The 243,793-nt window shown below is 45.3% G+C and overlaps 1 protein-coding gene across 4 annotated transcripts; it reads left to right on the top strand.

Annotated features, from left to right (window-relative positions):
* The first annotated feature begins 2,138 nt into the window (after positions 1-2,138).
* CHCHD3 (coiled-coil-helix-coiled-coil-helix domain containing 3) lies at positions 2,139-202,740 on the top strand. Of its 4 annotated transcripts, none has more exons than XM_064142736.1 (9): positions 2,139-2,341; positions 5,012-5,093; positions 33,376-33,460; positions 58,441-58,585; positions 112,126-112,140; positions 114,392-114,475; positions 151,242-151,312; positions 192,321-192,456; positions 202,053-202,740. In XM_064142736.1, the coding sequence occupies exons 1-9, from the start codon at positions 2,168-2,170 to the stop codon at positions 202,074-202,076; spliced, it is 816 nt and encodes a 271-aa protein (XP_063998806.1). In that variant the 5' UTR covers positions 2,139-2,167; the 3' UTR covers positions 202,077-202,740. The 4 variants fall into 4 exon arrangements, with proteins under 4 accessions (XP_063998806.1, XP_063998805.1, XP_063998808.1 ...); XM_064142735.1 differs by having other exon boundaries at positions 2,140-2,341; positions 202,050-202,740; XM_064142738.1 differs by lacking the exon at positions 112,126-112,140 and having other exon boundaries at positions 2,142-2,341.
* Positions 202,741-243,793: the final 41,053 nt, after the last annotated feature.

Genomic DNA, 243,793 nt, shown 5'->3' with positions numbered 1-243,793 from the left:
GAATCCTGGAGATCATCTAGTCCAACCCCTCAGCTGAAGCAGGGTTACCCAGAACAGGCTGCCCAGGATCATGTCCAGATAGGTTGGAATCGTTCCAGAGAAGGCTCCACAATATCTCTGGGCAGCCTGGGCCAGAGCTCCAGCACCCTAACATGAAAGAAGTTTTTCCTCTGGCCTCATCCTCTTGAGTCTTACCTTCTACATACACATCAGCACTGAGAAGATCCTCTCTCAGGATGCTTTTCTCCAGGCTGAACAGCCTCAGGGCTCTCAGCATTTGCTCCTGACAGAGATGCCCTTCCTAAGATACGTTCCAGCCATCAAGACAGGCCATGGGATCCATGCTGGGTGGGTTCATTTACAGAACAGACAAATCCAGATGCAAATGATATTGTAGGCTGAAAAGAAAATGTATTATGCATTGTTAACGGTATTCATCTCTTGGAAAGAAAATTACATGCCCAAAGGGGCTAGGCTAATGGTAATTTTATGCTGTTATGATGTGGAAAATGGGATAAGGCATCAGCTGAGGCCCTGAGCCCCCACAGCAGCCTGAGGCACTTGCCCCACATGACACCATTAGTACAGCAGAGGCACATAGAATCACAGAATGGTTTAGGTTGGAAGGGCCCTCAAGGATCAACCAGTTTCAACATCCCTGCCATAGGCAGGGACAACTCCCACCAGAATAGGTTGCTCAAAGCCTCATTCAACCTGGCCATCAACACTTCCAGGGAGGGAGCAGCCACAATCTCCCTGGGCAACCTGTGCCAGTGTCTCACTACCCTCACTGCAAAGAACTCTTTCCTAACATCCAGTTTCAGTTTCTCCTCTGCCAGTTTAAACCCATTCCTCCTCATCCTGTCATTACCAGACCTTGTCAACAGTTCTTCCCCAGCCTTCCTGTAGGCTCCCTACAGGTACTGGAAGGCCACTATGAGGTCTCTTGAAAGCCTTCTCTTCTCCAGGCTGAAGAGTGGCAGCTCTTGTAGTCTGTCCTCATAGCAGAGCTGCTGCAGCCCTCTGAGCATCTTTGTGGCCCTCCTCTGGACTGGCTCCAACAGTTCCATGTCTTTTTTCTGTTGGGGGCTCCAGAACTGCTCCCAGGACTGCAGGTGGGGTCTGAAGAGAGCAGAGCCAAGGGGCAGAATCCCCTCCCTTGCCCTGTGCCCACACTGCTCTTGCTGCAACCCAGCACAGGGTTGTGTCTGGGCTGCACTCACACTGCAGGCTCATGTTGAGCTTTGCATCAGCCCAAACCCTGAGGTCCTTCTCCTCAGGGCTGCTCTCAGCTTTTTGCCACCTAGCATGGAGTTGTGCTTGGGATTGTGCCGATCCCGATGTAGGCCCTTACCCTTGGCCTTATTGAATGTCATGGGTTTGGCCAGGGCCCACCTCTCCAGCCTGTCCAGGTCCCTCTGGACGGCATCCCTGCCCTCTAGCTGTGCCACACAGCTTGGTGTCATCGTAGACTTGCTGAGGGCCAAGCGCAGCCCTGCTTTAATCTCAGAGAGACAGGCAGAGCAGCAGCAGAGGACCCAAACTCCTCTTCAGCCTGTTCGGGTCCCTCTGGACGGCATCCCTGCCCTCTAGCTGTGCCACACAGCTTGGTGTCGTCGCAAACTTGCTGAGGGCCAAGCGCAGCCCTGCTTTAATCTCAGAGAGGCAGGCAGAGCAGCAGCAGAGGACCCAAACTCCAGCCTGTTCGGGTCCCTCTGGACGGCATCCCTGCGCTCTAGCTGTGCCACACAGCTTGGTGTTGTCGCAAACTTGCTGAGGGCCAAGCGCAGCCCTGCTTTAACCTCAGAGAGACAGGCAGAGCAGCAGCAGAGGACCCGAACTGCGCTGAGGGCAGAGCCGCGGCACGGGAGGGCCCCACGGGCCGTGCCGGACGCCGCCGCCCGCACTCATGCCCCGGCTCAGGCCAGGGACGGCCGGAACCGGCTGCCGCTCGCGCCCTTCCCGCCTCCGGCGCTGAGGCTCACGGGAGGTGTAGTCCGCGCTCGGCCCAAGTTGAACCTGGGAAAGTTTCCGCTCCCTCTCCGGGCGTCCCACGGCGCCGCAGCAGGTGCGCGCCGTTCCCATGGCTACGGCCCAGCAGCCAATCGGAGCCAGGGTTCTACGGACGAGGGTCGGGGCAGAGCGAGCGGCGGGCCAATGAAAGGCGATGTTGTTGCGCGGCTCGCTGGCAGCGGGGACGGTGAGTCTCCTTGGGGCTGTCCCTGCCCGCGGCCTGCTTGCTGTGCGCCGGGCGAAGATGGGCGGCGGCGGGAGCAGCACCCGGAGGGTCACCTTCGAGGCGGATGAGAATGAGAACATCACGGTGGTGAAGGGCGTGAGGGTGAGCGCGGTCCTTCTCCGGGCTTGGGGTTCTCGCCGCGGTGCTCGGGGCCCGGCTTGCCCCGCGCTGCCCTGAGGGCAGCCCCGCTCAGTCTGGGCCCTCTCTTGTTTTAATGTGCCTCGGCACTGTTGGCTTCTGCCGTTGCGGTTCTGTCCCCACTGCCGGTGCGACCACGACCCCTTTCCCTGCCCCCCTCCACTTTTTTAGGGGCCTGGCGAGAGCCATGTTGCTCGGTGTGCAGTGTGGAGGCGACTGAGGTGGCGGGGGGCACACGGTGACTAGGGAGCTGCCCCCAGCCAGCTTGCCAGAGACGGATGACAGAAGAGAGTAGGAGAGCTGTGTGACTGGCAGAACTTCTTCTGTTTTACTCTGACCTTTGCATCTGAAAACTCTTTTCTGGATTACAGTTTTTGTGACCTACCCAACTAATATACCTGCAGAAACAGTCTCATTCTTTCTCTTTTTATGGCAGGCTGTTGCCCATAATGTAGACCGAGAGGCTTTTATTAATGCTTATCACTATTTAAAGGGCAGGGGGCAAGAGAATGCAGCCGAACTTTTTACTGGTGCCCAGCAACAGGGCAAGGGACAACGGCCACAGACTGGAGTACAGGAAATCCCATCTGAACATGAGGAAAAAACTTTCCTGTAAGGGTGGAACAGACTATCCAGAGACATTGTGGAGTCTCCTCAGGAAATATTCCAAACTCATCTGGACACACTCCTGTGTGAGCTACTGTGGGTGACCTTGCTTTAATAAGGGAGTTGTGACTGGATGCTTCCTGCACTGTTCTGTGAGATATTATCTTATAATTTGTGAACAAAAGACACGTTGAGAGATCTTGTAGCTTAGAGATGTTTCAGGGAAGATGCAGTGGTTCATATAGGAAGGATAATAACACATTGTATAGGGTTAACACTCCAGGGGGAGTAACCCTGAACCTGACCCTAGGGATCTTGACCCCTCCCCAGGTTTATACCTTTTGTATTTTGCTATTTTCCCTTCCCTGTCCTTTGTAAACTTCCCTACCTCCAATACCTTTCTAAGTTATTGTTAAACTTTTCCTTTTAACCTCCAAATCGAGTGAGATTGATTTGTTCAGGTGTGTTTACCTCTCTCTCTCCCTATATCTAGTACCCTTCATTTGGGAAAGAAGGGGAAGAGGGGAGGACACTTTACAAATTGTTATTGGGTCTCTCAAATTTATTTGAGTCTCTGGGAATTTGAATTAGAACCCAAGACACTTATATTTTAGTTTTTATTACTCCTTGTAGGGAGGAGTGTTGTGGAATGATCCACGACAGCAATTGGTTCCTCTTTTGGCATGCCAAAGTTTTTCAGTGCTGGTCATTTAATGATCTCATCCAAGTAGGTGACAGTAATCTTAAGTGTACACAGCAGACTACATTTTCACTAAATTATTCTTAAATACTGGGAAGGACTATTGGAATTTTATTCAAGTATGGTGGATCCTGAAATATTGTGGATAAAACCTAAATTATACTCTGGTGTGATGGTTTGAGTGTTACCTGCCCCCCCCCCTGCCCCTCAACACTTAAGAAAATCACCTAGACTAGACTCAGCTAATCTGGAAATTGAATGAAGCTTTATATTTACAGCTTAGCACAATATACAAACAGATATTTACAACATACACAAGTAGACACAGAAATATACAAGTTAAATAGGAATAGAGAAATACAGCAGCCCTCCCAGAAACCTGAATCCCCAGGAGAGGCTCTAAACCACCCTTCCACCTTCTTCCCACCTGTCTGCCTTACCCAAGACTTTGCCTTTCACTTCAAGGTAGTTTGGAGAGTTGTCCAGGGGTGTTAGGAAGCAGAAAGATTGGTTACACAGATGGCAGATTAGAGAGACAGAAGTGCAGCCCCAAAGCCAGAGAGCAAACTCTGGGTTATCTGTGTTTGTGTTCTTGTTCTTAGCCATCTCAGCAAGCCTATGAGTGAAGTAGACATTCCCATTGTTTCCTTTTCACAGCCTATCATCTAATTCTTCTCATCAAAATATCCTAGCTAGGCTCAAACTAGCACATGTAGGTATTAGGAAAATGGGTATTCAGTAAATAGATGATGTTAGATAATTTGACATGCCAAAATGGGGGTAATTGAGGAAGGTAAAAAGGCTGACTAATGACAAGGAATATGTCTGAAGATCTTTTGTTCTTTGTTCCCTGTAGCTTTTTATTGGTCATATCAGTTTCTTGTGTCCTATAAGAGCCCAAATAATCTTGTTCAGCCAAATAGGAGATGAATGCTCACCTAATGAAACAGGGGAAATGAGTTTATTTTCCACTGTGGATATAGTTTTAGCAGCTATTGTGTCTTAGTTTGGAACACTGTTCTTTTTTTAGAAGTTTTTCTTCACTTTTGGGAAGAAAAAGAAGGGTATAAAGAAGAATGTGTCAGGGATGTTTTAGATGGTCATAGTAAAAATTTCTTTGTGGAAAGATTGTTTAGCTGCTCATGGCAGTGGTGGGGTTCCCCATTCCTGAAGGGTTTCAAAGCGGTGTAGATGTAGTGCTGAGAGACACGGTTTGGGAGTGATTTGGCAGTGCTAGGTTAATGTGATGATGTTAAAAGGTCTCTTCCAACCGAAGTGATTCTGTGGTTCTGCTCAGTCTGACTCTGGATTGGGGGGTTATTTTTCAGCTGTCGGACAGTGTCATTGATCGTATGAAGGAACCTTCTTCAGCCAGTGGAAGATCACAGCACCGATCAGCATCTGGTGCAGGTATGCTCATGCCTCTTTGGTTTTCATGTGAGGAAGAAAATGAAATGTGCCTTGCAGAATGTTTCAGTGAGTTCATTGCCATTTTGTAGACATTATTTTGTGATACCAACTTTATTTGCTCAGCTCCTTTTGAATAAAGTAGTTTGTAGGCTTTCAGAGGAGGTGAATTACTCTGTTTGCTTCTGACTGCAGGAAAACATTGCAGCAGATATTAATTACATGTGATTTTCTGTGGTATAAATAATTTTTGGAGACTTTAAAAGCAAGCATTAATTCAAAATGTGTGAAGTTCTCAAGTGAAAATTCTTAACATTCTTAACCGGCACTGAATTTCAGTGTAGTGAGTTTGTGTTTAAATATACTTACACATGGAACAGTGGAAATAAATCACAGTTAACATAAAATGTCTCAAAATAGTGGCTTTCTTAGTTCTTTATATTGCATCTGTGAGGCCTGTTTCAGTGCTTGAGACACTTTGTGCCAGGCAGCCTATACTCTGGTGCGAAACTCTATCACAGGGAACGTGATGTGACTACTGGAGTGAAAATAAAAGGATTGGTGTGTGTGATTTGTTTGTGGAATAAGTGAAACTTGTAAGGTAAGCCTGGATGTTGGCTACCTTGACTTGAGTAAGGCTTTGGACATTGTCTCTTATGACATCCGTTTAGGGAAGTTTAGGAAGTGTGGATTAGATGGGTGGACGTGAACTGGCTCAACGGCAGAGCATAGAGAGTTGTCATCAGTGGTGCAACATCCGTCAGAGGGCTGTATCTCATGGTGTTCTCTAGGGGTCAGAACTGTGTCCCATCTTGTTAATACCTTCATCAGCGCCCTGGATGAAGGGACAAGAGTGGAGCCTCAGCAAGTTTTCTGGTGATACAAAACTGAGAGCAGTGACGGACACATCATCAGGCTGTACTATCATTAAGCAAGACTTAGACAGGCTGGAGAGTCGGGTGGAGAGGAACTTCCAAGAACAAGGAAGGTGTAGGGTTAATGAATCCAAGAAGTTAAACAAGGACAGGTGTAGGGTTGATGAATTGCTTAACTATTTTAGTGTTAAGAACTGGTGGGTTTTGGTCGAGTGCTTTTACGTCCCCAGGAAATTATAATGCGGTATACCTCAGTTGCCACAATAAGTTGTACTTAAGAAGAGGAGTTTGTACTTAAGTACATGTTGCCAGACCAGCCATTGTTTGTTTTTTGTGATTTTTTTTCCCAAATGAAGAATTGTAAACTACTGAATTTCTTTGCTGTTTATTTGTAGCTACATCTAGCTCTTCAGGATCTGCATTAGGCCAATGAGGTGTCATTGCAGGAAGGGCCCTTGCTTCAAAGCCAGATCGTTCAATACTGAACTAATCTCAGGTGGCTGCAGGGAGTGGATCCCATATCTTGGGGTCTTCCTTCAGTGCTAGTGTTTGTTTTCTTGGTCAAGTCTCTTGCACTGAGAATGAGACGTTTCTCCAGGAAGTTCCTCCTGTCCTGTTCATCACTCTGGTGATAGCTACTTGGTTTTTTTGACAGAGTGGATCAGTCACTAGAAATTTCCAAGAATGGGGATGTTTGCAGGCTGACTCTGGCTTTTGGATTACCATCTGAGACAGTTTGTTAGCTCACATTTATATCTTTATATTCTAGACAAATAACACATTTCTACGACAATAAAGATGTCTAGAGGGAGAAACATTAGAGCTATTAAAAGCAACTCTTTCTTTAAAATTGAGTCTTTGAGAGCTTTTGGTGGAGGAATAATGGATTAGATTACAAGAAGGAGTATGTATCTTGTTGCCTGCCAATATATGATGAATTTATTGACTTCAGTTTGGGGTTGGAAAATGAAATTACATACACTTACAATGAAATCTGACATCTAAATAGTATGTCTTAAAGCATCCTGGCTTGCTTGGATCACTCTCTGACTTCTGAGTAATATTAAATGCTGTAAAATATTTAACAAGCATAAAATCTTTAAAGTATGTCTGTAATTCCTAAAGCAATATTGATGGAAAGTAAATTAGACAGACAGTGAGTACTTTCTTTTTGGGTCTTCTGGAGTGTGTCATGCTTACAGCTTGAGTCTTAACAGACAAAGGGAATGGTTTAATTTGTTTTAGCTTAGTAGATAGCCGAAAAAAATATTAGTCTGTTATGGGGAGCTTATGCCTCTCAGACATATTTTTTTTCTTTATTTTTTCTTTTTCCAATGCAGAAACAGATTGCACTGAGGATAGAGGAGTTCTGGGTTTGTTTTTCAGTGTATTAATTGTTATTAGGATCACAGAATCAACCAGGTTGGAAGAGACCCCCAAGATCATCCAGTCCAACCTAGCACCCAGCCCTAGCCAGTCAACTAGACCAGTATCACAGTATTATTAGGATTGGCATTGGAAGAGACCTCACAGATCATCAAGTCCAACCCTTTACCACAGAGCTCAAGGCTGGACCATGGCACCAAGTGCCATGACCAATCTTGCCTTGAACAGCCCCAGGGACAGCGACTCCACCACCTCCCCAGGCAGCCCATTCCAATGGCAATCACTCTCTCTGTGAAGAACTTCCTCCTATCATCCAGCCTAGACGTCCCCTGCCACAACTTGAGACTGTCTCTACTTGTTCTTCTGTTGGTTCCCTGGTGGAAGAGCCCAACCCCACCTGGCTACAGCCTCCCTTCAGGGAGCTGCGGACAGCAATGAGCTCTGCACACGCCCAGCTCCCTCAGCCTGTTCTCACAGGGCTGTGTTCCAGGCCCTTCACCAGCTTTGTCTCCCTTCTCTGGACACATTCCAGTACCTCAACATCTCTCTTGAATTGAGGAGGCCAGAATTTAGGAAAACAAATCAGTAAAGGAGCCCTGTCCCAAATATGTATTATGTAGGTGTGTGTGATCAAACAAGAACTGTGATGGCCTAATCAGAAATCAGGTTAGACCTTATGTGTTCCTGGTGGAGGAAAAAAATAGCCTTACTCATTTGTATGGAATGGTGCTTTGTGGTGGTGTGCTCTGTGTTGGTGTGTCTCTCTTGGTGGAATTTCAATGGCCCAGGGTATCTTTGCACAGTATACTAAGTCAAACAGGAATGAGCATTTCAAGAGTTAGATTGTAGCTGGAGATCAGGTGGAGGTCTGCTTCTGTCAGGTAACAAGTGACAGGGTTAGAGAAAACAGCCTCCTTCAGGGAGTTGTAGGCAGCCAAAAGGTCTCCTTTCAGCTTCCTTTTCTCCAGACTGAACAACCCCAGTTCCCTCAGCTGCTCCTCACAGGACCTGTTCTCTGTTTCCAGTGGATGCAGATGTATTTGTGAGAAATACTGATGAATTGTGATGGGGTTTATTGTTTGAAAATCTTGGAAGCCTCTAGCATAGCTGTCATGGCAAGAATACATTCCAAAGAATCTGTCAGTTGAGTTGAGTAAGATTCATCCTACCCCTCCTGATGAGGGAGGCAGATAGATGATGTAATACATAGACATGTAGAGGAAGGGCAGCTTCGTCCGAAGTTTCTGGCAGCCATACAAGAGCCTGCTCTGGGTATGTATTTTTTGACTTGTGATCTAAATTTGAGTATGCTTATCTGTGATGCTGCAGTGCTCCTGCTCTTGTGTCACTTCCTATATTGCTACTTGTTGTCACTGAGTTTCATGGTGATAACTTTATTTTCAGTGATATATATTGATGTTCTTTGCATTGAGGGTTCACTATTGATGGAAGTATTTTATTATCAAAAGGTGAAACGTCTTGTAACTCGCCAGTCTGCTAAAGATGCCAAGCTTTTAATGCTGTCACTGTAACAGCAGATCTTTAGTTGTGCCTGACATTCATGTCACTGGATTGCAGGAGTATCAGGAAGGTGGAATTAAGTATGGAAGATGAAGCAAGTGCTGCATAAATTGAAGTTCTCACTGTCTGCAAGGTGTTCTCTGAGCTGTTTGAAATGTCCTTTTAAAATGATGCTGGAATTAGAAGGAAAACTGAGCAAATAATTCAATTTCTACATCTGTTTTCTGTACATTTTTTTCTTTTAATTCATAGTCATTTGGAATGTTAGGGCACTTAATGTGCTTAATTTGTTCCATGTCCACAAAGTGCAGTATGAACCTCATCAGAAAGATAGTGCATAATTAACAGAGGGTTCAGTAGATGTGATGAGAATGTTTAAGAAGACTAAAAGCCCTAATATAATTGAAGACTGGGATTGTTGAATATGGAGGAGGAAGATAATTGTATGAGGAACATCTAGAACTTCAGGAATGCTGATGTTGCTCATGAAATTAAAATTTTGAAGCCTGAGCACAAAGCCTGGATGTGCCTGAGACACTCTCTTGTACTGTATTCCTAACATATGTCCAATTCAAAAGTTGGGTTTTGATTGTTCTCTTGTTGAAGATATTGGCATGACTGCACCCCTGCGCTGCCCACTTCAGTTACATTTTGAGTGCAGAGATGTCCTATGTCAGATGTAGAGTGACCAAAGCTAGAACAGACATGGTCAGTGGTGACCTAAACCATCCAGAAATATCCCACAAGTGTTTTGTGCCATCTTAGCTCCCTTAGTGGACTTTGAGGATCCAGACAAGAGAAACAGGAGCACACACAGGAACTCCAGTGTTGCGTTGCCATCATAGAACCAGCCAGGTTGGGAGAGACCTCCAAGCTCATCCAGTCCAACCTGTGTCCCTTTCTTCTGTTGCTGCTTGTCTGGAAGAAGAGACCTCCCCCCACCTGCCTGCAACCTCCCACCATCATCTTGGAAAGTGCTGGTGGTATTGGAAGGGAGCAAGCCTGATCGTGCAATTAGAGGAACTGAAGAGGATAGAAATGGCTCAAATTATCTACAATGTATGATAGATATTTTTGGGGTTGAAAAGTACCTTTCAAGGTCATCCAGTCCAACCTCCCTGCAGTCAGCAGGGACATCTGCAGGTAGAGCAGGTTGCTCTTGGCCCTGTCCAACCCTATCTGGAACGTTTCCAGTGATGAGGTTTCTACTTTCTGCCGTTGCTTGACCTCTTGAAAAATAATTTCCTTACATGTAGTTTAAATCTTTTCTCTTTTAGCTGCAAAACATCACTCCTTGTCCTGTGTCAACAATCTTCATTGCAGAACCCATTAAGATCTGAAGGGCTGTATTAAGGTCTCCCAAGGGCCTTCTTTTCTCCAGGCTTTACAATCTCAACTCTCTCAGCCTGGTCTTAGAGTAGGGCACTTGCAGCCTCTGAATTATTGTTGTAGCCTTCCCCACCTCTGCTCCCACAGGTCCATGTCTCTGCTGTACTGAGGACTCCAGAGCTGGACTCAGCACAACATATGGGGGTCTCAACAGAGCAGAGGGGCAGAATCCTCTCCCTCCATCTGCTGCCCAAGCTGCTGGGGATGCAGGAAATAGCCTCTAAGAGCATGATGCTGGCTTATATCTTCAGGAGAGTGGTGTGAGGTGAAATAATCTTCAAGTTCTTGCAGTTTAGAATTAAACAGAACTTTCACAGGTAATTGGGTGATAGTAGCTACAAGCCAAACCAACCAGCCTCCTGACATGCCTTATGAATATGTCAGTATAGTTGTGGGCTCTGTGTGAAACACTCTTAATTATGCTCTGAGGAGCGATGTGTGTGTCAGTATTAACCTGAAGTTTTGATTTAAGTTTGATTGTGCAGTTGGAAGGACAGGCCAAATGTAGATGAGATCTCACTGTCCTTTTTTCTCATTGAAATGAAATGTTCATGTTCAACTTGGTATGAAAAAAGTAGTCTCTGTGTGGGAGGTGTTCAAGGCTGCAACTGTAAGTAATTGATTCTACCTCTCCTTCTGCTCCTGGTATTGCTTTCCTTATTGTTAATCCATGTTGTAAAAGGAACTAAACAATAATTCTGAGGTTTACAAGGGTTTTGCAAGAGGTTTTAGGGTTTGGGTTGTGCGGTGTGATGAGGATCAGGGAGAAAGCCAGTGCATCACATCGACATTGCCAAATATTGAGGGCATGTTTGATTTATTCAGGGGTTCTCATTTTATGACTCTTCTTGAAGGAAGAGCACTGTGTTACTCGGTCCTGTGCTACTCATAGGTCTCAGGCTGAGGTAGACTCATTGTGAAGACAGTCAGCTGCTGTTAGTTTTTCTCTTACTAATGTTGTTCTGCGTGTGGCATTTTGCAGATAGGGAGAATTTATCTTTCAGTGGGCATTCATTTAGAAGTGTCATTTTTGATCTATATATTTCTAGAGCCAGGTAATTCTTATGTACCACATACTGTGTGCTCTTTGGTGTCATGTGGGTTTGTTGAAATGAAATTTCATGCTCTTCTGCTTAAGGCTGTGTGTGTTCAGAGTTAACTGAGTGCAGATGTTTGCTCAAAGTCTTTCAGGGCAGTTGTGTGGTACACATGAAACATCCTTTGTCATAGCTACTGTAACAAGCGTATTGAAAGTAATTGAATACACAGTCTCAGCGTGGTGGTGGTGGTTGGAAGGGATCTTTGGTGATCATCTAGTTCAATCTTTCTGCTAAAGAAGGGTCACCCATAGCAGGTTGCCCGGGATCACAATGTGCTGGTGGATTTGGGAAGTCCCCAGAGGAGGACTATCAACAACTCGCTGGGCAGCCCTGTTCAGTGTTCTGTCACCTTCACGGGAAACATTTTTCCTTCTGTTCAGAGGGAAATTCGTGGGTTTCAGTTAATATCCATTGCCCCTTGATTTATTACAGGGCACCACTGAAAAGAGTCTGGCCCTGCCTTTTTAACTCCCATCCTTTAGATATTGATGAGTGTTGAGAAGATGCCCTTTGTCTGATCTTCTCCAGGCTAAACAGCCCTAGGTCTCTCAGCCTTTCCTCATCACAGAAATGCTCCAAACCTTGTAGCCTCTGGTGTACTCCAGAAGTTCCCTCTTTCTTTTGAAATGAAGAAGCCAGAACTGGATACAATATTCCAGTTGTGGCCTCATGAGGGCAGAGTAGGGGGGGGGGGAAAGCATCTTGAACATGCTGGTCACACTGCTCAGAATGCACCATGGGGACCCTTGACCTTCTTGACCATGAGGGCACACTGCTGACTCAGGGTGAGCTTGTTGTCTACCAGCACTCTGTGATGCTTCTCTGTGGAGCTATTTCAGCAGTTCAGCCCCTAGTCTGTGCTGGTGCAAGGGGTTATTCCTTCCAAGGTGCAGGACTATACCTTTGGATTTGTTGAGCTTCATTATTTCCCTTCTGCCCAAATCTTGAAGATGGCTACGGTTCCAACTTGACTCATCTGTTTTCTGATGCACAAAATTTGTGCATGCTGAAACATTTATTTTCTGCTAACTTCTGGATGACTATGTTGAAATTCAACTGTCAGTGGCTGCAATATGACTTATTAATTTCTATTGCTGCACTGAACTTAATTAGGAAAGGTGGGGAAACTGTCTCAAACCCAAAACCTGGGAAAAGGAGATTGTGTAGAGTTCATGGAGCCCTTTCCAAAACAGTGTGGAGGAATGAGTTTTTAGGAGTGTTGGGAATGATAAGACTTTTAGTGCTGTAGAACTGCTTGTTCTTGACATATTGGAACATAAGCCATGGGTTCAGAATGTGTAAAGGGGAAAAGTACTGAGTTAAGTAAATAGAGGGTCGAAATGACCTTAAGAATGTTGCAGCAGACAGTTACATGGAATATGAGCCTGTGGTTTTGTTAACCTTTGCTTATCTAGTTGCTAACCTACGAGGTCTGTCTTAATGAGGTATGTACTCAGGTCTGCCTTAATGACCAATTAGGATTTAGCATCATCTTCTAAGTTGTATGTTAAGGTATATAAACAAGTGCTGAAAGTACAATAAATGGAACTTAGCTTGCATCAAGCTGCTCCCTGTCTCTTGGTCACAGCGTAGGAGTAAATGGTTCTGTGTTTCTGTATGGATTTGATGCTGCTTCCTCTTATGAGTTGTGAGCATGGAGTAGTTTGTTGTCATATCCTAGCAGTTTTAGATCTTGAAGCACAGCAGCCAAAGCCAAACCATGGGCTGCATTTCTGAAAACGCAGCCCAAGTTTATCAAATGTTTGAAGTTGAGTAATAGAATCATAGAGTGGTTTAGGTTGGAATGGACCTCAAAGATCATCCAGTTCCAACCCTCTGTCATAGGCAGGGACACCTCCCACCAGAACAGGTTGCTCAAGGCCTCATCCAACCTGGCCTTGAACACCTCCAGGGAGGGAGCAGCCACAACCTCCCTGGGCAACCTGTGCCAGTGTCTCACCACCCTCACTGCAAAGATCCCTTTCCTAATATCTAGTTTGAATCTCCCCTTTCCAGTTTAAACCCATTACCCCTTGCCCTGTCATTACAAGACCTTGTTAATAGTCCCTCCCCTGCCTTCCTGTAGGTCCCCTTCAGATACTGAAAGGACTTCTCCAAGCCTTCTCTTTTCCAGGCTGTAGAGCCCCAACTCTTGTAGCCTGTCCTCATAGCAGAGCTGCTCCAGCCCTCTCATCATCTTTGAGTCCTGGGAAAACAGCATGGATTGGAGTTTTGTAGTTTGAAGGGAATTTTGATGTTAATGTCCTCAGTGTCAGAATTAAATTAGACTATATGGCAGCACATTTTTTTTCCTGTGTTTTGTTTGTTATTTATAGGAAATCATCTTGTGGGAGAAGTGCCTCTTTGGGGCACATTTGTTACAGATCATATTAGTAATGTCCTGTCGATGTTCTTGCAGAAACCAGAGATCACTAACGCTCAACTTCTTGGTTTGTGTAGTGTTAAATGTGCCAAAAATTGCCAGTATTAGTCACTGTTCCATTTAATATTTGCTCTGAAATTTCAGCCTTTGACTTCCAGTCTGTGCTGTGTGTGGACTCCAGAATAAATTACAGTTACTTCTCCATTGTCCTTCACAGACCTTCCTGGGATTATAGGTCAAACAGACCAGATAGCTGGCTAAGATAAAAGGGTTTGTGATTAAAAGGATAGTTAGAATGAGACATTTGGAGTAGTTTGATTTTTGGTATCTTAAAGGATAAAATCAAAACTATTGATAAATTTAATGAAAGAAAACCAATGACTACATTACAAGTGTTTGCTTTCACCTTGGTCTTGAGAGCATTATGCAAGCAAGATGTGTTTCTACTATGCACCATCCACTCTGGTTTTATAGTAAACCATTCTTACTGAAATAACCTCTTTACTGAATGCAGTGACCAAGAAAATGAAGTGAGGGACTGCTTTAAAGAGAGAATGTACCCTAATATTTCTACATGAATCCTCTAATGAACCAGTAAGGGATCATTGTGCAGACCAGGGAGACCTCAAGTAGTAAAACCTTGTGGGTTTAACAGTGAATGCCACTTTTCTGTCTGTCATGATTTCTCAAAACCAGTTTGGTCAGCACCTTCCCTGTGCTCTGGTGAGACATTACCTGTAGTGCTGGATTCAGCTCTGAAGTCCTCAGCTGAGGAAACATATGGACCTCTTGGTGCTGGGCCATAGGAGGCCAAAAAACAGATCCAAGGGCTGGATCACCCCTTCTGTGAGGGCAGGCTGGGAGAGGTGAGGTTGTTTAGGAGGAAGTTCTTCACAGAGAGAGTGATTTGCTATTGGAATGGGCTGCCTAGGGAGGTGGTGGAGTCACTGTCCCTGGAGGTGTTAAAGAAAAACCTGGCTGAGGCACTTAGTGCCACTGTCTAGATGACTGGCTAGGGCTGGGTGCTAGGTTGGAGTGGATGATCTTGGAGGTCTCTTCCAATCTGAATTATTCTATGATTCATCCTGGAGAAGGGAAAGCTCTGGGAAGACCTTGTGGCCTTACAGTTCTTAAAGGAGCCTCTAAGAAAGATGGGGTAGGATTCTTGATGGGGTCTGTTGTGACAGGAGAAGGGGTGATGGTTTTAAGCTAAAGAGGAGAGCTACAGACTAGATACAAGAAGAAACATTTTTACGCTGAGGGTGGTGAAACACTGGCCTAGAGAGGTGCTTGATCTCCCATCCTTGAAACTATTCCAGAACAGCTTAATTTGGGCTCTGAGCATCTTCATCTAGTTGCAGATGTCCCTGCTGACCGTGAGGCTTTGGACTCAAAATGGCACCAGGGCAGATTTAGATTGGACGTTTGGAAGAAGCTCTTCATGGAAAGAGTGATCACCTGCTGGAATGGGCTGCCTGGGGAGGTGGTGGGAATCACCATTCCTGGAAGTGTGTAAGAGGAGGTTGGATAAGGCACTTAGTGCTATGGCCTAGATAAATAGAAAGGTCAGGTGATAGGTTGGACTCTGATCCTAGAGGTCTTTTCCAACCTGGCTAATTCTGTGATTCTATGAAATGACATTTAAAGGTTTCGTCCAACCCAAAACACTTTGTGATTTTTATGGTTTTATGATTTACTGGTTAGAGAATCTTTGTTGTGGTATTAAAGAATGCTTTAAATGTGAAGTTTAATGCCTTAAGATGAAAAGAAAAGCTTTGTTTTTTTTCATCTTCAGGCTTCATTGAAGTGTACTAAAGCTCTTCATCACTTGTCAGATCAGGCGGGTTAAGTATATTGTCTGGTGCTGCTTCCTGAAAGCTTTGTATGAGTTGTTTTTTACTTAAACAGGAGGTAACCACTTAGACATGTCTTTTCTTCTGCCTCAGGGGAACTATGTGCAGCTTCAGCTACTGCTGCAATTCCTTTTTCTTAGACTGTTCTGCATGTTTAGTGAACTCCTCAATTTTCAGTGATCTCATGTTGAGGTGTATTACTAAACTTTTGGGGAGCGCCAGGCTGATAGTTGCAGGTTTCTGAGAGTACTGCCTGGTTATTGAAGTCTAAATTTAAAAACAGAGAAAATACAATTTCTTCCTTTTGCTTGCAAGGTTACTTGTCTGCCTCTGACAATGCTTCATGAAGCCAGTTTGTCATTTTTAGCTTCATTAACTGTTTGATTTCACCTAATGCTACTCATCTGAAAAATGAGCATCAAAGCTAAGTCAGTTGTTTGGGCTAGGGGTAAAATATGTTAGTTCATCTTATTGTGTGTGTTTCTCCTTAACCTTTGGAGTGGACTTATTGCTAATCAGAAACCTACAGAAACTGATTTTTGGAGAAGCAGCACAGGACATCACAAATAGAATCACAGAATCAACCAGGTTGGAAAAGACCCCCAAGATCATCCAGTCCAACCTATCATCCAGTCCTATCCAGTCACCTAAACCATGGAACTATCACTAAGTTTAACTGAGGTCCAGTATATTTGTGTGTGTGTGGAAGAGATTGCAGAACACATGGGCTGCTTTCAGTCACAGTTGTTTGCAGAGGACAGAATCTTTTACTCAAAGAAAAAATGAATTAATGTATTTCTGAACTAACAAGCAGCATCTCTGCTTACATTCAATTTACCCAATCTCCTTAGCACTTTAGTTCTTGCCTGCTAAAACAGCTGCTTTCTTCCTTCCTGCACCTATTACTAAATTGTAGAATGGTTTGGGTAGGAAGGGATCTTAAAAATCACTGAGCTTGAGCCCTTTAATATGAGCACAGACACCTCCCATTAATCTTTTTTTAGTGGTGCGCAGTGGTAGGACAAGAGCTAATTGGCCCAAACTTGAGCATGAGATGTTTCATCTAATTGTGAGGAAAGACTTTTTTACTTTGAGATTGGTAGAGCACTGGACCAGGCTGCTCAGAGAGGTAGTGGAGTCTCTACCTCTGGCTGTGGTTAAGGAGGAGATGATATTTAATCACAACAGAACAGCTGTTAAAGGTCTACTTATTTATTACTGCTGGACTCTTTGAACTTAATTTCAGGTGCAATGATTGCTTTCAGACTGTGTGGAATTCCAGTGACCATGTCATCAATAAGTAAAATGGCAACTTGATTTGGAGATGCTTACACTGTTTTTTTCCTGAATATTCAACTTTTACTGTAAAATTTTTAGTCCCTTAAGACTTAGTGCTAAATTGTTAGATTGCTTTAAATCTAGTGTGCAAGATGGACATCTTGATTGATCTTTCCATGCAACTCTATCCACTGAGAAATCTGGTTAATGGGATCAGCAGATATATTGATGAGTCTTATCTTTGGGTGAAACCCTTTTTTTGTGTGTTGTTTTGTTTTCTTTAACCTTTACCTGTAAAGACAGACTTTAACTGTTTGTTTATTAATTTCTGTGTATTCTGGCATCTGTTGTGGAAAGTTAATAGGCCTAAAACACGTCCTGGCTTGCCCCATTCTTCTGCTGATGGGAGAAGCAAGGGCAGAAAGAAAGCAAAGGCTTGGGCCATGATATCCCCTCTCCAAGTGATGAACTGGTACCCACAGTTGTTTATGCACTTTTGAGTGTCTTGCCTGAATAAGGGTGAGCAAACCCTGGTTTCGCCTAATATGGTCAGTTTTGCACATGCCGTTTTGATTGGTGAATCTCAGGGGCCAAAGGAGCCACTACGCATGGGCAAATAATAGAAATGGATCGAAGTTGCTAGCAGTTGAGCTGCTTCTGCCTCACTGGGCTGCCTCAGTCTGAGTTGCTCTGCTCTGCCTCTTGCTCTGCTCTGCCTCTTGCTCTGCTCTGCCTCTCTGCTCTTGGACAATGTGTTCTGCTCTGCCTTGCTCTTCAGACCAGACCACCTTAGCCCTGATGTTTTGGGCTTGAGCTATCTGGAAACTTAAGTGCCTCAAGTTTCCCAGGAGAAGGCACTGAGTGCCTCACAACGTGGCAAGAAGTGCCACTGACATTGTGCTCTCTGCACGTCTACAGGAGATCCTGCCTACACCTCCATGCCAGGCAGAACAGGGATCAGGTTGGAGATCATCTGCCTCTTTCTCAGCACCCTGCCAGAGCCCAGTAAGATCTAGAAGCCCTCTCAACAGCTATCAAGATGCCAAGCAGTTTCAACACTGCCACAAAGGAGCCAGGGACTATCTTGTAATTGCTACTCCATCTTTGTGAGTAGCACAGATGTTCCCTAGGGCTCCAGGCTGCCTTTTATTTGTAAAGTGAGGCGAAATAATTTTATGGCTAATCATTTCCAATGTTCTGATTCTCCTAAACTAATAAGCTGCCCATAAGCATCCTTGTGAAGATTTTCCTGAATGAATTAGAACCCAAAGTTAACTAACTTGTATATAGTTGTGGGCAAGGCTTTCTAGAAGTAAAAATAACTACACATTTTATAGTTTCTGCCTTTAATTGCCACAACTAAATGAGCATCCTACAGAATTTGAAAGGTTTTCTTGGGAAGAGAGAAGATAAAACCAAAGTTATTAATCAGTGTTACCTGAATTAGTCAGAGAGGTTGGTTTTTCAAGGGTAATTAATTGCAAGTTCTCTGAAAACTTGCAAATAGATTGTGACTGGCCATCTTTGTGGGCCTGGTCCAATTCTTCCATGTCCTTGTGCTGAGGACTGCAGAACAGGACCCAGCACTGCAGGCAGGGCCTCAACAGAGCAGAAGAGCAGAATTCCCTCCTTCAACCTTCTGCCCACACTACTGGGAATGAGTCCAGAATATGTTTGGCTTCTGGGTTATGGGCACACATTCCTGGCTCATGCTTTGCTTCTTGTCAACCAGCATCCTCAAGGACTGCTCTCTAAGAAGCAAGGTTACCATTAATCTAATTGCTCATGGGAGAGAGAATACTGTGGTTTTAACAGAGGATTTTGATTTGCTTTTGGAGTTGTGAGTATACAATTGTCTTTGGAAATAGTGTAAGCATTGGTGAAGGGGCTGAGTGTCGAGTGCTGATGAAGCAGAAGCAGCAACATGATGCTTTAGCCTCCAGCAAATACCACTGTCTTGTCACTCGTTGTGTTGGTTTGCTCTCCCCCTCTTTCTCCTGATTCATTATTCAGACTGATTTGCTGTGAAGTGGTAGAGTCTCTGTCTCTGAAGGAATTTAAAAGACATGCTGATGTGGTGGTGAGGGACGTGGTTTAGTGGTGACCTGTCAGTGCTGGATTAGCAGGTGGACATGATGATCTTAAGGGTCTCTTCTAACTGAAATGGTTCTGTGATTCTGTGACAGGACAGGCTCTACTATATCCTTTGGTGTGAACAGTATGTGGGTGTGAGTGTAACACCAATTTTCCATGTAGATTGTAAAGTTCAGTGACTAGAAACATTTTTTTTGCAAACGTTTTGAGTGAAAGAAAATGAGAAAGGTTATTCCTTATGTGTGGACAAGCATTTGTACTTTGTATGGAACACATAAGATCAGAGGATAACATTATTCTTTATTACTTACCCATGCAGCTCATCCTGTTCAGTCACTCATTAGGAGTGTTCACATTTTTAGGTCCAAGGCCTGTTTATTATGCTTGAAACCCCATTTACATAAAAGCAGGACCCCCTGCCCCACAAATAGTCTGCACATGAACATTTGACAATAAAATTCAATGCCTAAAGATACTCTGTGCCTGTGCTCCCACCAATGGAAAGGTGTATGAAGTCCTACACAGAGCTTTCTGATTCAGAGTGATGAGCAGCTTTGTGAATCATCTTATTCCTGGCCGAAGTGGCTGCAATCCAGAGCTGTAATTGGGTGAAATTGACTTTTTAGTGCTGCTGATAGTGTGCAATCACAGCTGGAGAACCTTCTTTAAAGATGATGGTAGCAGATGGACTGAAAATCAAAATGTGCTATTTATGTAGCCTGGACAGTACGGACAGTCCCATTTGGGAGTTCTGGCCTCTGCAACAGCAGTTAGTAATTCATTACAATTAGTAGTGACTTCTAAAAGTAAAACTTAAGGGATGTTTTAGTTTATAAACACTTTTACCTAGAGATGCTGTGTAGAACCACTGTCCTCTGTAGTGGTGGTAGATGTTAGTTGAAATCCAGACTTAAAACATGATTTTATCCAAGAAAATACAAGGAATACCACCAAATTTCCCTGTAGCCAGATAAAAGAGTTTAACAATGAACTTATGGACCATAAACACCAGGAAATGAACAATTGAAACTGTCCTAAAAGAACACTGGCATATTTAATCTTGTTGAAAGCAGGGTCATAAAATCTTTCCTATCATTGCTTACAATAGGATTATTTTTTTTAATGCTGTATTACACAAACCTGCTTTTATCCATTTCATTCATCAAGAAAAGCCTTAGTGTATGCAGAGTACTAGCACAGACAACTGAAATTTCAAATTTCTCAACTATTTGGTTAATTCAAGAGTGTTCTGCCAGTGATAGTCCAGTAAAGATATGTGATGCTTCTGTTTTTATCATTAGTAATTACTTAAAATGAAGAGGACAGCAAAAATACTTACAGTGAAATAGCTGCTGATTTAATTCCATTGTTAGACTTTACTATGCAGGTGGATTGGAAGGATGAGTTAGTGACAATCAGGGAAGAGGGCAGAATCATAGAATCCTGTTGGTTGGAAAAGATCTTTGGACCATCAAGTCCAGCTGTTACCTAATTCTACCAAGTCTGGTACTAAACCATGTCCCTCAGCACCACACATTATCTTTGAAATATCTTCAGGGATGGGAATTAAACCATCTCCCTGGGGAGATTGTTCCAGTGTTTGACAACCATGTCTGAGAAGAAGCTGTTCCTAATATCCAACATAAATCTCCCCTGGTGCAACTTGAGGCCATTTTTATTTGTCTCTTCTCCCAGACAACCAGCAATAGAGCAAGGGGACACAGTCTCAAGTTGTGCTGGGAGAAGTATAGGCTGGATGTTAGGAGGAAGTTCTTCACAGCGAGAGTGATTGGCATTGGAATGGGCTGCTCAGGGAGGTGGTGGAGGCACCGTCCCTGGAGGTGTTCAAGCAAAGACTAGATGAGGCACTTGGTGCCATGCTCTGGTTGACTGGATAGGGCTGGGTGCTAGGTTGGACTGGATGATCTTGGAGGTCTCTTCCCACCTGGTTGATTCTGACTACTATGAAGAAGAAACCGCTCCTCACCTTACTCCAGCTTCCTTTCAGGGAGCTGTAAAGAGCCAGAAGGTCTCCCCTCAGTCTCCTTTTTCTTTCCAGGCTAGGAAAGCTGATAACCCCCTCAGCTGCTCTTCCTAAGACCTGTTCTTCAGACCTTTTAGCAGCTTCATTGTGCGTCTTTGGACATGAACCAGCACTTCAGTGTCCTTCTGGGAATGAGGGATTCAAAGCTGAACTCAGAATTTTGAGATACAACCTCACCAGCCCTGAGTGCAGGGGAAGAAGGTTTGACTGAAATGATTGACAACACTGCAAGATCATTGAAAACAATAAGTTGCAGTGGAACTCCATATAGTGCTGGAGCTGGTATGGATGGAATTCATGGGGAAAACAAACTATGCACACTTCATGTTAACCGGTTTCTTACTGCAGTCTGCTTATTGCTGGTGAACGGCTTGCTTGATTAGTTCATAGAAGGGTTTAGGTTGGAAGGGACCTCAAGGATCATCCAGTTCCAACCCTCTGCCATAGGCAGGGACACCTCCCACCAGAACAGGTCACTCAAGGCCTCATCCAGCCTGGCCTTGAACACCTCCAGGGAGGGAGCAGCCACAACCTCCCTGGGCAAACTGTGCCAGTGTCTCACCACCCTCACTGTAAAGATCCCTTTCCTGACATCTAGTTTGAATGTACCCTCTGCCAGTTTAAACCCATTACCCCTTGTCCTGTCATTACAAGACCTTGTTAATAGTCCCTCTCCTGCCTTCCTGTAGGTCCTCTTCAGATACTGGAAGACCACTGTAAGGTTTCCTTGAAGCCTGCTGTTCTCCAGGCTGAAAAGCCCCAACTCTTGTAGCCTGTCCTCATAGGAGAGGTGTTCCAGCACTTTGAGCATCTTTGTGGACCTCCTCTGGATTTACTCTAGCAGTTCCATGTCCTTCTTGTGTTGGGGCCTGCAGAACTGCAGACAGTTGTCACATTTCAAGATGTATTGTCCCATGCAGTGCTTTCTGGTATCTGTTACCTGTTAGATCTAACTAAGGCCTCCAAGATAAGATGGTCCTTCTCTGTCAAGTGCTTGGGGTTTTTTTTGGTAATGAATTTCCAGTTTCTGGAAGGAAATTCTTGACAGATTTTTGAATCTTCTCTGTACTGCACTGAGACTTTAATAACTTTTTTTTTTTTCCTGAATAAACATGAAGTCTTGATAGAAGACTGAGACAAACACACAATCTTGTATTTGTGACAAGAACCTCTATCTCTTGTGCCACCACGATTGTTGTTACTTGCTGCCTGCACTCGAGACTGACATTGGGAGCTTAGCATGAACAGGAGAGGACTTTCTGTCTTGGGTGATCTGAAAACCAGACTGAGTTTTGCATAATGATTTTGAGGTGAAAGAGCTCACACACTCTTGAGCTATGTGTTGCTGCAAGACCTGGCTCTGCAGTGTGCAGAAGGAATGGTCTTGTCCTACGCAGAGCTTTGTTCATGTGTCTGTGCTTCTTGACTCCTACCACAGTATTCTCTTGGGCTCCATTTTTCCTTTATGCATTGGTTAAAAGCTCTCATTTTTTCCTTTATGCATTGGTTAAAAGCTCTCATTTGAAGTTTTAGCCTCAAGATTTTGTATTTTTTTACTTTTCTGTCTATTCTATGGCTTTGTCCTTGTTTGAGCTAGAGCAGAATTAATTCTGGTCAGCAATTTGACCTGTTAGCTCAGGCTTTTCTCAGGAGCTGCACTTGCTGAAGTTCAGGGCTTGTTTGAACACAGTGACTGCTCCTAACAGTGAGAACACTGATGGTTAGAGTCACTGTAAAGGGCTGGGCTAAAGAAAGGCTCTTGCTTAGACTTGCTCCTGTGCAGACCAAGGGCATTGCTACATCTTTTGTCCCATGCTAGGGTGCAGTAAGTCAAAGATGGTACCTGCAGGGAGAAATGGATTGGAAAGATAACCCTGAACTGAACAACAAGGGATTCTATTCTGTGGACATAGACTCCTGTCAAGCTTTATACTGAAGACTATACATTCATTTGTATTTTCTCTATCTTATTAGCTTGTCAGAATGTAACCTTGGACATACTGGGAAGTCCTCCACTTCTCTTGTTTAGGTGTCAATCTCAGAAGTGAGTTGTGTTAAACACAGCAGTTAAGAACAGGCAGATACAACCCAGTTCAATAAATCCAGGGAAAACCTTCTTATCCTGCTCTCTCTTTTTTGTTTCTCCTCCCCCTCAAGAACTCCATTGTTTTTCTACTGAAGTTGCCACACTGAAACAAACTTGCTTTGTTATGTCTTGTTTCAAATTTCAATTAGTATAAATTGATTGATAGCCACATTTGCATTGTAAAGTAGATGATGTAATGTACGCAAAAGTGCCTTTGGAAAGGGAAATTATTAACTATTTTTAAATTATGCACACTTAATTGCATTGTTTTTGTATTTAATTACCCTATGAGCTTGTTTAAGTGTTGTTGCACATTACCAGTGTTTAACAATTAATTCAAATTTCTGTCCTTGGAGGCATGCTTTGAGCTTGTACTGAATCTGTGATTGTAGGAAGTGCTACTGATTACGAGTTCAGATGGAGGAATTGTGGTCTGGTGGTAGTTAAGCTCACTGTGAGTCAGCAGTGTGCTCTTGTGGCTAAGGAGGTCAATGTTCTTCTGGGTTACATTTAAAAGTGTGGCCCTCAGATAAAGGGAGGTTCTCTCAACCATCTCCCTGGGCAACCCGTTCTAGCCTCTCATCACTGTCATGCTCAACAACTTCCTCCTCACGTCCAGCCTGAACCTACCCATCTCCAGCTTCACTCCATTCCCCCTAGTCCTTTCACTCCCTGATATCCTGAAAAGTCCTTCCCCAGCTTGTTTGTAGACCCCCTTCAGATCCTGAAAGGCCACAATAAGGTCACCTGGGAGCCTTTTCTTCTCCAGACTGAACAGCCACAACTCTGTCAGTCTGTCCTCAAAGGAGAAGACAATACCATCTCATAAATAATTACTTGTCCCTCCATTACAGAAACCTTCTCAATGCTGATCAATAATCTAAAGAACCAGGGTCAAGGGTATGGGGCCAGATTCCTTTAAGTGGTGCCCAGTCACAGGAAAAAAGTAGTGAATGTGGAACAGAACACAGGAAGTCACATCTGAACTCAATTAAGAACTGTGCTCTGAGGGTAAGAGAGCCATGGAGCAGGCTGGCCAGGGAGGTTGTGGAGTTGTCTTCAGAGAGATTCCAAACCCACCTCCACGTTCTGATTGTGTGCATCCTGCTCTAGGTGACCCTGCTTTAGCATTGATTTTGGGCTAGATGATCTCATTGCTGCTTACTGCTACCTGAACAGAGGCTGTAGCCAGATGGAGGTTGGTCTCTTCTCCCAGTCAACCAGCAACAGAACAAGAGGACACAGTCTCAAGTTCTGCCATGGGAAGTCTAGGCTGGATGTTAGGAGGAAGTGCTGCCCAGGGAGGTGGTGGAGTTGCTGTGGCTGGAGGTGTTGAAGCAAAGCCTGGATGAGGCACTTAGTGCCATATTCTAGTTGGCCAGGGCTGGGTGCTGTGTTGGACTGGAGGAACTTGGAGCTTTCTTCCAACCTGGTTGATTCTGTTATCTCCACAGGTCCCTTCTGCCTCACCACATTTAATCAATAATGAAATGAGTTTGACTTAAAAACTTGGAATAGTATTTTCTGTAGTGTGCAAGAAGCATTTTTATAGCTTTCTTAAACATTTTTAGGAGTCTGGGGTAAGATTTTGTTCAGTGTAAATGATATTTAAATCAAACTGAGGTATGTAATTCTGCCTGTGAATTTTATGCTCATAGGAGTTATCTGATTGACAGCTCTGAGCTGAAGCCTCTCATATGCACAGAGTAGGGGTAGATTGACTCGCATTGATTTACCAGTGCACTTTAACCTGGTCCTCAAGTAACCTATTTCAAGGGTGAGACAAACTTTTTGCTTCCATTCTTAGCTGTTTGAGACAAGTTTGAGGGATGTCAGGAAAGGTACCAGTATTTTTTCTTCTTCTTGTTTAACTGGGTAAGAAAAGAAGTACAAATTATTGTATGCTAGTTGAGTGCCTATCACTTAGAGTTGGCTACTCTCTCTGAGTTAAGACCAATGAAGTTGGCATTTTGTCTTTTGGCTGTTCAGCTCAAGTGCCTGCTGTTGTTGTTGATGTGTTTTGTGTGATACATGGAATATAGATGTAAACGCTCCACTTTGGACCATCTGGTAAGTAGAAAGAATAAATTGAGGTGATTTGCTTATTGTAACATTGGTGTTATGCATCCTACACAGGAATGTGGGTGAAGAAGGTGTTTCAGTTGTGGAAGGCCCATTGTGTGTTCACAAGCCCACAGCTTGATGACGTGAAGGTGCTGGGCTGCCGATGCATGCTTTCTACTTCAGTATTTATGACTCTTAATGTGCAGTTAGGAATTTTCCTAGTGACATCTTCATTAACTTTAATGTCTACAAAGCTGCAGTTGCCCTGCCAGCTACTGAGACAGATGATGGTCTGGAAGACAGCCCTAAGGTACATTGTCCCAAGTGAGCTGGTTAATGTTCATACTTAATGTGCATGGGGACATAGGAGCTGCCTTGTTGGATCAGATCGATGACTTCAATGGTCTGATGCTCTACTGTCATAACAGATGCTACAGAGATGAGTGCAAGGAAATTTGCAGTAACTGTGAAAGTTTTTCCAGACAGAAAAGAAGTCCTGCTGTTTCAGACAGTGGTTGGTACATAGCTTGAAGCTCTGTTCTTCAGCTCTGCTTTGTAGGGTATGTAGAGTGTTCTTTAGTGTGTTTTCCCTTCTGGATTTCACTTGCTTTTGGTGGCTGGTGAGGCCACACTTGGAATACCAGGTACAGTTTTGGGCTCACTCCAAGAAAGACATGGAGGTACTGGAGTATGTCCAGAAGAGGGCAGCAAAGCTGATGAGTGGGTCTTGTGAGGAGTGGTTGTGGGAACTGGGGTTTAGTCTGGAGAAAAGGAGGCTGGAGAGAGACCTTTCTTAATCTCTACAACTCCTTCAAAGGCAGTTGTAATGAGTCAGTCTCTTCTCCTATGTAACAAGCAACTGGATGAGAGGAAATGATCTCAAGTTGCAATGGCTGGGATAATTAGATTGGATATTAGGAGAAACTTCTTCATTGAAAGAATGGTCAGGCACTGGAACAGGCTGCTCAGGGCAGTAGTGGGGTCGCTGTCCCTGGAAGCTTTCAGAAAATGGGTGTATGTGGTGCTGAGTGGCACCATTCAGCAGTTTAACAGTTGGGTGTGATCTTGGAGCTCTTCTCCAGTATTAATGATTCTGTGATTCTCTTTGGGCCTTTATGTAGTTGCTCTCTGAGAGGTTTCTTGTTCACTGGATGCACTTTTGTAATAGTTGAGCAGAATGAAGAGAAGTGCAACTGGTTTCTTTGACTTTCTTTGGGTGAATTTGTTCTCTGGCTGTTAGTTAAGTATTCTCTAAAAGACTTTGGATTGTATCAATCCAGAGTGTCTCTGAAATAACTTAATGCACATGCTCTTTCAAGAGAGTTTAGTCAGGGTCCCTGATAATACATGTTTCCATTAATGACTGTTTTGAAAATGAAGATTAATGGGCAGATCTCCAGCTCTTTAGGCTAGAAGGTGTTTGATTAATTTGTCCATACTTAATTCCTGATTTCTCAGACTAATCTTTTTTAGGCTGCAGGTGTCTGGTTTCTGCTTCAGGTGGTACCTTATTGCTGTAGTAACTATCACACTGAATGCTTTTTCTTACGAAGAAACTGCTTTTCAGTGAGGAAAATCTTGTGACTAGCAAGGGCTGAGGAGGTGGAGAAAAATAATTCAAGTGGGTGCATTGCACATACCCTTGTGCACCAACCTGTAGTAGGCCTAGGAGATAAAACTGCTGATAGCTTCAAGCATTGATGTTGTAGAAAGTCTTGGCTTTGCTCTTAGTGGACAGCCTTTGAAGTTCCAAGATGAAGCAAGTATAGTGTATCTGAAACATCACTAACCCTTGCTAAGTGCACAAGCAATTCTTTGTCCTTAGCTCCTTTGCCTTCATGAATTGTTTCATTTGGAAAAGACCTTTTAAGGTCATAAGAACCAAGTCGTGGTTTAGCGTCAGTCTTTCAGCACCAAATCTGTGTCTTTTGAACATCTCCAGGCGTGGGGATTCAACCACCTCTCTGGGAAGCCTATTCCAGTGTTTCATAACATTATCACTGAAGATACTTGTACTAATATCCAACCTAAACCTCCCCAGTATAACCAGAGGACTCTTATCCTATAACTTCTTACATGGGAAAAGAGACCAACCTCCATCTCCCTACAAGCACCATTCAGGTAGCTGTAGACAGTCAGAAGGTCTCCCTGCAGCCTCCTCTTCTTGAGGCTGAACAACCTCAGTTCCTCCTCACCGGATCTGTTCTTCAGATGTTTCACCAGCTGGGCTCTGAGTGGCCTATCTAGTTGGACATGTCTGCTGGAAATTACAACAGGGTCGAACTAGATGACCTTTAGAGGTCCTTCACCCCCCAAACTATTCTATGATTTGACTGTCTTGTCCTCTTCTATACTCTTAAGGGTTTGTTTTAAATGTTTAAAGAAGCTCGGTGTATCTTTTGCTGTGTATGGGAAGGAGAAGGTAACTGAACAAGATATGTTACACTTAAAAAGAGGAAATTTATTAGAGGATCAAAAAAGGAACTGTCTCTGGATTATAGGTATCTTAGTGTGTGTTTGCATGAAGTGAAAATGATTCAAATAATTGTCTTCACTTACCTGTACTTTCAAAAGTTAGTCTGTGCATGAAGAGGCAGAAATGCCTCAGGCATTTGTGCTGTCAATGTCAGATAGAAATGACCACATGTTTCAAACTGATCCAAAAGAGTAGATGGGCAAATAAGATTAGGAGACCATCAAAATGGCCTTGTGCTTTGACAGTTACTGCTTGGTCTGCTCAGATGCAGGGAGGAGTTCTGTGGGGTTTAGCATGTGTCTGTGCTAAGAGTCTGGTCACTCTTTTAAACACTCTGCAACCTGCTGCTAGATCTGAGCATGGTAATGAGCCCATTGGCACTGCTGCTGGTGGTCCTCTGTTGCCATTATTCAGAGGAGAATACTGTTCATCAGACACCTACCAGCATCCCTCTTCACATGCTAAGAGGACAGAGAGGAGTTATTTCTGACTGTAGCATTGTGACTTTTTGACTCCAGTTCTCATTACTGACCATCTATCAAGATTGTCCTGTGAGGTGAGCGGTGCATTAGCACATTCACGTGTGGGAAGCAGCAGAGCTGAATACATTTTACACTCTTGTAGGGGCATAGGAAAGAGCTGGGATGCAAGTGTGGCCTCTCTAAATGCACTTGCTGGAAAATTGTCCACATTTGTCTGCTCTGGGATGTATTTACTTTGAAGCTGACACTGATTTCGGTATCCTGAAGAACTTCAGCTACTCAGAGGGGGTGGTGGTGGAAATGGCTGTGTCATTTTTGGCAATTGCTAGATACTTAATGCTTCCAGACTGTGATTAGTTCAGCAGCCTTCCACCCACTGGTTTCTAATTCTTCGACAGTTTAATGCCTAGCTCTGTTTCTGATGTGTTATTGTCTTCTGGGAGAGAAATGTTACTGCTTTTAGAACCGTGGTATCTGGAGAAGACCTTTCAGAACATCGAATCCAAGCGTATTAGATAGAAACAGTTCCTTTTTTATCCTCTTTCTAGTAATAAATTAAATTTCCTCTTTTTAAGTGCTTTTTCCCCTAGAATAAATTCCTCCTACATAGAGAACTGCCATTTTTCTACTGAAACATCATAAAGTTCCCATTTGGGAGCTACCTAATTACATCTTACAATAATTCTGTTGAATGATCTATAGCTCCACTTTAATTCCCTATTAGTATTTGGCTGATCGATGAGTAACCTAATTGATTCTTAAGGTCAGATGTCTTTATTGGCTCATACCTTAATCTTTTCTCATTATGACTTAAACATTCTATGGTCTGTTGGAGTTCTTGTACTCATTTCTGTACACCAGAACAATAAAATTCATGATGTGTACATGGTGGTGAGCAATGTGATTAGGCAGTGTTGTGTGTTCTTGGGTCCTTTTCTAAAAGGCCATGAAATATTGAGGGATCTGTGTTGAGAAGAACTGCAGTAGCAAAGTTTGGTCATAGGTTTTCAATTGATTTTGTTAATGAGGTTGCTGTGATATGAAATTCTTTACTTTTATGGCAGCTTAATCATTTCAATCACAAGGAAAAACTTATTCACTGAGGTTGACAGAACACTGTAACAGGCTGTCACAGAGGTTGTGGATTCACTTTCTCTGGAGACATTCAAAACATGCCTGGGTGCGTTCCTGTGTGACCTACTCTAGGTGATCCTGCTCTGGCAGGGGGATTGGACTAGATGATCTTTTGAGATCCCATCCCACCTTCACTGTTCTATGATTATGTGATTTTGAGTTTGCAAGTGCAGAACCTGAACTGCTCTCCTTTTGGCTTGTGATGCTTACTAAGAGGCTGATGTGTGCTGCAGTACAGAAACGGGATCTTGCCATTGACTGAGAGTTTGTTAAAATGTTTGTTTCCCCTTAATACTCAGGGAGTAGCAGAGCTTATTTTGGAGATGTACAGGTGTGCTGTTAACTCAATATCATCTCAAAGTATCCCTAAATAGCCTCAGAAGAGGAAATGCTGGAGTAGTGTAAATAACAAAATTGTCCAAATAAAGAGGTTTCGCCTTTTTATTGGGGGTTTGTGATGATAATGTGGTACAAGACTTGTAGATGAAAATGTACAGGTAAATACATTCATGTAATTTCAGGCTGAGGTCTGACTTGCTATTCACAAGCATGATTTCTCCACATAACTGTTTCAGTCATCCAAGCAGTTGCTGCAGAAGGCAGGGTGGATATTGATTCATTCGGCTTTACTTATGATGCTTATAACTGAATTAGTTGGCCAGGGCTCCTGAGGAAGCTGTTTCATTCATTCATGAAATCCACTGCTTTAAATGTCTGCTTCAGGATGAGAAAAAATGTGGTCTAGGCTATGAAGCATAATGAGAATGTGTACTAGTGATGTTGTAGGTAATTTGTAGATGCCAAGGGTTAGAGTTGGGCTGGCGCCTAGATGAGTGACAGATGCTGTATATGAACCTGACTGCCTTGCCGAAGGGGAGAGGAAGGGAATAAGGGGGAGAGACTGATGGGTTGGGGAAGAAACTAAACCAGCTGGAATGGAAATGATGATGATGATAATCATAAACCCAAAGTGGAGCCCAACCCCTGATATTGATTGATCTTACAGTCATCACTAGTGCTGGGAGCAGGCACTCGAGAACTCCAGATTGGACTTGGAGGCAGACAAGAATCAGATTCAGGAGCTGGATTCAGGAACATATGAAATGAGGTTGAAGGCGGAATTGAATGCGGAATGGACAGACTTCCCTGGACATGAGCTGGTGCAGGAGAGTCTTAACCCAAGAAGGAATTCCTTCTTGGTCAGTTTAGAGTCACCTGTCTTTGCTGCTCCTCCCCACAGGTGGCATCTCTGACTTAACTGCACCCCAGCATGGGACACAAGATGTAGCAGTGCCTTTGATGTGCACAGGAGCAAGTCTAAGCAAGAGCCTTTCTGTAGCCCAGCCTTTGGCTGTGAGTCTCCCCATCAGTGTTGTCACTGCTAGAAGCAGCCCCTGTCTGCACAAGCCTGCCCTGAACTTAAGCAAGTGCAGTTCCTGAGAAGGGCCTGGACTTTGAAGTCTAGTCACTGACCAGAGTTAGTTCTGCTCTAGCTGGAAAGCAGGGAAAGCAAACTCCTGGAGACAAGGTCACAAAGATATGTGGCTGTTCCTCATGGACATTTTATAGGTGTGTCTCTAGTATTTTAATACTCCAGTTGCTGCCTAATATAGGTAAGTAGCTGCTTCCACAAAGGTGGCACTAGAATTTGAGGCTGTCTCAGTTTTGTGTTCCAATCACTTGTTCTGCTCTAAGGCATTTTACCTTGATTTGTCAAAACCCTGCCAAAATACTACCTAAGCAAGTGTTTTTGTTACATTTTAGGGCAGTTGAAGGAAGGTCTGTCTCCTTCTGGAACTGAACATCCACGTTATGCTCAAGCCATAGGCGTTTTAGAGTGAGATTATGCCTCTTAAATTAGTGGAATTTGAGCCAGATGCTTCATGGAAGTAAGGGAATTATCCATGTGGGTGTACTGGAACAAGAATGCTGCAGAGTTAGAAGTACAGCTCAGCTGCTGTAGGTGCATTTTTATTTCAGACAGGCAGATCTAGATTAAGATTTATATTAGAATAACCCTGGAGAGAACTCTAATTTTTTGAACTTTCTGCTGCTATACTTTACAGTCATTTTCTTCTCCTCTAGGTAAACTTACTCTTATTGATTGCTACAAATCAACATTTTATGCAAAGTTAACAGCTGTGCTACTGAAGTTGGTATAATTTTAGGTTGTCAAGTTACTATATTTTCCCAAATGATAACTACTGCTATGGAGAGTTTAGAAAGTTTTGACTTGGAAAGGATCTTTGAAGGTCGTTTAGTCCAACGCTGCTTTAGTCATCGGGGACATCCTCAACTAGATGAGGTTGCTCAGGCCTTGGAACAGCCTGACCTGGAATGGTTCCTGGCATGGGCCATCCACCACTTACATGGGCAGCTTGAGCCAGTGCCTCATCACCCTCACTCTAAAAAATGACTTTTTTTATTTCTCTTTCCAGTTTGAAGCCATCACCTCTTTATCTTGTTGCAGTAGGCCATAGGATGAGAGAATGCTTTGGTTTGGAAGGGATCTTGCAAGGTCATGTAGTCCAAGCCCTTTGCAGTGAGCAGGGACATCTCTGGCTGTGAAGTTTTGTTAGGTGGGGTGGTGGTGTTGTTGTTGTTTTGGATGTGGTGTGTGGTGCATTTGTGTTTGTGGTGTTTTTTTAATCCCTACTCTGTATGTATCAAGTTGCATTTGGATAGAGATAGTAAACCATTTCACAGGTTCACGAGATGCTAGGAGTTGGAAGGGACCCATGGAGATCAAGTCCAACCCCCCTGCCAGAGCAAGACCACACAATCTAGCACAGATCACAGAGGAACACATCCAGACAGGCCTTGAATGTCTCCAGAGAAGGAGACTCCACAACCTCTCTGGGCAGCCTGTTCCAGTGCTCTGTGATCCTTACAGTAAAGAAGCTCTTCTTGCGTTAAGGCAGAACCTCTCTTGCTGCAACTTACACCCATTGCTCCTTGTCCTATTCCAGGGAGCAGTGAGCAGAGCCTGTCCCCCCCCCCCTCCCCCGTCCTGGCCAGCCTTCTGATACTTATAAATATTTATCAAATCTCCTCTCGGTCTTCTTTTCTCCAGACTATGAAGCCTCAGGACCCTCAGCCTCTCTTCATAAGGCAGTGCCCTCCAGTTCCCTAATCATCCTTGTAGCCCTCTGCTCGAAGTGAGGTTGTTTACTGTGGTTTTTTTGAGGCTGAAACAACCTTTGCAGTATGGCTGCTTTTGGAAGTCTTGAAAAATGTGTACTGTTGGCAGAACTCTTACTAAAGAAAAGAGCAAACCACTTCTCATCTCTGTGGGCCAGATTGTTCAGAAGTAGCCAGCTGCTTGTAGATGCTGGGATAGTTAATATTGAATGGTATTGGTGTAGTAACCTGCACAACTGAGAGCTTGAATCTCAAAGGAAGTTGGGAATAGATCTTTTTTTTTGCATTTCAAAACCTAATTGCATGGATTTTGGTAGTCTTAGAGCTGTTTTTCAAGCTCATGGCATTTGTGGCTCTCACTTTTTCTGCTTCTGGGTGAAGTTTATTCATACATTTTATGTTACTTCACTAGACTTTGCACTGGTTTATCTGACAATGATCTAAGTCAAGAAAATATTTCCATACCTGCTTGTTTAAACAAAAATGGGAGGATTGGAGAGAACATTTTTATAAGAAGAAATTAGACTCATGGGTATATAGGATGTTGGAAATGCTTTGTTGGTTAAAACATGCATCTGAAAATGCTGGATTGTTCAGAGCAAGGTCTTTCTCTTGGTTTCATATAAATTAAAGCAGCATTTAATGACTTCACTATTTAGGTCTCAGTCCCTCCATCCCTCCCCTCAGTTAAACTTTATAAAGACAATTGTTTAATTTAACATCTAGTTTATGTTGGTTTTTTTTTTTTTTAAATTTTAGATAGATTTCATCTCCAAGTTATTTTAATAAGAGTAATTTTCCAAGGCACTCATGTGGTATGCTAAAATCTGCAAGGTGGTTATAGCACAAGAAAAGACTCCAACTGCTTTATAGAAAACAGAATATAAATAAAATGAAGTGCTGTGTTATGCAGCTGTATCTGTAATTAGGAATATGTTGTGTTCCCTTAACATTTCATTTAATTTTCCTTTAATTGTAGTTAATGATGAAGAGCTAAAGAAAAGAATAGCTGAAGAGCTGGCGTTAGAACGAGCCAGGAGAGACTCTGAAGCTCAGAAGAGAAGGTTGGTTTGTTAATAACAACATTTAAAGCAAACATGTAGTTAATGCTTTTATTGCTGTTATTTATCCACTTCCTATACACAGTTGTTTTATGCCCTCAGATAAAATGGTAGGTAAGATAAGACCTTTGGGCAATACAGCAAGTTTTGATACTAAATACATGTTAAAACAACAAATTGACAGAAATTTCCTTGTAAGAGCTGACAGAAAATGCTGATGTAAATCCCTTTTGACCTCATGAGCCTGATTTTTTTGCAGTCTTTTAAGCTTAATCTTTTTTGATTTCTCTTGAGTCCAAATAATCATTTGGTGATGTAGAGATGGGAAGAGCTTGAGAGCAGCATCAAAAGGTAAATCTTAGCAGCAATAAAAATGGGCATTCTTGTTATTTCTGATTTTTAAGTATTTCTGTGAGCTCCAATATGTTTTGAACTGCTTCACTAGTACAGCAGAGTGCTTTCAAGAGGCAGATTACTGGATTAAAACAATTTGAATAGAAAACAGTTTTGATATCACTTCTGTACATTGAACTATTGGACAGGGCTGGGTGATGTTGGAGGTCTCTTCCAACCTGGTTGATTTTATGATTCTATGAAATGTTTATTTTACCCAGCCTGGGCAAAAGTGGGGTTTGCTGGGGTTCAGTACTGGAGTCAGATCTTTCTGGGGATGAGAGGGTCAAGGGTACCCTCGGCAGGTTTGTAGATGACACCAATTTGGATAGCAGTGTTGATCTGCTTGAACATAGGGAGGTGCTACAGAGAGGGCTGGAATGGCTGGATCAGTGGATTGAGACTGATTGTATGTGATTCAACAAGGCCTAGTGCTGGGTCCTGCACGTGAGTCCCAACTACCCCAGGAGTGCTCCAGCCTTGGGGAAGGCTGCACAGCAGAGAAAGACCTGGGGGTGTTAGTTGCAAGCAGGATTAAGGTGGTGGTTGTTCCACTGTACTTCGCATTGGTGAGACCACACCTCAAATGCTGGGTTCAGTTTTGGGCCCCTCACTCAAAAAAGGACATTGAAGTGCTGGAGCATGTCCAGAGAAGGGCAGCAAAGCTGATGAAGGGTCTGGAGAACAAGTTGTAGGACTGACTGAGGGAGCTGGAGGAAAGGACGCTGAGGGGAGACCACCTTGCTCTGTAATTCCTTGCAAAGAGGTCAGAGTTGTGAGGGAGTTGGTCTCTTTCTCAAGGAACAAGTGATAGGACAACAGAAAATTGCCTGAAATTGTGCTGGGGAGGCTTAAGTTGGACATGAGGAACAATTTCTTTCCTGAAAGGATTGTCAATCCCTGGAACAGGCTAACCAGGGAAATGGGGATTCACTCCCCCTGGAACTACTTAAAAGCCATGTAGATATGGAAGTGGACATGGTTTAATGGTGACTTGGCAGCGCTGAATAGTGCTTGGACTTGGATGATCTTAAAGGTCCTTTCCAGCCTAAATGATGCTGTACTTGCAGCAATTGGCAGTTTTGCTTTGAAGGAGTGAGCAGGATGCTGCAGACTACAGCAGAAGGCTTTGGATGCAGTGTTTTAAAACTCTGCTCCTTGGTGTTCAGTGTGGCTCTGGAGTTACTACTAACAACTGGAAAAAGTCTGTATTGAATTTGCAATGGAGTTTGTACTCAGTTGTCTTCTGGGTTCAGTCATACTTTCAGTGGTTGTTTTTTTTCCTACATAGCTGCTATGACACACCGAAGAGAAATATTAACCTATCCATTGTTCTCCACTCTGAGAATGGGAAAAAACCTCATTATGATAGATTAAAAAAAATTAGGATGTAATTATTACTACTTAAATTGTCTGCATATATATCACTTGTTTCCTACACGTGATTATATTATTTAACTGAGTTAGGTTGATGGAGTATATAATTAAATAGGGCTTTATGAATGTCCCAGGAAACAAGTCAGGCCTTTTTCTGTTTGAACCAGCAATAAAGGAAATCAATATGTTGAAGTGAAATCTCCTCTTTTCAGCTGGGCTCTGACAGGAAAGCCTGTGTTGCATTTGAGCTTTGTGTTGATTGCCCAAGAGTTCATCTCGAGCCATGCCAGGGATTTTTGGTTTACAGGAGGGAAGAGAATTATTCCCTAAGAGGCACTGGTGCAGGCTGCCTGGGGCTGTGGTGGAGTCCTCATCCCTGGAAGGATTTAAAAGATGCATGGATGTGGTGCTAAGGGATGTGGTTTAGCAGCAGACTTGGTAATGTTGGGTTAATGGTCAGACTTGATGATAAGGTCTGTTCCAGCCTAAATGATTGCATGGTTTAATGAAACATGGTTGCAAAACAAAAAGGTTTTAAAATTCCAGTGTGGTGTCGTTTGACAGTTTTCAGTAAGATGCCTTCAGTAGTCCATAGTTCTTTTTTCGTGAGTTGTGCATTGGTTTGGGAATTAAGAGGATTAGATTGGCTAGAAGATGTCTCATTGCTGTCTACAACTACCTGAAGGGAGGCTGTAGCCAGGTAGGGATTGGTCTCTTCTGCCTGGCATCTAGCTACAGAACAAGTGGACACAGTCTCAGGTTGTGCCAGGGGAGGTCTGGGCTGGATGTTAGGAGGAAGTTGTTGGCAGACAGACTCATTGGCACTGGAATGGGCTTAGTGCTGTGGTCTAGTTGATTGGCTAGGGCTGGGTGATAGGTTGGAGGATGATCTTGGAGGTCTCTTCCAACCTGGTTGATTCTATGAACAGGAAAAGGCAGGTAATGAGGCCTGACCACCTGAATGTCAGTCTTGCAACTTTGATCTAGGAAAACCAACTTAAAAGTGCTGGAAATCCACTTTTTTTTGTGTTTTGGAGAGATGTATTAGGTTTATTGGCCTGCCATTAGTGAACTGGTATTCAGTTGCAAACTGCTTGACCTTGCACTTCTGATCTGTTGCTTGTTTGATTTGATAGTTCACTACTTGTGTTTTTAAAATGCATGCTGATGGTGACAGAAAATTAAAGATCTTTTGTTTTTACATTCATTTAATGAGTTTTCTTATTGTATGTGGTGTATTTTGCATGTGTACTTTCTGTTTCTCAACCCCATTATTTTTTCCCCTTAGTGAAACCACATTGAAATGTATAAATAACCTGAAACTTGCAACCATTTATGTGTCATTCCAACAATCCAAGATCATCCAGTCCAACCTAGCACCCAGCCCTAGCCAGTCATCTAGACCATGGCACTAAGTGCCTCATCCAGGCTTTGCTTGAACACCTCCAGGGATGGTGACTCCACCACCATCCTGGACAGCCCATTCCAATGCCAATCACTCTCTCTGACAACAACTTCCTCCTAACATCCAGCCTAGACCTCCCCTGGCACAACTTGAGACTGTGTCCCCTTGTTCTCTTGCTGGTTGCCTGGCAGAAGACCCCATCCTCATGTGGCTCTGGACACGTAGGCTGGGTGTTAGGAAGAAGTTCTTCACAGCAGGACTAGTGAGGTGATACTCTCCCCTTAAGACTCTCACCTGGAATACTGTGTTCAGTTCTGGTGCCCCCAGCACAAGATGGACATTGAATTATTGGAGCAGGTCTAGAAGAGGGCCTTGAAGACAATAAGAGGTCTGGAGCACCTTCTCTCTGGGGACAGACTGTGGGAGTTCAGCATGGAAAAGGAAAGGCTCTGGAAAGACCTTACTGTAGCTTTCTGAAGTGTAAAAGTGGCTTATGAGGAAGTTGGAGAGACTTCTTACTAGGGTCTGTAGAGTCAGGGCAAGGAGCAGCAGGTTTAAACAGAGGGAAGGTTGAGTTTGGACATAAAGAAGAAATGTTCTATGACAGGGTAGTGAGATATGCTGCCCAGAGGTGGCAGATGCCCCACCACTGGAAGTGTTCAAAGCTGGCTTTTATGGAACTCTGAGCAACCCAATGTAGTTGAAGATGACCCTGCTCATGGCAGGGAGGTTGGATGGCGTGACCTTTAAAGTCCTCTTCTACCCAAACCATTCTGCAGTTCTGTGATGGCTTTTGATAACTTTCAGCTTTTGCTCTCTTTTGTCTGTTTTGTCTCCTCTGAGGACTTAAACTTTTATCTTGAAAGCCACATGAAAAATGCTGTTCTTGAGTAATGCAGATGATAGATTTTTCAAACATTCCCTGGTAATGAATTGCTGGAGTCTGTTCTGCTTGGCTAGCTGGGCTCCATATGGTGTGGCGTTTTATCTGTCATTAGCTGGAAAACTTATAGCAACCTCTGTGTTTCTGAACATCCTCATCTGTTAAAATAAAATCTTTTTTTCAACTCTAAATCAGCTTTTAAAACCATGTAGACACTGCACGGAGGTGGCTCGCAGTGGTAGGTGATTAGATTGCAGCCATTAGCTTCATTATGTTTTTGTTGTTCTTGTGCTTGGAGTAGGGCCCCTGTATAACTGCAATTCACTTTAGGGTTTAATTGATACTCTGATGTGTCTGAGTGCTTTCCCCCCCCACCTTGTTTTGTAATGTCTCAGCAGTATGTTGCATCTATGACAAGCTCTTAGTAAACTTGGAGTAGTCAGGTTTTGCAGAGGGGAACAACAAAATAGCCAGCAAAAATGTAAAGTGAAAGAAGAATGAAGAACAAGATTGGAGAAGAACCCTTTGGGAAACTACACACCAAAAATGTTACATTAAAATCAATAGCAGGGTATGACCTTTCTGTGCTGCTCTATATTTTAAAGCTTACTATTGATTTTGGGTTTAATAACATGTTTATTCTAGTTTACTGGCATAGCTCTGGAGAACATAAGGGGAAAATGATTGATTTATTTACAATATTCATTCTGTATTTTACTGAGGTAAGTTTTTAGAGAGCATATTAATGTAACTTCAGCTCATGTTGGTAGTGAGTGCACTAGATCTGGTGAAAACCTCTTGGAAGTAGATTTACACTTAAACCATGGGATTTTTTTTCTTAGGTATTGCCTATGTTGAATTGGGTGATGGGCTTTTTCCTGCACTAGTCTTCTCATGAGGGACAAGAAACTGCTTTGAAAGTAGTTGTAATCTAGTCTTCTGCCACAGGGACTTCTTAAGTGTGATTAGATTAAGTGTGAGAACAGTCACAGAAATATCTTCTCTACTCCTGGCAGTAGGATGGAAAGCTGGAAATACTTAGAAGCAGTAAAAGTAACGATGGTTATTTTGAGATCTGATAGATTAGGAGCCAGAGTGTAATGTCTTCTGGCATCAGTGACCATGCTGTAAAGACCAACTAAAGACATTAAGTAGTTGAGAGTCATGTTTAGCACTGTAAGAGCTGTTTGACAGACCTGCCCCAAAGTTTGCCTCTGGTGAGCCTTGCTCTGCAAATGCTTCCGTGAGGTACATATTACACAGAAAGATTCGAAGAGTGTTTGAAAATACAATTGAGAGAAGCTGCTTTTAAAGGGAAGTTTCTTTATTACTGTTATCATTCCTCTGTGTGAAGTTAGATACCCTGGAGTGAAAAGGTTTATTTTAATGCTTTCTTCAGTGGCATGGAAGAAGGGATGGAGTGCTCCCTGAGCAAGTTTGCCTGTGATACAAAATGGGGAGAAGCAGCTGACACTGTCCATCTGTGCTGCCATTGAGACCTGGACAGTCTGAAGAATTGGGCAGAAAGGAATCTTAAGTTTATCAAGGGCAAAGGTAAGGTTATTCCTCACCTGGAGAGGAATAACCCCTTGCAGCACCATAGCCAGGGGATTGACCTGCTGGAAAGCAGCTCTGCAGAGGAGCTGTGAGTGCTGGTGAACAACATAGAATCATAGAATCAACCAGGTTAGAAGAGACCTCCAACATCATCTCGTCCAACCTAGCACCCAGTCCTATCCAGTCAACCAGACCATGGCATTAAGTGCCTCATCCAGGCTTTGCTTCAACACCTCCAGGGACGGTGACTCCACCACCTCCCTGGGCAGCCCATTCCAATGCCAATCACTCTCTCTGACAACAACTTCCTCCTAACATCCAGCCCAGACCTCCCCTGGCACAACTTGAGACTGTGTCCCCTTGTTCTGTTTCTGGCTGTCTGGGAGAACAGACCAACCCCACCTGGCTGCAACCTCCCTTCAGGTAGACGTAGACAGAAGTGAGGTTACCCCTGAGCCTCCTCTTCTTCAGGCTGCACACCCCCAGCTCCCTCAGCCTCTCCTCATAGGGTTTGTGTTCCAGGCCTTTCACCAGCTTTGTCACCCTTTTCTGGACATGTTCCAGCACCTCAACATGTTCCCTATGAGAGAGTTATGTGCCCTTGTGCACCTTTACCCAGTCTGACTTGTCTTATAAAAGCACTTGGAAGCTTAAGCTGTTTGCACTACCCCATTATGTGTGTCAGAAAGAACCTTAGTTGTTGGTTTGGGAGAGCAAAAAGAGGATGTTTTTTAGTGACAAACAGGACTTTGGAAGATAAGTCATTAGTTAAACACATACTTGAATGAAAGGTAGTGTGACATCTAATGAGGGCCTCCCCTCTCTGAATGTGGCACATGGGTGTGCAGGAGTCTCTCCTTTCAGGTCTGAAGATGAATAATTGGTAGAGAGAGGACATAAAATAATAATTGGGTAAGATCATAGAGAAAGACATTCTGGAGTGTAAGCATGGTGCTGGGCAGTGATGAGGGTATTCATGTGTCCAAATATTCACCAGATATTAACTGCATTTATAAATACATAAAACAAAGAAAAATACTTCCTTGGAGTGTACAAAAGGCCACTTCAGGTTCAGGGTTGAAAAACCTGGCATTAAGACAGCAGCGAGTTGTGGCTTTGTTTGTACAGATGGAGCTGTTCCTATTTTTCCTTTCTAAGAGACCTGCCCTTTCATTGCTGTTTTTCCCTCTCGTGTAGGAGTAGTTTTCCTCATCTGATTTCCAACACAGCAGAAGGATTGAAAAATGAATTTAATCCCCATCTATAATTGTATTGAGGTTTAGGGAACTATGGGGTAATACTACTTGGTCACAGAAAAAGAAATGGGGAGACTGGGTCAAAAATGTCCTCCTACAGGCAAGAGGAGAAGCCAGCATAAAGTATGAAGACCTTTTGGGTTAAGGTTAATCTCTAACACAGGTACTGTTATCAGGTGGGCTTTTCCATCTGATGCCTATCTGAACAGGTCATTCTGTTAGGGAAGCCTCAGTCACCTTCTGCATGGGCTTGCATTCTACCCTTGGAAGATTAGTTCAAAATGACATGGAAACAGAAATGTCTGAATTGCAAAACACCAGGTTAAGAGGGACCTTGCAGATCCTTCTTGCAGATCTGCTCCAGCCTTTCTTGGGAAGAAACACAATCTAGGCAAGATAGCCTAGTTTGCAGCTGTGCTGCTTGTGGAGTGGAGGCTTTGGAAATACCAGTCTACCTTAGAAGCCTATTTTTATTACTTTCTGTTCTTCTGGGAAGGAAAAGAAACAATATTTGGCCATAGTAGAGTTACTCTCAAACTTTAAGCTACTGGTCTGCCTCCATTAATACCATTATGTCTAGTTTGCAGTATATACAGAGATGAATCTTGGCGACAGGAGGTGGAAATGGGAGAAAGCAGTGTGCTATAATTCACTCCTACCTTTATAACCCCCAATTTTCAAGGGATTATTTTTCACTTCGATTTTAGAACTTGGCATCTCAACTGACAACTCATATAGCAAGCTTCATCTTGATAAGTTTATTTCTAGGAGAGATGGAAAAAATGACTGGAAGCCAGTTGAGTTTATTTGGAGAGAGCATCAGAGAAAATAATACTGCCTCATAGTTTTAGATTCAAGTAAGGAGGAGGGAAATTCATCGCCCCTGGCAATTTTAAACAAACCTTTGCTTTCACACTGCTGAGCTCCTTCATTTTGAGAAGCAGCAGATGAGTAGACATAGAGAGGAAACACTTAAAAATTGTAATAATGGGAAAAAAAAATGTGACTGTCACTTCATTTTAACAGATAATTAATGTTGTCATAATTTCATGACTGCCTTTGCAGATCCCAAGAGGAGTGGTATTAAGTTGGAAAGTAATTTCAAGTGGAGTTATGTAGATATTGGGGGGGAAATTCTTAGCTAAATACATACACAAATTATGTAAAGCAGTTTTACTATTCTGACTTGGGTTCTCTGCGTGCCTCTGGCATAGAGGCAGAGATTTGTTGGTCTAGTCTGACTTTATATAATACTGATCTATATGCACAGACTGTAAAAACAGTGGATTTATCAAGTGTAATTACAAAATGCCTTCAAACAACCTTTCTTTCCTCCTATTACTCATATTTCCTGTTACAATACCACCCAAAGAAGCCCTCCCCAGCCTGAGTGTCTTGACATCAACTCAGCCATCAAGCACCACCAAGCAGGTGTGGTGCTGAGGGACATGGATTAGCCATAGCCTTGGTAATATTTGAGTAATGGCTACATTTGATGGTTTTAAAGGTTGTTTGCACCTTTAAATGATTCTATGATCTTCTTTAGGGCATGAGGAGCCATCAGACTAAAAACATCCAGTGTCTGTATTGCAGAGTTGATGGGCACCACGGAAGAGTCTTGCATTGTGCCCTTGTTTTTTGCCCATTAGCAATTGGTCACCATTGAGAAGCTCCCCATTTTCTGGAGTCAAAATAGGTTTTAGCCTTAAAGCCACTGTGCTCTGTCTCTTGCTTTATGAGGGAGAGCAGCACTACCACTTTTCTGTGTGCACTAACTATCCCACTGGCATGTTGTGATTGAGCTCTGAGCTCTGCCTACACTGAAGGCTCTGGAGAGCAGATCTTCTAGTTGGACCCAATGATCTTAAAGATCTTTTCCAACCAAAACAATTCTATGATTCTAATCTGTCCCTGAAGTATTGGTGGTAAATTGAAGAGCTGTGTGTAATTACAAGATTGAAAATTGGCATCTTTGATCTTTTGATCAAGGGCTGGCAGAGGAAATAATGTGACCATTAGCAAAGACTTCTTCTTTTTCAGTTGACAAATGCACTGCTGAGGCTGCAAGGCAGCTGGAAAAAGTAGCATCAACTGGCTGTTACTACTTGGACCCAGTGTGGGTCATTTGAGAAGTGAAGTGTTTGGATTAGGAGATATTTGTGAGGATGGAGAGAAATGAAATGGAGCAAGGTCTTAACCAAGACAGTTTGCATTAAATTCTATGCTTTTTGGGGGTTCTGTAACAAACTTCAGCTTAAAGGGGTAATGTAAAATGTCATGCTCTCTTTATTATTGCTACTGGACATGCCCAAACTAATTTAAGAATTTCAAGATAATTTGGGACTGGCCAAAGGCAAGCATGCAATGGTACATACTGGATGGAGGAATTAATACTGAGAAGAATTTGTTTGCTGCTTAGGGGTCGATTGCAGAATTGCTGTCACTTCTGCTTTCTCTAATATTTGTAATGAATTAAGTGCTGATTGCATCTATGTATGGGCACCATTAAGGAGGTATAGGTCACCAGAAGGAAAGAGTGGATATGGAGTGGGTCTAAAAAGCCACAAAAGTGACCTGAGGGCTGGAACTTCTCTGCTAAGAGGACAGGTTGTTGTTAGGAGGAAGTTCTTGCCAGAGAGAGTGATTTGCTATTGGAATGGGCTGCCCATGGAGGTGGTGGAGTAGCTGTCCCTGGTGGTGTCCAAGAAAAGCCTGGATGAGGCACTTAGTGCCATGGTGTAGTTGATTGGATAGGGCTGGGTGCTAGGTTGGACTGGATGATGTTGGAGGTCTCTTCCAACCTGGTCATTTCTATGAAAGTTGGGGTGGTTCAGCCTGGAGAAGGGAAGGCTCTGTGGAGACTTGTTTGTGACTGTCCAGTATTTAAAGAGGAGCTGTAAGAAAGTTGGGAAGAGACTTGGTTTCAGGGCCTGTTGCAACACCAACAGGGGTGATGGTTTTAAACTGAAAGAGGAAGATTTATACTAGGTAGAAGGTAGAGATGCTTTATGCTGGGGATGATGACATTGTTCCAGATTGCCTCGAGAGGTGGTAGAACTGTTCCAGTTAAAGTTGCATGGAATTCTCAGCAACCTGATCCAGGTGAAGATGTCTTTGGATGCTGCAGGGAGAGTTGGACTAGATGACCTTGCAAGGTCCCTTCCAACCCAAACCATTGTATGACTATTGGGTAAAATAGTGCATTTCTTGTTAAATTTAACAAGAATTTCAAGCTTAAGAAAACTATAAGATCTTATTTTAGGTTACTGTGTACAGTTTGAGGTAAGACAAGAACCCCTCATGTGAAACATACATTGATGTTGGCTTTCCTTCCATTGATCTGCAAGTTACACAAATGCTGCTAGCTTGCATCCTGGGGCAGGAAAACCTTCCCAGCTCATATCCTGAATGTGTGACTTAGGAGTAGGAGAGAGATACTGTATTTTAACTTCATTGGGAGCTGTCAGAGGTTGCCTGGCTTTTATAGCTGTGGAAGGTCAGCTGGCATGATTGCAGTTAGACTGTCCAGTGCTTGGTTGCACTTTGTTTATGCAGTAAGAGGGGGAAGACGGTCTCTAGGTATGAAGAAAATCAACATAGATTTGGAGGACTTGAGTGTCCTGCTGATGTACAGGGCAAGTTGTGTTACTCACATTCCCAACATTATTGGTGCCTTCTGATATCTTCTCTCTTCTCATAATACCAAATGATCAAGGGAGCTTTTAGTCAGTTGTAGAAAAGTTGTCAGCTTTGACTGTGCATGCTGCTGTCCTTGAAGAAGTGGAGAGCTGTTTGAATCTGTGCAGTCACATTTGATGTGACTCACATCTATATGGATTTTAAATCTTTCCAGAGATGGGAATTCCACCACTGCCCTGGGCAACCTGTTCCAGGCCTAGTCTCCAAACTAAATCTCCCTTGGCACAACTTGAGGCCATTTGTTCTGTTTTTACCTGGGGGAAGAGACCCTTTCTGCTCCTTTCAGGTAGCCATAAGGAGCAAGAATGTTTCCCTTCAGCCTTCTTTTCTCCCTCAACTGATCTTCACAAGATTCATGTTTTAGACCCTTCAGCAACTCTTTGGACATGCTCCAGCACTTCAATGTCAGTCCTGGAGTGAATGGTCCAAAACTGAACTAATATTAGGAACAGCTCCCTTCACCTTCTTTATCTGAAGAGAGAACAATGTTTTAAAGGGTAAACAGTTGTATAAAAATAACTTCTGTTGAGAAGGACTTTTTTGTGTTGTCTTTCTGAAACTTTTGTGAAGGAAAAGGCATCTGGATAACTTCTTTCTATTCATCAATCCTTAACTGCATTTTGCAGAGGTAGATGAATGTTAGATAATTTATTTGACTTTGCAGGCAGATAAATAATAATATGCAAGAAAATGAGTAGGAGAAATATTAATTTCACACTTCTCAGTCCTCAATTCAGCTTCAAGTTGTTTTTCTGATGTCTCTTGCTTCTTTTCAACTCCCTTGTCAGCTACAGTGATTTTCAACCACAGCCTTCTATGGCACATTCAACGTGCACTCATTAAATATTGAAAGTCAGTACTCAGAAACATTATTCATTCATTAATATTGGATCATGGCCTAAACTGCATTGTTCAAAACATTTTTGGATGTTATGCAAGTCTGTCAGAAAGCATTAACAGACTTGCTTGTGTCAAACTAAGGGAAAAAAAACCACCCTGATGAACAGTTTCCACTGTAAACAAATTGTCCTCTTATCTTGAGTGAGTGGAAGCTTTTTTGGGTTGAAGGGGTATCCCGTGAAGCTTTGTAGAGAAGGACTGTGGTGACAGACAATAGATTCACTATGAGCCAGCAATATGTTCTTCTAGGTAAGAAGGGCAATGGTCTTCTGGAGTGCATCAAGAAGAGTAGGTCCTGCACATGGAGGGAGGTTCTCTTGCCCCTCTACTTTGCCCTGATGAGGTCACATCTGGAGTCCTATGTCTGGTTCTGGGCTCCCCAGCTCAAGACAGTCTACTGGACAGAGTCCAGTGGAGGCTATAGAGATTCTGAGTTGACTGGAGCATCCCTGTGAGGATAAAAGGCTGAAACACCTGTGACTGTTGAGCCTGAAGAGGAAAAGACTAATTGGTGGTCTTTTCAGTGCTGATCAATATCTAAAGGGCAGAGGGTCAAGGGCAAGGGATCAAGAAAGTGGTGCCAGACTCTTTTCAGCGGTGTTCATTGATAGGGCAAGGGGCAGTGGGCACAAATGGGAACCCAGGAGGTTCCATCTGAATATGAAGGAAAACATTCCTGTGAGGGTGCTGGAGTGCTGGAGGAGGCTGCCCAGCAAGGTGCTGGACTCTCTTCTGGAGGCTTTCAGACCCCACATGGATGTGATCCTGTGCAATCTGCTGAGCAACCCTACTTTACCATGCAAGCTGGACCAAATAGTCTTCAGAGGTCCTTTCCTACCTCCACTATGCTGGAATTTTGTGTCATATGGAAATGGAAGCATTAGAGATCTTGAAAGATGAAGGAAACTCATGAAATCACCATTAGTAGAAAGAAACACCCTTCATTGTCAGAAATCACACAGATATAGTCTCTTGGATGCTGAAATATTTGAGGTTTGTGTCTTACTACAAGGACTTAGCCTTTAAAGTTGGAAATAATCCTTAAATGTGAACGTTTCTTTAGACATTTATATGTTTTATGGAGAAAATTATTATTTTCCTGATAGCCAGCACTGGAACTGGAAATACTTTGATTTTGCTTGTTTGGAGGTAATGAAAAATGACACAGTTCATGCTTTGGGCTTGAATGAGTTTATCTTGGATCAACACAGATCCATCAGATTGTGTAGCTCAGAGACTGTAATAAAGATACAACAGCTGGCAAGTAATCATTTCCCTGAAAAATAACAAAAAGAGAATGTTCACTCTGTGATAGCCTAATAAATTTTCAATATCTAGAACTGAGGGCTGGCAATGATAGATGGCTATATTTGCTCTAATAGTGTGCTGTTTACCAATTTTGGGTTTTCTAGGGTTTCCTGATTAATTTAGAATCAAGCAGTTAGCAGCCATATAACCACACAAATAATAGTTGTTGTCTTTAACATTTCTCAGTGTGTTGCTGTTGTCTGTCAATTAAGAAGTGCCTTTTCCTTAATGATCATCTTCAACATCTGCAGGTGCTTTTTCAGGAAGGGCAGAAAATGGCTATTGTGAAGCAAACAATGGAGTGAATTCTTCCACATTGGGAGTTAAATTATTCATCCTATTAGCGTGGCTGACATGGTTCATGCTGTGCAAGATTACAGCTCCCTGTCCTAAGTTCACATGGTGAAAATGAACAATTCTCTGCTCTTGAATTAATTTCAGTAGTTTTCAGATTCACTTCTACAATCTTTTGCCCAGCACAGCAAAGTTTTATCGTATCTCTGTTTACATTTCTTAAGAGATATACAAAACTGGGCACTTGTCCCATCAGAGAGGCTGAAATGTTTGTTTCTTGAATTCTAACTCTTCAGTAATTGTGAAGTGGAATGTTCTGACTGATTTTTTTTTTTTTTTCTGGACCTGATATGCTACTTCTGAGTTAATCATGAATTAACTGAGTCTGTCATAGATCACAGAATGATGGGGGTTGGAATGGACTTCTGGATATCGTCTTGTTCAATATCTGTGCTGAGGCAGGTTCCGAGAGGACACAGCCTCAGGCTGCGCCAGGGGAGATTTAGGCTGGAGGTGAGGAGAAAGTTCTTCACTGAGAGAGTCATTGGACACTGGAATGGGCTGCCTGGGGAGGTGGTGGAGTCACCGTCCCTGGAGCTGTTCAAGGCAGGATTGGACGTGGCACTTGGTGCCATGGTCTGGCCTTGAGCTCTGTGGTAAAGGGTTGGACTTGATGATCTGTGAGGTCTCTTCCAACCCTGATAATACTGTGATACTGTGATAATCACAATACCCAGTGGGGTTTGGAATCTCTCCAGAAAAGGGGACTCCACAACCTCTCTGGGAAGCCTGCTCCAGGACTCCAGCACCCTCACAGCAGAGATTTCCCTTGTGCTCAGATGGAATGTTATGAGTTCCAGTTAGTGCCCTCAACTTTGTGTTCTGTTGCTGGACACCCCATCCTCTTGTCCCCCTTGCTATAAGTTCTGAAGTGGTAAAGCTCTGAAATGTTTCTTGCATTCATTTGTTGGATTTTTCTACTGAATCTTGCATGCCCTATGTTCATAGCTAGTTCAAAGCTGTACAATACCAAAAGGCACCACATTGGCTGATATTTTTTTTTTAGAGGAGAGAGACATGACTGAATAAGTAGAACACAGAAGCAAAAAGGTTATTCTGCTGAAATCAGATATGCTCCCTTGGCTTTGGTCTGACTATCTGCTTTGGGAGATGGTTGGGACAGATGTTTTGATCACACAGATAACTTGCTTTGATTTTTGTCTTTGTCCCTTCTGCCCACTCCTCAAAACATCTAGATCTAAACAGAAATTGGTTTATGTATCTGAAAGCATCTTTCGTTATTCTTTTCATCTGTCTGCTGGTGTGAGACTGCTCCTAGAGCATCATGTGGTAGGGGTTGTGTTTGTTTCAACAGGATCTGGTTTAGGTGGAATGCACTGCAAACACTGTTTTGATTAAAATGATGTCAAGAATAAAACAGTTGAAAGTTTGTCTTATTGTGGAACCTAAATATGCTAACAGAACAAAAATATGCAGGTTCTTATGCCTCTGTTCTGAGATTGTGTATTCGGAAGTTAGTGTATCAGGATTGGTTTGGAGAATTGAATCCACATAGAATCAACCAGGTTGGAAGAGACCTCCAAGATCATCCAGTCCAACCTAACACCCAGCCCTAACCAATCAACTAGACCATGGCACTAAGTGCCTCATCCAGTCTTTTCTTGAAGACCCCCAGGGACGGTGCCTCCACCACCTCCCTGGGCAGCCCATTCCAATGGGAAATCACTCTCTCTGTGAAGAACTTCTTCCTAATATCCAGCCTATACCTCCCCTGGCACAACTTGAGACTGTGTCCCCTTGTTCTATTGCTGGTTGCCTGGGAGAAGAGGCCACCCCCCACCTGGCTACAGTGCCCCTTCAGGTAGTTGTAGACTATTGGAATGGGCTGCCCAGGGCAGTGGTGAAGTCACCATTCCTGGAGGTGTTCAGGAAAAGCCTGGCTGAGGCACTTAGTGCCATGGTCTGGTTGACTGTTTAGGGCTGGGTGCTAGGTTGGACTGGATGATCTTGGAGGTTGCCTCTAACCTGAACCTGGTTGATTCTATGATTTACTTGACCTCTTGCAGTTTCGTAGAGTTTTGCAATGCTAGGGCTTAGAAGAGACCTCTGTAGATTGGATCCAACCCCTGCAAAACAGGAGTGCTTTGAGAGGAATGTGTTCAGGCAGTTTTTGAGGGAGCAGGTGACTTCGTAACCTCTCTGGGCAACCTGCTCCAGTGTTCCAGCACTCACAGTAATAAAAACACCTCATGTTGAAATAAGATTTCCTGTGATGGAGTTTACATGCATTGTTCATTGTCCTGTGTCTGGGTATCACTGAAAAGGGACTGGCTTCATCCTTTAGACAGCCACTCTTCAGATATTGGTAGATATGGATAAGACTCTCCTTTAACTTTCTCTTCACTAGACTAAACAGCCACAGGTTGCTCAGTCTTTCCTTGCAAGAGAGATGTCCCAGCCCCTTGATCATCCTTATTTCCTCCATGATTTTTTTTCCTCCTCAATGACAGCATTTTTCAATAATAATTCTAATTGTTTTTTGGAAGGAAAATCCAAACTTCATCTATTTAGGTTTGCTGCTTGTGTTCAGTGGTTGTACTGCATGCAGTGGTACTCTGCTCTGAGTGACTGCAAGGGGCTGCTGTTTCCAATGAGATGAGCAATACTTCAATTTAGAAATTCTATCAGAATTATAGAATCAGTCAGACTTGGGAGGGAAAACAAGGATAATCTACTTCCAGCCCCGCTGCCATGGGCAGGGATACCCTACCCTAGATCAGGCTGCCCAAAGCCTCATCCAGCCTGGCCTTAAACACCTCCAGGGATGAATCTGGATTCAGGCTTTTTATTCTGATGAGTAAACTTCATAACTGTCACAGTATTCATTTACAAAAGAAACTCTCTTCTTTTTTTCTATAGTTAAGATCCTAAATCTAATCTTTAAAGGTAGTGAGGGCCTCAGGCAGATCATTTTTTATCTCTATTTTGAGATAAGCAGTACTGAGAGCTGTCAGTAGGAAGGTATGTCCAGTTTCAGCCAGTACAAATTGCCTTCTGACAAAAGCATTTTTTTGTTCTCAGTATTTTAATGTTCAAGTGTTGTCTATATTTAGAACAGATATATTCAGGAGATGACCCAGTTCTCTACTTTGGAAGCATGCTTTTATTAAAACATACATATAACAAATGAATCTTTGTATGTTAGCACAAACCCTAAGATATTTTTCTAGGTATTCACTGATAGTTGTTGCAATTTTAATATTGACACCTTTAGGCTCTACTGAAAACAGACTCCCAGAAGGATGCAAGATGATCCAAGTATGTTGGTTTGAAGTATCATAGTTAGAAGGTATCTGTCCAATAGGTTATATCAGTCATTGACTACAAGGATGTACTCATGCTTCCAAGATAAAAGAAGGTTGAAGCACCATTGAACAAACAAGAAATATGTTTCTATACTGGATGGATCATAGCAACAAATCAGGAAGCTATGCAGACAGTTTCCTGTCATTGTCTGTAAGCTTTGTGTTCACGTAAATAGCAGTTGTTATTTTTGCTGTTACTTTACTTAGTGTAAGCACTTAACTACCTTTAGTTATCAGCAGGTAGATGTGTACTTAGATGGAAGTGCCCCCTCTCACCAGAAGAGACTGAGGTCACGCTGAGCATGTTCAAAGAATGGCAGTGAAGCTGGTGAAGGGTCTGGGGAACAAGTCCTATGAGGAGCAGCTGGGGGAGCTGTGATTGTTTAGCCTGGAGAAAAAGAGGCTAAGGGAAGACCTTAAGCTTCGTAACTCCCTGAAAGAAGAGCCTGACCTCCACCTTGTTCCAGCCCCCTAAGTAAGGAGTGATGAGATGAGAGGAAATGGACTTGTCTCAGGGAGGTTTAGATTGGGCATTAAGAAAGAATTTCTTCACTGAGAGTGTTTAAGCCCTGGAACAGGCTGCCCAGGGTGGTGGTTGCTGTCCCTGGAAGTGTTGAAAAACTGTGTAGATGTGTCATTGAGGAACATGGCTTTAGTGGTAGACTTGACAGTGTTAGATTAACAGTTGGACTCGGTGATCTTGCAGGTCAATTCCAACCTTTATGATTCTACAATTCTATTCAGATATGACTACCAGAACATGGTGTTAAAAGAGCAAAAAGTAAGACTGAGTAGTGTGAACTCATTGTTAAGTGGAGCAAGGTCTCCCTGGTGATGAGGGAAACAGAAGGTGAAGCTACTTCAGTGCCACCTTTTGCATTATTGTCTTATGTCCTGCCTGAGTTACACCCAGAAGTGCTGGATTTGCTGACTGATGTCATGAGGCCACTCTCAGTTGTCTTTGAAAGCTGGGATTGTTTAGCCTGGAGAAGAGGAGGCTCAGGGGTGACCTTATTGCTGTCTACAACTACCTGAGGGGTGGTTGTGGCCAGGAGGAGGTTGCTCTCTTCTCTCAGGTGGCCAGCACCAGAACAAGAGGACACAGCCTCAGGCTGTGCCAGGGGAAATTTAGGCTGGAGGTGAGGAGAAAGTTCTTCCCTGAGAGAGTCATTGGACACTGGAATGGGCTGCCCGGGGAGGTGGTGGAGTCCCTGGGTCAGTTCAAGGCATGGTTGGACGTGGCACTTGGTGCCATGGTCTAGCCTTGAGCTCTGTGGTAAAGGGTTGGACTTGATGATCTGTGAGGTCTCTTCCAACCTTGGTGATACTGTGTGAAAGCAAACGTTGCTTGTGCTTTCAAAGAGTGCAAGCAGTGAGACCTAAGGATTGGGAAAAGAGATGACAGACACAAACTGGAACAAGTGCAGTTTTGTCTGAACACAGGAAATGCACTATAAATGCAGTCTCAGGATCACTGTGAAGGATTGTGTTGCTCTAAGAAGCTGTGAAGTCTACTTCGGGAGATATTCAAAACCCAACCGGACATGATCCTGGGCAGCCTGCTATAGCTGACTCTCCTTGACTAGGGGGTTTGAGCCAGTGACCATGCAAGATCTCTTTGAGCCTAAATGATCGCGTGATTCTGGGAGGAACTGTGGGCTGCAGTTCTCATTTAAGAGAGACAGACACCAAACATTTAAGGGATGGGTGGAGGAAGCTGTGATGTAGAATTGGAGTGCAAGAAGCTTAAGAGGTAATCCTTTGCTTATTAAATTGCAAAAAGCACAAATACTTGAGGCTTTTTTGTAACACTGACTCAGTGTTGAAGTCCTAAAAGCCAGCGCTGTAGAAAGGTGGACTTGTTGATTTGCCATTGGAATGGGCTTCCCAGGGAGGTGATAGAGTCGCCACCCCTGGAGGTTTTCAGAAGAAGACTGGATGAGGCACTTAGTGCCATGATCTAGCTGATTGGATAGGGCTGGGTGATAGGTTGGACTGGGTGATCTTGGAGCTCTTCTCCAGGCTGTTTGATTCAATAATTTTGTGCACTGCAGGAGTTGAGAGCATAAAGTACTGTGAGATGTTGATCTAGATTTCAGTACACAGGGCATCTCCATGCCTTCTGTGTGTTCTCCAGTAGCACCATGGAAAAGTGATGGCATTGCCTACTGTGCTCCATTAAATCATTGCTCTAATTATATAGCTGCACACTTCTTGAGACAATATTTCATAATTATTTAGGAGTATTTCATTCAATCTATTAACTCTGGAGAAAAAAAAACGTGTAGCCAGCAGCCTTCTCTGCTGTCTCAGCACCTTTTCTTTAAAGGCTCTTTTCTTCCTTTCTTTCTAAATGATCACTGTGACACATAATGTTTCTTGTCAAGTGGAGCTTTGTGCTTAAATGAAGAGCTGTTGCACTCAGGCTTCGTTGTAATTAAAAATGTCACTTTCAGTGCTCTATAGGTGTGAAATTCTCAGAGTACTTTCAGAGGGCAGGAGGAGTCCAACAGGAGTAAGGAAGTGATTGTGCAGCACCTCATAGTGGGTCCAGTTTTAGGCCCCTCGCTACTAGAAGGACATTGAGGTGCTGGAATGTGTGTGAAGAAAGGTCATGAAGGTGGTGAGGAGTGGCTGAGGGAACTGGGGGGTGCTAGTTTGAGGCTAACTGAAGTATTCCAGTGAAAGAAATTAGATAATAGGCTGTGAAAAGGAAACAGTGGTGCTGTCTACTTCACTCATAGGCTTGCTGAGATGTATAAAACAAGAACACAAAACATAGATAACACAGTTACTGTGGCTCTCTGTTGCAGCTGGTGTCTGTACTTTTCTCCCTGGCCTGCTTTCTGTGTAACTGGTCTTTCTGCTTTTTAACCTTCTTGGCCAATCCTCTAAACTCACCTTGCACGTAAGGCAAAGTCTGGGATAAGGTAGAGGGGTGGAAAGAAGATGGAAGGGTGGTTGGGAGCCCCTCCTGGGGACTCTGGTTTCTGGGAAGACTGCTGTATTTCTGTATTACCTTTACCTCCTCTATTTCTGTCTATGGCTGTATATATTGTAAGTATCTGCTTGTACATTGTGCTAAGCTGTAAATATAAAGCTTCATTCCTTAATTTCCAGCTGACTGAGTCTAGTCTGGGTGATTATGTAAGGAGAGAGGGCAGGTAACACCCAAACCGTCTCTTGGGATTGCTTCCATTTGGAGAAGAGAGACTTGAAGGGAGACCTCACTGACCTCATTGCTCTCTTCAACTTCTCCCTAAGTATCAGATGATAGAATGAGAGGAGATGACCTCAAATTGTGCCAGGGAAAGTTTAGGTTGGATATTGTGGAAAAAGTTCTTTACAGGGGAAAAAAAAACTGGTGGAGCGTTGGAACAGGCTGCCCAGGAGGAGGTAGTGGGGTCACTGTCACTGGAAGTGTAGTAAGAAACTGGTGGAGCACTGGAACAGGCTGCCCAGGGGGAGGTAGTGGGGTTACCATCAGTGGAAGTGTACTAAGAAACTGGTGGAGCATTGGAACAGGCTGCCCAGGAGGAGGCAATGGAGTCACTGTCACTGGAAGTGTACTAAGAAACTGGTGGAGCATTGGAACAGGCTGCCCAGGAGGAGGTAGTGGGGTTACCATCACTGGAAGTGTAGTAAGAAATGTGTGGTTGTGACACTTTGGAACATGGATTAATGGCCATGGTGGTATTAGGTTGATCATAGAATCAGCCAGGTTGGAAGAGAACTCCAATATCATCCAGTCCAACCTATCACCCAGCCCTATCCAGTCAACCAGACCATGGCACTAAGTGCCTCATCCAGGCTTTGCTTCAACACCTGCAGGGATGGTGCCTCCACCACCTCCCTCGGCAGCCCATTTGACTTGATCTTGGAAGTCTTCTCCAACTGAAACAGGTCTGAATCTGTGATTCAAAATTGTGCTCTTTCATTCCCCATGAATTGCACCTATCTATTTTTTACTTTGGCTACATGATAATCTAATCTATTACTGTAGATTTAGCTGATGCTTGCCTTTATTCATCATCCATCCCTGCTGAATGGCAGTGAAATGAAATTGTAATGTCAAGGAAGGGAGCTACTGTAAGTCGATGCAAGCAAATGTTTGCCAGCAGCACATATCTGCCTTTGTGTTTGTTTCATTAAGCTCCTACAAACCACCCAATTATGTAACTCAAATAAATGAAAATTACTTCCAAATCCTACGTATGTTGTTAAAACTCTGGTGAATTTAAATCAGTTGATGCTTATTTAGGAACTGGGTGGGTTTGGTGAATAAAAGTTGCCTCAAATGAAAAGGTTCAGTGGATGCTTCAGGAAGCTAAGTAGTTTTGTTTTATTTTGTTTTTCTGTTGATATGATGAGGTCTATTCCTGATCACATGAGTGAGGGTTAGAGTAGAGAAGAAAGACCTGAAATTTTTGTCTTGATATATTGGGAAAGAGCTCATCACTTCACATGTAAAATTACATCATTAATCAGTTAAGTGTTAAGGACAGATTCCAGTGTTGCCTACAAAGATGTCAAGAGGACTGGAGCATCTCTGTAAGGAGGAAAGGCTGAGAGACCTGGGTTGTTTGAGCCTAGAGAAGAGCAGCCTGAGAAGATCTTGTTAGTACTCAAGCAAGAGCTAAGGGGTAGGGCACAATCAAATGGGGGCAGACTGTTTCCAGTGGTGCCTAGTAATAAGACAAGGGGTAACAGCCCTGAGAGGTTCCATGTGAGCAGAAGATGGTGGAGCCCTGGAGCAGGCTACCCAGAAGTCTGTTCCTCTGGAGAGGTTCCAAATCCACCGGAACCTTGTGATCCTTGGCAACTTGCTATGATTGATCCTACTTAAGCAGGATATTGGATTAAATGATCTCAGAAGTCCCTTCAAGCCCACACCATGCTGGGATTTTCTCATTCTATGGGAAAATGAGGTGGGCAGGTACTCTTAAGTTTTAAGCATATTACTACATTAATACTAAAGGTGGGAGTCAGAAGTTAGTCCCTTGGAACTCCTTAGGGGATCACTTTGTCAGCAGCAGTGAGATGTGATTGCCAACAAGGATGGCACAAAACTCGCTTTCTGGGATTTTTATCACTTGATGTACTTAGTAACATGTACAGGTGTAGGGTTATGCAATTTGGCAGGGATTTTATAGGTGCTAATTTTGAATATCTGTCCTGGTTTGAGCTAGAACAGAACTAATTCTAGTCAGTGATTTGAATTCTCAGCTCTGGCTGTTCTCAGAACTGCACTTGCTGAAGTTCAGGACAGGTTTGCACAGACAGTGTCTGCTTCTAGCAGGGACAGTGCTGATGGGGAGTGTCACTGCCATGTGTTGGGCTGCAGAAAGGTTCTTGCTTAGACATGTATCTGTGCACACCAAGGGCACTGCTACATCTTGTGTCCTGTGCAGTAAGTCAGAGATGGCATCTGTGAGAAGTGGACAGGACAGGTGGCTCTAAACCGATCAACAAGGGATTCCACCGCTTGGATCTCATCTCCTGCATAAAGGTGGGGGATCACCAGAGTCAAGCCTCTTCTTCAGTGACTGGTGTTTGAGCACTCTGTCCATGTTTCCTTGGATTCTGTTCTGTGTGTTCCTGAATCCAGTTCCAGAACTCAGCTCCAGAATCTGGTTCCCAACTGCTGCTGAAGTCCAGTCTGGGACTTCCCTACTGCCTGCTCACAGAATCAGTGGTGGTGGTGGTGATGCCATTGTAATCGGGGTTTGGGTTTGATATTAGTTTGCACCTATTTGTCTCATTGTACTGTTTTCACTAAAACTGGTTTGGTTTCTTTCCTAGTCCATCAGACTCTCTCCCTTGCTCCCCTTCTCTTCCCTTTGGGAAGGCAGAGGAGTTCATAGAAAGCCTCTGTCACTCCTCTGGTGGCTGGTTCAGCCCTAACGCTTTATAATCTCCTACTCTCATCTTTCTTGCAGTGGTAAGATCCAATATGCCTGAGAAGACTTTTTTGTTTTCAGAACTGGAGTGGGTACAAGGTAGCACTCTGGAGCTCTTTTCAAAGACAGGTTGAGGTTAGAATGGCAGGTGTTGCCCTGAGTTCTCTGTGTGAACCCAGCATTGTGCAGTCATCCTTCTGTCACTGGTGTGGCCGTACCCACAGCTGTGTTATTGTCTGCTAATTGTGTGGGATGTCAGAGCTTCTGATGAAAAGCTTTTTAAGGGCTTGCTGGAGGGCAAAGAGTGAGATGACTCAGGAATGTAGAGGAAATTCTGGGTCATCCTCCTGTAGCAAGTTTGCAGCAAAGGACACACATGAGTTTTGGCAAAAGCAGAAAAAGAACATCCCATCCCCTCTGTAGTGTACTTAGCAGGGAAGCTGGATGGAGCAGCAGTCAGGCTAAGCCATCAAAGGATTTTAGCTTGACGTTAGGAGCCCATTATTTTTAAGTGTTAGGAATAGTGACTTTTTTTTTGAGAGAGAGGCTGAGATAATGCACACCGAGGCAATACTTGAGAAGACTTAACTGATGTTGTGTCAAATACAGCAATAGTTTGCCAAGAATTGCATGTAGACTTCTGAGTGCTCTTTTAATTGAGGAGAATTGAGAAGGTGCACGTTTTTGGCAATGTTTTTCAGATGTTGGCTGATTTTATATGCTTAGATGACTCTGCTAGGTGCATAAAGAGAAGACATTTTTAGGGTTGAACCACTTGTGGGAAGTAAAATCCAGAAAGGATGAAGAAGGAGCTTACTTCAGGCTCAGGAAACACTAAGAGCCTTCTCTGCTGTCTCACAAGAAAAAGCTGCTAAGGCTTCTATTTTGACACTTCCCCCCCTTTTTAGACAAAACATGATTTTTCCAGTGGAAAAAAGACAGAGTGTTTTGACTGCACCATTGATTGTGTGAAGGATTTGTTATATCAATGCTGCTGGAATAATTTAGGGGATCTTGGGAAATCACTTAATGGAATTTGGTCCAGGTCTGCATAATCTGACTTTTTTTTTGCTAGGGTAATTGAAGATGCTGCTTAATAAACTTTTTATAAAGATTCCCAGTTGGTTGCTGTGTTTCAGAAGGCTGTGTCTGAGCACAGGAGTAATACATCTTGTAATTGTCTTTTTCTCCTCCCCACCTCACTGAAATATTTTCCCTGGGGAAGAATCTAATGCACTGTAATGCTAGTACCTTTTACAAAGTGACCCTACTCGTTATGATTTGTTCTTTGAAGCTCCCTTGACAATGTAAAAATGCACAGAGAATACTTAAGCTTCCTCTCCATCACTCTTTCAAAAATCTATTTGAAACCCTGAGTTTCACAGTGGTGTTACCATTATGAATTCCCTGATGCTGACTGACTTCAGTGTCACCACATACATGCAAGAGATAAGTTTTATTAGGTAAACAACTTGTATCCACGTATTTTCATGGAAATGAGATGTGGTGTGCTTGCATTAAGAACTTAAAGGGAAGATTTCAATATGTTTATGGTTTGTGACACAATGTTGAGAATTTTCTGGGGCTGGAGTTGCCTTTATTAACTCTGTTGCAAAAAGTTCAATGACTATTTTCATCTCGCGCTCTCACATAGCTGGGAAAGGTTCATTGTGGTTGTTGAATAGCTTCATAGCTTGGTAAATAGATGTAGTATTTGGGTTTATGGTGTGTCAAGAGGTAGGGAAGCAAAGAAGAATGGAGCTTTTATCTGGAAATGGGGTTTTCCTGGAGAAAGGAGTCCTTAAAAGCAGAGCATAACCAACCAACAAAAAGATCTCTATGTATAACAAAAATGTGTTTTCATAAAGTTCTGGAACTACTGTTATTGTGCATGATTTCATGCATGGTGATACTTAAGCTTGTAGCTTTTGGGTATTGTGGTTTTGATGCTTTAATCTGAAAGAAACTTCTGAAATTCTTATTGACTGTATTTGGACACAATCTCAAGTTGTGCCAGGGCAGGTCTAGGCTGAATGTTAGGAGGAAGTTGTTGTCAGAGAGAGTGATTAGCATTGGAATGGGCTGCCCAGGGAGGTGGTGGAGTCGCCATCCCTGGAGCTGTTCAAGGCAGGATTGGACGTGGCACTTGGTGCCATGGTCTAGTTGACTGGACTAGGCTGGACTGGATGATTTTGGAGGTCTCTCCCAACCTGATTGATTCTGTGTCCTAAGAAGTAAAGAACTGTATTACAGTGACTGCTTGGCAAGTGATTGTGTCTTCTGGTTTCTTCTCACATGCAACAAGTAAAAGAACAAGAGGAATTGGGCTCAAATTGTGCCAGGGAAGGTTCAGGTTGGATATCAGGACAGATTTAATCACAGAAAGGGTGATTAGGCATTGGAACAGGCAGCTCAGGGAGGTGGTGGAAGTCACTATTCCTGGAGACTCTTAAAAGATGCATAGATGTGGTTTAGTGGTTGTGATAGGATTGAGCTCTAGCCAAGTGGCTGGACTCTGTGATCTCAAAGGCCTCTTCCAACATTGACAGTTCCTTGATTCTGTGTCCTTTTTATTTACATTTAGACTGAAGGTGTTTTTTCCAACTTTCCCTCCACCTTCTGCAGGTTGAAACAAGAGCAGATGTACGTACGTGATGAGTTTGGCAAACTTCTGGAACGAGAAAGGATTTCTTCCAATGAACATTTGACTCGAGCCATCCTTCGCGAGAGAGCTGCGACGGAAGAGGAGCGTCAGAAGGCACAACGATTTGTAAGTTCAGGAACTCTTCTAGAAGTCTCAGGGTTTTCAAACAGCTGTCTGCAGACTTTGTTCAAACATTTGGTAGAAGAGGAAAGCAGATGTCTTGGTTTTATTCCTTAATACTAGGTAATAGTATGCCATTTTTCCTTTTTTCATCAAATGTCTTCAACTGATTAGCAAACCGTGAAGGCTGCAAATATCTTTTTGTGGGTAGTATTCAGTGGCTTTTGTTTCAGAGAGTACAGTCTAGATTTAGGTACTGAAGTTGATAATTCTTGCTAGGTTAAGAAGATACAGAATGAAAGATTTTTCAGCAGCTACTTGCTTCTTATTGAGAATCAGAAAAACACTAAGGTTGGAAAAGATCTCCCTGATCAAATCCAACTGTTAACCCAGCATTGCCAAGTCGCCACTAAACCATGGCCCTCAGTACCATATCTATATGTTTTTTGAATGCTTCCAGGGATGGTGATTCTACCACTTCTCTGGGTAGCCTGTTCTGATGCTGGACCTCTCTTTTCAGAAGTGTTTAGCAGTTTAGGTCGAGACCTTAGTGCTTTCAACAACTACTTGAAAGGAGGTTGTTAGCCAGGTGGGGTTGGTCTCTTCTCCCAGGCACCCAGTGACAGAACAAGAGGACACAGTCTCAAGCTGCCCTAAGGCTGACCATTGGGAAGAAATTCTTCACTGAAAAAAGTGAATGCCCATTGGAATGGGCTGCCCTTGGACATAAAGTCACCATTCCTGGAGGTGTGTAAAAGGAGGCTGGATGAGGCACTTAGTGCATGGTTTAGTTAATTGGAAGCTATTGAGTGATAGGTTGGACTTGGTGATCTCAAAGGTCTTTATCAACCTGACTGATTCTGCAATTAGAGGACATCTATAATGTATCTGGACTAGAAATTTGGTTTACAATAAGAATTTTAAAAGCATTGTTTTTGAAGTCTCTTTTTTTGATAGCAAACAAGAAGTCTAACATCTGATGGTTTATCTTAAAACCCTTGAACCAGCTCAGTGAAGAAAAAAATCTGTATTAAAGCTTTGTATTTCCTTCATTAGAGCTGATACATAAAAACTTCCTGACAAGAAAATGGCAAACTATATGGCTGACTGTTTTCATCTGAAAGCTGACACTGTATTTCAGTGCATTTCAAGTGCCTGGAAGACATACAACAACAATATGTAGTACTTGCTGGATATATTGAGGCTATATTGACTCTGTAGCAACAGTCTTAGATTTGAAGAATTGGTTTGATTGAACTCTACCTTTAAGGTGGAGTTCAGCCATCATCTAATTCTACCAAGTCCACTGCAAACCCATGTCCCTCAGCACCACATCTCCACATCTTTTAAACATCTCCAGGGATGGACATTCCACCAGGTCCCTGCAGAGCCTGTCCCACTGTTTGAGAATCCTTTTAGTGAAGTAGTTTCTTCTAATATCCAACCTGAACTTCCTCTCTTGCAACTTCAGGCAATTTGTTCTTGTGTTATCACCTCTTCCTTGGGAGAAGAGACCAACCCCCACTTGACTCCAACTTTCTTTCAGGGAGTTGTATAGAGTAAGGAAGTCTCTCCTCAGTCTTCTTTTTTTCTGTCCTCAACAACACATTCCCCCAACCACTCCTCAGAATCTTAGAATTGTAGAATCGACCAGGTTGGAAGAGACATCCAAGATCATCCAGTCCAACCTATCCCCCAGCCCTAGCCACTCAACCAGACCATGGCACCAAGTGCCTCATTCAGGCTTTGCTTCAACACCTCCAGGGACGGCAACTCCACCACCTCCCTGGGCAGCCCATTCCAATGCCAATCACTCTCTCTGCCAACAACTTCCTCCTAACATCCAGCCTAGACCTCCCCAGCCACTAGTTGAGACTGTGTCCCCTTGTTCTTTTGCTGGTTGCCTAGGAGAAGAGAGCAACCCCACCTGGCTGCAGCCTCCCTTCAGGTAGTTGTAGACAGCAATGAGCTCTGCCCTGAGCCTCCTCTTCTCCAGGCTAAAAACCTTCCTAGTCTTCCTATGAGGTATAAATAGGAGTGTTTTGGAAAAAGGGAGTGTAAATAGTAAAGAAATGGATATTGACAAGGAAAAACAGATGGTTTTAAGTATTTGTGAGCATCCCTATGAAAACAAATGGGATTGCTTATGTCAGCAACTGTATAAATATTTACTTGGCCATCTATATCTGAAATAAAATCAAAGCTTCCTAAGGTTTATTGGTTGGAGTGAACTATTCACCCCAATAAGCAACAGCTCTCTCTCTGCTGGAAGTAAAAATCTTCTGCCCACCTTATTTTCCTAAATCACAATTTAGAACCAAGCCAATTTCTCCTAAGCACACTTGAGTACTAGTATGTTTTCTTAGAGGTTTCTAAATGTTGTTTTTCTGTGGTATGTCGTTCTTGAAGAATAATTACAGGATGGTTAAAAAAATGGTTAGTATTTTGTCACTTGGAAAGATGAGAAGAGAGGAAAGTGGAGAGAAATCATGGCCAAGGTTAGTCTTATGTCTTAAATTCTTGGATTCTGCAGAAGATGAGAGTTTTGTGGTCTCAGACTAATGAGGAGTTAAAGATTTATTATGGGGAATATTATTTGCATAATTACCAGGGGATTTATGTCTTGCACTTTCTGCGGTAGTTAGTGCTGTGGAGAAGCACATGCCTTTCTCATCAGCCAAATACTTGAGAGATTTCTTATTAAGGAAATCAAACTGGTTTATTTAGCCATTATGTCAATTTTATTGTTAAATTTGTATGTATTCAAGAATATTTAAGCTTGCACTGCCTACACAGGGCAGGTGAGGATTGCTGTTAGCTAACTTTGAACCTTTACAGCCTGGGGAGTGGTGTTTCAAGGTGGCTGATGTTGCTGCAGCTGTAGTTGGAAGAAATACAAATGGTGCTAATGAAGTGAAGGAAATACTTTAAAATCCCATGGGATGCCCCCTCCCGTGGAGGCCAGCATGACTTGCTGCCATTCCACAGTGATGGCAATGCTGTCTGGAGTTTTATGGCTGACTAAAACTTACTTCTGAGGAAACACAGGCACGCTAGGGCACGGATTTTGCGCGTCAGAGGAGCGGCAAGTTATCTGAGCTCTGTTAGGGACTCTGTTTTGATCATCTCACTGTTTCAGCCTGAAAGATCTTGAGGTTCTTTGGTGAAAATTGCTGTGCACATTTGCTATTCCTACTGCAAATTTGTCATTTCTGCTATGGTTTGTGCATTCTTTGAAGTGTACTGTGGGATAACGAAGTGGTAAGTAAGATTTGTGTATTTGCTTCCTTAAAATGGGTCTGAAAATTAAAACATTGAGGGATTCTCACCTTCCATGCAAGTCCTTCTGCAAGTTACCTCTTTTTTTTTTTTTCCCCTGTAACTGGTCAATTTTTATTCCCTTGTCTTCATTGCTTCTGATTATGTTTCATGTATTCAAGCTGAATTTATAAGCTGTGTAACACGGGGGAGTATATCTTTGTGTACCATTTGTCAGGTGGAATGAGTAATTCCATGTTCTAGTAAACTGCTGCAGTAGGTTTGTATTTTATGTAGCTTGGATTTGATCTGACAGGCTCTTTTTGGAGGAGGAGGGAAAAAAAGAGAGTTTCTGAAATGTCAGCAGCTTTATCTACTGAACTAATTCCTTTGCTGCTGCTAAATCGTTGAAGTAGTGCAGAGGAAAAGAAATTATGCTTAGAAAAGATGATTTTCCCCCCCCTTTTTTATAAAGGCTGCTAATTCAGTTTTCATAAACAGACAAAATTGTTGGATTGAAGTAGCATTTCCCATTCTTCATCTGTTTTAACACCAGCTGCTGTTTATAGTTTCAGAAAGAAAAAAACTTAGGTGTTTACACTCAGTTAGCATTAACACTTCATACAATAGAAAAATATGATGAAAATGAAACTAAACTGAACAGGTAAATGAGTAAAAGCTTTGCAGGTGTTGAGAACTACACAAGGACAGTGTTTGTCTCTAAGTGTAATATTAATTGGCAAGAAACCTAAAATACCACCAGAGCTTGGATAGCAATGGAAGTTGGAGGAGAGCATCGTCAGTAAAAGAAATCTGTCATATGTGTAAACTGAGCAGAATGTGGAGCTTTGTGACAATTATTAGGCTGGATGTTAAAACATCAAACTCTCCCAAGCCTGCATCTTCATAGACTTGGGTCCCCTGAGAGCGCCACCGGGGAAAAGGGCTTCTGTATGCCACACGTCCCAGTGGTGGTTTGGGTGTTCTCTGCCAGCCTCCCCCCCACTTTGGAAATCACTCAGACTAGACTCAGCCAGCTCTGGAAATATGAAGCTTATATTTACAGCTGGCACAATATACAAGCAGTTTTTTGCAGTATATACAGTTATAGACAGAAATATACAGGGTAAAAGGTAATACAGAAAGACAACAGCCCTCCCAGAAACCTGAGTCCCCAGGAGGCTCCCAACCACCTTTCCACCTTCTCCCACCCCTCTATCTTACCCCAGACGTTGCCTTTTGCCCCAGGGAAGAATGGAGGTTCAGCCAGGGGGGTTAGGAAGCAGGTGAATTTGAGAGAGATGGAGGGTGAGGTCAGAGAGAAAAATGCAGCCCAGAGTTCAGGCAGAGAGTAACTCGAACTCCCTTATCTGTTTTGATTCTTGTTCTTATACATCTCAGCAAGCCTATGAGTGAAGTAGACATAATTGTTTCTCTTTCACAGCCTGTGATCTAATCCTTCTCAACAAAACATTCTAGCTAGCTTCAAACTAGCACAGCCAGGTATGGGCCTGATGCTCCAGCGCCATCCATTTTCAGGGCTAGGTGATTCAGCAGGAGAGATGTTTCACATGCCTTAGCAGATTCCAGCTCCCATGACCACTGTTCTGCTGTCTAGATCAACCAACACCTTTTCTGGGCTCTGAGTGTTGACATAGGGCACCTTAACTCAGTGTTTGGTTCTCCTTACCACCCTTCTCCAAACCCCCTAAAGTACAGAATTATACAATCATGGAATGATTATATTCGGTAGGCACCTCACAGGTGGTCACAGGTAGGGACAATTTTCACTACACCAGGTTGCTCAAAGCCCCATCCAACCTGGCCTTGAAGACATTCAAGGATGGGACATCTGCAGCTTCCTGAGCAACCTGTTTCTGGTGTCTCACTACCCTCACAATGAAGAATGACATTGGAATGGGCTGCCCAGGGAGGTGGTGGAGTCGCTGTCCCTGGAGGTGTTCAAGCAAAGCCTGCATGAGGCACTTAGTGCCATGGTCTAGCTGATTAGACAGGGCTGGGAGCTAGGTTGGACTGGATGATCTCTTCCAACCTGGTTGATTCTATGAATGACAAAAAGGATTTTAAAGAACAAGTAACTGAAGGTATAAAAGCTCAAACATGTATGTATACATGCTCACACCAACTCACTATGGAATGACAATCCTACCAAAGATGTAGACCAGGTAGAGCGAGGAGCAGATCATGGAGGATGAGCAGCACACAGAAGTGATGAGGCCATGGCAGCAAACCACTCTGAATTCATTTTTTCATGTGTCTCTTCAGAGCAGAGAAACTTCTGAAAGTCAAAACTTTTCTTGGCTGAGGTCTCCTCAAAGAAAGCCTTAGCTCAGAAGTTTCAGTGGAAAACACTAAGGGAAGTAGTCATTTTTACCAAGAGCAGCTCTTCAGGCCTGGATAGTATTCATAAAAGGTCTGAAAGAGCCCAGGAGTTGATGGCTGAGCTGATGATAGCTGAACTACTTATGTGCTGTGTAAGCTCTTAAGGAAAGCTTCCTTAGTACAAGTGGACTGGAAGGTGGCTGATGGGATGTCACCTTCTTCAAAAACAATTTTGAGAGAGATCCAGAAGTTTCCAACCTGGCACTTCAGATATTTGTACCAAGGTAGAAATTACAATTTAGAGTGGAATTTCTGGACACTGACCTAAGTACTGGAAATCCCTTGTGCAGTCAGTCTAAGGATTTGCTCAACTGATGTTTAATTTGGGGGGAATAAGCCTAGTTGCTGTTGGCTTTTCAGTGATGCCTTCAGGTGTCATTGACTGAAGAGCATTTCAGACACAGCCTACCTTTCCTTACCCCACAGATTTTGGGTCTAGCCTTTAAAAAGCAATGCCAATGAGATTCAGTGTGCTGAAGAGCTGATGAGGTTTGCATCTCATCTGGCTTCCTACCCAACTGTGGCTGTGTGATCCTTCTGTCTGTATTGTTGTGGAGCTGATAGTTGATGCTGAGATGAGCTGACTTGGGAGAAATTTATTCAACTTCTTCACTTTCTCTTCTCCTATCTGGCAAGTGATGTGAAGTAGCTTATTTGGCAGGGTCAGGTGTATGTCAGAGGTAGTTGTAAGGGATGCTTTGCTGATGAATTCCTTTTACCTCTTTTCCTTCACCATTTCCATCTCTGCACTGCGGTTTGCCTCCTTTTCTCTATTGTTAATGCAGATATCATGGACTGAAGCAATGCATCACAAATCCATTTTGGAGGCCTTTTTCCAGTGCAGGTATGCCCACAATCAACTTTATGGCTTGACTACAAAAATAGGTGTATTGAGAAAATCGTGGACTGTGTGAGGAGGGCAAGTTGTCAGGAGAAGAATACAGTCTTCTTGATCTGGCCATGTCACCAAGGAGAGTGTTTTGTACCTTTAGCTTTACTTGAGATCTGATACTTGCAAATTATTTCTTGAGTGTTTTCACCAAGGGACTAAGTGGACTGTGTGCTTGAAGTCTTACTTGAAAACTGCCTGTAGGACTGCAGCTGATAATACTCCTCTTGCATACCTCTATGTATATGGTATATTTTTCTGCCCATCTCTTTGTAAGGAGAAACTCGAGGATGCTAGAGCACTGAAACAAGGTATGCAGGATTTGATTGGGGGAGTTATAGGCAGGAATTCTAACAATATAGTTATCTTTATTTTCCTGAAAATCCTCCTCCCCAAACTCTATACAAAGGCTACTGAAATTTGATTTACGGGTTCTAATTCCTTGAGTGCTATGTCCAGTTCTTGGCTCCTTAATTCAAGAGAGATGTTGAGACACTGGAATGTGCCCAGAGAAGGCTGATAAAGATGGTGAAGACCCTGGAGCACAGCCCTGTGAGGAGAAGCCGGGGGGGAGCTGGGAGTGTGCAGCCTAGGGAAGAGGAGGCACAGGGCAGATGTCATTGCTGTCTACAACTACCTGAAGGTAGGCTGTAGCCAGGTGGAGTTGGTCTTCTCTGTCAGGCAACCAGCACCAGAACAAGGGGACACAGTCTCAACTTGTGACGGGGGAGGAAGCTTACCATGAGAGTGGTGAGATCCTGGAATGGGCTGTCCAGGGAGGTGATTGAGGCCCCATCCCAAGAGGTGTTTAAGGTTAGGCTGCATGGGGCTGTGGGCAGCATGATCTAGGGTAGGGTGTCCCTGCCCACTGCAGGGGAGTTGGAACTAGGTCATCCTTGTGGTCCCTTCCAACCCTGACTGATTCTGTGATTCCCAGAGAGAGTGATTGGCATTCGAATGGGCTGCCCAGAGAGGTGGTGGAGTCACTGTCCCTGGAGATGTTCAAGCAAAGCCTGGATGAGGCACTTAGTGCCATGGTCTAGTTGATTGGACAGGGCTGGGTGATAGTTTGGACTGGATGATCCTGGAGGTCTCTTCCATCCTGATTGGTACTATGCTGAAATTTTATGACTTCATAGTAAACTCTTACTTCAGGCTAGCCATACAGAATTGTGGTACTGGGTATCAAAAACTGCTTCAGTTGAAGACCCCATACTTAGGACCACTCCAAGAAGACTTATATTAGGCTTTCCTGACATAGGCTGCAGAACTCTCCTCTCTTGCACCATTTATTATTGAAGATTTTTGCTGCACATCTGAAAATTCTGGGTTGTCGAGTTGGGCATAGTCTCATTGAGTGCCTTTAAATGTGGTAGCTTGGCCATAAATAGTTTATTGATGTTCCATCACTTGAGTCATTATGTGAGTCAGGGTGAGACGTAGTGAATATGGAGTAAGAAAATCAATAGTTATCCAAAGTGCAGAGGACCTGTTGTATTTCCTTCTTCTAATGACCTGGAGCTTACTGTTAACATATTTGCTTCACTGTCTGGCCTGAAACGAGTGCTGTCATTAGGACCCCATACACTATAAAATGGTTTTATTGAGCTGCCAGTGACATTAAAGTCTCATTTTCCTTTGAAGAGGCACAGAAATATTGTTCTGTTCATGTGCTGTAACCACAACATTAAAATTTGATTATTGCCATCATTAGAAATCTGTATCCATGCTAATACAATTAGATGAATTTCCCCATGTGTTGTTCCAGGCTCTCATTGAAGCACCTGTTAGAAAATGAAATCAGTTGCTGCTGAGGTGTTTTCTGTAAATTGCTTTCTGCACAAGAACCTTTACTAATGAATTCCATGTTGGAAAAAAATCAATTTGGGAGAAGAGTATCCTTATATTAGAGAGCATTTTTTACACCTTGAATGAATGTGAGAATCAGATTATTGGTTATTTTTTTTTTCTCTAGCAAAATCATCTTTGAGGTGTATAATTCTACCTTCACTTTTCTGAGCTCTGAGTCAATAGACAAAACACATTCCTCAATAGATAGGAGCTGAAGTGTGTTGAGTTGTTAGGACTGAACGTGACCTGTTGTCACAATTGAATGCAGGGTGTTAGAACAGAGCCTTTCACTCTTCTGTGTCTCAACTCTTTAGATGTTTTTGCCATCATCCTTGGATGCCTGGTACAAATCACTCCATCTTTGTGAATCAGCATAGAGTCAACCAGGTTGGAAGAGACCTCCAAGATCAGCCAGTCCAACCTATCCCACCCTATCCAGTCATCTAGACCATGGCACTAAGTGCCTCATCCAGGCTTTGCTTCAACACCTTCAGGGACAGCAACTCCACCATCTCCCTGGGCAGCCCATTCCAGTGCCAATCACTCTCTCTGACAACAACTTCCTCCTAACATCCAGCCTAGACCTCCCCTGGCACCACTTGAGACTGTGCCCCCTTCTTCTGTTGCTGCTTGCCTAAAAGAAGAGACCAACCCCACCTGGCTACAAACTCCCTTCATGTAGTTGTAGACAGCAAGGAGGTCCCCCCGAGCTTCCTCTTCTGCAGGCTGCACACCCCCAGCTCCCTCAGCCTCTCCTCACAGGGCTGTGCTCCAGGCCCCTCACCAGCTTTGTTGCCCTTCTCTGGACACCTTCCAGCACCTCAACATCTCTCTTGAATTGAGGAGCCCAGAACTGGACACAGCACTCAAGGTGTGGCCTGACCAGTGCTGAGTACAGGGGCAGAATAATCTCCCTCGTCCTACTGGCCACACTCTTCCTGATGCAGGCCAGGATGCCATTGGCTCTGTTGGCTATCTGGGCACACTGCTGGCTCATCCTCAGCCTACTATCTTTCAGTACCCCCAGGTCCCTTTCTTGCTGGTTGCTCTCAGCCACTCTGTCCCCAGCCTGTATGCGATGACCGTTGCTTTAGTGCTGTGCTTATTTTTTTTCCTGTCCTCAATTCATTAACTTTGTCAGGAGGAGGTCCCCTAATTTTCCGTAAGCAGATGATGTTCTGACCCTTCCTGATCTCTCCAAAGTATCTTGAGCTAACCATATTTTAAGGCTGACTTCCCTAGAAAATACCAGGGGGAAGAGTTAGTAAATGAGTTAAGGCATTAGTTCTCAAGAGGGAAGAAGTCTGTTTACAAACCTGCACTACTTATTACATACCTCATTTAGCTCATTCATCATTTTAATAGAAAAATGCATCTTTTAAGATGATTCTGAAATAATTTGAGGTAAACTACATAGCCTGAGGCAAACCATGATTGCTTACTGAAGGTAAGACCAAGCTGGTTGTAAAAAGTAAGGTATGATTGGTGACTGTAGCTCACAATTCATAGTAGTAAAAATGTGAAAGGCTCATATTTGGAAAGCAGGCTTAAGGTTTGGATATCACCAGGTGTAAAATCCAGTGGTGGTTGTTTTGTTTCCTCGTGCTGTATGTGGGGTGGTTTTTGTTGTTGTGGGTGTTTGTTGGCTTTGTTTTTTTTTTTGTGGGAGCAGAATTTTTTTTTTTTGAGGGGTGGTAAGATTTGCTTGTAAGATTTTTGTTTCACTTCCCATACGTGGTTCTTTTTACCAGGCACTGCTGGGTTTATGGGTTAAAAGTAGCAGCTTTGATACAGCAGATACCCACCTGGTTGTGATCCTGGGCAATCTTCTCTGGGCAACCCTGCTTTAGCAAGGAGGTTGGACTAGAGGATCCCCAGAGGTGCCTATCAACCCTCACTACACTGGGATTCTAGGCAATAGTCGTTTCACTTCAGTGATTTTCTGGTGTGGGTGAAAGTTACCTGTTGGGTTGTTTTTTTGTTTTTTTTTTATCCTATTGTACAAGAGTAAGTTTGCAGATGACATCTAGTTAGGAGCAGGTGTGGAGCTGTTGGAGCGTAGGAGAGCCCTGCAGAGGGACCTGGCCAGGCTGGATGGGTGGGCAGAGGCCATTGGGATGAGATTGAACAAGGCCAAGTGCAGGGTCCTACACTTTGGCCACAACAACCCCAAGCAGCACTACAGGCTGGGGATAGAGTGGCTGAGAGCAGCCAGAAAGAAAGGGACCTGAGGGTACTGGTAGAGAGTAGGCTGAAGATGAGCCAGCAGTGTGCCCAGGTGGCCAAGAGAGCCAATGGCATCCTGGCCTGTGTCAGGAAGAGTGTGGCCAGTAGGAGAAGGGAGGTTATTCTGCCCCTTTACTCATCACTGATCAGGCTACACCTTGAGTGCTGTGTCCAGTTCTGGGCTAATCAATTCAAGAGAGATGTTGAGGTGCTGGAAGGTGTCCAGAGAAGAGCCATGAAGCTGGTGAGGGGCCTGGAGCACAGCCCTGTGAGGAGAGGCTGAGGGAGCTGGGGGTGTGCAGCCTGCAGAAGAGGAGGCTCAGGCGTGACCTCATTGCTGTCTACAACTCCCTGAAGTGAGGCTGTAGCCAGATGGGAGTTGATCTGTTCGCAAATGAGTGGTTGAACTGGGTGATCTTGAAGGTCTCTCCCAACATGGTCAATTCTATGACACTAAGACTGGGTGGAAGGATGGGGTTTAGCTAATTTTGAGAGGTGGCTCCCAACCCAAACCAGTCTGTGATTGTATCATCTTTTTGTTTTGTTTTAGATTTGGGGGAGTGGGATTCAGTTGCTTTTTAGGGATGGAAGAGGGATACAATGAAGAACTGATTAGCATTTTGAAACCATCAAACTCCACTGCACTGCAGGTGTGCAACTTCGTTTGAATAAACATAACATCATGGATGTAGCTTATGTCTCTCCTGACACACATTAGTTCTCTCCCTGATACTCCCTCCTTTTATTTCTGCAATTTAGCTGCAGTGGAAAAGTGTTTGGGATAAGAATCTGTCTTTCTTCTAGAATGTTAAACAGATGATGTGGAACTCTAGCCTTGAGGAGAGGAGGCTCAGGGCAGAGCTCATTGCTGTCTACAACTCCCTGAAGGGAGATAGTAGCCAGGTGGGGTTGGTCTCTTCTGCCAGGCAAGCTGCAACAGAAGAAGGGGACACAGTCTCAAGTTGTGCTGGAAGAAGTCTAGGCTGGATGTTAGGAAGAAGTTGTTGGCAAAGAGAATGATTGGCATTGGAATGGGCTGCCCAGGGGAGGTGGTGAGTTGCCATCCCTGGAGGTGCTGAAGCAAAGCCTGGCTGGGGCACTTAGTGCCATGGTCTAGTTGACTGTTTAGGGCTGGGTGCTAGGTTGGACTGGATGATGTTGGAGGTCTCTTCTTACCTGGGTGATTCTATGATTCTAAGAAGCTGTTGCTATGCATTGATACTGTTTTCTTTCCAACAATTCAAGACATGGGACTTCCTGCTGGATAATTGCATATTATGAATTGTTTCCTTATCTGGACCTATGTATTCTTTGAAGGAATGGTGAAAGAGATCCATTTGCATCTCAAAAAATAATGTATTAATAAAGAGTGAACAGTCTTTTCTCACCTTGGTATAGTTAGACAGTAAAAATGATTTAAAACAGCCTGGGGTGATTGTGCTGTTTGTGCTGGAGGTTGTAATGCCAGTATGATCTGTCATGTGAACTGTTAAGCAGATGTTTTATTTCATCTCTGAAACTGCCTTTAAGTGCCTGAAATTAAGTGCTTTCCTAGTGTTTTTTTTCTGTACCTTTACAACATCCATTCTGATGTTTAAACTGTTTTAAGTGGAAGAATTAGGCTGAGAGAGTTAAGGCTCTTCAGCCTGAAGAAAAGAAGACTCCAGGGAACACAAACCCTCTGAGGAGAGGCTGAGGGAGCTGGGGGTGTGCAGTCTGGAGAAGTGGAGGCTCAGGGGGGAACTCATTGCTGTCTACAACTACCTGAAGGGAGGCTGTAGCCAGGTGGGGTTGGGCTCTGCTGCCAGGCAGGCAGCAACAGAACAAGGGGACACAGTCTGGAGTTGTGCCAGGGGAATTATGAGCTGGATGTTAGGAGGAAGTTGTTGTCAGAGAGAGTGATTGGCATTGGAATGAGCTGCCCAGGGAGGTGGTGGAGATGCTGTCCCTGGAGGGTTCAAGAAAAGCCTGGATGAGGCACTTAGTGCCATGATCTAGATGACTGGCTAGGGCTGGGTGCTAGGTTGGCCTGGCTGATCTTGGAGGTCTCTTCCAAGCTGGTTGATTTTATGATTCTAATAATGACTCTCCAGTACCTGACAGGGGCCTACAAGAAGAATGGATAGAGTCTGTTTACAAAGGCATGTTGTGATAGGATGAGGGGCAGTGGTTTCAAACTAGAGAAGAGTAGATCTAACTTGGATGTTAGGAAGAATTTCTTTTTCATGAGGGTAGTTGAACACTGAAGCAGGTTGCCCAGGGAGGTAATTGAGGCCCCATCCCTGGATGTATTCCAGGTGATGTTCCATAAGGTTCTGAGGAACCTGATCTAGTTGAGGATGCCCTGCTTACTACAGAGGGGAGGTTGATTCAATGTCTGTCAGAGGTCCTTTCCAATCCAAACCATTCTATTATTCTATGAATCATTTTCTCCCTTGGTTTTCTCACTTGGCAGCATGCAAAATTATATACAATGGGTAATTGGTCTGTGGTGGGTTTTTTTCTCTGTTAGGGTAAACAATAAAAACTAGAAAATATTGAGGGCAAGTGAGGTGCATACACTGAGCATTTGTTCTCTTTGAACACATTCAGAAAGAAATTTTGGAGAGTCAAACAGCATTTAAAAGCAGGTTGCTTTTTTAGTTCTTATATTGCAGCCCCCATGATATTTGACTGAAGCAAAATTAATCACTGTGTTATCTCAGCATCCAGATGAAGATCTAGTGCTTTACAAAGGCTGCTGCTCCATCAATTTGTTCTTTTGGTTGAATTCAAATTGAGTTCATTTTTATGGATTCACTGCATAATACTCTCCTCTCTCCTCCCTCATTCATTAACCAATTTGTTCTTGCTACTCCCTTTTTATTGAATGGCTAAGAAAATTGCCATGCTATCTTTCCAAATGAATATCATCATTCCTTGTCACACCCAGGCAGAAAGTAAGCATATTAATCCTTTTTCCTTGTTCCTTCCCATCTTCCAGGGAGAAGTCCTGTTTCTGTCCTCCAGGTATCACTTAAAAAATTGGTTTAAATCTTGAAGCTTTGAGCACAATGCTTGTATATAAATATTCCTATCCATACTCCTTTTGATTACTTCTGGGCCTTTGGAGCGTGTACAGCCTGCCAGTTATATGACACAACAAAAGCCAACTCAAGAGAGTTGTCAAGACTTGTCCTCGAACATGACATGGTACAAATCCATGCAATGGATTAAAACGTGTTCATTCGACGCCAGTCTTGAAACACAATACAGGCAGGCTCCTCTGCTTCACTAAACAAGTTGCTGGGTCTTGAAGCTCTTGTTCTGAATTGGATTCAGTATTTGTTTACTCTCAGGTTAGGTTAACTTTGGCTAGGCAAATATTTTCTTGTCTCTCTTTTAGAGTGCTCTAGTTATCTTCCTTTGGGGTCAGTTGATAGAAATCATAGAGTCAACCAGGTTGGAAGAGACCTCCAAGCTCATCCAGGCCAACCTAGCACCCAGCCCTATCCAGTCAACTAGACCATGGCACTAAGTGCCTCATCCAGTCTTTTCTTCAACACCTTCAGGGATGGTGACTCCAGCACCTCCCTGGGCAGCCCATTCCAATGGCAAATCACTCTGTGAAGACTTAGGAGAAGAAGGGTTGTTGAGGAGTGAGAGGGGATGGAAATTAAGAGCAGGTTGCTGTACTAATGCCCACCTGAATAATTAATTAAAAGCTTTATTTCATTTCTCTGTGTAACATGGATATTTTGTTTAGGAACATCAGCTAAAAGAAGAGGACCAAGCTCTTCAAAGAGGGCAGTTTGGGTTTAATCTAGTCACCTGCTTATTGAAAATGGCACTATTGATGGAAAAGTCACTGTATTGATTAGCTGTCCTGATAGTGCTGGTTTATCGATCACTGCGAGCTGGTACAGTATTGGCTATGATCGAGACTCTGCCTGTTCTGTTACAAACAAATTCTGAGATAAGGACCCTTCCTTTAAAACTATTGAGCTGGGGGAAAATAAAAAGTTAGATGTGAGAGTGGTAAATAAAATCATAGAATCTACCAGGTTGGAAGAGACCTCCAAGCTCAGCCAGTCCAACCTAGCACCCAGCCCTATCTAATAAACCAGAGCATGGCACTAAGTGCCCCATCCAGGCTTTGCTTCAACACCTCCAATGACAGCAACTCCACCACCTTCCTGGGCAGCCCATTCCAATGCCAATCACTCTCTCTGCCAACAGCTTCCTCCTAGCATCTAGCCTAGCCCTCTCCTGCCACACCTTGAGACTTCCCCCCATATTTCTTTTGCTGCTTGCCTGGCACCAGAGCCCAACCCCACCTGGCTACAGCCTCCCTTCAGGTAGTTGTCAACAGCAGTGAGGTCACCCCTCAGCCTCCTCTTCTTCAGACTCCATACCCCCAGCTCCTTCAGAGTGGAGGTTAGGGGAATTTTGACAGACTGTTTTCAGTGGTATCCAGCAACAGGACAAGGGATAAGAGGCACAGAGAGGAATCCAGGAGGTTTCATCTAAACACAAAGGCAAACCTCTTCATTTTAAGAGTGTCATAGCCCTGAAGCAGGCTTCCCCGGGAGGTTGTGGAGTCTCATTCTCTGGAGAGATTCCAAACCCACCTGGACATAAGCTTGTGCAATCTGCTGGGGGCTGCCCTGTAGGGGAGCTGGACTAGATGATCTCCAGAGGTCCTTTCCCACCACTACCATCCATGAGCCTGTGATTAAAGGCAGACATGGTCACAGAAGAACTTTGAAAGTCAGCCTTTATTTACCTCCAAAATGACTTCAATAATTTTCTAGTCACTCTCACATCCTTCCCACAAACACACTGGCTTGTTCCATGCTTTTCCATGCTAAATGCCCTGGTAGAAATGCAACCATTAAAGGTATGCTAATGGCTATGAGTTGTGACAGCTGGTGCAGAAACAAGCCTGTTGGCTCAGGCACAGCCCCATTAACTACCTCTCATAAAGTACACTGGACTTGCTCATTTATTACTCGTGTGTAGCCCAAGGGAGTAAAAGGGGGAACAGCAAGAGTTGCTCTCTCTGAAGCAAAATCATAAGCCACTTACTTATCTTTGTGTCATGATCCCCACTGTTTATCTGCATGATAATTAGGAAAATGAGGAGTAATGAAATTATTGATCTACAGACGTGAGTTGAATCCAGCTATTGATGAAAAAGACAATGCAGCATCTCATCGTGCTAGCAGACTGGGGCATCTTCTAAGCTCACAACTACATTACAAGTATCAGCCACAGGAACCAGGAAGAAATGAAAATAAAGTGTTATCATAATCTTTTGCCATCACTTTCCAAATGTGAACGTTGACAAACTTCTCCTGTGTTACAGAATCATGGAGTGGTGGGGTTTGGAAAGAGCTCTGGGCACCATCTAGTCCAATCGCCCTGCTAAAGTGGCTTTCCCATGGTCATAATGTCCAGGAAGATTTGGAATCTCTCTAGAGAAGGAGACTCCAAAGCCTCTCTGGGAAGCCTGCTCCAGTTATCTGGCATCCTCAAAGTCAAGAAGTTTTCCTTTGTGTTTAGATGAAACCTCCTGGGTTCTGGTTATTGCCTCTTGTGCCTTTGTGGTGTTGGGCACCACTGAAAGAAGTGTGGCCCCCTTCTCTTGACCCCTGCCCATTAGCTACTGATATCAAGAAGATGCCCTCTTAAGCTGCTCTGCTTCAGACTGAACAGCCCTGAGGCTCTTAGCCTTTTCTCCTCACAGAGATGCTTCAGTCCCTTCAGGATCTTTGTACACTCCTCTGGGCTTTCTCCAGCAGTTTCTTGTCTTTCTTGAACTGAAGTGCCCAGAACTGCACTTACTGGTTCAGATGTAGCCTAACTATGGGGGAGTAGAGAGGGAAGAGAACCTCCTTTGGCCCGTTAGCCACACACTTTTTAATGCACCATAGGCTTGTCCACAGGTTTTCATGGGTAACTTGTTGTTCACCGGAACTCTCAGTTCAGGCTGTGAATAATCCAACAAGCAGCTTTCTGCACTGGTTTACTGGGTGGTTCTCATGTATAGAGTCAGAAAAAACTGATCTGAAATCTTCTTAGAAGGAAAAGAATTAATATATGCAGCAGTGGTGGCCAAGTCATTTCTGGCATGTCAGGCAACTGAAGGACTAGAAAGTATTCCAGTCATGACAGCAGACTCCAAGTGATGGCTTAAAGTTTGTGTGATATTGGTGCAAGAGAAGAAATACTTCTGCAGAATATCTATGAGACTTTCCTTTAATGCTTTTGAAGGTAGGGAAGAGAGATGTGGGAAAGAAGGATAATGAGTGGGTGTTGCTTCTGTCTCGGTAATGGGGGATCTTCTAAGAAACACTCAAATAAGTAGGTCAGTTGGATCTTTGTTTTACTTTGTAGTAACTCATGTAATATTTTAATGTTCCTTCTCACTTTTATCTGCCTGTTTGAAACACACACACAAAAAAATCCTATAGTTATTTCTTTTGAAAGCAATGATGTTGGGAGAAGATACTGAACTTGAGAGAATTGTCCTTTGAACGTGCTACCTGCAAGTGTAGAGAGGAAGAATAGAGCCTGTCCTTTTCTCTTGTTCTTTGATATGTGGTAGTAATTAATTCCAAATTTGTGTATGAACAGATTTGATCTTAAGGAAAAGGACTATTAAGTCATTTATTTTAAACAGATGTTTCAAATGTTACCTGTTTGGTTGTTTTTTTTCCCTTCAATAATAATGGATAGAGTGATGTTTAGTTGTATTTTATTGGAGGTAGAAGGAGGAGGTACCTCAAAACTGATGTACTGGGTTCTGCTCTCCTGGGAATCGTGTGAATGCTCAAACTTCTCAGCACATCAAAAAGAATCATAGCATCAGTCAGGGTTGGAAGGGACCGCAAGAGTCATCTAGTTCCAACTTCTCTGCCATGCCCAGGGACACCCTGCCTTAGATCAGGCTGGCCACAGCCTCATCAGGCCTGGCATCAAACACCTCCAGGGATGGGGCCTCAACCACCTCCCTGGGCAACCCATTCCAGCCTCTCACCACTCTCATGCTCAACAACTTCCTCCTCACATCCATTCTGAACCTACCCACCTCCAGCTTTGCTCCATTCCCCCTAGTCCTGGCACACACTGAGAACCTAAAATGTCCCTCCCCAGCTTTTTTGTAGGCCCCCTTCATATGATGAAAGGTTAGAATAAGGTCACCTGGGAGCCTTCTCTGCTGCAGCCTTCACAGCCCCAACTCTTTCAGTCTGTCCTCGTAGCAGAGCTGCTGCAGCCCTCTCAGCATCCTTGTGGCCCTTCTCTGGACAACCCCAGCATCTCTACATCTCTCTTGTCATGGGGGCTCCAGAACCAGGTGCAGTACTCCAGGTGGGGTCTCAGAAGTTTCATTTATTGCTAGTGGATGTTTTTCTTGCTTTTATATGGATGAAATTAATTTGGCCCTCAGAAGAATGGGAGGTGAAGTATGTAGCATCTTAAGTCTTCTTTCTCTTACTTCTGATATGCTATAGCTTGACCAAAATCATAGAATGGCTTGAGCGAGAAGAGACCTTAAAGATCATCCAGTTCCAAGCTGCCTGCCATGGGCAGGGACACATCACCCTACACCACGTTGCTCAAAGTTCTGTCTAGTCTTAAACAGTTCCAGGAAGGAGGCATCTACAACTTCTTCATTCCAGTGTTTCATCACCCTCAAAGTAAAAAACTTCTTCCTAATGTCTGATCTAAATCTATCCTGCTTTAGTTTAAAACTACTGCCCCTTCTCCTATTTCCACAAACCTTTATAAAAGTCCTCCTCCAGCTTTCCTGTAGGTCCCTTTCAGGTACTGGAAGGCTGCTATAAAGTGTCCCTGGAGCATTCTTTTCATAGGCTGAACTCCAAATCTCTCAGCCTCTCTTTGTAGGAGAGGTGCTCCAGCCCTCTGGTCATCTTTGTGACCCTGTGAATGGGAAGTGATGTTATTTGGTGGAGAAGATAATAAAAGGCTGTTGTGTGCATGGTAGAACAAGTGAGGCAACTGCTGCCATTAGCTTTCAGTGCAAGGCTGATCAATAAATTGGAAGAAGAATAGAAGTGTTCATTCACATTTCTTCACACAGTAAATTTTACTGGCAGTTCAGGGTTGCTTTTAAGTGTGCAATGGTTAATTATTCAGAGAATGAATACATCTCCAGCCTATGCTGCCTTGAAAGCTCAGTAATCCAGTCTTCTACTGTGTAGTGAGTTGTCTTGCTGTAAGCTTTCAGCCAAAGTATAGTGTACAGCTTGCAAATATGTGAGCAGAGTCTCAGTCTACCTTTTCAGCTAGCTGTGAGTCTAATCCACAGTGCAAGAGCTCTTCACTCTAGGATTGTTTTATAGTTGGAAGAGAAATAGATGTTTTTAGGATGTGATTCTGATCTGCTTCAGTTGTCAACTTTATGATGAAGTGGATTAACTTTTATGGTTGTCCATCTCTATATAGGACTGTGTGAGCTCTACCTGAAATGTGGCTATCTTATTGTGTAGACCTCTTATTCAAGGTGATTTGCACCCCAGGTATAGATACATTAATAATGGTACCCACATTGTCCATGTCTCACAAAATTTCTGGAGGAAGTGACAGCAGTCCTCTGATTTACTTGAATTTCCTGCAGCTCAACAACCCTCTGAAGCACTTCAAATGAAATAGGTGATGTAAGTAATTCCTTGAACTTAGAGTTTGTAGAGAACAATTTAAGAAATCATTGTCTGTTGTAATTCTAAATGGGTCGAGTACATCGAGTGTGGAGCTGACAACAAAAAAATCAGACCTTGTGGTACTAGTGAGTAGAAAAAAAGCTATTTTATATTCCATTAAACTGTTACACATCATAAATAATGTATGCTCAGCTTGCTCTGTTCTGTAGCAAAGATGATAAACTAATCATTTTAGGAGCATTTTAATGAATATAATGGTTTTCCTGACTGTCTCTGTAACGGAAACCCTGCCTCTTCAGTATTCCCCATGTCATTGTTTGTATTTCACTGGGTTAAAGTATAAGAATACATTAAAAAAAAAAGTCTTTGAATTCCACAGGTATTTAGGAAGGGATTGAAAATATATCTAGCTTTGTTCATTTTATTTACTGTAATAACTATATATAAACCAACTTTTATATTTATCAGCAATATATTGCTCTTTCTTCTCTCATTACCAAAGTGTGCAAGCACCTCATGTAATATTAAAGCATCTTAGAATGTTTTAGGTTGGAAGGGAGCTCAGTATCAATGCAGGTTTTGGGAGATGTTGAAATTGAGATCAGCCCTGCAGAGAAGGACTTGGGGGTACCTGGTGGACGAGAAGCTGGGTATGAGCCAGCAATGGGTGCGTGCAGCTCAGAAAGCTACTTGCATCTTGGACTGCATCAGGAGGCATGGCCAGCAGATGGAGAGAGCTGATTCGGTCACTCAGCTCTGGTGAGACTGTGGAGTACTGTGTCCAGCTATGAGACTCTCAACAAGAAAGACATGGAGGTGCTGTACTGGGTTTAGAGGAGTGCCATGAAAATGATGAGAGAATCTAAACCACCTCTCCTGTGAAGCTGCTAGCTTCAAGCGTGAATCCAGAGAGGGATGGTAGTAAAAATTCTGGTTCAGAGTCTGCCCCCCACCCTCTGGATACTTGCTCTTTAGCTGTGTATCAGCACTGAGAAGATCTCCTCTCAGTCTGCTCTTCTTGAGACTGAACAGTCCTAGGTCTCAGGCGTCCCTCCTCACAGAGACCTTTCTGTCCTCTCATCGCTTTTGTTGCCCTCCATTAGGCTCTCAAACTGAGGAATGCAGAACCAGACCCAGTCCTCCAGCTGTGTCCTCACTAGGGCAGAGCAGAAGGGAAAGAAAACTTCCCTTGACTTGCTGGTTGCACTCTTCTTCATGCATCCCAGGAGACCATTTGCCTTCTTGGCCATGAGGCCACAATACAGGCTCATGGGCAACTTGTTATCCACCGACACTCTCAATTCCTTCTCTGCAGAACTGCTTGCTAGCAGGTCTACCTCTCACCTGTACTGGTGCAGGGGATTATTCCTCTCCCAGTGCAAGACTGCTTGCCCTTGTGGAACTTCTTGAAGTTCTGTTCTGTCTGACACTTCAGCCTGTCCATGGTGACAGGTTCTGCTAGTGTGAGTTCCTCCTGAGAAGGAAAAAAATGTCCAATATTTTAATTATTTTTTTATTTGCAGTGAACTGCAATATTTTCAGAATAAATGTTCCATTTTTCTTGCCCAGCCTCCTACACAAAATACCATGCCCCATATTTCACTGTTGCAACTGACAGAACAAGATTTAAAAGCATCTCATTGTATTTAAAGTCGTATTTAAAAAGACAAAATATATTTTTCTGTGTGTGTTCTTCTAAAGATTTTAAATAGGGGGAGTGGGTCTTGGTAATATAAATATCACCTTAAAGCTGTTTTGCAATAAAAGAAATTCAGGTAGTTTTGTTTTTGTTGAGAGAGCATCATAGAATGGCTCAAGTTGGAAAGGGACCTTAGAGTTCATCTACTTCAGCCTCCCTGTCTTGGGCAGGGATGCTTCTGAGCTAGGCTTGGCTGCTCAAGATCTTATCCAATCTGGCCTTAAACTCCTCTGGGGGGGGTCATCCACAACCTCTCTGGGCAACCTATTCTGTAGTCTCACCACCCTTATGCTGAAGAACTTCTTCCTAGGATCCAGTCTACTTCTCTCAGCTTAAAACCATTCCCCATTGTCCTGTCACTAGACACCCTTATGAAAAGGTGTCTTGCCATGAGACAGGTTAGTTGTACCCTACTGAAGATGGTTTTACCCTATCCAGCCTTCCTATGGGATCACTTCAGATATTGGAATCATGGAATCAGTCAGGGTTAGAAGGAGACCACAAGGATCAGTTAGTTCCAACTCCCCTGCCATGCCTAGGGACACCCTACCCTAGATCATCCTGGCCAGAGCCTCATCCAGCCTGGCCTTAAACACCTCCAGCCATGGGGCCTCAACCACCTCTCTGGGCAACCCATTCCAGCCTCTCACCACTCTAATGCTCAACAACTTCCTCCTCATGGCCACTTTGAATCTCCCCACCTCCAGCTTTGCTTCGTTCCCTCTAGTCCTGGCACTCATTGATAGCGTGAAAAGTCCCTCCCCAGCTTTTTTGTAGCCCCCCTTCAGATCCTGGAAGGCCACAATAAAGTCACCTGAGAGCCTCCTCTTCTGCAGACTGAGAAGCCCCAACTCTCAGTCTGTCCTCATAGGAGAGCTGCTGCAGCCTTCTGATCATCCACATGGCCCTTTTCTGGACACTCTCCAGCATCTCCACATCCCTCTTGTCATAGGGGCTGCAGAACTGGATGCACTAAGGAAGGCAGCTGGAAGGCAGCTAAAAGGTTCCCCCCTGGGGTTGTTCTCCAGGCTGAACACCACCAGCTCCCTCAGCCTATTCTCACAGCATAGGTGCTCCAGCCCTTGAATTATCTTTGTGGCCTTCCTCTGGACTCACTCCAACAGTTCTGTGTCCTTCTTATGATGGGGACACCAGAAGTGGAATGTCTATGTGATTTAAAACATTTCAGCTTTGCATACTGGATCAAGTATTGCAGAAAATAGTTGGTAGAGAATGAAATTGATGGTTCTCTGCCAAGAGATTTCTTTGACTAGGAACTGTCCTCTGACAAATTAGCGATCGTTCCCTTTCTGTAGTACATTGCAGGAACAGCAACCACCATATTAAATCTTAATCAATAACAATGTTTCTCTAATTACAGGAGCGAGTGTATATATTGGATAAATTGCTGTTTGTAAATGTTGTATTATATTAACTAAAACAGCTAATTACCAGCAGCAGAATAAACATAAGGTTTGCTAAAAGCTTCCATCCGTAGCTCGGAGCAGTTGCTGCTGCCTAATATCTCAGTCAATGTGGAAAATAAGGTAATGACATTATAAATACATTTATAATGCAGGACAATTTCTTCTCAAATGCATGTAAGTATTATTGCTTCACTATGAAATATGATTTATTTAATGCATTTCAGCCCCCATAATATTAAGATATAATTGAGATGGGGGGAGGAAGAAAAAAAAAAAAGATGGCATGCAGTCAGAGTCTGCATGAAAGTGAATCATGGTCTAGATTGCTGGTAATTTTCAAGGCACTTAGGGGAATCATGAAATGTAGATAATGCAGTCTTTGCTTTAGAAGATGTGAAGAAAACACTAGTCCAGTCGTTCAAGTTTTATGTGACTTCAGCTGGGATGTTTTTGTATGCTAATGGAAGCCTCGCGCGGCATGAATAAACAGAAGCACTTTAGTTTTACGCCTGTATCACGGTTCAGGAATGGATCCAGACCTGCTGAGAGATGGACTTTTAGAGTGGATAGTCAGGAGAAGAGCAGCCAGTCACATGTCCTTTGGGTAAAGGCACTGATGCAGAGAGGGAGCGAGTGATGCTGGTGATCCTGGATGGGAATCGCTTACCTGGTGCTGGGAATTGTGATGATTATTGCTTTCAGAAAGCTGGAAATCACAGGTCTGGGCTTTGTGGTTTAATTACCTGCTCAACAGTTGCCAGTGATTTCACTACATCACTGAGCTCCCAACAAGGAACACCAGTAACTGCAGCCATGCCTGAGCAATTCCAATTTTCTCCATGATGGCCACCAAGCTGTGTTTAGCCTAACATAAACTGGCAGCTTGAACGAAAGTGGGAGTGTGTGTGATCAAGCACACATATATAACGTGCAACGATAGGAGGAGAGGTGGCATGTGATGACCTCAAACTAAAAGAAGCTGGATTTAGGTTAGATATTAGGAGGAAATTTTTCCCTGTGAGGCTGGTGAGGTGTTACAGCAAGGTGCTTAAGTTAGATGGGGCTTTGAGCAACCTGGTCTAGTAGACAGTGTGTGGGAATGCAAAGTGAAGAAGGATAATAACATGCAGATGCTGACCTTGGTTCCCACCAGCTGCTGGCTACCTTATCTCAGAAGGGATAGATAATGAGTACCTTGTTAATGAGGAAAACAAGGCATGGTTTATGCTGATGGAGTGGGTTGTCCTTGACTAACTACGCTAATGTGTAGGCGTGTGCCCTGTGTCCCTGAGGGTATTTATTGAGAGCCGAAATGATCAGTAGAGGTCTCTGGCATAATTTACATTGAGTTGTCTGGAGTTCATGTGGCATCCCCTTGATCACATTGGTCTGTGAGGCCTTGACCATGTTCCCATGGCAAGCTAAATCAGGTTTTTGCAACAGCAGTGTCCTTACCCATGGCAGGGAGATTGCGCTTAAACCATCTTTTAAGTTCTGTTTCACTCCAAACCATTCTCTAAGAGTATGATTTTGGTACACAGGTGTAATATGGAAGACTTAATAACCATTGCTTCTATGGCAAGGTTCACTCTGTCTCAGCAGATGACAAAATTAGTGCTTGTAAAATAAAGCTCTTTTTCTTTCATTTTTTAATATGTAATAATTAAACTTCTCTTGAAGAAATGAATTAATGCTTTTAAGACATCTGTAATTTCTTGTGTCAAATATGTTAATAATCCTGTGGAATATAAATCATGCCCCAATGCAAATGAGCCAGCAGTGGGCTCTATGAGCTAGCAGTGTGCTCTTGTGGCCAGGAAGGCCAGTGCTATGCTGTGGTGTGTTAGAAGGGATGCAGTTAGTAGGTTGAGGGAGGTTCTCCTTCCCCTCTACTCTGCCCTGATGAGGCCTCATCTGGAGCGTTGTGTCCAGTTCTGGGGCCCCCAGCTCAAGAAGGACAGGGATCTGCTTGAGAGAATCCAGCACAGAGCCACAAAAATGATTGAGGAAGTTGAACATCTTCTTTATGAGGAGAGCCTGAGGGAGATGGGGATTGTTAGCCTGGAGAGGAGGAGACTAAGGGAGGACCTGATTCATGTTTATAAATATGTAAGGAGTGCTAGGGGGATGGAGCCAGCCTCTTTTTGGTGATGCCCAGTGAGAGGACAAGGAGCAGTGGGTGGAAGTTGAGGCATAGGAATTTCCATTTGACCCTGAGGAATAATTTTTAACCTGTGAGGGTGACAGAGCCCTGGAACAGGCTGCCCAGGGAGGTTGTGGAGTCTCTCTCTCTGGAGATATTCAAGAACCATCTGGATGTATTCCAGTGTGATCTGCTGTAGGTGATCCTGCTCTGGCCGGGGGTCTGGACCAGATGATCTTTCAAGCTCCCTGCCAGCCTCTGACATTCTATGATTTCAGTTTGTAGCCAGGGATGAAGCTGAAATTAGAAGTCACAGAATCCCAGCATGGTGGGGTTGGAGGGGACCTGTGGAAGGTCATCTAGTCCAACCCTCCTGTTAAAGTAACTTTGCCTAGATCAAGTTCCACCAGAATGCATCCAAGTGAGATTTGAAAGTCACAGAATCATAGAGTTGCTTTGCTTGGAAAAGACCTCTAAGATCATTGAGTTCAATGATCAACCCAGCACACCATGTCCCATAGTGCCATGCCCACACACATTTCTTGAACACCTCCAGAGACAGTGACTCCACTCCCTCCCTTGGCAGCTTGTGCCAGTGCCTGACCACTCTTGTGGTACAGGAGTTTTTCCTGATATCCAGCCTAAACCTCCTCTAGTGCATTTTCAGGGTGTTCCCTCTGATCCTATCACCTGATACTAGGGAGAAGAGACCAACCCTCATCTAGAGGATGTTTTAGTGAGCAAAGAATTCAATAGATATCTTATCACTGTCATTTACTGCCTGGACAGACTGGTCTCTGTGGCAAGCATCGTCTAGATCCGTTAATATGATTGGAGAAAGTGAAAAGCTTCAGCAGCTCCTCATCTTTTCCCCTTGCTAGAGGTGACTGCCCTTCACCAACTGGCCCAGTAGCAATTCATGCAAACACTTCCCCTAATCTGCTTTGGGCAAAGCCTGTTTGCTGAAATAGTTTAAATGAATGGTGTGAGCTCGAATCATTCCCTCCCTGCTAGATTCGCATGAACAGCTCCATGGGCATGTCAGTGGGATCAGTAACCTTTTCAGTGGGAGCAGCTGCACCTGGAAGATGATGTCGAATCTCATTTGACCCAAATTAATTTAAATCTCTGAATGATTAGTTACTTTGTGAGTGGTACAGGCTGGAAAATTCTGTCAGCCTTTCCTATATTAACTCCAGCTTGCTGCTTGTAATCACTTTTTTAATAAAGGAGAACTGAGAGGCTGGCAAACCACATTGGTTTTATTTTGTTTGACTAATTAAAAAGCATGGTAAGGATGAATAATAAACAGAAAGAATTGGTAGCTTGACTGAAAGCCCACAACTCCCTTGCCTCTGTACTTCCCCTACACTGTTGCCAAGAGATTTTGTGAGGATTGATTAAAATAGTTTGAAATAAGGCACTGTCTATAGAAGTTCAAAGTAATTGGTATAAGTACTTTTATTAATAAAGAGAGCTTCCATAGAATGAATTCTATCTTGGGAGCTCTCAAAGGGCTTTTACAAGTTAAATATATAATTAAGTACATTATCTCACACTATTCACAGGAATAGATTGTATTATTTATTCCCCCCCCGTAGTAGAACATAGTCCCAATTTATGGTGTGAAGATCTACTGTGTGAAATTTCGCTGTTAAATGAGGAAAATACAGTGCTGGTATTGTTAAAATGGACTGTGGCAAGATGGTGCAGTGCTAGACAGAAGAGAAAGAAGAGTGGTATAAGCTGAGCTGAAAATCAAGCAGTAGATGAATAGTCAGGCAAGGCAAGTATTGCCTTCAAAGCAGAGCATGTTGAACTAACATCCATTACAGTCTGCAATTCTGAATGGAGCTTTAATGACTTCTAGTCAGGGACTTAACTCTATCTGGAGATAGTAATTGCAAGCCTATTGCTTCTGAAGATAATGCTGCGCTGGGTAGCTGTTTTTTCGTGTTATGTCTGATCTGGTTAAGTGGTCAGCATTTAGCTGGGACCAGATTTGTGTAGAAGCTCCTCCGTGAGCAGAGTTTGTGTGAGCACCAAATTCTTGAGTGCAAAGTGGAAATGGAGCTGCATGTAATGGTGCATTAATAATATATATGTTTTATATATAACATATATATATATATAATTAATATATTTGTTATATATATGTTAATGCTGCCTGTAACTCCCTGAAGGGAGGTTGTAGCCAGATCAGGGTTGGTCTCTTCTGCCAGACGACCAGCAACAGAACAAGGGGACACAGTCTCAAGTTGTGCCGGGGGAAGTTAGGCTGGATGTTAGGAGGAAGTTCTTCACAGAGAGAGTGATTTGCCATTGGAATGGGCAGCCCAGGGAGGTGCTGGAGTCACCATCCCTGGAGGTGTTCAAGAAAGGACTGGATGAGGCACTTAGTGCCATGGTCTGGTTCATTGGCCAGGGCTGGGTGCTAGGTTGGACTGGCTGAGCTTGGAGGTCTCTTCCAACCTGGTTGATTCTATAATAGCACAATTTTGATTGGAAGGTCATCTAGTCTATCATCCCCATGGTGAGCAGAGACATCTTCAACTAAATAAGTTGTTTGTTCAGAGCTCTGTCAAACCTGACCTGGAATGTTTTCTGGGGTGAGGTATCTATCACCTCTCTGGCCTCACTGTCTCTCCACAGTCAGTATAAAAACTGTCAGCCTCTTGTCTAAATTTTCTCTCTTTTAGTTTTAAACCACCACCCCTTGTCTTGTCACAGCAGGCCAAGCTGTCCATAGCTTTCTTCTTGGCCCCTTCAAGTACTAAAAGGCCACGAGAAGGTATCTGTGGAGCTCTCTCTTCTACAGGCTGCACAACTCTCTGTCTGTCCTCACAGCCAAGGGAGTCCCTCAAATGCAGTATCAAGTAGGGGCTGCTTCTGGCAGTGAGATGAGGTGGTGTCATAAGGACTGAAAAGTGGAGTCCCCTCGAAAGTGGGGGCTCTGGCTTGGGATATTGAAAAGAGATAGAGTTGATTGGCAAACGATTAATATGGTGCAGAAGCTCACAAAGATGCATAGAGTTTTTAGTGAAAGAATGCATAAAGAATGTTTTTTTGCTGATAGTTTATCTTCAATAGCCTTATAGAAGCGTTTTTGTGTGCTTGTATGTAAAGTAACAATAAGATTTGTTCTTGCCAGAGAGAGTGATTGGCTTTGGAATGGGCTGCCCAGGGAGATGGTGGAGTCACCATCCCTGGAGGTGTTGAAGCAAAGCCTGGCTGAGGCACTTAGTGCCATGGTCTGGTTGATTGTTTAGGGCTGGGTGCTAAGTTGGACTGGCTGATCTTGGAGGTCTCTTCCAACCTGCTTGATTCTATGATTAGGTGTTTGAATAGGCTGATTTGGTTCTTTGTCTGTAGTCCCTCCTTGTCCTCGTGTATTGGTGACTCTTCCCTCTTAAGTTCATCCTGGAGATGCCAGATTCTTTGGCAAAGACCAGAAGTGATGGCCATTGCCTATATCTCAGCTTTACCTAGGACATATCAGTCCTGCTTTACAGGTACTGGTCTTTGTTACCTGCTTGCTAACCTCATGATACCTGCTTGTCTGCTGGCCAGTCTGCTGTAATTGAACTGACTTCACACTGATACGCATTTGCACCCTCCTTAGGCACACAAGCTGCTGTGGCACTCGGCAGGGGCAGTCCAGGTACTGCAGCAGGAGGTTTGTTTCCCTTTCTTGGTGAGCAGCAGATGCTAGAAGAGAATTGCAGTTGGTTGATGGCACTGCTGTATTTCTTGGAAATGTCTCCCCGACAAGCAAAGTTCTGTTTAAAGGAAAATTGGAGACAATTTGTATTTCTGCACTCAAAACAATTTTCTTGGAAATTACTGCTAATCTTGAAGCTTTATTTTTTTTTTTTTCTTTGCAACTCAAAGATTTTTGTGCTCTTCAAAGCTTCAGCTGGTGGTTGTCGTGACTCCGTGTGTAGTAGGAAATGGGTTTCTTTTCTCCCAACACCTACTCACACAGTAGGAGTCTTGTTTTGCAGCGTATGAATGTGCTTTCGTGTGGTGTGCCATAGTGTGTGAGTGTCTATATTTGAGCTTCTCAGTTTGTCAGCACTGATGCAATACCTAAGTATGCTGACGGAGAAAATGAGGTTTTCTTTTTGCTGGGGGAATTATGTTCTGATGGATGAAAGCAGCTTCTGAAACCAGAAGGTAGTTTTGAGGCTGCACACCCAAGCATTTGGCTGTTACTACAGAGAAGTTGTTACTGGTGGTAAGCCTCGGAGTGGCACACCAGTGTTTGAGGGATGGCATGCTAACAGGGTTCTTCAGTTTGCCATCTTACTGGTGGGTTAGTAACCATGGGAACATCTGGTAACAGGTAGAAATCGAGCATTCTCCCTGCAAGAAGGTGGCCACACCTTGAGTGCTGTGTCCAGTTCTGGGCTCCTCAATTCAAGAGAGATGCTGGGATACTGGAACGTGTCCAGAGAAGGGCAATGAAACTGGTGAGAGGCCTGGAGCACAGCCCTGTGAGGAGAGGATGAGGGAGCTGGGGGTGTGCAGCCTGCAGAAGAGGAGGCTCAGGGCTGACCTCATTGCTGTCTACAGTTACCTGAAGGGAGTTTGTAGCCAGGTGGGGGTTGGTCTCTTCTGCCAAGCAACCAGCAACAAAAGAAGAGGACACAGTCTCAAGTTGTGTCAGGGGAGGTCTAGGTTGGATGTTAGGAGGAAGTTGTTGTCAGAGAGAGTGATTGGCATTGGAATGGGCTGCCCAGGGAGGTGATGGAGTTGCTGTGACTGGAGGTGTTAAAGCAAAGCCTGGCTGAGGCACTTAGTGCCATGGTCTGGTTGATTGTTTAGGGCTGGGTGCTAGGTTGAACTGGCTGAGCTTGAAGGTCTCTTCCAACCTGGTTGATTCTATGATTCTGTGGTGGGACCATTAGACCAACTGAAGTGCATCTGCACTAATGAACAGACAACAGACAAGAGGAGCTGGAAGCCATTGTTTATCAGACATACTATGATCTAGTTGCCATCACAAAAATGTGGTGGGATCTCCTGTACAATTGGAGTACTGCAGTCAATGGCTACAAACTCTTTAGAAGAGATAGGCCAGAAAGAAGTGATGGGGTAGCCAACCACAAAATAGTTTTGTTTGGAAAAGACCTCCCTCAAGGTTTGTTGCTCCTTGACCTGTGACTAATGATGAAAATAGGAATTCTCAAAGATGTTAGACCTTGAACTTACTTCTAGGTGTAAATAAATGAGAGTGTGTGGAATAATGCTGAAAATACAAAGTGTGAGGTCTGATACAAGTCTACATCTTTATGAATTTACAGGGATGTATTTTTTTTCCCAGATGAAATCTCTACAAAACAGAAGAGTAAGATACTGGAAATATATAAAAGGCTGAGTTTTATAAGAAAAAGTAATACACAGATACAGGTCTAGCTTCAGAGGGGAAAGACACCCAATATAGGTTTTTTAGAGCAGAAGGTGAGGAACAAATCACAGAATGGTAAGGAATGGGAGGACATCTGGAAGTTGTAATCCAGTCTTCCATGTCTTGGCAGGTTCACCTAAAGAAGGTCACACAGGTAGGTTTTAAATGTCTTCAGAGACAAAAACTCCACCACTTCTCTGAGCAGCAGTGACCTGGCACCCTGACATTTAAACATGGAGTCATAGAATCAAATTCTATGATTCTATGTTTAAATGGAACTTCTGATGTTCAAGTTTGTGCCCATTACCCTTTATCCAGTCACTGGGCAGCACTGACAGGCCTCCTTCTCCTCCTGTCATCCATGCTTTAAATATTGATAAGCACTGATGAGGTCCTCCCTCAGTCTTCTCTTTTCCAGAGTAAAAAGACATAATTCTTACAGTCCTTTTGAGATAAAGTTCCAAGATGTGGAACTTGCTTATAAGTGAGTTTAGAACTTATTAATAATAAACAATGAAGCTAACAAAACAGTGCTTTCTGCCTTCTCCAGGTCCCAATCTCAGGGCTGCTTTTCCCTTCTGCCTTCCTATGTAACTTACCAAGTTTGGAATCCCCCATGTGGCAGCTCCCTGCAGTGCAGCAGCCTTCCTGCTTTAGTTTTCAGAATTCCTTATTAATACATTTTGTCAGAAAAGGGAATGAGAAGGGATTGGGGCTGTGTGTGTGTAAAGTGAGAGTCTTTGCTTTGAGAGAAGAGTATTTCAGAAAGGAAACAGAGAATCACAGAATTAATCAGCTTGGAAGAGACCTCTAGGATCATTGAGTCAAACCTATCGCTAACTCTTCTAATTAACTAACCCATGGCACTGAGTGCCTCATCCAGCCTCCTTTTAAACACCTCCAGGGATGGGGACTCCACCACCTCCCTAGGCAGCCCATTCCAATGCCAATCACTCTTTACATGCAGAATTTCATCCTAACGTCCAGCCTAAACCTGCCCTGGTGCACTTCGAGACTGTGTCCTCTTGTTCTGTCACTGCATGCCTGGGAGAAGAGTGCAACCCAGCCTGGCTACAACCTCCTTTCAGGTAGTTGTAGACAGCAATGAGGTCCCCTCTGAGCCTTCTCTTGCACCCCCAGCTCCCTCAGCTTCTCCTCAGAGGGCTGTACTCCAGCCCCCTCTCCAGCCTTGGTGCCTTTCTCTGGACACCTTCCAGCGCCTCAACATCTTTCTTAAATTGAGGAGCCCAGAACTGGACTCCCCTCTCCAGGCTGACCTAAGCCAACTCTCTCAGCCTTCCCTCACACATCAGGTGGCTTCACTTTTAAAAGCTGGGTTTGGCTTTGCTTTTGTTTGTTTGCTTTTTTCTGCTGGGGTAGGGACAGTTATTTGAAAGCTGGAGGATGTGATAATATGGAAAATACACTCAATATTTAGTTCCAATAAATATTTACAAATAGAGTTATTTTCCTTGCTCTTACTTGTTTAAAATATTATTTTTCCCTTTGGTTTTATTACACCCAACTTGAGTGTTCCAACCCATTAGAGTGGCAGGGGTTGGAAGGGACCTCTGCAGGTCACATAGCACATCCAGGTGGACCTGAGGTTTACCTACTAAGTTTGTTTTAGTTGAACTTATTGGTTAGCTTCTGTGTTCCAAGTACAAACTAATTTGTGATGTTTTCTCTTACAGATGTTTCAAAAAATTATACAATAGTGGTGAGTTCAAGAAAAAGATTGACAGAGGCCTGTAGTGATAGGTCTCAGGTTGTGCCAGTGGAGGTCTAGGCTGTATGTTAGGAGGAAGTTGTTGTCAGAGAGAGTGATTGGCATTGAAATGGGCTGCCCAGGGAGGTGGTGGAGTCACCATCCCTAGAGGTGTTGAAGCAAAGCCTGGCTGATGCACTTAGTGCCATGGTGTAGTTGATTGTCTAGGGCTGGGTGCTAGGTTGGACGAGATGATCTTGGAGCTCTCTTCCAACCTGGTTGATTCTATGATTCTCTTGTGCTAGGACTAGGGGCAATGGTTTCAAACTAGAGAAGAGTAGATTTAGATTGTATGTTAGGAACAAGTTCTCTACCATGAGCTTAGTGAAACACTGGAACAGGTTTCCCAGGGAGGTAGTTGAGGCCCCATCCCTGGAGATAATTCAGAGTGAGGCTTGACAGGGCTCTGGGCAGCCTGACCTAGTTGAGGATGCCCCTGCTGACTGCAGAGGAGATTGGACTAGATGACCTCTGGAGGTTGTTTCCCACCCAGACCATTCTATAATTCTTTTTAGACCTCCATAAACATTTTAAATCAGACCTGATAGACTTCTGAATGCACAAGTATCTTGAAGTAGACCCCTGAGTGCAGTTTATACCTCATTGTGCTTGGGTTGCACTTAGGACTTTGGCTTTATGTTAGACTTGTAGAACTCAACCCAGATGCTTAGCTGGCATTTTGGTTGGGGTGGAGAACCAGCTGGTGATTTAATTACCTCAGCCTCTTGAATGCTCAGAGTGGGTAATTCTTAAAAAGAGAGACTTTTCCAGGGATGGCTGCTGAAGCAGATAACCTGAAATTGCCAATTATTTTGTTTCTCAATAAATGAGCCATGAACTTGAGGTTCAGGATGTTTAGCACAGTTTCATGTATTCAACCTGCTCCTCAGCGTTGCCAAAGACTTTGCAACATCATTTAAATAGGTTTTGGCTTTTTATATATGTTGAGAAGAGAAGGCTCCAGGGAGACCTTATTGGAGGCTTTCATCCTGGTGTTTCATGCCACCCTTTGTATCAGCCTGCCAGATACTCCATTATGTAGTCAGACAGTGGTTTGTCCTTCCCAAAACAAGAGGCTGAAACATGGAGAACTGGATTGAAACTCACTCTGTGGTATTGATACATGGGAAATGGAAACTCTGGGCCTTTCAATTTCTAATTTTGCAGCATGGAAGTTCCCATCTGTGCTTCCAGTTTGATTTGCTTGTTTAGCCAGTTACATTTGGGTCAGCTAGAGACTGTTTTGTTAGGTACAACTAATATATTAATGTCCATCCTTCTTTGACTGTACTCTTCATATTTAGAATGGTGAAAAGAAATGTTGGGGAAGCAGGAGCTGGCATTTGAGGGAAGGATCTGTGATGGAAGAATTGGGCTGTTAGAAAATGGTAATATTTATTTTTCACCCTCTGACTCTCCTAAACACATTTCATCAATGGAATCTGTGCCCAGCTTTGATCTAGCCTAAATGACTTTCAGCTGATCATGTCAGTTTGCTTTTTTCTGTTACAATGAAGAACAAAGTGACACAGGTTCACCACAAGTATTCAGCAGCCCTTTTCAGTTCTGGACTCTGAAATAATAGGATTAAGTTAATTTGTTCCTGTCTTAGATCTCTCTCAAGGAAAGTGACACTTGGGTTGTTGATTATTCTGGCATGCTGGGTGCTTTGCCTTTTTGGTTGTTCACAAATCAAAATATTAGCCATGGTGTAAAATATTTGTCATTTGCTTCAAGCTCTAAACTGTTCAATAAGAACCATTTTTAACTGACTTCTTTGACTCAGCCTGGACATGAGGAGGAAGCTCTTCACCATGAGAGTGGTGAGAGCCTGGAATGGGTTGCCAGAGGAGGTGGTTGAGGCCCCATGGCTGGAGGTGTTTAAGGCCAGGCTGGATGAGGCTGTGGTCAGGCTGACCTAGGGTAGGGTGTCCCTGGACATGGCAGGGAACTTGGAACTAGATGATATCTGTAGTCCCTTCCAATCCTGACTAATTCTATGACTTCTTTGGCCAGCCTGATCTAGAGTAGGGTGTCCCTGCCCGCGACACGGGGCTTGGAACTAGATGATCATTGTGGTCCCTTCCAACCCTCACTGATTCTATGATTCTGTGACATAATTTTCCTTATTCATGAAGTATTGAAGGAGTTTTGGGTGCACCACCATTGATTTCAGAGAGGAGAATACCTTTGAGTTTGCCTCTTGAGACACAGCCAGAAGCTGTCTGTAATGTTTCCTGCTCCAAATGTGGACAATGGTGACATGTAGATGATTTTTTCTGTGGGTTTATAAATGGGGACAAAGTAGGGAGGGGAGAATGGAGCCAGCTTTTATGATAATCAGTTTTATTAATCCACAGAATACCAGCATGGTGGGGATTGGAAGAGACCTCTGGGGATCATCTAGTCTTACCTCCAACTGCTAAAGCAGGAGCACCCAGAGGGGGCTGCATGACATTACAATGTCAGAGAATCATAAAATGCTCTGGATTGTAAGGGACCTTTGAAGGTTATTTAGTCCATCCCTTTTGCAGTAAGCAGTTATTGTTCCAGCTAGCTCATGTTGCTCAGAGCCCCATGAAACCTGGCCTTGAATGTCCAGGTTGGTTTTGAAAGTCTCCAGAGAAGGAGACTACACAACCTCTCTGGGCAGCCTGCTCCAGTGCTGTGTCACTTTCATAGCAAAGAAGTTTTTCCTTATGTTTCGGTGGGACTTCCTGTGTTTGTTTGTGCTCACTGCCCTTTGTCCTGTCATTGAGCACCCCTGAAAAGAGTCTGACCCCATCCTCTTGCCCCTTACCCTTTAGCTATTTATCAGCATTGAGAATGATAGAATCAGCCAGGTTGGAAGAGACCTCCAAGCTCAGCCAGTCCAACCTAGCACCCAGCCCTACCCAGTCAACCAGACCATGGAACTAAATGCCTCATCCAGGCTTGGCTTCAACACCTCCAGCCACAGTGACTACACCACCTCCCTGGGCAGCCCATTCCAATGCCAATCACTCTCTCTGACAACAACTTCCTAACAACATCCAGCCTAGACCTCCCCTGGCACAACTGGAGACTGTGTCCCCTTCTTCTGTTGCTGGTTGCCTGGCAGAAGAGACCATCCCAAATGTCCTCTCTCAGGCTGTTCTTCTGCAGGCTGAACAGCCTCAGGTCTCTTAGCTTTTCTTCTAGTCCCCTCAGCATTTTCACAGCTCTTTACTGGACTCTCTCCAGCACTTCCTTGTCTCTCTTGAATTAGAAAGCCCAGAACTGGACCCAGGACTCGAGCTGTGGCCTCCATCAGGCAGAGAATTATAGAATCAACCAGGTTGGAAGAGACCTCCAAGATCATCCAGTCCAACCTAGCACCCAGCCCTGTCCAATCAACCAGACCATGGCACTAAGTGCCTCATCCAGGCTTTGCTTCAACACCTTCAGGCACAGCGACTCCACCACCTCCCTGGGCAGCCCATTCCAATGCCAATCACTGCCACAGAATGTTGTTGCAAAGGGTGCTGCATGAAGCCATGAGTACTCATGGTAGGAACAGATTAGAAATAAAAGGAGAGCTTCACTCTCTGCTGTGTTTCTGATATGATATTGTTAATAAGCAGCTCATTAATTTCTGTAAAATTTAATATTTTGAGCAGTGGGTAAGTTGTAAGTGACATAATTTCTCTTTTTAAATCTAAATTCCTTTTCCATGATGGTTTTATAGCTGCATAAACCTTAGTGATAAGATAATACAAATTATTAACCTATTCCATTTATCTTAGTCTCTTAGATGTTTTTTTTTATTCCTTTTTATCCAGAGGGTTTTTTTAATACCAAGGCAATCTTTGAATTGCTTACAAGAGTAATTATGAATTTCTGAATATTTCAAATCTTTCTGGTATTTTTTTTTCCTTTCTCCTAGCTCTGGCAACATTAGGAATGATTTTACTTCACCCATCGTGAGGAAAATAGCAGCATGATTGTATCTTTCACTTCTTCGTGCTGTGGGTGTATCTTAATTTAAGAAAATCCATTAATATCTTCTTCTAAAATAAAAACAAATTAAAAATCCATCAGGAAACAAGAAGGGTCCCCAGAGGCCCATCCTCCACTTCAGAAGGGTACTTTAATAAATCAGCTTCTCAAACCATACTTTGGCGTTTGCATACCATAGAACCATAGAATCAGTCAGGCTTGGAAGGGACCTCTGGAGATCATTGAGTCCAACCTTCCTGGTGAAGCAGGGTCACCCAGAGCAGGTTGCCCAAGATCCCAGAGTAAATCAGTTTGGAAGGGACCTTTGGAAGTCATCTTGTCCAAACCCCTTGCAGTGAGCAGGGACATCTCTAACTGCGTCAGGTTGCTCAGGGCTCCATCAAGTTTGATCTTGAATGTTTGCAGGGATGGGACCTCGACCACATCCCTGGTGAACCCATTCCAGTATTTCATAGAGTCACAGAATCTGTTAGGGTTGGAAAGGACCACAAGGATCATTTAGAGCCAATCCCCCTGCCATGCCCAGGGACACCCTTCCTTAGATCAGCCTGGCCAGAGCCCTTTGACAGTGTCCAGTCTCGTCTCATCTGGTGCTGTCAGCCACCCTCAGACCTCAGCTGAAACTTTTCCCCTAGCACTGCCATTTTCTGTGCTTGATTTGCTCTTTTTTCAGTGGAGTTCCTCAATGACATGTGATAAGTCTCATTTTTAGAGCTTGTGCTGACGAAAAAGTTCTGCATGCCTTTCTTGAGAGGTGAAACAGCAGAAGAGGCCTTCCTCTGGCCCATATCCTTGGCCAGTTCACTGTCTGTGTTATCATTCACAATTGATTTTTAAACAATGTTTTATTTCTTTCCATTTGCCATCCTTATGCTTGAAAATCAGAACCTAGCCAAGCTCAGTGAGATAAGGGGAAGCTTCCCATATCCCACCATACTGCACAACATTTTTCCTCTTTCTTGCATGGTACTTGGTAAGGAGGGCTTGTTTTTTTATCCCTGTGAAAGTGATGGAGAATGATTTTCCTTGTCTCTAGCATAAGTTTCAGTTCTCACAGCAGTGATGGCCAGCATTAGTTGGATGGTGGTCTCTGACTTGCTGTGGGAGGAATGTGTTTTCTACCTGTTTACCCAATTTCCTAGCCATATACTTTTAGATCTTTTGTAGCCTGTGGAGGAGGATTATATCATCCCTCCATGTTTTCTTGCAGGATTCTCCTGGGTTTTCCCTGTTTGCCCTTAATAATCATAGGATGGTTTGGATTGGGAGAAACCTCAAAGATTATCTAGTTCCAACCCCTCTGCTATGGACAGCAACACTTTCTACTGGACCAGGTTGTACAAAACCCCTTTCAACATGCCACAGAACAGTTCCAGGGGGAGTGCACCCAAAACTTCTCTGGGCAGTCTGTTCCAGTGCCACACCACACTCAGAGTGAAGAATTTCTTCCATACATCTAATCTAAATCTTTACCTTCAGTGTAAAATGCATTACTGCTTATCTTATCAGTGTGCTCTGAGAGTCCCTCCTCGTATTTTCAGTAGGGCTCCCTTAAGTCCTCAATGGCCACCTGAAGGTTTCCCTGAAGCCTTCTGTTCTCTAGGCTGAACAACCACAACTTCCTCAGCCTGATTGAGAAACAATCACAACTTTTCTCAGCAGAGGGCTTCCAGCTCTCCTGTCATTGCTGTGCCCTCCTTTAGCCCAGCTATGACAGGTCTGTGTCTCTCCTGTGCATAGGTCTGTGGAGCCACCCCCAGCACTGCAGGTGGGTTCTCAGCAGCACACAGCAGCTGGGAAGAATCCCCTCTTTGCTCCTGCTGCCCACTCTGCTGGGGATGCAGCCTGGGACACAGTTGGCTCAGGGCTGTGAGCACACAGTGCCAGCTCATATCCAGCTTTTCACGCCCCAGCACTCCTGAGTCCTCCTCCTGAGGGCTGCTGTGCAGCCCTTCATCCCCCAGTCTGTAATGACCCTGGAGATTGCCCCAACCCAGGCATAGAACCTTGCATTTGGCCTTGCTGAACCTCATGAGGTTCCCAGGGGCCCACCTCTGCAGCCTGTCCAAGTCCCTCTGAATGACATCCCATCTCTCCAGTGAGTCAGCCACAGCACTCAACTTGGTCACAGGATCACAGGATATTAGGGGTTGGAAGGGACCCAAGGAGATCATCGAGTCCAACCCTCCCAACTTGGTGTTATCTGTAAGCTTGCTGAAGGTATGCTCGATGGCACTGTCCTTCTGCAAAGATGTGACACAGCACTTAGCCCACACAGTTCCTTATTTCTTGCTTTTCTGTGTCTTTATAATTTACCACAGTCTTGCTCTAACATCTGAGGAGGTTGAGGTAGCCTGGAGCAGGATAATGAGGTGTGTCTCTGGTTTTACCCAAGCCCTCTCTGCTACTCATCCTCTGATGAATGCCTTTTTGCTTGTGAACCAGCATATGTCTGCGAGGAGAATAATAAAATATTTGTCAGAATTATTCCTCTTATAAATATTAGAGAAGCAAAGCTCTGTGTGGGGAATGTGTTGTTAAGAGCTGTTACTCTTGTGTAGCTGAAAAGCCCCTGAGTCTACCTGTGTCTGCACTCCCTGAGCTGTTAGTTTGTGCCCTTTCAGTGTGATTATCCTTTTGAGCCTACAACTTTCGGGGTAGATCTTTGTGTGTCTTCTAAATTTATTTGTTGTTGTACCAAACCTGCATTTTAAATAGGTGCAGTTGCCACTTGTTAGCAGTTTGGAAATGCCTCTGTTAGTGCTTTGAATGTATTTTTTTGAGAGCTGAACAAATTGAAGATTAGTCAAATATTCAGTGGCTTTGATATTCCCTGTGCCTTAAACCCTCCACAGCAGAGTCTAGGGCTAGTCGTGGTCCCACTGCATTTGCTAGTGGATTTGTAGCTGTTTGCACAAAAGTGCTGATCCTTTTGAGAATTTTTGTCCCCTGTTATGTAGGCTGCTCCCACTGCTCTCTGTCTGGAGATGTCTGCTGTTTGGCCTGGACAGATTGGAGAGTTGAGTGGAGAAAGAACCTCATGACTGACAGGACTAGGGGGAATGGAGCAAAGCTGGAGGTGGGGAGAGTGAGAGTGGAGGTGAGGAGGAAGTTGTTGAGCAGGAGAGTGGTGAGAGGCTGGAATGGGTTGCCCAGGGAGGTGGTTGAGGCCCCATGGCTGGAGGTGTTTGAGACCAGGCTGTGTGAGGCTGTGGCCAGGCTGATCTAGGGTAGAGTGTTCCATGATGAGGCTGGATGAGGCTATGGCCAGCCTGATCTAGGGGATGGTGTCCCTGGGCATGGCAGGGGAGTTGGAACTGGCTGATCCTTATGGTCCCTTCCAACCCTGACTGATTCTGTGATTGTATGACTTTCAATGAAGGCAAGTGTGGGGTCCTGCGCCCAGGGAGGAATAACCCTCTGCACCAGTACAGGTGAGGGGCTGACCTTCCTGAAAGCAGCTCTGCAGAGAAAGACCTGGCAGTGTTAGTGGACAAGAGGTTCTCCATGAGCCAGCAATGTGCTTCCATGACCAGAAAGCCAGTGGTGTCCTGGGGTGCATTATGATGAGTGCATCTGACTGCTGGAGGGAGGTTCTCCTTCCCCTCTACTCTACCCTAATGAGGCCATAGCTGAAGTCCTACATCTAGTTCTGAGTTCTGCAGTTCTAGGGAGACAAACTACTGAAGAGAGTCCAAGAAAGGCTGTGAAGATGCTGAGAGATCTGGATCATCTGTCTTAAGATGAACATGCTTTGGTTCACATGCAGTCTTGGTGTTGTTTGAAGTCTTATAGATAGCTAAGGATGTAAAAGGTATTTGGCTTCAGAAAGGCTTTTTAACCCAGTGCCAGTTAAAACTTTTCACATAATGTTGTCAGAAACCTTTTACTTTTAATTCTTTATGGGAATGAACACATGAGATGTTCATTCTTACTGCAAGATCTTCACTCTATGTTATAGTTCTTCAGATGATGATCTGAAGAAAGAATTTCTCTCTATATATACATACACATACATATGTAAAAATATGTAAATCCATAGATATCTACACACAAAGTGTCAAGTAGTATGCTGAAGGTGTGTGGGAAACCCATTTGCCTAAATCATCTCTATTTGCTTTCCAGTGTAGCTTTTGATCTAAGTAAAAAGTCCAATTCCTTGCCTCCATTTCCTTTGTTGCTGTGCCACAACTTAGACTATTGGCTCTACTTTAATTTGAGCATACTGAGTGTTAAATACTTCCAGGTTGCCCTGAAATGTGCTTGTTTGCCAGAAGAATATTTGCTTTAGAGTGAACATGTGTTGTCTAGAGGATTTCTCTAGTAGTTGGAGTTAGAAAGCTTCTGGCAGCTGGAAAACTCCTAAAGGGTGCGACCTGTTTGCATTGGAAAGTCCAGAATTTGGAGTCAGTGGCTAATTCAGGACCAAATTTGCAGTTCAGGAGAAAAGAGTTTCTGTATGGGGTGTTGGAAGGGTGACATCCAGCCTGTCTGTCCTTTAGTGGACAGTTACTGCTGTGATGCTGTAGTTTTGAAGGTGGCCATACAGGGTTAACAGTTGGCCGTGATGATCTTAAAGGTCTTCTCCAGTCTAAGAGGTTGTGCAATTCCACTGGGAGAGAAACACCAGATTAGAGAAGAACAGCAGGCTAGAGGACTCCAGCTAACCAGGTGCTGGGCCCATTCCAGGGCCTAGGATGTGTCAAGCTGCTTGGGAATCAGTGCAGTGGAGAAAGAAAAGTGGTGACCTAAGTACAGAAGACAAAACTAGCAGAAGGATTAATTGGAACTAGGACTGACCTGTACCTTAAGTGAGAAAAAATAATTGTAAGTACTGAATGCAAAGGTCATTTGTCTGGTTTGAACAGGCAGATTGCAGTCTGCTAATTGATCTCTTTATTTTACCTCACTGTTGGGGTTGTTTTGTTGGATGTTTTTTTTTCCAAGGGTTGATGGAGTAGCTCTGTTCCCATAGGCTGTGGACCCATGGAAACAGGCAGATGTTGTGTCCTTTGTTGCACATTAGAAAAAAGAATCAATCCAGGTTTGGATTGGAAGGGACTTTAAATATCATCTAGTTGTAGCCCCCCTGCCCTGGCCAGGAACACCTCCTACCAGACCACATTGCTCAAGGCTCTATCCAACACGGCTTTGAATGCTTGCAGGGTTGCAGCCTCCACAACTTCTCAGGGTCACCTGTTCCACTGTATCACCACCTTCATGGGGAAAAATTTCCTCCTAATGTCTATACCAAGCTTCTTCCAGTTTGAAGCTGTTACCCCTTACCCTGTCACTCTTTGCCTTTGTAAAAAGTCCCTCTTCATCTTTCCTGTGGGCTTCCTCTAACTATTGGAAGGTCTTCCCCGACCTTTCTCTTTTGCAGCTTGAACAATCCCAACTACCTCAGCCTGTTCTCGCAGCAGTAGTGTTCCAGCGTTCTGATCATCTTCATGGCCTCCTCTGGCCAATCTCCATCAGGTTCATATCTGTCCTGTGCTAAGGACTTATGGAACAAAGTTGGAAGTGGGGAGATTCAGAGTGGAGGTGAGGAGGTAGTTACTGAGCATGAGAGTGCTGAGAGGCTGGAGTGAGTTGCCCAGGGAGGTGTGGTTGAGGCCCCATGGCTGGAGGTGTTTAAGGCCAGGCTGACTGAGGCTGTGGGCAGCCTGCTCTAGGGTAGGGTGTCCCTGCCCATGGCAGGGGGGTTGGAACTGGCTGCTCCTTATGGTCCCTTCCAACCCTGACTGATTCTGTGATTCTGTGACTCCAGAGCTGGCTGCAGCCCTGCAGGTGAAGTCTCAGCAGAGAGGCAGAATCCCTACTCCTTCCTTTGACCTGCTGCCTATGCTTTTGATGCAGCCCAGGATTTGGTTTGCTTTCTGGCTTGCAAGTGTGCATTGCATGTGAAAAAATATTTTTTCTACCTTAATAAAGCTTTCCAGCTTAAATTGCAGGGAAAACTACTTTGGCTTTTTTTTTCTGTTAATTGACTCCACTAGGTAAGAGGTAGATATGAGGCTATTTCCTCCTCATCAAAAACACTCCCATGCTGCTAGGTCTGTGTTACAGATGAAGGTTTTATAAAAGCAAACAAGTCAGTCTTTGATTTTAGTTTTTAGGAGCTGAATTTATCCACCTGTGGTGATTTTCTGAATAACACAGATCCCCATCTCCATTTCTTCTCTGGAGTGTTTCTGAACTGGGCTTAGACTCTGTGTCACCAGCGATAATAGCACTGTGCTTTTACCACAGTTGCTGTGTCAATATTTCAGTGCCCAAATACATTTTCCTCTTCTGCATGTGAATATATTGCTACTTCCAGCTATAATTCTGGGCTGTGGAAGTAGAACGTGGCAGATGTCTAGCAGTGCTCAACAACACCACAAAAGAATAAATGAGAAAGAGCCCTGCTGGAGGTTGCCCATTGCATTTGGAAAGGCAGATTGCAGGTAACAGATCTCGTGTTCTGCTCAGGCAGATGAGGGAACCCAATTGTTACAGGAGGACCTCAGAAGTTTTCCTGACAGTTGGTTTGGACCACAGGTGTTATATCCAGTTTGAAACCATTCCGACATCTCCTTAGCATCTGGGTGAAGCACTGATTCAATACAGTTCTTACAGTGGCCAAAGTGGACTTTAGCACTTGATGTCATTCAGAAGGATCTGAACAAGCTTGAGGCTTGGGATCTTATGCAGCTCTTGAAGTTCAGCAAGGCCAAATGCAAGGTTCTGCACCATATTGGAGCAGTTCCTGGTAACAGTCCTGGCTGGGGGATGAAGGGGTGGAGAGCAGACCTGTAGAGAAAGACTTGGGCGTGATGCTGGTTGAAAAGCTGGACACAAGCCAGCACTGTGCACTCACAGCTCAAAGCCAGCTTGTCCAGGACTGATCCCCAGCAGTGTGAGCAGCAGATGGATGGAGGCAATTCTGCCCCTCTTCTGTGTGCTGCTGAGACCCCACCTGCAGTGCTGGGGCCAGCTCTGGAGTCCTCAGCGCAGCAGAGACATGGACCTGTTGGAGCAGGGCCAAAGTATGACACAGCAATGATGCTCAAAAACTTCCTCTTCACTTCCACTCTGACTCTCCCCACTTCCAGCTTTGCTCCATTCCCCCCAAGTCCTGTCACTCCCTGAGAGCCTCTAAAGTCCCTCCCCAGCTTTTTTGTAGGCCCCCTTCAGATCCTGGAAGGCCACAAGAGGGTCACCTGGGAGCCTCCTCTTCTGCAGGCTGAATAGCCCCAACTCTTTCAGTCTGTGCTCATAGCAGAGCTGCTGCAGTAGTTGTAATTGTCAGAATGATGAGATATACAATCTTCGAAGGAATCCAGTGTCTCTGCAACCTTACAGATCCAACTGGGGATGTTTTCAGAGTTAATACAAACATCTCCCCTTCTTGGGTTTTGCTAAGCGATTGGCTTCACTGATAACTTGTGGCAATGAGTTCTGCAAGTTAATTATGCATTTAATTGGTTCCAAATTTGTTGCTTTTCAATTTCACTGTTCACTGAATATCTCCTCAGTCCTGTATTATGAGAAGGAGTAAATAAGAGAGCCTGACTTACCTTTCCTGAGCATTTAATTATTTCATATACCTCTATCATGTACTTCTTTACGCTCACACAAAGCTCTTCTGATGGTTTTGGTCTTCATGTGACTCCAACTCCTCCTCAGAAGCTTTTGGCTGTAGTGACCACAGCTCTAAGAGGATCTGGGAGTTTATTTACTCTCTGTCAGATAATTCAGTCTCAGCGTGCTGCTGTATGCTGTTTCCCTTTCTCTTCATATATCTCGTTCTGGTTTTATTTGGCTGTTGTTACACACAGGGCGAGTTCTTATTGACTCGCCTGCAGGAATATAAAGTCTTTCTCTGGGGTTTACAGTCGAAGTAAAAACACTTCCCTGTGACTGGTGCAGGGTTTTGCTTCCTAGCTGTATTGTTTTCCATTCACCCTCACTGGATCCTGCCTGCCTTCAGGCTGCCAGATTGTTTTACCTTAAATAGCTTCTTGTGATGTTCTACGTGGTCTTCATGAATTAAGATGATCCTGAGTTGCAGTCATCTCAGTTTATCCCTTTTTCTGGATGACTGAATTAAAATAAATTGTAAACTGAAACATGGAACACTGACTCCATAATCTCTGCTTTGAACTATTTTTGGCCCTTTCTAGTCAGCAATTTTGATTAAACCTTTAAACATTTCACTGGATTTTATGATTCTTTGCTTTTCATTTTACCTCGTGTAAGCCATTGTTGAATTACTTTTGAGTATGCCATTAGTTAAGTCTCTTATTCTTTTGTAGTCAAGCATAGAACCATGTTTTTATAATAGCTAGTCTCTGCCCTGCTGTGTTAGAATTGTTATTGTTCTGTCAACAACTTCACACCACAAGTCAGAATAAGGAATGGAAATGTTAGCATCAGGCCCTCTCTTAAATACATTTTTTTGCTTCCAATAAATTATAGAATCATAGAGTCAAGCAGGTTGGAAGAGACATCCAAGATCATCCAGTCCAACCTAGCACCCAGCTCTGTGCAATCAACCAGACCATGGCACTAAGTGCTCCATCCAGGCTTTGCTTCAACACCTCCAGCCACAGTGACTCCACCACCTCCCTGGGCAGCCCATTCCAATGCCAATCACTCTCTCTGACAACAACTTCCTAACAATATCCAGCCTAGACATCCCCCAGCACAACCTGAGACTGTGTTCTCTTCTTCTGTTGCTGGTTGTCTGACAGAAGAGACCAACCCCACCTGGCTACAGCCTCCCTTCAGATAGTTGTAGACAGCAATGAGCTCTGCCCTGAGCCTCCTCTTCTCCAGGCTGCACACCCCCAGCTCCCTCAGCCTCTCCTCATAGGGTTTGTACTCCAGGCCCCTCACCAGCTTTGTTGCCCTTCTCTGGACACCTTCCAGCATCTCAACATTTCTCTTGAATTCAGGAGCCCAGAACTGGGCACACCACTCAAGGTATGGCCTGAGCAGTGGTGAGTACAGGGGAAGATTAACCTCCCTTGTCTTACTGGCCACACTCTTCCTGATCCAGGCCAGGATGCCATTGGCTCTGTTGGCCACCTGGGCACACTGCTGCCTCATCTTCAGCCTACTCTCCACCAGTACCCCCAGGTCCCTTTCTGCCATCTGTAAGTGGCAGAAACTATAGTCTGGCCCCCACCAAACTATTGTCCAGCCCCTGACAGTGAACTGGCTCCCTGTTTGAGAAGTTTCAGGACCCCTGGTCTAGATGACCGCCAGGGGTTGCTGCCAACCCCACTGGGATTCTCTGAACTGGGCAGGACTTCTTTTTAGGCTTCCAAGTAGTGAAAAGAGTAGGGGGAATCAAGCGAAGCTGGAGGTGGGGAGAGTGAGAGTGGAGGTGAGGAGGAAGTTGTTGAGCAGGAGAGTGGTGAGAGGCTGGAATGGGTTGCCCAGGGAGGTGGTTGAGGCCCCATGGCTGGAGGTGTTTCAGGCCAGGCTGGATGAGGCTGTGGTCAGGGTGATCTAAGGTAGCAAGTCCCTGCCTGTGACAGGGGGGTTGGAACTAGATGATTCTTGTGGTCCCTTCCAACCCAGACTGATTCTATGATTCTGAAAAATCTTCGAAGTTGTTTTCCTTTGTTTGTCTAGCATGGTCTTTACAAAAATCAAATGTTTGCCTCTGTGCTGGTCTTGTATTCAGTTTGGGTTTTTTTCCATCAATGTTATAGATTTTTATATATTTTCTGTGCTGGGAATATTATTTATTGCTGTTAGAATAATACAAATGGCAGCAGAGCTTGAAGTATAATTATGTTAAACATTGCACTGATGTGTAGTGAGTTTCAGGCTCTGCCCTGGAGACTCAGCAATCAAATGAGAAGAGAAAGGAAAGTGCAACGAAGGGAAGTTGGACACAGAAATTCAATGATACGTGTTATAGGATTATACAAAAGGAAGATGCTTAGCAATAATCAATACATGAATCAATCCTCAGTCCTTTCAGAGCGACTTTACTCAAGGCAGTAATTCACTTGTGGGTTTATTTCAGAGCAAGCTGCTGAAACTTTAAAGAAAATTCTGAAAGAGCAGCATTGTAATTAGGTGATTAAAATCCAAAGAGCACTGAATCTTGCTGTCTTCTCACTCTTCCTGCCATTTCCTTCTGCTTTCCCAAGGCTTCCATAGAATCAGAGAACCATCAGATTGTTTTGGTTGGAAAAGACCTCCAAGATCATCAAGTCCAAGTGTTAGCCTAGCACCACAGTGCCCATCAACACATGTCCCAAGGTGCCATGTCCACACATTTTTTGAATGCTGGGAACCCCACCATCTCCCTGGGCAGCCTGCTCCAGTGCCTGCCCACCACTGCAGTAGAGAAATTTTTCCTGATAGCCAACCTAAACCTCCCTGGTGCAATTTGATGTCATTTCTTCTTGTTCTGTCACTTTATACTGGGAAGAAGAGAGCAACCCCCACCTCTCTCCAACCTCCTTTCAGGGAGCTGTAGGGTGCAATGGGGTCTCCTCTCAATCCCTTTTTTTCCAGACTAAACAACCTCAGACTTGTTCTCCAGGTCCTTCTCTGGCTTTGTTGCCCTTCTTTGGACTCAGTCCAGCACCTCAGTGTCCTTGCTGTAAGAGACAGAAGACTGAATCCAGTATTCAAGGTGTGGCCTCACCAGTGCCAAGCAGAGGGGCATGATCACTTCCCTACTTCTGCTGCCACGCTGTTGCTGATCCAAACCAGGATCCTTGGCCACCTGAGCACACTGCTTGATCTCGTTCAGGCAGCTGTCAGCCAACCACCTCCCTGCCCTGCTCTGGTGCTTTTCCCCTGAGCAGTTTCCAGCTGCTTTGCCTCAAGACTGGATCCTTCACGGTGTTGTTGTGACCCAAGTGCAGGACCTGGCACTTGGCCTTTTTAAACATCACACAATTGTCCTCAGCCCATTGATCCAGCCTGGCCAGATCTCTGTGCAGAGCCTCCCTACCCTGAAACAGATGGGCACTCTCACCCACTTCAGTGTTGTCTGCAGACTTCCCAAGGGTGCACTCAATTCCCTCATCCAGAACATGACTGAACTGTGTTAGTTTGTATCTAATAACTTAAAGAGGTATGGTAACTTTTGTAACCAGATGTGATTTTCATACTTAAATACTTTAAAGGTACAATGAAAACTTGATCACTGCCCTAATATTGGCATAAAGTGCTACAAAGAGCAACAGACAAGAACTACAAAGCGATGGCTTGATAGGTTGGACTGGATGATCTTGGAGGTCTCTTCCAACCTGGTTGATTCTATGATTCTATCAAATACCAAAGAGCTGTAGATTATTTTCTTTACCATTTTAGTTTTCTGTGTATCTTGATGGGAGAAGGTTTTGTTATGCAAGCTGCAGCGTTTCCAAAACTGACTAAAATGCTACTTCTTTGGCAGTGCCAAGGTTAAATGTCTAAATATTTGACCATCAGTTGATGTGCTCCATGTGAAAAATCAGCTGAGTTACAATTTCTGTCTTTCATTATTTGAGATTTGCAGGGTTTTTGTTACCAGGATGATTAGGAAAATGTGAGTTCAGGACTGGCTGCGTTGTTTGAGATGGAAGCAGTAAGTTTTGGTGGTTTGTTGATAACAAAGGAATCAGAGAATCACAGAGGTAGGAAGGGACTTCTGGAGATCATAAGAATCCAGCCTTCCTGGTAAAGCAGGGTCACCCAGAGCAGGTTGCCCAAGATCCCAGAGTAAATCAGTTTGGAAGGGACCTTTGGAAGTCATCTTGTCCAAACCCCCTGCAGTGAGCAGGGACATCTCTAACTGCATCAGGTTGCTCAGGGCTCCATCAAGTTTGATCTTGAATGTTTGCAGGGATAGGACCTCGACCACATCCCTAGTGAACCCATTCCAGTATTTCATAGAATCACAGAATCAGTTAGAGTTGGTAAGGACCACAAGGATCAGCCAGTTCCAACCTCCCTGCCATGGGCAGGAACACTCTACCCTAGATCAGGCTGGCTGCAGCCTCATCCAGCCTGGCCTCAAACACCTCCAGCCATGGGACCTCAACCACCTCCCTGGGCAACCCATTCCAGCCTCTCACCACTCTCATGCTCAACAACTTCCTCCTCACTTCCAACCTGAATCTCCCCACCTCGAGCTTTGCTCCATTCCCTCCAGTCCTGTCACTCCCTGAGAGCCTCAAAAGTCCCTCCCCAGCTTTTTTGTAGGCCCTTTTCAGATCCTGGAAGGCCACAAGAAGGTCACCTGGGAGCCTCCTCTGCTCCAGCCTGCACAGCCCCAACTCTTTTAGTCTGTCCTCATGGCTGGAGCACCTCTCCTCTCTGATCATTCTCATGGCCCTTCTCTAGACATGTTTCAGCATCTCCACATCCCTCTTGTCCTAGGGGCTCCAGAACTGGATGCACCACTCTCATTGTAAAGGACTTCCTCCCAATGTCTAATGTAAATCTACCCTGTTCAGCTGAAAGCCATTGTGAATCGTAACGACCTCTCCTCAGCCTTCCTGTAGTTCTTACTCCCATACTGAAATGCAGCTATAAGGTCTGCCTGGAGCCTTCTCTTTTCCAGGCTAAACCACCCCATCTCTCTCAGTCTGACCTTGTAGGAGAGGTGTCCCAGCCCTCCTGTCATCCTTGTGGCTCTCCTCTGAACTTGCTCTACTAGGTTCAGGCGGGTTTGGATCACATCCAGGTGGATTTAGAATCTTTCCAGAGATAGAGAAATGAGTCCAGGTTAGCAAGATCTAACTTCAAACCCAAAACAACAGGTGAGTCATTGTCTTAAAAATACTTTTTAGTGATGGCTTTGCCAATATCCAAAAGTGAAGGTACTGCTTGTATTGTGTCTCTCAAATTGAGAAACACTTGATGTAGTTATGAGTGATTCACTTTTGAGTCTTAAGTAGAAATCAATATCTTGAATAGCTGAGAAGAAATAACTGTGCTCTTATTTTGTATTCCAAAGTGGATTTCCCTACTTGGCCATCATTGTTTTTTGCTTTTAGTGGAAATTGGTTACCAGGATAAGAGATTGAGCAGCCAGTTCCAATAATGCAAGTTCTCTTGGAAGGAAATTATATCAATTCATTTATAGTTTTGATGATTTGATACAAGAAATAGGATATTCACAGATGGAAAATAACACTGGAGAATGGGACGCCCCTAATGTGGTTGAACCTCTGACAGACAGAGGACACAGTAAGTTTTCAGTTGGATTTCAGATGGGATTGACTTTCAAGTGGGCTTCAACGAGCTGTTGAGTTTTCCTTGCTTATGTAAGTGCAGCATCTGTGAGAGTTATTTCACTGTCTCTGAATCTTCAGTTTACACAGCAAAAGAAATAAGTTGTGGCTTTAAAAAATACAGGAATAAAATAACTGGCTGGATGAGAGCTCAGGGCTTGTTCAGCCAGGCAGTCAAATTGGAGGCCTGTAGCTTGCAGTGTTCCCCAGAGGTCAGTACTGGCTCCAGTTTTGTTCAGTGCACTGACTCATCAGTGACCTGGTTGAAGGTGGACCCTCAGCAAGTTTGCTGAGGATACAAAACTGGGAGCACTGGCTGACACTTCATCATGCTCTGCAGCCTGGGGAAGAGAAGGCTTTGAGGAGACCTTAGAATAGCCTTCTAGTATCTGAAGGGAGCCTACATGAAGGCTGAGGAGGGACTATTGGACAAGATCTTGTAATGACAGGACAAGGGGTAATGGGTTTAAACTGGCAGAGGGAAGATTCAAATTAGATGTTAGGAAAGGGTTCTTTGCGGAGAGGGTGGTGAGACACTGGCACAGCTTGCCCAGGGAGGTTGTGGCTGCTCCCTGCCTGGAGGTGTTGAAAGCCAGGTTGGATGAGGCCTTGAGTGACCTGTTCTGGTGGGAGGTGTCCCTGCCTATGGCAGGGTGGTTGGAACTGAATGATCGTTGAGGTCCCTTCCAACCTAAACCCTTCTATGATTCTATTCTGTGTGGCTGCTCAGTGAGAGCTGAACAGCTGGACAGGTGGGAATCTCATCAAGTTCAGCAAGAACAACTGTAGGTAGGGTCTGCACCTAGGGAGGAATAACCCCCTGCACCAGTAACAGAGTAGAGGTTGACTTGCTGGGAAAGAGCTCTGTAGAAGAGGACTTGGTAGACAACAGGTTCACCATATACTAGCAGCATACCCTTATGGGCAAGAAGGCAAATGGTCTTCTGGGGTGCATGAAGAAGAATGTGGCCAGCAGATTGAGGGGGGTTCTCCTTCCCCTCTGCTTAATCCTAGTAAGGCCACGTGTGAAATTCTGAGTCCAGTTCTGGGATTTCTAGTTGGAGTGAGTCCAAGAACAATTACAAACAGGCTTAGAGGATGGACTGTTTATTCTGGAGAAAACAGAGAGGAGATAGTCCCAGTGCTGGTCAATATCTATAAGGGCAGGGGATCAAAAGGATGAGGCCAGACTTTTTTCAGTGGTGTGCAGTGGTAGGATAAGTGGTAACTGGCACAAACTGGAACTCAGGAAGTTTCCCCTGAATGTGAGGAGGGAATTCCTTATGTAAGGGTGCTGAAGCCCTGGAACAGGCTGCCCAGAGAGAATGTGAGGTAAAAAATTCCTTCCTTTAAGGGTGCTGGAGCCCTGTAACAGGCTACCCTGGAGAGATCTCTGGAGAGATTCCACAGCTGCCTGAACATGATCCTGGGCAATCTGTTCTTAGGGGAGCTGCTTCACAAAGAGGTTTGATTAAATGATCTCCAGAGATACCTTCCAACCCCCACCATGCTGGGCTTCTGTAGTTGACATGCCAGTATCTTATTATTCCTTTTGGCACTTGAGTGGTGATCTGTGGTGAGAACACTTCCTTCAAAGGTGATGGTCCCTATTTTTTATCTTTGTTTCACATGATGTACTGATTTAAACTGCACCAAATGTTGCCTCACTATACTCAATAATAACCCATTCTGTTGTTTTTTTTCCTTATTAATTTCATCCACAACATTAAAAATACTTCAGTGAAATTATCATCAGCTCATTTCTGAACACAGTAAGAACAACAGCAGTATAGCAACAGTGCTGGAAGTAGAAAGTAGGTCCTAAATCTGTTCACTGGCAGTTGTTTTTTCCTGTATTTTATAGGATAATGGTTCTTTTGCTCCATTTTTCTTGAGAGAAATCCACTTTGGCTCATATGGAGCAGTTTTTGCTGCTTTAAGATTAGTGGAAAACTGCACATATTTGACATATGACTGAGACATCAGAAGCTGTCAGAAACAGTTATAGACATTATTTGAATTGCTCCAAATACCTGGCAGCAGTACAAATAGTCTTCAAAATGTTTGATCTTTTTGGACTGTGTTAGTTAAATGAAAAGCATGTTGAGGGGCTTCAGAAAGAAGTCATGCCTGCCTTTTATCCCCATTTACGTAGAATCATAGAATCAGCCAAGTTGGAAGAGACCTCCGAGCTCGTCCAGTCCAACCTAGCACCCAGCTCTGTGCAATCAACCAGACCATGGCACTAAGTGCTCCATCCAGGCTTGGCTTCAACACCTCCAGGGACGGTGACTCCACCACCTCCCTGGGCAGCCCATTCCAATGCCAATCACTCTCTCTGACAACAACTTCCTCCTAACATCCAGCCTAGACCTCCCATGGCACAGCTTGAGACTGTGTCCCCTTGTTCTATTGCTGATTGCTTGGCAGAAGAGCCCAACCCCACCTGGCTACAGCCTCCCTTCAGGTAGTTGTAGACAGCAATGAGCTCTGCCCTGAGTCTTCTCTTCTTCAGGCTGCACACCCCCAGCTCTCTCAGCCTCTTCTCACAGGGCTGTGTTCCAGTCTCAAGTTGTGCCAGGGGAGGTCTAGGCTGGATGTTAGGAGGAAGTTCCTGACAGAGAGAGTGATTGGCATTGGAATGGGCTGCCCAGGGAGGTGGTGGAGTCGCCGTCCCTGGAGGTGTTGAAGCAAAGCCTGGCTGAGGCACTTAGTGCCATTGTCTAGATGACTGGCTAGGGCTGGGTGCTAGGTTGGACTGGATGATCTTGGAGGTCTCTTCCAACCTGGTTGATTGTATGATTCTATGATTCAGCATGTGGGCCACATTTTCCTTACTCATCTTTTTACTTCTAACATGAAAACAGAAGTTTTTCTTGTTCAGACAAGAACATCAACAACCTCCTGTCTTGGGGGCAGCAGTACTCTGAATTTCAGTTGCATCTTCCTGTGGCATACATTAAAAACTGCAATCTGTAACTCTTTTGTTTGACACAGTGGTGTTTTGGTTGCTTTTCCTTTTTTACTCTTTGGTCTCTAACTAGCTTTAGTAAACTTCTCTTAATGTCACATTTTTTTTGCAGACCAGATCCTAACTTGTTCATAAATTCCATTTTATATTTTTCTCCATTAGCCTCCTCTCTTTGTGATCTTTTTTTATCTTCCCCACTCATTCTTTTAGGACTTCATTATTCTTAGGAAAATGTACTGTAGCACATTTACTGGTAATTACAAAAGCTTGTTTTAATTACAGTTGTCAATGACTATGTTTTATGATGCACTATTGTTGCTGCTGTTTCTAATCCACAATTCTTCTCTACCTTTACAAGTGGAAATTAACATGTTTTTTAAGTGATGTATCTGGATCAGTTTTTTTCTGGGTAGGAAGGATTTTGTGATTAGTGATAGCTTCAGAATGAAATTATTTTGGGGGGCAGGGAGAAGTATATGTTCCTAAGAATATACATTAGTTACTTGTATTGCCTGCTCAGAGTGTTGTGTGTTGAAATAGAAAATCAGAATTGAAAACTCAATCAGTAGAGACTGACAGAATCAGTCAGGGTTGGAGGGGACCACAAGGAGCAGCCAGTTCCAACCCCCTTGCCATGGGCAGGGACTCCCTACCCTAGAGCAGGCTGCCCACAGCCTCATCCAGCCTGGCCTTAAACACCTCCAGCCATGGGGCCTCAACCACCTCCCTGGGCAACCCATTCCAGCCTCTCATGCTCAACAACTTCCTCCTCACTTCCACTCTGACTCTCCCCACCTCCAGCTTCTCTCCATTCCTTCTAGTCCTGTCACTGAGAACCTAAAATGTCCTTCCCCAGCTTTTTTGTAGGCCTCCTTCAGATTTTGAAAGGCCAGAATAAGGTCACCTGGGAGCCTCCTCTTCAGTGAGCAAAGATCATGGTTTTGCTGACCTTAATATAGAATCATAGAATCAGCCAGGTTGGAAGAGACCTCCAAGTCACCCAGTCCAACCTAGCCCCCAGCCCTACCCAGTCAACCAGATCATGGCACTAAGTGCCTCATCCAGTCCTTTCTTGAACATCTCCAGGGGTGGCGACTCCAGCACCTCCCTGGGCAGCCCATTCCAAAGGCAATTCACTGTGGAGAACTTCCTCCTAACATCCAGCCTAGACCTTCTCCAGCAGAACTTGAGACTGTGTCCCTTTGTTCAGCAACAGAACAACCCCCACCTGGCTACATCCTTCCTTCAGGTAGTTGTAGATGCTACAAGTATGACTATAGTTTGCTTCTCAGTCCCCATACCTTTAGTGCAGTTAATTCCATCTGTTTTGATCAGTGATGATCTTTAGGCTCAGGGCACCAGACATGAAAAAAGAAGGGCTGGTTGGCAAAGAGCAAGGTTTGGTTCATTCAAGTAAAATGACAGTTTAGCTGTGTGATTTTTGCATGAGCAGGGAGACTTTTGGTGAAATTGCCTAAAGAAAACAACTTCCTAATTTTCTGTGTGGTTCTAGATTAGAGATGTGCCTGTCATGACTTTTATTTTGCTATTCTTTCTATTCACTGTAATAGAATAAATTTATTTTGACTTCTTGATTTTTTTTTTTTCACATGCTTCAGGATATAGAAAAAAAGGTAAGGACTGAAGTAAGGAACAACCAAAAATCCAAAGCTTTTGCTTTGTGCCTGCTTGGGGCAATCCCAAGTAGAAATCCAGGCTGGGTGGAGAGCCATGCTGAGGAGAAGGGCATGGGGGGAGTGCTGGTGGGTGAAAAGCTGGACATGAGCTAACATTGCCCACTCACAGCCCACAACCAATCATGTCCTGGACTGAGACCCCACCTGCTGTGCTGGGGCCAGCTCTGGAGTCTCCAAGACAAGAAGAACGTGGATCTGTTGGAGTAGGTTCAGAGGGAGATCACAGAAATGATCTGAGGGCTGAAAGCCCTCTGTTGTGAGGCCAGACTGAGAGAGTTGGGGCTGTTCATCCTGGAAAAGAGGAAACTCTGAGGAGACCTTATTGCAGCCTTCCCATATTTGAAGAGGCCTCTGGGAGAGCTGGAGAGGGACCTTTTTCCAAAGACATAGAGTGACAGGACAAGGAGTCATGGCTTCAAACAAGAATAAGCCTGATTTAGATTAGACATGAGGGAGAAACTTTCCACTATGAGAGTGCTGAGGCACTGGAATGGGTTGCTCAGAGAAGCTGTGGGGGCTTCAAGCCTGCAAGTGTTCAAATCCAGTCTGGATGAGGCTTTGAGCAACCTGATCTAGTAGGAGGTGTCCTTGCAGAAGGTTTGGAACTAGATGATCTTTAAGGTCCCTTCCAACCCAAACCATTCTAAGATTCTATGATTTTTATTATTTGATAATGTGCCAAAAAAACCCAAAAGCAAATCTTGGCAAAGATTTCTGTGCAAGTCCAGCACAATACGTGGTGTAAGTTTTCTGAGGTGCTTGTGTCAGCATGACCTGGAGAGGACATTTTCAGTGATAAGAGTGCAGCAGTTTGCCCCTTTTACATGATGCTCCTAACCCAGCAACTTTATGCACCTGGCTTTGTTGTATCAAGTACCTGGCTGAAAGTAATATGTTAGAGATAAATGACTGATGTTGAACAGGCAGTTGTGGTAATGGCCACTGCTAGTTAATTATTGGTCACTAGAGATATTTTATTATTAAACCATTATGAGCCTGGAATGAATTTGGCCTAATAACTTAGGCATTAAATCCTGCACAGCTTGTTAAAAATCGCTTGTCTTGTATTTCCTCTGGAGGACTTAGAGCTTTGTATGTCTTCTGTGTGCATGTGTGCTCATTTAATGTCATTTATGGTTCTTAATGAGTCTCTTTAATAGCAAATACTGGTTTATCATGCAGACAGAAAGGCAAATATGTGTCAGCTTTCTCAACAGTGTTGGAAGCAGTGTTTCTGGAGTGCTCAGATCATCGAATCATAGAACCATTCTGTTTGGAAAAGACCTTTAAGGTCATTGAGTTCCAACCATTATCTAACTGGTGGTGAGATGCTGGAATGGATTGCCCAGGGAGGTGATTGAGGCCCCATCCCTAGAGGTGTTTAATGCCAGCTGGAAGAGGCTGTGTACAGCCTGATCTAGGGTAGGCTGTCCCTGGGCATGGCAGGGAGGTTGGAACTGGCTGCTCCTTGTGGTCCCTTCCAACCCTGACTGGTTGTATGATTGTAACTCTACCAAGTCTGGTGCTGCACCATGTCCCTCAGCACCTCATGTCAGCATCTTTCCAACACCTCCAGGGATGAGTATTCAACCACTTCCATGGGGAGCCTGTTCCAGTGCTTGAGAACCCTTTCAAGTGAAGAAGTTTCTTCTAATCTCTAATCTAATAATCAAAATTATCCTGTATTAGTAGTTACTGGACATAGAAATGATCCTACAGAGAAGGATTTCAGCTTATGCTGTTGAATACTTCAACCATGTAGAAGTTGCCAGAGGAGTCATTACTAATTAAAGGGGACAACAGAGTTTCAGATGTACATTTCAGATCTGCTTTTGCAGATGTTGTAAGCATTTGCTTAATTCTAAACACGCAGATGTTTTGGAAGAACCAATTCATCTCAGCATAGGCTGCTTGGTTCCATCTTTCAGATGTTTCTACACAGATTTGGACAAACTGTGGCACAGCTGTTGAGGAGAGAAGGATGAAAACCCAGTACAATAGACAACAACCTCCTTACATTTTCTATGCAGCAATCTTCATCTTAATAATGTCCTCCTTGGCAAAAACAAATGGACTGCAGCTCACAATCGCTGTAGAATCCTCACTGGTAGAATTTATGATCCATGTTTTGCTTTGCAAGTGAGGCTCTTTCTTGATCCAGTTTTATCTTTCTCTTCCTTTTTTTTAGGCCAGGCAGCTGGAAGAGAAAGAGAGAGAACTGAAGAAGCATGATGCCTACTACAAAGAGCAGCTGGCTCGACTGGAAGAAAGGGTAGGCCTTCTTCCCCTTGGAAGGAAGAGTTTTCTGTTCCTTTCTGGTTATGTTTTACTGTTAAGCAAGATGACTTTTCTACAGAGATTAAGATTACAACTGTGGCCAGAGGATTTGTTTGTTGGGGTTTTTTTTTGATTAACTGCTACTGTGTCTGCCTTAAAATTACCAGGATGGAGGCTTTCATGTTGAGGATATTGTTTTCTGTACCGAGTTCTCACATTTGCAATGAGATTTCATCTGTCACAGTAATTACACACAGAGTAGTGATCCAGATGAGGTTACTTTGACACAAACACCAGTGAAGAACCTGTGTAAATGAATGAGCATCCCCAAGTCTTAAAATTGCATGTCAAGAGTGCAGATATGCTGAGTTTCAGCTTTCTTTGTGGTCCACAGATGCTCTTCTTGAGTGGAGTGGTGGAGTCGCCGTCCCTGGAGCTGTTGAAGGCAGGATTGGACGTGGCACTTGGTGCCATGGTCTAGCCTTGAGCTATGTGGTAAAGGGCTGGACTTGATGATCTGTGAGGTCTCTTCCAACCCTGATGATACTGTGGTACTGTGATACTGTGAGTTGGTGGTTCCTCCAAAAGCCACCAGCACATGGAGAGTTTAGTGTTAATTGCAAGTTGTTTATGCTGTGTTCAGAAAGCACTTCTGTGTCTTTTTTTTTCACAGAAGACTTGAAACTAAACTGTACAGAACAGCTTGGTAAGCTGTGTGACACACTTAGAATGTTTTAACATATTGCTGTTAACATTCTAAGTCTTTGTAGGGTATTATTTTCTAGGATGTTAATTTCAAATAATCACTGCTGTCAACATTTTCTAGATCCCAGCTTGCTTGTAACTTTCAGCTTGAATATATTTGCCTCCTTTCCCCCTTCTCTGCCTATTTCCTGAGCCTACCTATTGTTGATTAGTTTGGGTTTGGTTTTTTTTTTGTAGGTAGTTTTGCAAATGATATTACCAAGATACATATTCATTTATGCAGCTTAGCAGGATAGAAGAAAAGCTCTTGTTTTTATGGATTAGGAAGAAGAGCATGTTGCATGAATTATCAGTGTGTATAATTTGTCTTAATGAATATTGTAAACAGAGGCCATATCAGATACTGTCTCAGTGTTTTGTCCTGCTTTTTTGGAAGATGACATTAATGAAGTCATGTTCTTGGCAATGAAAAGTAGTTTGAAAGGATGAGGGCAAATTAGTTTAATGATTCTAAAATGGTGCATTATTTAAACAGTTAAAAGTAAAGATACTTCACTCTCCCTTCCCCCCCCACTTACATCTTTCTTATTCTCAGATAGCTGGCTGCTGTTACAGGAAAAAACACATTCAGCATCTCATCCAGACTGGCTTCTTACAGGATTGTTTTACCTATTATGGGGTCACAGAAAGGTTTGGGTTGGAAGGAATCATAGAATCAGCCAGGTTGGAAGAGATCTCCAAGTTCATCCAGTCCAACCTAGCACCCAGCCCTAGCCATCCAACCACACCATGGCACTAAGTGCCTCATCCAGTCTTTTTTTGACCACCACCTTTTTTTGAACACTTTAAAGCACCTTTAAAGGTCATCTTCTCCAATCCTCCTGCACTGAGAAGGGACATCTACAACTAGATCTGGTTGTTTCAGAGCCCCATCCAACCTCACAGAGAATGTTTCCAGGGATGGGGGCTTCTACCAACTGTTCTATCAGCAGTCTGTCCCCATCTTTCTGCCTCCTTTAAATACTGAAAGGCCTCAAGGTCTCCTCGGAGCCTTTTCTTCTCCAGGCTGAACAACTTGAACTTTCTCAGCCTGTCCTCACAGCAGGTATTTCAGCTTTTTGGACCGTTTTTGTGACCTCTGGACCCAGTCCAACAAGTCAGTGTCTTTCCTGTTCTGAGAAACCTCTGTTCTTAGTTACCAGCTTTCCATTTTCTTCTTATGGTGCAAGAAGTGCTGATTAATTTATGGTGAAGGGTGTGTGGTAAGCCATGATTCTGCATTCAGAAGCTTTTACTTTACCTTTTTTAAGGTGCAATGCAGCAAATCAGGTTTTGTTCTTAGCTGTTTTTCATGTTAAATTAGGGTGCTGATACACTGCTTTGCTCACTCCTGTTAAGTGAAGATTTCCAAAGTGGAATTTCATTTTAATGGGTTTGTGAACACATCATGGAGGTGTTGAACAAATGAGATGATGAACTCTAAATGACTGTTTTGGAGTACTCCCGAAGTGTCATCCTCCAAGTGATGTGAAATAAATGATCTCTGCCGTCTCTTGCATTATTTGGACTTGGAAGTCTCCAGGACTAATGCAGCCAATTCTTAATTGACTGTTTCATGTCATGAGTGGTGTTCAGAGTGGAGCTCTCATAACACCAAGCGTTGTCTTTTCATTCTGACTTTTTATTTGTAAACAAAGAAACCTTTGCTTTGCTGAGTTGTCATCCAGGTTGTTTCTAAAGTACATGTACAAATCTATTCTCCACACACACACAAAAAGAGTTCTTCAAGCTCTGAAAGGAGGTGAACTCTGTGCTCCAAATCTGGCTTTGAACTTCTTCAGAGATGTGGAGATTATGGAATGAAAACCTGCAGAAGCAGAGAGGTCGTGTCTCCTGCAATCCCAGCTTTGCAGAGCCTGGTGTCTACAGCCTTTGTTAAGGTCATTTGTGAGATTCCCTGTCGGTGTTTTTTAAGCATGGGGATGAAAATAGAGCTTTATAAGAAAAGGAAAGGCTTAACATTTTGGAAATTACAGAGTACAATAACAAGCTGCTTATTTGTTCCTAATCTCGTCCTGCTTTTGGTGGAAGGTACACAAAGTCACGGGTTGTTCAGCAGGGAAAACATCAGAGCAGGAGGTAAGGTGGGAGCAGAGTAAGGGGAGCTCAGAGCAGTAATGTCAGCATGAAGAAATGTGCAATATGAATCTGTCACCTGTGACAAAGAATGCTAATTACATTCTCAGATCATCCTTACATCAAATAAGCCCACTTCAGAAATCCTTCAGTTGTGCATCTGTGGTATTTCTGTCTGTTGCATCACCGAGTGTCAGAGCTCATCTGTATGATTAATTGGCTTTTGGATTACTTAGCTTTTTCAATTAGAAGCTTCGTATTTGTGTTCTTCAGTGAGGCTGGAAAAACAACGCAGAGATTGATAATAAAGGGAGATGACAACAGAACAGATTAGTGTCAGCACACTGTGCTCCTTCTGGAGGAAATTATTACACATATTCAAGCACCAGATGAAGTCTGTCAATTATAAAATATTTCAGTGACTGAGTGAAGATGCTCAACCTTTTCAGGGGATTAATACAGGACCAAATAACTGTGCACCAGTGACAGCTGTGATACTAAAACATCAACAATTCTATTCTCTGGGGTAATATCTGTTCATAAATTTGGTTTATGTGCTAAAATCCTTTTGATAGTTTCCAAAAACCCCAGTGACTCCCCTAACAGCTGCCAGTGTTTTCAGGTCACAGGTAGCACGTAAGCTCTGAGTTATTACATGCTCCACAGCAGCAAAGCAAAATGAGATAGTTTAACAATGGAGTTAAAGAATAACCTTCTCCTGCTGTATGTCTTGACTAGGTTGTAAAGCTGTTATTTAAGAGTTCACACATTAAGCCTGAAGAGAAATTTGTCAGTGTATGTCATTGTCTGCTTACAGGCTAAAGGTGCTTCTTGACTACAGCACAAACCCCTAATAGCAGCAGTATTCAAATCCCTGGCATATGTGGAGTGGCATTAGTGGTATTTTCATAGAATCACAGAATTGTTAAGGTTGCAAAAGACTTTTAATATTATTGAGTCCAACTGTAACCCAACTACCATGAACTCTGAATGATATTCTGAAGCACCATGTCTACACACTTCTTGAACATCTCCAGGGATGGCAGCCCCACCACCTCCCTGGGCAGCCTGGTCCCATGCCTTACCACTCTTTCAGGAAAGACATTTTTCCTTATATCCAACCTAAGCCTTCCCTGGCACAGCTTAAACCCATTTTCTCTCATCCTGTCTGTGATGCTTTGGGTGTTCCCTGCCCCCCCCCCCCACTTTAGAAATCACCCAGACTAGACTCAGCCAGCTCTGGAAATATGAATGAAGCTTCTATTTACAGCTGGCACAATATACAAGCAGATAGTTACAGTATATACAGTTGTAGACAGAAATAGACAAGGTAAAAGGTAATACAGAAACACAACAGCCCTCCCAGAAACCTGAGTCCCCAGGAGGGGCTCTCAACCACTCCTTCATCTTCCCCGTACCTCTCTCACCCTTACCCCAGTCCCAAGGAAGAATGGAGGTTTGGCCAGAGGTTGAGAAGCAAAGTGGGTTAGCCCAAAATGGAGAGTGAGGTGAGGGAGATGCAGCTCAGCCAGCAGCCCCAGCCAGAGTGATGGCGAGAGTGTTATCTAATGCTTTTAGTTCTTGTTCCTATACTCCTCAGCAAACCTGTGAGTGAAACAGACATCACCACTGTTTTCATTTCACCTCTCAACCTTCTGCTTAGAGTTTTTGGCATCATGCAGACACTCATGAGAAGTGTCTGTTGGTGCTTCTGTTGCTTTCAGAAGGATGCAGCTCTCCCTAGTTCACATTTTCTTCAGCAATTCCAACTATTTTCATGTTACACTGCTTCCTAATGCTATTATGCATCATTAGGAGAATCATGCCCCTAGTCATAGGAGCAGAAGGAAATTAATTTTAATATACTGCTGTGTGACATAACTACTTAGTTTATCAGTGTGAATGAGCAGGATGTGTATCCCCATATTAATCAGGATGTTTCTCACTCGAGCCAAGTTTCAGTGCCTGAGAGTTTCCTAGAAATAGATTCTTAGAATCACAGGATGGTTTGGGTTGGAAGGCATCTTTAAAGGTCATCTAGTCCAACCCCTCTGCAGTCAGCATGGACATCTTCAACTAAAGCACTTTGCTCAGAGCCCAAAGTGGTTCCAGGTATCAGGGAATCATAGGATGGTTCCTGGGTAACCTGTTCCAGTTTCTCACCACACTCATGGTAAAGCATTTCTTTGTAATATCCACTCCCCTCTTCCACTTCAATCTATTCCCCTTTGTTCTATCACTACAAGCCCTTGTAAAAACTCCCTCCCCAGCTTTCCTGTAGGCCCCTTCAGGTGCTGGAAGGCTGCTATAAGGTCTCTCTGGAGCTCTCTCTTTTCCAGGTTGAGCAGCCCCAGCTCTCAGCCTGTCCCCATAGAGCAATGTGCCAGCCCACTGATCATCTTTATGGCTTCCTCTGCACCAACAGTTTGATGTCCTTCCTGTGTTGGGGGCCCCAGAACTGGACGCAGTACTCCAGGTGGGGTCTCATGAGAACAGAGTAGAGGGGGAGAGTCACCTCACTCATCTTGCTGTTTACATCTACCCCCTTTCTAGGCAACCTGGGCCAGTGTCTCACCACCTTCAGTGTAAAAAAAGCCTTGCTTAGTTCTAGTCTGGATCTCTTTTACTTTCAAACCATCACCCCTTGTCTTGTCACAGCAGGCGCTGTTAAAAAGTTGTTCCCCAGGTTTCCTGCAGGCCCTCTTAAGTACTCAAAGGCCAAAGACTGTAAGTGTTGAGTAGTGTTCACGGGAACATACACACTGTGTAAGGCATCAAATTATTCTGCTACCCTTGGAGGTTTCAGCACTGTGTTAGTTCAGCAGCCAACAAGTTACTGCCCTGATAGCTCTTCCTTGCTGATTCTCTCGTTTCTGTTTTTCATGTCTTTGCTGACATTGGTGGCCTTTGTGCAGTGAGACTCCTAAACCACCCAGGGCTTACTGCTGGAGCAGAGCCTGAGAATATAGACATAAGTTGTGGAAATGTGATCCTCTTATCTGCATCCATTTTTATTTTTTCCATGACTTAAATGTTGAGGAAGGATTTGCAAGCCCTAGGTTCGGCACTTAATTTGGGGATTCTACTTACCATGTAGGCTGTCAAGGAGCATTAACCTTAAGGTAAGATGAGCACACAGAGCACAAAGCTGCGAGCTGATGGCACATACTATACCAGGTGTTAAATAGTATTATCCATCCTGCTTGCTACAGTAAATAGGATTTTGCTGTTATGATGTGTCAGGATTTTCAGGGAAATCAAATTTACCAGGCACTAAACTGCCATCCTTACTGCTGAGCAGCTTAATTCTGGGATCTTGCTTTCCTCCTAATCCTGTTGGTAGGAAATGCTTATACCAATTGTGTGGGGAAATGATAATTGAATGATCTCTTCCTTTTTGGTTTTCTTTTTTTCTATTTAAGGCTTAGAAGAGACCAAAGCACTTGGCAACAATAGGCCCAGTGCTCAGAAAGGGAGATGGGGCCTGGTTCAGCTTCACAGCCAAGTGCCCAGGTGGCCAAGAGCGCCAGTGGAATCCTGGCCTGGATCAGGAACAGTGTGGCCAGTAGGACAAGGGAGGATATTTTGCCCCTGTACTCAACACTGGTCAGGCCACACCTTGAGTGCTGTGTCCAGTTCTGGGCTCCTCAATTCAAGAGAAATGTTGAGGTGCTGGAAGGTGTCCAGAGAAGGGCAATGAGGCTGGTGAAGGGCCTGGAGCAGAGCCCTATGAGGAGAGGCTGAGGGAGCTGGGGGTGTGCAGCCTGCAGAAGAGGAGGCTCAGGGCAGAGCTCATTGCTGTCTACAACTACCTGAAGGGAGACTGCAGCCAGATGGGGTTGGTCTCTTCTGCCAGGCAAGCAGCAGCAGAACAAGGGGACACAGTCTCAAGTTGTGGCAGGGGAGGTCTAGGCTGGATGTTAGGAGGAAGTTCCTGCCAGAGAGAGTGATTGGCATTGGAATGGGCTGCCCAGGGAGGTGGTGGAGTCACTGTCCCTGGAGGTGTTGAAGCCAAGCCTGGCTGAGGCACTTAGTGCCATGGTCTGGTTGACTGTTTAGGGCTGGGTGCTAGGTTGGACTGGATGATTTTGGAGCTCTCTTCCAACCTGCTTGATTCTATGATTCTGTTGGCTATTTCTAAAGTTCTGTGATAGACTGTTAGAGGTGGGATGGAGAAACTGATTGTTTTCTACAGTACCAATAACTGGGGTGCTACTTCATACTTTATCAGTGGTCATAATGTGAGTTTTCACCAAAGACACACACACACAAAAATAAATCAACAAAACAAAGAAAAAGCATGCAAAAAAAACCAAACCAAGCATAAAATCCTCAAAAGCCAACACTACTGCACAAGAATCATACAATCAGTCAGGGTTCGAAGGCACCACAAGGATCATCTAGTTCCAACCCCCCTGACATGGGCAGGGACACCCTACCCTTAGGCTGGATGTTAGGAGGAAGTTCTACACAGTGTGAGTGATTTCCCATTGGAATGGGCTGCCCAGGGAGGTGGTGGAGGCATCGTCCCTGGAGGTGTTCAAGAAAAGACTGGATGAGGCACTTAGTGCCATGGTCTGGTTGACTGGATAGGGCTGGTTGATAGGTTGGACTGGATGATCTTGGAGGTCTCTTCCAACCTGTTTGATTCTGTGATTCTGTGATACCCTAGAGCAGGCTGCACACAGCCACATCCAGCCTGGCCTTAAACACCTCCAGCCATGGGGCCTCAACCACCTCCCTGGGCAACCCATTCCAGCCTCTCACCACTCTCATGCTCAACAGCTTCCTCCTCATGGCCACTCTGAACCTTCCCACCTCCAGCTTTGCTCCATTCCCCCCAGTCCTGCCACTCATTGATAGCCTCCAAAGTCCCTCCCCAGCTTTTTTGTAGCCCCCCTTTAGGTGCTGGAAGGCCACAAGAAGGTCAGCTCACAGCCTCCTCTTCTCCACAGTGAACAGTCTCAACTCCATCAGTCTGTCCTCATAGGAGAGCTGCTGCAGCCTCTGAGCATCCTCCTGGCCCTGCTCTGGACACGCTCCAGCATCTCCACATCCTTCTTGTAGTGGGGCTCCAGAACTGCTTGCAGTACTCCAGCTGGGGTCTCAGCGCAGTAGAGAGTAGGTGTTTGTAATGAACAGAAGTGCTAAGATGCAAACAAGGAGAGCTCCACATTTGTTCAGATGCTTCAGAGTCTTGTTTGCCTTCTCAAATCTCTCAACAACTAAATAATCAGAAGTTGTTTGCTGTGGGTTTCTTTGTCAACTGTAGATTGAGAGATGTAGAGAACAGAGGGGGACCATTATCAAACACTGTAATAACTCCAAATATTTTCATTCCCTGTGACATATTTTAGCAATATGAAGACTTTTTTTGTTTCTGTTTGTTTTACATTATTGTCAGTTTACTTTCTTTGATCTTGCATGACTCTTATCAGCAGGAATTTCATAACCAGAAGATGATTCTTCTCTCACCTCTTGTGTTTAGGAGTTTGTGTTCACTAGAAGAGACATGTTTACTCTCCACACATTTGTGCCACACTTTTTCATGTCTTTCAGAAGATAAATAGCAGGGATGTAGGTAGAGTGTTTTTAAGACTTGGATTCATCAAAGTAGGAAGTGGTTTTGGCTGATCATAGAATCATAGAATCAACCAGGTTGGAAGAGACCTCCAAGATAATCCAGCCCAACCTAGCACCCATCCCTATCCAGTCAACCAGACCATGGCACTAAGTGCCTCATCCAGGCTTTTCTTGAGGACCTCCAGGGACAGTGCCTCCACCACCTCCCTGGGCAGCCCATTCCAATGGCAATTCAGAGGGAGAGCACATTCTGATGATACAGAATCACAGAATTAACCAGGTTAGAAAAGACCTCTAGGGTCATCAAGTCCAATCTATCACTTAACCATTCTAACTAACTAACCTCTGATACTAAGTGCCTCATCCAGCCTCCTGCTTCAAGCTTCCAGACCACTGGGCCCAAGCCCTAGAAGTACCACTGTGAACAGATGACAGCTCCACGCAGAGCAGTGCCCAGCAGCACTGCAGAGCCATAAGCAGCTACTTCGGACCTTTCTCAGCCCCAGAATCTGCTCCCTTCAGCAGGCAAGTGCTCTGGAACAGTGGCTGGCACTGGTTCTGCAGGGCTCAGCAGTCCTCTGAGCACACCCAGCCAGAGAAAAGCCCAAGCAGAGGCTACTCACTGTGGGCTGAGCACTTAGAGGAGATTCGGGGAAGGCTCAGTGAACCTTTTGCCATTGCTCTCATGGAGAAGTGGAATTACCTCTAGCACAGAGCTAATGTTTGGACTCGATGTTAAAGCTCTTTTCCAACCAAAATGATTCAGTAATGCTGCAGAGCTGACAGACATGCTAAGTTCCACTTCTTGATGAAGTGCAGTGTCTGCTTTCTGTGTTGCACACACATAATGCCTGTAAAGAATGCAAACTGTTTTTTCCTCTCAAGTTGAGATGGGACCTCCTGACTTCCAGCTTGTGTCAGCTGTTGCTTGTCCTGTCACTGGCCACCACTGGAAAGAGTCTGGCCTCGTCCTCCCTTCTGCTCTTGCTGAGCATTGAGAAAATCCCCTCTCAGTATGCTCTTCTCCAGCTAAACAGCCCCAGCTCTCTCAGCCTTTCCATGGTATAAAGAGAAAGAATTCCATCATTCCTACCCCCTTGCTGTTTCTCTGAGATATTGTCAGTGTTGGGTTTTTCCTTTGTTTCTGTCTGTCTGATTCTCTGCTTCTCCCTCTCTCCTTCTTCGTATCATATATATACCCTCCCCCCACCCAGTATATCAATACATTAACTCTGTTTCCAAATGCTTCTCAGATGGAAGCAATAAAATACATTACTGCTTCCATTTGACAAATTCTATCATATCAGTGGTAATGAATTGTATTATTTCTGTGAAGTTATTGGTGTCTTTTTTAAATGGATATTCAGCTGCAACAGCAGGTTCTTGCAGTTTCCTCCAAATCAGTGCAGCAGGAGACCTGAGTCTAAAATCAAGATCCATTAATTTCTCATTTTGCACTTGGGCCAGGAGAGTTTTCCATGTCTGTGCTTCTCTGCTGCACCAATGAGATAAAAAGTAGGAGTTCATCAGAGTTTCCCAGTGTTTTGTATTTCCATACTGCTCCTGAAACCCCCCCCCCCCCCCCCCCTCCTTTTTTAGTACTGACCAGGACGTAATGTTTTTGTCAGTTTGGCATAATAAAGCTGTCAACCCAACCTGTGATCTTGCTTCCAGTTGCCAGTATTAGAATTTTCCTCTCTTCAAATTTCATTATATTGGGGGGATAGAGCTTTTGTTGAACGCTTCTTGCCTGGCAGGTTGAGATTAGGAAACTTGCTACCAATTACAATATCTGAAACCTCAACCTGATTGACAGGCTGAGCTGTTGCCTTCTGACTGGAGTGCTGCATTAATGCACTGCCTCCCTATCTTGCTGAGCCACAACCATTATCCTGAACAACTGGTTTTAAGCCTTGACTTGATTTTTATTTTCTACTTAGTACCTTTTATTTACCATTTATGAATAAGTAGCTAAGATGGTTGTTATTAAATGCCCACCTGGCCCAGATGTTATTTGTTTCCCTAAGCCTCCCAGATAGGCAGGGTGTTTACTCCTGAGACATTTTCCCATTAAAAAAATACCTGTTTCAGTCTCATCTTTCACTATCACATAACCAATCAATAGCATTGCTGAAACGCTGCTTAATAACAAAATAAGGAGTTGTTCCACGCTGAACACCAGGTATTGATGTCTTTCTAAATGTTTGCTTATAGATTATTTTTCCATTCTCTACCTGTGTCTTTATATAAATGGGGAGTAAGAAAAAATGTGATAGCTCACAGTCCAGGCTTTTTTTCCCCCTGTGTAGGAAAAGCTTTGATAACGTTTAGCATGTAACCGCTGCTTTCGTACAGATTGCTTGGATCCATTGCTGTTTGTCCACGCTGTGCAAAGCTGTGGTTTGGCCTGTTCAGTGGGGACTCATTGTTCTGCTTCACAGCCAACAGCAGAAAATTCCACAGCTTTCTTTTGCAAGAATGAAGAACCTACCTGTACACTGCAATCTGGGCAACCTGCTCTGAGTGATGCTGATCAAGTTGTGCCGGGGGAGGTATAGGCTGGATGTCAGGGGGCAGTTCTTCACACAGAGTCATCCAGGCTTTTCTTGAACACCTCCAGGGACAGGGACTCCACCACCTCCCTGGGCAGCCCATTCCAATGCCAATCAGGCACTTGGTGCCATGGTCTAGTTGACTGGATACGGCTGGGTGCTAGGTTGGGCTGGATGATCTTGGAGGTCTCTTCCAACCTGGTTGATTTTATGATTCTATGATCTAGAGAGTGGTTGACCTGGGTGATCCTAGAAGTCTTTTCCAATCTTCTCCATGCTGGCATTCTATGGCATAAGATTGGCATTGGAATGGGCTGCCCAGGGAGGTGGTGGAGGCACTGCCCCTGGAGATGTTCAAGAAAAGCCTGGCTGAGGCACTTAGTGCCATGGTCTAGATGACTAGGTAGGGCTGGGTGCTAGGTTGGACTGGATGATCTTGGTCTCTTCCAACCTGGTTGATTCTGTGATTCATCAATATCTCTCTGTACCCATCCTCATTTTTGCAGCTGTCTTTTAGTGAGTAGCTTCTGGTTTCCTCCATTGTTTTTACATCATTGGCCAGAATTGATTGATATTTTCCCTCTGGTCTTCCTGCTATATTTCATTATGCTATTTTGAGCCTCAAATGCTGATTTGAACTCATCCTGAAGTCATAAAATCATAGAATCAACAAGGTTGGAAAACACCTCGAAGATTATCCAGTCCAACGTATCACCCAGCCCTGTCCAGTCAACCAGACCATGGCACTAAGTGCCTCAGCCAGTCTTGTCTTGAACACCTCCAGAGACGGTGACTCCATCACCTCCCTGGGCAGCCCATTCCAATGCCAGTCACTCTCTCTGACAACAACTTCCTCCTAACATCCAGCCTAGACCTGCTCTGCCACTGCTGGAGACTGTGTCCCCTTGTTCTGTTGCTGGGTGCCTGGCAGAAGAGACCACCCCCCACCTGGCTACAGCCTCCCTGCAGGTATTTTTTTACATCATTGGCCAGAACTGACTGATATTTTCCCTCTGCTCTTCCTGCTATATTTCATTATGCTTTCTTGCACCTAAAATGGTGATTTAAACTCATCTTGAAATCTGTTTCTTTGCCTATAGGATGTCTCAGTGTCATTTCCTACAGAATGTTGGCAGTGACATTTCCTCAGGTGTGGAGGTAGACTGTTTTTGGAGGTGTTGTTACACTGTGTTACACAGAGGTACACTTGGAGATGTGGGAAGGCTTTGATTGGAAATGAGGGTGCTCAAAACCTATGAAATACAAAGTCTTAGACATTTTGGGAGTGAATAGGGCATTTGCTGACCTGAGAAACAAGAAAAGAATATTTTTTTCAGGAACTGGCTATTTATATAGTGCTTTGTGTTTATCCAGCTACCATATAGCTTTCTGAAGATGATTTGTTTCAAAAACCCATTTCTGTCTCTGCAGCTTTTAAGCCTTCACTGCTTGAATTGTCCATTTCTCTCCTTACCTTTTCCTCAGTTATAAAATTATCACCACTCTGGATCTCAGCATTTACTGACCTCCTACTGCACTTTAAGAATAGGAATTTATTTACAGTCCTGTGATAACTGGTCACCACTAATCATTATTTTTCCCTTGAGTGTGTTTCAGTTTGTGTTAAGGTCAGTTGAATCTTGCTGCTTGTGAAGTCTGAGCACATATGGACATACACAGACACACCCACTCTTCCTCCAGATAAAAAAACACAGATAAAGATAAACTTTGATGGCAGTGAAGAATGTGTGTGGCCAGAAGCTTCAGGGAGGTGATTCTGCCCATCTTCTCTGTTGAGGCTGCACCTGCAGTGTTGTGTCCAGTTCTGCAGTCGTCAGCGTAGGAAGGACATGAACCTGTTGGAGTGAGACTAAAGGAGGCCACAGCAGTGATGGGAGGGCTGGAAGCCCTCTGCTGTGAGGCAAGGCTATGAAGCTAGTTGAGGTTGTTCAGCCTAGAGAAGAGAAGGCTCCGAGGAGACTTGGACATGGCACTTGGTGCCATGGTCTAGCCTTGAGCTCTGTGGTAAAGGGTTGGACTTGATGATCTGTGAGGTCTCTTCCAACCCTGATGATACTGTGATACTGTGTGATACTGTGAGACCTTATGGTGACCTTTCAGGATGTAAAGGTTATCATGAGAAAGATGAGGACAGATTTTTTATCAAGGTCTGTTTTATCTGGACAAGGGCTGATAATTTGAAATCAAAAGAGAGGAGATGCAGATTAGAGAGAAGGAAGTGAGTTTTGACACAGCTATTTGAAGGGAGGTTGTAGCCAGGTGGGGTTGGTGTCTTCTGCCAGGCACCCAGCAACAGAACAAGGAGACACAGTCTCAAGTTGTGCCAGGGTAGGTCTAGGCTGGATGTCAGGAGGAAGTTGTTGCCAGAGAGAGTGATTGGCATTGGAATGGGCTGCCCAGGGAGGTGGTGGAGTCACCGTCCCTGGAGGTGTTGAAGCCAAGCCTGGCTGAGGCACTTAGTGCCATGGTCTGGTTGATTGGCTAGGGCTGGGTGCTAGGTTGGATTGGATGATTTTGGAGGTCTCTTCCAACCTGGTTGATTCTATGATTCTACGACACTGAGGGTGATGAAGAACTGGCCCAGGTTTCCTAGAGAAGTGGTAGAAGTCCTGTCCCTTGAACCATTTCAGCTCAGGTTCTTTTGGGCTCTGAGCAACCTACTCTAGTTGCAGGTGTCTGTGCTGAATGCAGGAGGGAGGGACTAGATGGCCTTTAAAAGTCCCTTCCGACCCAAACCATTCTGTGATTCTATGAATATGAGGCAACACTGAATACCAAAGCAGTCAGAGAGCGGTGTGTTGGGCAGCTCCTTCACTCTCCTCCTTCTTCATTCCTGACTCTGAAATTCTGTTGTCAGGAGAGCTGGAAAACAGCTCTGCCACTGTTTGCCTTGTCTGCTAGAAAGCCTGGAAGTCACAGCCAGCAGGACCTACCTGCGTACACAGCGTGGGACCGAGCTCTTCTCTCCTGCGGGATGAGTGTCCTGCAAAAGCAGGTGCCAGATCCTAATTAACCTGAGCAGGTCCTTATCCCACTCTGCTCCCTCTATGAATACAAATCAGTGGGTGCATGCAATTAAATGTAAACATGTCAGCAGTGCCTAAGCCACCCTTAGTGATCGTGCATCTCTTTTCCTTTCTACTTTCAGCTGCTCTTTTCCCCTTGCCCTTCTTGAGGGGTAAGGAAAAGTGATGTGAGAGAGACTTTTATTTTTAAATCTTTTTCTTTTCTAGCAAGAAAAATGCAACAAAGCTCAGAAATTTGTCATTTGAATGTTAAAAGGCAATGTTTATTGCATCTTGTAGAGTATGGCAAAATGTTTCAACATATGGGTAGTTAATGAATAAGCAGCTTTCATTTCACCCAACTCTTTTCCCTCCTCCCACCCTCTCTTTCTTTTACAGAACTTGAAGTTTGGGAACAAATACTAGACAAAGTTAACACTATGTTTCAGTCAACACTGAAAGCTTTCTGGGCTGCAAGTGCACACTGCTGGTGAGCTTCTCCTCCAGCAGCACCACCAAGTCCCTCTCCTCAGGGCTGCTCTCCAACCAGTCACTGCCCAGCCTGGATTGGTGCTTGGGATTACCTCAACCCAGCTGCAGGACCTCACAGTTGTTGAATCTCCTGAGGTTGGCTTGTGCCCACCTCTTCAGCCTGTCCAGGTCCCTCTGGATGGCATCCCTGCTCTCCAGCCTGTGCTGGCATAGAGAGTGTCATCAGTAAGTTTGCAGGTGACACCAAGTTAGGTGGCAGTATTGATTTGCATGAGGGTAGAGAGGCTCTTCAGAAGGACTTGGATAGGCTTAGATCAATGGGGCAACATTAATGGGATGAGTTTCAACAAGGCCAAATGTCAGGTCCTGCACTTGGGTCACAGCAACCCCAAGCAATGCTGCAGGCTTGGGGCAGTGTGACTGGAGAGCTGCCTGGCAGAAAGGGATCTGGGGGTTGTAACAAGCAGCTGAATATGAGCCAGCAGTGTGCCCTGGCAGCCAAGAAGGCCAATGGCATCCTGGCTTGTACTAAAAATACTGTGGCCAGCAGGAGCAGGGAGGTGATTGTCCCCTTGGACTCAGCTTTGGTGAGGCCACAGCTTAAGTATTGTGTTCAGTTTTGGGCACTGCAATACAAGAGCAATGTGGAGGTGCTGAGGTAAGTCCAGAGGAGAACAGTGAATGTGGGGAAGGGCCTGGAGAATAAATCTTATGAGGAGCAGCTGAGGGAGCTGGGGTTGGGTAGTTCGAAAAAGAGAAGGCTGAGAGGACATCTCATTGCTGTCTGCAACTACATGAGGGGACATTGTGGAGAGGCTGCTGCTGGGCTCTTCTCACAGGTAATTGGAGACAGAACAAGGGGGAATGGCCTCAAGCTGAGGCTGGGGAGGCTTAAATTGGACATTAGGAAAACGTTTTTCACAGAAAGATTGGTCAGGGACTGGAATGAGCTGCCAAGGGAGGTGGTGGAGTCACCCACCCTGGATGTGTTTAAGTAGGGTCGTTTGGATGTGGTGCTTAGGGCTATGGTTTATGGTGAATCTTATAGAGTAGGGTTATAGGTTGGAGTTGGTGATCCTGAGGGGCTTTTCCAACCTGGGTGTTTCTGTGATTCTGTGCTTCTATGGGTGGTTGAGGAAACTGGAATTGTTTAGTCTGGAGAAAAGGAGGCTGAGGGAAGGCCTCATCACTCCCCACAACTCCCTGAAAGGAGGTTGGAGGCAGGTGAGGGTTGTTTTTTACTCCCAAGGACCAAGCAATAGGATGCAGAGGCAGAGCTTGAAGTTGCACCAGGAGAGGTTTAGGTTGGACATTAGGCATGATTTCATCACTGAATGAGTGGTCAAGTCCTGTGCTGGGCTTCCCAGGGAGGTGGTGGAATCACCATCCCTGGAGGAATTTGAAAGCTGTGTAGATGCAGTGCTGAGGGACATGATTTAGTGGTGGACTTGGCAGTGATGGGTTAACAGTAGGACTCTGTGATCTTAAAGTTCTTTTCCAACCCACAGAATGATTTGATTCTATGAAATCTGCCCCTCTCTAAGCAGCAGTTAGTAATTTTTCTCTTTATGAAGCAATGATATTTGTGTGAAATATTTGCATGCTTATTTTTTTCTGCAAATAGCCTTTTAAACCTAGAGGCTGCAAGAACTTTCCCAGGCACACAGCAGCTTCATTTTCACTGCTGTCAGTCTGAGTGATAATACAGAGGTTTTTTTTCTGCCCCTAAAAAGACTTCAGTTCCATACCCAATAGATAAATGAGAGAATCCTCAGCTCCAAAATGTTTCTATTTACCATCACAATAAATGCAGAAGTGAATAAATGTCCTCTTACATCAGGAGGAGGCCTATCATGAGTAAATGATGGGAAAAGGAATTTGGGAAATAAATGATCAATCCAATCTAAGTCGACAAACAATTTCTTAACACCTCGGCCTTTGTGGGGGAGAGGAGGCTCTGTGCAGCCCAGCCAAGCTGGAGGCCAGCTGCTGACATCTGGCAGCTGATGGCTTTTGAGGTTCTTCTGGGTTTGATGAATGAGAAGTGGTGATTTCAACACAGTCTTTTCCCTGTGAGGTTTTGATGCTTCCCCATTTGAGTGCAGGGACAAGAGGTGGAGGGTTTAACCCTTGGCTTTGTTTCAGCAGTAGAGACTCATAGAATAAAAGGAGTTGGAAGGGACCTCTAAATAACACAAACCCTGTGAGGAGAGGCTGAGGGAGCTGGGGGTGTGCAGCCTGGAGAAGAGGAGGCTCAGGGCAGAGCTCATTGCTGTATACAACTCCCTGAAGGGAGGCTGTAGCCAGGTGGGGTTGGTCTCTTCTGCCAGACAACCAGCAACAGAAGAAGGGGACACAGTCTCCAGTTGTGTCAGGGGAGGTCTAGGCTGGATGTTAGGAGGAAGTTCCTGCCAGAGAGAGTGATTGGCATTGGAATGGGCTGCCCTGGGAGGTGGTGGAGTCCCTGTCCCTGGAGGTGTTCAAGCAAAGCCTGCCTGAGGCACTTAGTGCCATGGTCTGGATGACTGGTTAGGGCTGGGTGCTAGGTTGGCCTGGATGATCTTGGAGGTGTTTTCCAACCTGGTTGATTCTATGATTCTATGATTCTTGTGCAAGAATCCTACCTAGGAGCTGTTGTATCTAGTGGTGATAACTTTTAACCTCAGGCAGGGTGTAGCAACAGTCACAGCTAATTCAAAATCTCACATTTCACATCCAAGACAAATGTTCCTTGTTGGTTTTGTTTTTTTTTTTTCACTATTAATTGTTGCACAGGTCTCATCCTCCTCCAGGTTTTGCTGCAGAAGAGTTGATACATTTAATAGATAATTTATGCCAGATGGAGAATTCAATGCAGAAGTTTGCAAAACTCCACAGAAACTAAAATTCTGGTGGGAGAAGGAGCTGAAATGCAAAATTGGCATGAAGAAAACTGGGCAAATGAGGAGAAGAGGGGGGAAAAAATGGAAATAATGGACTTGGTGACAAAGCTAATGACAACTTCTTGTCAGCCACAGTTTTGCTTTGTGCAGAGCAAAACCAATTTGTCTTGGGCGTTACACAGATTCCTTTAAAATCCCTGACTCCCCATCCCTTCCACAGGGATGAAATAGATGGCATTGAGTTTGTGTATTTGTGAGATCTTTCCTGGAAGCATAATGTTAGGGGGAATTTCTTCACAGGGAGAGTAATTTCCCATGGGAATGGGCTGCCCAGGGAGGTGGTGGAGGCACCGTCCCTTGGGGTCTTCAAGAAAAGCCTGGATGAGGCACTCGGTGCCATGGTCTAGTTGACTGGATAGGGCTGGGTGCTAGGTTGGACTGGATGATGTTGGAGGTCTCTTCCAACCTAGTTGCTTCTGTGATTCTATGATTCTATGATAACATCTCCTTTTCCCACTCATAGTTCCAAGGTGAAGGCTTTTTTCTCTCGTGTTCTGCTTTAGCTGGGCTTGAGGCCGTTGATGGGTTTGGTGTCTGCTAAGAGCTCGGTATGAAATAGGTCCAGCTCAGCTGCAAAGGAGCTCCTTGTTGCTCTTGTCATTTTTAATTGGGATATTGCCACAGCTTAGCAAAAGGGGTAGTGAACCATCAGTAGCTGGGTGAGGGGCTGGAAATGATAATGCTAGGCTGGTGGCATGTTCAGTTCTTTTTAAGCATGTCAGAGAGAATTGAAAGTTCCCCCATCTTCTGCCTTTCTAAACTGAAAAGCATTATACCTGAAAGCTCAGGCTTTTCAATATGTTTCTATTCACATGCATATTTCTCTGCCTCAAAAGGCCTTTCCTTTTGAAATATGGAAAGATAATCATGTGTTTGAAATGAGGAGATACTCTCCTGCCACTTTTGAAATCTTTATTTTTCTCCATGTCAGACAGCTTTAACTGTTTGTATTACTGCAGGCCCTAATCACACAGGAATATGTATTTATGCACATTAAACCACAAAAACAGAGCTGCAATAATTAGGAAGCAAATTCAAATGAAGCATAGCAGAGGAGTTGAAACATATGTCTGATTCTCAGAAAAGAATTGGAATTTTTCACTCTGCCTTACCTTAATAACAGTTTAATGTTTTGCATGTCTTCTAACCCTGTAATCCAGGAAAAGGTTTCCCCCCACCCTGTTTCTTTAAGCTATGTATTTATCAAACATAAAGCTCAAAGAAGATTTTCCTTGTTCCCAAAAGACTGTGACAATAACACAGAATATTGTTTTTGGCTGTTTGATACCATATGCATTTTTAAAAGCATTGCAGCTAATTGTTGCTGCCAGCCAGCTCAAATCTCTCTTCGTGCCAAGCTTGCGCTGATTTCAGTGCTTAATCCTCAGTAGCTTGCAGCCTTCTACAGTAGAAGCGTAACAGGGCTTGGCAGTGGTTAAGATGTTATAGATTGTAATTACTGCTTTCTGCAGGTATAAATGGGTTTGTTTGACCCATGGTATGGAAAGTGCCTCTGTTTTTTTCAACAAATGGCAATTTTGCCTTTGAGTAATGAGTAAATGAACAGACCTTCACAGCATAGCAGAGCTTGGAAGTGACCTCTGGAAATCGTCTGCTCCAACCCCCTGCTAAAGCCAGAGCCATTTGGATGACAGCATCACAGTGTCCAGTGGGTTTGGAATCTCTGCAGCAAATGGTATTCTATAACCACTCTGGGAAGCCTGTTTCAGGGTTCCAGCACCCTCACAGCAAAGATTTTCCATGTTTTCAGATGGGACTCACAGGGAGGTGAGGAGTCACCGTCCCTGGAGGTGTTCAAGAAAAGCTTGGATGAGGCACTTAGTGCCATAGTCTAGTTGACTGGATAGGGCTGGGTGCTAGGTTGGACTGGATGAGCTTGCAGGTCTCTTCCAACCTGGTTGATTCTATGATTCTATGACTTGCTGTGTTCCCATTTGCACCAGTTTCCCTTTGTCCTGTCACTGGGCACCATTGGAAAGAGTCTGGTCCATTCTTTTGTCCCCCACCCTTTAGACATTATCAGCAATGAGAAGATCCCCTCTGAGTCTGCTCTTATCTAGGTTGAACAACCCTAAGTCTCACCAGCCTGTCCTCTTCACAGAGATGCTTCAATCCCCTCAATATCTTTGTAGCCTACACTGGACTCCTTATCTCCCTGTCTCTCTTAACCTAGGAAGCCCAGAACTGGATCCATTACTCCAGATATACCATGCCAATGTCAGAATAGTTTCAAAACCAGTTTCAAACTAGCTTCAAAATCTGATTATCCTGCTTCTGTTCCATACTTTAGGAAATTCACCTTTATTTTTTTTAATCACCTGAGTTTCTCCAAGGAAAGGCAGAACAATAAAATGGTCAAAATATCATAGAATCAGAATTATTTGATTTGAAATGGAGCTTTAAAGGCCATCTTGTCCAGCTCTCTTGCAATAAACAGAAACAGCTTCAGATTATTCAGAGTCCCAAACACCCTGACCTGGAATCATAGAATCATAGAATCAACCAGGTTGGAAGAGACCTCCAAGCTCATCCAGTCCAACCTAGCACCCAGCCCTATCCAGTCAACCAGACCATGGCACTAAGTGCCTCAGCCAGGCTTTGCTTGAACACCTCTAGGGACAGTGACTCCACCACCTCCCTGGGCAGCCCATTCCAATACCAATCACTGTCTCTGCCAACAACTTCCTCCTAACATCCAGCCTAGACCTCCCCTGACACAACTGGAGACTGTGTCCCCTTGTTCTGCTGCTGCTTGCCTGGCAGAAGAGACCAACCTCCACCTGGCTACAATCCCTCCAGCTAGTTGTAGACAGCATAGTAGGAATAAACAGAACCTGGAAAAAGAGTCCCAGTAAATAGCAGGAATCATCTCTAGAGGTCACAAAACATAGTTGTAAATTATTCATGTTTCCAGAGGTCTACATTTGAATTATTTTGGTGTAGCCTCTCTTGCAGCTGTAGGAATTTCCTGGCATGCTGCTTCATTACTCGAAAGCACCAGAACCACGTTTGTAACATCCACAGCAATGTATTTGGTGCTAATGATTACACTGGGGCATGCTGAGACATTTAATGTGTTTCTTTTCTAGCAGGCCTGGGTTTTATTTTCTCTTTACCAAGTAGCAGGTTGTTGAGTGAGAAGGCCACCTGCCTTAGTTTTGGCTACAGTGCTTTCAGAAGGCTGTTTCTGAACGGAATGGGTCTGCTGGGATACACTGTTGTAAGAGCATTGAAAAATCTTCACATTAGGTTGATTTAACATGCACAGAGCTCATTTTGTTTCTTGCTCCACTAAATGTGAGCATAGTTCTCAATCTAGACTGAGTGTAAAGTGTAGTGTTTCTTGGATTCAGATGCTTATCACTCATCCAAACAAATGCATCCAATGTTTTTCACTGGGCAGTTTATTTATTCTTAGCATTCTTGTTGTGCCAGTCCTGGTATTTCCTTGCTGCTCACACACTGTGTTCAAGACAGCTGCAAAAGACCATCCTTGAAGTACTTTAGTCACTTCAGAATCACAAATTGAGGGGACCTTAAAGATCACCTTGTCCAGCCCCCCTGCAGTAAGCAGGGACACCTCCAACTACATCAGGTTGCTCAAGGCCCCATCAAGTTTGACCTTGAACATCTCTAGGGATGCAGCCTCAACCACATCTCTGGGCAACCTGTTCCAGTATTTCACCACTCTCATTGTAAAGAACTTCCTCCTGATGTCCAACCTACATCTATCATGCTCCAGTTTCAAACCATTGCCTCTTATATTATCAGTATAAGCCCTTCATAACAGTCCCACCCCAGCCTTCCTGTAGGTCCCTTTCACATATTGAATGGAATCACCAAAACCTGTCATTGATACTTAGAGTTCTCCCATTCCTGGAGTACAGCAGCATCCATTAATCAGTTGATATTTTGCATCTGAAACCCTTCCTTCCTTGATATCATGTAGGTGGTTTGACAGGAATCATGAACTTTGCCCTTGGAAAGGATGATCTCTCCATATTCACCTTCTCTTTACTGACTCACTGATCCTAACATCATCAAAATCTTTTCACCTGGCAGTGATTTAAACAGTCAGATACCAACACTAAGAGTATTTGTGCCAGGAATATCCCCAGAAGTCTGTTGGTCTTGCCAAATGCAAATGCTGACATGGCCCTGAATACTAAGCTTGTCCTACTTGGAAGCTGCAGCTCGTAGTTCCACAATGAGGACTTTGGTAGGATTGATTGCACTTGTTCTTCAGACACAGTGTAGGATGCTCCCCCTGTACTCTGCCCTAGTGAGACCACATCCAAAGTGTTGCATCCAGTTCTAGGCTCTCCAGTTGAAGACAGACAGGGAACTCCTGAAGAGAGTCCAGTGGAAACTATAAAGATGCTGAGGGCCCTGGAGCATCTTTGTGATGGGAAAAGACTGAGAGACCTGGGGCTGCTCAACCTGAAGAAGACCAAGAAGGGATCTTCTCAATGCTTATCAGTATCTGAAAGGAGGGGAGCAAGAGGATGTGGCCAAAGGCTTTTTAGGGGTGTCTGGTAAGTAGGACAAGGGGCAGTAGGCTCAAATGGGAACACAGGAGGTTCCAGCTGAACACAAGGAGAAACTTATTTACTGATACCTTCCAGTATCTGAGGGGGGCCTACAGGAAGGCTGGAGAGGGACTATTGACAAGGTCTTGTAATGACAGGACGAGTGGTAATGGGCTTAAACTGGCAGAGGGGAGATGTTAGGATGGGGTTCTTTCCAGTGAGAGTGGTGAGATGCTGGCACAGGTTGCCCAGGGAGGTTGTGGTTGCTCCTTTCCTGGAGGTGTTCAAGGCCAGGTTGAATGAGGCCTTGAGCAACTTGTTCTAGTGGGAAGTGTCCCTGCCTATGGCAGAGGTTTTGAACTGGATGATCCTTAAGGTAATTTCCAACCTAAACCATTCTATGATTCTGTGATTATTTCTTTGTGGGTGCTGGAGCCCTGGAGCAGGCTGCCCAAAGAAATTGCAGTCTGCTTCTGTGGAGAGATTTCACACCAACCTAGACATTGTGATCCTGGGCAGCCTGCTGTGAGTGGCCCTACTTTATCAGTGTGATTGGGCTAGTTGATTGGATAGGGCAGGGTGATAGGTTGGACTGGATGATCTTGGAGGTCTCTTCCAACCTGGCTGATTCTATGATTCTATGATTGATCTCCTGAGATCCACTCCAACATTCACCATTCTGTGAGTCTGCATCAGCATTCCCTGTGCTGAGGCAGCTACCTGAGGAAAGTTACCGCAACCTGATAGCAGCCCAGAAAAACAAAGACACAACTTTTTATAGCTGTGATAGAGAGCCAGGAAGAAGAAGGCTGTGAGACGATGCTGTTGCCAGGGCTGTTGGATTGAGAGAGACAGAATATCTTAGAATTTCTTTCAGGAACTTTATTCTTCATCTCTGGGGGATTGGCATCTAAGTGTTATTTGTGGCAGCATTGTGCTTTTCAAAAAATGGTAATCTTGCACTCATTATGCCCTTAGGCAGCCAATCTGCCTGAGCAGTGATGGTGGTAGATCTAATAAACAAAAGCTAAACCCAGCTACTTTCCATTTATTTGAAAGGAGATGCAGCTAATCTGTGATTCTTTATGTTGGGCTCCTGCCACAAGATGAATTTCACATGCAGCTGCAGAGCAGATTGCACATCGACAAGCCAAAATAGATTCTCAAGCTGATATCAGATATATCACTAACTGTCAGCAGAGATGGCCCTGGGAGGTCCAACCTCCTGCTCAAAGCAGAACCAGCACTGAGGACAGATGAGGTTGTTTGGTGCTTTGTCCACTCAGACCTTTGACAACCTCCAAGGCTCTTTGCATCCCTGTGCCTCTGCCTAATTATTCTTGGAGAGACAGAGTTTTTTTTTCCTTGTATCTAATTGGAACCTCTATTGATTTGACTGATAGACTCATGGCATTGTTTGGGTTGGAAGAGGCTTGGAAGATCATCAAGTCCAACTATTAACCTTACACAGCCATGTCAACAGTAGACCACATCCCTCAGCAGCACATGTAGGTGGCTTTTAAATTCCTCCAGAGAAAGAGGCTCCATTGCATCCCTGGGCAGCCTGTTCCAGGGCTTGACAGCCCTTTTGGGGAATAAATTTAATGTGTTACATTATGAATGTTTTATATTCTTCACTACAAGAAGGATATTTACAACCACTGTTTCCTGTTCTCCTACAACACACAGGTAATTAGCCCCTCTCCATAGTGTTGATCACCCTCTCTTAGTTTCTGTCCTGTGCTCTCCAGATCATCCTGTCCTCTGGCCAAAACAAGTCATGTTCTCTTGGCTTCTTCTTGTAGGACATGTCCCTACACTTTGCTGTCACCCACAAGCTTAGTGAGCATTCACTCCATCTCTAGGTCATTGGTAAGGATGCTAACCAGGGATGGCTGTAGAATGGAATCCTCCAAGTAAAGCGTGATCCGGACACACTTCAACCCATGATTCACAGAGGCAATTTCCTCTTCTGGCTGCTTTTGTGGGATGTCTGTCTGTCTGTGAAAGCTGACCAGAAAGGGGTCTTGCTGACCTTGAAACTGTGACCTTGAGCTGTGAAAGCTGACCTAGAAACAGGTGGTGTTTAGATTTATGTTCTCAGATCACTTCTCTGACTGCAGACGATGAGCAGCAGGATCTTAAAATGATGTCTGCTGGAGTCCGTAGAAGAACCACCTTGGATTCAGAAAGTTCTCTGTTAGATGTTTTCAACAGCAGCTTCGTGGGTGAGCTCAAATTATCTTCCCTTGAGTCTCTACCACCACTAGTGTTTGTAAAAGTTATTCCTGCAGCAGATGAGCTGCAACTACACACAGCTTAGCCTTAAACTAAGCTGTCTTTCTGCTGCTGCAGCAGGTACAGATAAATGCAGCCATGCACATTGAAATCAAATATTGGGGTATCCTTGTAACCCACTGTTGTGGGTTAACCCCAAAACCAGGCATCCAATGCTTGTGCAGATCCCAGTTTGCCTGCAAGCTGATGTAGTTCTCTATGAGAAGGTGTTCCTCAGGTGCAGGACCCTACACTTGCCCTAGATGAACTTCAGGTGGTTCATCTCTTTCCAACTCTCCACCCTGTCCAGGTCACATTTAATGGCAGCACAGCCTGAGAAGGTGTCAGCAACTCCTTCCATCATCAGCAAACTTTCTTGGCCATCACCCCCAGCAGCAGCAACAACATTCATTTCTGAGTGCCTCTAAGGCAACGCTTGGCAAGCTTACATCTTCAAATGCCATTTTCAGTAGGACTGGATGATCTTGGAGGTCTCCTCCAACCTGGTTAATTCTATGATTCTATGAAAGTGCTTTAGGACATGGAAGAAAAAAATCCTATTGGTACCTTAGGGAGAATGTGATTTCTAACAGTGAAAGAAATGAGACTAAGAAGGAATGTTGTAACTAGGAATCATTGTGATGAGGCACCTTGGCATCAGGAGGAGATGTAAATATCGTTGTGCATTTCCACGTGCATCCTGAGACTGAGAACATTTGTATTAAAGACTCAATTACAATTACATGCAGATTAGATGCTTGGCTGAATAGCTGTAAGAACCTTGAATAGATTTGTCCTTTCCACAAAGGTTTTCATTTTCTTTGGCAGTTGTCAGTGTTAACAAATTAGAGATCAATGTTCTGCTAGGGCAGCAAAGTGAAGTGAAGCAGATCTTGGGAGAAACTTTAGAGACCTTAATACTTGCAGTTAAAAGTATTAGTGGTGCCTGGAAAACACAGTTGGAAGTGCAAAAGAGAAGGTCCAGAAAGATTGCTCTTTTCCTGTTTTCTGTTGATACCTGAGTTAAATACTTTGCCTCACTTGCTACACCTTGAGCCCTTCAACAAACACACAGCACGAAATCGAACAAATGATGTTGGGAAGTGAACTCACTTCAGGCCATTTCCATCACCATTTCAGGTGATAGAACAAAAGGAAATGACCTGAAGTTGTACCAGGGGAGTTTTGGGTTGGATATTCAGAAAAAATTCTTTCCTTCAAGAGTGGCCAGGCATTGGAACAAGCTGCCCAGGGAGGTGGTAGAGTCCTCATCCCTGGATGTGCTCAAGAAACATGTGGACATGGCACTTTGGGTGGTTATTAGGTCAGCAGTTGGGCTTGATCTTAGAAGCCTGTTCCAGTCAAAGCAGGTCTATGATTCTGTGACCTCTGGAGTCAAAAACTGCAACAATTGCCTGAATAGTGCAGCTGGACCCAATGAGAAAAGTCACACCTTGTTTCAAAAGGAAGGCCATAGCCGGGTGGGGGTTGGTCTCTTCTCCCAGGCAACCAGCAATAGAACAGTCTCAAGTTGTGCTGGGGGAAGTATAGGCTGGATGTGAGGAGGAAGTTCTTAACAGAGGGAGTGATTGGCATTGGAATGGGCTGCCCAGGGAGGTAATGGAGTCACCATGTCTAGAGGAGTTCAAGCAAAGCCATGGTCTGGTTGACTGGATAGAGCTGGGTGCTAGGTTGGACTGGCTGATCTTGGAGGTCTCTTCCAACCTGGTTGATTCTATGGTTCTATGAAAAAGAACTCTAACATTCAAACTACTCCCTAATCTGATGACATTTCAGAAGAAATAACTTCATTCATTTATCATTTTGATAGCTTTGGGGGTACAGTAAAGATGCAGAGGTACCTGAGAATCTGGCGTTATAAGCTTGAGTTTCTGTAGCTCCTTCAAATCGATTTGGAGACAAATAGAGGTTTTTAATTGAAACGAAGGTGCCATAAAAATGGCCATACATTTGTAAAGCTGTAAGTTAATATCATTTGCAACCAGGATGTGTGCACTAGTTGCTCTTACTGTCTCTTTTTTATTTTCTCTTCCCCACCTCCTTTTTTTTTTCTCATTTTCTTGCTTTCAGTGCAGCTTCACACACTGAGCATGGCTGAATGTTTTAGCAGTATTAATCTTGCCTCTTTTTCTTTATAATCCACCTCATCTATTTCAGGATTTCCATAACCATGTGTCCTGGTTTGACGTAGAGCAGAACTAATTCTGGTCAATGATTTGACTTCTCAGCTCATGAGCTGCACTTACTGAAGTTCAGGGCATGTTTGCACAGACAGTGACTGCTTCAAGCAGTGACAGCTCCAATGAGGAGAGTCACTGCCAAGGGCTGGGCTGCAGAAAGGCTCTTGTTTAGACTTGCTCCTGTGCAGACAAAGAGCACTGCTACATTTTGTGTCTCATGTTGGAGTGCATTAAGTCAGAGGTGGCATCTGTAAGGAGGAGTGGACAGTACAGGTGACCTTAAACTGACCAACAAGGGATTCCATGCTATGGGCATCATCTTCACTATAAAGCTGAGGGATCACCAGTGTCAAGCCTCTTCTGCAATGGTCAGTGTCTCAGGAGGATTCTGTTCTGCCTTCAGTCCCAATCCATTTGTTCCTGAGTCCAGCTCCAATCTGTAACCAAGTCCAGTCTGGGACTTCCCCTGTGCCTATGACCAGTATCACTGGTGACAGTGACCTTATTGCCATCAGGGGAATTGGATTCCATATTGATTTGTCTCTATTTGTATCTATTTCATTTTATTGCCATTATTTTCACTAAAGGCAGTTTAGTTTCTTTCCCAATCCATCAGTCTCTTTGCCTTAGAATCATAGAATCAAAGAATCAACCAGGTTGGAAGAGACCCCCAAGATCATCCTCTCCAACCTAGCACCCAGCCCTGTCCAGTCAACCAGACCATGGCACTAAGTGCCCCATCCAGGCTTTGCTTCAACACCTTCAGGGACAGCGACTCCTCCACCTCCCTGAGCAGCCCATTCCAATACCAATCACTCTCTCTGGCAACAACTTCCTCCTAATATCCAGACTAGACCTCCCCTGGCACAACTGGAAACTGTGTCCCCTTCTTCTGTTGCTGGTTGTGTGGGAGAAGAGTCCAACCCCACCTGGCTACAGCCTCCCTTCAGGTAGTTGTAGACAGCAATGAGCTCTGCCCTGAGCCTCCTCTTCTGCAGGCTGCACACCCCCAGCTCCCTCCTCCTCTCCTCACAGGGCTGTGCTCCAGGCTTCTCACCAGCTTCCTTGCCCTTCTCTGGGCACATTCCAGTATCTCAACATCTCTCTTGAATTGGTGAGCCCAGAACTGGACAGTCATTCGCAGCGACCCTCTGTTACCTGTTCAGTGCCAGCCCAGCCTTAACTCTCAACCCCATAGCTCATAGTCTAGTGATGAAGCACATTTCATGATCCACCTGGTAGCCAGAATGCTCTCCTGCAGGACTTTCCACTGCAGGACTGCTTTGATGGGTGTCAGGACAGCAGTGGTTGTGCCAGACTTTGTCCTTACTAGAACAGGACAGGGACACTCTAATCTTGAGACTGGATTCCAATCTGTGAGACAACTCTGTAGGCTTAAGAAAATCTTCTCTTTTAAGTCTGTGTGTCAATGGAATGAATAAACCAAAATGCTTCTTATTATCTGCAAATAGGTGTGTAAAAGATACTGAGAGGAAATGGCTAGAAGTGTAATTAAGGGATAAAAGAAAGCTTAACTTCAGCAGGAACAGATAAGAAAGAGGTAAAGAAAACTTTCCAATTTGCCATTCAGGGAACACAGATCATCTTTGCCTGCTGATGCTTTCAGTCTTTCCGTGGGGGAGGATGACAAGGAAAAAGAAGTCTTTAAATTAAAAAAGTTCTCCCCTGATTCTGAAAGGTGCCAAACAGCCCAAGCTCTTCGTTCCTTTTGCTGGGTGGAGCAGGTGCTGAGCTGCTCTGAAGTCAAGCTGTGCTCAGTTTTGTCTTTCACAGCACTAACTGGAAGCAAAGGCCAGGTTTGTCTCTTTTGTGTGGAAGTCAGCTGTCTTTTTTTTTCTTTGTCAAATAAACTGTTAACTACATAACTATTAAATTCAATTAAAAAAGCTTAAATAGGTTGCATGAATGTTACTCTGATATTGAATTTGGGGCTTAAAAGATAAATGTCAGTGCCAAAGAGAAGTCATGGTATGTCTGCAGCAAAAGCAGCTTCAGCACGTTTGTATTAAAATAGTGCATTGGAGGTGATGTCTCCTTAGTGAAATTAAATGAGGGCTCTCAAGTTCTCCTGCTTCTTTTGATAACCTTTTACCAGCTTGGATGACACAAAAAAATCTTTCAGAACTTTCTCTGGCTCGAAATCTGAAGATTTGCAGCGAGGAGTAGAAGTGCACTCTCTGCTTTGAGGTCCCACATGCAGACAAAACAGCTGACCTGGAGGGTCTGGAGGAATTTATTTTCTTACACAGACCTTTGAAATCAGAGCTGTCTTGCTAAATAATTCTTCTCCTATTCCTCCAGCATATGTGCTTAAAGACCCTTCTGCTCTTACATTTGTTCAGGGAAGATTATTACAGGGGCAAACACTTTGGAGAGTGTTCCAACAGTCACATAGTAGAGAGCAACGTGCAGTCCTCGAGTGTCCCCTCCAGAAGAAATGAAATCAACACTGCCTTAAAATATCATGGGTGTAAATTGCAGCACAGGAGGTTCCACCCCAACACAAGGGGGAGATTCTCTACTGTAAGGGTCCCAGAGCACTGGAACAGGCTCCCCAGAGAGGTTGTGGAGTCTCCTTCTCTGTAGCCTTTCAAGGCCTGTCTGGATGTGTTCCTCTGTGCTCTGTGTTAGATAGGATTGTCCTTCTCTGGCAGGGGGGTTGGACTGGATGATCTCCTTGGGTCCCTTCCAACCCCTAACATCCTGTGATCCTGTGATCATTTTATGGCTTCTATGGGTCCTTAAAGCCTTGTAAGATTTTGTCTAAACTGTCAAACTATTGAGCACATGAACATTGCTAATAGAAGTTACTATTTATTTCCTTTGTTCCACTCCGTAATTGCCTCATCCAGTGTTCAAGCAAAGCCTGGCTGAGGCACTTAGTGCCATGGTCTAGTTGACTGGATAGGGCTGGGGGATAGGCTGGAGTGGGTGATCTTGGAGGTCTCTTCCAACCTGCTTGATTCTATGATTCTATACACAGACATTTTTCTCTGCCTGAATTATAGCATTATTTGTATTTGTTATAGCTCCCTGTATTTACCAGGGAAATGAAGTAGGTTTAAAATTAACATTCAAGTCCTCTTTTCTTTAACATTTCTTTCTTTAAATTAAAATTCAAGTCCTATCCACAGTGCCAGCCTATGCTTCTCTTTGTTGCCTTCTTTGAAGGTAGATCTTTAAAGGCACTTCTTCCTCAAGAACAACTAATCAACTTGTCACTCAATTTGGGTGCAAGCTCTGTGGTATCTTTGGGCCAGAGACACTCAAGTAAGTAACTTAATATGGAGTGATCCTATTCAGGTTAATCAGATTCAAGTCACGTGTGAAATTAGTCACTTGATAAAGGACTGAGTTTCTGCAGGCTTCACAACCAGACTCATCTGAAGGGCTTTTTGTCTGTATGGTAACTAGCAGAACACTAGATACAAAATGAAATATTTGTTAATAAATAGAGAATCAGTCAGGGTTGGAAGGAGCAGCCAGTTCCAACCCCACTGCCATGGGCAGGGACACTCTACCCTAGATCAGGCTGCACACAGCCTCAGCCAGCCTGGCCTGAAACACCTCCAGCCATGGGGCCTCAACCACCTCCCTGGGCAACCCATTCCAGCCCCTCACCACTCTCATGCTCACCAACTTCCTCCTCACCTCCACTCTGACTCTCCCCACCTCCAGCTTTGCTCCATTCCCCCCAGTCCTGTCACTCCCTGACAGCCTCAAAAGTCCCTCCCCAGCTTTTCTGTAGGCCCCTTCAGATCCTGGCAGGCCACAAGAAGGTCACCTGGGAGCCTCCTCTGCTCCAGCCTGCACAGCCTCAACTCTTTCAGTCTGTCCTCATAGCAGAGCTGCTGCAGCCCTCTGAGCATCCTCATGGCTCTTCTCTGGACACTCTCCAGCATCTCCACAGCCCTCTTGTCATAGAGGCTCCAGAATTGGATGCAGTACTCCAGCTGGGGTCTCAGCAGAGTGGAGTAGAGAGGGAATCACCTCCCTCGACCTGCTGGCAACACTTCTCCTGCTGCAGCCTAGGATCCAGTTGGCCCTGTGGGCTGCAAGTGCACACTGCTGGCTCCTGTTGAGCCTTTTTCTCTGCATCTGGGTCTTTTTTTTATAAGCTTTCTCTGCTGAAAGAAAAGCTAAATGCTAAACTCAAACACTTGCAAATTGCAAAATGCCAGCATGGCCAGCAGGGTGCTTCTGCAGTTGACACAGACCTCTGACATTTCATAGAATCATCGAGCCACATGGGTTGGAAGGGGCCTCTTGAAGTCATCTAGTCCAACTACTTTGCAGTGAGCAGGGACATCCTCAACCAGATCAGGTCACCCAGAGCCCTATCGAGCCTCACCTTGTTTATCTCCTGGGATAGGGCCATACCTGCTCCTATAGCTCCTGGAGTTACCTCGTGTGACCCTGTGCACACACACAGTCTGTGGCATCTGTGATCTATTTCACTGCGTTGAAACTTTGAAACGTTGCCACAGTCCTTTCTGAGTTGTCATTCCTGTAATGCTAAAGAAATGAAAATAAATTCCCTAATTCCTAGTCCTATTGCTGCTGGAGTGGCTCCAGAGGAGGCCACAAAAATTATGTCAACCTCTGCTGTAGGGACAGGCTGAGAGAGTTGGGGTTGTTCAGCCTGGAGAGGGCTCCACAGAGACCTTATTGCACTTAAGAGGAGATTCTAAGAAAGACAAGGACAGACTTTTTTGCAGGCTCTGTTGAGACAGGACAAGTAGGCAATGGTGTGACACTGAAAGGAGATTTAGATGAGGAAGCAGGAAGAAGTATTTTACTCTGAGGGTGGGGAATTGCTGTCCCAGGTTTCCCAGAGAGGTGGTAGATGCTCTGTCTCTGCATTCATTCCAAGTCAGATTGTTTGGCATCCTGGTCAACCTAATGTGGTTACAAATGTCCCTGCTTACTGCAGGGGTGTTGGACTAGATGACCTTTAAAGGTCCCCTCTGACCCGTAGCATTCTATGATTCTGTGGATTCCTTTGCAAGGTAATTAGGGCTAATGTTCTTTATGCACAGAGAATGCTTTGTGGCTAATGAACACAAGAACCTTTTGTGCTCAGCAAGAGGTAGGTAAAGCATGACATCTTGGAACCTTCAGCTGTGGCTGACATTTTGTGTATTGGGAAATTGAACTCTCACTTTTAGATTATGGCTGTGAGCTGTTCAAATCTGGCACGGCAGGGTTCATCCCTGCTAGCAGTCGTGGCACTTTGGGACCAGGGGTTGTAATCATAGAATCATAGAATCAGCCAGGTTGAAAGAGACCTCCAAGATCACCCAGTCCAACCTAGCACCCAGCCCTATTCAGTCAACCAGACCATGGCACTAAGTGCCTCATCCAGGCTTTGCTTCAACACCTCCAGGCACAGCAACTCCACCACCTCCCTGGGCAGCCCATTCCATTCCAATGCCAGTCACTGTCTCTGTGAAGAACTTGCTCCTAACATCCAGCCTATACTTCCCCTGGCACAACTTGAGACTGTGTCCCCTTGTTCTGCAGCTGGTTGTCTGGGAGAAGAGACCAACCCGCACCTGGCTTAATCATTGTATGTGCTGGAGGATGGGCCAGCATCACTATCTGCATGTTCTGCTCTTTGTCCTGCATGTGTCTGTTTAGTATTTGCTAGAGTTCTGGTCTTCATGAGTATTTCATCTGGTCCAGTAGGTCCATTTGAGTAATGTTTCTTCAGTCAAGGAAATGGTAGCTAAGGAGCATGCTCAGAAGTGGGTCCATTTCCTCTAGCTTTAGCCAGTCACCTATTTTGAGCTTCCTATTCAGAGCCCCACTGAGTTGGCAGCAAGAGTCATTCATGTTGTTCTGAATACTCTGTGAGGCAGGGTGGATCTGCTGGCCAGCACCCTCTCTGGTTCTGAAGCACACCTCAGGAATCAGTTTAGACTAGGTACTTGACTTTGGAGAAGCCAAGCTCTAGTCATCAAGAACCAAATGTGCTGCTTTATTTTGGTACTGAAGTCAAGAAACATGCCTATGGCATGCAAGAACTCCATAACAGGTACAGAAATAGCATCCTCTGCATAATCTGGCATGATGATTAATTGCCACAGCCCTGACACTTCTGTTCCTTCTTGGAATTTCCTAAAGTATTTTGTAAGATACTTCCTGCATTTTCATCTCTTTGCCTATAAAAGGGACTGTAAAGATGTGCAGAAAACCTTCTTGTTGTTAGACAGCAACATAGAAGACTAGAAAGAGAGGAAGATGTTGTGTAACTCTGGAAGTGCATGTGCCCAAGAGACCTAATCTGAAGAGACCGAGGAACTTGGCTGTGCTATTTGCTGCCATTTTAGTGTCTTGCTCAGTAAAAGAATTTTAAGGCTATTATATAGAGGCTGTAGACATCTGGAATGCAATGGACATCGTTGAGCTCTGTATGTTCACATCTGTGGTGCTTGATGCAGAAGTGTAGCAGGTGGTATTGCATTTCTGTTCCCTTCCCTCTGTTCTCCATGTTCATGCACACTTTGAGGAGAAGATAGCTGGATTTGGAGTATGTGCTGGAACTAGAGGAGATCCACAGGCCTGTAGCTGCTTTCTGATGATCTGCCACTGCTGCTTACCTGAGAATGGGACTGTAGCTTTTCTCTTCCCCTTTGTGCTGAATGTGAGGACTGTGTATGCAACAGAAATAAATGTGTGTCTTTATCTAGAATCACAGAAAGTATGGCCTTGGAAGGGGCCTTTAGTGGTCATCTAGTCCAACCTGTCTACTATCATCAGGGACATCTGGGGTTCTTTAGCCTGGAGAAGAGGAGGCTCAGGGGTGACCTCATTGCTGCCTACAACTACCTGAAGGGAGGCTGTAGCCAGGTGGGAGTCAGTCTCTCCTCCCAGGCAACCAGCAACGGAACAAGGGGACAGAGTCTCAAGTTGTGGCAGGGGAGGTCTAGGCTGGATGTTAGGAGGAAGTTCTTCACAGAGAGAGTGATTGGCATTGGAGTGAGATTCAAACTAAATGTTAGGATAGGGTTACTTGCAGTGAGGCAAAGACACTGCACAGACACTGGCACAGGTTGCCCAGGGAGGTTGTGGCTGCTCCCTCCCTGGAGATGTTCAAGGCCAGGTTGGATGAGGCCTTCAGCAGCCTGTTCTAGTGGGAGGTGTCTCTGCCTATGGCAGGGGTTTTGAACTGGGTGATCCTTAAGGCCCCTTCCAACCTAAACCATTCTATGATTCTACATATGAAGAGAGTGGTGATTCCCTTGCTGACTACCGCAGCCTAAACCTCCACATTGCACAAAAGCCCCTCAGAACTCATAGAATAAAATCATAGAATCAGTCAGGGTTGGAAGGGAGCACAAGGATCAGCCAGTTCCAACCCCACTGCCATGCCCAGGGACACCCTACCCTAGATCAGCCTGTCCACAGCCTCATCCAACCTGGCCTTAAACACCTCCAGGCTTGGAACCTCAACCACTTCCCAAAGTCCTAATAGTAACTGAATGAGCATTGAGATCTCTTCCAACCTAAACCATTCTATGATTCTGTGATCTCAAAAACAGAACCTGAGTGAATTTCAAAGGAAGATCTGATCCAAGCAACACAGCAGATTTTTCTCTGAGATAACAAATGATTTCTTGATGGCAGGCTTAAAACTTCTCAGCATATCTAGCAGCAGAGTTGGTCACTTGAACCACAATTAAAAAGCAGAAACAAATCCACTCAGAATATTGTTTTTGTGTCAGAAATGCTCCTTCATGCCTGAAAATGATAAAAAATTGCAATCGATCCTTACAACTGTTGTGTTCATCTTTATTGATCAGGCAAAAGAAAGATAAATGGCAGCCCAAATAAGATTATAGTAAATGTTAGGCTGGTCGGGGGCTGTCGGGTGATGGAGAGCTATTCATCATCTCCAGCGCTGACCTGTCCGCGCTCCCACCGCACTCACTCCGCTGTCTAATCGCCTACCTATCGATTTCATCTCTGGCCAAGCAACCTGGATGTGGCTGTCATTGGGCAGCTGAGATTGCTGGATGCAAGAGGGGTCACTGGTGTGAGGAGGATTTCATTTTCGTTTTCTTGCTGGCCAACGATGATTTATGAAAAGCTAAACGACCCCAAGTCACATGCGTGGAAACCTCCATTCTAGGACAAAGGAATGATTAGGTCTGAAGCTCAGAAGCAGGAATGCAGTAGACCACCATGCTCTTTGTGATCTGTGCCTGACCTTTGACTGCAGTGGATGTTGCACAATTTGTTATAATTTGTGGTAAAATATGGGACTTGGCAATACAATTTTCCCTGGGTCTGCAGCTGGCGTTTGCTTTGCGCGGTGATTTCTGTGTGTTTTAAGGTTATGATTCACAATGAGGAGGCTCAGAAGATGAGATCCTCAAATAGGAAAGAAAAATGTTGGGTTTTCTTTCATTTCAGTTGATATCTCTCCTATGAGGAGAGGCTGAGGGAGCTGGGGTTGTTTAGCCTAGAGAAGAAGAGGATCTGGGAGTGGTTTGAATCTTTAGAGTTCTTTTTCATAGAATCATAGAATCAACCACATTGGAAGAGACCTCCAAGATCATCCAGTCCAACCTAGCACCCAGCCCTGTGCAATCAACCAGACCATGGCACTAAGTGCCTCAGCCAGGCTTTGCTTCAACACCTCCAGCCACAGTGACTCCACCACCTCCCTGGGCAGCCCATTCCATTCCAATGCCAATCACTCTCTCTGCCAACAACTTCTTCCTAACATCCAGCCTAGACCTCCCCTGACACAACTTGAGACTGTGTCCCCTTGTTCTGTTGCTGGTTGTCTGGCAGCAGAGCCCAATGCCACCTGGCTACAGCCTCCCTTCAGGTAGTTGTAGACAGCAATGAGGCCACCCCTGAGCCTCCTCTTCTGCAGGCTGCACACCCCCAGCTCCCTCCACCTCTCCTCATAGGGTTTGTGATCTTAAGATGCTTTACCAAATAAAACAATCCTGTGATTCTATGTTTTAGGCATATTGCCTTTTCATACCTCAATATTTTAAAGAAGTAAAGGTATTTACCCAGAATAGAGTTGGAATGATACTTTCCATGGAATGATACTTTCCATGGAATGATGCTTTCCATGGAATGACACTTTCCACAGGCTGTATGCTATCACCCAAAAACATTTGCTCTTTCCAAGATGTGAAACAATGCTGTGGCATGAAAACTAAACCCTGGTATAAGCATGTAGGTTGGTAAGGTGAGGATTCAGAATGGTTTTTATGTCATCACCCAGTGTGTGAGCAGAAGAGTTTTGTTGCCATGTTAACGGGGCTCCCTGTGATGCTGAATGATTCAAGAGCTTTGATGCTACAGAAGAGTTCTTGCAAATGCCAACAAAACCTTTAGACGTCTCCACAACCTCTTTTCCCTGCTATTCAGAGGAAAAAAAAATGGTTTGGGGGAACTTTTGAACTGCTTTAACTTTTCTTTATTCCTCCAACTGTGAAGCCAGGTGCCTTAGTTATTGCATCTTATGTCCAACTGTGCTGAGACTATAAAATCTTCCTGAAAAATACCAACTGTATATTATCTAGACATGAAGCATCGCAACATTATAGTGATTTGTCTTTGAACATCTTACATCCCACTGAGAAACTTTACCAAGTATAGGAAAGTTCTGTTGCTTGATGATTCAGTCTTGTGTCGCCTTCATTTTTGCAATTAGTGATTTGGTGGAACTGAGCAAAAGTCATTCCTGGGTGTGAAGGGAGATGGAAATATGTTGGGAGCTGCCTGATTTTATAAATTAAAAGTAGCAACTGCTCTGGGCACATGTGGGAACACAGGAGGTTCTGTTTCAACAGGAGGGAAAACTTTTCCCTGGGGGTGTTGGAGCCCTGGAATCATAGAATCGTAGAATCAACCAGGTTGGAAGAGACCTCCAAGAGCATCCAGTCCAACCTAGCACCCAGCCCTACACAATCAACCAGACCATGGCTCTAAGTGCCTCATCCAGGCTTTGCTTCAACACCTCCAGGCACAGCAACTCCACCACCTCCCTGGGCAGCCCATTCCAATGCCAATCACTCTCTCTGCCAACAACTTCCTCCTAACATCCAGCCTAGACCTCCCCTGCCACAGCTTGAGACTCTGTCCCCTTGTTCTATTGCTGCTTGCCTGGCAGAAGAGGCTAGGTTGGACTGGATGATCTTGGAGATCTCTTCCAACCTGGTTGATTCTATGTGCTATTAACATGCATGTGATATATAAGTGATGTTATATGAAATCTCTTTTGGTTTTGTTTGTTTCAACTTTTCAGAGCGCTCAGTTCTACAAAGTTACCACGGAGCAATACCAAAAGGCTGCTGATGAAGTGTCATCTCGATTCAAGTAAGTCTTTTCCACTCTTATTTTTGAGCCTGGCAGCTAGCTGAGTTCTTCCCCATGTTAAAATGCACAATATATCCCCCTTCCCCCCCTCACAGATCCTATCAGTCTGTGCTGCTGATTGAAAGGAGAGAATTTGGAAGGATAGGGAAGCATAACCATAAGCTGCATAGAAATTAGATGCACAGTTAGTAATATACTAATTAATTGATATTTGATAAGATTTATGAAACAGGCTAAAAGTACATTCCTTAACATTTTTTCTCTACTGGAGGACCAAAAATGTAGTTCCAACTTTGCATTACAATAGTCTTCATCCTGTGCTTGTGTGATGTGAAAGGATTTAAATTAGCAACTTCACTTTGCCCTGAACAGTGAAGGTCAATTGAAATAATTTTTATTAGTCCTGAGGATGGTTAAATGAAGATATAGTAATTGATGGATCAGAGTGGCTCTGACCCTTAGCCTTGGTTACTTCCCTTGCTGCTGGTTCATCCATTAGATAGAAGGTTTCATTTATCATTTTAGTAAGAGAACTTTTTACAACCTTTTTTGTCTCTGCAGTAACCAAAAAATGCTGGAGAAAATGAATTCTCTGGGATAGATTTGGGGGCTGTGGAGGGATTGTCTTCTAGGTTTGGGGGTTTGATGAGCAAGAATAGAAAAGGCCTTTTTGAGCTGCTGATAAATAAGGTTCTTAACTGTGAGAGAAAGATTCTTTTATCTCTTTATATGTGTTGTTAAATATTCTCTACTGTGGAGTGAAGCTAGAGGTGAGTAGGTTCAGGCTGGATATGAGAAGGAAGTTGTTGAGCATGAGAGTGGTGAGAGGCTGGAATGGGTTGCCCAGGGAAGCAGTTGAGGCCCCATCACTGGAGGTGTTTAAGGCCAGGCTGGATGAGGCTGTGGCCAGGCTGATCTAGAGTAGGATGTCCCTGGGCATGGCAGGGGGATTGGAACTGGATGATCCTTGTGGTCCCTTCCAACCCTGACTGATTCTGTGATTCTATGAATCTGTGTCTGTGTGAAGTCCCTGTACTGGTCAGTGGTGTAGAGTATGCTGAGGACTGAATTCATCTGTCCCTTGAACAAAAGGGGCAAAGTGACTACTGACTCAAGGTGTTACTGAAGCATAGTATGGAGGGGTTTCCATGGTGTTTGGGCAGCCTGAAATGGTGTTTTTAATTGTTGGGTTTTTTGGTTATCAGTCATAAAATTCCCATCAGGGGGCTATCTCTCTTTCCTCTGCTAGTGGGGTATTTGAAATCTAATTAGTGCCTAATCTCACTTTGATTGTTCCAGAAGAAGCTTTGGTTGTTATTTGACAGACAAGTTGATAGCTCTAGGTGGTTATTGTAGCTAGAGGTGGAAAATGGCTTTGGGTTTGAGTTTTTTCCTCCCGATATATAAATGATTTCCAAAGTAAATCAATTACTTTGTGGTTCCTTTTCACACAGATGGAGCTGATAGATACAGCCAGGGCCAGTACTTAGCAAGAGGCAATGTCTAAGAACTTTAAGAACAACATTTTGAAGGCAAGTCTTTATAGTGGCCTTCCCATAACTGAAGAGAGCCTCGAGGAAAGCTGGAGAGGGACTTTTTATGAGGGCTGGTAGTGATAGGACAAGGGGCAGTGGTTCTAAACTGGAGCAGGGTAGATTTAGATTGGACATCAGGAAGAAGCACTTTACTGTGAGGGTGGTAAGACACTGGAACAGATTGCCCAGAGATGTGGATGTCTCATCCCTGGAAGTGTTTAGGACCAGGATGGACGAGGCCTTGAGCACCCTCATTTAGAGGGAGGTTTCCCCCCAGCCAGTGGCAGAGAGGTCAGAACTAGATGATCTTTAAGGTCCCTTCCAACACAATCCATTTTGTGTTTCTCTGTCTGCATAATCCCAAAAGTACTTTTTGGAGAGGGAAGCAGAGATTCCCAACATTTGAGGAGACTGGTCTTCTCTTCAGTTTCTCCTCCCCCTCTCCTCCCCCTCTCCTCTCCCTCTCCTCCCCCTCTCCTCTCCCTCTCCTCTCCCTCTCCTCCCCATCTCCTCTCCCTCTCCTCCCCCTCTCCTCTCCCTCTCCCCTCCCTCCCTTCCCTCTCCCCTCCCTCCCTCCCCTCTCCCCTTCCCTTCCCTTCCCTTCCCTTCCCTTCCCTTCCCTTCCCTTCCCTTCCCTTCCCTTCCCTTCCCTTCCCTTCCCTTCCCTTCCCTTCCCTTCCCTTCCCTTCCCTTCCCTTCCCTTCCCTTCCCTTCCCTTCCCTTCCCTTCCCTTCCCTTCCCTTCCCTTCCCTTCCCTTCCCTTCCCTTCCCTTCCCTTCCCTTCCCTTCCCTTCCCTTCCCTTCCCTTCCCTTCCCTTCCCTTCCCTTCCCTTCCCTTCCCTTCCCTTCCCTTCCCTTCCCTTCCCTTCCCCTATTTATACCATTATCCTAATGGTATAGATTGAATTCATTACTTTGGTCTTCATTGTAATGCCATCATAAAGTCATTGAATGGTTTGGATTGGGAGAGAACTCTAAAGATCATCTAGTTCCAACCCTCCCCTTCTGTTCTTTGTTTGCACTTCAAGCCAGATTTCCTAAATAATCCTTTGGATTTTTTTTTGCTCAGTGGATCCACTTTGGGTCCATTACTGTAAGAAAGATCCAGTTTGGGTCCATTAGTGTAAGAAACCAAAAAGAAAACATTATGAAACAAAACAGGTACTTGAAATATGCTCATAAATTGTGGTGAGTTTGATCAAGTGCATGTAATATCAATATTCTTTTATAATTTAGGAGTTTCCCTTATATGAAATCCTTTTACATGCCCTGTCTGTTTTATTAAAGGTGTAAATTCAGCAGATACTACTTTATTGCTGCCTTTTGTATGGGACTTGATGGATAAATCATGGATGATTTAGTGAAACCTAAAGACTCTTTTGGTGTCACCAGGCACTTCTCATGTTCAGTTTAACTGCATGTGAGGATTGAGGGCAGGGTTTCAAGCAATGAGCTCGTTTAATTGGCTGTAAAAGAAAGGAACAAAAAAAAGAAGGCAAACCCAAACCACAACTTAAATAAGATTGAACAGCTAAATTTTGTTAATGCATAAATCAATGTGCTGCTTGTCGGTGTGATTTCAGGTTCTAAGTGTGAGATTAATTGATCTAATTGTGGTACTATAACAGAATAGGCTCACTTTATTTTAAGTGTGCCTCCAATTAGTTACCAGGTTTTACTGAGCTAATTAGAATTTGTTCAACTTTTTAACAATCATAGAATGGTTTAGGTTGGAAGGAACCTCAAGGATCATCCAGTTCCAACCCCCCTGCCATAGGCAGGGACACCTCCTAGAGCAGGTTGCTCAAGGCCTCATCCAACCTGGCCTTGAACATCTCCAGGGAGTAAGCAGCCACAACCTCCCTGGGAAGCCCATTCCAGTGTCTCACCACACTCACTGTAAAGAACTTCCTCCTGGCAGAGGGGGTGTGAATCTCCCCTCTGCCAGTTTAAGCCCATTACCCCTCATCCTGTCATTACAAGACCTTGTCAGTAGTCCCTCCCCAGCCTTCCTCTAGCCCCCTTCAGATACTGGAAGGTCACTGTAAGGTCTCCTTGAATCCTTCTCTTCTCCATACTGAAGAGCCCCAACTCTCATAGCCTGTCCTCATAGCAGAGGTGCTCCAGTCCTCTGAGCATCTTCATGGCCCTCCTCTGGACTCACTCCAACAGTTCCATATCCTTCTTGTGTTGAGGGCTCCAGAACTGTACACAGGGCTCCAGGTGGGGTCTGACGAGAGCAGAGTAAAGGGGGAGAATCACCTCCTTTGCCCTGCTGCCCACACTGCTCTTAGAATCATAGAATCATAGAATCAACCAGGTTGGAAGAGACCTCCAAGATCATCCAGCCCAACCTATCCCCCAGCCCTAGCCAGTCAACCAGACCATGGCACTAAGTGCCTCATCCAGGCTTTTCTTGAACACCTCCAGGGACGGTGCCTCCACCACTTCCCTGGACAGCCCATTCCAATGCCAATCACTCTCTCTGTGAAGAACTTCCTCCTAGCATCCAGCCTATAGATTCCCCAGCACAACTTGAGACTGTGTCCCCTTGTTCTATTGCTGGTTGCCTGGGAGAAGAGGCCACCCCCCACCTGGCTACAGCTCCATCTCTTCCAAGAGCAAAGACTAGGAGATAATTACTTCAATATTTCCTGAATTTTCCTTTTACTTCCACCATTTAGCCCCTGAAATTACATCAGCTGTGGCTTCACCAAGGTAATTCATCCCATTAAGAGGGGGAAAAATGAAATATCCCATGTAGGCCTGTATCAGAGAACTGCCAGATCTTCTGTACTTTGTCTGCAGTCCTCCTTGATGTCTGCTTCTCCCCTCCTCCAGCCCTGCCTGGATTAGACCCACGTTCCAAATGTTCACGCTAAATGTTTTATGTCGGCCAGGTCCTGATTCACATTGATCAAATTCTGAATTTATCAAATGGTTCATCTCTTTAAGACACTAATTCACATTGATCAAATCCTAAATGACCAGGTCCAGTCAGCTCCTGCAGTACACAAATCACATTAAAACAACATTACTAGAGCATGCAGCCTTTTCTAATGGAGGAGTTATGTTACCCGCAGTTACATTACAACCAGAATTATTATATTATGAAGATGTCTCTGTTATAATGAGAAGTTTACACAAGAAGAAAAGAATGAAACCTTACAGGAAGAGCTGAGCTTTGGGCAAAGATTTGAACTTTAATCAAATTCTACATTTGGATTGTGGTGGGGTTTTTTTTTCCCCCCTTAATTTGAAGGGCTGGTAGAGGGAGTTTTGGCAGCTGCGGTTGTGACATTTTATTCCCCCGTGGTGTCTACAGCCAAGCAACATCTTGATTATTCATTTAGGAACAAAGTAAGCAGATAGGGCAAATTTGTCCTAAAATAAATGTTTTTACTTTGTCTTCTGTGGATTTTGAATCCTTGTGGTACATAACAGACTTCCTAGCTGTGCAATAGTGCATTTTCCAAGATCACAGTATCACAGTATCATCAGGGTTGAAAGAGACCTCACAGATCATCAGGTCCAACTCTTTACCACAGAGCTCAAGGCCAGACCATGGCACCAAGTGCCACGTCCAATCCTGCCTTGAACAGCCCCAGGGACGGCGACTCCACCACCTCCCCGGGCAGCCCATTCCAGTGTCCAATGACTCTCTCAGTGAAGAACTTTCTCCTCACCTCCAGCCTAAATCTCCCCTGGCACAGCCTGAGGCTGTGTCCTCTTGTTCTGGTGCTGGCCACCTGAGAGAAGAGAGCAACCTCCTCCTGGCCACAACCACCCCTCAGGTAGTTGCAGACAGCAATAAGGTCTCCCCTGAGCCTCCTCTTCTCCAGGCTAACCAATCCCAGCTCCCTCAGCCTCTCCTCGTAGGGCTGTGCTCAAGGCCTCTCCCCAGCCTCGTCGCCCTTCTCTGGACACACTCAAGCATCTCAATGTCCCTCCTAACCTGGGGGGCCCAGAACTGAACACAGGACTCAAGATATCTTGCCATTCCCTTCCTGCTCCATTGCTCTCTTGTAGCAAACATGAAGCTGCTTGCTGCTGGTTTCTTGGCCAAAACATAGTCTTCAGCCAGCCAGGCTGCTGGAGAATCCAGGTCCTGTTTGGGGATCAGCTGTGTGTTTTGGTGGTGTTTGTGTGAAGTAAAGCAAGCGTGAGGTTTTCCTCAGTAGCTCAGTGTGTCACTTCAGTGTCACTTCCAAACTTCTGTGTCTGCAGTGAAGCCAAATTCTGGATCGTAGTGTGTCCCAGAATCATGGAATGGTGGGGGTTGGAAGGGACATTTGGAGTTCATCTAGTCAAACCCCCCACTTCTAAAGTAGGGTCACACAGGATTGCAATATCCAGGTGGGTTTGGAATCTCTCCAGAGAAGGACATTCCACATCCTCTCTGGGAATGCTGCTCCAGAGTTCCAGCACCCTCACAGCAAAGAAGCTTTTCCTTATGATTAAGTGGAACTTCCTTGTTCCAGGTAGTGATTTGTTGTCTTGTAACTGGGCACCACTGAGAAGATTCTAGTCCCATCTTTTTGACCCCTGCCCTGTAGCTATTGGTAGCATTTAGAAGATCCCCTCTCAGGCTGCTCTTCTCCAGGCTATACAGCCCTGAGGTCCTCAGCCATTCCTCACCAGAGTGATGCTCCAGGTCATCACAGTGCAGAGGCTCTGTGCTGAGAGATTCATTTCAAACCCTCCTGAACACCATCCTGTGCAACCTGCTCTAGTTGTCCCTGCTCTTGCAGGGGCACTGGGCTAAAGGATCTCCAGAAGTCACCTTCAAGTCCTGTTGTTCTGTGATTCTGTGATTCCTGGATGAAATTAACCAGCATTAACAGTTTTAATCATCTTTGCATCATCTGAATGCTTGGGGTGTGTTCTGAGTTAGGGATTTAATTTCACTGTGAGACTTCTCTCATGAACCTTCCCCTCAGGAGGAATGCCCCTGGGAACTGGAAGAGCTTGTTTTATTAAGCACAGAAAGCTTTGGGATTTGCTGCTTTGCTCAGTAGAATCTTCACACATTGGAGAGGTTTTAGAAACAGTTTTACAAACCAAATCAATATGTTTGATGTGACCTTCTATCTTCTCCAGTGCTCTGATCACTGATGGAAGTGAGGACTCCATGGTAGCCAGGCAGCAGGCTATTACAACCCAAACAATATGTTCACTCTGATTTGGGTCAAGAACTGGCTGGAAGGCTGGGCCTAGAGAGTGGTAGTGAATGGTGCCACATCCAGTTGGCAGCTGTCACTGGTGGTGTGCCCCAGGGATCAGTGCTGGGCCCAGTCCTGTTCAATGTTTTTATTGATGATCTGAACCAGGGGATTGAGTCCAGCATCAGTACGGTTTTAGATGACACCAAGCTAGGAGCAGGTGTGGAGCTGTTGGAAGGTGGGAGAGCTCTGCAGAGGAACCTGGCCAGGCTGAATAGGTGGGCAGAGGCCAGTGGGATGAGATTTAACAAGGCTAAGTGCAGGGTTCTACACTTTGGCCACAACAACCCCAAGCAGCACTACAGGCTGGGGCCAGAGTGGCTGAGAGCAGCCAGGAACAAAGAGACCTGGGGGTACTGGTAGAGAGTAGCTGAGCATGAGCCAGTGGCATCCTGGGCTGGCTCAGGAGCAGTGTGGCCAGCAGGACAAGGGAGGTTATTCTTCCCCTGTCCTCAGCACTGCTCAGGCCACCCCTTGAGTGCTGTGTCCAGTTCTGGGCTCCTCAATTCACGAGAGATGTTGAGGTGCTGGAAGGTGTCCAGAGAAGGGCAAGGAAGGTGGTGAGAGGCCTGGAGCACAGCCCTGTGAAGAGAGGCTGAGGGAGCTGGGGGTGTGCAGCCTGGAGAAGAGGAAGCTCAGGGCTGACCTCACTGCTGTCTGCAGCTGCCTGGAGGGAGGCTATAGCCAGGTGGGGGTTGATGTCTTCCACCAGACAACCAGCAAGAGAACAAGGGGACACAGTCTGAAGTTGTGCCAGGGCAGGTCTAGGCTGGATGTTAGGAGGAAGTTGTTGGCAGAGAGAGTGATTGGCATTGGAATGGGCTGCCCAGGGCGGTGGTGGAGTCATCATCCCTGGAGGTGTTGAAGCCAAGCCTGGCTGAGGCACTTAGTGCCATGGTCTGGTTGACTGTCCAGGGCTGGGTGCTAGGTTGGACTGGATGATGTTGGAGGTCTCTTCCAACCTGGTTGATTCTATGATTCTGTCTCCTGAGGTCCCTTCCACCCCCCACCATCCTGTGATTCTGTGATTTCAGTACTTTTTGCCCTGGTGACACTGGTGCTGTAGTATATTCTTAATTTATCTGTGTGCTATGCCTGAGGACAATGATCTTGAGTTGCCCACAAAATGCCACAGATGAGCTTAGGGCTGGTGCGGTTGTAATTTACGCTGGGAGGAGAGCGCAGTGTTAGATCCCATCAATGCAGCTTAAGCCACAGGGCTTTTCATTGTGCCAGGGGTATTCAGAGCATCTTATTTCTATTTCTTTCTACTCTTCCTCTCAGCCTTTTTTTTCCCCAAGGCTGCTCTGCCGTGCAGCTGCGTGAACAGTTGTGCTGACACCGTGCAGGGGGTGGCAGAGCCGTGAGAGTTGCCTGTATTGACTTAAGCAGTGCTGCTGTCTGATATCTAACAGCTTTACAGGTAACAAGCAAAGTGTAAATGGTGCTTTGCAGAGTGGATGTGATGTTGTCACCCCTCTTAGGTTTAAAACTGTCCCCGTTCAGAATGTGTAGAACTGCTTCAGGTAGGAAGAAAAATTGATAAAGAGGCAAGAAATCTTTTTGATCTCTGTTATTTATATTCTACATCTTCACTCCTGGTGCTTTTGATTGCAAGGGAGTAAAACAGAGTCTGGGTTTTTTACTCACTCTTTTCAACCTGTACTTGGTCCTGATAGACTTACCTGAGGGCTGCCATGGCACATCTCATTCAAGCTACGTGTTTGACTTTCTGCTGCTGCTTTATGTATGTGACTTTGCTCTGACACAGCGTTCCCTCAGCTGGTGAAACCCTTTACACCATGTCTGCCTTGTGCTTGCCATTGAATTGAAGCAAGGCAGCAAAAGAATTATGGATAACAAGTTAACTATGGGACAGCAATGTGCTCTCGTGGCCAAGAAGGGCAGTGGGATCTTGGGGTGTATTAAGAAGTGTGTGTCCAGCAGATCAAGGGTGGTTCCTCTTCCTCTCTGCTCTGCCCTGCTGAGACCTCATCTTGAGTACTGCATTCAGTTTTGGGCTCTCCAGTTTAAGAGGAACAGGGATCTGCTGGAGAGAGTCCAGTGGAGGGCTACAAGGATGATAAGGGGACTGGAGGGCACTGCCTGATGAGGAGAGGCTGAGGGCCCTGGGGCTTTTAAATCTGGAGAAGAGAAGACGGGGGGGGGGGATTTAATCAATGTTTATAATGAACATTTGAGAGCTGGTCAGGAGTGAGGGATCAGACTCTGCTCATTTACTCCCTGGGATAGGACAAGGAACAATGGGTTTAAGTTGCAACATAAGAGATTCCACCTCAACACAAAGGGGAACTTAAGGGTCACAGAGCACTGGAACAGACTCCAGAGGGAGGTTGTGGAATCTCCTTCTCTGGAGGCTTTCATTGCCTGTCTGGATGTGTTCCTCTGTGATCTGTGCTGGATTGTGTGGTCCTGCTCTGGCAGGGGGGTGGACTCAATGTATCTCCTTGGGTCCCTTCCAACCCCTAATATCCTGTGATCCTGTGTGATCCTATGATCTCTGCCTTTCAGATAGAGTGGCCCATTGCTTCAGCAGCTTAGTTTGCTGAAGACACTTTGGTGGTCAGCACTTACCCATCTCATTTGCTCTGCAACCTCTAAATGTATCCAAGAAGCGATTAGAATATTAAAACTCTATAATCCCTTTGTTTAGCACATTTACCTATGAAATGACAACCACTTCATAAATGACAACTTTAGTTTTCCCTGCAGCAAGAGAGATATTTAACTTTCTTCCTTTGATCAATACAGTCCATTAGGAGTGAGAGTCCTCAACAGAGAGGGATGAAATATTAATTGTGCACTTTTCAGCTAGATGCAGATTCATTCTGAGCGAAGTGGGAGCAGGGGATGCTGGCAGAAGATCTGTGTGTTTTTTCCTTCAGCCCTGTTTGCATGGAGATGTGTGTTTTCATTGAAATATTTGAGCTGTAATGTGAGCATTAAATATATTTGGGCAGGAGTTAGGTTTGAAGCATTGACTGTGTTTTTTTGAGTGTTACAGTACCTTGCAAATCCATTATTCAAAACGTAGATAGCACATTAATTAAGAGGGCAAAACCAGTTCTTTCCAGGTTTGCCATAATCCTTCTTTCCCATTTGTTTCCTCTCTAGAAATCATGGCTACATTCATTAAAGCTCCCCTCAGGCTATCACCAGTTTTTCACGCAGATCCTTTACAGTCTGGGATGGAGAAAGCAATCTTAAATTTAATTTTAGCAAAGCATAAAGTCATGACTAGGAATTTTTTATTTGATAGGAATTACTACTTACAATAACAAAAGGTTTCCTGGAATAGGTCGAGTAGGATAGTCACTGCAGAGGTTTGTTATTGTGTGATAGCAACGGGGGCACAGTGCCTCTTGATCTCAACATCCATCTCCTCTTCAGGTGAGACTGGTTGGTGTCTTCAAATGGGAAAGCAAATGGTCAGGCTTCAGTCCACCATAGGGGAACCTATTTCAGCAAGGACAAATGTAGAGTCCTGCACCAGTACAGGTTAGAGGTTGGCTGCCTGGGAAGCAGCTCTGTAGAGGTATATCCGGGACTTAGAATCATAGAATCATAGAATCAGCCAGGTTGGAAGAGAGCTCCAAGATCATCCAGTCCAACCTAGCACCCAGCCCTAGCCAGTCAACCAGACCATGGCACTAAGTGCCTCAGCCAGGTGCTGGGTGCCAGCTCAGGCTGGGTGCTAGGTAGGCCTGGATGATCTTGGAGGTCTCTTCCAACCTGGCTGATTCTATGATTCTGTGATTCTTTTCTGAGGCAGTGCAAAGCCCTGGAGCAGGCTGCCCAGAGAGGTTGTGGAGTCTCCTTCTATGGAGAGATTCTGAACTCACCTGCACGTTGTGATCCTGGGCAACCAGCCGTGGGTGGCCCTGCTTTAGCAGAGGGGGTTGGAGGTCCTTTCCAACCCCCACCACGCTGAGATTGTGTCACAGATCTGCTGTATTTTATGGACTTCCTTATGAAAGCAAGTGAGGGAGACTCTTCCTTCTTGCATCAGTGGCCAACAGCTACATTGGCATCTTCCCTAGTTTTGTGTGATCAACCAAGCCCCCTGGAAGTTGCTGGATGCTCTCATTAAGGGCAGTTCTTGCTTCTGGCTGCAGCTGCATGAGCCAGTCACAACCAGCGAGGACTGACCCTTGGTGAGGTGGTTGGCATGTCAGGCTGTGCAGCAGTACAGCTGGCTGCCTGCTCTCTTTCAAGGGCTAAAGCCTCTTGTTTTAATACGTTAAGCATCCTTTGCTGGGATTTGGTATAAACAGGACTAAATGATTTCCCAATTACAGCATTAAACCAAGGAAGGTTAAACCCCATAGTCTCTCTTTTTTGTTATTAATTTGTTCTGTGTTTTGTAATCTGCTGTTGCTGAGATTTACAAATACCTTTTGGAAGGATGGGTTTTGTGAGTCCAAGCCATCTGTACGAGATGTCACAGCCCCCACTTCAGAGCACACAGCAGCAAACCTCTCTGCCTGAAAGGGAGCATGTTTTGCAGAGTTGGTGGTGTGGTAGTTTTTTTTCTGAGAAGCCTACACCTGTTTCTGGTCACAGGGTGAAGAATGAATCACCCATTAGCTCTACATGTGAGAACATGACATTTCATGTTGCAGGAGCTTGTGTTGTCTGTTTAGTTAAGGCCCCCGACTATGTAACCATACGTGACACAGGGTGGAGAGGCAGCAATCCTTGATCAGCTGCTAATATTTGTGCCTGTGCAAGCTGCGGGAAGGGAGGTCAGTGCCACCGACCTTTGTTTTCCCATCAGAGCTCTTGAAGAAGATGAAGTGATCAAAGCAGGATGCCAGGACATCGGCATGATCTCATTACTTTGGAAGCTGCACGCACAGATGCTGCTGGTGCTGCATCAGGCAGCACTGATTTACATTCCTCACACCTCCATTTACAGCTCATTTGCTGATACTTGTAATTAACCAGTTCTTCCCTATTTATTTTCCCTGCTTTGCAGTAGTCTTAGGCTGAATCAGGATGGAAAAAATAGAGTGCTCTGCTTAGGCTTCATCTGAGTGAGATCACAGTTGTAAAGCCAAAGTATACATCAAATATTTGGGGAAATAATATCAAATATTTGGGAAATAATATGAAAGCATATGCTTTGTGGCAAAGTGCTGCCACACTTATAGAATCATAGAATCAGTCAAGGTTAGAAGGGACAACAAGGATCATCCAGTTCCAACCCTGGGCAGGGACACCCTGCCCTAGATCAGGCTGGCCACAGCCTCATCCAGCCTGGCCTTAAACACCTCCAGGGTTGGAGCTTCAACCACCTCCCTCAACCCATTCCAGCCTCTCACCACTCTCATGCTGAAAAACTTCCTCCTCACATCCAGCCTGAACCTCCCCACCTCCAGCTTTGCTCCATTCCCCCCCAGTCCTGTCACTCCCTCACAGCCTAAAAAGTCCCTCCCCAGCATTTTTGTAGGCCCCCTTCAGATAATGAAATGCCACAATAAGGTCACTTCGGAGCCCCCTCCTCTTGGAAAATAAGGTTTGTGAAAGTAGTGTTAAGATGTCTTCAAAAGCAGCTAAGCTGTTGTGTTGCCTCCTAGTTTACATGAGATTGATTCGAAAGTAAAACTTTTTAATTGCTGGTAGCAAAAATTATGACTGGGTTGGAAAATTGCAGCATCTGGCAGGTATGTTGCACTTAACTTACTCTGTAGCTAAAAGGTAAAATGATGTAAAAAGACTAAATTGTATTAAAATTACTCATTTTTATCCACTATGGGAGGCAGGGAAGATATTACAGGATCAGGCTCACAGGATGTTAGGGGTTGGAAGGGATCCGAGGAGATCATCGAGTCCAACCCCCCTGCCAGAGCAGGACAATGCTATCTAACACAGATCACAGAGAAGCACATCCAGACAGGCCTGGAAAGTCTCCAGAGAAGGAGACTCCACAGCCTCTCTGGGCAGCCTGTGCCAGTGCTCTGGGACCCTTCCAGTAAAGAAGTTCCCCCTTGTGTTGAGCTGGAACCTCCTGTGCTGCAGCTTACACCCATTGCTCCTTGTGCTGTGCCAGGGAGCAGTGAGCAGAGCCTATCCTCTGCTCCTGGCAGCCTTCAGATACTTAGAAACATTGATCAAATCCCCTCTCAGTCTTCCCTTTTCCAGACTAAACAGCCCCAGGTCCCTCAGCCTCTCCTCATCAGCCCTGCAGTCCCCTCATCATCCTCATCGCCCTTAGTGGGCATGGAGAGGACAGGTATGCCCTGGTTGCTGCTTCTCTGAGCACATCTGTGTTTCTAATTACAAATTATCTTCCAACTTGTTGCTGTTTCTTTAACACTTTAAAGACATTTTGTGAGGTGAGGGCTTAGCCTGCTGGGAAGCAGCTCCCTAGAGAAGGACCTGAGAGTACTGGTGGACAAGTTCACCGTGTGCCCTCATGAGCGAGAAGATGCATTAAGAAGAGTGTGAACAACAGGGGAAGGGAGGTTCTCCTTCCCCTCTACTATGCCCTAGTGGGGGCCATGTATGGAGTACTGTGTCCATTTCTGGGCTCCCCAGTTCAAGAGAGACAGGGAAACAGTGAAAAAGTCCAGCAAAGGCTATGAAGATGCTAAGGGCACTGGAGCCTCTCTGTGAGGAGGAAACTTGTGCCGGGGGAGGACTAGGCTGGATGTTAGGAGAAAGCTCTTCACAGAGATAGTGATTGACATTTGGCATTGGAATGGGCTGCCCAGGGAGGTGGTGGAGTCACCATCTCTGGAGGTGTTGAAGCAAAGCCTGGCTGAGGCACTTAATGCCATGGTCTAGTTGATTGGATAGGGCTGGGTGCTAGGTTGGACTGGATGAGCTTGGAGGTCTTTTCCAACCTGGTTGATTCTGTGATTCCATGAGTCTATGGCTGTTGGATCCTGGAGAAGCCTTTCTGGGCCTGCTTAAGAATTATGCTTTTCTCTCTATTGCAATGCCTAGTATTTTGTCTGCCTACTGTAAAATTAACTTTAATTAATCTATCTATGTGATCCTGTAATAAAACCAATTAAAGGACTCATACAGATGTGACAGGGACCTGTATAGGTGTGACATAAGTGCATACAGTTGTCTCTTAAGGTTTGGGGGATTGACTTAAGGTCAGGGGTTAATATGTGCCCAATCTGAGTCTAAAATGAAGTGGTTAGTGACTGCCAGTTATTAAATAAGCTTTATAGACCATTCTTTCTAATACAGGAGATAATTTTTCATTGATCAGAGTCACATTTACAGGTCAGAGGTTATAACAGTCCCCAAACTTCTGGTTTCCACTTTAGCTAGGATCAAGCAGTGATATTTTGTCTTTCTTTGTTGATGCTACCAGCAGCTCTTCCAGCATAAGATAACTGTGGGTGGTTTAATACCTTATTTTGTTTCTTAAGTAGTTCCATTCTCTAGGAGTTGGTAAAGGCACCAGAAGGAACATTATGAATCCTCCCATGAGGTTGTGGAGTCTCCTTCCTTGGAGACTTTCAAGGCCTGTCTGGATGTGTTCCTCTGTGATCTGCGCTAGGTTGTGTGGTCCTGCTCTGGCAGAGGGGTTGGACTCAATGATCTCCTTGGGTCCCTTCCAACCCCTAATATCCTGTGGTCCTGTGAGCATTGCTACTTCTTTCTACCTTCAAACGTAGAGAGTTTATCAGTCATTCTCCTTTGATCAGAGAGGGATGGACAACTTTGATAACTGAATTGTAAACAGCAGTTTCCTAGGACCAATTTTAGCAATGGCTACGGCTATGACCATTTACAGAGGCATGGAATGACAGGATGAGGCTTTAAACTGGAAGAAGCTCAATTTATGTTAGACATCAGAAAGAAGTTCATCCCTGTGAGGGTGGTGAGGCACTGGCACAGGTTGCTCAGAGAAGCTGCAAAGGCTTCAAGCCTGGAAATGTTCAAAGCCAAGGTGGATGAGGCCTTGAGCACCCTGGTCTAGTAGGAGGCTTTGGAACTGGGTGATCTTTAGGGTCCCTTTCAACTAAAACCATTCTATGATTTTTAAATTATTTCCCCAAAGATACAAGTCTCTTTTTAGCTTGAAATTTCTGCCAGGCTTTCAATTTGGGCATCTTCAAACACAGCTGTGGAAGTCAATTAATTGATCAGGTCACTCTTACACCTACTCACCGACAACTCGTGTGACTGTACACACTTCACACAGAGTGTTACACCAAAGCTCTGATCCACTGACTGCAAAATCCCAGTTGTAAGAGGGCTTTGCATCTAATGGCTCATAGGAAATGAGCCCATTGCCTTTAGATATTTAATGATGTGTTCCTGTGCTGTGTTAGCCGTGGAGCTGAGACTTGGCCCTGGTGGTACTCAGGTCCAAATAGATCATAGAATCATAGAATAATAGCATCAACCAGGTTGGAAGAGACCTCCAAGCTCATCCAGTTCAGCCTAGCACCCAGCCCTATCCAGTCAACCAGACCATGGCACTAAGTGCCTCATCCAGGCTTTTCTTGAACACCTCCAGGGATGGTGCCTCCACTACCTCCCTGGGCAGCCCATTCATAGAATCAGTCAGGGTTGGAAGGCACCACAAAGATCATTAGTTCCAACCCCCCTGCCATGGCCAGGGACACCCTACCCTAGGTCAGCCTGGCCACAGCCTCAGCCAGCCTGGCCTTAAACACCTCCAGGGATGGGGCCTCAACCACCTCCCTGGGAAACCCATTCCAGCCTCTCACCACTCTCATGGTGAACAACTTCTTCCTCACCTCCACTCTCACTCTCCCCACCTCCAGCTTTGCTCCATTCCCCCCAGTCCTGTCACTCCCTGATAGCCTAAAAAGTCCCTTCCCAGCTTTTTTGTAGGCCCCCTTCAGATCCTGGAAGGCCACGAGAAGGTCACCTGGGAGCCTCCTCTTCTGCAGACTGCCTAGCAGAAAAATTCAACATTTATTTTCTTTCCCTTGAAATCCTCTGCTGATATTAAATGCATGTCCTTCACAGGGTGGTTTTTTCCTGATGTTCTACCTGTATTTTCTTTACATTCTCTTCTGTTGTTCTCAATGCAGAATTATTTCCTGAATGGCCTTTTTGATTCTTTCAGTGATTGTCACTGCATTTTTAAAGCATGAGTCCTGACATCTCTAGGAGAAAATGCATGTATTAGTCATGAATCACAGAATGCAGGAACCTTAGAGATCATCCACTCCAACCTCCCTGCCATGGGCAGGAAAACCTCTCCACTAATAGACTTTGCTGCACAATACTTCATCCGACCTCACCTTGAACACCTCCAGAGAGAGGCATCCACAACTATCTGGGGCAACCTATTCCTGAGTCTCACCATCTCATATTTCTTCCTTATGACTTTGAAGCAGGGATTTGCTAAATAATTTTGGTTTGCTTTGTCAGAAAACATTTTGACTTGTGTAAATATGACTTGGTATTAGAAACATGAAAATAAAACCATCTTCTGGATGGGGCACTCAGTTCCATGGTCTAGTTGACTGGATAGGGCTGGGTGATAGGTTGGATTGGATGATCTTGGAGGTCTCTTCCAACCTGCTTGATTCTATGATTCTATGATTCTAAGACTAAAAGAGTGTATGGAGCCACAAAGCTGCTCAGCAGGAGAATATGTTCCCCAGGTAGTGTTTGTGGAGCAGGTAGGCACTTGTGAGGTTTGTCATTTGAAGTGCTGTGTGTCTCTATAGAGCATCTATAACTAGCACTGGAAAACTTATCAATGCTTTTAGGCTTTCCAGTACCCAAAGGGTGCCTACAAGAGAACTTGAGAGAGATTTTTTGTGAGGGCTTCCAGTGATAAGATGAGAGGGAATGGATTGAAGCTTGAAGAGGGGAGATTTAGACTGGGTATTACAAAGAAATTCTTTACAAGGAGGGTGGTGAGACACCTGAGAATGGCTTGCCCAGAGAAGTTGTTGGTTCCTCCTTCCTGGAGGTGTTTAAAGCCAGGTAGGACAAGGCCTTGAGCAACCTAGTGTAGTGGAAGGTGCCCCTGCCAATGGCTGGGGGGTAGGAAATAGATGAGCTTTAAGGTCCCTTCCAAGTGAAACTATTCTGTGAGTCTCTGAAATAAATCCTAAAGATGCACTCTCACTGTCCTCCACCTTCCCATTTATCCACCTGCAATATGAAACCAAAGCATAGTCCTGAAACATTTAAAACACACATTAAAGCCTGGGAAAAGGAACTGAAGGAAAGAGATAAAACTAATCAGTGTATCTTCAAGGAGACCACTCAAGTGCCACATCTGTGGCTATAAACTTTATTGAGATGGACTCTCCTGTCAAGGGTGTGCTAAGATGGATAATATTGCACCGTGCCATGTGCATTACTGAAAGCTAAAGAAGATCAGGATGGAAAGGTTCTGTGGCACAGGCTTTACAGATCCCTGTGTAACAGACTACCTCTCTGTCTACCCTGCTTTACTGTTAGTGAAATCTTGCTCTCACTTGAGCTGATGAAATGCAGTCCCTTTTCTTCCATCACATGGATTATTTTCCCTCTGCCTTGACTGCACTCAGTAATTTGGCCAAAAATACATTATAACCCTCTCAATAAAAATGTGCAATCAATGTAGATTTTGGAAACAAGTTCTTTGGAGATAAATACACTGTCAGATGAATCCATTTCTCTACCAATTCAGCTCACCAGCTCTTTCCTTCTAATCCTTTTCATAGAGTCATAGAATTGTTTCAGTCAGGAATGACCTCTAAGATCACTGAGTCCAACTGTCAAGCCAGTAAACGGTGTCCCGAGGTGCCATGCCCACACGTTTCTTGCACACCTCCAGCAAAAGTGACTCTCACCTCCCTGGGCAATGTTTTCCAATGCCTGACTACTCTTTCCATAAAGAAATTTCCCATGTCTTCTTTGCCAAATGTTTTAGATCCTTTTATGTATGTCCTTTTCTGGACAGTCTGCAAAAGTTGTTCTGGTGGCTTTTGGAGAGAATTGGTTAAGGATAGCACAAGAAAAAGTGGCCTCATGTTGCATGAGGAGGGGTTTAGTTTGGATATTAGAGAAAAGACTCTTTACTGAAGGAATCATAGAATCAATCAGGTTGGAAGAGACCTCCAAGCTCATCCAGGCCAACCTAGCACCCAGCCCTAGCCAATCAACCAGACCATGGCACTAAGTGCCCCATCCAGGCTTGGCTTCAACACCTCCTGGGATGATGACTCCACCACCTCCCTGGGCAGCCCATTCCAATAGCAAATCATTCTCTCTAGGGAAGAACTTCCTCCTAACATCCAGCCCAGACCTCCTCCAGCACAACTTGAGACTGTGTCCCCTTGTTCTGTTGCTGCTTGCCTGGCAGAAGAGAGCAAGGAGTGACTGGGCATAGGAACAGACTGCCCAAAGAGGTGGTAGAGTTACTGTCACTGGAAGTGTTCAATAAAAGTGTAGTCATGGCACTTTGAGACACGGTTTAATGGCCATGGTGGTGTTCAGTGGACAGTTAGACTTGATGATCTTTGAGGTGTTTTCCAACCTTTGGGGTTCTATGATTCTGTTCTATGATAATGCTAAAGTATTGGCTCTATCCCAACTTTCTTTGTTTTAAAGTTCCTAATTTCAAACCTGAGCACTTGTGGTTATTCTCTGGCTCACAAAGCACATCATTGCACGGTGTGGAAGTTGTCTTCAAGTTCCTCAGTACTTGGTAAACTTCATGTTCAGGCAGATAGTATTATTGCTGCTTTTTGGATCATTGTAATACAGGTATGTGGAGGTCAGACTCCACCATCACCCTCTTCTTATTGTTCTTTGTAAACTGATTGTTTTCAGATATTATCCAAGTTAGTACAGATCAGGCATTTCTCCTTCTCTTTAAGAGCATGTACTACTGAAATAAGTACTCTACACTGCCCTAGTGAGCCCACTTCTGGAGTATGGGGTCCAGGTCTGGGCTCCCCAGGTCAAGAGAGACAGGGAACTACAGGAGAGAGTCCATGCTGAGAGGCCTGGAGCTGTTTAGCCTGGAGAAGAGTAGACTGAGAGGGGATGTTCTTGCTGTTGATCAATATATAAAGGGTGAGGGTAAAGAGGGTGGAGACAGATTCTTTTCAGTGGTGCCCAGTGACAGGAGAAGGGGCATTGGGTACAAACTGCAACCCAGGAGGTTCTGCCTGAGCATGAGGGAAAACTTCTTGCATGTGAGTGTGACAGAGTTAGCTGTTAACACTGAAACTTAACTCAAAGTTAACACTGAACCAGGCTGCCCAGAGAGGTTATGGAGTCTCCTTGACTGGTGAGACCCATCTGGGTATGATCTTGTGGAACCTGCCATGGGAAGACTCTGCTTTAGCAGGTCAGTTGGACTAGACTATGCCTTCCACCCCCTATCTAACCCTTCCAACCATTCTGTGATTCTGTTAGATTCTGAATTCAGTGCTTGAATATGAAAAGCTTTAGTCACATAGAGCTCTGCTAAAAGGAATACTGGCAATTTGTGCTTCTTACTACAGGCCCTCAAACATCAGACACATTTTCCTGGGCTCTTTGTTTCGCTTGTGAAAATTCCTATTGTAGTTCCATTTACCTTTCTCCAGCTAGACCCACTGTAAAGCATAATCATTTTGTTGTGCACTGAAAGAAATGAGAAAAGCAGTTATTCCTTTAAAATTTCCCTTGCCACTTAACACAGGTCCTACTTCCAAGCCATTTAGGAGATCCATTAAGCCACTGGGTTGCTCCTGTGCATGCATTAGTATCAGACTTGGTGTAATATGGAGCAGACTTGCTGTATCATGGACACATTTATGAAGATTGATAGCAGCCAGGGTTCAGTGTTAACTTTTATTGTCAACCAGGCTGCAGGAGAAACTGCCTCGTATTGCTTTTGCTTTGATTTATGAAAAGGTTGCTGCATGAAAAAGACATCACATAAAATAGCTCTGCTGGCAGGAGCATTATAAAACAGGGCCCTAAGTAGAGCAAACAATAACTAACTATAATTATGTTCATTATTGTCTCTCTCATCTCTCTGAACCTTTAGGAGGGTGCATGCACTGGCCACCACGTCAGCTTTAAAGCAGACTTACCTTTCCCACAAAGTGGGATGAGCAGGAGAAAATCCTGCTGGTTTATGTAGGCAGTAGCCCCAAAAGAAACCTTTTTTTTCCTCTTGTGCCATGAAATGAAAGAGGTCACTGAAATTTTACCTGCTTGCTGAAGTGGTGCTAGAAGGAGAGGGAGAAAAGGTCTTTAGGGGACAAAAAATGCTGCTTCTCTTACAGTTTCCGTCACTGCGGAAATGATTTTGCCCTAAATTATTGCTGTTCTCCTGTAAGCATTACTTCTGACTGTGTTATATTTAGACCCCTTAAAAACTAACCCAAAAATCCCAGCAGGATGGCAAAGATCACCAATTTTCATCTGTGGATGGCAAGAAGAATTAATTTCTTTCTCTTAGCCTAGTGCTGTCCTTTGTAAGGAGATGTGCTTCAGCAGGAGCAAGTCAAATTCTCCAGTTAGCAGCAATTAGCAGGAAAACTTTAGTGAGAACCAGTTGAAATCAAGGGCCATGACCTAACTGGGAGAAATGATAGTGGTTGATCTAAAGTTTGTCAAACTTGAGCTACTTAAAAGCATTCCTCTACCAAAGTACCTGAAGACCACAGCAAAAAAAGAGCAACTTAAAAATCATAGGTGGTAAAGTTCTGAAACACAAGGCATCATTTCTTGGATCTGACTGGAGTTCCATTAAATAACCAAGTGTCTTCTGCTGCCAGCACACAGCAAATGTGTAAGATCTTGGAGCACAATGTGACCTTGTAGCCCAGGAGCCAACTGTATCCTGGGCTGCATCCCCAGCAGTGTGGGCAGCAGGTGGAGGGAGGGGATTCTGCCCCTCCGCTCCACTCTGCTGAGACCTCAGCTGTAGTGCTATGGCCAGCTATGGAGTCCTCAGCACAAGACAGACATGGACCTTGGGGAGTGGGGCCAGAGGGCCACAAAGATGAACTTGCTATGAAGACAGACTGAAAGAGTAGGGGGTTATTTAGCCTGGAGAAGAGAAAGCTTCAGGAATCGTAGAATCATCCAGGCTGGAAGAGATCTCCAAGCTCATCCAGTCCAACATATCACCAAGCCCTACCCAGACAACTAGACCATGGCACTAAGGGCCTTATCCAGTCTTTTCTTTCAGTACTTAAAGGGAGCCTGCAGGCAAGATGGGGACAGGCTCCTTTTCAAGGAGCATAATGATAGGACAAGGGGTGATGGTTTCAGATTGAAACAGGGCAGGTTCAGCTTAGCTATTCTGAAGAAATTCATTATTGTGAGGGTGATGAAACACTGACACAGCTTGCCCAGAGAGGTGGTAAATGCTGCCTCCCTGGAAGTGTTGAAGGTCAGGTTAGATGAAACTTTGATCATCCTGGTCTAGTGGAAGCTGTCCCTGGCCATGGCAGGGAAGCTGGACTAGATGACCTGTGAGGTCCTGATCAACTCAAAGTATTCTGTGATTCTATGGTCTTTGTGAATTGGTGGTGATGTTTCCCTGCTATATCTTCTGCTTTTAAACTGCTTTCCAGGTACCATCATGTCTTAGAATTGTCTCGTGGAAGCATCCACCAATAGGTAGTAGAAAATGATAAAGTGAAATAGTTAAAACATAATGGAAAACCAAGAAAATAGTGGGGGAAAAAGGTACATGCTTGGCTTTGCAATTCATCTCTCTATAATCAGCTCATGATATGTTTGTGGTGAGACATGCATTTTCCAGAGTGGGATGCTCAAAGGGATGCTAAGGACATTATGTTGTAATGTTTCTCTAACACCTTGTAGAAGCATATTAAACCTCAGATATATTACAGCAAGGTCCAGCACCCACTTGTTATCAGCATGTTCCCAGGGTGATTATAGAATCATAGAATCAGCCAGGTTGGAAGAGACCTCCAAGATCATCCACCTCCCTGGGCAGCCCATTCCAATGCCAATCACTCTCTCTGACAACAACTTCCTCCTGACATCCAGCCTAGACTTCCACTGGCACAACTTGAGACTGTGTCCCCTTCTTCTGTTGCTGCTTGCCTGGGAGAAGAGCCCAACCCCACCTGGCTACAGCCTCCCTGCAGGTACTTGTAGACAGCAATGAGGTCTGCCCTGAGCCTCCTCTTCTGCAGGCTGCACACCCCCAGCTCCCTCAGCCTCTTCTCACAGGGCTGTGCTCCAGGCCCCTCCCCAGCCTTGATGCCCTTCTCTGGGCACCTTCCAGCACCTCAACATCTCTCTTCAACTGAATTGATTATTGCTCTTGGTGTGTGTTGACTTAACATCTTCTTGTTGTTGCAGCCCAACTGATTATGTTTTCATGCACAGAGTGGGTGACCACAGCCTGATGCAACACCTAGGGAAGTACATGTTGCCTTTTGTAGCTTCTCAGAGTAAATCCAGGCCTTTCTTGTTAAAAACCTTCAGGCTCAAATGAGAAATGGGTATTTATTCTGCTGTCTCTTAAGATTGCAACCTTCAGTTCCCTCAAGTAATCATCACCCGTGGAAGCAGCAACGCTTGAAGTGTTTGACTGTGGATTGTTTTTTCACAAAATCATAGAATCAGGCAGGGTTCGAAGGGAGCACAAGGAGCAGCCAGTTCCAACACCCTGCCATGCCCAGGGACACCCTACCCTAGAGCAGGCTGCACACAGCCTCATCCAGCCTGGCCTGAAACACCTCCAGCCGTGGGGCCTCAACCATCTCCCTGGGTAACTCATTCCAGCCTCACCTCTCTCAAGATGAATAACTTCCTCCTCATGTCCAATCTGAATCTCCCCACCTCCAGCTTCTCTCCATTCCCTCCAGTTCTGGCACTCCCTGACAGCCTCAAAAGTCCCTCCCCTACAGCTTTTTGTAGGCCTCCTTCAGATCCTGGCAGGCCACAAGAAGGTCACCTGGGAGCCTCCTCTGCTCCAGCCTGCACAGCCCCAACTCTTTCAGGCTGTGCTCACAGCAGAGCTGCTGCAGCCTCTGAGCATCCTCCTGGCCCTGCTCTGGACACTCTCCAGCATCTCCACATCCTTCTTGTCCCAGGGGCTCCAGAGCTGGATGCAGGACTCCAGATGGGGTCTCAGCAGAGTGCAGTAGAGGGGCAGAATCCCCTCCCTGTCCCTGCTGGCCACACTGCTGCTGCTGCAGCCCAGGCTCTGCTTGGTTTTCTGGGCTGCAAGTGCACACTGCTGGCTTCTGCTGAGCTTCGCACCCAGCAGCACCCCCAAAGTCCCTCTCCTCAGGGCTGCTCTCCATAATGTCTCTTATTTTGCTGCTCAGTAACAGGCTTTTGGGCCTCATGACTGGATAAAATAGGTGAACATATATTGCTCCAGAGAGTAATATTTGGATAATAATGTGCCATGAGTTAGTGTCTTGCAGTGCTTCACATGGAGTACAGTAGTTGACCTTTGCTATGGGAGAGAAACGTGTCTCCTTGCTAAAGCACATTATATAGCAGCTATATAAGGGGAAAAGTGGGGGTTTTAGTGTAGTGTAAGGTGCTGTGAAGGTTTTATTGCCACGATTTTGGGGATGATCAGGTTACTCAGGTGTTTACAAAGCCTGAAGTGACTTGTATGGCTCTTGGGAAATAAGCAGTGGTGGTAAATCTACAACGTGGTGTGCTGTTGTGTATTGGATTGGGCTGCTTATATGGGGTTTGGAACTTTGTTTAGGTCTGTCTTTATTCTTTTTGTGTGTGTGCTTCTGTATTCTTTCTGATGTCTGTATTCTTCATCTGTGTGTCTGTGTGTCCTTTTACCTGTGTTATTTTTGTGATACAACATTACTGTGAAAAAAATTAATGTAAGGACAATAATACAATCAAACTGGATAAATTAGCCATTGAAAGGGACCTGGGGATACTGGTAGAGAATAGCTGAACATGAGCCAGCAGTGTGCCCAGGTGGCCAAGAGAGCCAATGGCATCCTGGTCTGGATCAGGAATAGTATGGCCAGTAGGACAAGGGAGGTTCTTCTGCCCCTGTACTCAGCACTGCTCAGGCCACAGCTTGAGTGTTGTGTCCAGTTCTGGGCTCCTCAATTAAAGAGAGATGTTGAGGTGCTGGAAGGTGTCCACGGAAGGCAACAAAGCTGGTGAGGAGCCTGGAGCACAGCCCTGTGAGGAGAGGCTGAGGGAGCTGGGGGTGTGCAGCCTGCAGAAGAGGAGGCTCAGGGCAAAGCTCATTCCTGTCTACAGCTCCCTGAAGGGAGGCTGTGGCCAGCTGAGATTGGGCTCTTCTGCCAGGCAACCAGCAACAGAAGAAGGGGACACAGTGTGAAGTTGTGTCAGGGTAGGTCTAGGCTGGATGTTAGGAGGAAGTTGTTGTCAGAGAGAGTGATTGGCATTGGAATGGGCTGCCCAGGGAGGTGGTGGAGTTGCTGTGCCTGGAGGTGTTGAAGCAAAGCCTGGGTGAGGCACTTAGTGCCATGGTCTGGTTGATTGGCTAGGGCTGGGTGCTAGGTTGGACTAGATGATCTTGGAGTTCTCTTCCAACCTGTTTGATTCTATGATTCCATGATTCTGTGAAAGGGTTTTTTTACAGTGAGGGTGGTGAGACACAGGCATAGGTTGCCCAGGGAGGTTATGGAGCACAGAATCATCAAATGTGATCAAAGATCACATTCGATGATTCTGTGCTCCACAACCTCCCTGGAAGTGTTCAGGGCCAGGTTGGATGAGGCCTTGAGTGACCTGTTCTAGTGGGAGCTGTTGGAATTGAGGTTGGAACTGGATGATCCTTGAGATCCCTTCCAACCTAAACCATTCTATGATTCTACATATGAAGAGAGTGGTGATTCCCTTGCTGAGTGCTGCAGCCTAAACCTCAACAGTGCACAAAAGCCCCCCAGAAGTCCTAATAGTAAGAGATGACACCACAGGTGTTGTTTGCCATGGTGAGCTTTGACTTCTCCACTCCTAAACAGCTGAGTGGATTCTTGCCAGTTTTCATTAAGTAATTTTGGGGGCAGAGTAATGAGACAGAGCTGAAGTGGTGGCACATGCAAGCTCTAAAAATAATTTGTGGTCTGAATTTACATTATCAGGCAAGCATTGATATGCTGATCACATATGTGTGAAACTGGAGGGGTTTGCTCAGTTTAGACCGAGCAGATTTGTCTCTCGTGGTTGGAATTAGTTTGGGTTTTGTTCTGCTGAGTGGTTGAATTGATTTATGCATGTCTGAAATGGTTGCTCATTGTCTCTTAACTTGTCAAACTTAGAAGCTGGGTTTTATCACTGTAAGACCAAGAATTTCTTTAACTGTGTGTAAAAACCACAGAATATCTTGGCATGGAAGGGTTCATTTAAAATCATCTAGTCCAGCATCCCTGCAATGAGCAGCGACATCTTCAATTGGATCAGATTGCCCAGAGCCACAGCTAACCTAACTTGGAATGTTGCCAGGCTTCTACCATCTCTCAGGGCAGTCTGTGCTTCTGTTTCACCACTCTCCTCAGAAAAAATATGTGTAGAGTGTAAATCCCTACTTTGTTGCTTTAAAACCACCACCCCTTGTCCTGTCACAGCAGCCCCTTGATAGCCTGTCCCCAGCTTTCTTATCGGCCCCTTTAAGCACTTAAAGGTCTCCTCGGAGCCTTCTCATCTCCAGGCTCAATAATCTCAACTCTCTTAGCCTGGGCTTACAGGAAAGGGCCTCCAGACCTCTCATCATTCTTGTAGCCTCCTCTGCCCCCACTCCAACAGGTCCATGTGTCTTCTGTGCTGAGGACTCCAGAGCTGGCCCAGCACTGCAGGTGGGGTCTCAGCAGAGGGGCAGAATCCTCTTCTTCCACCTGCTGCCTATGCTGCAGGGGATCAGCCCAGCACACAGTTGGGTGTGGGCTGTGAGTACATGGTGCTGGCTCATGCCCAGCTGTTAATCAAATCTGTAAGATACTGCTATGCTGCCTGGACAGGATATATTCCATGCACATAGAACTGCCCCTTCCAGGGTGAAAATTGTAATTGCCATTTTATCATAGAATCGTGAATGGTAGAGGTTGGAAGGGACCTCCAGAGACTGAGTCCAAACCTCCTCACCAAAGCAGGGTCACCTAGGGCAGGTCACACAGGGACACAGTGAGATGTGGCTTCAAATCCTCCAAAGAAGAGATTCCATGATCTCTCTGGGCAGCCTCTCCTGGGGCTCAGTCTGCCTTACAGTAAAGAAGTTTTTCATCATGTTGAGATGAAAGTTGCTGTGTTCCAGCTTATACTCATTGTTCCTCATCCTGTACAGGGCACTACTGAAAGTTCTGAGACTGGCATCTTCTTTACATCCAACCTTCAGATATTTGTAAGCATTAATAAGACCTCCTCTTAAGCTTCTCTTCTCCAAACTAAACAGCCCCAAGTCTCAGCCTTTCTTCGTCAGACAGATCATAGAATCTTCCAGGTTGGAAGAGACCTCCAAGATCATCCAGCCCAACCTAGCACTAGCCAGTCAACTAGACCATGGCACTAAGTGCCTCAGCCAGGCTTTTCTTGAACATCTCCAGGGATGGTGACTCCACCACCTCCCTGGGCAGCCCATTCCAATGCCAATCACTCTCTCTGCCAACAACTTCTTCCTAACATCCAGTCTACACTTCCCCTGCCACAACTTGAGACTGTGTCCCCTTGTTCTATTGCTGGTTCCCTGATAGAAGAGCCCAACCTCACCTGGCTACAGCCTCCCTTCAGGTAGTTGTAGACAGCATTGAGATCACCCCTGAGCCTCCTCCTAACCTGCACTGGCACTCTCTAGTATATCCCTGGCCCTCTTGAACTAGTGAGCCTGGAACTGGACACAACAGTCCACAGCATGCATGCCCTCATTAATAAGTCAAGAATTTTATCATTATTAACCACATGAATTTATTTTAGCATCTTTATATTCAATCAAAACTGTTCCCTAAGCTAAAAAAATAAAGTAATGTGCATCTTAAATTTGGGTAATTCCAACATGTGTGGTTCCCTTGGCAGCTGCCAGGACCAGCTGTGTGTGAGGTACATTTGTGTAATAATATCTTGCTGTACTTCTTATTTTAAGGGGATTTTGTTCTGGATTTGTTTGTTTGGTGTGGTTTGGGTTTTTTGCTTGTTTTAGGGAGGGGAATTTTTATAACTGAATAGCATTTAATAAATAGTATGAAATAAAAGTGTTGAATCTTAACTTTGTCAGGGTTGCTGGGTATCTTGTATTCATTTGATGGCTTGCTCATCAAGCTGTTTGGAGTGTAAGGAGTGACAGGAGGTCAGCTCAGAGGTTCTCATAGCTTGTTGCACAATAGCTGGGAGTGAGTATAGGGAATGGAATGTAGGCAGTGATACTGTTTTACCTTCATACAAGGAGTGGAGTTAGGATTTCCTGTGCCAAATAGTGGGGATTTGCTTGTAATCATCCTAGAATCATAAAATGGTTTGGGTAGGAAGGGACATTAAATATCACCTAGTTCCAGCCCCCACAACATGAGTAGAAACACCTTCCACTGCACCAGGTTGCTCAAGGCTCCATCCAACCTGGCTTTGCATACTCCAGAGTCTCCATCACTTCTCTGGGCAATCTGTTCCAGTGTCTCACGACCCTTACTGTGAAGAATTTCACGATGAACATCTCTTGCATTATTGCACAATTATCATTTGAACCCACATCACAGAATCATGGAATCAACCAGGTTGGAAGAGACCTCCAAGCTCAGCCAGTCCAACCTAGCACCCAGCCCTGGCCAGTCAGGCAGACCATGGCACTAAGTGCCTCATTCAGGCTTTGCTTCAACACCTCCAGGGATGGCAACTCCACCACCTCCCTGGGCAGCCCATTCCAATGCCAATCACTCTCTCTGCCAACAACTTCTCCTGACATCCAGACCATAGCTCCCTCAGCATTACTTGAGACTGTGTCCCCTTGTTCTGTAGCTGGTTGCCTGGGAGAAGAGACCAACCCCACCTGTCTAAAACCTCCCTTCAGGTAGACAGCAATGAGGTCCCCCCTGAGCCTCCTTCAGGCTGCACACCCCCAGCTCCCTCAGCCTCTCCTCACAGGGCTGTGTTCCAGGCCTCTTACCTTGTATATGTGCATATAGTAAGCCCAGTATCTGTTAGCAGTGAGTACAAGTTGTTCTTTCTGTGTTGGAGTCATAGAGTTGTTTCAGTTGGAAAAGACCTTCAAGAATCACAGAATAAGACAATCAGGTCCTACCATTACCTAACTCTACCAACACTAGTGCTAAACCATGTCCCACAGCACCACATCTCTGCCTCTTTGAAACACCTCCATGGGGATGGGGATTCAGCTGCCTTCCTGAGGAGCCTGACATGGTGTTTGAGAACTGTTGCAGAGAAGAATTTTCTTCTAATACCCAACTTAAACCTCCCCTGCTGCCACTTGAGGCCATTTCCTCTTGCCTTATCACTTGTCACTATGAAGAAGAGACCAACCCCCATCTGGCTCCAACCTCCTTTCATTCAGGGAGTTGCAGAGATTGAGAAGGTCTCCCCTCAGCCTCCTTTCCTCTGGGCTAAATGACTGCAATTCCTTCAGCCACTCCTCACTGTTACTTGGACAAGGCTGGAATTACATTTTCCTTGTAGCTATGCTGCTAGAAAGCCTCACTGGCTGTCTCTCTTCCATGATTTCACAGGTCCATCCCTTGTTCACTTGCCATTCTCTAGGCTAAAGAGATCTCATCCTAATGTGACATCCTAAGAATCTGAAGACTCACCTTGGCAACCAGCATCCATCCCTTTAGGATTCAGGGAATCTTTTTTCTGGTCCTCATCCTAGTGTTTTCTTGTTGCATGTCTCAGCCAAACAAAGGGTTTAAGAATGTGCATAACTTGGCACATGCAAATATGGAATTACTCAGTGCCTGAAGTTCTGCTCGTTTTTATGTGCTTTGCCAGCTTGGAGATCATAAATTCTCTCTCCTCATCTCAGAGATGATCTTTCTTCCCTGCATGCAATAACTGAGTTGTTAGAATGCAAGCTGTAGTTTCCACTTTGCTTGTGCTAGAAGCTGAACAGGTATCCTACCAACAGACCCAGTGTTTACCAGGTGGGAAATGTTCACTAAGTGACAAAAGGACACCTAAAAGGGTCAGTGGTCCTCCTTGCCAGTCTTTGTTGTTAAGCCAGGTTCTTGTCTGCTTACTGAACTTGGCTGAGTGTAGGCATAATTAAACGTCTGCCTTCAAGCAGTGTGTCTGTGAATATGCTGGAATGTGTCTTTCTTCTGCATCTCCATCTCTAAATTTCAAAGGTGAGAAAGGTTCAAATAGATTGTTATTTTCTTTTAGGGAGGCTGGGTGAGAGATGAAATAAACAAGAGGATGACAAACATTGCCTGTGTTTTTGTCAGTGCCAGGATTTTAGGTGAAAAAAAAAAGGTGAAACTAGCTTACATTGGCTGCAGGAAGAATATTGAGGTCCTAGAGTGGGTTCAGAGAAGGGCAACAAAGCCAGTGAAGGTTTGGGAGAAGAGCTCTTGTGAGGAGCAGCTGAGGGAACTGGATTTGTCTCACCTGGAGAAAAGAAGGCTGATGAAGGAGACCTTCTTTCTTTCAACATCTCCATGGAAGGAAGTTGGAAGTTGGTCTCGTAACAAGTGACAGAAGAAGAAACTGCCTGAAGTTGCACCAGGGGAGGTTTGGGCTGGATGTTAGAAGAAGCTTCTTCAGTGAAAGGGTTCTCAAACACTGAGACAGTCTCCCAGGGGAGGTTGCTGAATCCCCATCCTTGGAGGTGTTTAAAAGATGCAGAGATATGGTGCTGAAGGGACATGGTTTAGCACCAGACTTGGTAGAGTGAGATAATGCTTGGACTTGATGATCAAAGCTTGATCATCCTCCTATGAGCACAGACTGAAAGAGTTGGGGCTGTTCAGTCTGCAGAAGAGGAGGCTCCCAGGTGACCTTCTTGTGGCCTTCCAGGTTCTTCAGAGGGCCTATAAAAAAGCTGGGGAGGGACTTTTTAGGCTCTCAAGGAGTGACAGGATTAGGGGAATGGAGCAAAGCTGGAGGTGGGGAGGTTCAGAGTGGACATGAGGAGGAAGTTGTTGAGCAGGAGAGTGGTGAGAGGCTGGAATGGGTTGAGGGAGGTGTTTGAGGCCCCATGGCTGGAGGTGTTTAAGGCCAGGCTGGCTGAGGCTGTGTGCAGCCTGCTCTAGGGTAGGGTGTCCCTGGGCATGGCAGGGCGGTTGGAACTGGCTGCTCCTTGTGCTCCCTTCCAACCCTGACTGATTCTATGCTCTTAGAGGTTTTTTCCAACTGACATAATTCTATGATCCTCTGAGTATTAGCACTGGACTTGATCTCAAGGAGCACCATCAATAGAGTAAGTTGTACTCTGTGTTTTGCAAAAGTCATTTATTTAGTGTCACTGCACACATTCAGCATGTTCAGTTGTAGAGCAGAAAGGACTTGTGGTGGTTCTTTTCCACCATTTCATCATAGATGTGTTAGGCAAATTCTTTCTTTTACACCTTGTGGAAAAGTCACACCATGCAGTCAAGTGTAAGTAAAAGCAAGAATCAACTCAGCAGTCCTTGATCTTTTGCTGGCAGCACTTCCCACACTGTAATTTTGAGGGCTCTGTGTGGGCACAGTTTGATTATGGACTGCTTCATAACATCAGTTGTAGATAGTCAGAAATCAGATCTGTGGAATTAACTTCCAAATGATTTTCAGAAGAACATAACCATTTGGTTTGTGCTTTACACATTTCATAATGCACTTTCAAGTCATCACCTACTTAATGTGAGAAGACAATCTTTAAAAATAATTTAATATCAGGAGTAAATTAATTTCAACACTAAAAATAGTGGAGAAGCAGTAAGGACCTTCATTACCATTTGCCCTTTTGTCTTCTTTTCCCTTCTCATCCTTTCTGCAACTTTTCTATACAGTATCACAGTATCACAGTATTATCAGGGATGGAAGAGACCTCACAGATCATCAAGTCCAACCCTTTACCACAGAGCTCAAGGCTAGACCATGGCACCAAGTGCCACGTCCAATCCTGCCTTGAACAGCTCCAGGGACGGCGACTCCACCACCTCCCCGGGCAGCCCATTCCAGTGTCCAATGACTCTCTCAGTGAAGAACTTTCTCCTCACCTCCAGCCTAAATCTCCCCTGGCACAGCCTGAGGCTGTGTCCTCTTGTTCTGGTGCTGGCCACCTGAGAGAAGAGAGCAACCTCCTCCTGGCCACAACCTCCCCTCAGGTAGTTGTAGACAGCAATAAGGTCTGCCCTGAGCCTCCTCTTCTCCAGGCTAACCAATCCCAGCTCCCTCAGCCTTTCCTCGTAGGGCTGTGCTCAAGGCCTCTCCCCATCCTCGTTGCCCTTCTCTGGACACTCTCAAGCATCTCAATGTCCCTCCTAAACTGGGGGGCCCAGAACTGAGCACAGTACTCAAGGTGTGGTCTAACCAGTGCAGAGTACAGGGGCAGAACGACCTCCCTGCTCCTGCTGACCACACCATTCCTGATGCAGGCCAGGATGCCACTGGCTCTCTTGGCCACCTGGGCACACTGCTGGCTCATGTTCAGACAGGTATCAGTCAGCATCCCCAGATCCCTCTCTATCTGGCTGCTCTCAGCCACTCCGACCCCAGCCTGTATCTCTGCATGGGGTTGCTGTGGCCAAAGTGCAGCACCCTGCACTTGGAGCTATTGAATCCCATCCCATTGGACTCTGCCCATCTGTGCAGGCGGTCAAGGTCCCGCTGCAGAGCCCTTCTGCCCTCCAACCCAGTCACATCTGCCCCCAGCTTGGTGTCATCTGCTAACTTGCTGATGACTGACTCCATACCCTCATCCAGATCATCTATGAAGATGTTAAAGAGGATGGGGCCCAGCACAGATCCCTGAGGGACACCGCTAGTGACAGCTGCCAGCTGGATGTGGCACCATTCACCACCACTCTCTGGGCTCGGCCCTCCAGCCAGTTCCTAACTACAGACTAGTCCTGCAGATCCACCCAGCACAGATGCTGTTGGATGTGCCTGGTGGAAAACCAGCCCCCTTCACCACCACCTTTCCATGTCACAATGGGAAGCACCAATGTCTTGCTGCTGCTTCAGGCTTGTCACGTATACTTCAGCTTTGAGCTAACTTCTCTAGGTCTTCTCAGCTAGGTTTACGTTCCACTCATGCTGATTCTTTCTGCAGAGTGTCTCAAGTGTGGCCTCTCTTGTCCATCTGCTCAGCTAAATCCATCACTGCTCAGGATAGCAGTTACTACAATGGGGCAGAGAGGTTCTGTTATTTTTTCATCGCTTGTTTTTGCTTTGTTGTTTGTTTCCCCCCCCCCCCCAGCCGTGAGAAGTGAAATTATGCCCTGATGATGTCTGTTGAAAGCAGTGCTACAGATGATTTGCTACCCCAGATTCACATCATCTGCTTTCATCCTGCCACTGCCTTCCCCATCAACTTTGCCCATCCAAGTCACACCTTTTCTTGTTTGAAGCCCTGCAGATGCCATTTCTGCTTCATTGCTGTTTACTTTCTCTCTGAACCACTCACTCACCCAGTTTCCAAGCAAGCACCAAGTTTCAGAGTTCCTCAGCAGGAATTTCTTCTAGACATAGGCAACCTTAGTTGTGTCACTTCACCTCTAAAAATCCATTTGGTTGTTGGTAAAGCACTTTATGACAAATCATAGGATTGTTTTAGTGGGAAAAGACCTTTGAGACAATCAAATCCAACCAAGTCTGCCAAGTCTGGTGCTAAACTATGTCCTTCAGCACCACAGTTCTGCCTCTTTTAAACACCTCCAGGGATGGGAATTCAACCATCTCTCTGAGGAGCCTGTTCCAGTGTTTGAGAGCCCTTTCAGTGATGAATTTTCATCTGATGTCCAACCTGAACCTCCTCTGATGCAACTTGGGGCCATTTCCTCTTTTCCTGTCATTTATTACCAGGGAGAAGAAAAGAAACACCTTTTTTCCCTCTTGATTTCTTTGCATGTTACCTACCTCAGCTGGAGTCTGGTCACAGTGTGTCTTCTGTGCTGTATCAGCAAAGAAAACAGGTCAGGACATCATGTGCAGCACTCTCCTTGCTGGTGCAGTGGATCTAACTGATAACATGTTCATTTATCCTAGAATTGTAGAATGGGCTGCCCAGGGAGGTGGTGGAGGCACCATCCCTGGAGGTGTTCAAGAAAAGCCTGGATGAGGCACTTAGTGCCATGGTCTGGTTGATTGGGTAGGGCTGGGTGCTAGGTTGGACTGGCTGAGCTTGGAGGTCTCTTCCAACCTGGTTGATTCTATGATTCTGGTTTGGGTTGCAAGTGACCTTGTGATGGTTTGGGTGTTCCCCGCCCCTGACTTTGGAAATCACCCAGACTAGACTCAGCTGGCTCTGGAAATTGAATGCAGCTTATGTTTACAGCTAGCACAATATACAAGCAGATATTTACAGTAGATACAGTTACAGACAGAAATAGTAAAAGGTAATACAGAAACACAACAGCCCTTCCAGAAACCTGAGTCCCCAGGAGGGGCTCTCAACCCCCCTTCCACCTTCCCCCTACCCCTCTCAACCTCACCCCAGTCCCAAGGAAGAGTGGAGGTTCGGCCAGGGGGGCTAGGAAGCAAAGTGGATTACTCAGTGAGACAGCAGAGAGGCTAGAGAGAAGTGCAGCTCAGAGCTGCCAAGCAGAACGACTCCCTTATCTGTGTTTGGATTCTTGTTCTTATACGTCTCAGCAAGCCAGTGAGTGAAGTAGACATCAGCACTGTTTCACAGCCTGTGATCTAATCCTTCTCACCAAAACATTCTAGCTAGGCTCAAACCAGCACAGACCTTTACATTTCATCTAGTCCAACAGGACTTGTTTTGCAGCTAACACTTTCCTGGACAGCACCAGGCATGGCCAGGGGATCAGCAGGTGCTGGGGACCATGCCTAGTTTGCTCTTTGGATGTGGATGTGCCAAGATGCTGGTTTGGAAGGGAAGGCAAGATGAAGAGAGGCAGGTTGTGCTGTATCATACTACCTGGCCTTGGGCCCAGGGGATCATCTCTTGTCTTTTTTATTTAGAGATACAGAAGTAGCCTGAGATGCCAGGGGTCACACAAATAAAACCAGATGCTATGATAGGTGTCAGCATCTTAATGAGGAAGAAAACGAAGCCCTGGGTACCTGTGGCCATCTAAAGGCACTCTTTTTGGTACTATGTGCTGGGATTTTTGTTGCTATTTTTTTTCCTCCCATATTTTATGACAATTGCCTGAAGACCTGATCTGGTGGAATTATGCCAGGTACCTGCACAGCTGGAAACTCATCAGCAATTCAGATTCCTTCAGTCAGAATGTCAGCTTTATCACAAAACCCTGCCAAGCTTACCGTGGTGATTGCGAATTTCCTCTTTAGTAGACATTTTGTTTGAATGCCATGAAGGGGCTCCTTTCTCAGTGCCCCCAGGAGTACAATAAGCTATGCTCTTTGAGAGAGGCTAGATGAGTACAAAGTTACCTTCATTAGCTTTTCTCTTCATCCTTTAGCATAGAATATTTCTTTTTTCAAGCCTGTCTCTCATTTTCTTTTGTGGCTTCCATCCTATTACCTCTATGAGATTGTAGTGCAGCAGCCTGATGGAAGCGGTGGGTGCATGGCTCCCTCAGAGGTTTATTCCAGCACAGAGAGAGATTCTGCTGGCATGTGAGGTGCTTGAGGAGCAGCTGGGAAAGCAAAAGCAGATCCAGTAATTGCAAACTGAATAAAAACACATCGTTCCCAGCGTGCCATGTGGTGCGTGGTGCAGGTCAGGCTGCGGCTCCTATTGACTCTAGCTAAGAAAGGCGCTGGAGATTTCATGTGTGTGTTGATTCTCTAAAGGAGTTGTTGAGTTGCACTGAATGGAGACAGAGATCTGTTAAGGTTCCCTGGCAGTTCACTCCTGTCAAGGGTTAGGCTGGACTGGCTGCTAGATGAGTGACAGACTCTCTGTGAGCCACTCTGCTTTCCCAGAGGGGAGAGAAAGGGAATAAGGGAGAGTGAGTGATGTGCTGGAAAAGGAACTAAACCAGCTTTAGTGAATATGATAACAATAACATGAAATAGAGACAAACTGATATCAAACCCAACCCCTGACAGCAGTGACATCACTGTCTCCACTGATGCTGGGGGCAGGTACCTGGGAACTCCCAAACTGGACTCAGTGACAAATGAAAACCAGATTCAGGAGCTGGATTCTGGAACTATAGTCAGGAACAGACATACTGAGATCAAAGGCAGAATGGACAGAGTCCTGACAATGCCTGTGAGGTCTGGGGAGGTGGGACTATGGACAAGGTCTTGTAATGACAGGATGAGGAGGAATGGGTTTAAACTGGAAGAGAGGAGATCCAAACTAGATGTTAGGAAAGGGTTCTTTGCAGAGAAGGTGGTGAGACACTGGCACATGTTGCCCAGGGAGGTTGTGGCTGTTCCCTGCCTGGAGGTGCTGAAGGCCAGGTTGGATGAGGCCTTGAGTGACCTGTTCTAGTGGGAGGTGTCCCTGCCTGTAGCAGGGATGTTGAAACTGGATGATCCTTAAGGTCCCTTCCAACCTACACCATTCTATGGTTCTATAAGATACCAGCCATTGGAGAAGAAGCTTGGTCCTGGTGACCCCTAAGCTTTATCCTGAAGATGATGCTCATGGGATAGAATCCTTTGTTGGTCAGTTTAGGCACCCCACAGGTGCCATCTCTTTCTTACTGCACTCCAACATGAGATGTAAGTTGTAGCAGTGGACTTGGTCTGTACAAACAGCAAGTCTAAGCAAGAACCTTTCTGCAGCCCAACCCTTGCCAGTAACTCTCCCCATCAGTGTTCTCACTCCCAGATGCAGGCACTGACTGTGCAGACATGTCCTGAACTTCAGCAAGTACAGTTCCTAAGAGCATGACCTGAGAAGTCAAATCACTGACCAGAATTAGTTCTGCTCTAGTTCAGACCAGGACAAATCAAATCCTGTGTTGTGTGTTTTTTGCTTCAGTTTAGTTATAAAATTCCCAAGTGATTTAAAAAAGGAAAAAGAAAGGAAAATAATGAGACACTTTCCCTGCTACAGCTCCTAAAATGCGGGAGACATGAGATAGTGCAGGGAAGGAACCTTCTGCACAAATCAGGGTCAGGTGTGAGAGTAGACCAGGCTGCTTTATTCATTCAGGTGTTTAAAACCTCCCCATTTTTACAGCAAATTCCATGTAATTACTGATTTGACAATATTTGCCTTTTCTTACAAGCTTTACCTTCAGCTTTTTCTTGAGTCCTGCTCACTGCAGTGAAGTTAGACTAAATGACCTTTAAAGGTCCCTTCCAACCCAAACCATTCTACAATTCCTTCAAGCCCCACAAATCCTTAAATGCTTCTGTAAAGCAGCCTTTATTTATAGGAACCTTAGAGAAGTTCTTTGTTAGGGAGAGATTTCATTTCTCTTTGGAGGACTTTCCTTGCTGCTGGCTGTTTCTGACCATCCAAGAGTCCTATCATCCATCACCAAACAGAAATCAATCTTAAACCCTTTGGTAGGGTTCCCATAATGCATGATGCAACCTTCTCTCCCAAGTGGGAGATCCTGCAGCACATGGTTTATGGCCAGTTAATGTTAGGCAATAATCTCATTTAGTGTTTTCCCCAAGGTGCAAATAGTACATTAGAGTAGGGTAACAAGAACAGCTGATCAATATAGAGCTGGTGCTCTCCCTCAGTAGATTAATCCATGAAAATGGACTCTGTTGTCTTGAAGAAGTGGCCCCATATTCACATTGACTTGCATTGGATCTGCAGGGCCTGGAAGAACAGCGGGCTGAGAGCACAGCTTGAAAAACTAGCAGTGAAAAGTCATAGTATGAAATCAAGCAACTGAGGGGCAGAGGACAATGTACCATGGAACTGTTTTGGTTGGAAGAGACATTGCAGATCATCAAGTCCAACTGTTAACCCAGCACTGTGAAGCCCATCACTAAGCCCGGTCCCTCAATGCAACGTGTACATGGCTTTCCATTCCCTGCAGGGATGGGGACTCCACCAATTCCCTGGGCAGCCTGTTCCAGGGATTGAGAACCCCTTGGGAGCAGAAATTCTTCCTAATGTGCAACTTAAACATTCCCTTGTGCAACTTGAGGCCATTTCCTTTTGTTCTGTCACTTGTTCCTTGGGAGAAGAGACCAACACTGCTAAAACCTCCTTTCAGGGAGTTGGAGAGAGAGAGAATCATAGAATCAGCCAGGTTGGAAGAGACCTCCAAGCTCAGCCAGTCCAACCTAGCACCCAGCCTAGCCAATCAACCAGACCATGGCACTAAGTGCCTCAGCCAGGCTTGGCTTCAACACCTCCAGGGACAGTGACTCCACCACCTCCCTGGGCAGCCCATTCCAATGCCAATCACTCTCTCTGCCAACAACTTCCTCCCTCACATCCAGCCTAGACCTCCCCTGGCACAACTTCACACTGTGTCCCCTTCTTCTGTTGCTGCTTGCCTGGGAGAAGAGACCAAGATTTGGAGTTTTGTTTTATTTGGAGTGTTGGGATTTATTTGTCCCATTACTAAAACATTTACTAGAGCAAGCAGAAAGTAAATGCACAACTGATAAAGAAAACATTGCAATGTCAAAAACCCTGACAGTTTCTGGCCCTTCTTTAAGTAGAAACAAGACAGAGGTGGGTGCTGACATGCTTTAACAAAAGAGTTCTTCCTTGCCTTGATGATGTAAAACGATCATTAAAAGCCAGATAATGCACACGAGTTAAAAAGAGTCAACCAAGAGTTTATGGCTGCACTGTGGGGTGATCTTTGAGCTGTTCCACTTCATCAGTTGCTTTTCAGTGTCTCCCTAAAGGCTTCTGAGCAGCAGGTCTCTGAACTTTGGAATGAAGCCTCTTTGTTTAGCTGTGCTTCGTGGGGGGCACCAGACTGTGATTGTTGTGGCATATCTGCATTTTCTCCTTTGTTTTTAATTTGAAGAAACCCTCTCATAGCATAGCAGAGAGACAAGTTTACTGTGCAGGGTACTAGGAAAGAAGAAGCTCTATAAAAGAAAGGCTGCGAGACCTGAGGGTGTTTTGTGTGGGGAAGAGAAGCCCAGAGGGGATCTTATTAATGTTTGTAAATACCTTAAGGGTGTCTGTCAAGAAGAAGGGGCCAGGCTCTTTTCAGTGGTGCATTGTGATAGGATGAGGGGCAGTGGACACAAACTGGAGCACAGCAAGTTCCACCTTAGCGTGATGAAAAACTTCTATACCGTGAGGGTGTTGGAGCCCTGGACTAGGCTGCCCACAGAGGTTCAGAATCATAGAATCGTAGAATCAAGCAGGTTGGAAGAGACCTCCAAGTTCAACCTAGCACCCAGCCCTATCCAGTCAACCAGACCATGGCACTAAGTGCCTCATCCAGGCTTTGCTTGTTGTGGATTCTCCTCTAGAGACATTTCCTTCTCTAGGCACTATCTGGTTGCATTCCTGTGTGACCTGCCCTGGGTGATCCTGTTTTGGCAGGGAGATTGGACTCTAGGATCTTCAAAGGTCCCTTCCAACCCCTACCATTCTATGATTCTATGAAATCATCAATCTTAGGTCTACAGAGAGTGTATGTGGTGCTTCCTCTTGTCTTCCATCATCATGCAGACCTTGCCATAGTCAGTCAGTGTGCAGCACTTTGTGGGCCTACGTTCTGATGCCTAAAAGGCTTTTGATGTACTTGCTGATATCAGCAGAGGGGGGATTAAGGGAAAATCCTCCTCTCTAAGACTACAGACGTTTGAACTTCCTGATCATAAAGTGTGGGCACCTGGGACTGCCTTTTAATTGTGGTTTAGGTGTTTCACAGATGTACAGTAATGAATGAAGAGAGTGAGTGGGATGTTTTATATAGGTACATCCTGTAAAATCAAGGTGACTTCACATTCCTTTCTTTTGGTACTACATCTTGAGCGACTGCCAAGAAGTCACTTCCCCTAAGGAGCAGTGTTGTGCTTCACGTTTCACTTCCATACTTGAGCAAAACAGAGCTTTGCCTTGGCTGAGCAGCAAAATAAGAGCAGAATGTTCATCTGAGGATACTGTGGCTAATGAATCTCAAGTTTTTTTACAACCTTATTGAATTAAAACTAATATGGACAGGAATGGATGTTAGAGAAGCCACTGCGAGGCATTCCTGGCAGGGTAGATGGGAAGATGTCCTAAGAAAGGCACCAAAGTTGGTGAAGGGTCTAGAGCATAAGTCTTGTGAGGAGCAGCTGAGGGAATGGGGGGGTTAGCCTGGAGAAAACAAGTCTGAGGGGAGATGTTCTTGCTTTAGAATTATAGAATGAACCAGGTTGGAAGAGACCTCCAAGATCATCCAACCCAACCTAGCACCCAGCCCTATCCAGTCAACTAGACCATGGCACTAAGTGCCTCATCCAGCCTTTTCTTGAACACCTCCAGCCACAGTGACTCCACCACCTCCCTGTGCAGCCCATTCCAATGCCAATCACTCTCTCTTGAATGTAATGCAAAGTCTGGGATAAGGTAGAGGAGTGGAAAGGAGGTAGAAGGGTGGTTGGGAGCCCTTTCTTGGGACTCTGGTTTCTGGGAGGGCTGCTGTGTTCCTGTATTACTTTTCAAATCATATATTTCTGTCTATAGATGTATATGTTGTAAATATCTGCTTAGATATTGTGCTAAGCTATAAATATAAAGCTTCATTCTAATTTCCAGATCCATTGAGTCCAGTCTGGGTGATTTTCTTAAGTGGGGGGGTGGGGGGGGTGGGTAGTACCCAAACCATCACAATTTCCATGGACATTCTGTCTCTGAAACACTTTACCAACCCCTTTACTTTTGAAATAAACAAGTGTTATATTCCCACTTTAATTCTGTGCCCTTATCAGCATGAACAGCAATTTAGAAATCACTGCAAAAGACAAGATTTTTACCCAAATGAGATTGGATTTTCCAGGAAGGACTACAGAAGCTTCCCTTTCTGTGGCTTCTATGGAAGGCAAAACACACATTTGCATCAGCCTAAAAGGTGGCAGGAGCAATGGGTTCAGACAATAAAGAAAGCAGACAAAAATTCCTAAGTAACTTGCACATCTGCTGTGAGGATTAGAATTGAGGTGATGGGAAGGAGGATGTGCTGAAAATAGAGGCTCTCATCAGATCAGCAAAAGTAGGTTGTGTAATTTGCTGATGGTAGTTGGGTTTTGATAGTCTGGAGGTCAGCCCAAGGGGTGGTTTTACTTCTATGCAGGAGCAGTGTTTGCTAAGTAGCGAGATTAGTTGGTCCTAGGGCTGTCAGCAAGGAAGCTTTCCTGTGATTCTGTGACTGTGCTGTAGGTGAGGTCAGATGTGTCTGCCCTTGTGGCCAAGAAGGCCAATGGCATCCTGGGGTGTATTAGGAAGAGTGTGTCCAGCAGATCAAGGGAAGTTCTCCTTCCCCTCTACTCTCCCCTGGTGAGACCCAGTCTTTAATACTGTGTTCAGTTTTGGGCTCCCCAGTTTAAGAGGGACAGGGATCTGCTGGAGAGGGTCCAGAGGAGTGCTACAAGGTTGAGTAGGGGACTGGAGGGCACTGCCTGATGAGGAGAGGCTGAGTGCCCTGGGGCTGTTTAATCTGGAGAAGAGAAGACTGAGAGGGGATTTGATAAATGTTTATAAGTATCTGAGGGCTGCCAGGATGGGGGGGGACAGGCTCTGCTCACCGCTCCCTGGGATAGGACAAGGAGCAATGGGTGTAAGTTGCAACAAAAGAGTCTCCACCTCAACACAAGGGGGAACTTCTTTGCTGTAAGGGTCCCAGAGCACTGGCACAGGCTCCCCAGAGAAGTTGTGGAGCCTCCTTCTCTGGAGCCTTTCCAGGCCTGTCTGGATGTGTTCCTCTGTGCTCTGTGTTAGATAGGATTGTCCTGCTCTGGCAGGGGGGTTGGACTCGATGATCTCCTTGGGTCCCTTCCAACCCCTACCATCCTGTGATTGCTGAGATGTGTGCTCACATCAAGTTGGATGTTCATTTTCTCTGCTAGCTGGAAACTGAGAACTGGATCAGGATGACATTGTGGTCTCAATAGCCAAATTCTGCAGCTCACGTTGCTATTTGCATCTCACTTTCCCCCCTTATAACCCAACTAGCTCTGGAAACAGCCCTTCTCTAGAAATTCAAAGTGTTTCCTTCACTTCTAGTATTTAATTTACTCCTTTCAGAGTGATGCTGTGTACAAAAGAGATGCACAAAATTCATGCAGTCTTTTGAGAAGGAAACCAAGAGGTTCTTTTCTCTTTGCCCTTAGGCGATACGAGTCTCACCCGATCTGTGGTGATCTGCAGGAGAAAATTCTACAGTGTTACCAACAGCATGCTCAGGAGACCCTCAGCTGCTCTGCCCTGGCCAGCCAGTACCTGCACTGTGTCAATCATGCCAAACAGGTGAGTTAGAAATATGGACACTCAATCATGGAACCGTGAAGGACGTGGAACTGTTGGAGCCAGTCCAAAGGAGGGCCACGAAGAAGATCTGAGGGCTGGAGCAGCTCTGCTGTGAGGACAGCCTACAAGAGCTGGGGCTCTGCAGCCTGGAGAAGAGAAGGCTTTGAGGAGACCTTAGAGTGGCATTCCGGTACCTGAAGGACCTAGAGGAAGGCTGGGGAAGGACTATTGACAAGGTCTTGTAATGACAGGAGGAGGGGGAATGGGTTTAAAGTGGAGGGGGGGAGATTTGAACTAGATGTTAGGAAAGGGTTCTTTGCAGTGAGGGTGGTGAGACACTGGCACAGGTTGCCCAAGGAAGTTGTGGCTGCTTCCTCCCTGGAGGTGTTCAAGGGCAGGTTGGATGAGGCCTTGAGTGATCTGTTCTAGTGGGAGGTGTCCCTGCCTATACAGGTGGTTGGAACTGGATAATGACTGTAGCATGGTTGTTCTCTGAACACTGCAGGACAAGGACAATTGTCTGACTGTCTGGGCAGCTCTAAAATCACTTTATGATGTTAAACATTGGCATCATTAGTGAAAACGTTAAAGAGGATTCATGGGATGAAAAATAAATGTCAGTGAGATCACCCTGTCCCTGGCAAAATCACTTCCTTCGATATACCCTCCATCGTATGCCCTCCTGCCTGATTGTTAATGCACCAAGCCCCTGAACAACTTCATTTCCTTAAAAAACCCACAGCCTACCAGATCTTCCTGCTCATATTTTTTTTCTTGATGTCCAAGCCTGAGGCTTTCTTTCATAAAGCTTTATTAGTTTTGGAGAGGTGGTTGAGCCTTGCCCAGACACCCAGGCATGAGAATTGCAGCCAGCTTTGTCCAGTTGCCTTCTTTGAGCACAGGAGCTCCTATGAATCCATCTAGAAAGTTTTCACAGAATCACAGAGTGGCAGGAATGGAGTCCAACCCCCCTGCTACAGCAGGATCACCTAAGTCAGGTAACACAGGAACTTGTCCAGGCAGGTCTTGAAAGTTTCTAGGGATGGGAGCCTGTTTCGGTGCTCTGCCAGCCTCAAAGTAAAGAATTTCATTCTCATGTTTAGATGAAACTTCCTACATTCAAGTTCATGCCCTTTACAAATTCACATTGAGTTGGAAGGGACCTTCAAAGGTTATCTTGTCCAGCTACCTTGCAGTGAGCCGACACACCTCCAACCAGATCAGTATGCCCAGAGCCACATCAGTTCTGATCTTGAGTGTCTCCAGGGACAGGGCCTCAATCATGTCTCTGGGCAAAGTGTTCACTCTCATTGTGAAGAACTTCCTCCTCATGTCCAACCTAAGTCTACCCAGCTCCAGTTTCAAACAGTCACCCCTCATCCTATCACCACAAGCCCAAACAGTCCTTCCCTAGCTTTCATAGAATCACAGAATCATAGAATCAACCAGGTTGAAAGAGACCTCCAAGATCATCTAGCCCAACCTAGCACCCAGCCCTAGCCAGTCAACCAGACCATGGCACTAAGTGCCCCAGCCAGGCTTTTCTTCAACACCTCCAGGGATGGTGACTCCACCACCTCCCTGGGCAGCCCATTCCAATGCCAATCACTCTCTCTGACAACAACTTCCTCCTAACATCCAGCCTAGACCTCCTCTGGCACAACTTGAGACTGTGTCCCCTTGTTCTGTTGCTGCTTGCCTGGCAGAAGAGACCAACCCCACCTGGCTACAGCCTCCCTTCAAGTAGTTGCAGGCAGCAATGAGGTCAGCCCTGAGCCTCCTCTTCTGCAGGCTGCACACCCCCAGCTCCCTCAGCCTCTCCTCACAGGGCTGTGCCCCAGGCCCCTCACCAGCTTCCTTGCCCTTCTCTGGACACCTTCCAGCACCTCAACATCTCTCTTGAATTGAGGAGTCCAGAACTGGACACAGCACTCAAGGTGTGACCTGACCAGTGCTGAATACGAGGGCAGAATAACCTCCCTTGTCCTGCTGGCCACACTGTTCCTGATGCAGGCCAGGATGCCATTGGCTCTCTTGGCCACCTGGGCACACTGCTCCTCATGTTCAGCTACTCTCTACCAGTACCCCCAGCTCCCTTTCTGCCTGGCTGTTCTCCAACCACTCTGACTCTGCAGATATTGATATCCCTGTGTCCCATGCAGTTACAGAAGTGCAGCTATGGAAATGCAACTACAAGGTCTCCCCAGGGCCTTATCTGCTTTGGGCTGAACAGCCACAATTCTTTCATCCTGTCATTATAGGAGAGGTGCTCCACTCCTCTGATCATACTTGTGGCCCTCCTTTAGAGGCACTCCAGGAAATCCATGTCTGCCTTGTGCTGGGTTCCCACAGTTGGACACATCCCTTTCTTCTTTCAGCTATCCAGGCCCCCATGACATTTTGAGCTCAATTTTCTTTCCTTTAAACTGAAATGCAGATTTTTTCATCTAATACCTGCTATGACAAACAGTAATTGGTGTCTGTATTTATTCTTTCTGAGTTTAGGGTGATTTTTACATTCCAAAATCCAGGCTAAAGACCCTGCAGTGTGGGTGGGTTTGAGGCATTTTGGAGATAAGTTCAGGGAATAATATTGAAGTGTTATATAGTGCATTAGATTCTCACCAAGGCTTGCATCACCTGGAACACTTAATTTACTGTTTTTATAATGTATTGGGTTTTTAATTAACAACAAAAAAAATGTTACATTAATTACTTCAAGATGTTTAAGCTACAACCAGAGTTTCTTTCTGATAGGAATTTCTTCAGCAGACTATGATGAGGGTGAATTAATTCATATTCAGAAGCTGTATGAAAAGAAAATTGCATAGATCTGAGCATTAGGTTTAAACACCCTTTTAAACACCTTTCTTTTTTTGGTTGAAGATCTTCACCCAGGCCTGTCAAGTAGTTAAAAGTGTTTCCTAAATGTTTCCTACTCTCTTTCACAAAAGCTTGAAGATGAGAATTCAGAGAGGTTTCTCTCTTATGATAAGAGAGAAAGAGAAGCCTTTTATGATGGAAATATTTGCAGGCAGGAACAATGAACATCAGTCCTCTGTATCTCATCTTCCATGCACTGCAGCTGTAATTGCAATTATTTTTACTCACTGATTGCCCAAAAGTCCAGGCAAAGGAAAAAAAAAACCCAAACCAGTTCCTTGGAAATAATTGCTAAGTGCTGCTATAAAATACTGCAGAATTACCTGCCACGGGTGCTTGGTTGGAAGGCAGCAGAGTGGCATAAAGAGCAGGTTCAGAAATGAAGAAGTTAACTGACACTGGCTACAAGAAACAAACAAAGAAGAAATGTTGCTAGAGGGAACAGAAGCAAGATATTGAAAACCAAATAAGTTAACTAATCCGATTTCCTGGCGAGGAGTCTGGGCACTTGTGCTCAGGCTGAGCACACTTTGTGCTTTTCATAAATTGAATTTATTGACTCCTCTTTCTTTCCTATCTTGCTTATAATTATCTCACCCTCTCTTCTGTGTGCTCCTTATTTCTCCTCCTGTCTGTAATCTCATGTCTCTATCTGTCCTTTTCTCCCCCTTGTTAGAAAAGCCCAAAGAGTCGTTAATTCTGTGGAGTTTGACACATTCTTGTATCCTCGCTTCAGATCTTTGCCCAAAGTCATGAGAAGCCAGGGAGATGAATTAAACAATATTATTAATGTTTGCATTTTATTATAATGGTAACAGAGAGCAGAAAAAGTCATTAAATGGAGCCATTAGGGAGAAGATATTAAGGTTGTCTGTGGCATTTTGTGTTCCCGCTGCTGCAGTAACACCAGACTAGTCACTGCACTACTGCAGACCATGCAGTGGCATTTTAGTCATGCTTTCTGCTCTGCATCCACTCACATGAACAAGGTGGTTTTTAAAATACCTTTTTTTTTTTTTCCTTCTGTGTGCTTTTTAACCCCTGGAGTTATAGAATCAACCAGGTTGAAAGAAACCTCCAAGATCATCCAGCCCAACCTAGCACCCAGCCCTATCCAGTCAACCAGACCATGGCACTAAGTGCCTCATCTAGGCTTTGCTTCAGCACCTCCAGGGATGGCAACTCCACCACCTCCCTGGGCAGCCCATTCCAACGCCAATCAACCTCTCTGCCAACAACTTCCTCCTAACATCCAGCCTAGACCTCCCCTGGCACAACTTGAGACTGTGTCCCCTTGTTCTGGTGCTGCTTGCCTGCGAGAAGAGCCCAACCCCACCTGGCTACCATCTCCCTTCAGGGAGTTGTAGACAGCAATGAGGTCTGCCCTGAGCCTCCTCTGCTGCAGGCTGCACACCCCCAGCTCCCTCAGCCTCTCCTCACAGGGCTGTGCTCCAGGCCTCTCACCAGCTTCGTTGCCCTTCTCTGGACACCTTCCAGCACCTCAACATCTCTCTTGAATTGAGGAGCCCAGAACTGGACACAGCACTCAAGCTGTGGCCTGAGCAGTGCTGAGTACATGGGCAGAATAACCTCCCTTGTCCTACTGGCTACACTCTTCCTGATCCAGACCAGAATGTCATCGGCTCTCTTGCCTACCTACAAGTGTTTACAAGATCTCCTAATTCCTATATGGAAGCACAACTAGCCTGTAGCTTAATGAATCCTGCACAGTAGTTTCCTATTAAACCATTACATTTCAGAGAAGTACAAGTCTCTGCAGGCAGGTGAGATTTGAAAGTGCTTCAAAGAATGGTACCAACAGCTGCAGGTATCTAACAGCCTGGCTACAAAATGTTGAGAGCATTCCTGTGCAGAAGGAACTGAGGGTGCTGGTAGGTGAAAAGATGGACACATGCTGGCAATGGGTGCTCACAACCCAGACCCAACAATGTCTTGGGCTGATCTCCTGTGCAGTGAGGGAATCCTCCTGCTGTGCTCTGCTAAGACTCTGCTCGCAATGCTGGGTCCAGCTCTGAAAGGATGGCCATGAGCCAGCAGTGTGCTCTTGTGGCCAGAAAGGCCAATGCCATTCTGGGCTGTGGTTAGTAGGTCGAGGGAGGTTCTCCTTCCCCTTTACTCTGCCCTGACTGCAGAGAGGGGTTGGACCAGATGACCCTTAAAGGTCTTTTCCAACCCAAACAATTCTCTGATTCTCTGTTATCCTTCAGCCTCTTTAGTCTTGTAACCATTATTCTAACTTGTAGGATCAAGTGATCCTTAATCATGCTTCTTGGCCAGAATAAATCCATTATTTTAGGCACATCCTCCACTCCTTTTACTATATACTGTCTTTCAGTGTAATAGAAAAATATGTAGAAGTGGTCTTGCTGGAAGCACTCAACTTATGGCCACCATTTAACACTACCTTGTTTGAAGGGAGCTCAGTGTGGAAGAGTCAGAGCAGGTTCCCCTGTACTGGTTTAATGAAAACAAACAAACAAACACAAGAAAAGAAATATAAAGACATGAAGTAAAATCTGTAGGTGCTATTAAATGGCACCAGTCAGTAAAGAGCATTTAAAAAAGCACCCAAGTGTAGACAAAGCCAAGACCTGAGACACTCCCAGTTGTCTGAAGATGAAATGTTGTGGGGAGAAATATGCATGTGATGAACAAATACCTGCAGTTTCTATCCTGAGGACACTAAATAAAAGTAACACAATTTTTTTGTTTCTCAGATCTTTTGGGAATTTCCTGCCTTAACCTAGGCAGTGTTAAATTTATGTAAAGTTAATCTTCAGCTCAGGGATGGCTTTGAGCAAGTTTCAGTAATACCACTGCAGAAAGAGTCTTCCAGCTAAAGGAGCCTTCATCAGGTTACAGAAATCTCTGCGGGGAGGCTGTCAAACTGAGGCTCCAGATTTTGTTAACTAATAAAAGTTTCCCTTATTTTTGTTTGTAGTAGCACTCCAGGGAGCATAAAACCCAATCTTTTTGGTTTGTCTGTGTGTACTCATCTGCTGTGGATCCTGGAGAACATTTGTGATCAGAAGGACTTTAACTTCCTAGCTGCACTCTGTCATGCTCCTGAGTACAGCTCCTAAGTCTTGCAGAAACACTGCTTGATCTACTTGAATGGTTCACAGGCTCACAGGGTGCTAGGGGTTGGAAGGGACCCAAGGAGTTTGTAGTAGCACTCCAAGGAGCATAAAACCCAATCTTTTTGGTTTGTCAGTGTGTACTCCTCTGCTATGGATCCTGGAGAACATTTGTGATCAGAAGGACTTTAACTTCCTAGCTGCACTCTGTCATGCTCCTGAGTACAGCTCCTAAGTCTTGCAGAAACACTGCTTGATCTACTTGAATGGTTCACAGGCTCACAGGGTGTTAGGGGTTGGAAGGGACCCAAGGAGTTTGTAGTAACACTCCAAGGAGCATAAAACCCAATCTTTTTGGTTTGTCAGTGTGTGCTCCTCTTCTGTGGATCCTGGAGAACATTTGTGATCAGAAGGACTTTAACTTTCTAGCTGCACTCTGTCATGCTCCTGAGTACAGCTCCTAAGTCTTGCAGAAACACTGCTTGATCTACTTGAATGGTTCACAGGCTCACAGGGTGTTAGGGGTTGGAAGGGACCCAAGGAGATCATCAAATCCAACTCCCTGCCAGAACAGGACCACACAATCTAGAACAGATCACAGAGGTTCAAGTTACTTTTTGGTAATACCATGAGAATTTGGTTAAGGACAGGACAAGAGACCTTTCATTCACTTTTATTTTCCCAACTCCTAACTGACAACACCAGATTCTCAGGAAAATGTGTCCTGTCTGGGCAGATATTGCTGCTGAAATACTTGAATCAGCTCTTTAGAGTCACAGCCTGCAAGGCTGAAGGTGCCACAACCTCTTTGTGTCTCTGTCCCTCTGTGTAATTATCTTTGAAGATAAAATGTTTTTTTTCTTGTTTATTTGGAACCTCTATTGATTTGATTGATCTAATTATGGGATTGTTTGGCTTGAAAAAGACCTTTATGATCATAAAGTCCAACTGCTAAGATGGCACTGCCAAGCCACCACTGAACTACATCCCTCAGCACCACATCTCCACAGCTTTTGAATTCCTCCAGGGGTGGGGTCTCCACCACTTCCCTGGGCAGCCTATTTCAGGGCTTGACAACCCACTTGATGAAGCCTCTCAGTGCAGTTGTCTGTAGATCTCCTGTAAGATTTCAGGCTTAACATTTGGGATTGCTCCTGCCATAAGCCCTGAAACATAGCAATTCACTTCCTACCACTCCTTATGAGGATGCTCATAATTATTGTCTTCCTCATTTTATGGATTCTCTAGGCAAGAACAGTAGGTTGCCTTTGTCAGCCTTGTTGTCCTCTAGTGAACACAGATGGCCTCAAGCATGCTTTTACTGCCTATCCTGTCAGTGTGCTGTTAGATTCTACTTTCTCTTCTCCTCGCTGATCTAGGCAATTAGTATCTGTATATGTGCTTGTTTCTGCAGATCATCTCTAGGTCATGGCAGCAGGAAGCTTTTAGTAGGGCTTGCTTACTGTCCTTGCAAGTCTGTACTTTCATAGTACAGGCCAGGTTCTCTCAAAGGAGTCAAGACCTTGGTGGCAGCCAGAAGGAGGAGCCAGGAATTTCCAGACCTGTCAGCCCGACCTCAGTGCCAGGCAAGGGCATGGAACAGGTTGTCTTGAGTGCCATCACAAAGCACCTACAGGATGGCCAAGGGATCAGGCCCAGCCAGCATGTGTTGAGGAAGGGCAGGTCCTGCCCGACCAACCTGATCTCCTTTCATGATCAGGTTCCCTGCCTGGTGAGTGTGGGGCAGGCTGTGGATGGAGTCTACCTGGACTGCAGCAAAGCCTTTGACTCTGTCTGCCACAACAAGCTCCTGGCACAGCTGGCAGCTCCTGGCTTGGACAGATTCACTCTGATATGGGTCAAGAACTGGCTGGAAGGCTGGGCCCAGAGAGTGGTGGTGAATGGTGCCACATCCAGTTGGCAGCTATCACTAGTGGTGTTCCTCAAGGATCAGTGCTGGGCACAGGCCTGTTCAATATCTTTATTGATGATCTGGACCAGGGGATTGAGTCCAGCATCAGTAAGTTTCCAGGTGACACCCAGCTAGGAGCAGGCATGGAGCTGTTGGAGGGTAGGAGAGCCCTGGAGAGGGACCTTGCCAGGCTGGATGGGTGGGCAGAGTCCAATGGGATGAGACTGAACAAGGCTAAGTGCAGGGTTGTGCACTTTGGCCACAACAACCCCAAGCAGCACTACAGGCTGGGGACAGAGTGGCTGGAGAGCAAAAAGGAAGAAAAGGACCTGGGATTACTGGTAGAGAGCAGCTGAAGATGACCCAGCAGTGTGCCCAGGTGGCCAAGAGAGCCAATGGCATCCTGGCCTGGATCAGGAGCAGTGTGGCCAGAAGGACAAGGGAGGTTATTCTGCCCATGTACTCAACACTGCTCAGGCCACCCCTGGAGTGCTGTGTCCAGTTCTGGGATCCTCAATTCAAGAGAGATGTTCAGGTGCTGGAGCATGTCCAGAGAAGGGCAACAAAGCTGGTGAGGGGCCTGGAGCACAGCCCTGTGAGGAGAGGCTGAGGGAGCTGGGGGTGTGCAGCCTGCAGAAGAGGAGGCTCAGGGCAAAGCTCATTGCTGTCTACAACTACTTGAAGGGAGGCTGTAGCCAGGTGGGGGTTGCTCTCTTCTGCCAGACAACCAGCAATAGAAGAAGGGGACACAGTCTGAAGTTGTGCCAGGAGAGGTCTAGGCTGGATGTTAGGAGGAAGTTGTTATCAGAGAGAGTGATTGGCATTGGAATGGGCTGCCCAGGGAGGTGGTGGAGTCACCATCCCTGGAGCTGTTGAAGCCAAGCCTGGCTGAGGCACTTAGTGCCATGGTCTGGTTGATTGTCTAGGGCTGGGTGCTAGGTTGCACTGAATGCTCTTGGAGGTCTCTTTCAACCTGCTTGATTCTATGATTCTAGTTGTCACATCTGTGCTTTTAGCTTTTGGTGGCCTGGCTGTGCATAGGAGGTGACTGATCATAGAATTATAGAATTGTTTAGGCTGAGAAGGACCTTTCAGGTCATCAGATCCAACCATTAACCCAGCACAGCCAAATCCACCACTACCCTGTGTCCTTAAGTGCTAGATCTACATGTCTTTTAAATCCCTCCAGGGATGGTGACTCTACCACTTCCCTGGGCAGTGCAAGGTCAGTGCTACACATTCAGACTATTGAGATTTTGATTGTGACTCAGAACACAGGAAGGACATAGGTAGGGGAGATAGTGTGGTAAGACTTCAAGATATACATCCTTGAGCATGTAATGGCTGGGAACAGGATTCATCTTACTGTAAGGTCAGAGATTTTAAGTTCTTTAGTAGCCACATACAAGAGCCATGGTAGCTTTAGGATGGGTGAAAAGCATTCAGCACTGCAACTCTTCAGGCCTCCAAATGCCTGGCTTGTGGAATCCTCAGATAGCCTCATTCTGCCTCTGAGGCTTGTCTCTCTGATGGTGTGTGTGCTGACAGTGTTCCTTTTGCTATATTTCAATGTAAAAAAACCCTGCAAATCCTCAGAAGGAATTGTAGCCAAACTCCAAGGAGTCTTTGGGATAGCTCAGAGTTACTGAAAAATGTGTTTTCTCACTTTCTCTTCCCTTCTCCCCCAACCGTTTCCATAGCAGAGCATGCTTGGGAGAGGAGGATAAAGGCATCATCCAAATCAAGCACAAGACCATCAACTCTAATTTCAGCAGAAGAGCATTTTTTCCCCAAAAAAATGATATGACAGCCCATTTCCAGGGCAGGCCAATAAAGAGAAGAATGGGAAGAAGCATTTGAAGAGCAGCAGCCACCACGGCTCAATCAGTGTGACCGTTTGAAAAGCCGAGACCTGTATCCTATTCCATCACAAAGCACACAGCCCAAGATCCTGTTCAGTCTTAGTAAAATCCACTTATTGGTGATTGAAGGAAGGAAAAGAAAAGAGCCTTTCACTGACCTCAGTAGGGAGAAATATCCTTCAAACGCTGCTATTTCCTCACTGCCAAAAGCACGGGTATGTAACACTCGCTGTGGTGGGACTTTGTGAGCAAGTCAGCTGCTGCTCCGTGGTGTGCTGTACTCCTTGCTCAGGTTAAAGTTTCCCTCTAATGACAAACTAAATCGTGTTCTAACTTATTGCACAGATTATGTCACTTACCAGAGTCTCTCTCCAGGCCTTCTGCTGGAATGATGTTAATGATCCAACATTCAGTTGTAACACGGCCTTTATTTACCTGAAATTATTCTGTTGTGCTCCTCACTCCTCTATCAAGTACTGATGAAAATGCCTCTCTCTGTACCAACAATAAATATATTTTATGAACAAGAGTGATGCTGCAATCTGTCTCTCTTTCCACAGCAGGCAGGTGGATGGTGTTCCCTCTGCTGCGTGAGCCGTGGTTGTTCCAGCAGATGTTGCTGCCGAAGCTCTCAAGCGTAGGTTTTTATGCATCACCAACCTTGCTTTCAGGAGCTTACATAGAACTGCTTCGACTTCTAGGTTTCTTGGTTGCCTTTCAGGTGCTGGATTCAGTGATCCTCATGTGTGCTTTGCAGCTCAGGATAGTCTATGATTTAAACTACAAGTCAGGTGAGAACCACCCCTCCTCACCCTGCTTCTACCAACTTGTGTGGTGTTATTCCTCCTGTTCTTGATGCATATGCATCTGTACTTGGGTGTGGTGTCTCATAAGGGGCTCGTGGTTTCCAGTTGCACCAGATGAGTTTTAGGTTGGTTATTAGAAGGTATTTGTTCACTGAGCAAATTCTCAAACACTCCCTAGGGAGGTGGTTGAATCACTGTTCATGGAGGTGCTTGAAAAACAGAGATGTGGTGCTGAGGGACATGGTTTGTCACTGGCCTAGGTGCAGTTGAGTGGCAATTGGACTTGATGATCTTAAAAGGCTTTTCCAACCAAAATGATTCTGTAACTGCTTTCTGTCACAGCAACCTAAAAGGATTCCATGTGATCCTTTGCTGTGATTCATGTCCCACCAGCATTCCCTTTCATGGGAAGTACTTGTGAATGACAACCAGCAACAGAACAAGAGGACACAGTCTCAAGTTGTGCCGGTGGAACTATAGACTGGATGTTAGGAGGAAGTTGTTGGCAGAGAGAGTGATTGGCATTGGAATGGGCTGCCCAGGGAGGTGGTGGAGGCACCATCCCTGGAGGTGTTCAAGCAAAGCCTGGATGAGGCAGTTGGTGCCATGGTCTGGTTGACTGGCTAGGGCTGGGTGCTAGGTTGGACTGGCTGACCTTGGAGGTCTCTTCCAACCTGGTTGATTCTATGATTCTGTGACAAGCCACAGAGCACCTAAAACTGCATCCATTTAATTGTGCCACCACACCCCTCTTAGCAAGTGATCTTGGGGGAGATTTTGTAGCCAGTAATAGCAGTAAGAGTGTCAAATGAGCAGCTTGTCTGGAACCTTCTGCCCTTTACTTACCAGCTTCTCTAATGGGCTGCTTTTTAACTGCATCCCACCCTATGACTGAGTGCACCTGTGAATCTCATTTGTATGCAAATATTGCCAGTGACTTTCCTATTCTAATTATCAAGAATCTTTCTGAGTACTGTTTAATTAAGGCTGATGTCTTTTAAAATGCTAGCAAAAGAAGCTGGGCTTTTTTTACGCATGAAGCAAGTGTAGTATCAGTAGGCGAGGAAGATCCTGGAGTTCAGTGTCAGGTGCCAGGTAAACTGCTTGAGAGAAATCACAGGGACAGCAGTGACATGTTTACATGGTGACTTGCTGTCGTGTTTACAAACCAGCTAACTCACAAATTCTCTTTCATAACATTCTCTTTTGTAACAGAGAGCCAAGAAGCTGGCAGATCTGTCCTTGCCAGACTTAGAATTGGCAGCAGAATGCAGCACAGAGGAAAAGCAGATGTTTTTCAGGCCAGATGATTCTGTAATATCAGGAGAAGAGCTATGTCGGGAAGAAAGGTCTCTGCTATTGCCAAATGTTTCTTGGTTTCCCATTCTGACAGCCTTGAGCAATGGGACTCAGTCTTGCTTGCTTTGTTCCAACTGTGTTTCAGGCTTCATTTGAGAGGTTGTATTCTTTAAACATCTTCTGTATCATAAGTAATGGCATTTCCAATGTGCTGCTTGAGCTTGAGACATGCTAATTGTGACAAAGAGGGTGTAGACTTTAATACTGGCCACACTGGATGTCTTTCACCTTTGAAGTAGTGCAGCAGTTCGGGAATGAGCTTCAGTTTGGCACCTCTTTTGCCTCTACCACCTCTCCTCATCCTACTATTTCTATCAAGCTTGGATGTCTTCGTTCTGCCCGCTTGCTGCTGTGGACATCAAGCAGAATACTACTCAGAAGACAGAGTTGAGAGCTGGTGGTGGAAATCTCTGCTCAAGCAAGCAGTAGATCATCACAAGATTTGCAATCCTCTGTTCTGAAACGGGACTAATGATATTTTAAAAAGAAAACCAGCAACGTGTGTAGGATCTGAAGAGGCACAAGCAAGAGGACTTGTGTGTCTTTGTAAGCAGTGATCTTATTAATGCTGATCAATATCTAAAAGGCAGGGGCCAGAGGATCACAGAGTCACACAGAATCACAGAACATTAGGGGCTGGAAAGGACCTCAAGAGATCATCCAGTCCAACCCAGCCTGGCAGAGCAGGATCACTGAGAGAAGGATGGGGCCAGACTCTTTACAGTGGTGCTCAGGGACAGGACAAAGAGCAACAAGCACTAACTGGAACCTAAAAGGTTCCATCTAAAATTCTTTCCTGTGAGGGTGCTGGAGCAGACTGCTCAGAGAGGTTGTGGCTTCCTTCTCTGAAGAGATTCAAGATCCACCTGGGTATTGCAATGTCGGGCACCTGCTCTGGGTGACCCTGCTTTAGCAGAGGAGTTGGACTGGATGATCTCCAGAGGTCCCCTCCAACCCCACCATACTGGGATTGTGATCTTCACCTTACCACTTAGGGTATTGGGAGGAAGGAGAAAAACTGCTGGAGCTAGTCTGAGCTACATAAAGTTCTTCCAGCCAAGACTTACCTTGTAGCTGCAGTTCAAGTGTGAAAATCTTTCAAATTTGGCACTTTTCACTGTTTGTTAGAATGGAAAACCTGTGGGGATGTCTCCTGCCTTCTCAGAAATAACCAGATCTCTCCAGGATAGCTGAACTGAGAGTTTGAACTCAGCTTAATGGATCCTGATCTCAGGAGGGATGATAGGGGTGATACTCTCTGGGCTGACAGATGACAGCATGACACTCTGCCCATGGTAGAGAACGATTTCAGGTGTTCTTGTTGGTCATTCACAAGCTCTGATCAGCTGTTACCAAAGGGCAGTTTCACCTGGGGTTTTAAATGGAAAGGCTGTTTTGTACCAGATGAATCAAAGTGTTTCATTGTTCTTTGCTCAGTGCCTGTGGAACATATCACAGGTCTCTCAAAGGTGTCAAAATAATCTCTGCTCTCCTACTCTCATGTAATTTAGCAGTGTTAGACTCTTTCAGATACTAGAGTTCCTTTCCTCGGGAGTCATGTGTGACAGATCACATCTCACAGAGCTGGGTTTGGCTTTTTCACCTGTTGGCTTGTCCCTGTATTACAGTTTTCAGCAGACATTTGGAATTAGCTTTAATATCCATAGATTCATGGAGTGGTTTGGATTGGAAGGGACCTTGAAGATGATCTAATTCTAAACCTTCTGCCATGGGCAGGGACACCTTCCACTAGACCAGGTTGCTCAAGGCCCTGTCCAGCCTGGCCTTGAAAACCTCCAGTGCCACAACTGGAAGCCACAACTTCCCTGGGCAACCTGTTCCAGTGTCTCACCACCCTCACTGTGAAGGATTTCTTCCCAGGCTCCAGTCTAAATCTCCCCTATTCCAGCTTCAATCCATTCCATCTTGTCCTATCACTGCTAGCCCTTGTAGAAAATACCTTCCTGTCTTTCTTGTAGGCCCTCTGGAATGACACTGTAAGTTCTCCCCAGAGCCTTCTCTTCCCCAGGCTGAACAGCCCTACCTCTCTCAGCCTGTTGCCATAGGATAAACTTTGCAGCTGAGATGGCCACTGTGGTGTTCTGTTTTAGGTCCTGTAACCATCTTGAGAGAATCTGAAAAGGGGGAGGAAGTTTCAGGTGGACTCCACCTGATGGAGTTACATCTCACCTCTCAAGCTGAAGAAGCTTTTGTATCATTTTGCCTTCTTTTGCATCATTTGTTTTGCTTTCTAAAATAACAGAGCTTCCAGTCAATATTCTTCTCTTCAAGGTCTTCCTCTCAGCTGTGGATATTGACTGGGTTTGGGCAAGGCAAACCGATTTTAGGCTTTTCTTGATTTGCTTCTTTCTCCTCTGGGAGCACCTAGAGATCCCTAACCAAAACCAGCCACTCACACAAAGAATCATAGAATCATAAAATCATTTCAGATGGAAAAGACCTTTGAGGTCAGACTTGATGTGGCCCTGGACAGCCTGATCTAGTTGGAGATGTCCTTGCTCCCTGCAGGAGGATTGGACAAGACAATTTTTAAGGGTCACTTCTAACTCAAGACAATCTGTGAATCTGAGAATCATTGAGTCCAACCATTATCTAATTATTAAGTGTTACTAAACCATGTCCCTCAGCACCACATCACAGTAAGTACTGGTGGGACCTTGCTTCTCAAATCACAGGGACAGAAGAAGCCAATGAATGTTGTATCATTTCCCAGTGCAGGACCCAGACACCATCAGGAGTTAGTCCCATGCCAGTTGATAGTGCATCACAACACAGCTGCCCCTAGGTAAGTCCTATTTGATCTAGAGGTGGTGGTTGCCACTTAGTTAAGAATTTAGAGTTTGGTGTCTTCTCACTTGTGGGCAAGTGGTTGCAGAAGTGAATTTTGTAGAGTTTTATGTTGAGAGGTTTAGCCTGGAGAAGAGGAGGCTCAGGGCTGACCTCATTGCTGTCTACAACTCCCTGAAGGGAGGTTGTAGCCAGGTAGGGGTTGGTCCTCAGTGTCCAGTCCTGGGACCAGTTTTGTTCAACATCTTTATTGGTGCCATGGACAGAGTCATTGAGTGCAGCCTCACCAAGTTTGCTGATGACACCAAGCTGTGTGGTGCAGCAGACAGGCTGGAGGGCAGGGATCCAGCCAGAGGCACCTGGACAGGCTGCAGAGATGGGCACAAGCCAAGCTCAGGAGGTTCAACAAGACTAAGTGCAAGGTCCTGCAATGCCAAGCACCAATCCAGGCTGGGCAGTGAGTGCCTGGAGAGCAGCCCTGAGGAGAGGGACTTGGGGGTGCTGCTGATGAGAAGCTCAGCAGGAGCCAGCAGTGTGCACTTGCAGCCCAGAAAGCCAAGCAGAGCCTGGGCTGCAGCAGCAGAAGTGTGGCAGCAGGGCCAGGGAGGTGATTCTCCCCCTTTGCTGTGCTCTCGTGGGACCCTGTCAAGGTCCAGAGAACAGAGATTAAGAATGGCTCTGTCCAGAGGAGCAAGATCTGTTCTTATAGATTTCAGTGTTGTGAAATTAAGGTGTAAATGAGACCATAGATCACCACAAAGCTATTTATTAAAGGATTAGGTTGGACAAAACAGAGAGAGAGAAAGAGAAGAGGGGGGAGAGAGATAGAGAGAACAACGGAGAAGAGAAGAAGCAGGGAAGGAAAAGAGCTGGGATCATTTACACTCAGTCGCAGATGGGAGGGAGAGAGAGAGGCAGGTAGGTGGCCCAGGCCCAGGGTCTTCTGTGGAGTTCGTCAGGGGTTCTTCTGGTACTGCTGCCACTCTGGTGGTGCTGCTGCAGCTCTGGTGGTGGTGTTGCAGCTCTGGTGGTAGTGCTGCAGCTCTGGTGGTACTGCTGCAGCTCTGGTGGCCCACACTTTGGCAGGCATTGCTCCTGTCTTTTATATAGCTTTTTAAATGAGTGTCCAGGTGCAGCTCCCCGGGAAATCTTCTGTGTATTCCTGCATTCGAAGGGGTCCAGCAGCAGCACTGGGGAGGGCCTGCGCCCCCTCCCTGGCTGTGCCAGTCCATACCCCGAATGCACAGGAGCCTTTTCTCTTCGGGCTAGCTGAGATGAGATGTGGGCATCCTGGGCATCCAAGTCAGGCTGAGGTCCAGGAGTGTCCAAGGCATTGTCTGCTGATTTGCATCCCTGAGCTTTCGGCCAAGCACCCGGGAGGTTAACAAAGGCAATCCTTATCTCTGTTGATTAGGGAGAGACGATGCAACCTTTATCTTTGTTGATGAACAAGAGAGAGGATTTAGACTCTCGCAGACCCCTGCCTGGAGTCCTGCATCCAGCTCTGGAGCCCCTGGGACAAGAGGGCTGTGGAGATGCTGGAGAGTGTCCAGAGCAGGGCCAGGAGGATGCTGAGAGGCTGCAGCAGCTCTGCTGTGAGCACAGACTGAAAGAGTTGGGGCTGTGCAGGCTGCAGCAGAGGAGGCTCCCAGGTGACCTCACTGTGGCCTGCCAGGATCTGAAGGGAGCTACAGAAAAGCTGTGGAGGGACTTACAAATGCTGCAGGCTGTTTGGCAGTTGGAAGGGTACACATGCACACCTGTGCAGAAGGCATTCACAGGCCAGGCCAAGCCTACTAGATCAGGACCTCCTGGGGTCCTCCAGCCTTGCAGCCTCGGCAGGCCTGAGCGCAGGCCAGGCCTGAGCTGCCCTCCCCGGCTCAGGCCTAGCAGGCCTCGGCAGGCCGCGTGAGGCGGCGCAGGAGTCCCTGCCCGCCCAGAGCTGTCTCCCCGCACGGACCATGGGGGAGCAGCGGCACTGCTCTGCCCCGGGCGGCAGGGAGAAGAGACAGACCAACCAGGCGCTGCTTTACCCGCTGTGCTACCAGGAACGGGAGCAGAGTGACAGTGTTCCAGTGCCCTGCGGTGAGCAGATCTGCCCCCGGGGGCCCTCAGCTCTGTTTGAAGCCAACTCGCCCCGAGCACCACCCCCAGAGCTTTGGAAGTTGGCTGAGGGCAGCGGAGCTGTGCGTGGAGAGAGCTGGAGAGGGCCTGCACAAGGTAGGCTTCCATCCTGCAGCCACGAGAGTCACAGAATCAGAGAATCACAGAATCAGCCAGGTTGGAAGAGAGCTCCAAGCTCAGCCAGCCCAACCTAGCACCCAGCCCTGGGCAACCAACCAGACCATGGCACTAAGTGCCTCAGCCAGGCTTGGCTTCAACACCTCCAGCCACAGAGACTCCACCACCTCCCTGGGCAGCCCATTCCAATGCCAATCACTCTCTCTGACAACAACTCCCTCCTAACATCCAGCCTAGACCTCCCCTGCCACAACTTGAGGCTGTGTCCCCTTCTTCTGTTGCTGTTTGCCTGGCAGAAGAGGCCACCCCCACCTGGCTACGATGTCCCTTCAGGTAGCTGTAGACAGCAGTGAGGTCACCCCTGAGCCTCCCCTTCTCTTCATACAGAATCCTCAGCAGCTCACAGAATGGCAGTGCTGGAAAAGACCCCTGGAGATCACCTGGGCCAAACCCCTGCTGAAGCAGGCTCAGCCACAGCAGGTTGTCCAGGATTGCAATGTCCAGGTGGATTCTGAATCTCTCCACCACCTGTCTGGGCAGCCTGGTCCACTGCTTCATCACCCTCAAGAAGCAGAGAAGGTCACAACCAGCACTACTGAACCCGTTTGTGTTCATACTTTAAGAACAATGGCTTGGCCTTGAAGAGCTGAGAGCTGTTCCCAGCCCTAAGCACCCACTGCCATGCTGAACTTGAGGAGAGCACTGAGTGACTACCAGACCCTGGCTCTTGCAAGCCTGCAGCAAAGTTCAAGTAGAGGTCTGGAAAATGCAAAAGGGACTAAGCCTGGGAGGTGAGGCAGGCTGACAGTGATGCTCATGTTGGGTTTTGCTGGGTGAGCACCCTGCTGTTTTCAGCTCTGGGTTGGAGAGGAACATCTGTCATCTCAGGTCACCTTCTTGTTTGCTCTCAGCTGTTGTGCTCATCGGAGGGAGCATTATCAAACAGGGCCTGGAGGCAAGTGTGTCTCTATTTGATCAGCAATGTGGTGGTGATCCCACAGCACTGCACCGAAGATATTCCTACCAGAGAATCCCTACATGCAGCAAAGGTACTGTGCCCTTCCAAAGCCTGCCTGGCAGTGAAACTGTCGCTGCAGTGCAAACTTATGTTCATCAGACAAGATGATCAACCTTTACCCTTCTCTGAGGAAGAGGAAGACATGCTGAATGTGGTGTGAGAGGGACCTGGGACTTCGAGTCATTGTGAAAGAGCCAGGTAGGTTCCCAGAGAGCGTGGGGCGCTGAGCCAGGGCACCTCTGCAAGAATGTCAGCTGTGTGTGAATAAAAAAGATGCTTGGTAATTAGAGAGGTAATTAGTTTGGTAATTACTAAGGTAATCAGTTTGATTCTCTCCAAAGCCAGTAACTGCTGGGAAGAGAACACTCAGCCATTGTGCTGGAGGGAGCACCTGGAATTTCAGTGCTGCAGCATCCCTCCCACCAAGTTAACCCTTCTCCATCCTGGGATAATTTGAAGGAAAAATAGACCTAAAAGGTCAGCTTGTCAGAGGTCTTGTGCCCAAAAACTTGTGAGCCAACTTCCAATGACATTGAAACTTGCTTGTTCCATAGAACCTATCTGCAGTGCTGAGTCCAACTCTGGCATCTTCAGTGCAGACATGGCCCTGTTGGAGCAGACTTGGCCAGAGTGGGCCACAAAAGAGAACAGAGGGCTTGAGCACCTCTGCTGTGAGGGCAGGCTGAGAGAGTTGGGGTTATTCAGGCTGGAAAAGAGAAGGCTCCAGGGAGACCTTCTGGTAACCTTTCAGGTGATTTGGCAGGAGGCTTGAAACCGATAACCTCTGGAGGTTTCTTCCAACCTCAAATGTTGTGATTCTGTGACTTAAAAGGGGGCTACAAGAGAGCTAGGGACAGACTTTTTAGGCAGATGTGTTGTAACAGGACAAGGTTTGATGGTTTGAAAATAGAAGAGATTTTCACTACATGTAAGGAAATTTTGTTTCACAACTGAGGTTGGTGGATCACTGGGCCCAGGATGCCCAGAGAGATGACAGGTGCCCTACCTCTGTAAACATTCCAGGTCTTGGGCTCTGAGCAACCTGATCTAGTTGAGATGTCTCTGCTCCTTGCAGGAGGGTTGGAGTAGGAGGCCTTTAAGTGTCCCTTCAAATGCAAATCATTCTATGATTCTGTGATAGTCAGAGGAGAGCCTAAGTCAGCAGAAAGGCCAGCAGAGACATGGGATTTGTTACAAAGATATCACACGCCAGTAAGGCTGCTGGGGACAGCTTTTGGGTAGCCATTTTGAAGTGTCCCCATGACATTACTGCTCTTGGGAAGTGAGGGTTGTTTGGCTGCTTCTTGGGTTGGATCCTGCATATCCTTTTCACTCCTGGGCTGCCTTGCTGCTTTAATGGAATCATCTCTACCAGCTTGGGGTCCAGATTGGCAACTGGAGATGAGTTTTTTCTTTTCCACAGTCGTATGAAACCTCAGTTAATTTCTGACTACCCTACATAGGAGAACTGTCCCTTCTACTTTTGCCAGTCCCATGGGTGGACACAGGCAGAGGAGCTGTCCTGGTTCTCCCAAAGTGAGAGGGGACTGCACAGGTCAATCTGCAAGTGTTCACTGGAGGGGTGGTGATGAACCTGCATGGAGCGGATCAAATTCCCAAGTAAACTGCAAGCTAAGCAGGTCCTTCACATTCATCTGTTGCTTATGTAGACATGGCAGGGCTAGAAGGGGATTGGCAAATGTTGGAGTCCACTACTCCATGACACCTGATAGCCTGAAATCCTTGTGATCTATGAACCAGGTCATCTGTGACACCTGATACCAAGAAACCCTCATGATCTATAAACCAGGTAATCATCTCCTTACAAAGCTGCTGAGGGGTTTGTTTGTGGTATAGAGGTTTAGTTCTGAAAGGGTTTTATAAGTGGGAGTATAGTGAGGGCAAGAAGATGAGGTACTGAAAACCCCTTAATGGACAGGAACCACTGTTGCTAAACTGCCCATCAGAATTTACTGGATCTCTTATGTCAGATAGGGAGGATTTCCCTCCCCCAGCTCTCAGTTTTAATATTATTAACACTTGGGCTGTTTTGAAAAGGTCAGTGTCAGCTCAAATGTTGTCTAATCTGACTCTTAAAAAGCCAGCAAACAAGTAATCCATATTCCACCCTAGCTGCCTCTGAGTAGCCAAGCCTGGTGGTTTGTAAAGCAAGTATTTGCAGAGGTGATTTGGTTTTGCTCAGGATTCCTCCTCTTGGAATCAGGGGTAAAAATTAAAATACCTGCTATTGACTGGCAAAATTAGCTTAGCAGAGAGAAGTCTATGAGCAGGATCCAGATACAGCTCCAGGAGCACAGCTACCCCTCACAGTGCACCAAGGGAAGGTTAGAGTCATAGAATCAGTCATGGTTGGAAAGAACGACAGGGTTCATCTAGTTCCAACTCCCCCTGCCATGCCCAGGGACACCCTACCCCTAGATCAGCCTGGCCAGAGCCTCATCCAGCCTGGCCTTAAACACCTCCAGGGATGGGGCCTCAACCACCTCCTTGGGCAACCCATTCCAGCCTCTCACCACTCTCATGCTCAACAACTTCCTCCTCATGTCCAGTCTGAACCTACCCACCTCCAGCTTTGCTCCATTCCCTCTACTCTTTGTCACTACCTGATAGCCTAAAAAGTCCCTCCCCAGCTTTTCTGTAGGCCCCCTTCAGATACTGAAAGGCCACAAGAAGGTCACCTGGGAGCCTCCTCTTCTCCAGCCTGCACAGCCCCAACTCTTTCAGTCTGTCCTCATAGCAGAGCTGCTGCAGCCCTCTGAGCATCCTCTTGGCGCTAGGTTAGGTTGGACATTAGGAACATTTTCTTCACCAAAAGGGTTGTCAAGCCCTGAAACAGGCTCCCCAGAGAAGTGGTGGGGTCACCATCCCTAGAAGGCTTTTAAAGCCATGTAGATATGGTGCTGAAGGACATGGTTTGGTGGTGAGCTGGCAGTGCTGGGTTAATGGTTGGATTTGATGATCTTCCTGGGACTTTTCCAGCCCAAACAATTCTATGACTTTTAAACCTAGAGAAACACAGCATATCTGTATCTGAGGTTTCACATCTTGGAAACTGATCCTGTTGCTGTTATTAGGACTAATTTAATGCCTCCAGAGGCCTCTTCCAACCCCTGCCATTCTATGATTCTGTGCTGGAGAAATGCTGAGCATGGGACAAAGGAGCTGAGGTTGGAGCAGATAGGTGATAACATATTGACACAGCAGGGAAAACCATAGAATGGTTTGGCTTGGAAGAGACCTTAAAGATCATCTAGTTCCAAACTCCCCTGCCATGGGCAGGGACATCTAGACCAGGTTGCTCAAGGCCTTGTCCATCCTGGCCCTGAACACCTCCAAGGAGGGCACATCCACAGCTTCCCTGGGCAAGCTGTTCTAGTGTCTCACCATCCCCACTCTAAAGAATTTCTTTCTAATCTCCAGTCTGCATCTCCCCTCTTCCAGCTTCAATCCCTCTCATGCTATATCACTACAAGTCCCTGTAAAAAGCTCTGCACCAGCTTTCTTGTACCCCCCTTCAGGTACTGGAAGGCCACTATAAGGTCTCCCCAGAGCCTTCTCCAGGCTGAACAACCCCAATTCTGATAGCCTGTCCACAGGCTTCTTTGTTTAGTACCAAGCAGGAGGAAAATCTCCCAGCTCCTACCCTTTTGTCCCAGTTTGTCATCTTGGAGGCGCAACAAGGCAGCAGTGCAGCAAACACACACCAGTGTTGTTTGCTCTTGTGGGTTTAGGGGGAAGCTGTAGAAGGGAGGAGGCATGGGGGGAGAGGCAGGAAGTCAACAGCAAGAGAATAGTAAATAGCCTCCAGTAAAAGAAGAGATGGTTGTGAAGCCACTTGGAGCTCTCAAGAAGGGGTAGTATGAGGCTCCTGCTAATGTCTAGGACCTGCCCACTGACCTGAGAGCTCTGCCTTTGTGCCCCTGAGCCCAGCAAAAATCATTCCCTCAAGTGCTCAATAGGGCTTTCCTTGAATGGAGAGAGCACCCATTAGAGAGCCTGTCAAGCAGCCCTCCTTACAGATCACTGCCAAGCCTCACCTTGCTGTCTGCTGGGGTTTGTTTCATTCAAATGGAAGCTTATTCAGCTGACTTGGTGGCACTTTTGGGACTTTGGAATGAAGCTGATTGCTGCTGCTGCAGCTTGGTCTGCTTTTAATAAGAAACAAAGCAGTGTAGTGTAGCCATGTCTGTCAGACCTTGGGGACTTTGCACTTCCTGCTACCTGGGCTCAGCCTTTTGGAGCTTGTGTTCTGTCTTGTCTTCTTCCTTAAACTGTCCAGCTAGGTTTGATGTTCTTCCAGGCCCAAGGTCAAGCCATGCACAAACTGAGATGGTAGGTCTCAAAGCAAGGAGTCCAGAAGATGGTCTCACTCTTGCTTCCTCTGGAGTAGAACTGACCAATTGAAACATCTCTTTGTCCTTCAGAAAACATTTCTCTAGACAACTCTCTGCAACTCCCTGAAAGGAGATTTGAGCCAGGTGGGGGACAATCTCTTCTGCCCAGTGATAGGATAAGAGAAAATGCCCTCAGGTTTCATCAGGGCAGATTTAGGTTGGACATGACAACCCTAAAAGAATTGTCAAGCCCCAGAACAGGCTGCTGAGGGCAGTGGTGGAATCTCATCCTTAGAGGGTTTTAAAAACCCTGGATGGATTTAAGATAGGTGTGGTACTGAGGGACATGGTTTAGTGGTGACTTAACAGTGCTGGGTTAGCAGTTAACTTGATGATCTTAAAGGTGTCCTCCAACCCAAACAATTCTATGACAGCATTGTTTATGTTCAACCTCCTGTCTGCAGAGTTGAGATAAAAAGAACAACACAGCCATTATGGTGCATGCAAAAGATGCCAGAGGTGCTCCATGGGAGTCACTGAGGCATCAGGGTGTATCATTCAGGTTTTTTGTGCCCCTATATTTCAATCACAGTATCACAAAAGCATTTGGTTGGACCCTTAAGGTTATGGAGTCCAACCTTTAACCAGCACTGCCAAGTCCACCACTAAAGCATGTCTCCTCCTATTAGCTGCTCAACAAGATAACCTTTAAATATCCCTTCCAACCAAAACCATTCTTAAAAATTTACAGTTCTACACTTCTATGAATCTCTGATTCTGTGATTGTGTTTCCTCAGCCTGGTAGAAATCATGGAATCACAAAGTGGTTTGGGTTGGAAGGGGCCTTAAAGATCATCTACTTCCAACCAGCAACAGAAATACCAAACTGATATTATACCCATGGAGGCATCTTCAGGCCATTTGTGCTCTTCTCTTGATTTTCACCTCTTGATTCTGCTTCTCAGTCCTTAAGCAATCCCTTCCCCCAGGCAGAAGTCGATCACCACTTGATTTATGGGATTACAAAGCCATTCATTTTGCTCAGGTCCGTCTCAATTGTCTGGGGAGGTTCATTTCCTCCCTGCTGCAGGAGAGGAGGGGGAAGGAGAAGGCTATGGACTCCAAGGAACGCTCTAAGTGAGCTCCTTCATTTTTAACTTGGGTTTCTGCTCAGAGGTTAATCATTTCAGCTCTGATTCTCCTTAAAAGTGGTGTTTGACCCCCCTGCACATGTACTAAGTCCATGGACCATAAAAAAATACCAACATGGCTCTGGGCATTGTTTTCCCCTGGTAATGAGAGCAATTCATAACCCAGCAGCCTTTAAAGATCCCAGTTACCCTGCAGAAGACATCATTGTTCAGAAGACAAACAACTGAAAGGTGGTGGTAGTGGAGCTTCCCCACTTTCTGCTGGGGAAAAAGGCTTCAGGGAAAAGCAGTTGTTGGTCTAAAACTTCCTCCTGCATTCAGCAGCAATCCATCAACTCCAGGTGGGTTTTGAAGCTAAGGTTACTCAATATTCAAGCTGGGAATACTTAGTAGGAAAGAGTGGACCAGGAACAGTGAAATATTACCAGAGAAATTCTCCCTAACCTGCTTTCCTTTCATGTCATTTTCTCCTCATGGACTGCAGCAGAGTAGAGGGGGAAGAGAACCTTCCTTGACCTGCTGGCCATACTTTTCTTCATGCACCTGAGGAGACCATTTGCCTTCTTGGCCACAGGAACACAGTGCTGGCTCACAATGAACTTACTGTCCACCAACACTCCCAGGTCCTTCTATATGGAGTTGCTTTCCAGCAGGTCAGCCTCTCACCTGTACTGGTGCAGGGGGTTATTCCTCCCCAGGTGCAGGACTCTACATTTCTCCCTGTTGAACTTAGCACTGGCCTGACCAGTGCTGAGTACAGGGGAAGAATAACCTCCCTTGTCCTACTGGCCACACTGTTCCTGATGCAGGCCAGGATGCCATTGTCTCTCTTGGCCACCTGGGCACACTGCTGGCTCATGTTCAGCTTACTATCTATCAGTACCCCCAGGTCCCTTTCCTCCTGGCTGCTCTCCAGCCACTCTGTCCCCAGCCTGTAGTGCTGCTTGGGGTTGTTGTGGCCAAAGTGCAGAACCCTGCACTTGGCCTTGTTAAATCTCATCCCATTGGCCTCTGCCCACCCATCCAGCCTGTCCAGGTCCCTCTGCAGGGCTCTCCTACCTTCCAATGTTTCTATGACCATCAGCATCCACAAGAAGCATAAACAGAAACATGACTGAGAGCAGCTTTGTTCCCACCTCTAGAAAATCTCTGGTTAAAATAGATTTGGGAAGAAGCCAGCTGCAAGCAAAACACTAAAGAAAGAAGCACAAAGAGTTGCTGCTACTTAATATAAATTGACGTCAGAAAGAGCTGTTTCAAGCACCAGAATCTCAGAGCTGTGTCTTCATTTGGGACCAACTTCTGTTTCCTGTTCATTTGCTGTAGTTACAACTACCTAAGTGGATGAGCAATGCCAAGCCTTTCATTTCTGGGTGGTAATTTTTAAAAGCTATTATTGATCCATTGGGTTTGAAAGCTTGCTGCAGCTTGAGGAAGCTGGGGAGATGTCTGCTCTGCAGCACAGCCAGGATCTAAGTGGGTTTTAAAACAACTTTGACCTTTCCTAGCCAAGGGAAGTGTGAGGAGAACACAGGCAAATATTGTGCTGGTTTTGTAGAGTCATGGAATTGTTTCAGTTGGAAAAGGCTTTTGGTTTTGTCACAGGACCACAGGATGTCGGGGGTTGGAAGGGACCCAAAGAGGTGTCTGGAGAAGAGGAGGCTCAGGAGTGACCTCATTGCTGTCTACAACTACCAGAAGGGAGGCTGTAGCCAGGTGGGGTTGGGCTCTTCTCCCAGGCAACCAGCAACAGAACAAGGGGACACAGTCTCAAGTTGTGCCAGTGGTAGTCTGGATGTTAGGAGGAAGTTGTTGTCAGAGAGAGTGATTGGCATTGGAATGGGCTGCCCAGGGAGATGGTGGAGCTGCTGTCCCTGGAAGTGTAGAAGCCAAGCCTGGATGAGGCACTTAGTGCCATTGTCTGGTTGATTGTTTAGGGCTGGGTGCTAGGTTGGCCTGTATGATCATTGAGGTCTCTTCCAACCTGGTTGATTCTGTGATTCTAAAGAGATCATTGAGTCCAACCCCCTAAGTCCAATAGTTGTCAAATCCAAACATTATCTAACTCTACCACCAAGTCTGGTGCTAAACCATGTCCCTCAGGACCACATCTCTGCATCTTTTAAACATCTCCAGGATTGGAGATTCAGCCACCTCTCTGGAGAGCCTGTTCCAGTGGTTGAGAACCCTTTCAATGAAGAATTTTCTTCTTATCATAGAGTCATAGAATCAACCAGGTTGGACCTCCTATCCAACCTAGCACCCAGCCCTATCCAATCAACCAGACCATGGCACTAAGTGCCTCAGCCAGGCTTTGCTTCAACACCTCCAGGGACGGTGACTCCACCACCTCCCTGGGCAGCCCATTCCAATGCCAATCACTCTCTCTGTGAAGAACTTTCTCCTAACATCCAGCCTAGACCTGCCCCAGCACAACTTGAGACTCTGTTCCCTTGTTCTGTTGCTGGTTGTCTGGGAGAAGAGACCAACCTTATGAGGGTTTGGGTGACACCCACCCTCCCCACTCTTGTGCAATCACCCAGACTAGAGTCAGCCAAGCTGGAAATTAGAATGAAGCTTTATATGTACAGCTTAGCACAATATCCAGGCAGTTATTTATAATATCTACAGCTGTAGACAGAAATATACAAGTTTAGAAAGTAATACAGGAACACAACAGCCCTCCCAGAAACCAGAGTCCCCAGAAAGGGCTCCCAACCACCCTTCCACCTCTTTTCCACCCCTCTACCTTATCCCAGACTTTGTCTTACATTCAAGGTGAGTTTGGAGGGTCAGCCAGGGGAGTTAAAAAGCAGAAGGAGTAGTTACACAGACAGCAGGCTTGGGATAGAAGTGCAAGCAGCCAGAGACACACAGCAGCTGTGTTATCTATGTTTGTGCTCTTGTTTTTATACACCTCAGCAAGCCTATGAGTGAAGTAGCCATCACCATTGTTTCTTTTTCAGAGCCTATCATCTAATCCTTCTCACCAAAATATTCCACCTAGCTTCAAACTAGCACAAACCTAAACCTCCCCTGGTGCAACTTGAGGCTGTTTTCTTTCATCCAATCACATGTTACTTCTGACAGAAGACCAACCTCCACCTGGCTCCAGCCTCCTCTCAGGGAGTTGTAGAGAACCAGAAGGTCTCCTCTCAGCCTCATTTTCTCCAAACTATGCAGCCCCTATTCCCTCAGATGCTCCTTACAAGATCTGTTCTGCAGACTCCTCTCTGGTTTTGCTGCCCTTCTCTGGGCCCATCTTTCAGGTTCCTACTGACTTTGCAGGCTGCTGCAACTTGAGCCAGATAATTGATCAAATTTGTGGCATAAAGCTGGTCAGTAAATCTGAGTTATAGGGTGGATCCCTGTGCAGAGTGATTGAAGGGGCTGCCACTTGGGACATTATAACAGTTTATGTCTGGTAATATCTTGTAGAATAGAAATAAAATCTGACATAACATTTTGAATTATCATCTGATGGAAAAGAAGATTCTTGGCTGGGTGTAGTCTGCTGTGCAGTGATGTCCATGTCATACTGGCCGTACTTAGCTCCCTTGGCAGCCTCAAGGAAGAAGCTGAGTGTGGGATTTACTTTTGGCTGCTCATCTGCTCTTGTGCCTTAAGTAGCAGGTTCAGGACTTGCAGAAGAGAAGGTTGCCAGTCCAGGCAGAGAATTACCTTTGGGTGCTGTTGGTTCAAAACCTCTCAGCATGACTGGTCAGGGTCCCTGGGGGTGGTCAAGAAAAGCCTGGATGAGGCACTTAGTGCCATGGTCTAGTTGGATAGGGCTGGGAGATAGGTAGGATTGGATGAGCTTGGAGGCCTCTTCCAACCTGGTTGATTCTATGATTCTGTGACTGGCCAGGGCTGGGTGTCAGGTTGGACTGGGTGATCTTGCAGGTCTCTTCCAACCTGGATGATTCTATGATCCAATGATTCTAAGGAAGGTTTTGCTCAACTCATAATGGAAATAAGAATCACAGAATTTTAGGATGCTAGAATCATTAAGGTTGGAAAAAGACCTCTAAGATTATCAAGTCCAATCATCAACCCAACACCACCATGTCTCAAAGTGCCACGTGCACACCTTATTTTAACAACCCCAGGGATGGCAACTCCACCGCTCCCTGGGCAGCCTGTTCCAATGCCTGACCACTGCTTCAGTGAAGATTTTTTCCTGATATCCAATGTAAATCTCTCCTGGTGTCACTTGAGGCCACTTCCTTTTGTCCTGTCACTTGCTACTTGGGAGAAGCAAACCCTATGAGGAGAGGCTGAGGGAGCTGGGGTTGTTTAGCCTGGAGAAGAGGAGGCTCAGGGGGGACCTCATTGCTGTCTACAATCACCTGAAGGGAGGCTGTAGCCAGGTGGGGGTTGACCTCTTCTCCCAGGCAAGCAGCAACAGAACAAGGGGACACAGGCTCAAGTTGTGCCAGGGGAAGTATAGTCTGGATGTGAGGAGGAAGTTGTTGTCAGAGAGAGTGATTGGCATTGGAATGGGCTGCCCAGGGAGGTGGTGGAGTCACCGTCCCTGGAGGTGTTGAAGCAAAGCCTGGCTGAGGCACTTAGTGCCATGGTCTGGTTGACTGGCTAGGGCTGGGTGCTAGGTTGAACTGGCTGATCTTGGAGGTCTCTTCCAACCTGGTTGATTCTATGACTCTAAGAGACCAATGCCCACCTCACTCCAGCCTCTTTTGAAGTAGTTGTAGAAAGCAATAAGGTCTCTCCTCAAGCTCCTCCAGACTAAACAACACGAGTTCCCTGAGCTGCTCTTCACAAGACATGTTCTCCAGACCCTTCACTGCCTCCTTTGCCCTTCTCTGTTAACACTCTAGCACCTCAATGTCTTTCTTAGACAAAGCAGCATTTCTTACACCCCCACACCTTGTTTATTGGATTAGATTGATGCTTCTGGGAACAACCTGTTTGCATGTGAGCTAAATCCTCATCTTGTTAAACATCTACATTAATTACCTGCATCTGGCTTGCCTGCATTTCCATAGAAGAGATACATTGCTTTGATCATTTGCTGTTTACATATTTCTTGCAGTTTGGTAAAACATAGCAGCAAATATACAATAAATACTGTGCAGAACATAACAAACATGAGGCATGCTGAAAAGGCAGCTGAACACCTACAAAATGTGAATCCTAATCAAGTGTGAGCTCATCTTCCCTTCAGGGCTGCTGAGCATCAATCTAAACCCATGTATGTGCTTTAAGGGAGGTTGTGCCACCTCCAAGAATTGCTCCAGCACCTCCAGGGGATAACCCCCAAAGCTACTTTCTCTGCAGATCTCAACTTGCAAATTGCAGAGGTTTATATCAGCCAGTTGAGGTGGTGGAGAAGAAGGGAGAGTGTGAACAGGGGATCTGGACTGTTTAGTGTGGAGAAGGTGAGGCTGAGGGAAAATCTTACTGCTCTTTAAAACTGCCTGAAAGGAGATAGCAGTGAAGTGGGAGCTGGTCTCTGGTCTCTCCTCTGAAGTGTCAGGTGATAGAATGAGAGGAAATGGCCTGAAATTGTGCCAGGGGAGATTTTGATAGGATATTAAGAAAAAATTCTGTACTGATAGAGAGGTCAGGCATGGAACAGGCTGCCCAGGGTGGTGGTAGAGTCATCATCCTTGGAGGTGCTCAAGAAACACATGGGTATGGCACTTTGAGACTTGATTTAATGGCCATGGTGGTGATAGGATGACAGTTGGACTTGATGATTGTAGTGGTCTTTTCAAACCAATTCTGTGGTCTTCCTTGGAGATAGAAGGGGATCATAGAATCATAGAATCATAGAATCAACCAGGTTGGAAGAGACCTCCAAGATCATCCAGTCCAACCTATCACCCAGCCCTAGCCAGTCAACTAGACCATGGCACTGATTGCCTCATCCAGTCTTTTCTTGAAGACCCCCAGGGACGGTGCCTCCACCACCTCCCTGGGCAGCCCATTCCAATGCCAATCACTCTCTGTGAAGAACTTCTTCCTAATATCCAGCCTATACCTACCCTGGCACAACTTGAGACTGTGTCCCGTTGTTCTATTGCTGGTTGCCTGGGAGAAGAGGCCTACCCCCACCTGGCTACAATGCCCCTTCAGGTAGTTGTAGACAGTAATAAGATCACCCCTGAGCCTCCTCTTCTCCAGGCTAAACAGGCCCAGCTCCCTCAACCTCTCCTCATAGGATTTGTGTTCCAGGCCCCTCACCAGCTTCGTTGCCCTTCTCTGGACATGTTCCAGCACCTCAACATCTTTCTTGAATTGAGGGGCCCAGAACTGGACACTTCTGCCTCTAAACACTCTTTGGGGCTTGGCTTTTTTGTGCACCCAGGCCAGTGTTGGCTCGAGCATGGAGTCAGCAGAAGGGACCACCTTGTCTTCTTGAGGGCACCATGATGGACAGGTGCATGAAGACAGTAGATTCAGATAAGCATGGTGCAACGATACGTGGGATATTTTGTTGGCACCACTTGCCTTGCCTCCATCCCTAGGTTGGCTGATCTAACCAGCAGGTCTCCTGGTTGGTTGTCTTCAGGAGAAGACATCCCATGATGGGTAACTCCAGAGTAGATGACCAAAAGGAGTTTTCTTCTGACCTTTTAGTGGTTGACAACATAGAATCACAGAATCGTAGAATGGCTTAAATTGGAAGTGACCTGAAAAATCATCCAGTTCCAATCCCCCTGCCATGGGCAGGGACACCTTCCACTAGAGCAGGTTGCTCAAAACCTCATCCAGCCTGGTCTTGAACACTTCCAGGGATGAGGTGTTCACACCTTCTCTAGGCAACACATTCCAGGGACTCATCACCCTCATAGTAGAGAACTTATTCCTAATGTCTAATCTAAATCTACCCTGCTCTAGTTTCCATCCATTCCCTCTTGGCCTATCATCGCAAGTCCTTGTAAAAAGTTCCTCCTCGGCTTTCCTGTAGGCCTCCTTCAGGTGCTGGAAGGCTGCTATAACATCTTCTTGGAGCCTCCTCCAGGTTGAACAGACCCAACTCCTTCAGTCTGTCCTCAGAGGAGAGGTGCTCCACCCTTCTGATCATCTTTGTGGCCTCTTCTGTACCCTCTCCTGCAGATTCATCCTTCACCTCTGACTGTCCAAGCCTTCCTACATAGTGCCAAGATTAACACAGGGATTGACTTGGAATTCCCCATGGCTGAAGTGTGCAGAGTCCAGTCCTGTCCTACTTGAAGACCTTTGAATGCCAGGACCTCTCCTTCTCTTCTGTTCATGCCCCATGCTCTTCCTAGATGCTGGTTTTCTCCTGGGGTGAGCATCCTTGGCCAGCTGGGATTCTGGGGGAGAGGTTTCCATGGCAACAGGCAGCACATTAAAATCTTTCAGCACACTCTTTTCCCAGTCTGGCCAGCTCAGATGGCAGGAGGAGATGTGACAACCAGGGTATCCCCACAGCACCCACGCACACATGCCCAATCGTTTCATCTGATCCATCCAGCCCACTGTATGTGCTGGCAGACAGCATCCCAGAGATGTCCCATGTCACCCTGCTTCCCCAGCTTCATGCAATGAAGTCCCCTGCATGTCTGCTTGCTGCTTCACAAGTGCTAGCTTGTTTCCTTCAGGCCACTTTCATGCCTGCTTACGGTCACAACCGTCTTGGCTCATGATTTCCACTCCACTGCCATGGGCAGCATGAATGTGGGGCTTCTTGCTTTCTCTCCACTCATAGAATCACAGAATTGCTGCAGGTTGGGTGCTGGCAGGGACCTCTAGAGATCATCTACTCCAACCCCCTGCTAAAGCAGAGTCTCTCAGAGTATTCATAGAACCACAAACTGTTGAACTGATGAGGTTGGAAGAGACCTGTGAGATCATTAAGTCCAGCTGCTCAGCTAGAGCTCATTTTCTCACCACTACTTCTAAGCCACTACCAGTAAACCACATTGCTCATCACTGCCACCAGCACTGTTTTAAATAGCTCCAGGGATGATGACTCCACCACTTCTCTGGATTGCTCCTCTCCCTCTCGCTCCTTCTCATGCCTTTGTGTATTGTGCCTGTCCTGCAGGCAAACACAGCTCTCAGAGACTTGCTGAGTTCAGCAGGTTGACAAAAATTTAAGGAGGTGACTGTCAGAGGTGGGCAGGAGGTTGTGTGTTATAGCATTGTTAAGGGTTAACCCCTACAGTGAGGTGACATTGGGATCTGCTCAGTGCTTATCAATACCTAAAAGCTAGGAGAAAAGAGGATAGGACCAGCCTCATTTCAGTGGTGCCCAGTGAGAGGAAAAGGAGCAATGGGCATAAAGTGGAATGCAGGAAGTTCCATCTAAATGTAAAGAGGAACTTCCTTGCTTTGGTGGTGGTGGAGCATTGAAGTGAGCTGCCCAGAGAGGTTGTGGAGTCTCCTTCTCAGCAGAGATTCCAAACCCACATGGACATTGTGATCCTGGGCAGTCTGCTTTGGGTGACTCTGCTTTATCTGAAGAGTTGGACTAGATGTCCAGAGGTCACTTACAACCCCTACCACTCCATGATCCTGTGAGTTACAAAGGATAGGTTGAAGAAGAGCCTGGGGCTTTTTGGCTATGTCATTGTCATAAGAAACACAGGGCAGAGGTTGTTGACCAACCCTGAGATACAGCATTGCATAGTCATGGTTCCATGCTTAAATGTTCTTGTTCTCCAAAACAGGGTGAGCAAACCCAGTATGTGTTCTGGAAAAGGCATTTTGGCCTATTTAGACTTTCCAAGGTCTGGTCAGTGTCTGGGAAGCTGCTCATCATGGTCTGGCTGTGACTGATAGCCTACCAGTAGCTTAAAAGTACGTGTAATTGTGTGCTGGAGTCTGATCCTGTGCCTTGACCTTGTCTAGTTTGCTATAATAGATGCAGCTTCATGTGCCTGCTCCTGTCAGGGCGGTGGTGGATTGCAGTGGTGAATGACAATAGGGTTTGGACTGACCTAAGGACACTTCTCTTCCCATCTTCTGGGATCTCCCCTGTGCCAAAGTCTTGTTTGTACTCTTATATTTGAAAAACAAAAGTGAAACATTTCTTTTAGTAATTTCCTAAGTCTCTTGGAGGAGTGAAAAAGAATTAAGACTTAAAGATAGATATGAATGGTAGAGTTGGAAGGCACTTCCAGAAATAGAGTCCAACCCCTCTGCCAGAGCAGGATCACCTGGGGCAGGTCACACAGGAATGCATCCAGATGGGTCCTGAAAATCTTTAGAGAAGGAGACTCCACAACCTCTCTGAGCAGCCTCCATCACCCTCACAGTAAAGAAGTTTTTCCATATGTTGAGGTGGAACTTCCTGTGTTGCAGTCTGTATCTGTTGCTCCTTGTCCTATCACAGGACACTACTGCAAAGAGCCTGGTCCCTTCTTGACACCCATCCTGCAGGTATTTGTAAACAAAAAGACTCCCTCTCAGTCTCAATTCAAGAGAGATGTTGAGATCCTGGAATGTATTCAGAGAAGGGTGATGAAGCTGGTGAGGGCCCTGGAGCATAGCCCTGTGTGGAGGGGCTGAGGGAGCTGGGGGTGTGCAGCCTGCAGAAGAGGAGGCTCAGGGCTGACCTCATTGCTGTCTACAAGTACCTGAAGGAAGGTTGTAGCCAGATGGGGATTGGTCTCCTCAGGCAGGCAAGCAGCAACAGAACAAGGGGACACAGTCTCAAGTTGTGCCAGGAGAATTCTAGGGTGGAGTTGCCATCCCTGGAGGTGTTGAAGCAAAGCCTGGATGAGGCACTTAGTGCCATGGTCTGGTTGACTGGATAGGGCTGGGTGCTAGGTTGGACTGGATGAGCTTGGAGGTCTCTTCCAACCTGTTTGGTTCTATGATTCTTCTTCAGACTAAACATTCCCAGGTCTCTCAGCCATTCCTCATCAGACAGATGTTCCAGTCCCTTTATCATCCTCATAGCCTCCCTTGGACACTCTAGTATATCCTTGTGCCTCTTGAACCGGAGAGCCCAGAACTGGACACAATACCCCATATGTGGACTCACCAGAGCAGAGTGGACTGGAAGGAGAACCTTCCTCTAGCTGCTGCCCACACTCTTCTTAAGGCACTCTAGGATACCATTGGCCTTCCTGGCCACAAGGACACATTACTGTTCCATGAAGAACTTACTGTCCACCAGGACTCCTATGTCCTTCTTCTTACTGAGTGGCTCTGTCCTGGTGAACAGGGACCAAACAGATGAGCTTAGCTCATGGTAGAGAGAGATGCTGATCTGGGTACATATTTGGTTGAGGATGACCTGGAATCAAAGCCCATCTTACTATTTCAGTGCCTCCTGCATTTTCAATCAGTCTGGTAGAATAACAAACCAGGCTATTATTGCACCCAAAGCTGTCAGGCATTAACTTCTCAGGCAGGGCTGGACAGGTTCAGAAGAGATGTCTCATGCTTTCTTACCCTGGGACTGGATAAACTCCACTTCACCTCTTCCTGGCAGATGTTTGGCCACTGCACAAACTCTCATTTTGCCCATTAAAGGGGAATTAGTTGTGATCATCGAAGCATCTCTGGTCACACCTTTGTGGTTAGCACCACAAGCACTGGCACAAAACATGCTCCCCATGTCTAAGAATTTACAGTTGTGGAATGTTTTGGGTTGGAAGTGAACTTTAAAGGCCATCTAGTCCTACCAGTGTCCATTACACATCAGTTAAAAAAATGACTTAGTCATGAATCAGACCTAAAGGGAATTGATTGATTGAATTGGTCTCAGCACAGATGGATTGCATCCCATCAGGAGATGACTTACTATGGTGTTGGAGAAGAGGTCCAGCAGAAGAGCTGCAGCCCCTGATGAAGACTGTTTTTGTCTTTACCCCTTTTTAGGAAAAGTCTTGATTTATCCTTTTGGTTTGCAGTAGAAGGGAAATTAATGCAGCTGCTCCATGGCTTTGGACAAGCATTATTAGGATGAGACTCATAACTTGTTGCCTTCATCTCAAACCAGCTTTCTTCCTCCTCTATTCCTGTGCCCTGAACACTGCCAGACTGTTACCAACTTGCCCTGTGGAGATGACAACTCTCCCCTTCTTCTCATCCTGGCTGGGAGTTTCCTCAGTTAATGTTTGCACAGTGCTTTGTAACCTCTTGTAGGAGCACTAAGTGTTAATCAATGGGTGTCAGAGCACCCTGGATGGATGGAGAGATGAGTAACTGTGAGACAGCCCATCCCCCTGTTTCTATTTGCAGATGCTGTCCCTGACATCTGCCATCCTGCTGAAAGGAGCAATTGACATGGTCTTTGATGCCACTTAATTGCTCCTGGTCTGGGACCCTGAGGTCACTAGCAGTTGAAGGTGAATCAGTGATGAGTTCCCCACTCAGCAGTGGGGAAGGAGGGTGATGGAGTGGGTTCCCCAGTGAGGTTGTGGAGTCTCTTTCCCTGGAGAGATTCCAAACCCACCTGGACATTGTGATCCTGAGTAACCTGCTGAGGGTAAACCTGCTCCAATAGTCCAATCCAAACTTAGTTTTCTCCTCTGAGCTCAGTCATGGGATCATACTTCTCAGTGTCTCTTCCTTAAAGTGGGGCTAAATATTTTAAGGTGCTTTAGGAGAATTTGTGTGCCCAGTGATGATGCTGAAGGCTGCTGGGAACTGTTTGCCATTTGGGGAAGGGATATGAACCTCATGTCCTGTCACTTGGGTATCCCAGTTTGTATTAATCCAACTGCTGCCATTGATAAAAGACACTGCCAGCAGAGAGGCTCAAATGGACGCATGCCTGAGTGTGATAGATGTGTTGATTTTCCCTCTCCTTCTGAAGTTCAAACACTTTGCATTGATTTGTGCCTTCATTTGTGTATGGTATGAGCACCTCCAACTGAAGGCTCTGCCTATCATCTATCAAAACCTCCAAGTGCTTAGTCTTCATTTCAGCTTGGTTGTTCCTTTGTGGGCTTGTGGCTGGGCCAGGTGGCAATGGGTCTTTATCTGCTGCTGGGAACACTTCACTGCAGGCTCACCAAACAGGGACAAAACCATGACACTAGAACAAACCCTCTGCACTCTGTGCTGGCTGCTGAGCACACATAATCATCTGGAGCTCCAGGAGCCCTCATCTTCCATGAAGGGTTGTGCATGAGCTCCCTTGCATATGTGGATGGCACAACACATCTCTGTTCAGGTCATAGAATCACAGGATGTCAGGGGTTGGAAGGGATCCAAAGAGATCATTGAGTCCAACCCTTCTGCCAGAGCAGGACCACACAATCTAGCTCAGGTCACAGAGGAACACATCCAGACAGGCCTTGAAAGTCTTCAGAGAAGGAGACTCCTCACCCTCTCTGGGGAGCCTGTTCCAGTGCTCTGGGACCTTTACAGTCAAGAAGTTCCCCCTTGTGTTGAGGTGGAACCTCCTGTGCTGCAACTTACACCCATTGCTCCTTGTCATACCACAGGGAGCAGTGAGCACTCCTGACCCCCAGCCTTCAGATACTTATAGACATTTATTAATTCCCCTCTCAGTCCTCTCTTCTCCAGACTAAACAGCCCCAGGTCCCTCAGCCTCTCCTCTTCAGACAGTGCTCCAGTCCCCTAAGCATCACTGTAACCCTCTGCTGGACCCTCTCCAGCAGATTCCTGTCCCTCTTAAACTGAGGAGCCCAAAACTGAAGGGTAGGGATTAGAAGTGACCTCCAGGGTCCAAACTGCCAAAGCAGAATCACCTAGGGCAGGTCACACAGGAGTGTATCCAGATGAGTCTTGAAAATCACCAGAGAAGGAGACTCCACAGCCTCTCTGCGCAGCCTGCTCCAGGCTGCAGCATCCTCACAGTAAAGAAGTTTTTCCTCAAGCTGAGGTGGAACTTTCTGTGTTGCAGTTTGTTTGCATTGCCCTTTGCACTATTACAGGACATCACTGAAAAGAGCCTGGCCCCTTTTTCTTCATTTCAAATATTTATAAATGTTAATATGATCCCCTCTCAGTCTTCTCTTTTCCAGAGTAAACAGCTCCAGGTCTCTCAGCCTTTCCTCGTGAGACATATGTTCCAATCCCTTCATCATCCTGAGTCCTTTGCCTGCTGAATATGGAGAGATTTCTCACTTTGCTCCTAAGTTCTGTCTCTTGCTGCAGGTTGTGGTTATTGTTTGTCCCCATCTCGATTAAATACAGAGCAAAAGCAGGGTGAGCATCAGTGTTGATGCTAAAGATAGCTCTAATAATGTCCTAGAAGTACCATCTACCAGGATGGAAACCAATTTGGGCAAAAAAGCCCACCCTCATTTTCTTTGCTGATACTGGTGATCATTGGATGATGTGTTTTTTTTCCTGTCTCAACAACTATCTGGGTTAGGTGAGTATCTCAGTCTTATCTAACAAAATACTCTGTTGCTCTAGAAACAGAAGATGTCAGTGCTCCCTTCTTTGGTAGAAGGTGCATGGTGTTCACCATATGTCCCACAACCTCTGCAGATCCTTTTCTCAGCTTAGGATATATACTCATCACTGCCTGTATGTCAGCTAAGGACATTGTTGCCTTCTGCATTCATTGCACACAAAACAGTCTTCACAGAATCATAGGCTTATAGAATGGTTTGGGTTCAAAGGGACCTTAAAGATTGTCTAGTTCCAACCCCCTGTCATGGGCAGGGACACCTTCCACTAGACCAGGTTGCTCAAGACTCTGCCCAGCTTGGCCTTGAATATTTCCAGAGTGGAGGCATCCACAAATTCTCTGGGCAATCTGTAGCAGTGCCTCACCACCTTCATGGTGGGGAACTTCTTCCTGAAATCCAATCTAAATCTGCCCTCTTGCAGTTTACAGCCATTGTCCCTTGTCCTATCACTATGAGTTTCTGCAAAAATCTCAAGCAAGCAGCAACAGAACAAGGGGTCACAGTCTCAAGTTGTGCCTGGGAAGGTCTGGGCTGGATGTTAGAAGGAAGTTGTTGGCCGAGAGAGTGATTGGCATTGGAATGGGCTGCCCAGGGACGTGGTGGAGTCTCTGTCCCTGGAAGTGTTAAAGCAAAGCCTGGCTGAGACACTTAGTGCCATGGATGATCTTGGAGGTCTCTTCCAACCTGGTTGATTCTATGATTCTATGATTCTATGGTCTAGTTGACTGGATAGAGCTGGGTGCTAGGTTGGACTGGATGAGCTTGGAGATCTCTTCCAACCTGGTTGATTCTATGATTCTATGATTCTCTCCCAGCCTCTCCTTACAGCAGAGATGTTCCAGCCCTCTGATCATCTTCATAGCCTTTTTCTCCAACATGTCCATGTCTTTCTTATGTTGAGAGTCTCAGAGCTGGATGCAGTACTCATCAGAGCGGAACAGGGGTGGAAAATATTCAACCCTAACATATTTTACAACAGCCCCCAGTGGTTTCCACTCCAAGAAGGGGTACCTGGCACAGAAATGCTGTAGGAAAAGGTCCCCTGGAACTCCTTGTAGCCATTGTGAATGATCCCCTAGTAGTCTGACAGGAGCAGGAGACTTGAGCCCACTCCAGCTCAAAGCTGTTATACTGAAAAATTGCATTGAAAAGCAGTTCTTGATGTAACCAAATTGGAGTGTGTTTGCATGTGCTTGGTTATCTCTCCACCACCTGGCACCAGTTCTCATCAAACACAACAAGTGCTACTCAAATACCATCACTCACCTCTGTACAAAACCCTGCAGACTTCTTACTGCTGCTCTTCAGTCTGGATCCAGCCAAGAGTGGTTTGTACAGAAGCATTAATTGCTCCCAGTGTTGGTGGCAGCCACAGAAGAGCTGGGAGCTCAGTGACCCAGGGAAGCTGGTTCTTCTTCCCCCATGATGACACAGCAAGACTGTGTGATGTCTGTTAATGCAACAGTGTTGCTCTGGAGACAGAAAACACTTCTTGTAAAAGCCTGCAACATGAAAAGGATCTCCAGTGAGAAACACCTCAAAGATTCCTCCTTTAGAGGGTGGTAAACCTGCCTCAGTCAGCATAATGCAACACCTCATCCTTGCTCTCTAGCTAGTCCAAACCTCATCTTGAAAGCACCTACCTAGAAATAGTGTGGGTTTATGTAACTTTATACCAGTTTCCAGGCAAACAACTTGCATGAGGCACTGGAGTGATGGGGAACCCTCTCAGGCTGAAGCTCTCAACATTTTGGGGCTAACTTGATTCCTGAAATGGCCTTAAGTGGCACCAGGGAGTTTTAAACTGAATATTAGAATAAACTTCTTCATTTAAAGTGTTCTGAAAGACTGGAGGTAGTTGAGTCCCCTGAAGGTGTTTAAGAAATGCAGAGCTGTGGTGCTGAGGGACTTGGTTTAGGAGCAGACTTGGTAGAGTTAGAGGATAATTGGACTCAATGTTCTCAAAGGTCTTTTTCAACCAAAGGTATTCTGTGATTCTATGCCTTACTAATGCTTGGAAGATATTTACAGGATGAGTGCCATGCTGGCAAGAGCATAAGCAGCCCAAGCTAAACAGTCAGATATGTGAGGTGAGGTCTGAGGCTCTCAGAGCTGAATTAACTGGAGGGAGAATCAATCCTTCCGTTATAATGATAATTCTGAGCTGTCTCTTTCCCTCCTGCACCTAGGAAGCTTTATCATGAATATTGATTAGGCTTTGTTCAATACCCAGCAGTGGTGGGAAAAGAAAAAGGCAGAACAAGCCCCCACTACAAGAAACTTGCAGGCAAAGCAGCTGGGGGTCTGCCACAGTGTGGATGGGCTCCAAGGCATGGCCTCTGGAGAATCATAGAATCATAGAATCATAGAATCAACCAGGTTGGAAGAGACCTCTAAGATCATCCAGTCCAACCTAGCACCCAGCCCTATCCAATCAACTAGACCATGGCACTAAGTGCCTCATTCAGTCTTTTCTTGAAGACCTCCAGGGACAGTGCCTCCACCACCTCCCTGGGCAGCCCATTCCAATGGGAACTCACTCTCTCTGTGAAGAACTTCCTCCTAATATCCAGCCTATACCTACCCTGGCACGACTTGAGACTGTGTCCCCTTGTTCTATTGCTCATTTGAAGGGAAGTTGTAGCCAGGTGGGGGTTGGTCTCTTCTGCCGGACAACCAGCAACAGAACAAGGGAACACAGTCTCAAGCTGTGCCGGGGAAGGTCTAGGCTGGATGTTGGGAGGAAGTTGTTGGCAGAGAGAGTGATTGGCTTTGGAATGGGCTGCCCAGGGAGGTGGTGGAGTCACTGTCCCTGGAGGTGTTGAAGAAGAGCCTGGCTGAAGCATTTAGTGCCATGGTCTGGTTGATTGAATAGGGCTTGGTGCTAGGTTGGCCTGGATGATCTTGGAGATCTCTTCCAACCTGGTTGATTCTATGATTCTACGACCCACAGGTCAAGGGAGTTTCTCCTCCCTCTCTGCTCTCCCTAGCAGGCTACATCTGGAATGCTGGGTCCCCATTTGTGGCTCCCCAGTGCAAGAGAGACAGGGAGCTATTGGAAAGAGTCCAGGACTGTGGAGATGACAAGGGGTCTGGACCATCTATATGAGTAGGAAAGACTGAGAGACATGGATCTGTTTAGTCTGGAGAAGAGCAGCCTGAGAGGCAATCCTGAGAGGTGATCCTCTCAGTGCTGATCAATAGGTGAAGGGTGAGGGTCAAGAGTATGGGGCCAGTCTCTTTTCAGTGGTGGCCAGCAACAGGACAAGGGGCATTGGCACAAACCGAAACCTCATCTTCATCTGAACATGAAGAAAAACTTCCCTGTGGTGCTGCTGGAGTCCTGGAATAAGTTGCCCAGAGATGTTGTGGAGTTTTCATGTGGACATTGTGATGCTGAACAGTTTGCTGAGGGTGACCCTGCTTTGGCAGGGAGAGGATGGACTAGACATAAGCCACTTAGATCCCTTCCAAACCCCCACCACTCTGTGATTCTGTGATGTTCGTGGGGGCGAGTGATGAAAAGGTCCCAGCTCAGTTTTATTGCACATTGCCTCTGCTCAAGGTGTGGTTTTTATTTGCTTTGTTTGAAATGTTGTATATTGGGATTTTATTGGTTTTGTTCATTTATTCTTTGGGGTTGCAGTTATTTTTCTTGTGTGGTGAAATACTTTGATGGCTGAGGGGCTTTCCAAATTAAAATCTTCCCATTTTCTTTTCTTTCTTTCTTTTTTTTTTCCCATTTCAAGGGATCTGTTTGAAGCTTTAGAGGGGTTGGGAGTTGCATAACACCGTTTGATTTTGTTTGTACAGCAAGAGGATAAACCTCTTTAAAGCCCTCATCATCTTAAAAGACACATCTTCAAGGATCCTTCCCTGCTTTCTCATGCCACCCCTACCCAGGGTAATACTGGTTTTGAAGCCCCAGCAGCATTATTCAGCCCTTTCAACCTTGATTGTGCTTTAAGCACCATGTACTGGGGCTCTCCTGCTTGGAGACAACCTCCTTCCCTCATCCCACTGATTAAGGACCTGAGCTTGCACAGTCCCACATCACACAGATCAGCTCAGTGTAGCTTAGCAACAGTCAGATCCTTGTTTGCCAACACTTAACGCTCCACAGAGGAGACGGCGATGGCTCTGCACCCCACTGACTCTGGTGAAGCTCCAGTGAGTTTGTGGATGCTGAACTACTTTATCTGTTGATGCTCTCCTGGAAATTTTGGGGTTTGCTTGATCGATGGCAGCCAGCAGAGTAAATTCCAGCTTTTCCATCTCAAGTGATGTAATTCTGGAGACAAAGAGCCTGGCTAAGCTGGTAGCCGCAGGCAAGTGTGCAGATAGACGCTCATCCTGCAGTACGTGTAAGGAGATCCCAGATTCAGCTTGCTGGGATAACAGGGAGGGTTTTCCCAGCAGAAGGAGGGAAAAAAAACAACATCTCAGAACCCTGAGGGGAAACAAGACTTGACCTATTTTTGTCTCATAAGCCAACTACAGATGAATACTTGATTCCCTAGAGAAGAGCAAATTCTCCAGGCCAAATGTGCCCTGTCGCGTGAGGAAAACGTGATACACTTCCACCCTGAAGTGTATCATAGAATCAACCAGGTTGGAAGAGACCTCCAACATCATCCAGTCTAACCTATCTCCCAGATCTAAGCAATCAACCAGACCATGGCACTAAGTGCCTCATCCAGGCTTTGCTTGAACACCTCCAGGGATGGCGACTCCACCTCTTCCCTGGGCAGCCCATTATAATGGCAAATTACTCTCTCAACTTGGGGTGGAAGAACCATAGTTTTAGTTTCATATAATTTTGGGGGTGGTTGCTGCACCTCAGAATCACAGAATCATTTCTTTTGGAAAATAATATCATCAAGGGCAACCATTCCCTAACTCTACCAAGTCTAGTACTAAATCATGTTGATTAGCAGCACATCTCTGCATCTTTTAAACACCTCTAGGGATGAGGATTCAACCATCTCTCTAGCAAGCCTGTTCCAGTGTTTGAGAACCCTTTCAGTGAAGAATTTTTTCCTGATATGCTACCTAAACCTGTCCTGGTGCAATTTGAGGCTGTTTCCTCTTGTTCTACCTTAATATTGTTCTTTCTGTTGTTCCACAAGACACAGCCAAAGGACCAAGGACTTAATTACTTATTCCACTCTGGGTAAGGTATTTATTGTTAATTTGTTATCCCACTGGTGCCTCACAGCATCCATTAACTCTTTGTGGGTCATTAGGAAGTCACACAGCAAAGCAAGTGAAGTGGAATGGGAAGGATTCTGACTGGGACTATTTCCTGGCTAAACTTTGGAGTCAAGGGATGAAGGTTTTGAATGCTCATTTGCTGGCAACCTGCCTGATGTGTGTTGCAGTTTGTCAGGTGTGGGCACTAGGTTTTGTAATCAAGGGGTATATAAAACCCTTATTTCATGTATTATTCACATCTTTAATTACTTTTTCCAAGCATGATATTCCCATGAATGGAGAAGAGGTTTGGGGTTTGGACTGGCAAAATGAAGAAGTCAAGATGAGACAGCTTAAGTGGGTAGTGGAGAAGCAGTCTTCTAGAAACTGTCTGTAGCCTGCACCTAAAAATGAATGTGGGTGAAAAACCATTACTATCACTGGTGTTTCCTCTGTGTTTGCTATCAGATGTCATATCCATTTGGTGGCTTCATAGAATCATTGTGGTTGGAAAAGACCTTTGAGATCACCAAGTCTAACCATTAGCCCTACTCTACCAAGTCCACCACTAAGCCATATCCCCAAGCATCACATTTACATGGCTTTTAAACACAGGGATGGTGACTCTTTGGGCAGCCTGTTCCTGTGCCTGACAACCCTTTTGGTGATTTTTTTTTCCTAGTGTCCAGGTAAACCTTCCCTGGTGCAGCTTGAAACCATTCCCTCTTGTTCTATCACCTGTTGCTTGGGAGAGGAAATTGACACCCACCTTTATCCAACCTCCTATCAAGGAATTGTAGAGAGCAAGAAGGCCTCCCCTCAGCCTCCTTTTCTTCAGACTAAACATCCCTAATTCCCTCATCAGCCTCTCACAAGACTTCTGCCCCATACCCTTCACCAGCTTTGTTGCCTTATGCAGTGTAGCATTGGATGGGTTTTTTTGTGGCACATCAGCAGCACCTGGCTCTAGGCCTCGTTCATACTCATGCAACCAATCCCAACCCATTGATACAGCCTGTCCAAGTCCCTCTGTAATGCCTCTCTACCCTCAAACAGATCAACAGTGCCACCCAACTTGGTTCTGTCTGTAAACTCTATCTCCTCATCAAGATCATTGATAAAGATATCAAAGAGAAGAACCCTGGGGCACATTGCATGCTACCAGATGGATTGAACTCCTCTACTACCACTGCTCTTTGGGACTGTTGCATTCAGTTGTGATAATGCTTTTGTAGTCTTTCCTCAGATTTGTAAATCTCATCTCAAGTAGTTCATCTGGCAGCTGAAGTTACTGGAGGAAGATACTTTCTGTTTGTCTACCACCATTTTCATTTAACTGATTAATTTAGAAACCCAGATCTGATTATCCTGGGGCATGTAGCAAACAACTGCAAGTTCTTTTCCATTAGACTAAAACCAAAGTCTTCAATCACTTCCTTTCCCTGGCCTTTATTTATGGAATATTAGACTCTTAACCATGAGCAAGACGAAAAGCAGATGAGGGAAGAAAAGACCAGACATAACTAATTGCCCTCCAGTTCAATTATTCAGCAGGAATGTGCCCAGCAATGGATAATTGGCTATTCTTGAGTGAATCTGGCTTTGGATGCTGAGCACAGAGATAGGAAAGTTCCTGCTGGAAGTTTCATCAAATCCTGCTTGTGAAAACCATTTGTTTTGAATTATTGGTGTTTAGCAATGAATAAAAATGTCACTGAAGAAGTCCTATTGGACTATTTGCTACTAAGTCCCCTGAGCCTGTGCATTAATCCAGGTAGCATGTTCATTTTTATCAGGTTTATTCTTCCCTAGAGGCTGAGCCAAAGAGCTTCCAATTTACCCAGGTCATTAGTGATTTATATGATAATTGGATCTAAGTTGATTTTAACTATTTGCTTTAAATCTCCAGAGATTTGTGTTTGTAGACATTTTAATGCCATTGGAAATTTCACTGATTAAGCAAAGCCAAGGATATGTACTTAATTAGTCCTGAAACCAATTAGTCCTCTGCTAGTCAAATTAATCTTTTATCTGGATCTTTAAATTAGTTCTAATAATTTGGGCATTGAATTTTGTGGGTTTGAGAATGGAGTCAGATTATTCTAGGCCTGCATCCTAGGGAAGAAAGCATCCACCCAAGCTAGGTCCTGTTCAATATCTATTGATGATCTGGACCAAGGGATTGAGTCCATCATCAGTAAGTCTGCAGATGACACCAAACTAGGAGCAGTTGTAGATCTGTTGGAAGGTAGGAGAGCCCTGCAGAGGGACCTGGCCAGGCTGGATGGGTGGGCAGAGGCCAAGGGGATGAGATTGAACAAGGCCAAGTGCAGGGCTCTGCACTTTGGCCACAACAACCCCAAGCAGCACTACAGGCTGGGGACAGAGTGGCTGAAAGCAGCCAGGCAGAGAGGGCCCTGGGGGTGCTGTGAGAGAGTAGCTGAAGATGAGCCAGCAGTGCCCAGGTGGCCAAGAGAGCCAATGGCATCCTGGCCTGCATCAGGAGCAGTGTGGCCAGCAGGATAAGGGAGGTTATTCTTCCTCTGTACTCAGCACTGGCCAGGCTACACCTTGAGTGCTGTGTCCAGTTCTGGGCTCCTCAATTCAAGAGAGATGTTGAGATACTGGAAGGTGTCCAGAGAATGGTGACAAAGCTGGTGAGGGGCCTGGAGCACAGCCCTGTGAGGAGAGGCTGAGGGAGCTGGGGGTGTTTAGCCTGCAGAAGAGGAGGCTCAGGGCAGACCTCATTGCTGTCTACAACTCCCTGCAGGGAGGCTGTAGCCAGGTGGGGTTGGTCTCTTCTGCCAGGCAAGCAGCAACAGAAGAAGGGGACACAGTCTGAAGTTGTGCCAGGGGAGGTCTAGGCTGGATGTTAGGAGGAAGTTCTTCACAGAGAGAGTGATTGGCATTGGAATGGGCTGCCCAGGGAGGTGGTGGAGTCGCTGTGCTTGGAGGTGTTGAATCCAAGCCTGGCTGAGGCACTTAGTGCCATGATTGATTGGCTAGGGCTAGGGCTGGGTGCTAGGTTGGACTGGATGAGTTTGGAGGTCTCTTCCAATACAGTTGTGGGTGGTCATCTCAGTGGACAGGGAGGTATAGAGTTGATGATGAAGTCTTGGTTTCTTGAAGGCAGGAAAGCAATAACCACAGCATAAGTTCCTCCTGCCCTAATAGTAATGCCCAGGAGGATCTTTCTGGTGCCAGGACAGACTGTCAGGATCCATAGGTTGTCTGTGGTTGATTGTCTGGAGCCTGGATGTAGTAAATGTGACATGTTGTTCAAGATGCAAGTCAATACCTTTTTCTGGGCTTCTGCATCAGGATTTGGCTGAATATCCCTCGCGTTCCTACTAGACCTCGTAGGATGGTGAGGACTCACAATAACATCCCTACCTTTCTGATGGAGGTGGCTGGAGTCTTTGATGTTAGCACTTGGAAGGATGCTGAAGTGGTATCACACATTCACTATTTATACACTTTTGTTTTCCTGAGTTTGTTCTGATCCATTTTTGCCCACAACATGATTTTGAATGCAACAGCAAGCTACCAGAGAAGGTGGTCTGTGGACCCAGAGGCTGTGTCTCTAGGTTAGGGTTTGCAGTCTGAAACTTGAGAATTGCCAACATTTTGGATCTTTTCTTTTTACTTTTGGCTTGAGAGATTTTAGAGTTTTTTTTTCCTTCTTGGCTTTCAATTTCCCATTTCTTTCCCAGCTATGCATTTGTGTGTTTTAGCTTGTTCATGGTGACAGTAATGGATATGATAGTGGAACTGCACAGTTCGTAGAATCATGGAACTGTTTTGGCTGGAAGTTACTTTTGGGATCATCAAGTCCAACCATTAGCCAAACCCTGCTAAGTCATCACTAAACCCTCTCCCTAAATGCCACATCTACATGGGTTTTAAGTTCTTTCAGGGATGGGGGCTCCACCACTTGTCTGGGCAACCTGTTTCAGGGCTTAATTAGGGAAGGAATTCTTCCTAATGTCCAACTTAAACCTCCCCTTTCACAACTTTCCTCTTGTCTTAACACTTGTTGCTTGGGAGAAGAATCTAACACCCACCTCACTCCAACCTCCTTCCATGTAATTGTAGAGGATAAGTATGTCTCTCTTAAGCCTACTTTTCTCCAGGCTGAGCAAACCCAAAGAGTTCCTTTCATTTCCTCCCAGTCCATGTCCGTCTGAGATTCTGAAGAGCTGAGAATTGGATTTTAGGCTTAGGCACAGCGATACAGGCTCCAGCCAGGCTGCATCCTCCACCCTTTGATCCTCTTGCTATGAGCACTTCCAATGGATATCCTCCACAGCAGGGTATGACCCTGTGTAACCCATAACAGACAAAGTCACTTTGCAGAGGGTCTGGGAGGAAGTCTGAGATGGAGCCAAGAATAGAGCCCTGCTCCGTTCATCTCCCTGTCGCGTGCCACCTCCCCTCTCCTATTCTTCCTCCCGGCGAGCGGCAAGACAAATAGCTGAGCACATCAAATCTGCTGAGATCAGGAGTCAAGTCAAAGGTCAGTGCCTGGGCACAAAGATGTTTCTGTTTACAAGGCACTAATCTGGGCTGCTGCTGAGAATAAAAGTTGGTTTCACCATATAGATGATGTCCGGGGCAGGAGGTCTTCACAATGCAATGATTAACTGCTTTAGGGCAAAGAGGAGAAGTCTCTTTTCCAACACTATCTCCTGGTGTAACCTTGTGCTACCTGGCAAGTTGTTTACAAGTGTACAAGGTGTTTATAAGTTCCTTATAATGAGAGTAGTGAAATACTGGAACAGTGAAATACTTGCCCAGAAAGGCAGTGGAGACATCATCCCTGGGAGCATTCAAGGTCAAACTTGATGGGGCTGTGAGCAACCCAGTGAAGTTAGAGCTTACTACAAGGGGGTTGGACAAGATGACCTTTGAGAGTCCCTTCCAACTCAATGCATTCTATGACTATAAGGTGGGCATCTCGCTGGCTGTGCATCTCTGCAACCAGAACTTTCATCCCTATAGATCTCTACACTGTGATTCCCACCATTTTCAGGGGAAGACTTTACCATGTTGTGATCACGTGAGAGAAGCCTGTGGTCTAATTGTCCTTGCTACCTTCAACTGCTACACTGTCATCTGTCCTCACCCTTCCAGAGTAATTTGAGGTCTGTGTCTTCAAGCAGATGCACAGAATTGTCCTTCCTGTCAAGGAAGGTTTTAGACGGTCCCCTACAGTTAGTATACTCCCTTTTGGAAGATAAGGGTGACAACAGCCACGTGTAAATCCACCAGAGGTGAAGATATGAAGGGTAGATAGGGGAATCATAGAATCATAGAATCGGTCAGGGTTGGAAGGGACCACAAGGATCATCTAGTTCCAACCCCCCTGCCATGGGCAGGGACACCCTACCCTAGATCAGGCTGGCAGAATGAAGCAGAACCAGCTCTACTGACACTGAGGTTTAACTCAGGCTCTTCTCTCTGTAGCATTTCTTTAGTTAGCTTGTGCATGGGTGAAGTACTTTTTGCTAACCCTCACAGAGTGTTTTTACTTTCTCCATAAAGGGCTTTGTGGGAATTCTTGGAGGCCAGATTTATAGGCCTGTGCTGATGGATTTCTCTCAAAAGTGTGGGGTTTTGAGATTTTCTAGATCTTTTGAAGCCCTTACCACACAGAGAAAGACCTTGAGCTCCAAGTCATGGCTTCAGACTTTAGAAACATGTAGTCAACCAGGTTGGAAGAGACCTCCAAGCTCAGCCAGCCGAACCTAGCACCCAGCCCTGGCCAATCACCCAGACCATGGCACTAAGTGCCTCATCCAGGCTTGGATTCAACACCTCCAGCCACAGAGACTCCACCACCTCCCTGGGCAGCCCATTCCAATGCCAATCACTCTCTCTGCCAACAACTTCCTCTTCACATCCAGCCTAGACCTGCCCTGGCACAGCTTGAGACTGTGTCCCCTTGTTCTCTTGCTGCTTGCCTGGCAGAAGAGAGCAACCCCACCTGTCTACAGCCTCCCTTCAGGTAGATGTAGACATGTGTTACCTGCATGGGCTTAGCTAGCATTCTTCCTGGGATGAGCACCCCCATCCCATGTCTCCAGTAATAGGACAAGGGGCAAAAGGCACGAACTGGAACACAGGAAGTTCCACCTAAACATAAGAAAAACCTTCTTTGCTGTGAGGGTACTGGAGCACTGGACAAGACTGCCCAGAGAGGTTTGCAGTCTTCTCTGGAGAGATTCCAAACCCCCCCCAGACATTGTGATCCTGGACAACCTGCTGTGGGTGAACCTCTTTTAGCGGGTGGGTTGGACTAGATGATCTTCAGAGGTCTCTTCCAACCCCTACCATTCTGAGATTCTGTGATTTCCTTCCCTGACTTCATCCTGTGTCCTTCTGAATCAGTCATTTTCTCATCCTGCGTGAGCCTGTGAACACTGTGTTGTTAGAATTTGGCAGGGTTCTGTAAAAACAGTGACATGTCCCTCCTTGCAACACACCTTTTGCATGTTTGGCACCAGCAGAGGTCCAAGCTCATCTTATTCACAGACATAGTGATGAAGGAGCAGTTGCACTATTCACAACAGCTACAGGTGGAAGCATGTGTCAAATGTCCGCTTGCAAACAGTGCCTGCCATTGGTCATTGTGCAAGGAGACAAATGGTGACATACAGGCTGTGTTTACTGGTGGCAGTGCAGGGTTAACAGTTGGACTTGATGATCTGAAAGGTCTCTTCCAACCAAAACTATTCTGTGACTCAATGAATATGCTCTCTGGTGCACAGCCTCTTGTCCTCCATCCAGCTGGAGAGAAGCCATCTATAGAGAGCTCTGGTTTAATTCATTCCCGAGTCTGGATGTGTTGTCTGCTCCCACATGCCAGTTGCCATTAGAAGCCCTCTTCTAGGATGTCTGAGAGCTGTCATTTATTATCCAGTAGGAAACTATAAGATGAAATCTATAGCTGCAGCTTCAGTGAAGGCTAATTCACAAGGGTTTGCCTGGTGGAGCCGGGAGCTAATGCTGCTAAAACACGATGCTTCCTGCAAAAGGCAACCCTTTAATGACTCTCAAATGCAGCTTCTGCAACAACCACACCACTTACATCCTCTCCAAAGATCCGGCTCTGCTAAATGGATTAACTGCTTAGTGAACTCTCCCAACGTGGTGGCCAAGCTCCGACCTTATAATGGACCAATTAAAAGGTCATCGTTGCTTATGGTTGCAGCTTCCTTACATGAAAGCTTCCACACTCCCATCTGGCACTGCAGGCCTGTATTGACATTTTAATGTCTTAATAATGGACTAATCTTTAAGATTCCTCTCTTTGCTTCCTGGAAGACACCAAAGAGTTAATCTGAGGGATGTTAGCAAAGCTGGAAAGTACAAGCAGCAATAAAATCTTGTCAGGGCTCTATCATTACTGAAACTCTTTCCATGACAGGAAGCACCTTGTCACCTGGTCTGTAACTGAGTGGTCCCAGGCTGGATTCACACCAGGCAGCTTCTGCACCCACCACACTGCTGCCACACTTTGTCTTGCCTACTAGAAAAGATGATTTCTGTGGTTCCTGAGCAGCACAAGGCAAACAAGCCACATTACCCACAGAGATTACTACACCCTGGTTCTGATCTTCCTCTTAATGGGAATATTCCCAAATCCTTGCATGTGTGGTACCTTTCAATCCATGGTTAGATCTTGATGACTACTGGCAGGAAAGCTCAAGGCATTCTGCTGTGCTACAGCTCTTTATCCCAAGCCACCCAGATGGCTGATTACAAGGATGCCTGTTTTCCTCCAGGCTGCTTAAAGAAACCCTGCTGAGGATGAGAAATGAAACCTTTCCCATTTTTGGAGGACTGTTGTATCCTCTTGTTCTGTTTGTCTCTTTGTCATGCAATGGAGGGTCTAATTCCCAGAAGAATCACAGAATTTCAGCATGATGGGGGTTGGTAGAGATCTCAGTAGATCATCATTTAACAAGTCCAAGTGCTGGGTTCTGTACTTTGGTCACAGCAACCCCGTGCTGCACTACAGGCAGTACCTGAGGGTACTGATCGACAGCCAGCTTGAGCCAGCAGTGTGCCCAGGTGGCCAACAAAGCCAATGGCATCCTGGCCTGCATCAGCAATAGCTTGATCAGCAGGACCAGGGAAGTCCTCTGCCCCTGTACTCAGCACTGGTGAGGCCACACCTTCAGTACTATGTCCAGTTCTGGGCCACTCAATTTAAGAAAGATGTTGAGGTGCTGGAAGGTGTCCAGAGAAGGGCAGCAAGGCTGGGGAGGGGCCTGTAGCAGAGCCCTGAGAGGAGAGGCTGAGGGAGCTGGAATTGTGCAGCCTGCAGAAGAGGAGGTTCAGGGCAGAGCTCATTGTTCTCTACAAATACCTGAAGGGAGGTCATAGCCAGGCAGGGGGTGATGTCTTCTGCCAGGCACCCAGTGACAGAACAAGGGGACACAGTCTCAAACTGTGCCAGAGCAAATTTAGGCTGGATATTAGGAAGAAGTTCATCACAGAAATATTGATTGGCCATTGAAATGGGCTGCCTGGTGCCTGGGGAGGTGGTGGAATCTTGATCTCTGGAGGTGTTTAAAAGGAGACAGGATGAGGCACTTAGTGCCATGCTTTAGTTGATTAGAAGGATTAGATTAGACTCGATGATCTCAGAGGTCTTTCCCAACCTAGCTAATTCTGTGATTCTGCCTGATTCTGTGATCTAGTCCATGCCACCTGCTAAAATAGGGTCATCCCAATCAGGTTGCCCAGGATCATGATGTTGAGACAGGTTTGGAATCTCTCCATAGAAGGAGACTCCACAACCTCTCTGATTATCCTGCTCCTTTGCTCCAGTGTCCTCAAAGGAAAGATTTTTTTCTGTATGTTTAAGTGACCTCATGTCACCCCATGTCCTATCACTGAAGAGACCTCAGCCCCCTTGATCTCCACCCTTTGGGAAGAAGTGCTCTCAGCCTGTTCCTCTCCAGGCTAAACATCCTCAAGTCTCTCAGCCTCTTCTTCTCACAGACATTTTCCAGGCCCCTCAACATCTTTGTAGCCCCTGCTGGACTCTCTCCAGTAGTTTCTTTTCTCTCTTGAACTTGAGACCCAGAACTGGACCAAATACTCCAGATGTAGCCTCACTTGGTCAGACTAGAGGGGAAGGAGAAATCCTTCAACCTACTGACCATACTCTCCTTAATGCAGCATAGCATTAAGCAGCATTGCAATCTTTCTGCTGTCACTTGCCTGTCTGGTCCCTAACCTTGAATGATGCACCCTGGCATCCCAAGGGACATGCCGTGATGGATGCATCCCTATCTAACTTG

Source organism: Pogoniulus pusillus, chromosome 4 (assembly GCF_015220805.1).
Source record: "Pogoniulus pusillus isolate bPogPus1 chromosome 4, bPogPus1.pri, whole genome shotgun sequence".
NCBI classification, from domain to species: Eukaryota; Metazoa; Chordata; class Aves; order Piciformes; family Lybiidae; genus Pogoniulus; species Pogoniulus pusillus.
The sequence above is the reverse complement of the archived record's forward strand: the minus strand, read 5'-3'. Positions and strand labels throughout refer to the sequence as shown.

Bases quoted from the DNA above. Each gene is read 5' to 3' on its own strand.
- CHCHD3 (XM_064142735.1), top strand. From the start codon at position 2,168: ATGTTGTTGCGCGGCTCGCTGGCAGCGGGGACGGTGAGTCTCCTTGGG. The intron at 151,313-192,320 runs GTAAGTCTTTTC...CTTTGCCCTTAG, and splicing joins GAAGTGTCATCTCGATTCAA to GCGATACGAGTCTCACCCGA. The intron at 192,457-202,049 runs GTGAGTTAGAAA...CCGTTTCCATAG, and splicing joins GTGTCAATCATGCCAAACAG to CAGAGCATGCTTGGGAGAGG.